Source organism: Leopardus geoffroyi, chromosome D3 (genome assembly GCF_018350155.1).
Source record: "Leopardus geoffroyi isolate Oge1 chromosome D3, O.geoffroyi_Oge1_pat1.0, whole genome shotgun sequence".
In the NCBI taxonomy this organism is placed as follows: Eukaryota; Metazoa; Chordata; class Mammalia; order Carnivora; family Felidae; genus Leopardus; species Leopardus geoffroyi.
This window is the reverse complement of record NC_059339.1, coordinates 28,816,887-29,059,886: the sequence shown is the minus strand read 5'-3', so window position 1 is coordinate 29,059,886 and position 243,000 is coordinate 28,816,887. Positions and strand designations below refer to the sequence as shown.

Sequence of the window (243,000 nt, the reverse complement as noted above, 5' to 3'; positions counted from 1 at the left end):
GTGTCTCTTAACTGTCCAGAGTTTGAGGTAGAACTTCCCCCATTGCCCGCCACCCCCTACATATGGAAGGCTTTAGGCAAGGGCAGTCCCGAGTCTTGGTTTACCTGTTTGAAAACCCTATCCCACAGGAAATTTGCTGAAGGCATCCCACGCCTAGTCCCCGTCCGCACACACCTGTCCTGAGCACTGGCTTGCTGCAGCCAGAGACTTAGTCGATCTTCCCGCGCACACCCTCCTGGGCACTAGCCAGGGGTTAGCCAGGGGTTAGCCCGGAACCCCTCCACTTTCCCGCGCACACCTGCCCAGGCCATCGGCCAGGCGTTAGTTTACTACCCTTCCACTCTCCCGCGCACACCAGCCGTGACCACCACCCTAGGGAAGGACAGACCCGGTTTTATTCCCAGGTGCCGGAAGTGCGGCTACGCGCGGAACTACTTTTCGCGGACCCTCAGGCGGCGGGCGGAGTGATTCCGCGCAGGGGCTATGCGGTGGGGAGCGCGTGCCGGACGCGGGCAGGGGTAATGCGCCTGCGCGGCCGCTGCCGCCGCCGCTCGTCTCAGAGCGTGAGGGGAGCTGCCGCCACCGCCGCCACCGCAGCCACCGCCACCTTCGCTTCTGTCTCCGCCGCTGATTCGGCACCGCGCCCGCCATGGCGCAGATCCTCCCCATCCGCTTCCAGGAGCACTTCCAGGTGAGGCCCGGGCTCTTGACACCGAGGCCGGGCAGACTCCATTGCGGGTCGAGCACTCCGTCTGTCAGCCGCGCCCCCGGCCACCCCACCTCTCCAGGGACCCGGCAGGAGCCGCTGACTGGCCGGCTGCCCAGACCTCCAGCCCCTGGCCCTCGACCCCTACTCGGGTGGAGGCGACGCAGCGCACAGACTCGGGCCGGCTGGGGGGCGGGGTTGGTGGGGCGGGAGTGCTGGTCGGTGTCGAGGCGCGCCGGCCGGTGCAGTGGGAGGGCGCGGTGGCCCGCACGTGCGGCCCCGCCAGGTGTGCTGGTCGCAGAAACCCGTTATCCGGTAGCGACGATAGTCCTTCCTGGGCGGCTCCGACCTCGATCGTATGCAGGCTGAGAGCGCCGGGTGATGGGAACCGAAGATCTGCCGAAATGTCCCCTTTCAGTGCCTATGGGAGCTTTAACCAGACTGACGAGCGGTGCACACGGATTCTAGTCGCAAGCTTTATACTAAATCTGTGTCTGAGCCTAATTTCCCCGTTTTTGCATCTCTCGACCCTTACACCTGAGTTTGCGTCTGTTGACTACCCCAGTCACTGGGGTGGTCTCGTGGGGAAGGATGGTCAAATCGTGTGACCAAAGAGGAAAAGGGAGCATGGTGTGTTTTCATAACACCTTTTAATGCGATACCCCCTCCCCAAGTTTAGCTTTTTAATGAGGTCCCAGTTTGTTGTATCTTAAGTTCTCCTAATAGAGTTGTGCCTCACGAAAATAAAGATTGGCTGCCTGTGTTTGACCATGGGTTCTGTACTGGCACAGTGTACAGTTTCACTCACATCACACGCACATGTCACACCTGTGAAGGCTGATATGATTCTCATTTTATGGATGAGGAGGTGGGGGCTAGATGAATAGTTTCCATTGTGTCTATGCTTTTTGTTAAATCATCACAATCCCATAAGATCCATATGATTTATTTTATTTTCTAGGTGAGGAAATCAAGGCACAAAGATGTCAAATAAGTGGTCCAGTCATTCAGCAAACAAGAGAGGGATTCAGACTCAGGTCTTTGTACTACACAGTGATATTCCAAGGAATGGGGTGGATTGGAAGGTCATGTTTTCACAGCACAGAGCACTTCTAACTCTATCCAAATGGGAAAGACCCTGATAGTGACAGTCAGATCCTCTTATTATGCAGATTGGAAACTTGATAACCAGAGTATCCTGCTGTGGTCACTTGGTTAGTGTTATAGCTGCAGTTGTGTGGAGGTAGAAGTCTCCTGAATACCCATCTCCTGACAGTAATGTGAAATATCAAAATACTATCATTGCTGCTCATTATAACGATATAATAATATGATCATTTATTGAGCCATTTCTTTTGTAAATCACTATACTAATGTATTTTATAAATCTCATTTAATCTTTCTCATAACTGAGGCACAGAGAGGTTAAGTAATTCAAGTAAAATTACACAACTAATAAGTGACAGTTTGGGTTCTAACCCTGATCTCTGATTCCAAAGCCCATGCTTTAGCCACATAAATATGTTCTCTTCGAAAGGCAAGTAAGCTGCAAGGCATTTAAATTCCTATCGAAGTTCATTTCTTGAAGCGATACATTTTGTTATCTGGAAAATAGTTGTGGCTTGCAGCATACAGGTCATGTAAATGTGGTTTGTGGTCTCCAGCATTAACCGGGTGTTGAGGTTGCTCTGCATTCCATGTTTTTCTAGACTGTACACTCTGTAGCTGCAGACATTTCAAAATTTCCGCTTGTTCCTTAAATCCCTGATCCTGTTACTCCCCCTTGCTGGCAGCAGATGATTGGAGAAACAAAAGCCATAAACTGAGATATTCCTCACCTTCATGCCTGCAGCCTTACAAACTTGTCTGCAGTCACTCTTTTCTGCCTTCCTTTTATCTCAAAAGTGGGGTTCCTCCTCTTTTCTGTGTTGTAGATCCTACATCCTTCCCCTTTTAGGAGGGCCTTGCTCAGTAGCATCTTCTCTTTCCTGTGTTTTCATCCATTCCCTTGTGGTGGCTTCTTCCCTGATATCGCCTCCATCTTTACGGCAAACAAACTTCTCCCTCTCTCCTATCTCCTTGACGCTCTTACCTCACAGCTAGACATCATGGAAGAATTACTTTATCCTTCCATCACTTCCCTTATATTCCTCAGTAACCTGCAGTCTGATTTTTGCCTCCACTGTTCCCCTGCACCTGTTTTTGCCAAGGTCACAAGTCGTCATGCAAACTTTTTTGTAAAGGACCAGATAGTAGGTATGTTAGGCCTTTGAGGGCCACATATTGTCTCTTGTCACATATTTTTCCCTTTTTTTAAAAATAAGAAACATTTTTTTTTAATTTATTTATTTGAGAGAGAGAGAAAGCATGAGTTGGGGAGGAGCAGAAATAGAGGGAAGGAGAGAGAATCCCAAGCAGGCTGTGCACTGCCAGCCCAGAGCCCGATGCAGGGCTCGAACCCATGAACTGTGAGATCATGACCCAAGCCAAAGTTAGACGCTTAACTGACTGAGCCACCCAGGCACCCCCTTCCTCCTTTTTTTTTTTAAACCATCTAAAAAATGTAAAACCCATTTTTAGTTGGGCCATGCAAAAACAGTCTGTAGTTTGCCAATCCCTGCTACAAAAAAATAATAAACTCCAACCCAAGCATCACAGACATCTGATGCATTTGACACTGTGCTTTACTGCCTCCTCATGTCCCTTTCTGTATTGCTTTTGGTTATACCACAGTGTCCCAAAGGTTTCTCCTACCTCTGTGCCCACACCCCAGTTTCCTTTGTGGGCTCTTCTTAGGCATATGCCTGGGGTCTTTCTTGAGCCCCTTTATCTTTTCATTCTGTATGCTCTACTGGGTGATTTGTATGTATTCCCATATGCTCAGTGTTTCCATGCAGGCTGCATATTTTTTGCTGAGCCTCAGAGACGCATGTGGGAGAGACAATAGCAGCCTTTGGTGAAAAGCACAGACTGAAGCCAAATGTAAGGGTTTGAATCTGGACTCAGGCCCTTACTGGTCAAGTGAATTAGGGAAATTTTGTAACCATTTTGTGCCTCCATCTCTGTAATTGTAATATAGAGATAAAAGGTATAGTTTTTACCTCATGGAGTTATTGTGAGGTTTTGAGTTAATAAATGTGATAAAATAAGGTGTGGGACAGTGTCAGTACATAATAAAACGTTCTGTTCTTGTCAGTTATTGGCATTATTGACAGCTGTCTGTTAGATAAGGCCATTGCATGATCCGTAGGTTCTTCAAACATAACATGTTCCAAAATAAGGTTCTTCTTTCTCACCAAACATGTATCTTCTCCAGTGTCCAGCCATGAACCTAGGAGACAGCCATGACTTCTTCCTAACCTTTTGGTTCTTCTTTCTATTTATTTTGGGCATCATTCTGCCATTCTCATCATAACTGATATGACCCCGGAATATGCCAACATTCCTCACCTAGATGACTGCACTAACTTTGTCTCTGGTCACCTACCTCAAGTCTTGCCCTCTGTTTTCTAGCACACAGGCAAAGAGATCACAAAGGTTAAACATCTGCTTAAAGTTCATCAATGAACGCTTCCTTCTTCCAGGATGAAAATGCCAGACTCCCAAATGTCCTGTAAAGCCCTGCCTAATCCAGCACCTGCTCAGCTCTCTTGCTGCTCCCCCATCTTGTCCTCCAGGGCCTTCTCTGGAGCCCAGTATTCTTACCTGTGGGCTTTTGCACATGCTGTTGCCTCTTTCCAGAACATTCTTCCCCTCAGACATTACCCAGCCAAGTCCTACTTAGCCCTCTGGTATCTATCTGCTTGAATGACAGAAAGCTGTCCCTGATTTGTCAGAATTAGGAGCCCTTCCTGTGTGCCCCCATGGCTTTGGGGCTTCCTTCATGATGGAGGTAACTGTATGGTGTATAAGTGGTCACTTTCCTTACTGGACTGCAGGCTCAGGATCTCCTTCTATCTGCAGTTGTATTATCACTGCCTGGTACATAATAGGCCCTGAGATCTTTGAAGGAATGAAGTCAATTTCATACTAAAATGTTTGTATAGCTGATGAATGATTAGTTAAAATGTAGATTGTCTAATGACAAAGTTGGTAGGCCTTTCTAGACACTCCGTATGGCTCACCTGTGACAATTTACTGTAAGTCTACTTTGTTGAGAGTACTCCTGCCTGTCACACTGACGTTTTGTTTCTGCCCCATTAAGTAATATGGTTTCTGTGTATCACATCACTTAATATTTGTGACTCTAATTGGGTTTTTTCCTGTTTTTAATTTTGGTTTGTTTCATATGAAAATTCTTTAAAAAAATTTTTTTAACGTTTATTTCTGAGAGAGAGAGAGAGCGAGAGCAAGCAGAGGAGGAACAGAGAGAGGGGAAGACACAGAATCTGAAGCAGGCTCCAGGCTCTGAGGTGTCAGCACAGAGCCCAACGTGGGGCTCAAACCCACAAACTGTGAGTCGTGACCTGAGCCGAAGTCAGATGCTTAACTGACTGAGCTACCCAGGAGCCCCTGGAAATCCTTTTCTTTTTTTTTTAAGTTTATTTATTTTTGAGAGAGAGATAGTGGAAGTGGAGCAGTGAGTGAGGGAGAGAAAAAATCCCATGCAGGTTCCATGCTGTCAGCATAGAGCCTGACATGGGGCTCCATCTCACAAACTGCGAGATCATGAACTGAGCTGAAATCAAGAGTCGGACACTTAACTGACTGAGGTACTTAGGTGCCCCTCATAAAAGAATTATTTTTGTGTTTTGTTTGTAAAACTATAGTTAAAGAAAATTCTTGGGCCAGATTTTCCCCAGAAGAAAAACAATAGTTTTCTAATGGTCAGTGGGAAAGTAGAAATCAGTGTATAGGAACTTTTATTCTACAGTCAATTTTTCAGGAGTGTGCCCAAAGCAGAAGCTGTACTTTTATATCTAATGCATTGTAATAAAGCATTCCTTCCACTTCAGCTTAAGATTGCAGCAATTTATTTAGCTTTATTTATCCTGTCACCCTGGTTTTGAGAGGAAGACTAGTTCTGCAGAAATATTTTTCTTGTATTATATGTACTGTTTGAACCTTTTTTTTTTTTTATGTTTATTTTTGAGAGAGAGAGAGAGAGAGACAGAGCACAAACAAGGGAGGGGCAGAGAGAGAGGGAGACATAGAATCTGAAGCAGGCTCCAGGCTCTGAGCTGTCAGCACAGAGCCCGATGCAGGGCTCGAACCCACAAACGGTGAGATCATGACCTAAGCTGAAGTGGGCTGCTCAACTGACTGAGCCACCCAGGTGCCCCTGTACTGTTTGAACTTTTTTTATATTCAGATATCTAAGTTTGAAGGTTGTTGCTGTTTGTGCTGAAAATAGAGACAGGACTAGGAACTAATGACACCTTGATTCAGAAGAGGAATGGCTGTAAGAGTTTTGAAATGTGGCACAGCTCAGTAAACAGAGAACATATAAACATGTTCCCTCAAGGTTTCAATTATGTAGCATATCTCTGAGGTGATGTTCTTAACGATACAGAGTCTAAATAAAAATAAAAAAACAAACAAAAAACAGATACAGAGTCTGCCGAGGTGGTCTATTTTACATATAATTTACTTATAGGAGCAAGGTGGTCACTAGTCTTAATCAGTGCTTCCCAGCCCATCTCTGTAGGTGCCTACCTTAAACACTAAATCAGAATCTCTGAGAAGTGAGGACTTTGGCCTTTCTTTCCAGATGAGTCTCACACGCAGCTGGATTGAATCAATCTTTTAGTCATTCATAATTAAAGAAAGAGTTTGTTGTTTGAAGCCTTTTACATGTGAGTAGGAAAGGCAGCACTCTAAAGAGTAGATTGAGCTTGAACTGAAAACAGTTCATGAGCACCTGCGTCTGCTGGAGAGACCCTGGGGAGTAACTCTGAAAGGTGACAGTGTACTCACAGCCTACTACATGTTTGGTTTAGGTTGCCATTTTGTGAAACGGTTTTTGGTACACTAAGGCAAACAACAGTAGGCTCTTTGTGTACTGAAATTGTTGTGCACCCATATAAATGTTTTTAAGGTCTTGTGTAAGCTGTTAAATTTTGCCTGTTGGTAGACTGATGATCCTTGTATTGGAAGTGATACTAGGCCAATCATTTACCTTCTGACTTTCTTATTTACAAAGTGGTCACCCAGGGTGTGTGGAAGGGTCAACCTTTGTGAGATTGTCCACAACAGTGGTATGGTAAGTGAGCAAATATTAAACGAATTTGGGCAAGGGGTGCCTGGGTGGTTCAGTCAGTTGAGCGTCTGACTCTTGCTTTTAGCTCAGGTCATGATCCCAGGGACATGGGATCAAGCCCTGCATTGAGCTCCATGCTGAGTGTAGAGCCTGCTTAAGAGTCTGTTTTCCTCTGCCCCTCTCCCTGCTCGTGTGCTGTCTCTCTCTCTCTCTCCCTGTATGTATGTATGTATGTGTGTGTGTGTGTGTGTGTGTATACACACACACACACACACACACACACACACATATATATGTATTTTATATATGAATGAATGAATAAAATGAATTTGGGCAAGTCCTCTTTGGAAGAATAAATTATGATCATAGAACATATTTAAATGTTCAGAATCCTTGAACTGCACAAGATTCTCAGTACTTTTTGAGTTTATTGGATTAAAAGAGTTACTGTGTACTAAGATCTTAGTCAAGGTCCCTCTCCACCAGTTTCTTAAACATTCTGTAGCTGGGGCAAAGTCTGCTTGGAACAAGTTTTTTTTTTGTTTTTTTTTTTTAATTTTTTTTTCAACGTTTATTTATTTTTGGGACACAGAGAGACAGAGCATGAACGGGGGAGGGGCAGAGAGAGAGGGAGACACAGAATCGGAAACAGGCTCCAGGCTCTGAGCCATCAGCCCAGAGCCTGACGCGGGGCTCGAACTCCTGGACCGCGAGATCGTGACCTGGCTGAAGTCGGACGCTTAACCGACTGCGCCACCCAGGCGCCCCATGCTTGGAACAAGTTTTAAAGTAATACATACACATAGGAAGAATAGTATAAATGAAAATTAAACCTTTCTGTTCAAACTTTGGGTCCCTTTTCCCAGAAGAAGCCACTATTAAGGAAACCATATCTCTTTCAATCCTGCTATGAAATTCCCTCCTTTTACTTTTGTAACTTAACAGAATTTGAAGATCTTTCTTTTAAGATTATATAAAGATTGCAGCATATATTTGACAGTATTGCTTACTGATATTCTTCTGGGGCAGTAGTTGTTGACACCCTGTCCCCCCCCCCCCTCCCCGCCCCCCATCCTGTAAGTATTTCATTGCTTTCTTTGTTGAATCTGTTGCTTTCAGTCTATTCCATATTTTCTTCTTTTGCTTCTCTTGCTTAAGGCCTGCTGGTGGCCTCCATGCCAGGGAGAGATTACCATAACTCTTGGCTGGCTGAAGAAGGATGCCGCAGAGCTGGGCTAGCAAAGTTCAGTGACAAAATTAGTATTCAAGGAGATCTTGACAGGCAGGCATCCAACTAGTTGACATTTAACACGTATAAATATAGGGTCTTATGTGTTGGTTTTAAAATACAGAAAACCTACATTGGTGTAATTTGAGAGAGGTTCTGTAAAGCACTACACAAATGTAGTTTTTAAACTGTTCTGAACTAATCTAGTCTTAGAATTTTAGGATAGTTCTAGGAAAGACCTCTGTGTCCTCATTCTTCATAGGTCCTCATTCTTCATAGGTCCTCATTTACAAGGCTCCCTCTTTAAGCTAAGAGAAAGCTTGTGGTAAGTTTGACATACAAAATCTATTTTTAAAAATTAAATTATTTTCTTGACTGCCTAAAACTAGTAACTTCTTTACTAATTAATTATTGAATGTCCACCTGATGGGCACTGTGATAAGGCAGTGAATGAGCCTGAGGAGACATATACAGAAGGAGAAAGGACTAGCATCTTCAGAGACAAGAGACATGAAAACCTGGGATATTATTGCAACTGAACATTCTGGCTCTTTGGTATGGTCAGTTGGTGTTTTCACCAACAGCCCTGTATAAACACAGCTGCAGCCTTCCCAGTCATACTGCTGTCCCTAAGCCCCTTAAATATAGAAACCACAGAGTTGTCGGATGAGTAATTTCTTTTTATGTTTTCCCCAGTGTCAGATTTGAATTTGGATTCATTTAATTGCAGGTCTTAAGAACCTGCAAAAAGTTCTTTTTTGAACTAGATTATTATTCTAGTAATAAGATTATTAAATAATATCTTGTGTACTTTTGCTTAACTTGTATATACGTTGTTTTAAATGTGTAGCTGTGTTGCCTTTCAGAATAAGATTATTATTCTGAAAAAGATTATTAAATAATATCTTGTGTACTTTTGCTTAACTTGTATATATGTTGTTTTAAATGTGTAGCTGTGTTGCCTTTCAGAATAATTATTATAGGAATCAGGAGTCCTTAGTTGTAGCTATTAACTAATGAGAAAACTTGACTTTGGGCACGCCACTTCTCTGGGACTCTGTTTCTGCATATAGAGTAAAACTCAGTGGTATTTGCTATTTTATATCTAAAAGTTCTTTTTTGTGGGATTATCCTGTGTTTGGCATGCCTGGCCCCAGCCCACTAAATACTAGTAGTGTTCTATAGTCATTGTACAATTCAGATTGCCCCTGATTGTTTCCAGAGACTGCAGGATACTACCCCTGGTTGAGAACCACCTTCTTCCTTCTAGTTCTAATAGTCTTTGACTTATTTTTGGGTACACTGTTCTCAGCTGTTAAAACAGCGTCTTCCTTTGTGAGGTACTTTTACCTTTTCCAAGTACCTTGAATGTGTGTATATGCTTTTGTGTAAGGAACTGGACATAATCATTAATATTTAAGAACTTACTGTACTCAAGAGATTGGGTACAAATTCTTGATGATATTTGGAGGTGAAATCAGAATGTTGCCATATTAACCCAACATCCCCAAACTAAGAATAAAGTGAAAATTTAGAAAATGTAGGCCCACTTAAGTGTATGGCTCTGAAATGTAAAGATTTTTTTTTTTTTTTGAAATGTAAAGATTTAACAGTGTTGGGTGCTTGAGTGTTAGGGGGCTCTCCAAATGTTACTATATGCTTATATAGTATAATGCTTATTTAATTAAAAAAAAAAAAAAGGAAGACTAGGTAGGTCTCCTGGGAACATTCTTTCACCCTGTTATTTCTCTCCCTCTCTCTGCCCCCAAAGGAACTTTTCATTGTCTCCCTATCAGCAACTTCATATAGTTCAACCTACTGATAATTGTTAGTCTCCATGGTCTGTGGGCTCTGGATAGTGTGACTATATCTTATATATCTTACTGTTTTCAGAGTTAGTGATTAGCAGGTAGCATGTATTCAGTACTCATGAAATTAATGTATGAAAATTACTTGCTGTGAGAAAGTCTCAACTTTGATTCACTATACTACTGCATTTACTACATTAAGCTCCTGCTTCAGATGTGTGAAAATAAAATGGGAATTTCAAACAAGACAGTATTGTGGTTTAGAATACAAGCTTGATTCACACCTGTCTCCATCATTAATCAGCATTGTGGCTTTGGGAAGATTTCTTAACCTAAAAGTCTTGTGTTGTACTAGTGTAAGTTGTGCATAGCATACTTCCCTCCTGGGTTAGCAGAAAGGTCAGATAAGGTGACCTGTTGTCCTGCAGCCTGCTCAGCAGCTGGAATATTAAATATGTGCTAGAATCTGTACCACAAGAGACAAATAAGATATAATCCTTGCTTTTAAGGAGTTCATTGGGGAATAAAATGATAGAATAAAAAATTATACTGGCAGTATGAATAGCCTCATTTGTGCTTCTTCTAAAGACTGATCATTATTTTTAACAAGTGGTTCCCAATCTTTGTTGTTAACGTAAACTTTTATACAAGATCACACAGGGTAACTAAAGAGTCTAGTCAATAGCAGTAAGGTTTGGGTTGAGCAGAAAAATGTTTAGAAACAAAGGTGCCTTGTAAGGTAAATTGGGGCAGGGGAATTTTATAGATATAAGCATGGTTCTCTTGAGTGTGTGTTTTCCCAGGGTTTTTCATTGAAGTTTATCTCATTAATAAACTTGGTTCTTATTTAAACCAAGCACTATGTATAAAGTGACCTTTGAAGAAAGGTGCCTGATTTAAGTTTTACACAAGGTCAAGCAATCCATCTGCCTCCAAAGATGTACCAGACCTGTTGACTTTTCCTTGGACATGCCAAGAAATATTTAAACTGACTGAGAAATTAAATCAAATATGATATGTGGGGTTGCTTTAAGGAAAAGAAAAACTCTTGGCTAGATCTTTGTTACTGTTTGCTTTTGGAGAAACTGGTTTTTGTTTTCTTCCTTTCCCCTCTTTTCCCCTGCCTTCACCTCTCCAATACCACCTTCTTGCTGAGGCTCTCCTCAACTGTGGGTTTATCTGTGAGTTATTCTTTGTGGGCTCCTCCACCCCCTCCCAGCTGATGTCTACCTGTCTGTATTGCTCAAGGCATCCTTCCCTCTTCCTGGCATTATCCTTATTCTTGTGTGTTTTCATCAGTCTGTATGATTATAAGCCCCTTGAGATTTGACTCACAGCCTACTGTTGATGCATTGCCCGTACCTATTAAAGGTATAGAAACACAAGTCAATGTTTGCCTCAGTTATTTAATGCCAAGTTTTTTCTAAACTCCTTTTCCTTAAAAAGTTTATTTATTTTGAGAGAGAAAGAGAGAGAGTGAGCACAAGGGAGGGGCAGAGAAAGAGAGGGAGAGAGAAAATCCCAAGCAGACTCTGTGGTGTCAGCGCAGAACCTAACACAGAGCTCGAACTCATGAACCATGAGATCATGATCTGAGCAGAAACCAAGAATTGGACACTCAACCGACTGAGCCACCCAGGTGCCCCCAAGGTTTTCTAAACTCTTGTTTTACTTTTCTTCCTTCTGTTAGACTTTGCTAAATAATGGACTAGATATACTGTGTTTCAGAGAGGAAAAACTTAATTTTAATCAAATGTTTTCTTTTTCTCTTTAGCTCCAAAACCTGGGAATTAATCCAGCCAACATTGGATTCAGCACACTGACCATGGAATCTGATAAGTTTATATGTGTCCGAGAAAAGGTTGGTGAGCAGGCACAGGTAGTGATTGTTGACATGAGTGATCCAATGGCACCAATCAGACGGCCCATCTCTGCAGAAAGTGCCATCATGAATCCAGCCTCTAAGGTGATAGCTTTGAAAGGTAAGCCTGATAGTATTTTCAGAAAGGAATTTTACCTCACTTTACCTGATTTGTTACCTTACATATCAGACAGCTGTCAATAAATTTACAGCCAAGTGTCATCAATAATACTAAACTTAATTACAAAAGTTTTAGCCAAGGCTGTTTTGCATACCTTATTTAATGAGAGGCCCATGAGTACCTGGGCTTTTTGTGACATCATGCATACTGCTACATATGTGAGGGAGTGCATGCCCAGTGTCTCATCCTCATGGCTGCTACATCTGGAAAGGCCAATACTACTTTGTTTACCAGTTGGGCTATGTGGTGCCCTTGAGCTCATAATGGGCTGCTTTACAGTGGTGCTCCAGGGATCCTAGAGTATGCCAAGGTACTGCTTCTCTTGTGAAACACATTGAGGACAGTATAGTTGTTGATTAATAGAATTTTACTTCCCTTGAACTCAGGGGGATGTTGGATGCTTGAAATCTTCTAGTTACTTTGAGAATATAGAATCTATGATTTGGGAAATTGAAAGGATTATGTATACAGTGGACTTGCTAATATTTAATGCAAAATGTATTATCACTTACATTGAAAAGTGAAAACTCTTTCTGGAGCTAAAATTTGTGAATGCCAAATATTCGCTTTGCCTGTGCTTCTGTTTTGTTACAGAAATAGGGTCTACTTTGTCCTTTCAGTAGGTAAATGGACATACGGGAGTTATAACCTTTCGATTTAAAAAAAAATAGCTAAATTTTTTTATTCAAATGACTTTTTTTCTGTGAACTCTATTTCTTATCAAAGTATTTTTTTGAACATGTAGTGTAAATGATGTAAACTAATTTTAATTGAAGAAATTGCTAACTTTTATGGATTTATTTATTTATTTATTTATTTTTAAAAAGTTTATTTATTTGGAGAGAGAGAGCAAGAGTGCCCCTGGTGGAGGGACAGAGAGAGCCGGAGAGAAAGAATTCGAAGCAGAGCCCAATGTGGGGCTTGATCCCTGAACTGTGGCATCATGACCTGAGTCAAAATCAGGAGTCGGATGCTTAACATACTGAGCTACCCAGGCACCCCTATGGATTCTTCATGATTGTTTTGGTTCTTCTGCATTTTCTGTTTTGCAGTACTTTTTTTTTTTTTTTTTTTTTTAGTTAATTAATTTTTTAAAAGTAGGCTCCATGTCTAATGTCACGCTTGAACTCATAACTCTTGAGATTGAGAGTCACATGTTCTACCAAATGAGCCAGCCAGGTACCCCTACTTTGCAATATTTTTGAGAGACCTTATCTGTTGTGGTGTTTGCTGTTTGGTATTCTAAGCGGGTCTGAGAGACAACCAGCAATTTAGTCTTTCTGGTCCTCTAATATGATTCTCTATACCAGTGTGCACTGTGGATCTCCTAGAGGGAGTTGTTGGAGTGTGGTAGGAGAGTGGAGAGAACTCAGTATTTACATGCTCTCAATCCCTCCAACCAAAGTGGCAACACACCCGAAGTTGAACAAGTTGGGTTTACTACTTGTTTAAGTGAGAGAGAAATCACACCATGGGGAGCTGGGAGGTGTCACAGTATTAATAGAGAGTGTTAGAAAGAAACTTTTGTAGGATTTGGGCTTCAGTTGGGTGATTTGGGGGATGGTCTAAGGAAACAGGATTGGATGTTGTTAGGGTCACCTAGGTGGCTCAGTCAGTTAAATGTCTGACTTCAGCTCAGGTCATGATCTCATGGTTCGTGAGTTTGAGTCCTGAATTGGGCTCTGTGCTGATAACTCAGAGCCTGAAGCCTGCTTCAGATTCTGTCTCCCCCTCTCTCTGCCCCTCCCCCATTTTCTCTCTCTCTCTCTCTCTCTCTCTCTCAAAAATAAACAAACATTAAAAAAGAAAGATTGGATGCTGTTAGAAAGTGGGGGTAATTTTATGATTAGGTGTCTCAGTAAATCTTACCTATAGGGGAAGGGCAGACTAGAGTGAGGATAAAGCTGGAATTGGTTAAAGAAGTAGCAGTCATGCATTTCAGCCAAGAGAATGGCTGTTTGGTATTTTGTGGGTTTCCCAGTTACCTTGTTTTTGTCTGTACTTAGATAAGATTCTGAAGCAGCCTTGCTTTGTCTCACTTTATCATGGTCTCAGAGGGACTTGTCTGAGGTTGGTGTCCTCTGAGATGGTTTATGTCCACTAGGAGAGCAGTATGGTTTGACTGTGAGGTCTGGCCAGCTTCCTGATGGCAGGCGCTGCTCTTTTTTTTTTTTTTTTTTTTTTTTTCATTCTCAGTGTTCATATGAATTGCTTCATCTATGGCAGTTGACTACTGTTTTTCTTTTGCATGAGGAAGTGTGAGCTGTGGAACCAAAGTTATATAATTTTAAGTATTTATTCTGTTTTTATTACAATCTTGTGGCTGTTAGGATAACCTTGGACCCTTGTAGTACAAATTTTTGGCAAGTGGTGGTGGTGTGTTTCAAAGACCCTAGACCAAAATAAGCAAAAGTGTCTTAAAAAAAAAAAAAGATATTTGTACAGTGGCTAAATTACAGAGATGATTTAATTATAATTTTATTGTTTCACGTGACTTAGTTCCATAGGTGCCAGTGTGAAAGCATGAAAGTGAAGTCAAGGGTCCTGGTCTTAAATCTCACAGACTACCCATTTTGGCTGGTGAAGTCTTGTGATGGGAAAAGGGCTCTTCATGAGATGTACCTCTTTTTTAAAAAGGTCTGCCTTGCAGTCTGTCCTTTTATCTGGCTGAGAGCTTCCTGAGGTCCTCAGCCCATGCCACTGCCCATCCTTCTGGAGAAGCCTGGAGCAGATTCACTTACCACACTTCTTCAGACTGTCTCTACTGATGCTTTTGAATATTTTAAAACCAGAGATACATTTTTACCCTTGACAGGAAATGGGGGTAGAATTCCTCATCTGTTGCTCATCATCTTAATGAAACATTAATACTCTAAGTGAGGGATAGGTAACCTGTTGTTTTTGTACAGCCCTAAGCTAAGAATGGTTTATATATTTTTAAAAAGTTGTAAAAACAGACAAATATGTGACAGAGATCTTGTATGCCCCTATAAAGAAAAAGTTTCCTGACTACTTGCATTATTGGCCCGAGTATATTTCTTACTGTTATTATGAAACATAGCACTTTGAGTAGTCATTTGTGTTTCTTTTTACAAACTCTACCTTTTCCCCTTAATTTTTAGAGGTAGATTGAGTATAGGCTATACAGTGCCAGCCTAGCAGTTAGCACTTGACCCAGGTGGGGAGGGGAGAGGTGGTGGGATGGTACCCCCTTGCGGTAGCACATCCTTCACCCTGACAATTGGAATCTGACAGAGGATTGATTCCCAAAGGAGGTTGGTCCCTTTTATTTTTTTTTTTTAATTCTTTTTGTGTCACTAAATATTTTGTACCTCATGTAAAACAAGTCCTTTTTAACCAGTCTAGTGACAACTTGACAAGTTTTTGAATTAGAGGAAATTTCTTATATGATCCCAGGCTATTTGAAACTAAAAGGTACCTCTATCCTATAGTTGAACTTCTAATCCAGTCACTTTTTTCTTTCTTAACCATTTTTTTCAGGTATAATTTACATGCCAGGAAATTCATTTATTATAAGTGTACAGTTCAGTGACTTTTAGTAGACTTATTGAGTTGTCAGGGTGCCTGGGCAGCTCAACTGGTTAAGCGCCTGACTTTTGATTTCAGCTCAGGTCAAAATCTCATGGTTGTGAGATCAAGCCCTGAGTTGGGCTCTGCACTGAGCGTGGAGCCTGTTTAAGATTCTCTCTCTCCGTCTCTGTCTGCCTTTCCCCCAAGTGCCTGCACGCGTTCTCTCTCTCTCAAATAAATAAATAAAAGTTAAAAATAAATAAAAAATAAAAGTCAGTGTTAAAAAATTTATTGAGTTGTGGAACTATCACCATGCTCTGGTTTTAGAAAATTTCTGCTATCCCAAAAAGTTCCTTTGTTCCTGTCTGCAGTCATTCTTCACTTCTACCCTTAGCCCTAGGCAGCTACTGATCTGTTTTCTGACTCTGTAGAGTTGCCATTTCTGGACATTACAAATAAAGGAATCATACAATATACAATCTTTTACATCTGGCTTCCTTCAATTAGCATAGTATGTTTCAGGTTCATCTACATTGTAACTTGTATCAGTAGTTAGTTCCTTTTTATGGTTGAGTAAAATTCCAACTTTATTATTCCATGGATATATCGCATTTTGTTTATTCATTTATCCGTTTATGGACATTTGAATTGGTGCTAGTTTTTGGCCATTAAGAATATCGCTGCTGTGAACACTTTCCTACAAGTCTTTGTAGATGTATATTTCCATTTTTCTTGGGTAAATACCTAGGAGTAGAATTGCTGGATCATACAGTAAATTTTTTTAGTTCTTTAAGGCACTACCAAACTGTTTTCTAGAGTGACTGTACCATTTTACATTTCTGCCAACAGTGTATGAGGAGTCTAGTTTTTGTAACATGTGTGCAACACTTGATATTGTCTTTTTTATTAAAGTAATTCCAGAGGCTACCTATGGATACCTCATGGTGGTTTTAATTTGCATTTCTGTAATGCCTAAGGATGTTAAGTGTCTTTTCTTTTCATGTTGTTATTTGTCATTTATATGTCTTTTTTTTTTTTGCCATTCATGTATCTTGTTAGAGAAATGTCTTCAAATCTTTTGCCCAGTTTTTAAAGGGTTTTTTTTAAAAGTTTGTTTACTTATTTAGAGAGACAATGTGAGCACAAGCGAGGGAGGGGCAGAGAGAAAGAGAGGGAGAGAGAGAATTCCAAGAAGGTTCTGCTCTGTCAGCACAGAGACCAACTCGGGACTCATTCTCACCAACTGTGAGATCATGACTCACTTATTGGGCTCACCCAAATCAAGAGTGGAATGTTTAAACTGGCTAAGCCACCCAGGTGGCCCTGCCCATTTCTTAATAGGCTTATTCGTCTTATTATTGAATTTTAAGAGTGCTTTGTATATTCTGGTTATAAATCATTTATCAACTGTGTGATCTGCATATATTTTCTCCTAATTTGTAGCTCTTCTTTTTATTTTCCTAATATATCTTTTGAAGAAAACATTTTTTATTTTTGATAAAGTCCGGATTGCCACTTTTTTTCTTTAATGGATCTTGATTTTGGAGTCTTACCTAGGAATGCTTAGCCTAGGAGTGCAAGGTCATGATGATTTTCTATATTTTCTTCTAATGGTTTTATGGTTTTAATGCTTACATGTAGGTCCATAGTCTGATTTAAGTTACTTTTTGTGTATGGCATGAGATAAGAATGTTAGGTTTTTCTTCATTTCCTCCTCTTCTTTCTTCTTCTTTCTTCTTTCTTTTTCTTTTTTCCTTTTCTTTTTCTTTTTTCAGTGGGGTAAGGGCATTCAGTTGTCCCAGCACCATTTGTTGAAAAGACTCTTCTTCCCCATTGAATTATCTAGGCAACTTTGGTAAAAATCAGTTAACCATATAAATAGACCTGTTTCTGGACTCAGTTCTATTTCATTGATCCATATGCCCAACCTTGTGCCAAGTACTTGATTACTATGGTTTTATAGTAAGTTTTTTTTTTTTTATGTTTATTTATCTTTGAGAGAGAGCACAAGCAGGGAAGGGGCAGAGGGAGAGGGGGACAGAGGATCTGAAGCTGGCTCTGTGCTGACAGCAGCAAGCCCATTGTGGGGTTTGAACTCATGAACCGCGAAATCATGAGCCTAGCCAAAGTCCAGATGCTCAACTGAGCCACCCAGGTGCCCCTATGGCTTTGTAGTAAGTTTGAAATGAGATAGTGTTGGTATTCCAACTTCATGTTTTTCAAAATAGTTTTTGAAACTATGAAACTAGGTCCTTTTAATTTCCACTTAAGTTTTAGGATCAGTTTCTACAAATAGCCTGATAGGATTTTGATAGGGATTGCATTGAATTTATTAATCAATTTGGCAAGAATTGCCATCTGACAATATTGAGTTTTCTAGTCATTCAACATGGAATGTCTGTTTATTTAGATATTCAATTTTTTCAATGATGTTTTACACTTTTTTTTAATTTTTATTTTATTTAAAGACATTTTTTTAACATGTATTTATTTTTGAGAGAGAAAGAGACAGAGCATGAGCAGGGGTAGGGACATCGAGAGAGAGAGAGAGAGAGAGAGAGAGAGAGAGAGAGAGACACAGAATCCGAAGCAGGCTCCAGGCTCTGCCAGCACGGAGCCCAATGTGGAGCTCAAACTCATGAACTGTGAGATCATGACCTGGGTTGAAGTCGGACACCCAACCGACTGAGCCACCCAGGTGCCCTGAATTTTTATTTTATTTTAGAGAGAGAGTGAGAGAGGACACAGGGGAGGGGCAGAGAGAGAGAGGAGAGAGAGAGAGAATCCTAAGCAGGCTCCATGCTCAGCCATGGGGCTGTATCTCACAATTTTGAGATCATGACTTGAGCCGAAATCAAGAGTTGAACACTTAACTGACTAAGCCACCCAGATGTTCCTGTTTTACACTGTTAGTGTACAAATCCTGATATAGTATGATACACATAGTTGATACACATTACATTAGTTTCAAGTGTATAACTTAGTGTGATTCCACAAGTCTGTACATTATGTTGTGCTCACCACAAGTATAGCTACCACCTGTTACCATACAGTGCTATTATATCATTGACTGTATTCCCTATGCTGTACCTTTTATCCCTGGGACTTATATCTTCCATAGCTGGAAGTCTGTATCTTCTACTCCCCTTCACCCATTTTTGTAACTGATTTTTATATACACATCTGTATTCTGTACAATTGCTAAACTTCTTTATTCTTAGCGTTTTTAGTGCGTTTCTTCAAATTTTTGATATACCACATCATGGTTATCTGCATATAGACAGTTTTACATCTTCCTTTCTCATCTGGATTCTATTCAGTTTATTTCAACATTGCATTGGCAGAATAGAAGTGGCAAGAACATGAGTGTCTGGGTGGCTCAGAGGTTGAGTGTCCGACTCTTGATATGGGCTCAGGTCATGATCTTGTGGTGGTGAGATCAAGCCCCACGTTGTGCTCTGTGCTGACAGCAAGGAGTCTGCTTGGGATTTTCTCTTTCCCTCTCTCTTTGCCCCTACCCTGCGTGTGTGCATTCTTGTCCTCCCTCCCTCCCTCCCTCCGTGTCTCTCTCTCTCTCTCTCTTTCTCTCTCTTTCTGTCAAAATAAAAATAAAAAAAGAAGTGGCAAGAACAGACATCCTTGACTTATTTCTGAAATTGGGGAAATAATTTAGTCTTTCATCATTGAATATGATGTTAGCAGTAGGTTTTGGATAGATGAACCCTTTATTAAGTTGAAGAAGTTCCCTTATATTTTTATTTTGTTTAGAGCTTCTATCATGAGAAGGGGTTGACTTTTTCAAATGCATTTGATGCATCTGTTGAGATGATCATATGGTTTTGGGCCCTTAGAGTGTAATATATTATGTGAATTGACAAACCAACCTTGCATTCCTAGAATGAATCCCTCTTGGTAATAGGGTATAATTGTTTTTATGTATAGCTAGATTTGGTTCACTCATATTTTAAGGACTCTTCCATTTTTGTGATAAGTGTCTGTGGTTTCTTTTCTCGTGATGACTTTGTCTTTGGTTAGTATTCCCTTACAGAATGACGTGGGAAGTGGTCCCTCTTCTGCTTTCTGAGTTTGTGAGAGACTTCATATTTCTATTGTCTTTGAATATTTGATAAACTTTAACAGTTAAAGCCTTCTGAGTTTGTGTTTTTCTTTATGAGATAATTTTAAACTAAGAACTCAACTTCTTCACTTGTTGTAAATCTGTTCAGATTTTCTTCCTTGTGTCAGTTTTGGTAATTTATCTTACTAGGAATTTATATACAAGTCATCTAAGTCTTCTAATGTGTTGGCATAAAATTGTTCATACTCTTCTTGTAATCCTTTTAATTTCTTCAAGATCACCAATGGTGTCCTCTCTTTTATTCCTGATTTTGGTAATTTGGGTTTGTCTTTTTTTCTTGATCAGTCTAAGGTTTGTCAGTTTTCTTGATTGTTGTGAAAAGCCAACTTTTTGTTTTATTGATTTTTCTGTATTACTTTCCTGTTATTTTTCCTTGAGTTTTGCTCTACTCTTAATCTCTATATTTTTGTTCCTTTGGGTTTTGTTGGCTCTTTCTGTAGTTTATTAAGGTGGAAACTTACTTGATTTGAGATCTTCTTTTGTAAGTACACTTTTAAAAAGTATTTATTTAAGTAATCTGTACACCCAACATGAAGCTCAAACTCACAACCCTGAGATTAAGAGTTGCATGCTGAGCTAGCCAGGAGCCGCTGAGATCTTCTTTTAAGATCTTGACATTTAAAACAGTATATTTGCCCTAAGGGTTATTTACATGTGTGTTGTTGAATTTCCAAAATTTGGAAATATCCCACTTTTTTATTATTGATTTCTAATAATTCTATTATAATCAGATAATTTATTTTATATGATTTCAAATTTTAAAATTTCTTAAGACTTTTTTATAGCCAGCATATGATCTGTCCTCAAATATGTTCCAGGTATACTTGGAAAGAACATATTTTCTTGTTGGGTGATGTGTTCTAAAGATGTCAGGTTGAATTGGACAGCAGTATTCAAATATATTTTTCTGTTTAGTTGTCTAATTATTGAGAATGGGGTTTTGAAATCTCCAACTTTTTTTCAATATTTAAAAATTGTGGCTAAATACATATAATGAAATTTATTATATTAACCATTTTTTAGTGTAAGCACATTCATATTGTTGTATACCCATCACTACCATCCACCTTCAGAACTATTTTCCTTTTGCAAAACTGAAACTCTGGACCCATTAAACAATAACTGGGAGAGGAAGGAATGAGGAACTTCTTCTCTCAGTCCCTGGCATATACCATTATATTTTCTGTCTCTACAATTTTGACTACTCTAGATACCTAATATATGTAGAATCATACAATATTTGTCTTTTTTTGACTGGGTTATTTCACTTAGCATGATGTGTTTCTTTGTTTGCAATTTTTTTTATTTAAAGTTTATTTTGTCTGAAATTAACCATCCTACTCTCTTTCAATTTGCATGGAGTATCTTTTTTCATCCTTTCACTTTTGACCTCTTTGTGTCTTTGGATCTAAAATGAGTCTTGCTAGATAGCATATAGTTGGATCACGTTTTTGTATCTGTTTTGTCAGTCTGTCTTTTGATTGGAGAGTTTAATCCATTTACATTTAATGTGTGTTGATGAAGGACTTCTGTCATTTTACTATTTGTTTTCTACATACTCTATGGCTTTTTTGTCCTTCATTTCTTACATTACTATCTTTTCCTTATGTTTACTTGGTGTTTTTTGTTTTTGTTTTTGTTTTGTGTGAAAACATTTAAACTCCTTTCTTGTTTCTTTTGTGTATATTCTACAGCTATTTTCTTTGTGTTTTCTATGGAGACTATATTTAACATTCTGAAGTTATAACAATCTAATTTGAAATTATACTGGCTTAACATTTTTTATGCAAAATTTTTATTTTTTATCTTTTTAATATAATGTATTGTCAAATAGGCTGACCTACAGTGTGTAAAGTGTGCTCTTGATTTTTGGGGTAGATTCCCCTGGTTCATCACTTACATACAACACCCAGTGCTCCTCCCAACAAGTGCCCTCCTCAATGCCCATCACCCTTTTCCCCTCCCCCCCACCCCCCCATCTACCCTCAGTTTGTTCTCTGTGTTCAAGAGTCTCTTATGGTTTGCCTCCCTCCCTCTCTGTTTGTATCTATTGATAACATACAGAAACTCTGTTTGTTTACATCTCCATTCCCACTTCTTTTATTGTCGCAGAATTACATCTTTATACATTGTGTATCCAAAAACATAAACTAATTATTATTTTTATGCATTCATCTCTTGAGTTATGTAGAAAACAAAAAGTATAGTTACAGACTAGTTACAATAATACTAGTTTTTAGACTACTCATTGATTTTTTAATATTGGAGTCTATTAAATCATGTTGAAAACAAAAGATGGAGTTACAAACCAAAGTTACAATAATACTAGCTTTTATAATTACCCATGTATTTACCTTTATTGAGATCTTTATTTCTTCAGATGGCTTTGAGTTACTATCTAATGTCCTTTTAACCTGCAGGAATCCCTTTAGCGTTTCTTATAAGAGTGCTAGTGGTACCTGACTCCCTTAGCTTTTGTTTATCTTGGAATGTTTTAATTTCTTCCTCATATTTGAAGGACAGTTTTTCTGGATATAGGATTCTTGATTGAGAGGGATTTTTTTTTCCTTTTTAGTGATACTACAGTTCTGTTTAAAATTTTATTTCCAAATTGTTTGCTGCTGGCATCCAGAAATTCTGTTGGTATTTTTGTATATTGACCTCATATCCTGCAGTATTGTTATATTCACCTATTAGTGCTGATAATGCTTTGTAGATTGGTAGATTCCTTAGGACTTTCTTTGTAAACAGTTATGTTGTCTGTGAATGAAGGCAGTTTTACTTCTTTTTTTTTTTGTTTTTATGCCTTTTACTTTTCTTGCCTTATTGCATTAGCTAGGATATCCTGTACAGTGCCAAAAAAAAAGTGGTCAAATAATCCTTGCATTGGTCCTAATTTGGGGGGAAGGAGTATTTCATGTTAGTTCTAAGTTTTGCATAGATACAAAGATCAAAACTCCGCTTTTTATCAGAGGTGGAAACAATATGAATCTCTTACCAGAGGATGGATACTAAAGCCTGTTGTCTAGAACCTAGTTGCCCTGTTGGGTGCTACCCACATGAGGTTGTTTAAATTTAAATTAATTAAAGTTAAATGAAAGTAAAAATTCATTTTCCTTAAATGTGTCTTACCAGACACATTTCAAATGCCTAATAGCCACATGTAGCTAGTGTCTTCTGTACTGGGTAGTGCTGGTACAGAACATTTCCAACATTGTAGAAAATTCTATTTAACAGCACTGGTCTAGAATTTAAGATGAAATGACCCTGTTATGTGGACAAGTTGTTTAATTTGAAGGGATGATAGTATTCTTTCCTGAAAGTTGGAGATACCAAAGAAAGATTGTCTTATTGTTGTTGCCTTATCCTGAAAAAATATTTTAAAACTATAAAAAATCAATTTAAAACTGATTCACTTGATAGTTGCTTCAAAAGAACTAATTTCTGGGGCACCTTGGGTGGCTCAGTGAGTTAAGTGTCTGACTTTGGTTCAGGTTATGATCTCATGGCTTTTGAGTTTAAGCCTTGCATTGGGCTGTGTGCTGACAGCTCGGAGCCTGGAGCCTGCTTCAGAGTCTGTCTCCCTCTCTCTCTGCCCCGTCTCCACTTGCGCTCTGCCTCTCTCTCTCTCAAATATAAATAAATATTAAAAATAAAAAACAAAAGCACTGATTTATGATTGTTATTCATATATTCTACATTTACACACTTTTACATTCTTCTGAAGGAGGCTCTTCTCAATATTGAGACATCAAGGTGTGGTTAATTACTACTCAGGCAACTTTCTTTCCCCTCTTAATCAGATTAGCTGTAAGTTTACAACTTAAAATAATATTAAAAGGATTCAGAATTAAGAGTATAAGAATATGGGGGCTCCTGGGTGGCTCAGTTGGTTCAGCATCCAACTCTTGGTTTCAGCTCAGGTCATGATCTCACTGTTCATGGGTTTGAGCCCCATATCTGGCTCCATGCTTATAGTGCTTGGGGTTTGCTTTCCCTCCTTCTCTCTCTGCCCCTCCTGTGTGTTCTCTCTCTCTCTCTCTCTCTCTCAAAATAAGTAAAATAAACTTTAAATAAAAATAAATGAATAAATAAATAAGAGTGTAAGAATTTGTCTTTCAAATTTTCAATTTATCTTTCTCTAATCTCCATCACATCAAATACTAGCTGGAAAGACACTTCAAATCTTTAATATTGAAATGAAGAGTAAAATGAAGTCTCATACCATGGCAGAAGAGGTGATTTTCTGGAAATGGGTCTCTGTGAATACTGTTGCCCTTGTGACTGAGACAACAGTCTACCACTGGAGCATGGAAGGTGACTCTCAGCCTGTGAAGATGTTTGATAGACATGCCAGTCTGGCAGGGTGCCAGATGATCCACTACCGGACTGATGAGTATCAGAAGTGGCTGCTCCTCGTTGGCATCTCAGCTCAGGTAAGCTTTTGGCTGCCTTCAGGGACTGGTCTGATGGAGTGTAAAGGTGTAATATTAAAATTGGTATAGGTGTGAGGCAGAAGAAATAGGTCCCAGCCTAAAAGAATTAGAAATTAACAAGAAATCCAAACTTTGGGTCATATAAGAATTGTAATTTAACTTTGGCCCATTAACTATACTGTATTCCATTGGGTTACTGATATTCATTCCATAAACTATTTCTGGCACAGTTTTGAGAAGTGAATTGTTGAGGAATTTTGTAGAGGCACTTGGAATTTATAGGTTTATGGGAAGTAGTTTTGGGGCTTTTTTAGGGCTTTAATGGAATGTTACTAATTCGTATACTTTTATAATGAAAGCAGTAACTTTCTGCTGTGCTTCCTTTTTTCATTCCTGGGGGCTAATTCAGTTAACAGATACTTGGTACTATAGGATGTTGGTCTTAAATCTTTATTAGCTAATTCTAGCCATTGAATGGTCTTCCTTAGCCTAGTGGGGAAAGTATAAATGTGGAATTCTAGCACTTAGAGAACTGTCAGACATTCGAAGAAAGTGCTGTGGGAGCTGTAAGAGAATACCTTAAGTCAGAAAGAGCTCATAACAGAGGGGGCCTCTAAGCTGCATTTTGCCGGCTATAAAAGTGCACTTGAGAAGGAAAGTGTGTGCAAAGGCATGGAAGTGGAAGAGAATGGCTCTTTCTGTGAGTCCGGGGTCATCCACCTTGGCTGATACCTATGGGATGCATAAGAGACAGCTAGAGGGGCAAGGCTGAGAGATGGGTGGGGGCAAGACTGAGGTACATGCTGCTGGCAGTGGGAATTGTGCAACAGGTTTTAAAGTGAGAGTGATATGATTTATTTTCCTTCTCTGCAGCGTGTTGGGATAGAAACAATGCTGTCAGTGATATTGAGGAGGGACCACCATGAAGACTGGAGGCTGGGAAGCTAGTTGACAGGCAGATACAGGAATAAAGCCATATAGTGTGTTCTGGAGTAAAGACATGTATGAGAAGGGTGAAGAGTGAGCAAAGCTGGAAGGAGTACTTCTCTCCACTTTGGAAGTCTCCTCCACTCTGCAACGCCCAGAAGAATTGAGCCTAGAGATGAACTGGAGATGCAAGGGCTGAGATTTTATTTTCATTTGTTTGTTTATTATTTTGCTAAGTAATCTCTATGCCCAACATTGGGCTTGAACTCACAACCCTGAGATCAAGAGTTGCATGCTCTAATTGACTGAGCCAGCCAGGTACCCTGAGGCAAAGCTTGAGATTTTAGAGATAAAATGGCTAGAACCTGGAGGTGCATGAGATGCCTCTCAGGGAGAGGAGAGTTGGATGATGGCCTAGCATTTGTCTCAGAATGAGGCATAGATGAGGGAGAGTTGAACCTCTGCTCTAACCCTTCATCTTTGTATTACACTGACAGGTTTGTCTCCTCAGATGATCTGGGGTTCTTTGGTGTAATTTAAGGGACTTGCTTAGCCACAGAGCCTTTCCGTGATAGGCCCATGGCTTCCATTCAGCCCCAGTTACTTCTGGTTGTCAGGGCTGAGAGTTAAGCTGGAATGACAATATTATTGGTAGGAAACGTCACATCACATCTGGAATAATAGATATTCCCATTGCTTCTACATGTGACATAACATTATAATAGTTCACCCATAACAGTTTGTTTGGGTCTAATTGCCCAGATTCCATAAAAGGAGTAATTTTACACGTAGGCCATTTTCTGTGGTGTATCATCTATTAGCTGGAATTATTGCCTCTTGGGAATTTTACTAACCCTAGATTAGATGCTGTTTATGGAGTTTTTCTCCTTTCTGGAAACTCTTCCTTTGGCTTTCCACTGAAAGGATTTGAATGTTGCTGACCCTTATGTTGGGCAGAGGTTGCAGACAGCTCAGGTGTTGCTAATGTTTGTGATGTGAGGGGTGAGGAGTGTACCTTACACAGAGCCTGCAGATGCTGAGATGAATTGTGAGAGAGTCACAGACAGGTAAATCCTATATGACACATGCTGTCATGGTAAATTTCCAAGATGGTATTGGCATGAAAAGAAAGAATTGGCAGTCTACATATTGAATGCAATCCCTATCAAAGTAACACCAGCATTCTTCACAGAGCTAGAACAAATAATCCTAAAATTTGTATGGAACCAGAAAAGACCCCGAATAGCCAAAGCAATCTTGAAAAAGAAAACCAAAGCAGGAGGCATCACAATCCCAGACTTGAAGCTATACTACAAAGCTGTAATCATCAAGACAGTATGGTACTGGCACAAGAACAGACACTCAGATCAATGGAACAGAATGGAGAACCCAGAAATGGACCCACAAATGTATGGCCAACTAATCTTTGACAAAGCAGGAAAGAATATCCAACGGAATAAAGACAGTCTCTTCAGCAAGTGGTGCTGGGAAAACTGGACCACTTTCTTACACCATACACAAAAATAAACTCAAAATGGATGAAACACCTCAATGTAAGACAGGAAGCCATCAAAATCCTCGAGGAGAAAGCAGGCAAAAACCTCTTTGATCTTGGCCACAACTTCTTACTCAACATGTCTCCAGAGGCAAGGAAAACAAAAGCAAAAATGAACTACTGGGACCTCATCAAAATAAAAAGCTTCTGCACAGCGAAGGAAACAATCAGCAAAACTAAAAGGCAACTGACAGAATGGGAGAAGATATTTGCAAATGACATATCATATAAAGGGTTAGTATCTAAAATCTATAAAGAACTTATCAAACTCCACACCCAAAAAGCAAATAATCCAGTGAAGAAATGGGCAAAAGACATGAATAGACACTTCTCCAAGGAAGACATCCAGATGGCCAACCAACACATGAAAAAATGCTCCACATCACTCATCATCAGGGAAATACAAATCAAAACCACAATGAGATACCACCTCACACCTGTCAGAATGGCTAACATTAACAGCTCAGGCAACAACAGATGTTGGCGAAGATGCGGAGAAAGAGGATCTCTTTTGCGTTGTTGGTGGCAATGCAAGCTGGTGCAGCCACTCTGGAAAACAGTATGGAGGTTCCTCAAAAAACTGAAAATAGAACTACCCTATGACCCAGCAATTGCACTACTAGCATTTATCCATGGGATACAGGTGTGCTGTTTCAAAGGGACACATGCACCCCATGTTTACAGCAGCACTATCAACAATAGCCAAAGTATGGAAAGAGCCCAAATGTCCATCAGTGGATGAATGGATACAGAAAATGTGGTATATATATACAATGGAGTATTACTTGGCAATCAAAAAGAATGAAATCTTGCCATTTGCAATTACATGGATGGAACTGGAGGGTATTATGCTAAGTGAAATTAGTCAGAGAAAGACAAAAATCATATGACTTCACTCATATGAGGACTTTAAGAGACAAAACAGATGAACATAAGGGAAGGGAAACAAAAAGAATATAAAAACAGAGAGGGGGACAAAACAGAAGAGACTCATAAATATGGAGAACAAACTGAGGGTTGCTGGAGGGGTTGTGGGAGGGGGGATGGGCTAAATGGGTAAGGGGCGTTAAGGAACCTACTCCTGAAATCATCGTTTCACTATATGCTAACTAATTTGGATATAACTTTTAAAAAATAAAATAAAATAAAAGAATTGGGGGTACCTTGGTGGCTCAGTCAGTTAAGCATCTGCCTCTTGATTCTGGCTCAGATCATGATTTCATGCCATGGGATCAAGCCCCGCTTTGGGCTCCATGCTGGGTGTAGAGCCTGGTTGGAATTCTCTCCCTTCCTCTCCTTCTGCCCCTCCTCACCCTCGAAAAGAAGAGAGAAGAGAAGAGAAGAGAAGAGAAGAGAAGAGAAGAGAAGAGAAGAGAAGAGAAGGGAAAAAGAAGAAAGAAAGAAAGAAAGAAAGAAAGAAAGAAAAGAAAGAAAAAGAAAGAAAGAAAGAAAGAAAGAAAGAAAGAAAGAAAGAAAGAAAGAAAGAAAGAAAAGAAAGAAAGAAAAGAAAGAAAGAAAGAAAGAAAGGAAAGAAAGAAAGAATTGATTTACTCTCCCTTTGTGAAGACAGGAGGGGAGCTGGAAGATCTCTCTTCAATAGCCTTTCATGCTATTCAAGAGTCAGGGGGAAAGTTACGCATTTTGAACCTTTATGTTGCTTTCAGAAAGAGTACCCTAGAATTATAGGACCTCAACCAGAAATAAAATTATTCACAGTATAGCCTTTGTTAACTCTTCCCCTAGTTGCCCAAAATACTTTTTGTTTTTGAATTTCCTTTTTATTCCATGAAGCTCAATCTTTGTACTGAATCTGATCTGGAAATGTGTTTGTTTCCCCAGAAATGATGATGTCTGAGGGGTTGGAATGAAGTTTTGAGCTAAGACTTATAAAACTAGATCACAGTTCGTTCATTCCACACTTTATACCTGCCTCTAATACTTTCTCAAAAGCCTTTTGCTCCAGTTTGACCAGAGTACTTCAAGTGTTACTTTATTCTTTTAGCCAGAGGTCAGCATATTTTTTTCTATAAAGGCCCAGATAGTAAATGTGTTTTGCTTTTGGGGCCAAAAAAATACCATCTTTGTCACAGCTGTTCAACTGAAGTTTTAGTACAGGCAGCCATAGGCAGTATGTAAATGAGCATGACTTCATGCCAGTACAATTTTATTTACAAAAACAGGTGGGACAAACCATACAGAAATAAAAAGGATTAGTGAGAAAAAAAAGGATTAGTGAGGAATACTAAGAATATTGTACACAAATAAATTTGATAACTTAGATGAAAGGACTAATTCCAGGAAGACATAGATTACTGACATTGACTCAGGAAGAAATAGAAATTCTGAATAAGCCTATACAACAAGTTAAGACAGTCAACTAGTAATGAAAAAACTACCCACAAAGAACAACTCTGACCCAGATGGTTTCACTGGTTAATTCTACCAAATATTCAAAGAAAAATTAGTACTAATCATTTTTTATTACTTCACAAAGTTTTCCAAAATGTAGAAGAAGAGGGAACACCTCTCAATTCATCCTGTGAGGCCAGTAGTACCCAGATAAAAAACAAAGACATCACAAGGAAAGAAAACTGCAGACTGTTATCTCCTTTGAATATAGATGTAAAAATCTTCAACAATATACTAATAAACTGAATCCAGCAACATATAAAAAGAATTATATGTCATGACCAAGTGGGATTTGTCTAAGAACACAAGGTAAGGTTTAATATCCAAAAATCAATTAAAATAATGCATAATATTAATAGAATAAAAGACAAAAACCATATGGTCATCTCAGCAGACACAGAAAAGGCATATGATAAAATCTAACACCTTTCTTGATAAAAATGTTCAACAAACTAGGAATAAAAAGGAACTTCCTTAACCTGATAAAGGGCATATGAGAAAAGCACACAGCTAACATCTTACTTAATAGTGAAAGACTGAAAGTTTTCCCCTAAGATCAGAACAAGACAGAGATGTCCACTTTTGCCACTTCTGTTCAACATTGGACTAGGAAGTAGCCAGAGCAATTAGAAAAAAAATAAAAGGCATTATGATTTGAAAGGAATAATTGAAACTATCTCTGTTTGCAGATGACATGATTTTGTATGTTGAAAATCCCAAGGTATCCAATAAAAAAACTCTAGAAGTAACAAGTACAGTAAGGTTACAGAAAGCGAGATCAATATACAGAAATCAGTTGTGTTTTTATACACTTGCAATGAGCCATTAAAAAATGAAATTCCATTTATAATAGCATCAAAAAGAATAAAATACTTAGGAATAAGTTTAACAAAAGATATGTATAACTTACATTAAAATTATAAAACACTGTTGAAAGTAATTAAAGAAGATCTAAATAAATGGGAAAACATCTCATGTTCATGATCATAGTAGTTAATATTTTTAAGATGTTAATACTCCCCAAATTGGTCTGAAGGTTCAGTGTAATCCCTATCAGAATACCAACTAACTTCTTTGTAGAAATTGATACAAGCTGACCCTAAAATTCATATGGAATTGCAAGGAACTCAGAACAGCCAAAAACAGTCTTGATGAAAACAAAACAAAGTAAGAGGAGGCATACTTCTCAATTTCAAGGCTTGCTACACACAGTAATCAAGGTAGTACAGTACGAAGATAATAATAGACATATTAGATCAGTGAGATAGAATTGAGAGTGCAGAAACATACCTTTACATTTATGGTCAGTTGATTGTTTTGGTAAGGATGCCAAGACAATTCAGTGAAGGAAAGAATAGTCTGTTCAACAAATGGTTTGGCGACTCTGGATATCTGTATGTACAAAAGCATGAAATTGAACTCCTACCTCTAACTGAGAGTGGATCAGACCCAAATGTAAGAGCTGAAGCTATAAAACTCTTAGAAGAAAACATAGGAGCCAATCTTAGTGACCTTGAGTTAAGCAGAACCTTTGTAGATACAACATCAAAAGCATAAGCAGCAAAAGAAAAACAGATAAAACAAAATCTTTTGTGCTACAAATGATACCATCAATAAAGTGAAAAAAAATAACCATTTGGAGAAAATATTTCAAAATCAGATATCTAACAAGGGACTTGTATCCAGAATATATAAAGAACTCTTACAACTCAATAATAAAAAGGCAGATAATTCGTTTTACAAATGGATAAATGCTTTGAACAGGTATTTCTCCAACATGCTATCTACATGGCCAGTAACACATGAAGAGATGTTCAACATCATTAGTCATTGTGGAAATACAAATCAAAAACACAATGTGAGGGGCGCCTGGCTGGCCCAGTCACTAGAACATGCAACTCTTGATCTCAGGGTCATGATTTCAAGCCCCACATTGGGGGTAGACCTTACTTTAAAAAGCAAAACAAACATAAAATGTGGTATCACTTCATACCTACTAGGATGGCTATAATAAAAAAGATCGACAATAACAAATGTTTCCAAGGATGTAGAGAAATCAAAACCCTCATAACATTACTAATGTAAGTGTAAAATGCACAGCATAGTTTGGCAGTTCCTCAAAAAGTTAAATGTAGAGTTAACATGTGACCTAGGAATTCCACTCCTAGTTATATACCCAAGAGAAATGAGATATACATCCACACAAAGTATTATACACAGAACATCAGGATTGGTGGAGAAAAGACCTTTGAAAATCTGCTCCATAAAAGCAGTGAGAACACTGGCAAAAATTCTCAAGTCAACTTTTTCAGAGTTCTGGAAGTTAACCACAGGCTTAAAAAAAATCCAGAGAACTTTTATTTAAGAACATTTGCTGTATCTCAGAACAGCAAGTGTAGTGACATTTTATCTTGTGCTATTCCCATTCCCCTCCGTACAGCTTTCTGTTGATAGCCTTGAGAACCAATAGCTCCACAAATTGGTGAAATACAGCAATAGCTTCTAAAGGAGGCAAGAATGGTTTAGAGCTCCCCCAAAAGCACCTTTCCCAGATAAATGTCCTTATTTGACATGTCTAGCAATTTCTTGGAAATCTCCATTCACAGACCTTGTCTTTTATTTCTTACTCCGTGCAAACAGCCTTATCTCCTGGGACACTTACCATACACCATCAGTAGCAATTGTTTAACATCCAGCTGCCTGTGGGAATGATAGTAGTTGAGGCAAATAAGAAGCTGACTAAAAAATTAAAAAGAAAGAAGGCTGTGGAATGAGGTGTTTATAGGGGGCTTTCAAAAGCTGCAGCATATATTCTTGGGAACCTGGAAGACCATGTACATGCACAGGGCTGTGCACCTTCCCAAGAAAGAATTGACAAGGGCCTAAGTTCTCACCTCTGGTTGATCCCGAGGCTCTGTACAGGCAGGATGTAAAGGCTAAAGTAGTATTGTAAGCTGCCTGTCAGAATATTGAAGACATGTCTCAACCCACACACACAATCTCAGCAAAGGCTGAGACTCAAGGCATTTATTTAAGGAATCTCTTTCAAATTATTAACTGACCAGTAAACTGAGTAGAGACCGCAGTGACCACATATGACAAAGAATACAAGCTTTACAGAATCAGTTCAGAAAATGTGCTGAGCAAACAACTACAGTAAGCCCAGGAAAGGGGGAATATCTGATTTCCAGAATTGTTACTTTATGTTATTTAAAATACCCAGCTTGCGGGGCGCCTGGGTGGCTCGGTCGGTTGGGCGTCCGACTTCAGCTCAGGTCATGATCTCGCAGTGTGAGTTTGAGCCCCACGTCAGGCTCTGTGCTGACAGCTCAGAGCCTGGAGCCTGCTTCGGATTCTGTGTCTCCCTCTCTCTCTGCCCCTCCCCTGCTCATGCTCTGTCTTTCTCTCTCTGTCAAAAATAAAAATAAACATTTAAAAAAAATTAAAAAAAATACCTGGCTTGTAACAACAACAGCAAAAATGAAATGTGCAAAGAAACAAAGTATAACCCATACTCAAAGTAGTCAATAGAGACTGTTTTGAGGAAGCCCAGGCTTGGGTTACTTTCAAAAAGACTTTATGTCAGCTGTTTTAAATATGTTCAGAGAACTAATGGAAAGCATACCCAAAGAACTAAAGGAAAATGTGAGAACAGTGTCTCCCCACATAAATCATAACAATAAATAACTAGGAAAAACACATAGCATACAGACTTGTTCAGTTACTATGTTGTACACCTGAAAGTAATGTAATATTGTGTATCCACATTGTATATTCATTATTTTTTTTTTCAACGTTTATTTTTGGGACAGAGAGAGACAGAGCATGAACGGGGGAGGGGCAGAGAGAGAGGGAGACACAGAATCGGAAACAGGCTCCAGGCTCTGAGCCATCAGCCCAGAGCCCGACGCGGGGCTCGAACTCACGGACCGCGAGATCGCGACCTGGCTGAAGTAGGACGCTTAACCAACTGCGCCACCCAGGCGCCCCTGTATATTCATTATTGTGTATTCATCAATAACACTGTATTCAAAAAAAGTGAGTTTTACAGTTGCATCAAAAATTTTAAATAACTAAGAATGAATCTAAAATGAATATGTGAGCTTTTGCGTGCTCTCTCTCTAAAATAAAATTACAAAAAATATTATATAATAAAAAAAAAAAACAGCCTAGAAGTTGCCTGACTGACTCAGTCAGTAAAGCATACAACTCTTGATCTCAGATTTGTGAGTTCAAGCCCCATGTTGGACATAAAACCTGCTTTAAAAAAAAAAAGGCACATAGATTTGTGGAATACCACTGAGTAGGCTAACATAAACATACTGGGAGTCCCACAAGGAGAGAAAGAAAGGGGAAGAAAGAGTATTTGAAGAAATAATGGCCCCATACTTAGCAAATTTGATGAAAACCATTAATCTATGCATTGAGGAAGTTCAGAGAGATCCACACCCAGATATATCATAACTAAACTATCAAAAGACAAAGAATCTTGACAGCAGTTATAAAGAAGTAAACTAATCTTGTACAATGGACTCTCAATAAGATTAACAACTGATTTCTCATCAGAAACTATCCTGGCCAGAAGGCAGTGGTATGATATAATCAAAGTGCTTTAAAAAAAAACAATGAAAGATTGTTAACCAAGGATTCTATATCTAGCAAAATTATTCTTCAAATAATGGAGGGGAAATTAAGGCATTTCCAAGTAAACAAAAACTGAGAGAATTTGTCTCTAATAGATCTGTCCTATAAAAAATACTAAAGAGAATCTTTCAGGTCGAAGTGAAAGGATCCAAGTCAGTAATGCAAACCCACGAATAAATAAAGAGCACTGGTATGAATAACTATATAGGAAAATATAAAAGATTGCATAAGTATAGTTTTTGATTTTGACTTTTTTTTTCTTGTGAGTTAAAAGACTACTAAAGCAATGATTATAAATCTGTGTTAGTAGGTAGATAAAATATATGAATAATGTACTTTGTATGACAAAACTAAGAAGGAGGAATGGAGCTATAAAGATGCAAAGTTTTTGTATACTATAGATATTATATTGATATTAATCCAAATTAGATTGTTATAAATTAAGAGGTTAATTATAATCCTGAGGCAACCACTAAGAAAGTGACCTATAAAAATCGTAAAAGAAATAATGAGATAATCAAAATGACCCACTAGAAAATCTCTATTTAACACAGAAGAAGGTAGTAATAAAGTAATAGAGAAACAAAGAAGACCTAAGACAGAAAACAAATAGCAAACTGTCAGAAGTAAATCTTACCTTATCAGTAATTGCATTAAATGGATTCAACACTTACAGGGCAGAGATTGGCAGAATATTTAATGGTTTTTTTTTTTAAGTTTATTTATTTATTTTGAGAGGGAGAAAGAGACAGAGCATGCAAGCAGGGGAGGGACAGAGAGAGAGAGAGAGAGAGAGAGAGAGAATCCCAAGCAGGTTCTGCACTGTCAGCGCAGAGCCTGATGCAGGGCTTAAACTTACAAGCTGTGAGATCATGAACTGGGCCAAAACCACAAATCAGACGCCTAACTGACTGAACCACCCAGGCTCCCCAGAGATTGGCAGAATATTAAAAAAATTAATAAAACAATAACCCATGATCCAACTATTTATGCTGTCTACAAGAGATACAGTTTAAATTCAAAGATACAATGGGTTGAAAGAAGAATGGGAAAGATACACCATGTAAATTGTACCCAAAAGAAGCTGAATGGCTATCTTAATATCAGATAAAATAGACTTTAAGATAAAAATTGTTACTAAAATCTAATATACAAATGTTCATAGCAACATTATTTATTTTATTAAGTTTATATTTAAATTCCAGTTAACATACAGTGTTATATTAGTTTCAGGGGTACTTGCAGTACAACACTTGGTGCCCATAGCAAGTGCACTCCTCAATCCCCATCACCCATTTTACTCTCCCACCACCCTCCCACCTCCCCTCTGGTAGCCATCAGTTACAACATTATTTATTTTAGCCAAAAGGTGGAAACAGCCCAGATGTTCATCAACTGATAAATGCATAAATAAAATGTATATTCCATACAGTGTGATATTTATTTAACAAAAAAAGAAATGAAGTACAGTCGACCGTTGAACAACATGGGTTTGAACTACAAGGGTCCACCTATACGTGGATCTTTTTTAGTAAATACAATATAGTACTGTAAAAGTATTTTCTCTTACGATTTTCTTAACATTTTCTTTTCTCTAGCTTATTTTATTGTAATGAATGTAGTATATAATACATATAACATACAAAATGTATGCTCTTTGACTATGTTATTGCTAAGGCTTCTAGTCAACAGTTATTAGTAGTTAAGTTTTTGGAGAGTCAAAAGTTATAGGTTTTTGACTGTGTCAGGGGTCCATGACCCTAACCCTCACATTGCTCAAGTGTCAGCTCTACTAATATGTGTTATACCATGTTTAACCTTGGAAATATTAAGCTAAGTGAAAGATACCAGCACAAAAAAACACATATTGTATGATTCCATTTTATGAGACATTCAGAATATTTACGGAGATCAAAAATGGGTAGGTAGTTGCTTTAACTGGGGGTGGAATGTGGGAGGTAGGAATGGGGATTGACTGCTAAATGAGGTTTCTGTTAAGGGATGAAAGTACTACAAATTACATCTTAGCGATGGTTGTACAATCTTGTAAATAAACTGAAAAACATTGGATAGTATGCTTCAAATGAATGAATTATGTGATATATGAATTATATCTCAATAAAGTTGTTAAAAATACCTTTAGGAATCATACTTATTTATAAGGAGATCATCATGTTTGAGAAATATTTTAAAAGAAAAGATTGTGGGGCACCTGGGTGGCCTAGTCAGTTAATCGTCTGACTCTTGATTTTGGCTCAGGTCATGATCTCTCAGTTTGTGAGATCAAACCCCATATGGGGTTCTGCGCTGGCAGTGCAGACCCTGCTTGGGATTCTCCCTCTCTCTCTGCCTCTCCCCCACTCATGCTCTGTATCTCCCTCAAAATAAACATTTAAAAATAAATAAATAAAAGATTATAAATCACAATGTTACTTATTTGTGTTTTACTGACAAAAATAAAAACCAACAAATAAAAAAATCCAAGCTGCTACTCTCACTATACTTCTGACACCAAAGATGCTAGCTTTTCTACACCAAACAGTTCTCTAATTCTCTAATTCTCTGTGGACATCAGCTGGAGGCCCAAGAATTAGTACAGACTCCACAGTTTAAGGGTTCAATCTCATAAGACTGCCCCCATGTCTTCAGATGCCAGCCTCAAGCCCAGGCCACCAGTACCTCTGACCAACAAGCTGTAAATCAGGGGTTCCTGCAACCTTAGGTTTGATAATTTGCTAGAATGGCTCATATAGCCCAGGAAGTTACTTTACTATTACTGGGCTAATATACATCCATTAAAAAGGATGTATATTAAAGAGGAGCTCTCTGAACTCTAAAATTTAGGGGTTTTTATGGAGATTTTCATTGCTCATTGGTGATTAACTCTGTCTCCAGACCCATTCCCTTTCCTGGAGGTCAGGGTGGGGTGAGGCTGAAAAAACTGTTAAGTATGCCTTGGTCCTTCTGGTGACGAGACCCCATCCTGAAGCTATCTAAGACCCCCCAGCCACCAGTCATTCTCAGCCTACAAAAAACACTTCTAATCACTCCGGAGATTCCAAGGTTCTTAGAAGCTTTTTTTCTGACAAAGATCCACCTATCACTCATATCACTTAGGAAATTACAAGGGTTTTAGGAGTTGTGTCAGGAGCCAGGGACAAGGACTAAATATGTATTTCTTATACTACTACTCACACAAGCATTCAACAACAACAACAAACCTGTGGGCATAAGGATAGACATGTAGACCAGTGGAATAGAACTGAGAGTCCAGGAATAAGCCCATACATTTATGGCCAATTGATTTTTGACAGAGGTGGCAAGACCAGTCAGTGGGGAAAAACTGTCCTCTTCAATAAATGGTGCTAGGATACCAGGATATTCACATGCAAAAGAATGGAGTTGGACTCCTACCAAATACCATATATAAAAATTCAACATGGATCAAAGATCTAATATAAAAGGCAAAACTGTAAACCCTTGAGAAGAAGACATGGGAAATGTTCATGACTTTGTATTTGACAATGGATTCTTAGGTATACCACCAAAAGCATAATCAACAAAAGAAAAAATAGGTAAATTGGACTTAATCAAAATTGTCAAGAAAGTGAAAAGACAAACCTACAGAATGGAAGAAAATATTTGTAAATCATATATCTGAAAAGAGTGTAGTATCTGGAAAATATAGAGAACACTTGTAACTCAACAATAAGATGTCCCAATATTAAAATGGGCAAAAAGAGTTCAACAGACATTTATCCAGAGATACACAAATAGCTGACAAGCACACGAAAAGATGTTCAACATCAATAGTCACTAGGGAATTGCAAATCAAGACCACAGTGAGGTACCACCCATTGGGATGGTTGTAATTTTTTTTAATGGGAAATAACAAGTATTGGCAAGGATGTGGAGTATTGGAATCCTTGTACATCAGTAGTGGAAATGTAAAATGATTCAGCTCCTGTGGAATACAGATTGATGGTTCCTCAAAAAATTTAACATAAAGTTACCTTTTGACCTAGCAATTCCACACCTAGGCATGTACCCAGGAAAAATAATGAAAACATGTCCATGCAAAAACATGTCCATACACAGATATTCATAGCAGCATTATTTGTAATAGCTAAAAGATGAAAACAACCCAAAAGTTCACCATGGGATGAATGGATAAACCAAAATCTATACAGAAATGGAATACCACTCAACCCTAAAAAGGAATGAAGTACTAACACAGGCTACAACATGGATAAACCTTGAAAACCTCACTGAAGTGAAATAAGTCAGACACAAAAGGTCACATATTTTATGATTCCATTTATATGAAATATTTAGGTATCTACAAGACAAAAGATTAGTGGTTGTCAGGGGCTGGGGGGAGGGGAGATGGTCCCTAACTTTTAATATACACAGGGATTTTTTGAATAGTGGAAATGTTTTGAACCCATATAGAGGTGGTGGTTGCACAATATTGTGAATGTACTAAGTGTCTCTGAATTGAACTCTTTAAAATGGGTAATTTTGTTATGTGAACTTAATAGTAAGGAGACAGGAGGAGATAGGAGGGTGGATTTTGGCCCACATGCCATTGTTTGCCTACCCCTGTCTAAGCATTTGCAAATACTTCCCTTTGTTAGAGCTTTTCTCTTCACCTTGTGACCTCTTATTCCAGCCTAGGTGTCACTAGGAAGCCTTCCCTGACTCAACAGACTGTGTGAGGTCACAGCATTTCACTCTATCCTGGCTCATAGCAGTCAGCACCCTGTATTGCTTGCTTCCTTGCTAGAAACTCTTATCATGTGTCCTTAAGGGAAGAGTCTGGGTCATACTTTCCTTTTTTTTCTTCTTTTTTTTTCCTTTTTTTAACTTATTAATGTTTATTTTTGAGAGAGAGAGAGAGGGAGAGTGTACAAGCTGGGAAGGAGCAGAGAGAGAGAGGGAGACACAGAATCCAAAGCAGGCTCCAGGCTCTGAGCTATCAGCACAGAGCCCAATGTAGGGCCTGAACCCACAAACCATGAGATCATGACCTGAGCCAAAGTCCAACACTTAACCAACTGAGCCACCCAGGCACCCATATTCACTTTCTTATCCTTAGCCCTTCACATGGTGCCTGGCACAAAAGAAAGCATTTTTGCATTCAATCTTTGTCAGCTACGATCCTCAACATGCCTTTTCCCAAAGCACACATAATACTCAGCACCCCCATGAGGTAGACTTTACCAGGCAGGAGCCTAAGGCTCAGAAGCAGGTCACAGACCCAGGGCTACACCTGTAGCCTCTGAGTGGGTCCATGAGGACAGGCAGTGAAAGAATCCAGGTCTGTCTTGATCTGAGGTGTTCTCTCTGCTGCTTCTTTTCTTCTTCGCTTTAGTTTAGTCTTCTCTAGCATTGGGACTCAAAGGCATTATCTCTATATCATCTCCAATCTTCCCACCCTCCCCTGGGAGGGTGAGTCTTATCCTATACTTACTCTCATTTAAAAATTTTCTTATTCATTCTGTTGTTAGAGTGTACACATTTGTATTTATCTACAAGTTGCTCCCCTACTTCTCCCTCTTCCCAGCCCTTGGCAACCACTGGTCCACTCTGTCTCTGGATATTTCATATATGGAAATCATGATATGTGGCCTTTGTGAGTGGCTTCTTTCACTTTGCATGTTTTCAAGGTTTATCCATGTTGTAGCATGAATTGGTATTTTGTGTAGTACTTTCACACAAGTCTTCCAGTAGAAAAGTACAAAGGAGGGGCGTCTGGGTGGCTCAGTCGGTTAAGTGTCCGACTTCGGCTCAGGTCACGATCTTGCGGTTCCTGAGTTCAAGCCCCGCGTCAGGCTCTGTGCTGATGGCTCAGAGCCTGGAGCCTGTTTCAGATTCTGTGTTTCCCTCTCTCTCTGCCCCTCCCCCGTTCATGCTCTGTCTCTGTCTCAAAAATAAATAAACGTTAAAAAAATTAAAAAACAAAAAAAAGTACAAAGGAAAGGATCTTTAAAAAGAAAAAAGTTGACACCTTTGTCCCCCCCCCCCACCTTTTTGCCTTTGTTTCCCTTTCTAAGGCATGGGGGTAGGTGGCAGATACACTAAGGATCTGAATTCTACCCAGATTGCATAGGGCTCATTTGGCTGGGGTGGTTATTTGAATGTTGAGGTCTAAGAGCTTGAGCTGTGGTGCTGTCATGTCTCATTTACTTAGCTTTTTGAGCACTTGACATTGGGTACAAATGTATTGAAATTCTTTGCTAGAAAATGTAAGTTCTAAGTTTTATGAAAGATATTAGCTTTATTGGGTTTTATTAAATACTATTTTTGCTATTTATAAATTTCAGAAAACCCAATTTTCAAAATTAGCCAATAATCTCCTGATTTAATTACTCTTTATACTTTAGAGTTTGTCCTCCCAAGACTTACTTTAATTTTTTTTTTTTTTTTTTTTTTTGAGAGAGAGAGAGAGAGAGGCAGAGTGCAAATGGGGGGAGGGGCAGAGGGAGGAAGACACAGGCCCCGGGCTCTGACCTGTCAGCACAGAGCCCAACGTGGGGCTCGAACCCATGAACTGCGAGACCATGACCTGAGCCAAAGTGGGAGGCTCAACTGACTGAGCCACCCAGGTGCCCCTCCCAAGACTTACTTTATTTTTTTTTTAATTTTTTTTAATGTTTTATTTATTTTTGACAGAAAGACAAAGCATGAGCAGGGGAGGGGCAGAGAGAGAGAGAGGGAGACACAGAATCCAAAGCAGACTCCAGGCTCTGAGCTGGCAGCACAGAGCCCGACGCGGGGCTCAAACTCACAGACCGCAAGATCATGACCTGAGCCGAAGTCGGATGCTCAACCGACTAAGCCACCCAGGCGCCCCTCCCAAGACTTACTTTAAATGAATATTTACATGTGTGTGTGTAGAATGTGTGTGTGTGTGTGTATTTATATATTTATGTATTTATTTACATATACAAACCTTGTATGTGCACTCAAATATACACAAACATACATATATGCATACCTGTGTGTATACACACATTTTGCATTTAACAAATTGGGACCATCTATCTTAGTGTTTTGAAGTCATATTTTTTCCCTGGTGTTTGCAGCCGTCTTTACACATCAAATTTAGAGTTCTATCATGTCTTTTAATGTCTAATAGGCTTATTTTTTATTAGAGAAACTAGGTCAACATGTGAAACTTTAATTTTAGGAACATTTAACAATTTATATTTTCTCTTTTCTCTCTCTTTCATTGCAAAATGTCTTTTCTTAGCAAAACCGTGTAGTTGGGGCAATGCAACTCTACTCTGTGGATAGGAAAGTTTCACAACCCATAGAAGGCCATGCTGCTGCTTTTGCAGAGTTCAAGAGCGAAGGGAATGCCAAGCCTGCCACCCTTTTCTGCTTTGCTGTACGTAGTCCCACAGGGGGCAAGGTAAGATCTCCACTTTCTTTTCTCCCTTAGAAAAGTGTCCTGAGTCAGTGTTAAGAGTCTGTACAGTGTAAATTGGTAGCCACTTAGCCAGCGATCCAAAACCAGTTTATAATTGGGAGTGGGGAATAGTCTGCAGGTGCTTCGTATAAATGAAGGCTTGTACAGTATTTAGAACAACTCATCTATTGTACATGTTGGTGGTTTCACAGCCAATCTTTGTAAAGTCAGTGACGTGAAGTCACCTATCAATTAATTGGTCCCTTTGCCCTAAAAATCCTCTTTGACAAAGTCTACTGAGCATGGGCTAGGCACACATGGTTTCTGCTCTCACACAGCAGTCTCATGGAGGCAACAGCTGTGAAAGAACCACTGTATGCCATCCTAACGAAAGGCACAGGTCCTATGTGGTTCTGCCTAGGTGCTGGGGTTGGGGTGGGAGCTGCAAGGAGAAGGCCATGCTCTGGGAGCAAGTTGAGTTTTATTCGGCTCGAGTGCATGGCTAGCATCTGTTTGGCAGGAGTGCCATGGGCAGAGCTGTGAGGTCTAAGAGTTCATGATGTCACTGAGACCTGCGATTCCAGGGTTGCATCACTCACTTGGAAAGTGGCCTGAAAACATGGTCCTTATCTCAGTATACTCTTATCATTCTTCTGAACTCATTATTTTGGGTTGGTCACTAGCCCTGAAGTATTCCCCAAAGAAGAAGAGCACTGGATCAGTATGTGGCTTCCTAGACTTCCTCATCTTGAATATGGCTAATTGTCTCTCATATAATAAATATCATGCCCTCCTTAATTGAGAACCAATAGAAAAATAGGAGTCAGGCAAAAATATCAGCCTACTCTGTCACCTTAGACTGAGGCGTTCTACCTCGTCACAGACAGCCGGGCAGCCACAGTCACCCTTGAAAGAACAGAACCCTTCCTGGCCGAGCTGCCTGTGAAGAAGAGCACAGAACAAGCACCCCTGTAAGACAGGTGTGCCTGCTTATCTCCTGCACTCAGCTGTCAGGCAGGCTGGTCCCCTCAGAGCAGTCTTCATGGCAGAGACCCCCACAGCAGCTCTCCCAAGAGCCACCTATATTCTGTGGTTGAATCTCCCCTCCCCTGCCCTAGTGGCAGGTGGGGGTCCCTTCAGTGATTTCCTCAGCCTGTGCCCCTTGCACAGGCCTTCCTTCTAATCCAGCCCAGCTACACTTATGGCTCTCTAGTCTCATATGGATCCCAGTTTTGTCTGCACTCCAGTTACTTGTTCCTTTCTCCAGGCAGGTACCACTTGTCCATAGTCTCGCCCTTCTCTCACCACCTCCCAAAGAAGCCTGGCTTCTTTACCCAGGCCCCCACATCTTTTGGCAGTGCTACCATCCTTCCCAACTCTTAAGCAAGAAAGCAGAGTTCTCAAGCTCCATTCTGTTTGTGTTGCCACTGTCCAGCCTCTAGCAAGTCTCACATCTGTAGCACATGAGTCTCTTGTTACCCATATTTGGGTTAGAGAATAGGTCCTCAGACCCACTCCACCCATCTAAAAGAATTTCCCCAAACTACCATTTCTCTTAAAGTGCCTGTATGCTAGGAGTTTCAGTCTCCCTGCATCTTAACTCACAGTGGCCCCTGCTCACTTGCTACATCAGCCCTCCCCTTCTAGCCCATCTCTTTGCTTGCCTCAAGCCTCTTTGGTGTTTCCCTTCTCCCTCTCTGCTAGGCCAAATCCAAACTAAGTGTATACTCATAAGTTTCCTCTACTGGGCACCCCCTCCAACCCTCATTGTTTCACGTCTCTGATCCACCTCCACTCATGATTTTTTCCCCAGACTTGTTTCTAGCTGTGGTACCTTTTTATTAGATGAGAGGAACTTGAAGCTGTTCTGATAAAAGCAGGGACAGAACTCCTTGTCCACTGTCATTCTTTCCGGTTCTCCAAGGATTTTTATGCCCCCCAGAATAACCTTAAAAAAACTCTCAGGCCTTTGGCACGATCAACTGTCTTGTGAGTTTGGCATTCAGTTACATGATCTTGTCAGTTGATGTGTGTTAGCCTGAGCCCATGTCCAGGAGAGCCCCTTGTTTCATGGGCATTCACACTAATGGCCAGAGAGGGGGCAAGTGACTCAGCCAACATGCTAGAACTAAACTTTGCTCAGGTTTCCTGGCATTGGTTTTTCCTATTGTCCTTGGTAGCGGGCAGTAGGTTAGTGAATAGCATGAGCACTCCAACCAAGAGATTTTCTTGTCTTGTTTGAATGTAACTTTTATCATTAGTCTTACAAAGCATGGACTATGGCTGTACTTAACTGTACATTAGTTAGCATTAGTCTGCCACCAGTATGTTTCCTTGGATTGACCTAAATCTCTTATCTAGTTGCACATAATCGAAGTCGGACAGCCTGCAGCAGGAAACCAGCCTTTTGTAAAGAAAGCTGTGGATGTGTTTTTCCCTCCAGAGGCTCAGACTGATTTCCCAGTGGCTATGCAGGTATGAATGTGCTGCCTGCTACGTGAGTTAGAACAAATCACAGATCTTGGGTGGAGGGGAACAGCAGATAATAGGTTCCTGTGCTTCAGAAGAATCCCAAATAGATATATTAGAACACAGAGAAGATAATGTCAGTGTTCATGTTTTAACTCATGCTGCCTTAACAACAGTCTGGAAAGAGCACTCTTTTCTACAAACAGGACTTTGTCTGACACATACCGAAGTCCCAGACCTTTCCCTTTTTATTATGAAAGATTAAATGTTCACCGTAGTACAAAAATATAAAGAAGAAAACAGTCTTCTCTAGCTGAACCAATTGGCTGTAAAATATATCAAAGATTTCACTGTTTATTATATTTAAAAAGTTAGATACATCTTTTCTGAACAAAATTGGAATCACATTATATATGTAAGATCATACAGTCTACCCCCCCCCCCATTTTTGCTCAGTACATCATAGACATTTCTATAAGGTATGCCATTCTTTGTTAATATCTTGGGAGGTAAACATTTATTTTTAGGGATGTAGTATAATTGTAGGATAGTTTAGTTATTTGCTTTTTTCTGTTCTCAAATATTTGACAATACTTAATGATGCTTTCTTTTTTAATTTTTTAATATTTTTAAGCTAGATTTCTAGAAATAGTATGTGATCAAATGCAGTTTTTTTTTCCACAAAGTGAAATTGACCTTTTCTCTATCTTACAAAAATACATATTGTCCATTAATTTCCAATAATATCAATAAACATAATAGTAGAATTAAATATCCACTGAAATCCTACCCCACCGATAACTGTGACTGCCCCCTTTGGAAGTATCTTTGTATGCATACATTTACAAACATATATGCAAATAGAGTCTTATGAAATGGCTTGGCACTGGCCTTGGGCTTTATGACCTTTTCTCACTATGTTGCAGACCAACACCACTCCAATAAAATGCATGTAATATTTTAATGTCTATATTATCTTTTCTGTAGATGTGCCCTAATTGATTTAGACAATCCCCCATTGGGTATTTATAGTGAATGCTTCTAGGAGCATTATTGTCCATATATCTTTGTGCATCAGTCCAAGGATAAACTGCCACATGTGAAATTGCTGCGTCAGGGGCATGTGTACAACCACACTGGCCAGTTCCTACTCCTGCCACCACCTCCCTGATAGCTGGACAGTGTCCAATGAGCTTCATGTCCTTCCTGTGGTTAATGTCGAGGTGGAATGAGTTTACCACTCATATGCATCTTGTTAATTACCTCTTCCTGATCTTGGCAGTTTTTCTCTTGGGGGGTCTTTATCTTACTTGTAAGAACTCTGTAGTTTGGATACTAATGCCTGATGTATTTCAAATAAATATTTTTTCATAGTCATAACAGAAGTTTATTTGAGTGTGTTCCACCTTGTAGAAGTTTTGCATTTTTAAATTTTTTTTTTCAACGTTTATTTATTTTTGGGACAGAGAGAGACAGAGCATGAACGGGGGAGGGGCAGAGAGAGAGGGAGACACAGAATCGGAAACAGGCTCCAGGCTCTGAGCCATCAGCCCAGAGCCCGACGCGGGGCTCAAACTCACGGACCGCGAGATCGTGACCTGGCTGAAGTCGGACGCTTAACCGACTGCGCCACCCAGGCGCCCCAAAGTTTTGCATTTTTATGTGGCTTTGGTGTCATGTTTTAAAAAGAATTCTACACCCCAAGGTGAAGAAAATATTCACCATATTTTCTTCTATTACTTTCTTAGTTTTATTTGCTTTTTAAAAAATTATTTTTAATGTTTATTTTTGAGAGACAGAGACAGAGTGTGAGTGGGGTTGGGGCAGATAGTGATGGAGACACAGAATCCAGAGCAGGCTCCAGGCTCTGAGCTGTAAGCACAGAGCCCAACATGGGGTTCAAACTCACAAACTGCCAGATCATGACCTGAGCCAAAGTTGGATGCTTAACTGACTGAGCCACCCAGGAACCCCAGTTTTATTTGCTTGTTATGTAAAAATCTTTGACTCATCTGGGATTTACATTGATAAAGAACAGGATGGAGAGCCAATTCTTTACCCTCATCCTGTATCCCCATATAGCCAGCTGGTTATATTAACATTGTGATATGAAATACCTACTCATTCATGTTAAATTCTTATATGTTTGATTCTACTTCAAGATTCTCAGTTCTGTTTGTTTTTATTTCTTCCTATGCTAGTACCCCACTTTATTTTTTACTACCATACTTTGATTTTTTAAATTTTTTTAATGTTTATTATTGAGAGACATGAGCATGGGAGAGGCAGAGAGAGTAGGAGACACAGAATCCAAAGCAGGCTCCAGGTTCTGAGCTGTCAGCACACAGCCCAACATGGGGCTTGAACTCACAAACTGTGAGATCATGACCTGAGCTGAAGTTGGACGCTCAACTGACTGAGCCACCCAGGCACCCCTACCATACTTTTTTTTTTTTTTTTTAAATTTTTTTTTTTTTAACCTTTATTTATTTTTGAGACAGAGAGAGACAGAGCATGAACGGGGGAGGGGCAGAGAGAGAGGGAGACACAGAATCGGAAACAGACTCCAGGCTCTGAGCCATCAGCCCAGAGCCCGACGCGGGGCTTGAACTCACGAACCGCGAGATCATGACCTGAGCCGAAGTCGGACGCTTAACCGACTGAGCCACCCAGGCGCCCCACCCCTACCATACTTTTAAAATTACTGTAACTTTGAGGGATGCCTGGATGGCTTGGTTGGCTAAGCCTCCAACTTCATCTCAGGTCATGATCTCATGGTTTGTGGGTTCAGGCCTATGTCAGGCTCTGTGCTGACAGCTCAGAGCCTGGAGCCAGCTTCAGATTCTGTGTCTCCCTCTCTCTGCCCTTCTCCCTCTCACTCTCTGTCTCTCTCTCTCAAAAGTGAATACACATTAAAAAAAAATAATAGAGTAAAATAATAAAATAAAGTAACATAATGATAGGTTTTGGGCGCCTGGCTGGCTCAGTTGCTGGCTGTGACTCTTGATCTTGCAGTGGAGATCTTTAAATTAAAAAAAAAAATTTTAATGTTTATTTATTTTTGAGAGAGAGAGACAGAGTGTGAGCAGCAAGTGGTAGAGAGAGAGAGGAAGACACAGAATCTGAAGCAGGCTCCAGGCTCTGAGCTGTCAGCACAGAGCCCAACATGGAGCTTGAACTCATGAACCACAAGATCATGACCTGAGCTGAAGTTGGATGCTTAACCAATTGAGCCACTCAGGTGCCCCGAGATCTTTTAATTTTTAAAATAAACAAACAAATAAAATTACTGTAGGTTTCATAATAATTTTTTTTTTTTTTTAGAGAGAGAGAGAGAGAGAACGATAGCACAATCAGAGGAGCAAGGGGGAGCAGAGGGGCAGAGGGAGGGAGCAAGAGGGAGAGAGAAAGAGAAAGAAAGAGAGAAAGAGAATCCCAAGCAGGGGTCACACTCAGTGTGGAGCCCAGTGGGGCACTTGATCTAACGACTGCAAGAATCAAGAGTCAGATGCTTAACCAACTGAACCACCCAGGCATCCCTATAATAACTTTTTTGTTAACATTTATTTATTTTTGGGAGAGAGAGAGCGAGTGAGCAAGCGTGCAAGTGGGGGAGGGGCAGAGAGAGAGGGAGACACAGAATCCTTAGCAGGCTCCAGGCTCTGAGCTGTCAGCACAGAGCCCAATATGGGGCTTGAACTCACGAGCTGTGAGATCATGAGCTGAAGTTGGATGCCTAACCAACTGAGCCACACAGGCAGCCCCCTTATAATAACTTTTTAAAGTTTATTTTGTTTTTAGTAATCTCTATACCCCACGTGGGGCTTGAACTCATGAACTAGAGCCCTGAGATCAAGAGTCACATGTTTTTCCAACTGAGCCAGCCAGGCGCCCCATACAATAATTTAATTTGGCAAGTTAATCAGTCTTTCTCCCACCCCTTCAGAATTTCTCATGTGTTAAATCTTCTGTAGGAGTTAATACAACTTGGCAAAGGTCAAAGGTTACTAAATGGTGGTGGAGGGCAAGCTGAAATGTGAACACAGTGTATGAGGTCTTTTTCCAGAACTTTCCCCTGATTTTATGAACTTGCAGCTTCTTCTAAAAGGATTTGGTAAGGAAGTAAGGAGAGGATAGTTATACCTGAAGGATAAATGAATAGCCTAATTTATTGGACCTTTATTTGAGAAGAGTTGGCCAAAGTATTGGCTTTAAAACTATTCTCAAATGAATAAACTGAGGGTTGATGGGGGGTGGGAGGGAGGGAAAAGTGGGTGATGGGCATTGAGGAGGGCACCTGTTGGGATGAGCACTGGATGTTGTATGAAAACCAATTTGACAATAAATTTCATATTAAAAAAATAAAATAAAAAAAGATAAAACTATTCTCAAGTGGGTAGGACTTGACTGGAATCAACTTGGGATCTACATCTCAGCAGCATAATGCTCCCCACCAATAGTAAGTGATCTCTTGGGCTTAATAACTCAAGATCTTTCATCATTTGTGAGCTCTTTTGCCCCATTTGGCTTCTTTCTGTCTGTTCTGTATCTTCCTATAGATTGGAGCTAAACATGGTGTTATTTACTTGATCACGAAATATGGCTATCTTCACTTGTATGACCTAGAGTCTGGCGTGTGCATCTACATGAACCGTATCAGTGCTGACACGATATTTGTCACTGCTCCACATGAATCTACTTCTGGAATTATTGGTGTCAACAAAAAGGGACAGGTATGGAACTTGGAGGGTTCATCTCCCACCTTTTCCATTCACTAGGGACTAGAGCTTAACTTTTACTCCTCCAAGACAGTGGTCAAGTATAGTTACCTCCTGTTATTCAACTTATACCCATGTCTCCCTTCTACTTCTTGCCATTACTTTATATCACTCCTAACACAGGATCGATTCTGAGAAGAGAGTAGCTCCCTTACTGCATGAAGCTTCTCTCAGTGAAGCAGCAGTTCTGATACACACCAGGCCAGACACATACTGATTGGGGAGGGTTGAAAAGCAAGTAATATGCTACCTAAATTACCTCTCTCAACTAAAGTTAAATTTTTTTTAATGTTTGTTTTATTTTTGACAGAGAGAGAGAGAGAGAGAGAGAGAGAGAGACAGAGCATGAGTAGGGGAGGGGCAGAGAGAGAGGGAGATACAGAATCTGAAACAGGCTCCAGGCTCCAAGCTGTCAGCAGAGTCCAACATGGGGCTTGAACTCACAGACAGCGAGATCATGACCTGAGCCGAGGTTGGATGCTCAACTGACTGAGCCACCCAGGCACCCCTCTCAACTAAAGTTAAAAAAAAACAGTTAATAGAAGAAAATCTGTGCTTCTTTTTTTATTTTTTTTTTATTTTTAGTGTTTATTTGAGGGAGAGAGACAGAGTGCGAGCAGGGGAGGGGCAGAGAGAGAGGGAGACACAGAATTTGAAGCAGGCTCCAGACTCAGCTGTCAGCACAGAGCCGGATGCGGGGCTCAAACTCACAAACCGCGAGATCATGACCTGAGCCAAAGTCAAACGCTCAACTGACCAAGCCACCCAGACGCCCTGAAAATCTGTGCTTTAAAAAAAAGAACATTTAAGAAGAAAAACTGGGGGTTCCACACCCCCAAATAGGTCATTTTGGCAGAGTGATCATCTTGAACACATCACTGGTCAATGTCCATGCAACTTTATTTTTTTTCTCATTTGGTATTTTTATAGTCTTTTAAAATAACTACATGGAATCCCATGCTGTGTCTCTACCATGATATTCTGTTGTGTTGCCATTAGGTGTTTGGCTCCTGTGCATTCTGTCACTGTTAGAGCCAACATTCTAGGCATACTCAGCCTGAGCTTTAGAATTTTGCTGATACTGCAGTACCTGAGAGCAGGATGTAGTAGTATGTGTATATGGAGCACTTTTCTAGGCTAGGCCAATCTCACTTGTTGGGTCTTTATAGGTGCTGTCAGTTTGTGTCGAGGAAGATAACATTGTGAATTATGCAACCAGTGTGCTTCAAAATCCAGACCTTGGTCTGCGCTTGGCCATTCGTAGTAACTTGGCTGGGGCGGAGGAGTTATTCGTGAGAAAATTCACTACCCTCTTTGCACAGGGGAGCTATGCTGAAGCCGCCAAAGTAGCAGCATCTGCACCAAAGGTAATGGCCCTACAACACTGTGTACCAATCTGAGAGTGAAATAAATTATAAAAGCATTCCACTACTGATGTTGGAGTGTCTTGCTGTTTTGTTAGTTGTTTTAGCTTTAAAATTTGTGCCAATGGCATGACAACAATGAGAAATCAACAAAAAGCACAATCCTGCTGCAACAACATTTTTTTATTCTCTTCCAGTTCTCATCTACGTACATACATACATACATACATATTTCTCATGCAGCTTCTTAGCTTAGGAAATACAGAGCTGTATTATACATCAAGTAGTTGTACCTGTTTTATTTAGTCATATTCTGCTCTCGACTTTCTCTGCTCATCTAGAGTGTAACAGTACTGCTTAGGGCATTTTTTTCTGTTTATTTCATTAGGATAAATTGTCCAGGCCTAGATCTGCTCCTAAGTAAATAAAGGGTTTTGAGTTGCTTTTCGTTGAAACGATTTCTTCTTTCAAGGGATACTTATGAACAAACCATTTCTAGTCTTCACGCATGACTTTTGAGTATTTTGAATTAGAACATAATAATGGTAGAACTTCACTATTGCCAAGCTGATTTAAAAGCCTAATTCTCACTGCAGCATGCTAGGGAGGAAGTTTCTTCCTAGAAATCACCTGTGAGACTGAGACTCTCTGTGCTTGTGGTTTTTGCTGAAGGTGGAAGCCATTGCCTTGGTAGAGGACTTTCTATCCCTGACAATTCTGTGTGGAATTTCCATCGGCAAATTTTTTTTTAATATTTATTTATTTTTGAGAGAGAGAGAGCGAGAGACTGTGGGTGAGTTGGGGAGGGGCAGAAAGAGAGGGAGACACAGAATCCGAAGCAGGCTCCAGGCTCCAAGCTGTCAGCACAGAGCCTGACATGGGGCTCGAACCCACAAACTGTGAAGTTGGCTGCTGAACCAACTGAGCCACCCAGGCACCCCAGCAATTTTTTTTTAATACAAGCGAGTTAAGTAAAGGGACAGCCTTTGAGTACAGCATAACAACCTACATTTCCATTTGTCATAGGGAGTCCTGCGTACCAGTGACACAGTTCGGAAGTTCCAAAGTATTCCCGCCCAGCCTGGGCAGGCCTCTCCTTTGCTCCAGTACTTTGGAATCCTCCTTGACCAGGGTCAGCTCAATAAACTTGAATCCTTAGAACTTTGCCGTCCAGTGCTTCAGCAGGGTCGCAAGCAACTCTTAGAAAAGTGGCTGAAAGAAGATAAGGTACAAACACTTATGAAATCATAGCCCTCAGTTATTAAACTAGATCACAGGTTCCTCTGGTCCTAATCTTGCCCTCTCTCTTTGGCACACCACAGCTGGAGTGTTCAGAAGAACTTGGAGATTTGGTCAAAACTGCTGACCCTACACTTGCTCTGAGTGTGTATCTTCGGGCAAATGTGCCGAGCAAGGTTATCCAGTGTTTTGCAGAAACAGGCCAATTCCAGAAAATTGTCCTCTATGCCAAAAAGGTAATACATGCCTAACCATTAGCATTTCACAGATAATTAATTTGTGGTAGGTGGTTGCTGATTCTGAAGTTTATAAAATACCCTTCCTTCTCTGGAAGTGCTTTGGTGTGAGTTGTCGGTGTTGCTGCTAGCATCTGTCATTCGGTGATAATGATTCTATTCTCTTCAGTTTTTTATTTTCCTGTCTTATTTTTACAGTCCTTCCAGTTCCCTTCCACTCGGGGATTTTCCTGTAATTTTTTTCTTTTTCTCCCTTCTCCCTCGTGCCCCTCAGCACCGTCTGTGTGTTAAATCCATGTTTTGGCGGGCTTCCACTGCAGCTTGTGCCCAAAGCTCACTGGACGACGTGCTGGGTTTCGTCAGAGCTTGCACACTGGTTTGGATGACTTCTTTATGGTCCAGGCTGTTTGTGTAGTTGATTGTGTCTCTGCATACATGGCAGCGCCTTGAAGTGGATGTTGTATTTGGCAGAGATCCTGCACATACGCATGCTAATATTGCTCCTCATTTCTTTGTAAACACAGGTTTAAAACAAAGGATGGGAGCTTTTTTTCTTAAATACTCAAGGTGTTTTGTTTATTTTTTTGATGGGTGTTCCCTTGCCTCTAGGTTGGCTATACCCCAGACTGGATCTTTTTACTGAGGAGTGTGATGAGAATCAGTCCAGACCAGGGCCTGCAGTTTTCTCAAATGCTAGTGCAAGATGAGGAGCCATTGGCCAATATTGACCAGGTGAGCATGAGTTGTTTGGGATAGCTTTTTATGGCTTTGTATAATTGTCAAGAAGATGCCTTTTTATTTGTTTTTCTCTTACCAGTGTCTTCCAGTCTAAAAAATCTGACGTATTTTGTCTTCTTTTATTATTTGAATACTGTCACTTACCTTTGTTTTGAAGTATTTTAGAGGATTCATCTGTCAGGTAGTGAGAATGTTATTTCTTTTGTGTGGTGGTTGATGGCGGGGAGTGAGGATGTCATTTTAAAACAGTAGCCCCACTTCATTATCCTCTGCTGACTAAGGCCACCTGAACTCTCTCTGTGTACTGGTTACGGTAGTGCTCTCAGGTCTGTAGACTTTCATCCTGTGGGTGTTTGGCTCACCTGGAGTTAGGTGACCATGAGACCATTATTTTAACATAACACACTTAGTGTGTAGACATAAACACATGTCAAGTTACCTTCAGTAAACTGGGTACAATGGGCTCTGGGTAATACAGAGAGATATGTAACAAAGGTTGAAGCAAGGCAAAACCAACAGCTTGTATAGATATAAGTGCGTTCATACTGGGTTGATACATAGTGGAATTTGCAGGTAGTTTGGAGAGCATGTTGAAAGGGTTTGAGCCAAATTTACATAGATACCAAGGGGAAAGAAGACTCCAGATTACATCTGGTTTATATTTCATATTTCTAAAGTATTTTTAATAAAAACTTTCTCCTGTACTTTAAATATGGAAACAGTTACACAATCAGTAACTTCATTACCTATATATCACTTCTTACTAAGTCTTACTCTTTAACTTCTATTTAACTTTAATGATCGATGTCTAAGTCAGTGTTTGCAATTTCCTAACTGTGCCTGAATAATGAGAGTATAAGGGCTAGACACCAGGTATTGACTGCCTCTAGGATTTGATTAAGTAACAGATTGTTAAGATTGCTTGAATCCCTTCAAAGTACTTCCTTTGATTTACTTGAGTAAAAATGCCCTGTTGGTGAGGATGATATGGGTGATAATAATTTCACAAAATTACCTAAAAAGTAATGGCTATGAATTACTTGAATTTTGATAATATGAGAAAATGCAGGACAACTGGCTGGCTCAGTCAGCAGAGCATGCGACTCCTGATCTTGGGGTTGTGAGTTTGAGCCCCACATTGGGTGTAGAGATTACTAAAAAACTAAAATAAAAACTAAAAAAAAAGAGAGAGAGAAAATGCAAAGGAAGGAACTAATGGTTGAATTTCTAAATGAGATTCAATTTCAGGAGCTATCTGAATAGGAAAATAAAATAGTTTCCTTTGGGTAAATATGTGGCTTTCAATCTGTTTCAGATTGTAGACGTTTTCATGGAAAACAGTTTAATTCAGCAGTGTACCTCCTTCTTGTTGGATGCCTTGAAAAATAATCGCCCAGCTGAGGGGCACCTCCAGACGCGCCTGTTGGAGATGAACCTGATTCACGCACCCCAGGCAAGTGACATCTCTAGGCTCTAACCATAGGACAGAGCGCCTGTTTTACTTCTCTGTGGGACTTGCACACCTAAACACAGTGGCTTTGGGCTGGGATGTGCTCATGCCTCAGGGGGCACTCTCTAAGACTTTACTGCAAGAAAGTTCTAGAATCCATGGTGCAAAACTTTCATAGAGACTTTTGCACCTGGGACATCTTTTCTTTTCATTTTTCTTTTCTTCATTGTGGTAAAGTGCACATAACAAAATTTACCATTTTAGCCATTTTTTTTGAAGTTTTTAAAAAATGTTTATTTATTTTGAGAGAGTGAGAGAGTGAGAACGTGAGCAGGAGAGAGAATCCCAAGCAGGTTCCACGCTATCAGCTCAGAGTCCGACGTGGGATTTGATCCCACTAACTGGGAGATCATGACCTGAGCCAAAATCAAGAGTCAGATGCTTAACCAACTGAGCCACCCAGGGACCCCTACCATTTTAACCATTTATAAGTGCATGATTTAGTGTCCTTAAGTACATTCACAATATTGTGCAACCATTACCACTGTATATTTCCAGAACTTTTTATAATCATGAACAGAAAATCTGTATCCATTAAGCAGTAACTCCCCATTCCCTCCCCCAGCCCTTGGTAACTCCTGTTTCACTTACTGTTTCTATGAATTTGCCTATTTTAGATACTTCATATAAGTAGAATCATATGATATTTGTCCTTTTTTCTGGCTTGTTCACTTAGTATATTGTCTTCAAGATTCATCCATGTTGTGACATACATCAGAATTTCATTCCTTTTTATGTCTGAATAATATTCCATCATATGTGTATGCCACATTTTCTGTACCTGTTTATTTGTTGATGACACTGGGTTGCTTTCACCCTGTAACTGTTGCAGATAGAGCTGCTAGGAGTATTGGTGTACAGGTATCAGTTTGAGTTCCTGTGTTCAGCTCTTTGGGGCATACATCCAGAAGTGGGATTGCCAGATTATATGGTAATTCTGTATGTAACTTGTTGCAGTACCACCATACTATATTTCAAGCATTACACCATTTTATATTCCCATCACAATATATGAGTATTCCAATTTCTTCATATCCTTGCCAACACTTGTTATTTTCTGTGTATGTTTAAAAAATAATAATATCTAGGGGCACCTAGGTGGCTCAGTAGGTTTAGCATCTGACTTCAGCTCAGGTCATTATCTCATGGTTCATGGGTTTGAGCCCCATGTTGGGCTCTCTGCTGACAGCTCAGAGCCTGAAGCCTGCTTTAGATTCTGTGTCTCCCTTTCTGCCCCTTCCCTGCTCATGCTCTGTCTCTCTCTCTCAAAAATAAATAAACATTAAAAAAATAATAATAATAGCTATATGGGGCACCTGGGTGGCTCAGTCAGTTAAGCATGTAACTTTGGCTCAGGTCATGATCTCATGGCTTGAGAGTTCAAGCCCCACATCAGGCTCTCTGTTGTCAGCGCAGAGCCAGCTTCAGATCATCTGCCCCCCTCCCTCTGCCCCTCCTCCAGTCTAGCTCTTTCTCTCTCTCAAAAATAAATAAGTTGGAAAAAAATAGCTATCCTAAATGAGTGTGAAGTGGTATCTCATTGTGGCAGTGCATTTCTTGACCTGAAAATTGGCGGGAGGGCTGTGATTTAAATCACATGTATATGCCTTTTCTTTTTTTGGTTAATTTTGGATATGTATGCAGGAAAGGAGTTTGAAAAATTCACATCAAGCTGTTAACCACAGTTGTCTGAGTGGACAGGATTGTCATTCACTTTGTTCTTTACTCACTTGTCTTCCGATTTCTTTTTGTTTATAATCATATATTGTTTTTTGATTAGGAAACAATAATTGTTAATTATATTGTTCTGTGATTTCAGGTTATTCAAATCCACAAGTTAGCTGCTGTTGTGTGGGTCATATCCCACCTCGAGGAAACAAAAGTGTTATTAATTTGCTGTTTGCTGTTCTGTTGAACTCTTATGACCAGATGATTATGTGTGATGATAGTTTTTAATAAATGAGCTTGGAAAGGGGTGCCTGGGTGGCTCAGTTGGTTAAGTGTCTGACTCTTTTTTTTTTTTAATGTTTTTATTTATTTTTGAAGGAGAGAGAGACAGAGCATGAGCGGGGGAGGAGCAGAGAAAGAGGGAGACATAGAATTTCAAGCAGACTCTAGGCTCTAAGCTGTCAGCACAGAGCCCAATGTTGGGCTCAAACTCACGAACTGTGAGATCATGACTTGAGCCGAAGTCAGATGCTTAACCGACTGAGCCACCCAGGCACCCCAACTGTCTGACTCTTGATTTCAGCTCAGGTTATGATCTCATGGTGAGTTCAAACCCCCCATTGGGCTCTGTGCTGGAGCACAAAGCTTGCTTGGGATTCCCTCTCTCCCTTCTCTCAAGATAAATAAACTTTAATTAATTAATTAGCAAGCTTTGAAACAGAAACTAAGCACCATTCAGGAACTGAGCAGATAGACCCTAAGAAGAGCCCAAACCCTAAAGCGGGGTAGGCTAAATGGGCACAATGCCCAAAACATTGGGGCAGTTCTCTTTGGATCTCAGAGGCTGGATGATATTTTCTTTCTTGGCCCTTCCGTGTTTTTTGAGTTCTCTAAACTGCACTATTACTATAATAAGGGGGAACCTTTTTTAAAAAAGAGGATAGTAAGGACAAGTCTTAAGGAAACAAAGGGTGGGGGCATCAGATAAGCATCAGATATTACAAAACCCTCCTCTCAGCACTTGGTGTGGATTTCCTCTGCAGAGAGCCCAGAATGTACATTATCCTGGAACAACATGGTATTAGGCTAGGTCTGTGGTCACCATGTACTTGGTTTGTGCTCCATATCCTGGAAGAAATGGGAAAGAGTGTGTGTCTCATCAAGACTAGCTACTTATTAGATACTGAGAGTCAAGTTTGGTTGTTGACCCACTCATTCTTAGTCCAGAGGTTGCTTATTTAAAGATGATATTAAGCCTCATCAAAATTCTTTCCAGGAGGGTTAGTTGTTTTTCAGACATCCCCACTCACACCTAATTCTGCCTTTAACCAAGTGGAGAAATTTTGTGAACACCAGTAGGATTTATTACTTCCAGGTCTAATCGTGACTGTTGCTAGTCCAAGGATTGAGCTCATTAAAGAAGGAGGCCTTCGTAGACTCACGCCCTCACATTGACCATGACCTTGCCACAGAAAACTGTACAAATGTGATGGCTGAAAAGTCAGAACAATAGCCTGGACTGATCCCAGTAACATGCTTTAGGGCAAGGCCTCAGCCTTATTATACACATCTGACTCTGCACCTAGGAGGACAGAGCCTTGTTCGAAGAGGCCCAGGTGACTTGGAAGGATGGCTAGGGCTCTGCTCAGAGGTGGGCAAGGATCTAGACCTTTTGAAGCCCTTCTGTTTCATGAGCACTGTTCTGGAGCTGTGTCGTGGGGGTGTTGAGCAGCTGTTCTTAAAAAGTTATTGCCACTGTTCAGTTTTTCTTCCTGACGTCACCATTTCATAGGTTGCAGATGCCATTCTTGGAAATCAGATGTTTACCCATTATGATCGGGCCCACATCGCCCAGCTCTGTGAAAAGGCAGGCCTCCTGCAGCGTGCGCTGGAGCACTACACTGACCTGTATGACATCAAGAGGGCTGTGGTCCACACTCACCTCCTCAATCCCGAGGTATGGTGCACCCTTGGGGCACTCCTGTTGTGATTGGCACACATCTGTCGTTAGGGTCATATGCTCCTGAATGTCCTGTGTCCATGGTTGTGGGACTGTGGCATGTGTATTCCCTGTGCATGAGCCTCATCACTACTATACACAGTTTTCATTCAACCCACACACAAGCTTCACTTGCTCACCCATGCATCTGGACCCACGTTACCTCTTTCTTTCCATTTTCTACCTTTGACTTAGCCTAACAGAGAAAACCTATTAACATTGACAGCTCTAGCAGGATTGTCTGAAACTATTAGCAGAAGCTAATAGGTATTACATTTACATTTACAGAATAAGTTTTAGTATCACCTGTGGGGTTTTGCAGGGTGTGTGACAGCTTGATGACTATTAAGGTTAGTTATCCTGAGTTTACTCCCAGCTCTTACTTTTTTACCACAGTCCTTTTAAGTGAAAATTCTTTATATTTTTGACATTCAGTGGGAAAAATTGATCCAGTTATTTTGCCAGTGTTGGAAACATCTAGGATGGTACTTAGTTGTGGATTAACTCTTCCTTGCTTCCTAGTGGCTCGTCAGCTTCTTTGGCTCCTTGTCAGTGGAGGATTCTTTGGCGTGTCTGCATGCTTTGCTGTCTGCCAGCATCAGACAGAACCTTCAGCTGTGTGTGCAGGTAGCCTCCAAGTACCATGAGCAGCTGGGCACACAGTCCCTGGTGGAGCTCTTTGAATCCTTCAAGAGTTACGAAGGTAAACTTCACACCCTCCAGCCGACTGCACCTTCTGCTCAGGTGTTGGTGTCTGCCTGCCCAACCTCACAGACTTCCTTCCAGCCAAGCCAATGTGTTGGTCAATGGCAGAAGATTTCTGCTGTCTAGTGTGTTACCCAGCTTAGGTAGCTTTTTTGGCATTTGCAAAGGAAGCATTTAGTTGGTTGGCATTGGGGTGGGGACACTTAGAATCCCCCATGTGTCCCTGGAGCCTCTGTAGAACTGAGCATCTGTCACACAGTCTGCTATAGAGTTCACCAATAAGCCTGAGCCGGTGGCACTAGAATGCATGGTTCTGAGGGGTGGCCCCTTTGGCTTCCCCTGAGTAACATTCCCATGGTGGCTGAGCAATGTGTGGCTGCTAGGCTGGCTGGCCTGATTGTGGTTGGCTTCCTTTGCCCTCTTGTGGGCATCACACCAAGAATTTGCTGGTAGGAGGATGGCTTTCCCAGATGAGGGTCTGTTGGGGACAGGCTGGGGCAGTGAAAGAAGCAGAGCATTTGTCCAGTGAGGTGTTAAGCCACTGCCCTGTGCCCAGTGAGGTTGGGATGTTAGAGGAGTGAAGGCAAGAGCTGCCTTCAGGGAGCTGCCCTTGTCACAAGACGCCATTGCAGGAAAGGCTGCAGCAGGAATTAGGTTGCACTGGGCGGGGAGATGGCAATAGGGTAAGGTTAGTGGGAACTGTCTGCCTTCAGGGTTCTGGTTCCTTCCTCAGGTTATAACCGATGACCTCCTCCTCAGGGAAAGTGGTCTTCTCTGGTGTATCTTGTCCTGCTGTTGTCACCAGTACCTCCTGGCCAGCTCCTGTGACAGTTAGGAGATGGTTAGCTTCTGATGAACAGTGTTGCTCTGTGACTCACCATGCACCCCAGTCTGCAGTGGCTCCATGTGTGCCATCAGCTCAATGTCAGGGAGCAGACTCTGTTTGGAGGCTCCCATTGGAAGCCTCTGCTTTCCTGTCCCTGGCATTTATTTTTAGAGCAGCAGTCACACAGCCCTCTTAAGTTGCCTATTTGAATTATTCTTGAAGATAACCACCTAGGGTATGCCTGGCGCCGCCCCCCCCCCCAGATGGATTCCATATGCACACAGTATTTCACACAAGAACATCCCTCCCAAATTTGATGGAAATCTGACCAGCTATTTGGAGGAGATGCCAAAGCAAAAGAACTTCACATAGATTTTGTAAGTTGTGAGTGGGTAATGGGTGCTGGGAGACTGAAGCACTGTTGTTGTGGGCTGGGCTGCCAAGGGCAAGTGGCCTGTAACTGTGGAGAAAGCAGGTGGATATTATGAGGGCATAAGATGGAACAGTCTCTCTTTGTAGGCCTCTTCTACTTCCTGGGCTCAATTGTGAACTTCAGCCAAGATCCAGATGTGCACTTGAAATACATTCAGGCTGCCTGTAAGACGGGACAGATCAAGGAGGTGGAGAGGATATGCCGGGAGAGTAATTGCTACAACCCAGAGCGGGTGAAGAATTTTCTGAAGGTGAGTGTGTCCTGGCATCGCCTCCTTCCTTGAGCAAACCATCAGCCAGCTGCCCAAGAGTTGGAAAGCTGGCTTTGTCTCTACCAGTGTTCCCTGGATCCTTAGTGCAGAGCTCTACTTTGGCCTAAAATTCTTATAGGAGTCCACTGCTCATTTTACAGCCCTTGAGGCTGTACTCTTAATTATCTGTTGTGTGAATAGAGGGAGTTAGTTTATTGATGCATTATGTTTCAGCAACATCCCAACTGTGCCCCTGTTAATTAGGTTGGGAAAGTCTACAGAAACAAATAAGCTACTCAGTGCTAGTGGCATAAAAAGCAAGAAGTGTGTTTCTTCCTGATGCACAGATTAGGGTAGATGTAGAGGTAAGTGGGTGGCTTTCCCACCATCTTTCAAGGACTAGGCTGATGGCTATTTTGCCATCTTCAGCCTACCACCTTGAGTGTTACCTTCCTAGTCAACTGGAAGGAAAGAAAATTCAGAGAAGCTGGTATAGGTGGTTTTTAAAAAAATTTTTTTTAATGTTTATTTTTGAGACAGAGAGAGACAGAGCATGAATGGGGGAGGGTCAGAGAGAGAGGGAAACACAGAATCCAAAGCAGGCTCCAGGCTCGGAGCTGTCAGCACAGCCAGACGCGGGGCTTGAACTCACAGACCGTGAGATCATGACCTGAGCTGAAGTCCGATGCTCAACTGAGTGAGCCACCCAGGCGCCCCTGGCATAGGTGGTTTTTATGGGTGAGGCTGCAGGTGGCATGTGCCATTTCAATTCTCATCCCACTGGAGGAAACACATGGCCACGCCCAGAACTGCAAGGGTGCAAGAGAACCTGAGAAGTGTCATGTAGGTATGGCCAAATGAGGGGAGGCATTATTGTGGTGGACTGCAGGGTAGGCAGCAGTGCCCTGCATAGGCAGCCGATGTTCCATAGAGTATGGCAGCTTGTCCAGAAAGGCAGCCCTTACCGGCAAGTGTTCTCAAAAGTGGTCCTCTTTCTGGTGCCTGGTCTGGGTCAGATTTATACATAATGAGTGAGCTGCTTGTCTTAACCCAAAAGATAATGGCTTTTGGACTAATTTGGAATGTTATTGCCAAATTTAGCAGAGCTCTTTTCTTCTTTAACCAAATAGTACTGTCTTTCTGTTACTTGTTTCCCAAGACAAACACCTTATCCCCAAAAGCAAATGCATGTACCTTAAAACAACAGCATGTCTAGAACAAAGTCTCACCCTTGAGTCTCCTTGGGGCCACTCTGCTAACAGAAGCAGTGCCATCTCTGTGCTGATTCATGGTCCCTGCAATCTAGCTCTGTGGGGTCTTCACTGCCTGTCTTGTTCTGTGCTTTCCATTACACAGGAGGCCAAGCTCACAGACCAGCTTCCTCTCATCATCGTGTGTGATCGGTTTGACTTTGTACATGACCTCGTCCTGTACTTATACCGCAACAACCTGCAGAAGTACATCGAAATCTACGTTCAGAAGGTACTGCTGAGACCATCACTGCCGGCTCCCAGGTGACACCCGGCTGCCTTTGTGCCTTGGTTGCTGGTAATAGTCTATACCTGAGAGGCTGCCTCTGACCCCTGAATGTATCTGAGACTGGTGGTATCTAAGCTTGGGCTGCCATAGCAGAATACCACAGACTGGGTGGCTTAAGCAATAGATATTTATTGCTAACAATTCTAGAATATAGACATCCAAGATCAAGGTGCTGACCCTACCACCTTGGGTTGGTTCTTTCTGAGACCACTCTCCTTGGCTTACAAATGGCCAGCTTCTCACTGTGTTTTTTATATGGCCTTTTCTCTGATTAGGGCCCTACCGTTTTGACCTTACTGAACCATAATTATCTCCTTCCAGGCCATTCTTCCAGTACAGTCACATTAGGGACTAGAGCTTCACAGTTTGCATTCCATCTACCACAGGAGCCCTTTCAGACAGCCACATTGTCCAAATCTTTGGGGACTTGTAGCAGTGACCTGTGCCTGCAGCACTGAAGTCACCACCTTGACCATTCTAGGTCAACCCTAGCCGGATCCCTGCTGTGGTTGGAGGGCTGCTTGATGTGGATTGTTCTGAGGAAGTAATTAAAAACTTAATCATGGTGGTGAGAGGACAGTTCTCCACTGATGAGCTGGTGGCTGAAGTAGAAAAAAGAAACAGGTAAGGGATCCTAGCTCGGTATCTTCTCTTGCCCCTGGGTTCTAGTGTTTGTGGTTAAGCCTATGACTAATTTCCTGAGAGCCCTTTTCAGTTAGCCTCCAGGCCCCAAGACTGACTGTCTCTGTAGCTGGTCTTTCTTGTAACAAATCTTAGATCCAGTAGTGAGTTACTTGCTATTGGTATTGCAGATCTTTGGGAAAAACTTAACAATTGAAATCAGTTTGGAACTCAAGTCTGTTTTGGTCCCTAGAACAACCTGAGGTTAATGGAATGAGATTTTTGTTTGTTTCTAGAAGCAACCTTCACAGTTCAGGGTCTGCCCTGGAGGTTTTGAATGTTAGTTTTGAGACGCTTAAGGTGTTCTTCCTTCTTTCAAAGGCTAAAGCTGCTTCTTCCCTGGCTGGAGTCCCGGAGTCACGAAGGCTGTGAAGAGCCTGCCACTCACAATGCTCTTGCCAAGATCTACATCGACAGCAACAACAGCCCCGAGCGCTTCCTGAGAGAAAATGCTTACTATGACAGCCGCGTGGTGGGCCGCTACTGTGAGAAGCGGGACCCACATCTGGCCTGCGTTGCCTATGAGCGGGGGCAGTGTGACCTTGAGCTCATCAAGGTAGGCAGCAGATAGACTTAACTGCCAGGGTTTGCTCTGGCTTCAAATGCAGGCTCTGTGGGGGCTCATGAGGGCTTCCTCTGAGCCCCACAATTGCAGGTCATTTGTTACATTTCCATTAACAACTTGGTTTCTTTTTAATTCAGATGCCTTGTTTGCTACCTACTTATGCCCTGTTTGTATATTGTACTTATAGGTGTGGCTGGCCCTGAGTCTGACCTGTCAGCCTTCTGCTGCAGTCCTCCTTGTTACCTAATGTCCTGAGGGCAGAATTCAACCTGTTAGCCTGACTCAGGAGGTCCTCTGTGAACTGCATCCCTGTCCTCGCCAGTCTGACTGCCTCCCCTCTTGCCTTTCTATCCTGGATGCCTCTGTCCCATTTGCCCTTGCACTACCTGCTCTTCTTTTTAGGGCAGCTTCTTACACGTGCCCTTACCAACTCTTCCCAACCTCAGAGCTCTTTCTGGCCCCTCTTTGGAACAACCCCCCACGTCTACTTTCCTCAGTCCTGGCTTGCATCTACATGTATTCAGTTAGTTAAGTATCAAATAGTGACCTAAAACTCCAGAAATCTCATGTAGGTGTACCCAATGTTTGTTTGACTGTAAGATCCATAGGCAGTTGGTCTGTTTGCCCTGAGCATCTCAGAATATCTGACAACATGGTAGAAACTCAGCAACCAGGGAAGGAGAGTCAAGCATACAGACCCAAAACTCAGGAGCAGTGCAACAGTTTCTCATCCTGTTCTGGCTTTTGACACTGGCCATGCAAGTGGCAGGCTGGGTTGACATAGCACCTGCCTCAAGGGAGCAGGTTTGTGTGAAGTTGGGACTTTAGTTTGATACCATAAGCCACATTTTGGCTGAATTTACCACCTTTTTAGTAAAGCTCAGTTCAGTGACCTCTCAGGGATCTTTGCACCCATCTGTCCTATCTGGTGATACACAGTAGACATCGCCTTTTAGTAAGGCAGAATTCAGACAAGAAAAAAAATGTTCATTAAGGTCTGATGTGTCAGAAGGAGAAGTAAGATTTTAGTGCAGGCCAGAGTAGGCCTGCTCTTGGCCTCATGCCATGCATGTGTGAACAGCCCGTGGACACACACGCAGTACTTAGCCTTGTGCCTGGCATCTGGTACCCAGCCAGTCTGATTCCCACCAGGCCTTAGCAAGTGTCTCACACATTGAAATGTTCCAGTGGGTGTTTGGATTCTTGGAGATGTATTAGAGCACTAAAAAAAAGGGTCTCAAGTTCAATCAACGAAAGCATATTTTAAAGTTTATAGGCCTTGGGATGCCTGAGTGGCTCAGTCGGTTAAGTATCCAACTCATGATTTTGGCTCAGGTCATGATCCCAGGGTTGTGAGATGAAGCCCCATGTCAGGCTCTGTGCTAAGTGTGGAGTCTGCTTAGGATTCTCTCTCTCCCTCTACCCCTCTCCCCAATTTGTGCATGTGTGCACTCTCTCTCTCTCTCTCCCCTCTCCCTCTCCCTCTAAAAATAAAAAAAGAAAGTTTATAGGCCTTGAAATACTGTAGCATATATGCTGTTTTATACCAGTTCTGGGCTATTCTGGTAACACTTTAGAGATGGTGACTATTTAAATTTAAATTAGCCAAAAATTAAAAACTTAGTTTCTCTTTCCTACACTGCATTCCGTAGCATAGACCTAGAACATTTTTATTGTCTCAGAAAGTTCTGGGCAGCACCACTTTAGGGCAACAGGTTGATGTTGAGAGGAGCTGCCACACACCCATACCCACTCTTAAGTTGTTGTAAACTGAGAAACTCGTGTTTTGAGGTAACATATTGCTCTGAGGAGTTCATTGTCACCCCTTTGGGATGCTGCTCATCCTGTGTCGAAGTCCTATTACTCGCTTGGGTTCCAACTGACACAAAACAAGTGTCAGGGACAGAGGGAACTGACTGGAGTGGGTCCCCCACATAATGTCCATTGGTTGGCTGTTTGCGTTACACACACTAGTATGCTCATTTCAGGTTTGCAATGAGAATTCTCTGTTCAAAAGTGAGGCCCGTTACCTGGTGCGCAGGAAAGATCCAGAGCTCTGGGCTCATGTCCTTGAGGAGACCAACCCTTCCAGGCGACAGCTGATTGACCAGGTGAGGAATGGAAATGGGAGTGTATATATGCATGCATGTGTTTCGCCTTCTCATTATCATGTGGCCAAAGTGACTAGTTGTGACGTTATGTCTGAAACATCTTTAGATGCATGACCAGACAATCTTGTGAATCTTCTCTGGAGTTGTTCATTGATTAGAGTAGAGTTGGCCCTGATCTCCAAAGCGGGAATGTGCTGCCCCAGTAAAAGGAATATCTAATGGCATGACTGCATGCTGGATCCTTAGTATTTTTTTAGCTCAGTCCCCACTGACACAAGGTAAGTGGCTCTCAAGGTTGTCTCAGCTAGATCTGCCTTTGTTGAGGAACCCCTGAACCCTTGTGACCATCCAGCACCTTCTCGGAGCTGGGGCACAATGCCAAGGCCAGGGCTCTTCCTGGGTGCAGCCTGGCAGGCTTCACTGGGCTTTCTGAAGCTTCGGGTAGCAGATGGTACTTCACCATCCTCACCGTCTGCTGGGCACACTATTTGGAAGTGGGCTAAGATCAAAGTAGGAACAATATCCTGGCCCCAACAAGTGGGCTCCAGTCCTGAGTGGATCAGCTGAAGTGCCCCAACTCCTTTGTATGCATTACCAACCACTAGGTGCACTTGTTGGGCTTCACCTGTATCTCCACTGAATTCACTTTCTTGTTTTCTGTCCACTGTTCCTCATGTCTGTGCCATTATCCTTTTCTTAATTAACTTTATTTTGGAACACTTTTAGATGGATAGAAGCCTGTGTTATTTTGGATCTTATTACATTAACTTTGGACTTACCCATCTCTCAGATTCATTGAGACTTGACAAAGACATTGAGCAGCAAAGGGCCTGGGACAGAGTAGGTTTAGATTCTGCTAGAGATCTACAAATTCACAGACAACAGGTGTTTCTCCAGGTGTTGACCTGGCATATCTTGTAGGTCATGTTGCATTGGCACAGGGATGAGCAGCTTTAACACTGCACTGAACTGAAGCCAGCAGGTACCTTTTGGTCTCCCTGTGTCTGTGAAGCTGCTGGTGCTCTCATTATATCTGCTGTGACTGAATATTCATAGCCGCCTCCTGGAGGCATTCACCTACTGTGCCTCTCTAATTAGAGGGACCACATGATGGCAGTGGCAGACTGCTTTTTGGTCTGTAGTAGAAGCTTATTATGGAAAGTTTACTTAGAAAAAGCAACTTCCTGAGGTAACTTAGGTTAGGCATCCTGTTGACTCAAATAGGTGGTAGAAATATATTTTTGCCCTTAAAACAACCAGTGTGTATTTAAAGTACTCTTAAGGCTTTTAAGAATGGGCAGATACCATGATGGCAGGAAATGGTACTTCCTACTCTGGATGAATTCTGTGTGCTGTCACACTTCTCCTTTCCCTCAAGTATACCCTTTTAATTATCTTTCTGATAGCCCCTTTTCTCAAACTCCTCTGCATAACTGTTAGGATTGTTATAAACTCCTCAGAAGAACTTTTGTATTTTATGGTGCCATTTAGTATACAGTGGCCACTTGCAAGGTGAACTGGGCTGACTTTGATTCTGGTTCCATTGCAGCCCTCCTGTTTGCAGGGTGAAAGTTTGTGGCCAGAGATGTCATATTAGCTATGTCATACCTTCTCTGAGCTGTCTGTTCTCTCTCATTAATGCATTGCTATTCCCTACCCCTGATGAACACCAGAAACTTGGCAAAACTGATCCCGAAGTCACCAAAGGCCCCTGGCACAAAACACAAGGAGAACAAGCTCGCCATCTAGCCTGCTGTTATTTGGGAAGTGTACTCTTTAGAAAAATGTCTTTTCAGGGCACCTTGGTGGCTCAGTCATTTAAGCATCTGACTAGATTTCAGCTCAGGTCATGATCTCATCGTTCATGAGTTGGAGCCCCACATCAGGCTCTGTGCTAAGAGCGCGGAGCCTGCTTAGGATTCTTTCACCCCCTCTCTCTGCCCTTCCCCTGCTCATGCTCTCTCTCCCTCAAAATAAATAAATAAACATTAAAAGGAAAAAAAAGAAAGAAAGAAACGTCTTTTCCCCCAGTTGTGAGTTTTCTTGTAGGTGAGACACCCATAATTGGATGAGGGGTGTATGGCCAGGCTTTTGTCAGTCTTTCTCTAAGGGCGTGTTTCTGAGGGCTCTGTAGTGCAGGGTACATTCTACTTCATGCCTGGAAGTGGGCTGGACCTCAGCAGTGTGGTGCTCTAGGCTAGCAAGACCTTCATTAGAATGGTGTCTTCACGGGTGCCTGGGTGGCTCATGGCTCCGTCATTTGAGCATCAGACTTAGGAGGTTATGATCCTGTGGTTCGGGAATTCAAGCCCTTCGTAGGGCTCACTGCTGTCAGTGCAGAGTCTGCTTCTGGCTCTCTGTCCCCCTCTCTCTGCCCCTCCCTCGTTTGCACTCTCTCCCTCTCAAAAATAAACAAACATTTAAAAAAGAAAAAAAAAGTACATTTAAAAAAAAAGAGTGGTGTCTTCATTACAGAAATGGAAGCCATTTTGCTATGAACAGTGACCAAAAAAAAAAAAAAAAAAAAACAAACAAAGATGAAAGCAAACATGCATTTCAGCTACCTATTTAGTGCACTCTTACTGGCTTTGGAGTAAATTTACAGTATGGTCATTGGGGCAGAGATGAGTCTAACCCCAATTAGAGAAAAACTAATTGTCAAAATAAAGCAAACAGAATCCCTGAAACTAATGCCTTTAGACAACCTTCTCTTTTTGCCTTGAGAAATCTCCTATGTTCTCCTATGTCTGTTTCAGACTACCATGGAGGTATCCTTCTCTTCTGTTTAACTTCAAGGATAGTCTTGAATTGACTTAACTAACCAAGTTCTTTCAAATGATTTTTAAAACCAGGTGGTACAGACAGCATTGTCAGAAACACAGGATCCTGAAGAGGTCTCAGTCACTGTCAAGGCCTTCATGACAGCTGATCTGCCTAATGAACTGATTGAGCTGCTGGAGAAGATTGTTCTGGATAACTCAGTCTTTAGTGAGCACAGGTGAGGGTATGCTGAGGGTAGCTGCTAACTCAGTCAGATTCAAGCACCTGCCTGATGTTCACTTTTCATTACAGTTTTGTCTCACCTTATCTGCCCAGCCTTATTGGCTGCTCCTCAGACACGTAGCCAGTCTTCTCACTGTGTTCTGTATCTTCAGACCTACCTGTATCTTCTAACCCAACCTAAATCCTGATTTTTCCAGGACACTGTCCTTCCTCTTGCTGCTCTGGCCTGCATTGTTCTTTAACCTCACTGCTAAGAAAGGGAAGTAATATTCATTAGGGGCTACTATGTCCCAAGTATGTTAAACTCTTGAAATCATGAACAAAAGTTTGAAAGCAAATGTCAAGAAAATTAAATCTGGGCATGTATTAGGGAAGATTTGCTGGAGACGTAATGTAGAAGTATGATGAGTAGGAGCTTGGGTAGGAAGAACATTCTAGGCAGAAACAACAGCAAGGACAGACACCTTGGAAGTAATAAAATGTGCTTCAGTATGGTCACATCCAGCATTTATCTCCACTTTAAAATTCATTATCAGGGGTGTCTGGACGGCTCAGTTGGTTGAGCGTCCAAGTTCGGCTCAGGTCATGATCTCACAGTTCGTGAGTTCAAGCCCTGCGTAGGGCTCTGTGCTGACAGCTCAGAGCCTGGAGCCTGCTTTGGATTCTGTGTCTCCCTCTTTCTCTGTCCCTCCTCTGCTCATGCTCTCTCTCTCTCTCTCTCTCAAAAATAAGTAAACATTTAAAAAAAAAAAAAAGGAGGAAGAAGAGCCTGCCTTGTAGCAAGGCTTCAGAGAATTCTGAGATAACATTCCAAGAAATAATGAGCTAATAGTAAAAATATTGACAAAATGCATAAGGAAACAAGGTTCTATTAGTAAGAACTAGCAATAAAACAGAGTAGACTCAGATCTGCCTAAAGGGACTATGGGTATTGGAATTATCAGGCACAGAATATAAAATTGAATGTAATGTGTTTAAGTACCAAAAACAATATCAAGAAGATTTTTTAAAATGCCAGATAATTTTGATAAATAAAAATAAATTTACATAGTTGGATTTGAAGTAAACTCTAAATGGGTTTAGTGGCATTGGAGAATAAATGAATGAATGGAAAGATAGATGTGAAGAAATTGTAAGAATGTAGCCAAGACACACAGATGGAAAATGTGAAAGAGTTTAAGAGGTGCACAGGTTCAAGGAAGACCTAATCAGAGCCTCAGAGAGAACAGGGAATGAGATACTGTTTGGAGGGAAAATGATGGAGATTTTAACAGAACTGATAGTTTAGTTCTCAAATTCAGGAAGACCAGCAAATCCCAAGGAGGATTAATTTTTTTAAGGGTTTTTTTTTTTTTAAGTTATTGTTTTGAGAGAGAGTGTGTGAGCAGGGTAGGGGCAGAGAGGTAGGGAGAGAGAGAATCCCAAGCAGGCTCCATGCTGTCAGCACAGAGCCTAGTGTGTGGCTCAAATCCATGAACTGCAAGATCTTGACCTGAGCTGAAACCAAGAGTCGGAAGCTCGACCAACTGAGCCACCCAGGCACCCTAGGAGGATTAATTTTTTAAAACCACCGTTACAGGGGCGCCTGGGTGGCGCAGTCGGTTAAGCGTCCGACTTCAGCCAGGTCACGATCTCGCGGTCCGTGAGTTCGAGCCCCGCGTCGGGCTCTGGGCTGATGGCTCAGAGCCTGGAGCCTGTTTCCGATTCTGTGTCTCCCTCTCTCTCTGCCCCTCCCCCGTTCATGCTCTGTCTCTCTCTGTCCCAAAAATAAATAAACGTTGAAAAAAAAAAAAAAAACCACCGTTACACACATTATAGCAAAACTGTGGGACATCAAAAAACAAAAACAAAAACTTTTTTAAGCACCCAGAGAGAAGATAGATTACCTATAAAGAAATATGAATTAGCAGACTTCTGAGCAGCTTCAGTAGAAGCCAAAGGATATGGGATGATATGACTCAGAGTGTATAACATAAGGTTAATGAGAAGTTGGAAATAAAAAAATAAAGGTAGGCAAATGCAAACCTAAAAATTCTGGTATTATACTGACATTGTATGTTAATATACTATGACATTTTATGTTTATATGTATATACTATAAGGTCTTTATTTGTATCATACAAAATAGACTTTAAGGTAAAAACCATTGTTGAAGTAAAAAGAGCTGGTACAGGGGCGCCTGGGTGGCGCAGTCGGTTAAGCGTCCGACTTCAGCCAGGTCACGATCTCGTGGTCCGGGAGTTCGAGCCCCGCGTCGGGCTCTGGGCTGATGGCTCGGAGCCTGGAGCCTGTTTCCGATTCTGTGTCTCCCTCTCTCTCTGCCCCTCCCCCGTTCATGCTCTGTCTCTCTCTGTCCCAAAAATAAATAAATAAATAAAAAACGTTGAAAAAAAAATTAAAAAAAAAAAAAAAAAAAAAAGAGCTGGTACAGTAGTCCCCCACTTACCTTTGATGTCATGTCCTATGGTTTCAGTGATCATGGTTAACCATGGTCCGTCTGAAAGCAGACAGTGTGTCAGAAGTAGAGTAGTAGCTTAACACTGTGTCACAATGCCTACATCATTCACCTCACTTCATCTCATCACCTAGGCATTTTATCATCTTACTTCATCACAAGATGAAGGCTGAGTCCAGTACAATAAGATATTTTGAGAACGAGAAACCGCATTCACTAACTTTCATTTATGATATAATTGTTCTATGTTATTATTAGTTATTGTTGTTAATCTCTTAGTGTGCCTGGGGTTTATAAAATAAAGTTTATCAGGGGCGCCTGGGTAGCTCAGTTGATCAGGTGACCGACTTCAGTTCAGGTCATGATCTCACAGTTTGTGGGTTCGAGCCCTGCGTTGCGCTCTGTGCTAATGGCTCAGAGCCTGGAGCCTGCTTCGGATTCTGTGTCTCCCCCTTTCTCTGCCCCCTCCCCTGCTCATCTCTGTGTTTCTCAATAATAAATAAACATTAAAAAAATTTTTTTTAATTAAAAAAAAAATAAAGTTTATCATAGGTATGTATGTGCAGGAAAAAAATAACAAAAAATAGGATTTGGTACTGTTTGTGGTTTCAAACCCCTACTGGGGGATCTTAGAATGTATTACCCACAGATGTGGGGGACTACTGTATAGAATGATGAAATACTCAGTTCACCAGAAAGATAATTCTGAACTTGTATATACCTAATAATAGAGCTTCAAAATATGTCAGGCAAAAAGTGACAAATCTGCAGAAGACCCAGGCAAATTCACCATATGGGGAGATCTTAACATACCTCTCCAGGTAATTAATAGAACAATTAGCTTAAAAAATGAATATACTAGGGGTGCCTGGATAGCTCAGTCATTAAGCATCTGACTCTTGATCTCAGCTCAGGTCTTGATCTCAGGATTGTGAGTTTGGGCCTGCATTGAGGGGCCAAGCTTTTTTAAAAAATGAGTATATTAAGTATACATAAGGGGTTCCTGGGTGGCTCAGTTGGTTAATCATCCAACTCTTGATTTCGGCTCAGGTCAGGGCTCTGCTCTGGCAGTGTGGAGCCTGCTTGGGATTCTCTCTCCCATCTTTCTCTCTGTCTCTACCCTGCTTGGTCTCTCTTTCAAAATAAATGAACTTGAAAAAAGGTTTTTTTAAGTATATATAAAAAATGAGTGTATTAAAAAGTATAGGGGCACCCGGGTGGCTCAGTCGGTTAAGCGTCCAACTTCAGCTCAGGTCATGATCTTGCAGTTTGTGAGTTCGAGCCCTGCGTCAGGATCTGTGCCGACAGCTCAGAGCCTGGAGCCTGCTTCAGATTCTATGTCTCCCTCTCTCTCTGCCCCTCCCCCGCTCGTGCTCTTTCTCTGTCTCTCAATAATAAATAAACATTAAAAAAATTGTTTTTTAAAAAGTATAAAGACAATACTAAATATATTTCTTAAAGTAAATAAAAACAATATAACTAGTGACAGTTAATGTGAATTATAAGCTTGGGGCACCTGGGTGACTCAGTTGGTTAAAGCATCTAATTTTTGCCCAGGTCATAATCTCACATGGCTCAAGTTTGAGCCATGCATTGGGCTTTCTGCTGTTAGCATGGAAGCTGCTTTGTATCCTCTGTCCCCCTCTCTCTCTGTCCCTCCCCTGCTCGTTCTCTCTCTCAAATAAATAAACTTTTTTTCTAAATGTGAATTATTGGAGCGCCTGGGTGGCTCAGTGGGTTAAGCGTCCGACTTTGGCTTAGGTCATGATCTCACGGTTCATGGGTTCGAGCCCTGTGTCAGGCTCTGCGCTGACAGCTCAGAGCCTGGAGCCTGAGCTCTGTGTCTCCCTCTCTCTCTGCCCCTCCCCTGCTTGTGCTCTGTCTCTGTCTCTGTCTCTCAAAAATAAATAAACATTAAAAAAAGATTTTTTAAAAAATCAAAAAATTAAAAATTAAAAATTAAATAAAAATATGAATTATAAGCTTACTGGAATGAATTTACATATATTCAACAAGTAGACATGGTTACTAAAGAAAATCAGAAGACAAATAAATGAAAGAGCAAACTTCTACAATCTGTCCACTCAACCATTATAAACAACTTGATGTAAATTCATGAATGATCACATCATCTTGAAAGACATTAGTTTTACCCACATCACTCAAATTCATTGCAATACCCTAAAACACTCTATTTGTTTACTTATGAAACTTGACAGGAAGATTTTAAATTTTAAATCAGGGGTGCCTGGATGGCTCAGTCAGTTAAGCATCCAACTCTTGGTTTCAGCTCAGTTCATGACTTCGCGGTTCCTGAGTTTGAGCCCTGTATCAGGCTCTGTGTTGACAGTGCGGAGCCTGCTTGGAATTCTCTATCTCCTTCTCTCTCTGCCCCTTCCTCTCTCTCTCTCTGTCTCTGTCTCTCACCCTCCCTCTCAAAATTAAATAAATAACATTTAAAATTTTTCAAAAAGAATAAATTTTAAATCAAAAAGATAAAAGGCCAAGAATAGTGAAGATGCTGCTAACACAAATAATAGATCACCCAAGATGTGAGAGTAGGTTTTGGGATGACAAGGTACTTACTCTGATCTAGAATAATTATAAAATTAAATTAAGACATGGTGGTTTGTGCAAGGAATAGAAAAACGGACCATAACAGTAGAGCAAAGAACCCTAAAATATGCCCACACATATGTAAAAAACTTAACTTGTAACATCTGGCTGTGCAGATGGAAGTAATAGAGTTTTCAGTAAATAATGTTGGGACAATTGATTACCCATGTGGGTGAAAGTTAAAATTGGACCGCTATCCTATACTCTGTAAAGATTTAAATATAAAAGTTAAAACTATAATGTTTTTAGAGTTTACGTTTAAAAGAAGAATATATTTGTGAATGCTTAAGTCAGTTGCAAAAATATATAGACCATTTGTGAAAAACTTGCAAAATAGGACTATGTTAAACTTAAGAACTTTATCATACTAAGATGAGAAAAAGGGAAGCTACAAGCAGAGATGACATTTGCAATGTACAGAACCAACAGAAACTAGCATGGAGAACATACAATAAAAGAAAAACTCCTGATAACAACCTGATAGAAAACTCAGCAAAGCACTTGAATGGTCCTTCAGCAAGAGGAGAGATAGCCCCGTGAGTCTAAGGCAGGACTGCAGCCTCATCAATCATCAAGGAAGCACAGTCTGGCCGCTGTGTACTGCCCCTTTCCTCCTGCAGAGCAGTGGGGATCTAGCTCTCCTAATCAGCCTTGATGAGAATGTTGAGCAGCTGGGCCTCTTATATGCCCTGTTGGGAATGTTTGTTCCTCTTGGAAAGCAGTACGTGTTAGAAGGTGTTTCCACTCCTGGTTCTGAACCCTGAAGAAACTCAGCTCACATGTATCAGGAGACATATGCAAGAATGCACAAAACAGCACAGTTTCCAGTAGCAAAGATCTCAGAGCAGTCCAGACACCCATCAGTAAGAGGGCTGTGGTACTGTCGTACAGTGGAGTACCTTGTCACAGTGGAAATTAATGCTTATCCAACAGCATGGGTGAATCTTGGACCTAATTTTTAATACTTTTTTTCCCTTCTTCCCCCCTTCTTTTTAATTATTATACAGTAAAATTGGCCTTTTGTGAGGATGTACAGTACTAGGAATTTCACACATGCCTAGATCCATGTAAGTAACCACCATAGTTGGGGTACAGAACAGTTCCCTGACTCTGTGAAACTGACTTGTGCAAGCTGCCCTTTACATTTGTAGCTCCTGTACCCCTGACAGTCACCATCTGTCATTTATCACTATCATTCTAGTTTTGCCTTTCCAAGAATGTCATGTAAAAGGTATCACATACTGTGTAATCTTTTGAGACCTGGCTTCTTTCACACCTTTGAGATTTATCCAAGTTGTTGTGTGCATCAATAGTTTGTTCTCTTTTATTGCTGAATAGTGCTCTGTTGTATGAGTGTACAACAGTTTGCATATCTGTTTGGATATGCAGATCGAAGGACATTTGGATTGCTTTCAGTTTGGGGTGCCTGTGAATATAGCTGCTATAAACGTTTGTGACCAGATTTTTGTTTGAACATACCTAGCAGTTGCTGAACCATTTGTTATATGTATGTTTAACTGTTTAAGAAGCTGCTAAACTTTGTTTTCCAGAGTGGCTGTACCATTTTGCATTCCTACCAGCAGTGTGAGAGAATGCTAGTTGCTCTACATCTTCACTAGCACTTGGTATTAATGGTATTTTTAATTTTAGCCATTCTAATAAGTGTATAGCAGCATGTCATTGTGGTTTTAATTTGCATTTCCCTGATGGGTAATGATGTTAAACAACTTTTCTTGTGCTTACCTGCCATCCATATATCCTCTTTGGTGAAGAGTCTCTAAATCTTTCACCTCTTTTTTATTTGGGTTATTTGGTTTTTCAGTGTTAAGTTTTGTTCTTTATTTTTTTTAATGTTTATTTATTTTCGAGAGAGACAGAGTGTAAGCAGGGAAGGGGCAGGGAGAGAGAGGGAAACAGAATCCAAAGCAGGCCCAGGCTCTGAGCTGTCAGCACAGAGCCTGACGCAGGGCTCGAACTCACGGACCACGAGATCATGACCTGAGCTGAAGTCAGCTGCTCAACCGACTGAGCCCCGCAGGCGCCCAAGTTTTGTTCTTTAAACAGTCTGAATTCAAGCCCTTTGTTTTATATGGGATTTGCAAGTATATTTTCCCAGTGTGGAGCTTGTCTTTTTATTCTCCTAATAGCACCATTTGCAGATTAAAAGTTTTCATTTTGATCAAGTCCATGTCATAAACTTTTCTCTCAAAGATTCTTTCTGGATTCCTTCTAAAAGTTTTATAGTTTTACATTTTACCTTTAAATCTATGGTCCGGCATCCAACAATGTATGAAGTTAAGCTTGAGGTTCATTTTTTTACATGTGGATATCCAGTCATTCCAGCATTATTTGTTGGGTCCTTTCTGCATTGAATTCCTTTTGCATCTTTGCCAAAAATCACTTGGCCGTGTAGTGTGATTCCTCCAACTTTATTCTTTTTTTTAATTTAAATTTTAGTTAACATACAGTACAGTATTGGTTTCAGGAGTATAATTCAGTGATTCATCACTTACATATAAAACCCAGTGCTCCTCACAACAGGTGCCCTCCTTAGTACCCATCACCCTTCTAGCCTATCTCCCACCAACCTCCCTCCATCAACCCATAGTTTGTTCTCTATCATTAAGAGTCTCTTGTGGTTTGTTTCCCTCTCTTCTCTTTTCCCCCCACTTGCCATACGTTCATCTGTTTTGTTTCTTTGATTCCACATATGAGTGAAATCATATGGTATTTGTCTTTCTCTGATTCACTTATTTCACTTAGCATAATACATTCTAGCTCCATCCACATCATTGCAAGTAGCAAGATTTCATTCTTTTTGATGCCTGAGTAATATTCCTCTGTGTGTGTGTGCGCGCACGCGCGCACGCATGTGTATATAAAAGATATACGCATACACGCATACACACACACACACACACACACACACATAGTACATCTTCTTTATCCATTCATCAGTCAGTGGACATTTGGGCTCTCTTCCTAGTTTGGCTCTTGTTTTGTTTTGTTTTGTTTTGTTTTATGAATTTTATTGTCAAATTGGTTTCCATACAACACCCAGGGCTCCTCCCAACAGGTGCCCCTCCTCAATGCCCATCACTCCACATCTGCTAGTTTGGCTATTGTTGATAATGCTGCTATAAACATTGGGGTGCATGTACCCCTTTTGAATGTGTATTTTTGTATCTTTTGGGTACATACCAACTGGTATAATTGCTAGATCATAATGTAATTATATTTTTAGTTTCTTGAAGAACCTCCATGCTATTCTCCAGAGTGCCTGCACCAGTTTGCATTCTCACCAACAGTGCAAGAGGGTTCCCCTTTTTCTACATCCTTGCCAACACCCGTTGTTTCTTGTGTTGTTAATTTTAGCCATTCTGACAGGTATAAAGTAGTGTCTCATTGTGGTTTTAATTTGTGTTTCCCTGTTGATGAGTGATGTTGAGCATCTTTTCATGTGTCTGTTAGCCATCTGGATGTCTTCTTTGGAAAGGTGTCTATTCATGTCTTCTGCCCATTTTTTTAACTGGGTTATTTGGTTTTTGGGTGTTGAGTTTGATGAATTCTTTATAGATTTTGAATATTAACCTTTTATCAGATATGTCACTTCCTGATATCTCCTCCCATTTTGTAGGCTGCCTTTTAGTTTTGTTGATTGTTTCCTTCACTGTGCAGAAGCTTTTTAACTTGATAAAGTCCCAATAGTTCATGTTTGCTTTTGTTTCCCTTGCCTTCAGTTATGTGTCTAGTAATAAGTTGCTCTAGCCGAGGTCAAAGAGGTTGCTGCCTGTATTCTCCTCTAAGATTTTGATGGTTTCCTGTCTCACATTTAGGTCTTTCATCCATTTTGAATTTGTTTTTATGTACAGCATAAGAAAGTGGTCCGGTTTCATTCTTCTGCATGTTGCCATCCAGTTTTCCCAACACCATTTGTTGAAAAGACTGTCTTTTTTCCATTGGATATTCTTTCCTGCTTTGTCAAAGACCCAACTTTATTCTTGTTCAAAATTCAGAATTAGCCTTGTCTGTTATTGACAGGGAAACCTCCTGGAATTTTTATTGAAATTGCATGAGATCTGTAGACCAGTTTGGGGATGGACAGTTGCTATTTTTACTATGTTTAGTGTGAATACAGTATGTCTCTCCATTAGATCTTTAACTTTTCTCATCAGCATTTTGTATTTTTTAGTATCTAAATCATGTACATGTTTTATTAGATTTATACCTAAATATTTCATGCTTTGGGAGCTATTGTAAATAGGTACAGGGCTTTTTTTGTTTACAGTTGTACATTGCTGGTATATAGAACCCCAATTAATTTAATGGTTAACCTTGTATCCTGATATATTGCTAAGCTTACTTATTTGTCCTAGAATTTTTTTTCTTTATAGATTCCTTGGAATTTTCTATCAATCATGTTGCCTGCAAATAGGGACAGTTGTATTTCTTCCTTTCTAATCTAGATGCTTTTTATTTATTTTGCTTGCCAAACTGCCTTGACTAGAGCCTCCAGTAGAATGTTGAATAAAAGAGGGGAGAGTGGATATCCTTGTCTTCTTCCTGATCCTAGGGGGAAGCATTTGGTCTCTCACTATTGAGAGCTGTGGATATTTTGTAGATGGCCTTCATCAGATTGAAGAAGTTTCCTTCTATTTCTAGTTTGCTGAGAGTCTTTATCATTACTGGGTGTTGGATTTTGTCACATGCTTTTTCTGAATCAATTAATGATGATCATGCTGTTTTTCTTTTTATGATTCTTAATATGCATTACATTCATTTTTTCCCACATTTTTTAACAAGGCAAAAGAAAACAAGTTTTATAAGAATGTATTTAGTATGATTAAAGTTCAAAAACATGAAAAACCACCTATATTGTTTATGTACACAATTTATATGGTAGAACTATAAAGAACCACAAAGAACTAATAGAGGCACAGTTCAGGAAAATAGGCATCTGTGAAGTGGGAGCAGAGGCAGCTCCTAGAGAACCCACAGCCACCCTCCAGTGATTGGGGTGCTCTGATTTCTCCTAGCTGGTGCCTTCTCAAGACTTTGGACCACATATACTTCATAAATATTCTATTGTATCTATTCACCAATAATGTGTGTGTATTTTAAATATTTTTTTAAATTTATTTTTAACATTTATTCGTTTTTGAGAAACAGAGACAGAGTGTGAATGGGGGAGGAGCAGAGAGAGAGGGAGACACAGAATTCGAAGGAGGCTCCAGGCTCTGAGCTGTCCAGAGCCTGACACGAGGCTCAAACTCACAAATTGCAAGATCATGACCTGAGCTGAAGTCAGACACTTAACCAACTGAGCCACACAGACACCCCTTAAATATTTTTAAATTGGAGGTCTTGGGCTAGTCAACCTTCGAAAGAGTGTTGTGTACAGCTTTCATTCCTGTGATACTGTGCTGACCACCCCTTCTTCTCAGGAATCTCCAGAATTTGCTGATCCTGACTGCCATCAAGGCAGACCGCACGCGGGTCATGGAATACATCAGCCGCCTGGACAACTACGATGCCCCAGACATTGCGAACATCGCCGTTAGTAGCGCACTGTATGAGGAGGCCTTCACCATCTTTCGCAAGTTTGATGTGAATGCATCAGCAATCCAGGTGAGCTGCTGAGTGCTTTCATGTTAAACCCTAGTGCCTTCTGGTTGTCCGATATGTCTCTCAGATTCTTGTGCTCTTTTCTGCTCCTCAACAGTAACCCATCTTCCCAGCCTGTTGGCTTCTTCTCTGTTGGGTGCTCCTGCTGTCTGGCAGTTATCCCCGCTTCCTGGTCATTCCCCTAGACTTGGGTACCTGATGCAAGATTGTGTGGTCAGCCCTGAGGTGACTGAGGTGTTCTGATTGTCAGGGGCCCTCACACATGACTGCTGCAGTCCTTCACCCTCTGCTGCCTCAACTCCCTAGAGCAGTCCTGCCAGCCCTCCTGCCCGTTTTCAACCCCACCAAGAGCCCTTCCCTTAACCCTCCTCCCTTTCCTCCCAGTCTGTTGGCCTTTTCTGGTTTTATTTCCAAATGGATTGTAAACCACAGGACAGATCACTTTAGTTGCTGTCTTACCAAAATTCTCTATGTCCTTGCCTCTTCCCTTACCATTTTTCTGTATCTCCTTATGAAATCTCAGATCTGTAAGCCCCCCTTTTTGGTTCATACATGGTCTGTGGCCTTGCTGTGAGATCAAAACTATATGGAGTGGGGAGGGGCAACTGCCCTCCAGACTGTCCTTCAAGCCTGTGTTCTCTTGTTTGTTTGTTTGTTTTTTCATTTAAGTGCAAGTTATTTAACATATAGTGTAATAATAATTTCAGGAATAGAATTTAGTGGTTCATCACTTACATGTAACAACCCATGTTCATCCCAACAAGTGTCCTTCTTAATGCCCCTCACCCCTTTAGCCTTGTGCCCACCCAACACCCTACCAGCAACCCTCAGTTTGTTTTCTGTATTTAAGAATCTTACAGTCTGTCTCCCTCTCTGTTTTTATATTATTTTTGCTTCCCTTCCCTTTTGTTCATCTGTTTTGTATCTTAAATTCCATATGAGTAAAATCATATGATATTTGTTTTTCTCTGACTTATTTCACTTAGCATAATATACTCTAGCTTTACACATGCTGTTGCAAATAGCAAGATTTCATTTTTTTTTGATCACCAAGTAATATTCCATTGTATGTATGTGTATACCACAACTTCTTTATCCATTCATCAGTCAATGGGCATTTGGTCTCTTTCCCTACTTTGGCTATTGTCAGTAGTGCTGCTATAAACATTGGGGTGCATGTGCCCCTTTGAAACAGCATACCTGTATCCCTTGGATAAATACCTAGTGGTGCAATTGGTGGGTTGTAGGGTAGTTCTATTTTTAATATTTTGAGGAACTTCCGTACTTTTCTCCAGGGTGACTGCACCAGTTTGCATTCCCACCAGCAGTACAAAAGGTTATCTCTTTCTCTGCATCCTTGCCAACATCTGTCATTGCCTGAGTTGTTAATTTTAGCCATTCTGACAGTGTGAAGTGGTCTCTCATCGTGGTTTTGATTTGTATTTCTCTGTTGATGAGTAATGTTGAGCATCTTTTCACATGTCTGTTAGCCATCTGGATATCTTCTTTGGAAAGGTATCTATTCATATCTTTTACCCGTTTCTTCACTGAATTGTTTTTTGGGTGTTGAGTTTGATAAGTTATTTATAGATTTTGGATACTACCCCTTTATCTGATATGTCATTTGCAAATATCTTCTCCCATTGGACCAGTTGCCTTTTAGTTTTGTTGATTGTTTCCTTTGCTCTGCAGAAGATTTTTATCTTAATGAGGTCCCAATAGTTCGTTTTTGAAGCCTGTTTTCTGCCTGATGAGCTATCTCACTCCCTCTAGTAGCTCTTTGAGCCTTTTTCCACCCTATATGCCCCATTGTACTATCTTACCAGGATCAGGAGGCAACTTCCATGTCCTCTTCCTGGCCCAAAAAGCTTAGCTTGGCTGTCCATTTCTTTATGCCTTTTCGTTGGAGTGTCTCTTCTCTGCATGGCATATTCCTCCTATATAATAGATCTTGTCCTTTCCCTCCATTCATCATCTAAGAAATACTTAATGCCCAGTTGCTTTGGACTGAATTGAAATGGTCATGCAGCTTTAGGCAAAATGTAGAACTGAACAAAAATCCATCTGCTCCATGGAGCTGACTGTGTGTTGTGGAGAACAAGAACCCTCTTGTGTAACCCCTAGGTCCTGATTGAGCACATTGGAAACCTAGACCGAGCATACGAGTTTGCGGAGAGATGCAATGAACCTGCTGTGTGGAGTCAGCTGGCCTGCGCCCAGCTCCAGAAAGACTTGGTGAAGGAAGCCATCGACTCCTACATCAGAGCTGACGACCCTTCCTCTTACTTGGAAGTCGTTCAGGCAGCCAGTAGGAGCAGTAAGTTAACCTCTCCCCAGGGCTCTGCTTCTCACTGGTGTGAAGCCTGGCAAGACAAGGATGTCACCCTCCCAGGAATCTGCACATATTATACATCCAGAGATACTGGAGACACTGCTGAATGAAAATTTTTCGAAAGAACATGAAATAACTGTTAAACTCTGTTAATGACACTGGCTCTTCAGTTGAATGTTAACTAGATACTAGCTCTTTGGTTGACTAGACAGTTTAAGCACAATGGATAGCATTATCGTGGTAATCTTAAGGTCAGAAACTTAGACCCAGAGCTTCTTCTGGCCTTTCCAGTTGACTGTGGTGCTCACTTCTCCAGGGGCTGGAATAAGCATCCAGTTTCCTGGTGAGGTCTTTACTTGGTGAAATGGAAGTTCCCATCCTCAGGGTCAGCCCCCATGTGGTTCTGCCCTTTCTGTTTCTCCCACCTGGGATGGAGTTCTACTTATCAGGCAAACAAAGATGTTTACACATCTTAGCTGAGGACAGAATGGGATGAATTGAGCCTCCTGTTTAAATTTAGCAGCTCTGAATTAACCTATTTTTGTTTTCTGTCTTTAGACAATTGGGAAGATCTGGTGAAATTCCTACAGATGGCCAGGAAAAAGGGCCGTGAATCCTATATAGAGACTGAACTTATTTTTGCCCTGGCTAAAACTGGTCGCCTGTCTGAGTTAGAAGATTGTATTAATGGACCCAACAATGCCCACATCCAACAGGTAGGTCATGCCCTGGGGACCATGAACTGCTGCATATAGGTTCAGGGATTTCTCCCTAGAGTGGCTCAAATATGCCACACAGTGAATTAAGTCCTTTATTACTGTCACTGGTATGGGAGTTAAGGCCACTGGTTGTGCACATCAGAATGATTCTCCTAGAGAAGAAAGTGTCAGGACTATGTGCCAGTGTTCTAGCTATTATTGCTGGAGAGCAAATTGAACTGAGCAATTGGCCAGGTAAAACAGATATGTTGGAAATTAATAGCTTTTCCATATGTCAGCAATTATCAAATAACATAATGGGAAAAATATTTTTTAAAGTCTATTTATTTTAAGAGAGAGAGAGAGAGCACAAGTCAGGGAGGGGCAGAGAGGGAGAATCCCAATCAGGCACTGACAGTGCAGAGCCTGATGTGGGGGTCGAATTCACAAACTGTGAGATCATGACCTGAACGAAAGTTGGCCATTTAACCAACTGAGCCACGCAGGCACCCCAAAGATATTTAAAAAAAATTTTTTAATGTTTATTTTTTTGAGATAGAGCATGAGCAAGGGAGGGGCAGAGAGAGAGGGAGATGCAGGATCCAAAGCAGTGTCAGGACTGCTGAGGTGTCAGCACAGAGCCCGACAGGGCTCAAACCCACAAACCTTGAAATCATGACCTGAGCTGAAGTCAGATGCTTAACTGACTAAGCACCCCCCAAGCACCCCAAAAATATTTTTTATTTTTTTTTTTTAATTTTTTTTTTTTCAACGTTTATTTATTTTTGGGACAGAGAGAGACAGAGCATGAATGGGGGAGGGGCAGAGAGAGAGGGAGACACAGAATCGGAAACAGGCTCCAGGCTCTGAGCCATCAGCCCAGAGCCTGACGCGGGGCTCGAACTCACGGACCGCGAGATCGTGACCTGGCTGAAGTCGGACGCTTAACCGACTGCGCCACCCAGGCGCCCCCCAAAAATATTTTTTAAAGTAGGAGTAACATCAGGGAGCCTGGGTGGCTCAGTCGGTTAAGCATCTGACTCTTGATTTCAGCTCAGGTCACGATTTCATGGTTTGTGAGAGCAGCAGAGAACCTGCTTGGGATTCTCTCTCCTTCTGTCTCTGCCCCTTCCCTACTCATCCTTTCTCTCTCCCTTTCTGTTTCTCTTTCAAAATAAATAAACTTTTAAAAAAATGAATAACACAAAAATGTTTAAACTAAACTTAAGGAAAAAATGTTAAATAAAAAAAAAGATCTAAAGAACTGTAAAGTCTGCTATTTCCTCAGGTAAAGTGTTACCCCTAGAAAAAGTGATAGGGGCGCCTGGGTGGCGCAGTCGGTTAAGCGTCCGACTTCAGCCAGGTCACGATCTCACGGTCCGTGAGTTCGAGCCCCGCGTCGGGCTCTGGGCTGATGGCTCAGAACCTGGAGCCTGTTTCCGATTCTGTCTCCCTCTCTCTCTGCCCCTCCCCCGTTCATGCTCTGTCTCTCTCTGTCCCAAAAATAAATAAACGTTGAAAAAATTAAAAAAAAAAGAAAAAGAAAAAGTGATAGAGATGAAGGGATAATGGAATGTATTCTAACCCCTCTTAAAAGAAAACACACACTTCACTGAAATAACACAAAAGTGGACTTTTGATTCTTTAATTCAGAGTAAGAACCAATTAACTGGAAATTAGGTTGGGGTTTTATTTAAAAAAAAATTTTTTTTTAACGTTTATTTATTTTTGAGACAGAGACAGAGCATGAACGGGGGAGGGTCAGAGAGAAGGAGACACAGAATCTGAAACAGGGTCCAGGCTTTGAGCTGTTAGCACAGAGCCCGACGCGGGGCTCGAACTCATGGACTGTGAGATCATGACCTGAGCCGAAGTCGGCCGCTTAACCGACTGAGCCACCCAGGCGCCCCTAGGTTGGGGTTTTAAAAGGGCTTAAAAGTTCATCATGTAATTTTATAATTAAAATTCCAGATGAAAGGTAAAAGTTGAGAAGTTTTGGGGCACCTGGGTGGCTCAGTCGGTTAAGCATCCAACTTCAGCTCAGGTCATGATCTCAACGGTTTGTGGGTTCGAGCTCCACGTCAAGGTCTGTGCTGACAGCTCAGAGCCTGGAGCCTGCTTTGGATTCTGTGTCTCCCTCTCCCTCTCTCTCTCTCTGTCCCTCCCTGACTCACGCTCTCTCTGTCTCAAAAATAAATAAAAATGTTTAAAAAAAAGTTGAGAAGTTTTTCCTTAAAAAAAGTTTTAAATATTTATTTGAATCTTTGTGTAAGGAAGGAATTTTTAAGAATATAAGCAGTGGGGGGCGCCTGGGTGGCTCAGTCGGTTGAGCGTCCGACTTCAGCTCAGGTCACAATCTTGCGGTCCATGAGTTCGAGCCCCGCGTCAGGCTGTGGGCTGATAGCCCAGAGCCTGGAGCCTGCTTCCAATTCTGTGTCTCCCTCTCTCTCTGCCCCTCCCCCGTTCATGCTGTCTCAAAAATAAATAAATGTTAAAAAAAAAATTTTTTAAAAAAAAAGAATATAAGCAGTGGAAGAAAGCACAAAGGAAAGTATCAGTTCATCTAATGCATAAAAGTTTTAAATATATGTATATTCCTAATCATGGGCCTCATAGGTCTAGATGTAAAAATAAATCCGAAGAAAGAAGAAAAGGCCCACAGAGCCTTACATATAAATACTTAATTATTGCAGCATGATTTATACTATTAACCATTAAAAGCCAATGTCCAAAAAAAGAAAATAAGTAAACAACATCCACCAATGGAATATAATACAGCCATTACAAGTATTTAGAGCGTTGTTTGTGATAGAAAAACCTTTCAAAGTAAGTTCCAGCTGAGTGAAATCCTGCATGTACAATATGATGAACGTATCTACCTGCCTAGAAAAATGTCCCAGGTGGTGATAGTGAAGAACTCAGGGTTACAGATTGGGCAGTACTATTCCATTTCCTTTCACTTGCCTGTGTTTGCCAAGTCTTGTTTTAATCGGTGACCATAACTTTTATAATTACCTTTATGATCAGAAAATTAATAAAGGTATTAGAAAATGATACCTTGTCCCCAGCAACATGGATGGAACTGGAAGGTATTATGCTGAGTGAAATAAGTCAGTCAGAGAAGGATAGATACCATATGTTTTCACTGATATGTGGATCTTGAGAAACTGAACAGAAAACCATGGGGGAAGGGAAGGGGAAAAAAATAAATACAAACAGAAAGGGAGGGAGGCAAACCACAGGAGACTATTAAATACAGAGATTGGTGTGGATGGGTGGATGAGGGATTTGGGGAGAGGGAAAATGGCTGATGGGCATTGAGGAGAGCACTTGTTGGGATGAGCACTGGGTGTTGTATGGAAGCCAATTTGACAATAAATTATATTCATAAAAAAAAAGGAAAAATGAAACCTTGTCCAGAATCTCCCTCTGAATTCATAATAGAATTCTCCTGGCTAGTGAGCCTATTATATATCATAGCCAGAGATGCTGCCCTGGGTCACACAGAAGGTATTTCCCACTGGAAGCTGGCCAGACTGGGAAGCCCAGATGGCTTTTTTTTTGTTCTTCGCCTCTGTACATGGCGGCCCTAAGGCCCTGTTCCCTGCCTTCCACAGTCCTCCAAGGTGGGGTCAGTACACTTCAGCCAGATCCAGCCCACCACCTGTTTTTATGTTTCCCACAGTCTGGCTTCTGCTGACTACATTCCCATGATGTCAATTAACACATTTTCCCTGGATTGTCTATAAATTGGTAGTAACAACAGTCTTAAAGGATCATACACTTTGACACAATACTTCATTAATCCATCCATTCAACAAACTTTTCTTGAGCATCTGCCATATGCCAGGGTAGGGACTGTGGATGCAGGTGTGACAATAGTAGTCAGATTTCTCCCTTTGTGGATCTTAAGATCCATTTGAGACATTTGAGAAATTTGTGATGTGTTAAATGGTATGTGTTTAGAAGAAAAGTGCAGCAGGGAGGTGGGGGTGGGCAGTGTAGAACAGGTGATGTGGTAAGGTGGGCGGTGCCCTTCTAGACAGGTGGCTAGGAAGGTGTCCTGCAGGTGAATTCTTGAGTCTGCATCCCTCTGGGGGAGGAGGCCTGAGTGCAGACAGAACGGCCTGTGCAGGGGTGCCTTGAGGCGTGTTTGCGTGTGTTGCAGGAGCAGAGGTAGTCCAGGTGACTGAGGCAGTACAGTCAAACACGGGCTCACAGTTCAAGCCAAAGAGGGGAGAGGTGGTTTTTTTGGCACGGCGTGTCGGGACTTGTGGGCCACCAGCAGGATTCTGGATTCCACTCTGGGTGAGACCAGAGGACTCTGAGCAGAGGAGACCATGATCTGGTCTTAAGGGTTAATAGAACTCCTCTGGTTGCTGTCCTGAAAACAGACTGAAGCACAGAGGCAGAAGCAGTGAGGGAGATAAGAGGCTGTTCAGTAGCCCAGGCCAGAATCAATGGCCACTCAGAGAAATGAGTTAAGGTGAGTGACAGAGAGCTCTTGGTAAGCTTGGGTTGCTGGTGGAGTGTGAGTGAGAAGGGGGAGTGAGGCAACTATGCCATGTGGGGCATGAGACAGTCCTGGACAGATGGACTTGTGCCTACTGAGGTGGGGGCCATGTAGGAGCCTGCCTTGGGGGCAGTCAGGACTCATGCAGACAAGTTCGATCTCGGCTTCCATGGGCATCTGTCCAACTGGGTACAGGAGTACAATTTCCAAGGAGAATTTGGGGCAAGAGCTATAAATGTAGCAGCCTTCAATGTGCAGTCGACACTGTGCAGTGGGGAGAGGCTGAGGCCTGAGACCAGGCACCCCAACAGGGAAAAATTGAGCTGGAAAGTGGCTGGGAGTGGGGACACAAAAGCAAGGGGTTGTACAGGGAAGCAAGTAGGGGTCTGTCAGGGAGAGTGATGGGTAAGCCAGATGCTGTGCATCCTGAGCTGGAGATGCAGCAGCGGTGACCCTGTTAGGCAGTCGGCAAGAGCCTAATTGCAAAAGCCCAAGAGGACAGAATGAAACTGGGAACAACTCTTAAGAAACATCTCTTCTAAGAAATGTGGCTCAGAAGGAAAGAGTAGAAGCAGAATGGTAGCTGATAGCTGGACTCAGATCTCAGTGAAGATTGGTTGGTTTGGTTTGGAGCTGGGGAAAACAACAGTGATTCCTTAAGCTTGTAGGAGTGATTTAGTACAGAGGGAGAAATCTCTGCCAGGGCTTACAGAGGAGAGGGGCTGGGGTCATGTGCACAATGGAGTTGGATTTGGTGACCAGGTGAGGGCCACAGATGCAGCTAGGGGAAAGGCTCAGTCCTAGTGCTTATGGAAGGGTTCTTCTGGTTGTGTCTGTCTCCTCACGGGCTGGGAAGCCAGGCACTCAGCTTGAGCTGCTGGATTTGGGGAGGGGAGACAGGAAATGGTGTACAAGGAGTAAGTACCTGGGTTGAGAATTGCTAGTGTTGGGAGCTCCTCTGGGATCACTGTCATAAATTGAAGAGAGCCTGGGCAGCACTTTGGGGTTCAGTTGTTTGAATTTAGCTCTGCAGTCCCAGGTGTGGAGTTGACAGAGAACCACTCTGAATAGGACTGGGGTTTGACTGAGTGAGCAAAGCCAAGTATAACCAAGGGAGTGAGGGGAGAGTCACATGGCTTGCCAACAGCTGGCAAGCTGGGAGGAGAGTTGGCAGGGTATAGATGGGAGTGGTGGGGTGCTGGAGGCGGTAAGCTGGAAAGGAAGGGAGGTGGCAGACAGAGAATGGGTTCTTGTGCTAGGCTTCCCAGGGGTGGCACCTGATAGTAACCCCCTGTTGCCATGAGGAACACAGGTCCTCAGAGCAGAGGTAGTCAAAGAAAGCTAAAGCTGTCTCGAAATGAGGGAGATCTGTGGATGACAGCAAGAACGAGGGCTGGTGTGTGATCCCTGGCAGGCTATTCTCTGGTGGGCAGCTGTTAGTGGGGAGGAGGGGACTGGCCTTGAAGCAGCAAGGAGCACAGCTCTGACGCCAGGCCTACTGGGGTACAGATGTGGGAGATGACAGCCAGTATACACAGGAGCAGGTAGGTGGAGACCACAGGCTCAGTGGCACACTTCCTTCTTCAGAAGTTCTGTGGTGGCCCAGGCTGCTGTGTAATCAGAAAGATACTCATCTTCTTTGAAAACAGAACACCCGTGTTCTTTGAGAACACCCTGTCACTTAGAAACTTTAAACCAACTCTAGAGAATCTTACCATTTAAGCAGGGCTCAGAAAGCTACTCGGTTGTTCATAGGTTGGAGACCGCTGTTACGAGGAGGGAATGTATGAGGCTGCCAAGCTGCTCTACAGCAGTGTTTCTAACTTTGCCCGCCTGGCTTCCACCCTGGTCCACCTTGGAGAGTATCAGGCAGCCGTGGACAGCAGCCGCAAAGCCAACAGCACCCGGACGTGGAAGGAGGTAAGCATAGGAAGTCTCCAGGAGACCACTAGTCTCCCAGGCCTTCCTGCCTTATCCTTCCTTCCTCCACACCCTTGTGCCAGCTGGGATGTGTCTGGATGCCTGCCTTGTCCAGGCAGGATTCTGAGTCTTCAGGAAGGCTCAGAGACCCTCATAAGCTAGCATTTGTGGTTGAGGCAGAGGCCCTAGAGAACCCTGTGTTCGACCAATCATCTCCCAGAAGTTGTCTTAATAGCATGGAATTATCAGTATGAGAAGTCATATCATAATTTAAAATATTTTTTAAAATCGTATGACCTTATTAGTGGTATAATCAATGTAAGTTGGCAATTTGGTCTCTTGTAGTAAATTGGTAGGGCATGTTGTCTTATAGTGAGCTCTCTGATGATATCAGAATCCTCTGCGAGTAGAAAAATGTTTGTAAAGAGAAGTGCAAAAGATTTAGCTTCAATGAATCTCTGAAGTATTATTTAATAAAAGATTAAAACCCACCTAAATGTCCAATATCAAGGGCATGGCTAAATAGTGTACATATTGCAATGCTACCAAAATGAACAGGAGGTTACAGAAGAAGAGGTTTCAAGTACTCTGTGAGAATTGTGTAGTAAGTAGAATGTCAAGTGTAATTCCATTCTGTGAGTATGTGAGAGAGAGATCTGGTGGTTGCTATATAACAAGAAAAATAGTGAGTAACAATTGTGTCTCACGGTAATGACCAGTTTTCACTGGGTTATGTGTTGTTTTTTTTTTTTTTTCTGGGTTTCTGCCAGCTCTGCCTATAGGTATGAGGTCTCTCTTTAGGCCTTGAAAGAAGAGCAGCTTAACGGCCCTTTCTGAGTCCTTTTGAGCAGAAGCCCAAGAGGTTCTTCCACTTCTCAGAGCTTGTTGTCATTAAGTGCCCATACTGCAGAATGCCCAAAACAAAAGTTCAGTTTAAAAAATATTTATGAAAGCTCCTCCTGTATAAACAGTACTCAGATCTACTGTGCTCCATTGACAGTTATTCTTGAGCTTTGTAAAACTGTTTTCAAGTCCCAAACCTGAAATTCCAGCTTTGCTTCCCTGTCACCCAGAGAGACCTCCGCATCTCAGGGTATAGAAGTAATTCATGATCCCTCTTCTCTCTGGTCTCAAACACCCCCTTGGCCTGCAGATTAGAAATGTCATTATTGTTCCTCCCAGTCTCACACAGCTCATGTTTCAGTTATTTACTTACTCAGAATCTAACTTTAAAAACCCTGTTTGCTGCTATTTCTTCATTTGTAGTTGCATCCCTGGAAGCCAGCTGTTGTGGCACTGTGCCCTGTCTTGGGAACACTCATGCTGTCTGGCCTTCCTTCCCATAGGTATGCTTTGCATGCGTGGATGGGCAGGAGTTCCGCCTTGCACAACTGTGTGGTCTTCACATTGTCATTCACGCAGATGAGCTGGAGGAGCTGATACGCTATTACCAGGTAATTAGTCTCTGGCCAGAAGTGATCTCTACTGGCAGTGGAGATGATTAGTGAGACTTAAATGCTCCAAATAAAGAGACACTCATTCCCTTATCACATCCATGGGTAGGCATACGAAGCACTGTCTCTATGGGAAAGCCTTTTCATGTGCTAGACATAAATCCATATGCTGTCCATAAATCATATTGGTATGTTAGATCTCTTGGACCTCACTGCTGGCTGGTATTTGTGTTTTTAACACAAATGGAGTTTTAACACAAAAGGAGTACGCCCCCTTCTCTTGTGTCCTTGGACCTTCAGAAGCCCAGACAGTGGCTTGCACATGTGGATAACCATTGGGTAACTTGCTGGGAACACTGTGACCCAGTCATGGCAGAGCCACAGCCTATACCCCAGTCGCCCAGAGTGTGTGGCCCACAGAGGGTATGATTATCAGGTGCCATAGAGACAGAGGACATGTGACAGTCCAGGGGAGGGAACCCCAGGAGAACTTTGAAGGGTGGAAGCTGTCCGTGTCAGTGTCATAGTTAAGTTTCACTGTCAAGTGGTTGACACACATCAGTGTGTTTGGGGCCTGGGCCTCTGCTTATGGGAGTCCTGGAACTGTGTGGTCATACCTGGTGGGGTCAGCATAGCAGACTAAAGGTTTGATTTTGCTCAGCAGTACTGTTCCCATGGAACTCAAGCCCCAGCCTCTCTCACTGAGTGGACAATAAGGACTGGAGGGAACTTAGTGAGTCACAGGGTTCAAGGGGCCTGTGAGCTTGTGAGCATGGGTACCACTGGAGTCTAAAATGCCAAGCTAGGGGTGCCTGGGTGGCTCAGTCAGTTAAGCGTCCGACTTCAGCTCAGGTCACGATCCCGCGGTCCGTGAGTTGGAGCCCCGCGTCGGGCTCTGGGCTGATGGCTCGGAGCCTGGAGCCTGCTTCCGATTCTGTGTCTCCCACTCTCTCTGCCCCTCCCCCATTCATGCTCTGTCTCTCTCTGTCTCAAAAATAAATAAACTTAAAAAAAATAAAAAATAAAATAAAATAAAATGCCAAGCTAAGCTTTATGACTTCTTAGTGACATATGCTTTCCTATTCCACAGAAGTTAGAGAAGTAAAACTATAAACAGAGAAAGTAATAAAGCAGTTTGGTGGCTTACAGAATACTTCATTTGTTCAGCAAATGGTGGAGTACCTGCCGTGTGCTGGGCATTATTCTAGATAATGGTATCAGTGTACATAACAGAAAAACCCACATTCAGTTGAATTTACATTCAGTGAGGTTGACAGGCAACAAACGTCATGTTTGGAAGTGGTGAGTAACAGCGACAGTGGAGTGCCTGGGTAGAGCTTCATGAAGGGGCCGTCAAGGTCATACTAACTGAGAGGCCAAAACTGAACAGAGACCTGGAGAAATTGAGGGGTCTGGTCATGGGGATATTTGAGTGGAAGGGTCAGCAGCCAGGGCAGAGTCCAGAGGCAGGAATGTGCCAGGTATTTGAGGAAGGGCCCTGGGGGACACAGATCATCATGAAGGACTCACAGCAGGACATAGGACCTGAAGGTAAGGGGCCATTCTGGCTTGCATGTTGAGAATAGACTTTTCCTGGGGCAGGGAGAAAGGGGGAGGGGGCAGGTGGCAGCCGGGAGAACACTGGGGCAGGTGATGTGGGGTTAGAAGTGCTCAGGCGATCAGGTTTGGGGGGTGTTTTAAGTGTGCAGCCAAATTGATATGTTAGTGGATTGTGTGTGGGTGAGAGAGAAAAGTCCAGGATGACTTTATTTATTTCGGGCCTGAACAACTAGAGATAGAGTTCTCACCAGTGGACATGGGGAAGACTAAAGGCAGAGGCTGGTGGAAGGGAAGGACAGGGATTAAGTTTTGGACATACCAAGTTTGAACTGCCAATTGGATGTTCATATAGAGGTGCCAGAGGTGGGAGATGGAAACAGGGCCTGGTATTTAGAGAAGAAACCCAGCTAGAGAAATGAAATAGGACACACAGATGGGACATAAAGACACACAACTAAGTGAGGTCATGAGGAGTGATAGCAGATAAAGAAGAGCAGAAAGCGAGTCCAGGGCCCTCCAGCATGGGTTGGGATAAAGTAAGAAGAAGCTCCAGAGAACAAGGCATCTGAGTAGCTGTGCACAGGAGGGAGGGACAGTTAGCCAGACAGGGTCCTGCTAAGGAACTTGCTACAAAAGGGAGTAGAAAAATGGGATGGCACTGGTAGGGACCATGGGGTTAAAAAAGATTATTATCTGGATGGGAGAATTAGCAGGATGTTTGCTAAAGGCAAGCTGTGGAGGGAGAAGCTGATGCCAAGAGAAAAGAAGACCGTTGCTGGCCCAGCAGCCCCAGTAGGTGGCAGGAGCTGGGGCCTGGGTTCCAGGCTGGCTGGATCCTAAGCAGGAACACAAACAGGTGCAGATGCTAATAGGGTCAACATAGGCTTTTGCTTCTGATGGCTTCCATTTCTCAGTGAAGCAGGAACAAGGTTATCCACAGAGTGAAGACAGGGAGTGAGGAGGGTGTGAAATAGCCCTCTGGGGATGACCCTTGAGGTTTTCTGGCATTAATGTGATGGGAACCAGTCAGACTGAGCTCAGGCATGTTGGCAGGCTGGAACCAGAGTGTATAACTGAGAGGGAGCAAGGCTGGCCACCCCAGGTGCATTTACCCCTACCCCAAGCATATCTGTTGGTCTGTCAGGATCGGGGCTACTTTGAGGAACTGATCTCCCTGCTGGAGGCAGCCCTGGGCCTGGAGCGGGCCCACATGGGCATGTTCACAGAACTGGCCATCCTCTACTCCAAATTCAAGCCTCAGAAGATGCCAGAGCACCTGGAGCTCTTCTGGTCCCGAGTCAACATCCCAAAGGTAATCTAGCCATCCTCGGGGTTCTAGCTGCCATGTGCATGTGTGGCACAAGCCCAACCCATGGCTGTCCCTGCAGGTGCTGAGGGCTGCAGAGCAGGCGCACCTCTGGGCAGAGCTGGTGTTCCTCTATGACAAGTACGAAGAGTACGATAATGCCGTCCTTACCATGATCAATCACCCTACTGATGCCTGGAGGGAAGGGCAATTCAAGGATGTCATTGCCAAGGTAAGAGAGTGCCCAAGCATCAGCTCCTGCATGCTGTTGCCCAGCCTGTCCTGGGGGCGGGTGGGCCAAATGCCAGTGTGTGTGCCTCAGGGCATGTTGCCATCATCTTGTCAGAGTCTCACTGCCCTCTGTGCAGGTGGTGGTGATTCCATCTGCACAAAGGGAACAGGGAACAGATGCTTAGGGTGGGTAGTGACTGGCCTAGGGCCCCACAGCTAGGCAACAGGCAGGGGGTGAGGTCCAGGACCATTCTCCCCACCCTGCTCTCACACAGGGTCCTGGACAGCCAGACCCTGGCGTTTGCTCTTCCTTCTGCCCTCTGGAGGGACTCCCACCTCCAGACCCGGTCTATATCATTTCCTATCATATTGTTTCATATTTTCTACCTTATGGCATAATTTTCTTTGTATCTCCCCCTCCAAAACTTCCAGCTCCAGAGAACACAGGCTCCTGACAGAGGTGGAGTCATGAGCCCAGATCTACTGGCCTCTGGGTCCCCACTCTTCCTAGGAGCCTCTATCCTCCCATAGTCTAGTCATGCTAAACCAGGGTGCTTGCCAAGCTATTTCACTAGCTGCCAGATACTGTTGGAAGAGGTCAGGTCTGGGGACATGCACCAAGCGGGCCTCTGCTGTTTTGTTTCTGGGATCAGAGTGGACCTTGCCTCCAAGCCTCTCCTTCTTTGTGAGATCTGTGTGTATATTAGAAGCCTAGGAGGTGAAGCTTTCTGTCATCAGTCTCTGGGTCTTTTGCTTTGAGTGTCCTCATTTTGTTCCAGTGGCTTTTCATGAATAACTTGCCCACAGGTCTCCCGTTTGCTATCAGTGAAAGATAGCATTCTGACCATGTCTCTGTCGTGTTGCTCCCAAGGTGGGGGCACGGGCTCCTTACATCTGGATCAGAGGGCCATCTGTCTTCTGTTCCACATATGACTGCTGAGTGGAGGTGTGGGTGACAGGTGGGGTACCTACCCAGGTCTTAGCATCTGAGGTCACACACATCAGTGCTATTCAGCATAATCAGTGAGATCACTGGCCATTTGACACACATCCTACCCTGTACAGGGTCTGCAGGTTGCTAATGGAAGGGCAGGCTAATAGAAGAGAAGGCCCTAGCACACATGAATAACATGCTGGAAAACACATACCTGATCAGTTCTAGGTGTGCTTTTCTCACATTAACTTGAATGCTATCAGGGTGCATTTTAAAGTTGATGATGTACCATGGTTGAGGTGGCAGTGCTTTTTGTTTCTTAGTGGTGTCTGGAGCGTTGGAGTTGTCCAGGCAGCTGATATGGCCCATGACCCAAGTGCAATCTACCCTGATGGTCAGGATCAGCAGATTCCTGAAGAGAGATGGAGGTCAGCATGGCGTCTTGGGTCCCAGGTCACATGCTCATGGACGAGACTGTGTCTTGTGGGAAAACAGTGTTCATGCAGGTGACAGCTGAGTTCTGTTCTTAGTACAACACCAGTGCCTTTGCCTGTCTGCCATGTGGGAGACTCCTATGAGCTCAACATGTGGAGGAGAGAAAGGAGGTGGAGGACACCAGCAGGCATGGTGGCCTGCCAGAGAGGACATTGTTGGTACTGTGGGTACACAACAGGAGAGCTTTAGAATAGCCTGGCCACAGGACTGAGTGGTGGAGGGCCAAGCAGGGGTGACATAGACCAGGGTTATATCCTGGCTCAGCCATTTGCTATCTCTGTCACTTTGAGTTGGTGTCATCACTATCAACCTCGGTGACTCCATCCATAAAATGGACATGTTTCCTGCCTGCCAAGTGTTCAGTGGCAAGTGCCCAGCCAACAGCAGGTGCCTCTCACAGGTAGCGCAGTGTCAGGAACCAGCGCACCCTATCTGGTCACCCTTGAGCCTCAGTTTTCTTTTCTTCAAAATAGGAATAATGCCCTGTCCCTAGGCCTTGGGTAGTAGTAGCCATCCTTACCAACTGCACAAGTGGGTATGGCTGTGTTGGTGCTCTCATCCTGGTACATGGCTCCACAGGAGGGTGCCGTGCAGATGCCAGTGCCCTAGATGGGAGCAGTGGATTCTTTAGAGGGTGCCAGATGCCTCCAGATCAGCAGCTCGGTCCAACACAACACGTCCATTGATCCATACCCAGAGTGGTGGGGCCGGCTCTTGTCCAGCTTCACAGTCACTGCAGTGGGGGAAGAGCATGGCCAATTGTGCTCTGTCTTAAGCCATCCAACCAGAACGATATGGGACACTCTGGTCATGCTTTAATGAAGGCTGCAAGGACTTGATCAAAAGTCAAGGAAAGTTATCCAGTGTGCCCTTGCCCATCCACCCCACCTTATGTCCCCACAGTCCTTTCTGCTTATTAGACATTTAGTCTGGCTGGCGACCATTGATCGGGTCCAGATACCACTGAGTAAAAGGGCCTGGCCGGAAGATTAGCAGTTCGAGAGCTCTGATGCAGTATGCCCAGGGGAGGGGGTGGGGGGCACTGCTCTCCTTTGCACCCACAAGGGCAGCACCAGGGACCCTGAGGCCATTCTAGGTCAGAATCTGTGGTGACAGTGACTGCTCTGCTCTGAGGGGCACATCTAAGTTAGGGAGGGGAGAGGAGGGTAAAGTCAGTAACCAGCAAGAGTACCAGTAATGGGCAGAGCTATGGACAGTCATCTTCCTCCACCATTTGGTCTGCAGATGTCACGGGCCCATATTGCTGCTATCTCACCTGGACCTGGTATTGCTAGAGAGCTCCCATGCGCCCACCCCCTCCACCCAGTATGGCTCTAGTGTTGCCATCCCCTGTGTGTACCCCTGCACCTTTGTATGTTCCTTTGGACATGCTCATCACCACTAACCTGGCACAGTCCTTCTGGAGGCAGGAGTCACCTTGCTCTCCTCTGAACACAAGGCCCTACAGTCAGCAAACCTGGGAGGGTGGCCTTCCTGGGGGCACAGGGTCAGCCTGGAGAGACTCAGCCCTCCTCTGCCTACCAGGGTGCCTGGTCTGAACATCGTGGTGTCTTGTCTGAGAGCAGTGGAAACATAACAGGATTTGCTGCTGCTCAGCCTGAGCTTCCCAGGGAGGACTGGGGGGATCTTGCTTGGATAAAACCATGTTTTGGTGTTTGGGTTTACCCTGGCTTGTTACCCCTCGTGCATTCACTCATCAGATACTAGCTGAGCATCGACCCCACGTCAGATACTGCAATGAATCAGGAAACAAAGGCCAGCCTCTTAGGTCATTGAGATGCAAGTGCTGAGGAGAAAAATGTCACAGAGATGGGAAAAGGGGCACATTTGGTCTTAAAAGGGGCAGTCCAGCCTCACTAATAAAGTGCACCTGGGCAAAAACCAGAATTTCTGGTGGATTGTACGGCATCTTAGGTGAGTGGGGCAACCTGGGGATTGACATGGGCTGACCCTCAGCTCTTCCCTGACCTGCAGGTTGCTAATGTGGAGCTCTACTATAAAGCCCTGCAGTTCTATTTGGATTACAAACCTCTGCTCATAAATGACCTGTTGCTTGTGCTCGCACCCCGGCTGGACCATACCCGGACTGTTGGCTTCTTTTCAAAGGTGAGTCAGCCAGCATCCCAGGGCCAGAGAAGGGTGTGTTGGGCCAAGGTCATGTGAATGATAGTACCTTAATAATCAATTTTTTAAATCAGTCCCCAGCAAATGTAAATATTAAATGTATCAAACTGCTTTTAGGTTTCAGATGTAGCTTTGTATTTCAGCCAAAATGTTCGTAAATGAAATTGACATTTACTCAGTAACCCAGGCAGCTCTTCATGTGTTAGTGTGTGTAGAGCATGCCAGTTGTAGGTGTCCAGGACACCTGGAACTGGGCTGTACACGCTGGTCCATCAGTGTGCCTTGGGGCCCCAAGCTTAGTGCCCTGATGACTTACCCAAGTGCCCTAACCATTCTCCTGACTCGTCAGGCAGGCCAGTTGCCCCTAGTGAAGCCTTACCTGCGGTCAGTCCAGAGCCACAACAACAAGAGTGTGAATGAGGCCCTCAACCACCTACTGACAGAAGAGGAGGATTACCAGGTGGGTGTGGGGTGTGTGTTCTATCAGAGGGAAGTTGCAGCTCCTCCTGTGCCTCAGGGACCCATGCAGCTAGTGTTGGGCACTCGGGGACTAGAGAGCCCTTTTCTGCACCAGCCCTCTTCTCAGAGGGCTGACCTTGCAGAGGAAGGGTTGTGGGCCCCATAGGCCCCACGGATGGATGGGGAGGGGCCTTGCTGAGGCCAGTGAGTAATTCCTGGTTGCCTGTTCCACTGTGTCCCTCACCCACGGAAAGGCCACATCTTTCTAGGGTTTGAGGGCATCTATCGATGCCTACGACAACTTTGACAACATTGCCCTGGCACAGAGGTTGGAGAAGCACCAGCTGATTGAGTTCAGGCGCATTGCAGCTTATCTATACAAGGGCAACAACCGGTGGGCCCAGAGCGTGGAGCTCTGCAAGAAGGACCATCTCTACAAGGTTGGTGTCCCAATGACCTCCCCACCCTGTGTGCTTCCTGATGTTTTGGGGGGTGTGATATGGTCACAGCCCCCTACCAGGAGACATTTGTGGGGCGACAGGAAGGATTATGTTAAGGAGGAAGTGTTTTTAGAACACAGACTAAGGATCCTTATCTGTCATTAATATAGAGCTTCTTTAAAGTTATTTGGATTAAGGAGCGCCCAGGTGGCTCCACTGGTTAAGCTTCCATCTCTTGGTTTTGGCTCAGGTCATGATTTCATGGTTCTTGAATTCGAGCCCTGTGTCAGTGCAGAGCCTGCTTGGAATTCTCTCATCCCTCTTTCTGTACCCCTCCCCTGCTTGTGTATATGGATCCACATGTGCTCTCTCTTGCTCACTGTCTCTAAAAATAAATAACATTTTTTTTAAATGGTATTTGGATCAAAAGAATAGCTCCCATGGAGTTGAATCTTTCCTGGCAGTTGTTTGTGAGTTTCTCTGTCCCAAACAGTGTGGCAGCATTCACTTGGCACCTATTTTGTTTTCAATCAATCCATATGTGGGGAATAAAAACACCAAAGTGAAAATCAAATTCAAAATACTTTTGTCTGCCCTTAAGCAGTGGCTAAGTACCATCCTCAGGTCTGGATCTGGATCTGGGCATCTGAAAGCCAGGGTGGGCTGCTTGGAGAGATCCCAGGCCCTTGAAGGCATTATCTTCGTTCCACCTGACCTCAACATCTCCCCAGTGGGGTAACGTGCATTTGCACAAGAGGGCCATTGTTGTAATGTGGTGTGTGGTTAAGCTGATTTCCAAGGGTTCCATGTGCTGTTTCCCCTGGGAAGCCTTTTCTCAAGGCCATGAGCTTCACCTAAAGGTGTTAATCCCAGAACTGTCCTTGGCATCCCTGAGTACCTTCCTAGGATGTGGGCATGCATCTCTCTCTCATAGCACATGGGCTGAGGCCAGAGAACTCTGGACATCAGGGGCATGTCAGGCTTCATCCCAAGTTGTTACCTCCAGTTTGGGACTGTTAGGTAACATCTCTTCACTTTTCGTGACAGTGCTCGTGGTCCTTCGTGGGGTGCTTATAGGACCCTGCAGAGGGAGCTCACAGACAGCTCATCAGGGTACTCAGACGCTGACTCTGGGAGGTGGCAGCAGGGCTCCAACACACCAGAGGGAAGCTGCCCCCAGATAGGGGGTCCCAGCTGCCCCAACCTGCCAGTGTGCACGCCAGCATCTTGAGTGCATGACCCCTATCAATCGGACAATGAGCAAGTGAGCAGTGTATGAGAACTGCCAAAAGGGCATTTGTCCTCTTCCAAACCAGTCCCACTCCGAGCAACGTGTGCCACGAAGAGAATCCACAAGGACAAAGCCACAGGCAGAAAAATGTTGGCATACATTCCAATACCCTTGTTCTCAGCAAGGGTGACTCTGACCCCCAGGGGATTGGTTATCACATGTGAGGGTGTGGTACTACATCTAGTAGGTGGAGGCCAAGGTGGTGCTACAGAGCCTATGATGCACAGGCCCCGACCCTACACACAAGTGTCAGCCATGCCTTGGCAGCAGAGCCCACCCTGCATGGAAGTCCTGGGAGGATGGGTGGTTCACAGTGTGCCACCTGGGGGGTTAGTGAGTGGCCGGTGCTGGCTTCTAGGACAGTTGTAAGACAATAAGCATGCTTTCCAGATTGCAGAGGTTGGGTGTAAAAGCCCAGTGGTCACTCAGCCATCAGGGCAGCCACCTTGGAGAGTGTGCACTCTACCTGAGGAGCTGGCAGAGTAACTGCATGTGGGAGGCTGGGACTGTTGAGGAGCCACAAGACTAGAGGGGCATGAGGGAACATGTCAGGACATGGGAAAGTGAGGGTTAGGGGGCCCTCATGCCCATGAGTGAAGAACACTCTGCAGAGGTATAGTCACAGGCTAGGGATAGTGAAGGGCAGGGCAAGGACCTGGAGCAGAGCCCTGGCAAGTGCTGCCAGTGGTTTGGGAAGGAGGTTGAGGGATGGAGATGAGGTAGAGAGCTAACGCGTGCACTGGCAGAGTTTAGGTCATTGATTTCTCACCATTGTGGCTAGAAAATAGAAATTACTAATTTACTGATGGCTATCACTAGGCGGGTATGATTCTTTATGTTTTAGACAAATCTGCAAATGTGAAAGCGATTAGGGACTTTTGAAGGTACTTTTTTTATGTCAGGAAGAAAGGGAAAATTGCTATTTCTTGAGCACTGGCTTTATCCCTTGTAGCTGCTGCATGTTGAGTCCAGAAGGGTAGCGCTGGTTGTTGACCCAAGCATAATAACCCCGGCCTTTACTGGAAGCCTTGCTAGCTCTGTTACCATCCCCTTTCAATGGGCAACCCCATGCACCCCCTCTGCATGCCAGTAGGGCTAGAAGGCTAGAGCCTGTCTCCCAGGGCACCTGCACCCGTGTGTGCCACCTCCCTCTTGGTATTTCGGCAGGTCTGTGAGAGTCTGCTGCCAGGAGTACACTTGGTGCCTTCCATGGCCCTCCTGGAGCTGGTACTCCAGCCTACCAGAGGGCAGCCGAGGCACAGGGACCCCTCTGCAGGCGAGGATGTCCTTTGTGGGGCCTGGCACCATTCCGTGTCCTACCAACTCAGAAAGTGCCTCAGGTAGCACAAGGCAGAGTGGACCTGAGCTGTGCGTCTGCCTTGGTTGCAGGATGCCATGCAGCATGCTGCAGAGTCTAGAGATGCCGAGCTGGCCGAGAAGTTGCTGCAGTGGTTCCTGGAAGAGGGCAAGCGGGAGTGCTTCGCGGCCTCTCTCTTCACCTGCTACGACCTGCTTCCTCCGGATGTGGTGCTGGAGCTGGCCTGGAGACACAACCTCGTTGACCTGGCCATGCCCTACTTCATCCAGGTGATGAGAGAGTACCTTAGCAAAGTAAGTGTGGGCTCTGCTGTGGCTCCCTTGCCACCATGTGGCACAGCTATGACTAGCTCAGGTCTATAGAGGTCCTCTGATGGCCCGTGGCCTCTGGGGGACCAGTCCAGGTTGTCCAACCAGCCCTGTCCACCTTTGAGAGACGCCTCTTGCCTTCACAGTTGAGTGGTTTTGTGCCTAATATTAACCTCTTCTAGAAAATCACCTTGGGGGCTCTGGGTAGAACTGAGCCTCTCCCCACAGGGGACTTGCATCAGGTCTCTCGCACACTGCCAGGGCACACAGTGGGTGTGTTCGCCCACAGACCAGGGCTCTGTGGGGTGAGAACAGTGAGGCACCAGCTGGCAGAGCTCCAGCACACAGTCCATGGGCTCTGTGTGGTCTGTTTACCTCTCAGCGCGCCTCCAGTGGAGTTTGGGGTGCATTCATTGGCAGACCTGTCATGGTAACCCCCCTTTTGCCAAGCACTTAGTAGGAATGTTAACACCTTGACAGGTAGGTAGTCATCCCCTCTATGACTGCAGATGTGGGTTCGGATCCAAAGCTGATAGATGAAGACATGGGCTCATACCCACGTCTCCCTGGTCCTGAGGCCATATTCATGTCTTACTTTGTTGCTTCTGCCACTCTAGATGTCAGTTGGTGGCCTTGGTGGCCCACTCTGGCTTTCTTTGCAGGTTGATGAGCTGTTTAACAAGATGAGAGTATCTGATTTTAACTCTCCCTGTGTGTTGAAGCCCTAGGTCCCTGTCTAGGACCTAGCTGAGGCACTGTCCAGAGACCCTTGTCACCTAATCTGGTTTGTTTCTAAGGCTGCAGAAAAGCTGACACTCAGCAGCACCTACTGGCCCATCCAGCCATACACCTATCCTTCTTCTAGCCACAAGGACACCCCACGATGCCAAGAAGCCACTAGGCTAGAGCCTCTTTCAGTAGTGTGAGGGAGGGGAGTGGCCTCTAGGAGTTAGTGTGGGGTTTATGGAAGAAACAAGAAGCACAGGTGTGGGGTGGTGGTGGGGTCTGGCTGCCAGCTTTGGCCTGTAAGGGCTTACTCTGTGTGCCACCTGCAGAGCCTCCTGGGAGCTGCCCAGCCCCTGTCAAGGGGTGCAAGGCCATCTCCCTGCTGCTGGAGGAGGGAATGCCAGAGTGTGTCCTAGTCCCATTTACACAGCACATCTAAGTGGGAGGTCTCCCACGACTCTTCAGGGGATGGGGAGAGATAGTGCTGACCATGTGCTGACCATCTTCAGGCTACTAGGGGACATAGACTGGTTGGATTTACAAGAGTCCCTCGTTCCTCAACTACAGTGGATGGCAGCTCCTTAAAGGAAGTGTCTGTGCTGTGTTGGAGCTTGTCTTCAGAAAGTGCTGCATGGTTTCTGCTTTTCCCATCCAGAAGTTGTCTTAACCTGGAAGCAGTTTGTCTGCTGTGCTCCAGAATAAAGAAGGATGCATATGGCTTGAGTCTCTTCCTAGAGTCAAGGCCCATGAGTTAACATAAGAGGAACTCGTGCCACTCAGACCTTCATTGCTGCAGGGGTTGGGACCTCCAGGGAGCCCCAAGGACTTGGGGGGAACACACTCCCTCTCTGTAGTGATGGAGGTCATCCTGGCAACCATGTCACCTTGGTCAACACTGTGACTGCATAGCTAATTCAGAATGGGACAGTGTATTTGGTCTAAAGCTGCCTTCCTGCTGGAAGGACCTGCTCCCTGGCCCAGGGTCCCCAGACATATCCCCTAGTCCTTGAAGAAGGCAAGAGCTACTGTGGCGCTTGGTCTCACTGCTGCCCCACATGCCTCTCGACCAGCACCAGGCTTGGTGCCTATCATGTTGGGGATAGGATGGGCTCAATATGGGTTTCTTAGGCAGCTCTGGGATCTGGGCTGGGGCCCGACAGACTAGACTGCTCGGAGGTGGAAGGGCCCAGACAAGAAGACCACACCCCTTCCTGACTGGAGAACTTCACCCAGGGCCTCTTGATTCATTTGGGAAGCTTGAGGGCCATCCGTCTGAGAAAAACTCACATGCCCAAACCCCCTGGCTCTCCCAGTGGAGGGTACAGGCCTAGCTTAGACCTCAGCCTGAGTGTCAGCCAACTGAAAGCAGAGAGTATAGATTGCAAGTCCATTGCACTGTCTTGTTCCTTCCTCACCTCAGCTCTGGTCCCAAGGAGGGAAAGGGAGCGCACAGGGCCAGTGACAGGGCTGTTCTGTTAGGGTTCTGGTGCCTAGCCTGATCTCTCCCAGGCCTGAGTGTACACAGGGCACATAATTTTTTCTTCTTTCTGACTTGAGTGCTTGTTTAGGGGGGTCCCAGACACACAGTTGCTGTTGCCCCCACTCGCATAGTGCTGTTTGCTCCTCAGGTCCCTGGCACCACTTTGCTCTGTTCCCTCTCCATCCATGTGTCTGCTGCAGCCTGTGGGTACCATGTAGGACAGCCCCTTGTGAAGCCTTGAGGAAGAGCAGGGAGGCAGCCTGACCTCTGATGGCTGTCCCTGCCCCCACCTCTAAGGTGACACATCCTCCCTGCCAGGTGGGATGTCCCAGATATCAGGTGACTGGTCTCCTCTGAAGGGGTGGGCAGCCTGGACTAGCTAGATGTAAGAAGTGCTACATTGTCTTGGCAGTGCCCCTGTATCCAGAGGAGAACCTAGCCCTGTGAGCTGTGCTGCATGTGCAGCCTGCAGTCACTGGCCATTGCTCTGGTGCACCAAGCAGCCAGGTGCCCACTTGGAAAGCACTGGGCTGGAATAGCAGTTAGGGGTCACCAGGGCCCCAGTGGGCACTCCACGTCTACCCAGTTACAGAGGCTTCACCTTGTGGATCAGGGGTCACTGCAGATATAGCATCTGCCCTGTACCCACCCTCAGCTCTGACTTTCCTGGAGGCTGTGTATTTGCCTCCTGGCCCCACATTCACCTCCTGGCCCAGACTGCAGGCAGCCTGTCAGGCAGGCACTCGAGTGCTCTTGCGTCTTTGCAGGTAGACAGACTGGATGCCTCGGAGAGCCTACGCAAGCAAGAGGAACATGTGGTGGAGCCCGCCCCTCTCTTGTTTGGTAGGTAGCACCCCATTGCCCCTAGTCCCCTGTTCCTAGGGAGGGAAGAGTAGGGAAAGTGATTCCCTGACTGGGCTTCAGATCAGAGAGGGGATGGACAGGGTGGGGGACAGAAGGACCACATGGCTGCTGGGTGTGGGGAAGGTCAGTGTATCCAGGAATGTTGAAGAAGCATGGCCATTGTCCTCCATTTTCTGAGGGCACCTGCCTTCTGTGAGGGTGCCCTTGCCTGTTCCTTGTGCCTAGCAACTGCCCAACTCTGAGCCACTGCTGTGTGCTGCTCTGCCTGGTCCCAGGCAGCAAGGCTGCTGGTGGCTTTGACTTGAGAGCCTGCCTGGATGGCCTGGCTGTTGAGCAGACAAATTGGTTGGTGTCCACTGCACCAAGGCGCTTTGGGTTCTGGAGTGCATTGCAGGACTAACAAAGGCCTGAGGGTGTGGTGAGCACGCAGCATGTGAGCCTGGTCTCAAGTCTCCTGCCAACTGTGTCTTCTTCAGGGTCATTGTGCCCCTATCACCACCACCATTAATGTCAATCTGGTTTTTTTAGATTTTGATGGGCATGATTGAGACCCAGCCAGTTGAGCTAAGTAAGTGTCCCATTTTGGGACTAGCTTACCCTCTAGCCTGGCCAGCCCCTGTGGCTGGCCCCACAACAGCAACTCCCACTGTCCTTGCCCCCAGGCACCTGTTCTCCAGTGCCTGAACCTTGGGTGGTCAGGGCTGGTCTGCCACGCTGCTCCTTGGGCCCCTGTCCTCTCCTGGGCAGCAGGAGCTCTGCTCACCCTCTGCTTCTCCCTCTGCAGGCAAGCAGCTGATGCTGACAGCAGGCCCTGCTGCAGGCCCTGCCCCTGCTGGCTTCCCCTATGGATATGCTGCTGCACCTGCCTTCGCCCAGCCTCCTGTGTACGGCTTCAGCGTGTAGTGGGCGCTCAGCGGCAACATGCCTCTATGGGGTTATTAACCTCAAGGAGCATGTCACTGCAGAAGCACAGAGGACCCTGATGGGAGGCAGGGACACCTGGACGTTATTTATTTTTGCTGAGGCCCAGGGATGGCCGCCTCTGAGCCATCCGGAATACCCTGAGGAGGCCAGGGGAGACACTGCCCAAGAAGACCAACTTGGGTGGACTTCTGCCTCCAGGTCCTCTGGCTGGAGCCAGGCATTCCTGGGGCGTTCTCCCCGAGGATTTCTTGCCCTTGGTGGGAGGGACACCTGGTCTTCACTCAGCACTGGCAGAATTGCCCCCTCCAGGCCACTCTGCAGACCCAACTGAACGAACCTTCTAACTAGCTCTGAGCCTCCTACTGATCATGAATATTAAAGTCGGTTTATCAAGGCAAAGCTTCCCTGCTTGGTGCTGGTGTGGGTAGCAGGGGACAAAAGATTGGCTGGGGCCTCTTTGGGGATGAGAACCTGCGTCTGCCCAGGGGGAGATAGCCAGGGTATATTGGGGGTCTTTTCCTGCGAGCTCTGCGCGGAGCTCCAAATCCCGTAGCGGGAGTGGTAGCCTCACAGACCGTCGGGTGTGGGAATGCCAAACTTCAGGGATGGGGCTAGCTCCCTGTGTTCCCGGGGATGGGTCGGCCCTTCTCTCCACCCCCAACCGGGGATCCGGTCGTTCAGGCAGATGCAATGAGACCTGCTCCTTCTCGTGCCGGATTCTGCCTGATGCCGGGGCGGGTTTTAGAAACTGCACCTTGACCCACAGCTCCAGGCCCGGCACAGCACCGCCTCCCAAGGACCCTGGGCTCCGCTATTGGCTGGGCTGTCGACCCCGCCCAGGCGCCTGCCTCGCTTGCCCCGCCCCGGCCTCAGTTTCCCGGCCGGCAAAACGGGGCGGGCTGGAGGCGGGGCCCGGCTCGGACCACGCGAGGCGGAGCCCGGGAGCTGACGCGACCGCCCCGCCCCCCGGGCCATAACCGTTTGTCGTCGCCGCCGCCGCCGCCGCCGCCGACCGAACGCCGAGAGCCGGAGGCTCGGACCCGAAGCCGACGCCGGGCGCCCCGCCTCCCCGCCTGCCATGGCCGCGCCCCGCGCTCTGGCGGCCGCCGCGCCCGCGTCTGGGAAAGCCAAGCTGACGCACCCAGGGAAGGCGATCTTGGCAGGTGGGCCCCTCCGGGACGCGGACCCCCGGCTTGCCCACTCCATCGGCCCCGCCGCGCTTCCGGGTGGGCCCGGGACGCCGAGGCCCCGCCTCACTTCCGGGTCGGGCGGGGGGCGCGGCCCCGGTCCTCAGCCAGAGCGTGGGGACTCAGCCTGCGGGTCGTCCCGCCGAACCTAGCCAGGACAACGTGGGTGGGGTGGGGGAGGCTGCCGGGCCTCCCCTACACCAGAGGAGCCGGACAAAGTCCGGAGCGGGGGAGGGGCCGAGGCGCCAGCGGCGGTGGGCGGGGCAGTCCGACCGCCAGACGGTGGTCTCAGGGTCCGGGTCTCTGGTCCCCGCAGGCGGCCTGGCGGGCGGCATCGAGATTTGCATCACCTTCCCCACCGAGTATGTAAAGACACAGCTGCAGCTGGACGAGCGCTCGCACCCGCCGCGGTACCGGGGCATCGGTGAGTAGAGGGCTGCTGGCAGGGGACGGCACCGAGAGGGCTAGCACCCGGAGGGCACGGCCAGGCCCTGCGCTCGGGGGGCAAACGAGGCGGGCTGTGGGGAGGTGCGAAAGGTGGTCTCTAGGGCGGTAGAGGGTCGCTGAACGCCCCCTCCTCCAGGGGACTGCGTGCGGCAGACGGTCCGCAGCCATGGCGTCCTGGGCCTGTACCGAGGCCTCAGCTCCCTGCTCTACGGCTCCATCCCCAAAGCGGCCGTCAGGTGAGGTGGTCTCCGGTGGCCGAGGGAGGGCATCCCGGCGACTGCGGCCCTTCTCATCCCACTGCCTCCCATTCCCAGGTTCGGGATGTTTGAGTTCCTCAGCAACCACATGCGAGATCCCCAGGGACGCCTGGACAGCACACGGGGGCTGCTGTGCGGCCTGGGTGCCGGTGTGGCTGAAGCCGTGGTGGTCGTGTGCCCTATGGAGACCATCAAGGTGGGGAGGGTCTCAGCAGGTGATAAGGTGTACAGAGGGGTGATGGGGTGGCGGGGACCATCCTGCCCTAGTGCTCCATGAAGACCATCGAGGTAGAGAGTGCCCTGCAGAAGCTGGGCAGAGTGTGCAGGAAGGGCCTCCTGTGGAGACTGGACTCTGTCCTGAAGGCAATGGGACAACTGACGTTAGGGTTTTTAAAAAGCTTTTATAAACAGAAAGCATAAGATAACACATGTTTACTGCCTAAGCTGTGGCAAATACCAGCAAACATAACTGCAGAGACTCTTTAGTAAGGCCAACCCTCTTGTTTCCTGGGGCCTTGTGTCCCTCGGTGGCTTTGGGTGGCTCTTTCCAGGTGAAGAGCTGCATCGCCAGCCCTGATCTGATCTCTGTGGGCCCTGGGCCCGCAAGCCAATGGGCCAGGTATGCCCTTCAGTGGCATCCTGGAAGCCAGTGCCTTTGCTTCCCTCTCACAGGTGAAGTTCATCCACGACCAGACCTCCCCAAACCCTAAGTACAGAGGATTCTTCCATGGGGTCAGGGAGATTATTCGGGAACAAGGTGAGCTGTAATGTCTTCCTCCTCAGGTAGGGTCAGGTACCTTGGCCAGACCGGCCTGCACTTCCCCTTCCTGCTTTGGTGCTCTGGTGTGCCACTCCCCCACGAAGGCCCCAGTGTGACTCCCATGCCTACCTGCCCCTAGGGCTGAAGGGGACCTACCAGGGCCTCACAGCCACCGTGCTGAAGCAGGGGTCTAACCAGGCCATCCGCTTCTTCGTCATGACCTCCCTGCGCAACTGGTACAGAGGTATGTATCTGTTGGGTCCGCTGCCCCAAGACTCCACCTCCAACCACTCTGAATTAGGCTCTTCCTCTTCAGTCCTCTCTGCCAGGACCCTGCCTCCTGGGGCACCCATGTTCATTGGCTCTGGTCCATGCTCCTCCCAGCCCTGAAGAACCCTCCCTTTTGCCCTCCCATCATTTTCTGATTGCAACCCCCACCCACATCCAGGGGACAACCCCAACAAGCCCATGAACCCACTGATCACCGGAGTGTTTGGAGCTGTTGCTGGCGCAGCCAGTGTCTTCGGGAACACTCCTCTGGATGTGATCAAGACCCGGATGCAGGTGGGGGTGGGACCACGAAGGGGGTGGAGGGTTTGCTAAGAGGGGCTGGGCTAGCCACTGAGCCCTGTGCTGTGCTGCTGTCCTGCAGGGCCTGGAGGCACACAAATACCGGAACACATGGGACTGTGGCTTGCAGATCCTGAGGAATGAGGGGCTCAAGGCGTGAGTGGGGGAGGGGCAGGGCTGTGGTCCCCACCCCAGACCCTCCCTGGCCTTCTAAGCGGGCCTCACCCCATTCCTGCTGCCAGCCCCAGGCTATCCCCTAGGGCTCCTTACCTTTAGGCACCTGCCCTTGTCCCTCCAATGTCAGGACCCACCCTCACTGCAGGCACGCTGTACTTCCTCTGCCTCCTCACCTCCTACCTCCCCCCAACCCCAGATTCTACAAGGGCACCATCCCCCGCCTGGGCCGGGTCTGCCTGGATGTGGCCATCGTGTTTGTCATCTATGATGAAGTGGTGAAGCTTCTCAACAAAGTGTGGAAGACAGACTGAATCCCTTAGGGGGTCTGCATGGGGGTTGCCCCCAGGCACCTCCAGACCACTCCCCACTGCCCTCATCTCACGATTCCAGTGCAGTCGTCTCACGATTCCAGTGCAGTCGTGCCAAAAGGCCCCTTTTCCCTATTCCTTGCACTCCGTGGCCTGGGTCTGTACCCTGTAGCCATTGAGTCCACATGTCCCTTAGTGCCGTGTGTCCCCTGTGGTGTGTATGACACCACCATTGAGTCCCATGTGTCTGGCCAAGGCTGGGTGACCCTCTGGCCTGTGAATCTGTGCCCACTTGTCCGTGTGCTTACTCATGAGCCGTGTGCCTGTGTTTCATGTTCTGTGTCATGTGACCCTGTGCCCCGCTTCCCCGGGGTGCCCATGTGGCTTGGGTCCACGGCCCTGTAGCCATGGCCCGGTCCCAGCCCGGTGCCTTCCACCCTGGGCAGCAGGGGCACCTGTCCCGGCCTACCACAGCTGCCTCCGGGCCTCAGCCTGGCCTCGCCGCATTCCAGGGGCTATGTGCCCCCTGCTTCTCCCGCCACTGGCCTTAACTGGCCCTTGGGCCCTCCCTCTGCCCGGGACAGGGTGGCACTCGCCACTCTCAGGACCACCCTCCCAAGGCCGAATAAACCGGATCCTGTTGCAGCTTCCTGTCCCTGTGTGGGCCCATCTGTGCACAGGTGAATAATGACGGCCTTGCCTCTGCAAAGAGCAGGCACACCCCCTCACCTGAGGACACTGACAAGGAAGCAGGGCAGCAGGCAGGCCGGTGGGTAAGCCAGCTATGGCCAGTGTTAGCCCCCAAGAGACCTGGCACCATCAAACCAAGAAACATTTAGACTCTGTCCAGGCCATGTTGTGGCCTGTGAGCTAGGTCCTACAGGGTCAGCAGGTGGGCATGCCCTCAGGGTCACCTGGAAGGCAGCACTGAGTGGGCAGAGTGAACTGCCCCACACCAGGGTTTGAGTCGGAGAGAGTGCTGCTGGGCGCGCCACCCCCCACCCCCCCACCCCGCCATGGTTTCTCTGTGAAGTGGTCTGTTTCTGGGGAAGTGCTTGGGGCATCCAATTTCTAGTCCCCTGAGTCTCTGAGCAGGGGGCCTTTCCTCACTCCTTTACCCTGGCTGACCCTACAGTAGGATGGGATAAACCAGGGCCCCTGGCTGTGTGGGGGCAGAAGGCACTTTCCTGTCCAAATGATCCATGGGTAAGAGTCATTCAAGGGTTTGGCTCAGACTGGGAAATAACTTGCCAACAGAGACTGTCAGTAAGCAGGTCTGGTCTCTAGAGCTGCTCCTTTAAGGGGAGAGTGTCCCACCCCCACAATCTACACAACACCCAGATCCCTGGACTCTGGGGATACAGGAGATCTGGGACAGATTGAGGGCCAGTTGTGGGCTTAGGGGGCACAAGGGAAACAGTTTTGAAGGACTGGCTGTGCACACTCAATGCTCTCAGGAGAAACCAATCTTGGCCACCACTGAGGAGAAAGGGCCCCACAGCAAAGCTTGCCTGCCCACGGGGGCCACAGGCTGTCTCCCCCACACACAGGGCATGCAAGCTCAGCCATAAGCCACTGGCTCTGGGCCTCAGGAACTTTGCTGTTGTGATGGGTAGTGCTGGCCTGTGGCACAGGCCACCAAGGCTAGGAAGATATACAGCAGGCAGCATCTTTGGGCAGTGGTAGGGAACAGAAAGACCCCTGGCTTCTCATTTCGCCACTATGCGACTTTGGGCAAGTCACCTAACCTCAGTTTCCTAATATGAACTGGGTTGACAGAAGAACCCACCCTATCCCCATAAGGTGCTTAGAACAATGTCTAACACCGTAAACCCTTGAACATGTAGCTTTTTTTTCTTGGGGTTACAGGAAGTTATTTGCAGAAGTTCCAGGAGTTTCTAGAGCAGGCCAAGCCCAGCAGCTGAGCCCTGAGGGGACTCAGTGACCTCAATAGTGACCTCCAGGAATGGTATCCATTCACTGACTGCACACCAGCATCCCAGAGGCCTGTCCCCTTCACCCTTCACAGAGAGGATGGGGCTGAGGCTGCACTGACAGTAGGGCATGTGGACTCCCACCCATGAACAATCTAGCCCCCATTCCTCTCCCTCCAGGAGGGGCAGGGACCCTGCCATAGTCCAAGTCTCCTCTCCTGTGTCACACAGCACTACCTGGACAGCAGGTAGCCCAGCCAGAAAAGACTAAACTGGATCTGAGTCCCCAGGGGCTGTGATTACAAAAGAGCCACCCACCCTGGTGGAGGCAACCCCACCCCCTTCATTTATCACCTGAATTAGTAGGCAGCCTCAGTTCTTGGAGCAAAGACCTGAGGGAAGAGGAACAGGAGGGGAGGGGTATCCTGTGTGCAGGAAAGTGCTTGTGGTGTCCAGGCTGAGAGAAGGCCAGCAAGGCTGGAGGGAAGTGAGCAGGCAGAGAGCAGCTGAATAGGCAGGCAGGGACCTGGAAGGAGCCCAGCTGCATTTAACCAAGACCTCATAAGTTGCAGAGAGGAGGCTGATGGCAGCTGCCCCTTGCCCTTGTGGTAATGGGGGCAAAGGGGCAGAGATGTGTACAGATCTTCCAAGTAACTGGGAGGTAGAACAGACTCAACTTCCAGCCTGGCCCTCCACAAACATAGACGCACAGACCAGCGGTGTGGGGGAGGGGGCTGGGGGGGGGGGAGGGAACCCCAGGAGGTGGCTGGGTCTGCATATCAGAGAGGTAAGCTGAAGAGTGTGGAGACTCCTCCATATCCCATCCACAGCTAGAGCCTCTGTGCCTGGCTGGAAGCCACAGGCAGCCTTCACCATCTACAATGGCCTCAAGCCTGGGATCATAATGTAATGTGTCTAGGAGGGACAATGGCCTCAGAGACCAAGCAAGGGAGCAGAGGTTGAGGTGGTGGCTACTCCTGGGGCAAGGTTTGGCCAACCTCCAGCACTGTCCTCACCACTGTGAGACTGAAGATGAGTGTTCTGCACCCTTTAGTCAGAGGCCCTCAAGCAGCTGTCTTCCCTGCTCCCTGCTTCCTTGAACCCACCGGCCACCCCTGCCACTACTGCACAGGCATCCCCTGGATTTTTCCATGTCCTTGTGTAGGTGATGAATGGCAATCAGAGTTTAGTACACAAAAAAGCCAGTCACTACTGACAAATAGGTCTGTCTCCTTTTACCCAACAAAGAGAATTCTGTTTTTTCGGGGTGTGCCCTTAGCCTTTATAGCAAACACAATCTCAGTTAAGGATGCCAGAGTATTTTCTTGTCCTTTTACTTCCTACATATTTGCAGATTCCTTGGACGAGGGTCTTTGGTAAGGGGCACAGAATCAGGGGGTCTAAGAAGCTCCTGCCACATCAAAATCTGGGAACAGGGACTGAACACCCCAGGGACAAGGACGGAGATGCACGCACAATGAAGAAATGCCTGAAAGAACAATGGGAGGGCCACAGACGACACTTAGGACTGTAAATGAATTCGACCTAGACCAACAATGTGCGTGACCCAAGGAAAACCTGGTGGCCCCTGGTGTGGTCTTGTATCTCCCCTCCTATCTGGCAAATATCCCTGAGGGCAAACTCCCCGCCCCACCTTCCGGCTCAGATTGGGTCAGGCCCTGACCCTCCCCAACCGCTGTCACTTTTGTCTCCCGGAAGGCCACACCCACCTCCCACTTAATCCTCCACTAAGTAGGCCTGACCTGGGAGGCTCCGCCACAGGGGTGTCTTCTCCTTGAAATGACTTCAAGGGATAAACCATCCCACCCCCTCTGCTCCTAAGCGGTGCTCAAATGTAGCCTGCCACCCAACCCCTGGATGAAAAGCACTGAATACACTGGGGCTTTGGGCAGTTTTCCCACGCTGATCGGGTTGGGGTCGCCGAAGCTCTCTGGCCAGTCTGTTTGTCTGTCCCTGGGTACCCTTACACAGGCTGACCGAAGCCTGCAGCGCCTTTCCCACCCACGCCGCCTATGACCTGGCGAGGACCTCCCCCACCCCCGCCCCGCCCCAGGGCTGTGATGGGGTCAAGGTAAATAAACTGCCCGCAATTGTGACTCGGAGGCTTATCTGGCCGGTCAGACCAGGTCACGGGAAAGTGGCTGTGCTTGCCAGGGCCGACAGGAAGGTCCACACTCATGGTCACTCGTTTGCGTCCCGGGCAGGCTGCTAAAGGCCGCAGACCCATCAGAGCCTCTCTCAGCACTCCTCATTGGGAGGTCCGGGAACAGGGGCCTCTGGGCGCAAAAAGTACCCAGGAGGTTTCCCGAGGACAGGCAGTGAGAGCAGGGTACGCCGCACGCGCCCAAAGAGGAGCCGAGGCTGCCGGAGGCCGGGAACACCCGCGTCCAGAAGTCAGTGCGGCTCTTACTGATGGCGTCACGGGCGCGCTCCCGGCTGGCGTAGGCTCGCGCACGCGTTCCCCGGGGGGCGCGGCACGTGCCAGCGGCTTCTGTCGGCTGTGCTGTCTGAGCCGCCAGGGTGTCGGGAGGCGGATCGAGGTCACTGCCACCAGTCCCTGGCCCTTGTATTTCACTGCCATTGCCCTAACCTCTCCTGCAGCCCCCCAACACTAGGCGTGAGAATAGCCCAACCACCGTCGTCCGCTCCCGAGTCACTGAAGCGCCAGACCCGGCCACCGACTGCCCACGCTGGACGCTGCCGAGGGCTGCTGACATAGTAGCGCGTGAGGAAGTCCCATGTGGCTCACCCGTGTCCACTCCACACAGCCTGGGCTGGTGAGATGTCTGCCAAGTGAAGGAAGAAAGGACTTTCGACTGTGTGTTTTCCTCCCTCTGCATCTTTTTACTTCAATGCCCCATTCTCAGCCATGAGAAAGGGGATAGGGTCAGGGGATGGGACCAAGAGGGCTCCACCAGCCTCTCCACTGATACCTCCCTCCCCATCCTGCCTGCCTGGCCAGCTTCAGACCAGCTATCTGTTGCCAGCCATGGACTCCTATAAGACAGCGTCCTTGCCGCATCCCCATGGAGGAGGAGGAGGCCTATGGTCAGAGACACCCCTCTGAGTCTCCCACTCCAGGGGCCTGTTCATTAGCAACCCAGGAAGGGGCATGGGGACGGGGGGTCCTCACAGAAGGAACCTGTGAGTACAGTCTGCACAACTGTACAGTGATGCCTCGTAGCCAGACCTTTCCTCCTCTCAGTCAGCCCTGTTTCTCAGAGGGGAAAACCCCAGCAGAGACAAAGGACTGATCTATGGAGGCCCACGCCTACACAGTCCCACCCTGCCTCAGCTAGTGAGAGGGGGCTGGAGATAAGCTGTGGGGAGGCAGCAGGTGGCATCACATCAGTCATGACTAAATCAGCAAATAAGCCCCTCAGGGATCCATACCTTGAGAAGGAACCCCTAAAGGAAAGATGGAAGGTCTGCAAGCAGTGGCTCCTCACCTGTCTCCATCAGCACAGTCTGACCTGCTTCCTGGCCATGCATGATGGGGAGGGTGCTTTTCTAAGGAACCCAAACTCAGTGGGGAAGCTGTCACCCAGGGCTCCCAAGGGGTGATCAAGGCCAGAGGTTGAGGGATGGCGGAGGCAGCAAACAAGATGGGAAGGACAGAAGGGAAGGGTGGCCAGGGAGGAAAGGATGGTCAGGGACTGTGTCCCCTGGTTTCCCAAGAGGCCTGGAAAAGGCGAAGGATGGAGCCAAAAGCCTGGCTCCACTTACACCAAGTGAGCCAGGTCCATGCATCAGCCCTTTGTCCTGATGGGGTGTGCATCTTTCCCTCTGGTCCTCAGAACCAAGCTTAGCTCAGTCAGCTGGGGAAACCAAGACCAGCCTCTGGGCCTGGACTGCAGAGGTCCCGTGGCCACTCCAGCCAAAGGTGTCCTCCACCACTCTCGCGCTCCCTGCTGACAATTGAGCTGCCAAAGCAGATTAACCCAGGCGCTAATCCCCGCTAATGGCTTCAGAATCCCTGGCGCAGAGCAGCTAAGCCGGCCTTTCTCCTCGGCCACGGCCAGGCCCTCCCGGCGGCTTCAGCCCCGTGGCCGCGCCGATACTATCTTAACCGGCCCGGCCTCGGTCCCGCGCTAATCCCCGGCGCTCGCTTTCTTCCCCATCCCGCTCAAGATCAGGCCGATTGGCGTTTGATTACGGCCGCTATCGAGGGCCTCTTTGTGCCATCGGCCCTAAATCCCCTAATTCCGTGATAAAGGAGGCATTAGCGGCGTTTGCTGCAGAGAAAGGCACCGGGATGAAAGAAAGCAATCAGGGGAATCCTGATGGCCTTGTCTGCCTGGCCTGAGAGGGAGGCAAGAAAGGGGGTCCTGGAAGGGGAGGGGTGGTAGGAGGAAAGGCTGGAGAAAGAGAGAGGGGTGCTGCCTCAAGGAGCCAGACTCCTGACCTCCATTCTGAGTCTGCCTTCCCCAGCCCTGAGCTGTGCTGAGGACCCCCTCCCTGCTTCCACCCTGGCTGCCATCTCTGCTGGATGCTGAGCCACCACATACTCCCTCCCCTCTGACACCACACCATCTTTGCACTTGCTGAAACCTAACTCCCAAACCCACCCTGGACCTTGCTAGGCCTGTTTGCACTCCAGTCTCTGACTGTCCAAGGCCAATGATCTCTCACAGCTCATCTGCAGATCTATTCCTCCCATGGCCTCTGATACTCCTTCAACACCTCCCGACCCCCCAAAGGCCCTGCTCCCCCAACTGCCCTTCTATTTTTGCACTGACCAGCTTTGACCAGTCCTGGAAGCAGCCGGGTCTGCTCTTCAGTGTGGAAAACAGAAGTGAGAGCATCCAGTGTCGTCTAGGATTGTTGATGGAGCATGTGCAGGGGAAGGGGACCTGAGGTCTCCAATGTTGCAGGTGGGGTGAGCAGGAAGGGCCCCTCTGAGCCCCAGGGTGGGGCTGAGAGAGGCCAAGCTGACTGTGTGCTCAGCTTGTTGGAGGAGCTGACCTGGAGCCTGGGCAGCAGGAGAGCAGGGAGAGGCCAATGGGGCAGATGGACAGAAGTGGCAGAGTCCAGGGGCTGAAAGACCACAGAGACAAGGGGACTAATCATCAGGATCCTCTTATCCTGAGATTTGAAGCCAGGGAGCACTATGATTGGATTTGTGTTTATAGAGATCACTGCTGCCTCTGCGCAGGCTCACTCACTTTGAGGATTGGATGGCTCTGTGGTAGGTGAACATTTAACAAGGTGCACAAGTGGATGGTTGGGCCACTTAACCTGAATGGACAGGTGTGCATTTACCAAGGTGAACGGGTGTCTAGATGTGCATTTATCCAGGTGGGTAAGTAGAAAGGTGGACCATCTACCAAGGGTACAAGTGGATGTGTGTGCGCCTGTGGGTGGCATCCTGGAGGCAGCTGGGGCTCTGTCCAGATCCCTTTGGTGGTCAACCCACTTGTCCGGCCATTTTGAGTATTGGCAGCTAATGGAGCACAGCTGCCTCCATCTTGGAACACTACCCTTGGTGATGGAGCCTCCCACACAGCAGCTGGGGACAGAGCTCAGCCAAAGACTGACTGGCATAGGGTATAAAAGGCTGACCCTTGCTTTGCCTCAAGGCAATTCAGATCTGTGAAGCCCCCAGTGCTTCCTTACTGGATTACAGGAAACTGGCCCTAACCAAGACCACTATCTTGTTTAGCACTCTCCACTCCTTACCCTGCCCTGTCCTGCTTTCAGGGTGACCAACCATCTCAGTTTCCTGACACTAAAGAGTTTGCCAGGAGGCAAATTTCAATGCGCAAACCAGAATGGTTACCCTAGGCTTCTGTTGTGTCCCCCAAAAAAGAGATGTTGAAGTTCTAAGCCCTGGTACCCATGGAATGTGAACTTATCCGAAAGTAGGGTCTGTGAAGATGTAATTAAGATATAAATGAAATGAGGTCATGGTGGGCCCTTGATCCAGTATGACTGACATGCTTATAAGAAGTGAGAAGAGACAGAGGCAGACACACAGAGAGGGGAAAGCCACATGAAGATACAGACACACAGGGAGAACATGGTGTAATGATAGACATAGATTGGAGCAATGCATCTGCAGGCCAAGGGGCACCAAGGATTGCCAGAAACACTAGAAGCTAAGAAAAAGCCACGGAACAGAGTCTCACCTAGAGCACAGCCCTGTTGACACCTTGATTTTGGACATTTGGCCTCTAGAACTGTGAGAGAATGTCTGTTGTTTTAAGCCACAAAGATTGTGGGAGTTGGTTAAGGAAGATCTAGAAAACTAATACAGATTTCTTCACTCCTTCTAAGAGCACACCCTCAAAAATAAGTCATTTGGATAAGAATCTCTATGTCAGGCTTTGCTCCTAGGGAACTTGGCCTAAAACAGTTGGTACCAGAAGTGGGTGGTCCCAGGAAACTGACTCTAACAATGGCACTCTGAAATTGCATCACTAACCAGCTGGGTAGTGAGAGACCATCACTCATGGCATGTGTAGAATTAATAGCCCTTGGCTTGAATAGCAGTGTGATGGTGAAAACTGTCATCTGGGAGAATTGGGATGGGAGACAAGTGGAAAGGGAGGCAGTAGCTGGTGCACTTCTCCGGCACTAGAGAGGTAAGGAGGAAATGGTAACTACAAAAGCTAAGGGGCTAAGTGGCTGTCACAAAGTATTATTGACTTCTTGAGGAAAGAGCATGGCAAGTTCAAAGATATTAATCAACAGTAAGAGTCAGAGGCCACCTGGCACATATCAAGAGACTGCAGCCTGAGGAAGATGAACATGAGGCACTGCAGAGTAGGTAGCTCAACCTAGACAAGACTCTTTGCATCGAAATTAGGGCCCTGATGGTGAAGAAATGGAACCCTAACATGGAGTGGGGATATCTGGGTGGATGCACTTGAGCACTTTGAACTCCAGACTCCCCTGAAACCTCTGGTGAATAAAATGGCCCCACCTTACATGAGAACTCTGCACACACCTCAGAAGAGGCAGACACCTTATCAGATAATGTTTGTCTCTGGGTTTTCCCCCACCTCCCCTGTAGGCCACCACACCCCAAACTAGGATCATATCTCAGCATAGACTAACTGAAATGTTGGGACCACTGAGAGGGCACAGATGGTATGCAAGGGAGCTATAGGTTTGTCTGAGCAGAGCTGGCAAGAACCAGAAGAGGATGCCTTGATATGGATCCTGAAGGCAATGGATCAAGGGAGTAGACACAAAAATGGATAAGGAAGAGCTGGTCAACATATGGGTACTCTCCTGTGACATAGGAGACTCTGGCAGGAACCCCAAGAAACAATTATTCCTATATGCTGCCTGGATGGCCCCTGGGAAAAGTCATGGTCTACAACAAACAAAAGAGAGATGCTAGAACAGCCATGAAAAAATGCAAAGGAAGAAGTCAGAAGACTCAGAAAAGGGGCATGTTGAATTGGGTTTATGATTAGAAAAGTTACAAGCTGCCTGTGAGCTCCCCCAGATCTTCAGGAGGGCCTGAAGTGCACAAAGGAGTGCACTTGTGAGAAGCCACTGCTGTCCTCCATGGGTGATGTGGAAGATGCCATTACAGAACTGGCTTCCTAGTAGGAAAGGAGATGACAGGATCCTAGAGTAGCAGGTGCCAGGTGCTGAATTAACTGCTAGGAGCAAAGTGGAAATTATTCTATTGATTGCCAGATAGAATAATAGTCAAGGAGGCTTAGACTACAGGATCTATAGTGATGGCTTAAAGAATAGTATTTAGCAACTTAGATAAGCTTCAAAAAATATTTAAAATGAGTAAGAAGAGTTCCACTTCTGGTAAACATGGAGCTACTAGGTTTGGACCAATCCTCCTATGGATAATAATGATAAACTCTGGACAATATATTTTTTAAAATCTGAAGACATTGGATAGTGAGAAGGCATAGTGTTGGATAGGGAGTCAACACATGGAAGAAAACATGTTTTCCATTAGCAGAAAGTCCCCAGTAAGAGTGACTAGAATATGACCAGAGCCTGGAAGATAATACTGTTTCTGAGAGGCATTCAATTTGAGGCTGACTTCAGAACCATAGCAGCTGAAAAGTGAGGGAAGTAATGTCACAAAGAGAGAGCCAAAGAAGGAGAGCCCCAAACTCTGTATATAAATTCTGCCCAAATCTCTGGGTAATGCCTGAACTATGCATGTACAGAGCAGATTTCGAGTACCCCAGCTGAGGCTAAAATAATGGGACAAAGAGTTCCGCTGCCTTACACTACCAGGGTGACAAATTTTACAGTTTTCATTCAGCCAAATTAACCGTCTGCTAAAACAAGAAATCAGTGTTCTTCAGAGGAACATAACAGAAACTATAATCTTTACAATAGATCATACACAATGTCCAGGATACAATCCAAAATTATCAGACATACAAAGAAACAGAAAATAATGACCCATGTGTAAGAGGAAAGCCAATCAATGAAGCCCAGCCCCAGGATGATCTAGATTTTGGAATTAGCAAACAGCTTTTTTTTTTTTTTTTAATGATTTTACTGAGACAATTTTACTAAGGCACCAACTACTATAAACCACATACATTTAAAATGTATAGTTTGGTGAGTTTTGTCATATGTATACAGCCATGAAACCATCACTTCCAAAATTCCTAGTTCTCATTTTATAGACTTTTAAGATACATATAGTATGTATTATTTTAGGGGGGAAGGGGACCAGTATCTTTCACTCAGAATGATTATGAGATTTGTCTATGTTGTGCTTATATCAATAGTTTTCTTTTCTGAGTAGTATTTCATTGTATTTAATTCTATTCATTTATCAATCTGTGGGACATTGGGTTATTTCTTGCTTGAAGCTGCTATTAACATTCAAACACAAGTCTGCATTTTCACTTCTTTTGGATAAATTGCTAGGAGTGGAATGGGTGCATCCTTAACTCCATAAGAAACTGCCGTACTATTTTCTATAGTAGTTGTTCTTTTTTTACATTCCTACCATAAGTATTATGTCATCTACAAATAGAGACAGTGTTACCTTTCCCTTTTTGATCTTCATAGCTTTTATGTCTTTTTCTTCCTTGATTGCACTGGCTAGGACTTCTAAGACAATGTTGAATAGAAGTAGTGAGTGTGGACATCCTTATTCTTATTCCTGATCTTAGGGAAAAAAATTGTCCAACATTTTATCATAAAATAGAATATTAACTGTAGTTAATTCTATGTTATTATTAAAGTTCATAATAGTTCCTTTTTTTAAGTTTATTACTTTGAGAGAGAGAGAATGTGCACACACACACGACAGAGAGAGACAGAGAGAGCTTGGGAGAAGGGCAGAGAGAGAGGGAATGAGAGAGAGAATCCCAAGCAGGCTCTGCACTTCCAGAGCAAAGCCCAGCACAGGGCTCAGACTCACAAACCGTGAGATTATGACCTGAGCCTAAATCAAGAATCTCACACTCAACCAACTGAGCCACCAAGGCACCCCTCCTTATTTTCCTTTTAATGTCTGCAGAGTCTGCAGTAATGTCTCCCTTTTCATCTCTGATGTGGGTAATCTGTGTTCATTTTTGCTGGTTGAGTATAGTTTGTTTTGCTTATCTTTTTAAAAAAACATGTATTGGCTTTAATTTTCTCTTGTTTGCCTATTTTATATATTATTAGATACTACTCTTTGTTATTTTCTTCTTTCTACTTTATTATTTTTTTATTTTAGAGAAAGAGAGTGCGTGCAAATAGGGGAGAGGGGCAGAGGAAAGGGGAGAGACAGTGAGAGAGAGAGAGAGAGAGAGAGAGAGAGAGTCTTAAGCAGGCTCCACACTCAGGAAGGAGCCCGACACGGGGCTCAATCCCATGACCCTGGTACCATGACCTGAGCCAAAATCAAGAGTCAATCACTCAACCAACTGAGCCACCCAGGTGCCCTTCTACTTTATTTTTTAAATCTTGTTTCACTTGTACTTAACCCAGAACTTTATGTCATTGGTTTATGTTTCCTTTTCTAAAGCATTTCTATAGCTTCTTTTATTTTTATTTATTTTTAAGTAGGTGTGGAGCCCAAGGTGGGGCTTGAACTCACGACCCTGAGATCAAGAGTCAGATGTTCAACCGAATGAGCCCTCACTGAGCCCAACTGAGTCCCCATAGCTTCTTTTAAAGCCATAAATTTCCACTTTAACATTACTTCAGTTGCATACTACAAATTTTGATACATTGTATTTTTATCACTAAATTTGAAATAGCTCCTTTTTCTTTTGATTTCTTTTTTGACACATAAATTATTTAAAAGTATGTTGTTTAGCATCCAAATATCTAGAGGTTTTCTGCATATTTTTTGGTTTTATCTATTTATAACTTAATTCCATTGTTGGGTAGACAACATTCTATAAAATTTCAATCTTTTCAAATTTATTGAGACTTGTTTTATGGCCCAGCATATGATCTGTCTTTATGACTGTACCACATGTACTTGGAAAGAATATGTTCTTCCATTGTTAGGTAGAATGTTCCATCAATGTCAATTAGGTCAGGAGTTTGGTGGTGGTGCTCAGATCACTAATGACCTTACTGATTTATTCTAGTTGGAACTCCAAGAATGCTTATTAATTTGTCTATTTATATCACTAATTCCATCACTTCTGGCTTAATGTTTTCTAAAAATCAGTTATTAGACACACATTTAGGATTGTAGATTTTCCTGATTAATAACCCTTTTATCATCATGAAATATCTCCTTTTATGTCTCATAATAAATAGTCTTTGTCTTGAAGTATACTTTTTCTTTTTCTTTTTTTAATGTTTATTTTTGAGAGAGAAAGACAGAGACAGAGTGTGAGCAAGGGAGGGGCAGAGAGAGGAAGAAACAGAACTTGAAGCAGGCTCCAGGCTCCGAGCTGTCAGGACAGAGCCCAACGCAGGGCTCAACTCACCAACTGTGAAATCATGATCTGAGCCGAAGTCGGAAGCTTAAACGACTGAGCCACCCAGGCACCCTTTGAAGTGTACTTTTCTGATGGAAATATAGTTGCTCCAGCTTTTTTTTTTTTATGTTTTTTATTTATTTTTGAGAGAGTGCAAGCAGGGGAGGGGCATAGAGAGAGGGACAGAGGATCTGAAGCAGGCTCTGCGCTGACAGCAAACACCATGTGGGGCTTGAACTCACAAACCGTGAGCTCATGACCTGAACCAAAGTCTGATGCTCAACCGACTGAGCCACCCAGGCGCCCCTGGTTGCTCCAGTTTTCTTAAGATTAGTGTTTCTGTGGTATGTCTTTTTTCCCATGATTTTACTTTTAGTCCATCAGTGTCTACACTTGAAGTGCATCTCTTGTAGGCAGCATGCACTTAAATCTTGTTTTGTTTTTTTTTTAAGAATTCAGTCTGAGTCTGACAATATCTTCCTTTTCATTGGAATGTTTGTTTTGTTTAAATTTAATGTAATTGTTAATGTAGCTGAATCTAAGTCTGTTTGCTGTTTTGCTATTTGCTGTTTTCTGTCCCCCCCCCACCTTGTTTTTTAGTACTGTATTCCTCCTTTCCTGTCTTCTCTCTTCTTAACTCATGTTTGCACATTTTCGAAGTCCATTTTTTATTAGCTTTTCAGCTATACCACTTTGCCCTCTTTACTGGTACCTATAGGACTTCCAATATGTCATCTTAACTTTTCGCAGTCTAATTGCAGTTAATATTGTACTATGTCATGTAAAATGTCATTGAGATTGCATGGTTCTGTTTGCTGCCACACCCTCTGTTTTTTGAGATATCATTATATTTATAAACATGAAAGTTGAAAGGTAAAAGTTATAATATTTGTTTTATAGACATTATTTTTTTAAGTGTTTATTTATTTTTAGAGACAGAGAAAGAGTGCAAGCTAGGGAGGGGCAGAGAGAAAGGGGGACAGAGGATCTGAGGCAGGCTCCATGCTGTCAGCTCAGAGCCCAATGTGGGGCTCAAACCCACAAATGAGATCATGACCTGAACTGAAATCAGATGCCCATCTGAGCCACCCAGGCGCCCCAGTCATCATTTTAAGATAAGAAGAAAAAAGATAGTCTTTTATACTTACCCACATATTTAGTATTTCTGATGTTCTCCTTTTCTTCATGGAGATGTGAGTTTCCATCTCCTATCATTTCTCTTCAGCCTGAAGAATTTCCTTTGTACTTCTTGCTGTGTAGGTGTGCAAGTAACAAATAACCTTAGTTTTTGTTTAAAAATATCTTTATTTCACTCCACTCTTGAAGGATATTTTTTGCTGGAAATAGAATTCTGGATGTATGAGTCTATTCTCCATACTCAGCACATTAAAGAGGCTATTCCATTTTTGTCTTTTGACTTTCGATCATTTCTGATGAAAAGTCAGCTAACATTCATATCCTTCACCTGTATATAATGTGCCATGTTTCTCCGGCTATTTTTAATGTTTATTCTTCATTTTCAGCTTTCAGTTTAACCATGATGCTCCTAACCGTGCTTTCTTTGTTTTTACCTTGTTTGGGGGATGCTGACCTTGGTGAATCTGTAAATGTATGTCTTCCATTAAGTTTTTAAAAAGCAAAACCATTATTTCTTCAAATATTTTTCTCCTCCCTGGGGTAGGAAGAATAATGGTCCCCTCAAAGATGTCTACAACCTAATCCCCAGAAACTGTGAATGTAGTTTTTTCACATGGCAAAGAAAGAATTTGCAAATGTGATTAAGTTTAGGACCTTGAGGTAAGGAGAGTATCCTGGAGTATTCGGGAGAATCCAGTGTAATTACAAGGACCCTTAAAAGTGGAAGAGGGGGCAGAGGAAGTCAGAGTGATGCAATTGTCAGAAGGAAGTGAACCACTATCCCCTTCTTGGAAGATGAGGGAATGAGACAGAGGCCAATGCAGCCTCTAAAAGCTGGAAAAGGCAAGGGAATGGATTTTCTTTCAGAAAGGAATGCAGCTGACCCCTGGCCCAGTGGGGCCTGTGTACACTTCTAACCTACAGAAATGTAAGATAATGTATTTGTACTATTTTAAAGCACCAAGCTTGTGAAAAATTGTTACAACAGTGATAGGAAACTAATACATGCTTCCATTATCCCTCTGCTTTTTCTGGGATTCCAGGAACAAGTACGATAGGTCCTATGACCTACTGCAGGGTTTCTCAGATCCCTAAGATTCTGTTCATTTGTTCAATCAATCAGTTTTCTCTCCACTGTCCAGGTTGGGTAGTTTATATTGCTCTATCTTGAGTCCACTGACTTTTCTGTCACCTTCCTTCTGCTGTTAAGCCCATCTAGTACATTTTTTTATTTCTAACATTGTATTTTTCAATTAAGGAATTTCCACTTGGCTCTTTCTTGAAGTTTCTTTTTCTCTGCTGAGATTCCCATCTTATCATTTATTATGAGCATATTTTCTTTTATATCTAAACATAGTTATAATGGTTGCTTTAAAATTGTTGCTGCATCTGGGGTACCCGGGTGCCTCAGTCTGTTAAGCATTCAACTCTTGATTTGGGTTCAGATCATCATCTCACAGTTTGTAGGGTTGAGCCCCTGAGCTGACAGTGCAGAGCCTGCTTGTGATTCTCTCTCTCCCTCTCTCTCTCTGCCCCTCCCTGACTCTCTCTTTCTCTCTCTTTCTTTCTCTCTCTCTCTCAAAATAAATAAACATTTAAGATAAAATAAAATCCTTGCTACATATATCCTGCCTCTAACATCACACTTAAGGCTTAAAGACTGAGCTGTTTCCTTCCAAGGTTGGGAACAAGGCAAGGAAGTTTGATGTCACTATTTTTATTCAACATTGTACTGAAGGTCTAGACAATTCTATAAGGCAAGAAAAAGATATATTGTAATCGAAGTTATAATATTGTAAAAGAAAAAGTAAAACTAGACAGATGGTATTTCAGATGTTATAATCGTTCATATAGAAAACCTCAAAGTATCCACAAAAACAAATTACAGAGGTCTATAAGTTAGTAAATGAAATCAGCAAGGCTGAATTATGTCCCCCCCAAAAAAACAATATATGTTGAAGTCCTAATACCCAATACCTCAAAATGTGACCTTATGGAAATAAGGTCATTGCAGGTGTAATTAGTTAAGATGAGGTCTTTTTTTTTTTTTTAACTTTTATTTATTTTTGAGACAGAGAGAGACAGAGCATGAACAGAGGAGGGTCAGAGTGAGGGAGACACAGAATCTGAAACATGCTCCAGGCTCTGAGCTGTCAGCACAGAGCCCGGCACGGGGCTCGAACTCACGGACCATGAGATCATGACCTGAGCCGAAGTTGGATGCTTAACCGACTGAGCCACCCAGGTGCCCCAAGATGAGGTTTTAACAGAGTAGGGTGGACCTCTAATCCAACATGACAGATGTCTTCATAAGAATACATCAGTGTGGGACGCCTTGGTGACTCAGTCAGTTAAGTGTCTGACTCTTGGTTTCAGGTTGGGTCATGGTCTCACAGTGCATGGGTTAGAGTCCTATATCAGTCCTGCTAACAGTGTGGAGCCTGCCTGGGATGCTCTATCTCCCTCTCTCTCTGCCCCTCCTCTTCTCTCTCTCTCTCTCTCTCTCTCTCTCTCTCTCTCTCAAAAAATCAATAAACTTAAAGAAAATTTTAAAAAAGAATACATCAATGTGAAGACCAACACACAGGAAGAATGCAATGTGGCAACAAAAGCAAAAATTGGACTTACACAGCTTCAAGCCGAGGACTGCCAAATATTGCCAGCAAACCCCAGGAGGTTTGAAGAGTAAGGAAAGATTTCTCTTTCCAGAAAACACCTTTTTCCAGGTTAACACCTTTTTTCCAGACTTCTAGCCCCCAGAAGGAGGAGACAATAAATTTCTGTTGTTTTACATGACCTAGTTTGTGGTACTTTGTTATAGCTGCTCTAGCAAACTAATGCAGTCATGATGTAAGGTTAATATACAAACATTAACTATATCTCTATGTAATAGTAACAAATAATTGAAAATGAAAAACAATTTCATTTACAATAACATCAAGAAACATAAAATACTTAGAAATAAATAGAACAACAAACCTCCAAGACATCACATTGCAACCTACAAATATTGCTGCAGGAAATTAACAAAGACATAGGGGCTCCTGGGTGGCTCAGTTGGTTAAGTGTCTGACTCTTGGTTTTGGTTCAGGTCATGATCTCGCGGTTTCCGGTTTTGTGGGTTTGAGCTTGGGATTCTCTTTGTCTCCCTCTCCGCCCTCCCCCAACTCGCTCTCTTTCTCTCTCTCTCTCTCAAAATAAACAATAATAATAAAATAAACACCTTAAAAGAAATTAAATAAGACATAAATAAATGGAGAGCAAGATACCAAGTTCACAGATTTGGAAAGTCAATCTTTTTAAGATGTCCATTCTCCCAAAATGGATTTATAGATTCAGTCTAATTCTAAACACAATCCCAATAAGCATTTTCTGAAGAAAGTAACAAGACAACTCTAATATTTTCTGGCATACAAAGAACCTGAAATATCCAAAGCAATTTTGAAAACGAATAAAAAGTTGGAGAATCTATGCTTTTCTCAAAACCTTCTGTGAAGCTACAGTAATCAACTGTGCTACTGGCATAAGGATCAATAAGTAGATCTATAGAACAGAACAGAGAACCTAGAAACAGACCCACAGTTACATGGCCATTGACTCCTTAACAAGGTGCCAATGAAATGCAATAAGGAAGGGACAATTATTTCAATAAGTGGTGCTGTAACAACTAGTTATCTATATGGGAAGAATTTAACTTCAACTCCTTCCTCAGACCATACACGAAAAGTAATTTGAGAACCATTGTAGATCTAAACCTAAAATGTAAAATTATAGGGGCACCTGGGTGGCTCAGTTGGTTAAGCGTCCGACTTCAGCTCAGGTCATGATTTCACAGTTTGTGGGTTCGAGCTCGGCATCGGGCTCTGTGCTGACAACTCAGAACCTGGAGCCTGCTTCAGATTCTGCGTCTCCCTCTCTCTCTGCCCCTCCGGCTCGCACTCTGTCTCTCTGTCTCTCAAAAACAAATAAACATTTTTAAAAAATTAAAAAATTGTAAAATTATAACATTTTTAGAAAACAGGAAATTATCTTCACAACAAAGGAGTACTAGCCAGTGATAAGAAGAAAACATTTCTGATTCACACACATAGTGTAAGCCCTGACAGTTGGGTTTCTTTTTTGTAATGTGAGTGCCTGATTTAAGCTTTGATGGCTGAGGCATCCTCTTCAGAGGTGGCTATCTCCAATAAACATACTGCCAGCCACACAACTAGATAAAGAGCCAGGCTACCTCCCTCCACTGCGGCTCCTTTGTTTTAGAGATCTTGGTTGATTTTGATAAATGACCATTTGGGCCATTTGGGGGGGGGGGTTGTTTGTTTGTTTGTTTGTTTGTTTAAACTCTTGCCATGTTTTACATTCCTGCTCTTATGTTTTAAATTCACCAATAAATGGGTGCCTGAGTGGCTCAATCGGTTGGGCAGCCCACTTTGGCTCAGGTAATGATCTCACTGTTTGTGAGTTTGAGCCCCTTGTGGGGCTCTGTGCTGACAGCTCAGAGCCTGGAGCCCGCTTCGGATTCTGTGTCTCCCTCTCTCTCTGCCCCTCTCCCACTCATGCTCTGTCTGCTTCAGAAGAAAGTAAATAAACATTAAAAAATTTTTTTTTAAATAAATTCACCAGAACCCCAGGTCCGTGTGCATTCCCTCTCTCTCTGTGACCTTGCTGTGTGTCCCCAGGTGTGCTGTGTAAGTTCCAGGTCCTGTAAGCAATACATTTTTATTTTTTCAAAGTTTCCTGATGTTTATTGCTGAAAAGCATCTTATAATCATAAGAACCATAAAGGCTGGTCCATCCACAACACGGTTATTGATAGGCTAAGACTGGCACAAAACAACACAACAAGATGGATGACTGTTAAAAATATTACACTGAACTCACAATAAGCAGCCTGAGGTGATCTCTGAAAATGGTCCGCTATTCACTTGACCCAGAAAACTACAAAATCATGCAAATCAAGATGTTCAAATCTTCATGTTCACTTTAAGAACATAGGGGCGCCTGGGTGGCTCAGTCGGTTAAGCGTCCGACTTTGGCTCAGGTCATGATCTCATCTCACATTTCGTGGGTTCGAGACCCACATCGGACTCTGCTCTGAAAGCTCAGAGCCTGCAGCCTGCTTCAGATTCCGTGGTCCATTGCTCTCTGCCCCTCCCCCACTCATGCTCTGTCTCTCTCTCTCTCTCTCTCTCAGAAATAAATGAACATTAAAAAAAAAATTTAAGAACGCACATGAAGGGCACCTGGCTGGCTCAGTCGCTGAAGTATGCAATTCTTTTTTTTTTTTTTTTAGAAAAAAAAATTTTAAGTTATTCATTTGAGAGAGAGCGAGCACGGGTGCACATACACACGAGCAGGGGAGAGGCAGAGAGAGGGAGAGAGAGAATCCCATGCAGGGCAGAACCTAACGCGGGTCTCAATCTCACACACTGTGAGATCATGACCTGAACCAAAATGAACAGTTGGGTGCTTAACTGACTGAGCCACCCAGGTGCCCCTGCAACTCTTGATCTCAAGGCTGTAGGTTCAAGTCCCAGGTTGTATGTAGAGATTAGTTAAAAATAAAATCTTTTAAAAAAGAAAGAAAGAAAGAACACACGCGAAACTGCCCAGGCCATCAAGGGTATGCATATCTGAAAAGCCACCAAGTATCTGAAGACTGTCACTTTATAGAAGCAATGTGTGCCATTCTGTTACTACAATGGTGGAGTTGGTAGGTATGCCCAGGCCAAAGAGTGGGGCTGGACACAGAATCAGAGGCTCAAACAGAGCCTCAATTTTTACTACACATGCTTAAAAATGCTAAGAGTAATGCTGAACTTAAGGGTTTGGATGTAGATTCTCTGGTCATTGAGCAGCGCATTCAGGTGAACAAAACCCCAAGATGCAGTGCAGAACTTACAGAGGTCATGTTTGGACTGACCCATATATGAGCTCTTCCTGCCACACTGAGCCGATCTTTATTGAAAAGGAGCAGATTGTTCCTAAACCAGAAGAGGAGGTTGCATGGAAGAAAAAGATATCCCAGAAAAAACTGAAGAAACAAAACTTGTGGCCCGGGAGTAAATTCTGGATAAAATAAATGCAAATAAAAGTTTAAAAATATGTATTATACTAACCAAATGGCCCCTTATACAAGAATAGATCGTACTGCAGGAGTCCATTTCAATGAGCTTTCAGAGGAGGCAAAATTAATCTATGTTGAAAAACAGAGCAGTGGTTTCCTCTTGAGGGTGGGGAGGGGATGGTGACTATCTGAGAAGGAGCATAAAGCAAGTTTTTGGAGTTACAGAAATATTCTATCTCTTGGTAGGGGTTTGCATAGTGCAGGGGTATACATTTGTCAAAACTTACAAAGTGGTACATTCAAGATCTGTATAATTCTCTATATATAAATGTTACCTTAAGTTTGCAATCAAATGTTGATTGCAAAATGTTGATCTAGTTAATGATATGCACGTTGAGGATTTTAGGTATGAAGTGTATTGATGTCTGTAACTTACTTTGGAATGCGTAAAACATCAGGTGGAGTAACCGATGCATGCATACATAGGTGACAAAGCAAAAACTTAATCCAAGGGGTGCCTGGGTGGCTCAGTTGGTTAAGCGTCTGACTTTAGCTTAGGTCATGACCTCACACTCCGTGAGTTCGAGCCCCACATCGGACTCTGTGCTGACAGCTCAGACCCTGGAGCCCGCTTCAGATTCTGTGTGTCTCCCCCTCTCTCTGCCCCTCCCCTGCTCATGCTCAGTCTCTCTCTGTCTCAAAAATAAATAAATAAAACATTAAAAAAAATTAAAAAAAAAAACCTTAATCCAAGAATCTAGGTAGTGAGGATATGGAGGTTCCCTGTACAAACCTTTCAAATTTTCTGGATGTTTGAAATTTTTCATAATGAAATATTGGGAAAAATAATATAAGTAAACTCAACAAAAACAAAATAACCCAATTTAAAAAATGAGCCAAGAACTTGAATAGATATTTCTTCCAAGGAGACATACAACCGGCCAAGAAGCACATGAAAAGACACTCATCGTTAATCATTAGGGAAATGCAATTATGAACCACAAGATACCACTTTATATCCATTACAGTGACTATGAATTTTAAAACTGGAAAATAACAAATGTTGGCAAACATGCGGATAGATTGAAACCCGTGCGCTTTGCTAGTGGCAATGTAAGACAGCGCTGCTACCATGAAAAGAGAATTCGGTGGTTTCTCAAACAGCTAAACCGAGTATTACCGTGATTCAGCAATTCCACTTCTAGGTATGTATCCCAAAGAACTGAAGACGGGGACTCAAGCAGATACTTGTACACCCACATTCACAGCAGCATTATTCACAATAGTCAGAAGGTGGAAGCAACCCAAATATCCACCTACAGATTTTAAAATGTGGCATATGCATTCAGTGGAACTCAGCCATAACCCTTAGTTGGCAGGCCCTGGGAGTAGGAGGAAATGTGGAGTTATTGTTTAATGAGTATAGGGCTTCTGTTTGGGATGATGGAAAGTGCCAGAAATGAGAGTGACTATAGTTACACAACATTGTGAATATACTTAATGCCACAGAATTGTGCACTTAAAAATCGTTACAGGGGCTCCTGGGTGGCTCAGTCGGTTAAGCGGCCGACTTCGGCTCAGGTCATGATCTCGCGGTCCGTGAGTTCAAGCCCCACGTCAGGCTCTGTGCTGACAGCTCAGAGCCTGGAGCCTGTTTCAGATTCTGTGTCTCCCTCTCTCTGACCCTCCCCTGTTCATGCTCTGTCTCTCCCTGTCTCAAAAATAAATAAAACGTTAAAAAAAATTTAAAAAATCATTACAATGGTAAGCTCTAGGCTGTGTACATTTTACCACATTAGAAAAAATAATAATAATAGAAAGCATGGGGCGCTTGGGTGGCTCAGTTGGTTGATCGTCAGACTCTTGATTTTGGCTCAGGTCATGATCTCAGGGTTGTGGGATCATGCTTAACATTCTCTATCTCTCTCCCTCTGCCCTTCCCCTGCTTGGTCTCTCTCTCCTCCCTTCAAATAAATAAATACATAAATACATACATACAAACATACATAAATAATAGAAGAGCAAAAGGCTGAGATCACTGGACCCAGGGAATGTCACAATCCTTTGCCCAATTTCCAGCCAGTTCTCAGGCTCAGACCTCATCTACTGAAGTCTCCTTCACATGGGTAAGGATCCAGCAACACCATGAAAAGTGTATCTATAGGAGTGATGTCTTAATCCTTCTGTGAAAGGATCTGGGTCCATTTACTCAGGTGGTTGCATACTGGAGAAAGGGAAAACCTAGATCATTAAAAGTTTTTTTTAAATGTTTATTTATTTTTAGGAGGAGGGTCAGAGAGAGAATTCCAAGCAGGCTCCATGCTGTCAGCACAGAGCCCAATGTAGGGCTCAGTCTCATGACTCTGAGATCATGACCTGAATCAAAATCAGGAGATGGACACTCAACTGATTGAGCCACTCAGGCACCTTGGAAAACCCAGATCATTTTACAGCAGGCTCCACATTAATACTGGTACCAGGGACCCAAGATACCATCATGGCCCCCCTGCTAGAATCAGGTGGAGGATAAGGTAACAAATGGAGAACTGGTTACTTTTCCAGGTTTTTTTTTTTTTTAAGTTTATTTACTGAACTCTCAAGATCCTGAGAACAAGAGTCACATGTCTTCTGACTGAGCCAACCAGGTGCCCCATCCAGTTTTTGAATATATATTTGCAACACACATATTTCGCACTTGGCAGAACTTCCACAGTGGTTCTGATCTTTAGAGTCAGATCTCTGTTGTAAGTGAAAGCTCCTGAACTACCTCCCCACAAAAATTGAAGAACCTAATGCTGCATCTTAAGAACAGCAGAGGTTAATGTCATGGCTAAAGACCTAAAGGATGCAGGGTGCTGATGTCTAGTAAAACCCGATTTAATTCGTTAGTCTGACCCTTGCAAAAACTGGATGGATCATATAGCACTCCTTCATGATAAAACACTCAAAACCAACTTGCAATAAAAGTGAACTTGCTCAGGGTGCCTAGGTGGTTCCGTTAGTTAAGCATCCAACTTGAAGTCGGTGACTCAGGTCACGATCCCATGGTTTGTGAGTTCAAGCCCCACACTGGGCTCTCTGCTGTCAGCACAGATCCTGCTTTAGATCTTCTGTCTCCCTCTATCTCTCTGCCCATCCCCTGTTCATTATCTCTCTCTCTCCCTCTTTCTCAAATAAGTAACTAAATTTAAAAAATGAATTTTCTCAATCTGATAAGGAGTGTCTGAAAAATCCACAGCTAGCATACTTAATGATGGAGACAGAATCCTTCCTCTCTAAGATTAAGGGCAACATGAGAATGCCCAAGTTCACCACTTCTGTTCGACATTGTATTGGAAGTTGTAGTCAGAGCCATTAGGCAAGAGAATAAAGTACAATACATGAATATTGTATAAGAAGAAGTAAAAATGCTGTTCACAAATGACATGATCTTGTAGATAGAAAATCCAAAAGAATCCCCCAAAAACTATTCGAATTAATAAATGAGTCCAGTGGGTTGCAAGATACAAGATCAACGTACAAAAATCAATTGTGTTTTTATACACTTGCAGTGCACAATGGGAAAATAGAATTAAGACAACTATTCCATTTACAATAACGTCAAAAAGAATAAAATACTTAGCAATATTAGCGAAGAAGTGAAAACGAGATACTCTAAATATTATAAAGCAGTACTGAAATAATTTAAAGATCTAAATAAATCAAAACATCCCATGTTCACGGATCGGAAGGATTAATGTTGGTAAGTTGGTGACACTCTGCAAATTGGTCTAGGCTCAGTTGGTTGAGCCACCTACTTCGGCTCAGGTCATGCTCTCATGGCTCGTGAGTTCAAGCCCCACATTGGGCTCTGTGCTGACAGCTCGGAGCCTGGAGCCTGCTTCGGATTCTGTGTCTCCCCTTCTCTCTGCCACTCCCCCATTTGCGCTCTCTCTGTCTTTCAAAAATAAATAAATATTAAAAAATTCTACCTGGTCTGTTTGCAGAAACTCATGGAGGTGGTTCTAAAATTCACACTGAAATTCATGGGAACCAGAATAACTAAAACAACATTGAAAAATAACAAAGTTAGAGAGCTCAACTTCCTGATCTCAAAATTGACTGTAAAACTACAGTTATCAAGACAGTATGGTTTTGCCATAAGGATAGACATATAGATCAGTGGAGCAGAATTCAGAATCCAGGAATAAATCCTCACACTTATGGTCAATTAAATTTCAACCAGGGGGCAAAAACAATGCAACGGGCAAAAGAATAATCTTTTCAACAAATGATGCTGAGACAACTAGGTATCTATATGCAAAAGAATGAAGTTGACCTTTACCTCACATCGTATATAAAAATTCACTCAAGGGGTGCCTACCTGGCTCGGTCAGTAGAGCATGTGACTCTTAATCTAGGGGTCATGAGTTCAAGTTGGAAGTAGAGATTACTTAAAAAATAAAATCATAAAAAAATTCACTCAACATCAATTAGTGTAAGAACTAAAACTGTAAAATGTATACTTTATAAAACCGCAAACCGTTGGGGTAAATCTTCATGCTCTAGGATTTGGAAATGATTTCTGAAAATGTTTATTTATTTTTTTGAGAAAGATAGAGCGCATGTGCATGCATGTAAGGGAGGAGCAAGAGGGAGAGGGAGAGAATCCCAAGCCTGACTTGATCCCACAAACCATAAGATCATGACCTGAGCCGAAATCAAGAGTTGGGCACTTAACCGGCTGAGCCACCTAGGCGCCCCAAGCCAATGGTTTCTTAGGTACAACACCAAAGCATTAAAAACAAACAAACAAACAAACAAACAAACCAAAAAAAAAGCAGAGGAAAAAAATGTATTTATTCAAATTTTCAAATGTTATACTTCAAAGGACACCGTCAAGAAAGTGGAAAACTACCATAGAATGGGAGAAGATTTTGCAAATTATATATCTGATAAGGACTTGTATCTTGAATATACAAAGAGCTCTTACAACCCAATGATGAAAAGATAAACCAAGTCTCTAGGACTCCAGTGGTCCTTTGCTAGATGTTCCATGCTATAACATTCCCTCAAAGTAAAGGACAAATTGTGCCCTGTACCTCCTATCACTAAGAAAGTACACACTGCAGGTTTCTTTGGGTTTGGGAGGCCTGACGTTCTGTACTTGGGAATACTGCCATGAGCGGTTTGTTGGCTGCACGCATGCCAGCTTTGCGCAGAGCGCAGAGCGGAAAGAGGTCTGCAGCAGGTCCAGGCTTTGGCACAAGCAGCTCTGTGCCTGGCCCAGGGGTCTGGCGGAGCCTGTGGCGAATGCTATGGCGGAGAAAGTTTTCAAGTGGGGCCTCCGGCAGGTTCCAGTGAGAGAGCTTCAGTGCCAACTCTTAGGGTTCTCGAGTGAGACCATGCCACACGCCGTTCACAAAACAGTTCCTGGAATGTTACTGGGCCCCAACAGGAAATGAGCATCTGACCTTGGGCTATTAAGTAACCACATGGTCAGGTGGCTCATCAGAGCTGAATACTGTCAGAGGCACCAAGACTTTTTTTTTTTTTTAATTTTTTTTTCAATGTTTATTTATTTTTGGGACAGAGAGAGACAGAGCATGAACGGGGTAGGGGCAGAGAGAGAGGGAGACACAGAATCGGAAACAGGCTCCAGGCTCTGAGCCATCAGCCCAGAGCCTGACGCGGGGCTCGAACTCCCGGAACCGTGAGATCGTGACCTGGCTGAAGTCGGACGCTTAACCGACTGCGCCACCCAGGCGCCCCAAGAGGCACCAAGACTTTAAGGTACAATGGAGGTGCATTGCCAGGATCAGCTCGGAGCACATCTAGACACGGGTAAGCTGCACAAGCAAGTGACTGCCACCCCCTTGTGGCCCTGAATGACAGCAGTGAGGGGAAAGCCCTCCGAAGGGTAGAGCTTCTCCAGGGCACTGTATCATCCACGTAGTAAGGAGGGGAAAGGGTCTAGGAAAAGAAGATACGGAGCCCTGTTTGCCACAGTAAACAGTTGACCTAGTAGCTTCGGGGGGCGGGGGGCGGACAGAGCAAGAAGAGAAGTTTAGAGACAAGGAAGTCTGGAGAAGAGGCACCTAGAGAACTAGTGTGACACGTGGCAGCTTTTCAATTGGTGGACCCAGGGGTCCAGGTGGGACACCCTGCTCCCCGGTACTCCCAGAGACCCCACTGGGAAATTTGTGTCCTCATCCTAGAAACTTTAGGTTAGGTTCTGGGTCTCTGAAGGGGGTAATCTCACCAGGAACACAGTATGAGTGGCACAAAACGTACACTATGACAGCTACCAGGCCACTCTGGGCTCTTCATACCACCAAGCAAAAAGGCCCCCATGCTGGCAGGGGTACTGGATCCAGATCCTAGGAACAGGGATGTTTGATCTTCCCATCCACTGGATGTCCCCCTCCCCAGCTGTCACCGAATGGGCCATTACAGCCAGCACAACCTGAGGAGGGCATGGTACCCAGGGGCTCACGCCCCCAGGGATGAGCATCTGGGTCATCAGGTGAGGCACCCAGACCTTCAGAAGTGCTAAGTGCTCCTGGGAGAGGGGGAGCTAGAGAAGGTGGTGGGGGGGAGGGGCGGGAAACACATGGCACCTGGTTACAGGCTCAGGACTAACTCAAGCAGCAGGGACCACAGCCCATCCAATAGCTTTCCTTTCCTATATATGTACAGAAATTGTGCCCAACCAGAACCCTGGGGATCTAAATGCAATGAACTTAATGTGGGGCTGAGTGTGGCAGGACTGGGGTAAGTGTTCCCAGTGTGAGCTGGTCACTTGCAGGTGACCCTTTCTCTGGAGCATTGGCCAGACGGGAGCCACCTTAGTGAGAGAGACTGTGCACCCTGACCTCACTGAAGGTGGTCTCAGACCCCACCGGGCTGCGATGGAACCAGGATCCCCCTCAGCATTTCACCCTCCCCTCCGCCTCCCTCAGGTGCTAGCCAGAAAACTCCCCCCCGGTTCTTCTTCCCCACTGAAACCACTGACCTGTTCCCAGACCTGTGGCCATTTTCAGTGTTATATAAATGGACTCGCGCAGTATGGAGCCTTCTGAGACCCACCTCTCCCACTCAGCACAATCTTCTGACATGGCCCTGCACTGTTGCGTGTGTCACTCACTGCCACCCTGGGCCCCTCCCTGGTGTGGTGGACCGTGGCGTATTCATCCACTCACCAGCTGACGGGCATCTGAGTTGTTTCCAGGCTTTGGCAATGAGGAACAGAACTCCTCTAAACATTCACAGGACATCTCCTCAGCTGGACCATCTAACCCATAGGGGAGCTGTCCTACTTCCTGTGCTACTACAGGTGGCAATGTTGCTAAGCTTCTTGCCACTCCACACCAAGGGTCTCCTTTCTTCCACCTTCCAGTACGATTTTTCTCACCTCCCTCTAAGACCCCACTGTCAGGCCCAGCAGGTCCTTCCTGCTCCCACCCGCTGTCCAGTCCTAAGGCCAATGCTGTGTGACTTAGGGTTTGTATCGGCAGCATCCTCTTCTGGTACCGAATCCAGAGCTACGCAACAGGCCACCTCAAACTCAGTGCTATGAACACATAACCCATCTCCTCTATCGTTAGCTTGGTTTGGACTCTCTTACGGCTACAGTGGATGGTAGCTGGGACGGGAGCCACCCCTAATGCTTCCTTGCTCACTCACGATGCTCCGTGCTAGCCGTTGGCTGGCCCTTCAGCTGCAGCTCCTGGCCGGAATACCTCCGCATGTGCCTCTTCCTGGGGCTGCTGGTGGCTCCTCGCAGCACAGTGGCTGGCTCGAAGAGCAAGCATCCCAAGATGAGGGAGAGAGAGGAGCGGTATCACCTAGCTATCCAATCTGGCCTCAGCAATCAGTGTCACTTCTGCGACCTTCTGCGCTCTGGAGGTTAGAAGCGAGTCATTAGGCCAGCCCATGTTCAAGGGAAGGGAATTGGATTTCAGTTCTTGAAAGGAGAAGGGCCAAGGAATTCCTGGATATGTTTGGAAGGCACCAAGGGGTGGTGGGCCCCTTTACCACGGTGGACTGGTGAAGAGATGGTGCATTTACCCAGGTGGATAGATGGGTAGGTGACACATTTATCAAGGTGAGGAAATACCAGGACATAGAACAGGTTCTTGGAAGATACTAGCCCGGAGCAGAGGGAGAGGTCAGGTCAGAGGTATCAACTTGGGAGTCATTGTCACAGAGGTGATGTCTGAAGCTTCAAGGCTGCAGGAGGTGACCACCCAGGGTGGGAATGGGGAGGGATGGAGAAACTGCCAGGGCTGGGAGGAGGAGGGCACAATCTTCCTGATCACTGACTCTGTTGCCCCCATCCTGGCAGAACTCTAGGGAGCTTGATGGGTAGTCAATCCCCGTGTGCCTCCCCATGTGTCTCTCTGAACTAATGGTGATCATGCGGTTCTATGAGGAAGGTTCTGTGCTGGGAGAGGTTTCCCCCAGCATCCATGGGAAGAGATGGGAGGTATAGGGCTGTGGCAGCCCTATTGTAACCATGAGGCAGGCTGAGAGTGGCAGAGCCACTCACAAAGGTGACGGTTCCTTCACTGAGCATGTAGATTAACAAGTCCTGAGGTGCCTGGGTGACTCAATCTGTTAAGCATCAGACTTTGGCTCAGGTCATGATCTTGCAGTTCGTGGGTTCGAGCCCCACATGGGGTTTTGTGCTCACAGTGCAGAGCTTGCTTGGATTCTCTCCTCTCTCTCTGCCCCTCCCCGACTCATGCTTTCTCTCTCTCTCGAAATAAATAAACTGGGCAATAAAGAGTCCTTTTTTTAGGACTCGTGTCAGGAGTTGAGTCAGCAGGTTCTGCCACCTGACGTCCAAAGTCTTTTCACTGATACCAGCTTGGAGTCAGCAAAGGAGTCTGAACAAGGATGTGTGAGGTGGGAGGAGAGGCTGGGAATGTGAGTGCATTGCCCTGCAATGGCACCCACCATTCATGGAACCCCCAGATGCCCAACCAAGTTCTAATGTTTCACACATAGTGATTGGTTGAGTCCTAAGAGCACCTCCTGAGTTAGATTGCTATTATGATGCCAGTTTATAGATTGGGAAACCAAGGCACGGGGGGGGTGAAGGACACTATGGAAGGTCCCATGGCCAGAAAGTGACAGCTGGGATATAAACCAGGCAGTCTGTTGCTCTGTCCTGTGAGCACTAACCTTTTTCAGAGGTCCAGAGAAGAGGGTCTTTCGCTGAAGTGCCTGGCTGGCTGTGCTACTTACTTGAAATGAACAGACTTCACTGAATTTCACAAAGTACAAGTCATCAGCAATGTTGGGCAGCGTGACCTGGGATCAGGGGAGGAGAGTGTGGACAGTCGGACTGGCCTGAAGAGTAAGGAGGTGGACAGCCCATGCAAGCCATGCAAGCTTGAGAAGCATGGCTATGAAGAGGGTGGGGCAGGGGTGTTTAATGTTTTTCGGAGGGGATTCCAGGACATATAAGAAGCCGAAGGAGAGGTCGCTCCAGACCACTGGAGTGGGCCCTTGGATGGTGTCTGGAAGGCTCCCCTGACTCAGTAGAGAAGGTAGAGAATTGGGGGCACACGGGCAGTGGGGTTTCATGTTCAGTGATGAGCAGAGGTGGCTTCCTGCTCCACCCCCATTTCGTCCAGGAGGTTGAGACCCAGCTCTGAAATGAGTGGAAGCCACTGAAATGAGTTGGCGGCCAAAGAGCAGTGGGATCGTGGGGTTGCCAATAGAGTTGGGTCCCATTGAGGGTTGCAGCCTAACAGTCTTGGAGCCAAGGGATTGGCAGTTTTGGTGGGTTTCTCCAGACTTGCTCATACACCTCTGTAGGGCCCCAAGGGGATTAGGTGCTAGCCCTGGTTTCGGTGGCTACAGGAGGAAGTACCCAAGTGTTGAGCCAAGAGGCGCCAGGGCAAATGGGGGCGGGGGGCCTTCAAGGTCGGGGCGTCCTCAGGCCGCTGCTCCCAAAGCAGGGCGAGGACCGCCAGGATCCGCGGGCCGGGGGATGCGTCCCTCCGCGCCTTCCCCGTGGAGCCTCCGTGTCCGCGAGTCCTGCCAGCCTTTCGGGGCCAGGAAGACCAACGCGGGGCTGAGGGCTTCCTGGTAGCCCCCTCCCCGCGGCCCGGCTAGCCCCCGCGCTGATGCGGGTAAGGATTTCCTGCCGCCGCAGACGAGGATTAGCGCGCCCCGGCCGGCGCGGCGGGATTAGTCCGCGTGGACTCCGCGCTCGGCCCGGGGATTACAGCGCGCTCCCCCCGACGTATATATTCCTGCGGCGGTGGCCGTGGAGCCAGGCCAGCATGGCTGCGGCGGGGGGCGCGGTGAGCCGCAGGGGCCCCGGGCGGCCCTGCCCCTTCTCCATCGAGCACATCCTTTCCAACCTGCCCGAGCGGAGCCCCCCGGCACGGGCCGCCCGCACCCCGCAGCCCGCAGGCCACCAGAGCCCCGCGGAATCCGGAGAGCCCGGGGCGCCCGAGGCCGCGCCCTGCGCCTGTTGCTGCTGCTGCGGACCCCGCGCCGCGCCCCGCGGGCCCCCGGAGCCGGCCTCCGGACTGGGTGAGTGGGAGCAGGGCGCGGGCGCGGGGGTCCTCCGGGCGCGGGGCGGTCTGGGCGGAGCTCGGCCCCCGCTCCGCGCCTCACCGCGCCTTCGCCCCGCAGGCGCGCGGCTGCCGTGGCCGCTGAGGCTGGGCCCCGCGGCGCCCTTGCCCTTGGCCGCGCCCACGGGAGGCCCGGGGGCGCTGCCCGGCACGGGCGGTCCCGGCCCGCAGCGGCGCACGCGGCGCCACCGCACCATTTTCAGCGAGGAGCAGCTGCAGGCGCTGGAGGCGCTCTTCATGCAGAATCAGTACCCCGACGTGGGCACGCGCGAGCGCCTGGCCGGCCGCATCCGCCTGCGCGAGGAACGCGTGGAGGTGGGTGCCCGCCCGCCAGACGGCGAGAGGGTCCGAGCGGGCTGGCTTCCTTCCTCCTTTTGAAAAGATGGCCCTGGCGCGAAGGCGGGAGGCGCGGGAGGCCCGGGAACCGCAGTGGGCCGCAGGGCCGGTTCCGGGTCGAGGGCGGGCGGGGCAGGCTAGTGTCGGAAAGTGTCACTAGAACTGGAGGGGAGATAAAGCTAGTTTTCTTTAACTTTTGGCTTGAACTTTTTAATTCTCCCTGATAAATGAGACGCGCGTTCACGTGCCCGAGTTTGGGAAGCTCGGAAAGAGCACCAAGCTGCAGAATGGGCGTCCGGAGCACCTTGGGGGGGAGGGGGAAGGCACGCCGAGAGAGGGCTGGTCCGGGTGGGAAAGTGGTCCTCGTCCCGCAGCCCGAGCCGCAGCGGTTAAGAGACGGTGGGTGCCGCTGCCCCCGTGCCGGCTCTCCAGCCCTCTCCTGCCCGTATCCCTGTCGGGAAGCTCCCTGCCTGGTCCACTTATGAGGGTCCGGAGGGATGCGGGTCCCAGGGCTGGATCTGAGCGGTCCCTCCTGCTCATCAGGTCTGGTTCAAGAACCGCCGGGCCAAGTGGCGACATCAGAAGCGCGCGTCAGCGACCTCGAGGCTCCTCCCCGGAACCAAGAAGCCCGCAAAGGAGAGCTGCTGATGGCTCTGGGAGCTACTCCCGGGCTTGGCCGGGTCCTTTGGGGTTGGCTCAGGGAGGGGACAGATCGACCCGAAATGGTGCTGACAGAGGACACCTCTTCCCGCCTGCAGGCTTCCTGCATCCTGCAGCTAGTGCTCAAGGCAGGAGCTTCTCTGCCAGACAGCAGAGAAGCTCCCGTGCCCACCCCCTGTGTCACCTGCCCCAGGAAAGGAGGGAACGCTGAGCATCTCCAGGTGCTCTCCTTTCCAGCGACTAGGGTCGGGGAGATTCCCCGGGAGCTGCAGCGGGGGGTGGGGGGGGGTGGTTGGTTGCTGGGAGCAGGGCACAGAGCAGATAAGCTTCCTCAACTCCCCGCCAACTCCAGGACAGGAACCATCCCCTTGTCAGGAGGTCCCAGAATCCTCCTCTCCCTCCTGGGGTATGCTGATGTCCCGCCTTTTCTCAGCATGGACATAGGTCTCTTGACATGGCCAAGGGGGTGAAGGGGGTGTTCTGTGCATTCTGGGGTTGTCAGCTCGCATGTCCTGCACTGGGCCTTCCTGTCCAGAGCTATAGGATAAGGACATTGGATGAGGTCATCTCCAGAAGCCCCCTACCCTGCCCCTTAATTCTGTGAGCCTTGCCTGGATACTGGGAAATAAACAAGCAACTACAAACGGCACAAAAGCAGTCCAAAGTTCAAAGTCCACCATGACTTCACTCCCACATCCAGGGGGTGGGGGCCAGCTGGTCTTGGGGAGCACAGCCCAGTGAGTCCTCAGTTTCTGTGCTCCCCAGCACAGCAGACTACCCCACAGATCATGGCCTAGCACCCTGGGGGTCTGCACTGGCCTTTAGGTACTGAACGGGTAGAGATCCTTGGCCTCCTCCTTCTGGGGGATTTACACGCTATGTGTCTGCCATCCTGTTGGGGCAAGAGGAGGTTTGACTGGGGAGGATGCACCACACCCCCTGCCACTGCCTTGGAAAATCTGTTTTCCTCTCCAACATCCCAGCCCTAGGGTGAAGGACAGTGTGAAAATGAGGATTTCACTCTCCCCAGTAGGCCTGTACGGTGGGTTCAAGGCACCTAACACCATCATCTGGCTTGGGGACCATGTTCTGCCTCCTCACAGGTCCTGGAAGAAATTGGGGGATGGGGTATCTGAAAGGAGACACAGTCCATTCATTAAAGGTGCAGAAGCTGAGCAGGCATGATGTCCCCAGCCAGTGCTGCTCTAACACTGCCGGATGCCTCCAGGACAGCAGCACTCACCTCCATCTCTCAGGATGCACACTTCTGGCTGTCACAAAGCTCTTTTCTCCCAAACCCCGGCCTTATCCTTGGATACTGCCCAGCCCTCCTGCAGAGCTTCCCTGCAGTCTGGAACACCCTCATCTCTGGGACCCCAGCCCTCCATTGGCTCTTTGTCATTGTAGAGGGCAGCCATGATCAGAGCTCCATTTCAAGGGGCCAGTGGCTATACTGTCCTTCTGATTTCTCTCCTTTTTCTCTAGCTGCTCCTTGGCAGGTTCACCCCTACAAGCTGCCCGTTAACATAGGTGTCCTGCAGGCTGGACCCAGGCATGGCCCTCTCTTCTCCATTCTCTCCTTGCTTTATCACTGCCTCTTTTAGACTCCAATTCCCTTCTGTCTTCCACATTTACATCTCCAGCCCAGGCCTCTTCCCTTAACTAGATACTTCTGTCCATCTATCCCCTTGACCTCTCCATGTGGAAGCCCACTGTGCCTCAAAATCACCTTGTGCATGGCAAATTCTTCCCCTGTGCAAACCAGGTGCATGAACCAGAGGACTCGCAATTACCCACACCCCTCTTCTCCCTCACCCACCATCCCAGGCCAGCAGCAAATCCATTTTTCTTCCAAAAACAATCCCAGAAGCTATTTTTTCCCCAGCTTCAACAGTACCAACCTGATGAAAGCGCTGTCATCCCTTACCATGACCATTGTAGGTGTCTCCAGTCTTGTCCACCTGCAGCCACTCTGTTTCCTCTGTAATTCATTCTCCATAAAAGCCAGGGTGCAAGTTTGAACCTGCCTCTCCCCTGCCTACAGCACTCCAAGGGCTTTCCGTTGTTCTTAAAGATAAACTCACTGTGACCCATGAAGCCCCATGCAGCCGGCCCCTGCCCATCTGGCATCATTTCATACCTCACTGCTCCTTGCAGTCTGTGTGTATCAAAAGCTCTCTTTTGCTGCAAGACCTTTGCACCCGCTTTTTCCCTCTTCCTGGTCAGTGTCTGTTCATCCTTTGGATCTGCAACCATTTCTGGCCCTGGGGAGACTTCCCCTCACTGCCCCTAGGTAAGATTCCCCAACAACAAACTTTCTTTCTTTCTTTCTTTTTTTTTTTTTTTTTTTTTTACGCTTGTCTGCTGCAGTGTTTTAAAGATTTTTAAGTTTATTTATTTTGAGAAAGAGAGAGATTGAGGAAGGGGCAGAGAGAGGGAGAGAGAGAATCCCAAGCAGACTCTGTGCTGTCAGCGCAGAGCCCGACCTGGGGCTAGAACTCACAAACTATGAGATACTGACCTGAGCCAAGATCAAGAGTCAGACACTAAACCAACTGAGCCATCCGGGCTACACACTCTTGCCCTGCCCCGTTGCAATTTTATGCTTGTTTGTGGGATGATGCAACTAGTGTCTGTCTGCCCCATTTGACTGTCAGTTCCACAGGGCAGGAATAATCACCATGGGGTTTCCCAGTGGGTGAAGGAATGGCTGCCTATTATACTAAATCATTCCGGGGAAGAACTTACTTGTTTGATATACTTCACAACCTCTTTTGGAGAAGAAATGATCATTTTTGAAAAAAGCGGGCAATTTTCTGGTCCATTTCAATGAAAGTTAGTCCCCTTCTGGGAAGCCCACTCGTGTTCAGGAACCGAATATTTTTTTTTAATATTTATTTATTTATTTTAAACTTTTTAAAAGATTTTTTTAACGTTTATTTATTTTTGAGACAGAGAGAGACAGAGCATGAATGGGGGAGGGTCAGAGAGAGAGGGAGACACAGAATCTGAAACAGGCTCCAGGCTCTGAGTTGTCAGGACAGAGCCCAACGAGGGGCTTGAACTCACGGACTGCGAGATCATGACCTGAGCCAAAGTCGGATACCCAACCGACTGAGCCACCCAGGCGCCCCAGATGTTTATTTATTTTTAAGAGAGAGAGAGATCACAAGCGGGGGAGGTGCAGAGAGAGAGGGTGGGTACAGAGGATCGGAAGCAGACTCCTGCTGACAGTAGAGAGCCTGATGCAGGGCTCAAACTCACGAACCCTGAGATCATGACCTGATCTGAAGTTGGACGCTTAACGGACTGAGCCACCCAGGCGCTCCAGGAACCGAATAATTCAAAAAAAATTTTTTTAATGTTTATTTATTTTTCAGGGAGACGGAGACAGACTGTGAGTGGGGGAGGGACACAGAGAGAGGGAGACACAGAATCTATAGCAGGCTCCAGGCTCTGAGCTGTCAGCACAGAGCCTGATGTGGAGCTCGAACTCACAAACTGTGAGATCATGACCTGAGTCGAAGTCAGACGCTTAACCAACTGAGCCACCCAGGCGCCCCGGAACCGAATAATTTTTAACCAGACATTTCTTTATTGGACCATCGCATTCTTCTTTTCTTCTTTTCTTTTCTTTTTTTCTTTTTTTCTTTTTTCTTTTTTTTTTTTTTTTTTTTGTTAGATAACTATCAAGAAGAAATTGTCTTAGTGGTCTTTTCTGGTATAAAGTTTGAATAAAAACTTTGAAACGAGTATATAGCCAAAATGTGTTTTTGTTAATGATATAGAAGCATACCCAATGATTATTTTCGATAAACCGGAATTTCAAGGCCTTTCAATTTAGCAGTGCTGGAATTTTTCAGGATCAGAGTGAGTGACACGCCCCTTAGCCTCCCACACCATAGCGCCCTCTGGTGCCCATAGTCCAGATTCGGAGGACCACAGCGGGGAGGGGCAAAGACTACAACTCCCATAAGGCCCAGGGATTATAATGGCGTCACCACGGAGCGCGGGCTGGTCTTCAAAATGCGCAGCTCTTCCATTGGTGGGTTGTTGCAAACGCCTGCGCAGCTGGCGCAGTTCCGCCCCCGCCGTCTCCGGACCCTGTTACGTGCCAGTGCCGCCCGAGCGGCCCTGGGATAGCGATGGAGACGCCCGGCGCATCAACCCGGGCCCTGTTGCTCCCTGCCGCGTCCGGGCCCCGGAGGAAGCGCGCGGCAGGGGAGTCGCTTGCGACGAGCAAGCAACGGGTCCTGGACGAAGAAGAGTACATCGAGGTAAGACCTCGATGAAGACGCTAGCGAATTCTAGGTCCCTTCCCCGCCTCGCGCTCTTCTCGGGCCCCTCCTCTCGGGTCGTGGCAGTCTCGTCCCCTCGCTGAGGTGGAGCAACTTGAGTCCGTGCTTTTGGGGTGTGGGCAGTTGGAGAGCCAAATAAGAACAGTTCAGAGTGAGGTGTCTTGATGGGGGAGGCACTAGTAGTGTTGTTAGAGGAGAGTGGGGGCGGTTTATTAAAGTAGGAATGTGGAAGGATGGTAGCAAAGAGGGCTTTCTAACAGAGCTGTTTGTTTTTGGGAAGCCTCTGGGACAGACAGGCAGGTGGCATTAGTGGATAGCTAGGTGCACAGACGTGCAGCCAGGAGCAAAGTCTGGCTGGAGGTACAGATTTGGGAATCTCAACCAGTGTTGCTGGTGGGGGTGACAGGCTGAAGTCATCCAGGTAAAGGGTTCAGATTGGAAATAGGAGGTTACAGGTGGAATGAAGGTGGCAACACCCACCTTGGTCCAGCTGGTGTGGAGGTGGAGCCAATAAAGGAGAATGAGAGTGACCAGTGAGGGGAGAGAGAAGGGTTTCATAGAAATCAGGTGAACGTTTAGTAATGTTAGGTGTTGAATTAGATCGCAAGGGATGCTCATCGTCATTGGAAAGTGCAGGGAACCTCAGAAGATCATTGGGTTGGACAGAGGTTGGGGGCATCAGCAAGGACCTTAGCATGTACATTGGTAGACGGAGAGGCAGGTGTGAACTATGACTTTTACTCTGACTTCTGACAGGGCCTCCAGACAGTTATCCAGAGGGACTTCTTTCCTGATGTGGAAAAGCTGCAGGCCCAGAAAGAGTACCTGGAAGCTGAGGAGAATGGAGACCTGGAGCGGATGCGTCAGATTGCCATCAAGTTTGGCTCTGCCCTGGGCAAGATGTCCCGAGAGCCCCCACCGCCCTGTAAGAGCAACAGTGGGTGGCTGAGAGGGGAACTCCTCCTGAGCCGATGCCTTGGACTGGCTCTAATCCCTACCCCCTTCCTTCTAGATGTGACTCCAGCCACATTTGAAACCCCTGATGTGCACACAGGCACCGGAATGGTGGGCAACAAGCCCCGGGGCCGGGGCCGAGGCCTGGAAGATGGCGATGGTGAGTGAGCGGTTGGGTTTGTCTAGAGTCTTATCCTATGTGGCCCTGAGGGGCTGGTTCAGAGGCAGATCACATCTTGTCCCTGAGGGCTCTGTTTGCTTACATGGCAACCCATGGCGCCAAAGAGCACTGTCTAGGAGACAGAAGATCTGGGTCCAGCTCCCAAACACAGGGCAGTTCTTTGAGCCTCTGGTCCTCCTCTGTGGAATGGGAATCTTGCCACCTCTCTCACCAGCCTGCTCACTGTGTGCCAGCCCAGTGGGCTTCATGGGCCTTGGAGGGCCCCTTTTCTGCTGTCTCCTTACAGTGCCTCAGGGCCTCTGCACTTGTGTCTTCAGAGTTAGTCTCTTCCCCTGGATAGCTGCACATCTCACACCTTCTCTCCCCTCAGGTCTCTGCTCAGATGTTACCCGTTCAGGGAAACTTTTCCTGACCACTGTCCCCCCCCCCCCCCCCCCCCCCCCCCCCCCCCCCCCCCCCCCCGCCACAACATGAAGTTACATCACCTTTCATGCATGCTGCCTTCCTGCTTGGCTTTGTTTTCACACTGCAGGACATGGCACTTAAAAAGGCATTTCTCTACGTATTGCTTCTTCTCTCCACAAGAGCTTCTTTGTCTCACCTCTGTGTGTATACTTTGCATCCAGAACAGTACACGGTGTGTTGTGGGAATAGAACAAATGAAAGAGTTGTCTTCCTCAGTGCATGTATTGGGGATCGTGACATGTTTCAACTTTATGAGGGATTTTTTTCTAGGAAAGAGCATTTTGAGTCCTGTTGGACATGACTATACTACGTGCTACAGGACTTTCTCATGATCAGTTGATTATTTTGTTCTTAGAACAAAACTTAGACAAAACACTGAGAACATCAGTGCTCAGACAGATAAGATGCTGTTCTCTACCAGGTTCTAGTGTGCAGTGCGTTGTGTGTCTACATGGACAAAATATTTTCTGCTTCAAAATCCAGCTCTTTGTGGGGCCCTGGGTGGCTCAATCAGTTATGTACCCGACTTGGGCTCAGGTCATGATCTCTCAGTTTGTGAGTTCAAGCCCCACATCGGGCTCTGTGCTGACAGTTTGGAGCCTGGAACCTGCTCCAGATTCTGTGTCTCCCTCTCTCTCTGCCCCTCCCCTGCTCATGTTCTGTCTTTCTCTCTCTCAAAAAAATAAATAAAATGTTTAAAAAAAATTTTTTTTAAGTCTACTTCTTTGTGCCCTTACCATGGTTTGTTATGTTGTGTCCTTGGAGTTTGATTCTCTACTGCAATGTGGCAGATGCATCACAGGCAATTTGCAGATTCCTTTTCTTTAAATACGCGTTGTCAGTATATCTAAGAATCATTTTGGTGACCTAAGTGGTAGGTACCATCATCATTCACATTCACAGGTGAGGAAGCCGAGACTCAGGAAAGGAGGTCTCAGGGCTTGTTGGTGGTGGAATGGGGTTTGAGTTCTCTTTCTGCCTCTGGGTCTTGAGCTTTTAGCCATTGTACTTTGTTCAGTCTAGGAGTCTGTGTGTGGTCAGGACTCAGCGGAATGGGAGACAAAGCTCTCCACCTAATGGGCCTGCTGAAGTGTGTACCACTGTGCGCAGTGCGATGGGACCTCAGTAGGGGTGCCCCTTTCTACGGCGGTGGGAGGGGCGGCTGGAGTCGCGGCCTAGTGCCTGTGAGGCCCCATCTAGAGTACTGGATCATACGGGGTCCCTGCCATCAAAGCCTGCTAGCAGGTTAGAGGGCTTAGGTGACAAACCATCCACCTGTAGCACAGATACCAGGAAGGGAGGAGCAGGCAGGGTAAGAAAACCCAGGGATGGAGGGAGAGCTTGGGGCTCTGAAGGTGGATCCTACAGGATCAGCACAATTTTGGCAAGGCAGGACCTGACTGTGATCACCTGCCTTTTCTGTAGCCCCTGGATGTCGCTCTTCTGGTCTGAGTCAGACATAACATTTCACCTGACATCCAGCAGTTGAGGAGAGCCCCTGAGTGCTCCCTGGGCAGTTGGCAGGGGGAGAGGGGGGTTGATTCTGCCCCTAGGAGGGGAATTGTCTGATGGTGTGGGCTCTCATCAACAGATCCACAACCAGGGTGAGGGTTCCATCTCTGCTTATGAGGTAGCCTGGCAGTGTTGATGCTGTTTGTGATTCTGTGTCATCCCACCTATGCTCCTGAGCAGGAGAGGCTGGAGAGGAGGAGGAGAAGGAGCCCCTGCCCAGCCTGGATGTCTTCCTGAGCCGGTACACAAGTGAGGACAATGCCTCCTTCCAGGAGATCATGGAGGTGGCCAAGGAGAAGAGCCGGGCACGCCACACATGGCTCTACCAGGCCGAGGAGGAGTTTGAGAAGGTGTCTTTGGGTACAGGGGCACAGGCATCCTCTGTCAGGATGGAGGGAGTCCTGGGGCCAGGGGCACAGTGCCTGGGCACCTCTCTGACCCTCACTTTTCCCCTGTGATGCAGAGGCAGAAAGATAATCTTGCACTTCCGTCGGCAGAGCACCAAGCCATCGAGAGCAGCCAGGCCGGTGTGGAGACCTGGAAGTACAAGGCCAAAAACTCCCTGATGTACTACCCAGAGGGTGAGCAGGCAGGGCTGGCAGGTGGCATGGCGTGGGACAGTGTGTTTGGATCTGGCCTTAGGGTGTGTGTGTGGGTCTTTGCTCCCTAGCATACTGGGCCTCGGAGGTGCCCTGGTCTGTCTCGGGGCAGAGGAGCCTGTGTGTTGTCAGTGAGGGAGTGAGGCCGTCCCCTGCTTTACTAGGCCCCGTGCTCCTGTTCACTGGGGAATGACTTAGTCTCTACCTCAAGCCTTGAGTGCAGGGCAGTAATGGGGACTCCCCACCCCCTCTGACACCGCTGCCATCTTGTCTCCACCTGCCAGGTGTCCCTGATGAAGAACAGCTGTTTAAGAAGCCAAGGCAGGTGGTGCATAAGAATACTCGCTTCCTCAGGGACCCCTTCAGCCAGGCCCTGAGCAGGTCCCAGCTGCAGCAGGCCGCCGCCCTCAATGCCCAGGTGAGTGGCAGGGGCTGGATGTGGGCACAACCTCTCTGATCTTGGCTGCCTTCATTAAATTAGTACCGTTCTTGGGTTTGGCAGAGACTAGCAGCGTGGGAGTATTTGGGTACTGAGCCTTTTCTCGACTGTATGGGCTTCTACTGGGGCCAGAGATGTTTGGTGGGTCAGTTCTGCCCCTTGTCCCTGGAGGACAAGGACATGAGAGAAGAGACGCTGCTGGGAGCCAGTCCAGTCTGGCCAGACGCACACCTCTGTACCAGGCAGGGCAGGGGTAGGTGGGGTGCGCAGGCTGGGGCGCAGTGAGGCTTGGTGGGGCAGACAACAGGGGTTTCTGGGCCTGGGTGTCATGGTGCAGTGACTCCAGGAGAGGGAGAAGCAGGAAGTGAGGAGACTGTTTTGTAAGCTTCTATAGGTACCTGTGGGAAAGAGGTCAGAGCACATGTGTGCCAGTGGTCAGTGTAGTTTCCTGGGGGGGCCTAAGTTGGTAGTCCCCGAAAGCAGCTTTTGTGGAGTCTGGCCTGAGGCCAGAAGGAGGGGAAGCTTCTCTTCTGATACCTGCTCTGACAGGTCCTCAAAATCTTTGCAGGGGCCAGGGTCCTCTCTCCAGCTGTTCCTGTGCATTTGCCCTTCAGCTAGCTGGCGGGAGCAGGCTTGGCTCCCCCTTAACACTGGTCTGTCTTGTTTGTTCCAGCACAAACAGGGCAAGGTGGGCCCTGATGGCAAAGAACTGATCCCCCAGGATTCCCCCCGAGTGGGTGGATTTGGATTTGTTGCAACCCCCTCCCCTGCCCCTGGTGAGTAGTGGACCCTCTGTCAAGCTGGCCCCCTGATAGGACTGCCTGTGGGGAGGTGGGCTGCTCAGTTGGCTCTTGGCACCCTTTACTGCCATGTCTGCCCTGTGCCTCATATGACTCAGAGACCCAGTGTCCCACCTGTGCAATGACAGGGCTGAATGGGGCTATGGGCGGGCTGGATTCTTAGGGAGACCTGATTTGAGATGTGTGAGTCCCAGCCCATTCAGCCGGGCAGTCTTCGTGACTTGCCCTGAGCTTGGCAGGACAGACTGGTTTTGCTGGGGACCAGGGGTGTCGGGGCTCTACTGGACAGACTGGCTGCGGCAAGCATGCTTAAGGGCACGGGGAGGCTGGGCAGGGGGAGGCTAAGTGTAGGGGCATAGGGAAGAAGCTCTGGGCTCCAGCCCTGCGTGACCTCACACAGGAGATTTATGAGACTTGGGGACAATCTCATGGTGCAGGTGGTGTCCTCCTGCTCTCCCGAGCATCGTCCTCTGTATTTTGGGCTGCTGGTTGCTGTGACATAGGCCAGGGTATATGGAGGCACTACAGGTTTGTGCAGGGTCCTGGGAGGTTTGGGAGCTCTGAAAGCCCCCAAGTGTCTCCCCACCTTGGGGTGGCATGCCATAGCAACTTCTAGGTGGCTCCCCTGGCCATGTGCTAGGATGGGGGCCTGGCTGACCCAGCCTGGCTTCTCTGGGGAGCCCCCTTCCCAGGCTAAGCTCCACAGCTGTAGGGGCCTGGGCTTGCCTTGGGCTCAAAGTAGCCTTGGCATTGTCATCTCAGAGGGCAGAGGTACCAGGTCCCAGAATCCCAGGGAAGGAGAGTGGGCCAACTGCCAACCTTGGTGTATGTTAGCTGGGATGCTCATGGTGGGAGCTGGCTGTTGTAGGAGAGAGGGCCTGGCAGGACCCCCACCCAGATCCCCTGGCCTGAGGTAACTGTGGGCTCTCTCCATCCACAGGTGTGAACGAGTCACCGCTGATGACCTGGGGGGAGGTTGAAAACACTCCCTTGAGAGTGGAAGGATCTGAGACCCCTTATGTGGACAGGACACCAGGGCCAGCCTTCAAGGTGGGTCATGGTGAGGGGAGCTCAGGTGCGACCCTGAGAGGGCATGTGGTCCTCTGAGAACTTGTAGCTCAACACACAGAGGATGAGCTAGCTCCCACTGGTCAGACTAGAGCCTACTGAAGGGCCAAGCCATGCTCCAGGCTGCATACCTGCACAGGTACTGCATTTCAGAATAGGACCAGAGCACTAAGGACAGGTGTGGTTGGACGGAGGGATTCGGGTGTGAGGTCAGGGCACCAAAGCCATGGCCCTTTGAGTCTGCAGGCCTGTGGACCGGGGAGGGCCCCAGAACCCCAGTGTTCTGTGGGATGTGGTTTGTGTCTTCAGGGGGTTGCGTGTTTACAGAGAGAGGACTCTGGTTACAGGAGAGCATGAATCAGGAGGCACTTGTTATTTAGAAGTTGTCAGAGTGGGGGAGTTATGAGGCCTGGAGCAGGTAGGGAAGGGAAGCTAAGTGCCAGATGGTTTGTATAGATGGGATGGCCTAGGATGGTGTGGGGCCCCAGAGAGGCTTTGGGAGGGCAGCGTGCTCTGGTCTGCACAGTTTGTTGGGGAACCCGAGTGACATAGTTTAGAATGTGAAGGAAGAGAAGTCGCTGGAAGCTGGGAGCATGCTGTCCTGTTCTTGGGGTGCTGGGCCAACACTCCCAACGTGGAGTGCTAGGAGATCACAGGAGGTGGAGGTCAGTGATGTTGCAGAGAGCAAAGGGTGTGGGGTTACATCACGTGCCTTGAAACCCCAAAGAGTCAGACACAGAATTTGGGATTAATGTAGGTCTGTTGCATGGGGAGCTGGGTCACACATGGTCTTGAACTGGCCCCTCTAAACACTTGCAGTGGTCAGTTTGAAGTGCAACAGAAAAAGAGGTCTCATTCACTATAGCAGCAGAAATTTAGAACGACTAGCAATAATTAAGCTCTTGTAAAGAAACCACAGGCGAGTGCTGCAGACTTATGTAAGGAAAACTGCTGGAGCGTGCGGGCCCCACCGGGAGGCCTCCCTAGCATAGCTCCGCTAATTCTCCCCCTGAGAAACAACACATGTCTAGACAGAACGTGCGCAGAGGATTTTGGCCCCTTGGTTCCTTTTTTTTTTTTTTTTTTTTTTTTTAGTTTATTTATTTATTTATTTATTTTTTTTCAACGTTTATTTATTTTTGGGACAGAGAGAGACAGAGCATGAACGGGGGAGGGAGGGGCAGAGAGAGAGGGAGACACAGAATCGGAAGCAGGCTCCAGGCTCTGAGCCATCAGCCCAGAGCCCGACGCGGGGCTCGAACTCACGGACCGCGAGATCGTGACCGGGCTGAAGTCGGACGCTTAACCGACTGCGCCACCCAGGCGCCCCGAGGCCCCTTGGTTCTTAAACTTGCCTGGCACACAAGGATAACCAAGGAAAACTGAAGAGAGGAATGACAGGGAGGAGCGTGTGCCGGCAGGTGTTAAGGCATGCCACAGGTATAGGTGTGCCAGAAGTCTGCCCCTGGTCCTAGAGCCTATGGGGCAGTAGGGAAGAGATTCTGAACAAACCTTTGTCCAAATCAGAATTCAGGGTACACGAGAGACAGCAGCTCAAATTGTGCTGAGTAGTAGAGTATGTGGAAATGAAGTTCTTGATACATAAGATGGAACGAGTTCCCAGAAGCAGAAATATTAAGTGTATAAGTCAATGTAAGACACTTAGAAGAAAATAATAGTATTTAATCTGATTTTAAGGTAGGAAGGGTTAGATCTTAAGGGAAGTGAGGTTTAGTTTATACTGTACGAAGTGATAACCTTAAATACAGCAAAAAAAAAAAAAACAAAAACAAAAAACAAAACACGTAAGAGAAACTGAAAGCAAATAACCGAGAGGGAATTTGTATGGCATAGCTTAATGTAACTGATGTGGGTAAAACACTAAATAATGAACAAGCACCGTAATAGAAAAAAAGAGGCCAAGGATGCGTCTCGGGAAGTTCTGCAAAGAAATACAGAAGGTCGATAGATGTTAAACAGAAAGCTGTTTACTCTGGTAGTCACAGAGAAGCAGATTCAAAAAGACCCCTTTCTTTCCTAAAAGACTGTCAGAGGTTCATAAGTTGGCAGTGCTGGCTTTTAGGGGTCCGTGAGGACAGGCAGGTGGGCAGTTCAGGCAAGCTTTTTGGGGGGCTTTTAGGAAGGTGGCAGTGGGTTGTGAGGATCATGGGGGCCACGAAAAGAGGCAGGTGCCCCACCAGCAAGGGACTGCCTGACTCGGTGGCAGGCTACCCACAGACTTGCTGTCATGTAGATCTTGGAGCCGGGCCGCAGGGAACGGCTGGGGCTGAAGATGGCCAACGAGGCTGCAGCCAAGAACCGGGCCAAGAAGCAGGAAGCCTTGAGGAGAGTGACAGAGAACCTGGCCAGGTGAGGCGTGGCTGACCTGTGTGGGTGGGGGTCTCTCCCTGCTCCCACATGGCCCCACCCCCTGCATATGGATGCACAGTGTGCAGGGCAGGCCCAGGCGTTCTGTAGTGGGTCCTATAGCAGCTCCTCTGGTCCAGGGCATGGCCTGTTTGAACCAGGATGCAGGGCCCCTCTCCGTCTTTTCCTTCTTCAGCCTCCTTGGCACAACCCTTAGAGACACCTTTGGGCCCCTTGTCCCGCTATGAGCTCCTGTCAGCCCTTTGGAAACAGGTGTATCATTCTCCTTGGAGAGAGTTGAGGTCCATCCCAGCCCCACAGCCAAGGGCAGCACTACCACTGAACCTTAAGTTTGACTACACTGCTGTGTGCCAGGCCACCTGGTATCCTCAGCCTGTAATGACCATGCATCTCCCATGTATCTTCCTGTGGGGCCATGGGAGGCCCTGCTGCGGTGGTGCCCACATGGGCCTAATGGTGCCTCATTCACCCACTTCTTCCATCCCAGCCTCACCCCCAAAGGCTTGAGCCCAGCCATGTCTCCAGCCCTGCAGCGCCTCGTGAGCAGGACGGCTAGCAAGTACACAGACCGGGCCCTGCGGGCCAGCTACACCCCATCTCCAGCACGCTCAACCCACCTCAAGACCCCAGCTGGTGGGCCCCAGACCCCCACGAGCACGCCGGCTCCTGGCTCTACAGCACGCACCCCCCTCAACCAAGATCCAGCCTCCATCACGGACAATCTGCTACAACTCCCTGCCCGGCGCAAAGCCTCAGACTTCTTCTAGGGCCAGGCCCGGGTCGGGCCTGTGGAAGCTTTGTGGAGCCTGCAGGGCAGCTGCCCACTCAGCAGAGGACTCCGGCCTTCTGGGGACCCAGGCCCGGGCCAGAAATGGTGACTGTCCCAGGAGCCACAGAAGAGATGCCGTGCCTCAGCCAGACTGGTATAAAACTTGGCCCTCACAGCCCTTGGGGTGCATCCCACGGTCTTATTCGTACTCTTTTCTATCAACCGCCTGTCTGTTTTTATTTAGCTGTCATTAAAGAGCACCTAGCACCATCTGGCAGGCTTCTGTGTCCGGCCTGCTCTGCACGGCCCTTAGGCGGCCCTCGTGCCTACAGCACGGTCTCAGGACTGCAGGCCTTCCTGGAAGGAAGCTTCTGGGTGAGGTGACCCTTGGAAGACCAGGGTGTCTGGCCTTTCTTGCCACTACCTACATTTCTTTCTGTGGCACCCCCGGGGCTTGGAACCTGCCCTCTGGGCTGAGCTCACAGCACATTGGGCCCTGCCCCCCAAGTTCTTTCCCTCTGAGGGAAGTAGGGAATCCTTGAAAGTTTCCATGCCATGCCCCTCATGTTCTGCTGGGGCTCTGGGTCCAGGTCTCCAGCCTCCCCAGCCAGGCCCAGCCCTTGTGGTTTGCTGGTGACAGGGCTGCACAGGTCCTACGTGTCAGACGGCCCCATACGTGAGGCACCTTCCCAGTGGCCTCAGCGTCACCTCCAAGTACCTGGTCTCCAGCTCAGATGAGGCAGGGCTGTCTCTGTCTTCCTGCCCTTCCGTCTCCCAGTGCTCTAGGCGCTGCCTTCCATACGCTGCTGAGTCACTAGCAGGAGCCGTGGGTAACAGTAACCTGGGTCACCGTGTCAGAAGCAGTGGGGCCAGGTCCCATGCAGACCCCATAGCACCATGTGCACTACAGGCCACACTTGCCCATGACCCAGAGGGCTTTGGTGCCCAGGCCTCCTAGGGCTGTTTCACAGGGAGAGGGAGGACCCAAGCTGGCTCCCAGATGGGTCTCTTCGGGCCTCAGGTAGGGTCAGGTTGTGCCCTTCTAGGGGTTTGCACTGCCCAAGAAAGACAGCCTGGAATCTACTCAGACCACAGTCTTTCTCTTCTTGAGTGTGCCCAGCCCTGCACTGGCCGTTGTCTTGGGTTGTCCCGCATGGGTCCTGGCCGCCTCCATGAGTGCCATGTTCCCTGAAGGCTGGCGTGGGCTTGTTGCTTGCCTGGGCACCCACTAGCCTGTGATCCTCAATTCCTGTCAGCTCCCAGGGGGCTGAACCCCAGCCAATCCCTGCAACTCACCAGGGGGGTGGGACTGAACTCAGCAGGTGGATCCAGGACTGCCGGGGGGGGGGGGGCGGTCAGAAAAGTGTGGCCTTTGGTGCTTTTCCCCCACAGGGAAGGGTGGGCATGGGACAGAAAAGCATAGAGGCAGAAGTCTGAGTGGGATGTGAGTGAGATACAGAGGGAGATGCTGTCCAGGCAAGGCCACCTAAGGCCAAGCGCTGGCCCCCTTGAGCACTGGCTGGTGTGTGGGGTGGACGTGATGGGGTGGAGAGGGTATGGGTGAAAGGTCTGGGCTGGGGCTATTCCAGCAGATGAAAGGGCACTCGAAGGGCTGAGGTCACTGGTCTCAATCACAGCCATGGAGGGAGCAGAGTACATGGAGAAAGGGGCTGTCTGAAGGAGCAGGATGGGGTCAGGGTCGGGTGGACCGTGCTGTGCCTGAGCAGGAAAGACATGAGCAGCTGGCCAGCCTGGGAGGCGCTGGGCCCCGGGGCAGGTCAGAGGGAGACAGGACCTGGGAGTGGATTGCAGCTGAGGTCTTCTTGCCCACAGGGCCTCGCTGTAAGTCTGCCTGTGCACCCCTGTGCTGGAGACCCCCACGCCACAGGGAGGGTGGTTGCCTGAGTCCTAGAGAAAAAGACTCCTCAGGGGCCACTCTTGATGCATGTATACACTTTGTGGTTTATTTGGTGGTCAGTAATTAATGTTTTTGCTACTAAGTGGAAGAAAGCTAATAGAACATAATCAAAATAGTGGTTTAATTGACAGATTTTATTTGTTCCTTGCACCTGTGCCTTCTTCAGCTCCTACCTGCCTATTTAGTTTATGTGGGTGCACACCATGCACCACGCCCCCCGGGCCCTTAGCACCGCTAGGTGCTCGCTTTCCCCACCTCGGCTCTGGTGACATGATGATCTTTTGCCTTGGAGGTCTCAGCCAGCCTGTCCTCCACCCTGTCCTCATTCTCAGGCACCACCAGCAGCCGGTGCTGGGTTTTGGCCCCCAGCTTGTGGTCAGGCAGGTGTTCGGGCTGGTGCTCGGGGCGAGAGGCTGGCTGGGTGTCCAGTTTGCACTGGGTCCGGTACTTGCCCTCACCCTCCCTCTTGAAAGAGGCAGAAGACATGGCTTTGGGCTTGGGGGGCTGCAGCCATGAGTGGCTGAGAATCTCGTCAATGTGCAGTCGCCGGTTGACGTCTGGCTGCAGGATTCGGTAGATGAGGTCCTTGCACTCACCCGTCAGGTTCTTGGAGCGGGGGAAGTCCACGCGGTGCTCCTTCTGGATGCGCAGCATCTTCTTGATGTCAGAGTCATTGTAGGGCATGGAGCCACAGACCATGATGTAGAGGATCACGCCCAGGCTCCAGATGTCATACACCTTGGGCTGGTAGGGGATGCCCTGCAGCACCTCAGGCGCTGCATAAGCCGTCGACCCACAGAAGGTCTTGCTGAGGATGATGCGGCCACTGCCGTCCCGCGGGCAGCGCTTGGAGAAGCCAAAGTCAGAGAGCTTGATGTTGAAGTCCTTGTCGAGGAGGAGGTTCTCGCACTTGAGATCTCTGTGGACAACGTCCAGATCGTGGCAGTACTTGACAGCCGAGGAGAGCTGGCGGAACATCTTACGAGCCACGTCCTCGTGCAGCGCTCCCCGACACTTGATGAACTCAAGGAGGTCGCCCTGGACCCCGAGCTCCATGACGATGTAGATGCGGCCATCAGAGGTCTCAAAGATCTCGTACGTCTTGATGATGGAGCGGTGGTTGACGGTTGCCAGGATGTCCATCTCCCGAGGAAGGAATCTCTCCACAAAGTCGGTGGGTGTCTTCTTGCGGTCGATGATCTTGACCGCCACGTTGAACTTGAGGCGCTCAGAGTAGGCAGATTTGACTTTTGCATATGAGCCCTTACCAAGATTGATGCCCACGATGTAACCTTTCTTCCTTAGGACTGCGGCATCGTCCATGGTGCCAGGTGTGGCTGGCGCCGCTGCGCTCTACATCCCCTCCCCACGTGGGCCAGCGGGCATTGTCCTCATTTACACTGTGAGGAGCTGTCTGGCTGGGCTGAGCCTGGACTTGGAGGGGTGTAACGCTCAGCATTGTTTCTGCGTGACTTCAGCATGTGAAGTCATAAAGCCAGGCTGCCGGGAGTGGGGACTGAGTTGGGTGAAAACGGGGCCCCTGGAACCCTGGAAGCCAGGCTGGCCCAGCAGGAAGGAAGTCAGTACCCAGGACTGCGGTAACCCTCCCTGCTCCTCCTCTTCGCTGTGGCTTCCTTGTCATGAGTCAGGCCCAAGGGAGGGCTGCCCAGGCCAAGCCAGAGTGCCAGCCCCATGCCCATTTCCTTCTCCTGGCTGTGGGGACCGACACTGCATTGGTCCATGTCTCACTAGAGCTGATTTCCTGCAGCTTTTTGGGGGTATGAAAAAACCTTCTCTAGGGCTGGTATCCTTGGAATCGGTGGCACCTGGGAGGGATGGCCCTGGTCTGGCCAGGCTGGCTGCTGTTCCTAGCCTTATGAATGAGAGCAGCTCCTGTTTTGGGTAGAAGGCTGGGGAGAAGAGTGCTATTGTGGCGGGCAGGGCCTGTGTGGGCGGGAAGGCAGGCAGAGCTCTGGGCCCCAGACTGACAAATGCATGTTCCAAGGGCTGGGGCGTGCATGGAGGATGGGCTGGGCCTTGGTCAGGTAGAGGAGGTGATGAGGCATCCAGGCAGGGAAGAGCCTGGGAGAGGTGAGGGCTTGTTCTGAGAATGGCTGAGTCCCACAGTCTGGAGTGAGGTGGAGGAGAAGGGAAGTGGCCGCTTTGCCCTGAGTGGTGGGCAGTCATTGCAGGGCCTGGGGCTGGAAGAGCCATGACCCAAGTCACATTTCAAGATGGTCCTTGGCAGAGTGCATAGAGAATGGGCTTCAGGGTAAGTGGAAGCCAGTGCCTTTGACCAGACAAGAGGAGGATGGACCAGGGTGGCCCTGTGGGGACTGGGTGCCAGAGAGAGACAAAGAGTCTGGTGCACTGGTCAGTGCATGGGCAGGGCCTTGGTTGGAGCTTTGCTGCTGGGAGTCCTGATAAGAGTAGGCACCTGGATGAGGAGGGGATCCTGAATTTGTGAGGAGTGGGCATGATGTGGGCTGGTGCAACCCTGATGTAGCACCGTTTGCATCTCTAGAGCTGTTTTTTGCACCTGAAAGCAACATGAAAACCCTTTTGTTTTTGCTTTGGGAACTGGGGCATCCTATGTGTGTCTCCTTGGGTAGTTTGGAAGCCCTGCTGCTTATCTGTTCTCCATCACAGGCATCCCGTGCCCACACATAGCTCGCTGCCAGGGTGGGTGTGCCACGTGCTCATGTTCAGGGGGGTGGGAGAGGAGGCCTGCCTCTATGTGGGTGGTTGGAGGGGAGGTGATGAAGGAGCCAGTGTGCAGCTGATCTACAGGGCCCTACCAAGTTGATGAGGGGTAGGACGTGCCAGGCAGATGTGCCACCTTGGCCGGAGCACAGCCGTGTGGACATACCTGGGGCACGTGGGGAGCTCCCTGCATCTGGAGGTTCATGTGGAAGATCTCAGGGGCAGGGTAGCCAGAGTCCAGATGCCAGCTAGGAGTGACTGCCTTCCAGCTGCCACGGCTTCCCTGAGGCCTGCTCCCAGCTCTTGGGAGCTCCTGTTACAGTAGCTTTAGCTTGATGCCTGCTTCCTGCTGGGACGTCTTTGGTCACTCCTTTGCGTCCCAGAAGGGGTTGGCTGTGAGGATTTGCAGGCCAGGACCCAGAGCGTGACAGTCTCCCCTGCCTTTCTCCTGCACTCCCAAATGTGCTATCTGGGGGTACCCCCTGCATGTCTGCCTTTTTGGCTGACTCTACCAACCCACCCACTTTTCCTTGTTTTGTGGATCCTGCTCCCTCACACTCTGCCCTTGCCTGGGACAGTGTGACCTCTGCGGTTCTTGGGGACGTGGTGGAGGAGGCACAAGCTGAGCTGCCGCGGCGGCGAGCAGATGGCATCACCCAGCACATGCACGTGGAGGCAGGCATGGGAAGGGATTGGGAAGTGCTAGATCGGACCTGGGGCCTCCAGGGGTACTCCCAGCCTGCAGCCCTGCACATGTGAGACCTGCAGACTCTGGGTAGGCCACTTCCCTCTGAGTTTCGGTTTCCTCTGTTTCTCCACTCACCCCATTGGCACTTGAGGGTTGGTTCCGGATGCTGGAGTTCGCTGATGAAGCAGGCCCATGCTTTCCTGAAGTCCAGAGGACAGGGAGCTTCAGTGTCACATGAACAGCGCGAGTGCCCGGTGGTGGCTGTGCCATGACACGGGAACATGGGGCTGTGAGGAAGAAACTGGGGCTGGATTTGGGGAGGCTGGGAGAGCTGAGGTCTGAGGAGCTGGTCACATGAAGGAGGACAAGGACCTGCTAGAGGATGTGATAGTTTGAAGGGACACAGGGTGGTGGGGGTGTGCAGAGGCAGGAGGGAGCGCTGCAGACCATGGAGGCCATGGTGAAGGTCTTGATCGTAAAGCCTTGGGGAGGGTCACTGATGGGGTCTGAGCCAGGGCTGACCCCAGTGAGTTGAGCAGCTCACAGGTGTGGCCCCCTGGGAAGGGGTAGGCTTCAGTCACCTGGGCTGCCACTCTGTGCTGTGTGATTTCAGGTAGTTGCCCACCTTCTCTGAGCTGTCTCCCCACCTGTAAAGCATACAGTAGATGCTCCTTCCTGGGGCCCCTCCTGCCCAGGCTTGCCTTGTGGCTGGACTGTAGTCAGTTGCTCCCAGGCCCTCTTGCTGCATATCGTCCACTGCCTCCATGTGGCCACAGATGACCAAGCAGAGGAGGTCCATTAGCCACTCCTCAGGATGTCCCCACTCCAGCCAGCCCCATGTGCTCTGGAATTTTACTCCACCACCAGATAAGCTGTATGACTCTGGGTTCCTAGAGCCCCTGGGAAAAATTGGGTGGTTCCTCTGGTTATTACCCAGGGCCTGTTCTGTGCCTGTACCTTGGCACTCACAGGCCTGCCCCAGAAGAGTTTATAGTGGAGCTGCCAAGTCCAGAAAGCTTTGTGGAGGCCACAGCCCCTCGGCTGATCCTGGAGACATGGGCAAAGTCTGCAGGGATGCATCCACAAGCATGATGATGGCATGTGTGTGTTGGGGGTGTGAGTATGGGGGGGGGTGCTGGGAGGCCAAGAGGAGCCAGACCTGGGATGCCAAGGCCAAGCACTGAGATCCTTCCTGAGGGCAGTGGGATCCAGACTGTGTGCAGGAGGCGGCTGTAGCCACTGGACAAGTGACAGGGCAGGTAGAGGTAGCTGAGCTGTGTGTTCCCATACACAGGAGCATGGAGATAGGAAGACAGAATGTGTGAAGGTGGCTGGGGGGTGGGGGGGCCAAGAGGAGAGATGGAGCGGATGTGGGGAGGGGTACAGAGAGAGCAGGGCCAGGGCACTCACAGGACCTCACTTCTCCCGGGGCTTGGGGTTAGGATCTTTCCAGGACAATGACATGGGCAGGGGAGGGGTAAGTCTGAAGGCTCTTGTCCTCTTGATGTGTCAAACCTGCAGATCCACACGAGGTTGTCCAGAGTGAGTGCGGAACAGGCAGGGAAAGGGGCTGCCGTGGCTGAAGTGAGAAGAGCCTGAGAATGATGTGGGTGGGCCTCACAGGACAGAGTAGCCAGTGGTGCTAAACGCTGGCCTCCTCTCTCTACGGGACACCTATGGCCATAGGGGACAGGACTGCATTGTGAGCACACTTGTCCTCTCTCCTCACCAATGTCTGCTTCTCCACTCTGGCATGGATCATCAACCCTGGGGGCAGGCTGGGGACTAGAAGGGAAAGAGAGGTAGTCAAGGCCATACAGTGACTGTGGGACAGGCAGGCTGGGTGGCACTGGGCCATCCAGTGCCCCACCCCCCACCACTTCCTCTGGGCAGGGAGAATGACCAGGGGCAGATGACTCAGGGCAGGTCCAGAACTGGGTGCTGGTTGGCCATGGCTAGTAGACAGAGCAGAAGAAACGAGTTGCCTAGCAGGGTGGGGAGCTCAAGAGGGGTTGAGAGGCTGGTTCACCTGCTCCCTGCAGGACACTTCCCCACTGGCAGCCTTGAGGAGGCAGTGGCACTGGGGTGCTGAGGGCCCGGACCCTCAGCCCCAACTGCAGACAGAGCCCTCTGCCTCCCGCTCCTCTGCTGCAGGCAGCCACCTTGCCCTTCGCTATCCTGTCCTCTCTGTGCCCCCTCCCCTTCCTCAGCACCGTGCTCATGGCCTCCCTCTTGAAGTAGCATCTTCCTCGCTCAGCTCTTTGCTCTGGTCCACAGCCTGAGGTCACAGTTGGGGTTGGGCACACTGGGATTTATTTTCCCAAACTGGAGGTGAAATGCAGTGTGATCTGAGAGTGGGGAGCTGGTGGGGGTGGGGTGGGGGGAGTGCAGGATCCTCTCCCTGGATGACTGCAGTCAGCTGGGGCAAAGACGTCCACTTTGGAGTCTGCACTAATATTTATTGCTTTTTTAGCCATGTGGGTTACCAAGTTCAAAGGAAAGGTGAAGGAACTGATGAAAATAGTGGCTCATCCAGGACAGTTTTCCTTCTTTGGCTTGTCCCTTGGCTTCTTTGGAGCTCAGGCTCAAAGCCATGAGCTCTCCATCATTCCCTGCCAGTCCCCCTGGGCCGAGAGAGGCTCGCTAGGTGTGTGTTTCTGGAGGCCGTGAGGGAACCCCCTCCTCTGTTTCCCTGCTTTGCAGCTCGCCATTAAGGCCCGTGGGATCTGATTGCCTTGACACCCGCATTTGCATCGTCTCATCAGGTTTTGACTCGGACTGTATCTCAGGCCGTGTCTCGGACCGTGCTTCCTCCTGGAGCTCCAGCTTGGTGGCTGGGGTATCAGGAGTATCAGGGGTCCAGGAGGGCTCAGCACCCCGGGAGCTTTCCCCCTCCTCGTTGATGACTCCAGAGGACAGGCCCTGTGCCTTGGGCTGCACCCAGCAGTGGCTGAGGATCTCCTCGATGTGCAGCCGCCGGTTGATGTCCGGCTGTAGCAGGTGGTAGATGAGGTCTTTGCACTCGCCCGTCAGGTTCTTGGAGCGGGGGAAGTTGATGCGGTGCTCCTTCTGGATGCGCAGCATCTTCTTGATGTTGGAGTCATCGTAGGGCATGGAGCCACAGACCATGATGTAGAGGATCACACCCAGACTCCAGATGTCACACACCTTGGGCTGGTAGGGGATGCCCTGCAGCACCTCGGGTGCTGCATAAGCTGCTGACCCGCAGAAAGTCTTGCTTAGCATCAGTCGGCCACTGTCATCCCTCGGGCAGCGCTTGGAGAAGCCAAAGTCAGAGAGCTTGATGTTGAAGTCCTTGTCGAGGAGGAGGTTCTCACACTTGAGATCTCGGTGGACAATGTCCAAGTCATGGCAGTACTTGATGGCTGAGGAGAGCTGGTGGAACTTCTTGCGAGCATCATCCTCGTGCAGGGCTCCCCGGGTTCTGATGAACCCGAGGAGGTCGCCCTGGACTCCGAGCTCCATGATGATGTAGATGCGGCCATCAGAGGTCTCAAAGATCTCGTAGGTCCTGATAATGGAGCGGTGGTTTAGCGTAGCCTGAATCTCAATTTCCCGGGGAAGGAATTTCTCCAAGAAGTCCGTGGGGACTTTCTTGCGGTCGATGATCTTGACCGCCACGTTGAACTTCAGGCGCTCAGAGTAAGCAGACTTGACTTTTGCGTATGAGCCCTCTCCCAAATTTATCCCCAGGATGTAGCCTCGTCGCTTGAGGATGGCAGCGTCATCCATGGTGCCGGGAGCGCCCAGTGCCTCTGAGGCTGCCCTCTACATCCCGGCGGGACATGGGCCAGTGGCGTCCTTATTTACACTGTGGACAGAGAGTCCTCTGGGCTGGCTGGGCCTGCTGTTCCTGCCTCCTAGAGGCCAAGACTCTGGGGTGGAATGTTGAGCATCGTCTCCCAGGTGACTTCAGTGGGTGAAGTCATAAAGGAGGAGTGCTCTGGGGGAATGAGGCTCTGGCCTGAGCCACTTGGACTTGGAACCCTGGAAGACCAGCCAGTGGGCTGAAACAGACCAATGGCCAGCGAAGAGTGGCCTTGCACTTGGCTGGGACCCGAGATACAAGAGGGCTGTGGGGAACACATCAGTGTGCTGGTGCTTCCAAATCAGGAGCCAGACCTGCTTGTGGGGCTGGCTGATTATTGCCACATGAGGCATCCCAGGGAATCCAGGGCAAATGGTCCTATTAGTCTGTGTCCCAGAAGGAAAACTAAAGACATACTCAAGTTAAGGGCAGTTTGAAGAGTTTATAAATTCATCTTTCTTGCAAAGGTGGGAACTGAGTGTAGGGTAACCCAAGGGTAGTAACAGACCCCTGGAAGGGAAGGTGGGTCACTGGAACCTGGGAAGAGTGTAGAGGACCACCTTGAGAGAGGCAGTGACCTCAGGTGGAAGCTGCAGTGACCCCACAGGGAGGGAGCTAGGGAAAAATATCCCTGATCTCTTTTCCCTCCCTTCAGCTCTGGAGGTCCTTGGTGGTATCTACACAGGAAATCTGCAGGCCATGTATCTGGGCCAAGGGTAGAGGTGGATCAGGATGGGCAAAAACTCCTGTGCAGTGACTGCAATTTCAGAGGCCAGGGTTTTGCCTTCTCCCTGCATAAGTTCCCTGTCCTACTCTCTTCATCTGAACCTTTGCTGGCCTGCTTCTCCAACAGTGGCTCTGCAGGGGAACAACTGGCTGGGATATCTGCTCTTAGCTGTGAGTTGCCTCTCTGGGGTCTGCCTAGCTTGTAACCCTGGCTGGGCTCCCACGGCACATTAAAAGCTATGCCTGAATCCCTCTGAGTGCAGCAGCTGCTTCTGGGAATGGTCCATGAGGACAATGCAAGCAGCCAGGGCAGTGTTGGACAGGGACCACTGCTTCTGCCAGCATGGGGGCCCCTCTGCTGTGACAGGCTCTTTGTCTAGCACCTGCTACAGGCTATAGCCCAAGAGAGCAGGAGCAGGCAGGTCTGGCCCAGCTTTGGGTTTAACCTTGGCCGTATCCACTCAGAGGGAGTGGGTACCTCTCTCACTGAGTGACTCTTGAGTGTCATAGGCTGGAATCCTGGGACATTCAGGAGGATCATGCCTTGAAAGAGCTTGAGAGGACTGCTCCTGGGGAGTAAGTTGGTGGGGCTGGAGGTGGGCCAGGCTCAAATGGGTCCCCCTTTTTTCTGCTCCCATCTTCACCCTCTTCCCCAGCCCTGACACCCTGTGCCAGGCCTTGTGTGCATGGCTGGTGGTCCTTCCATTGGACAGCCTGCTCCTCTCCTAATGAGGACACTCCCATTTGCTGTGCCCTCTTCCACAGTCACTCTGTTCCCTGACAGGTGTGAGGTCAACACTGGAATCGTCTCCTGAGCCTTTCCTCTATGCAGACGTGGCCTGCTGTGGCAGCAGCTGTGCCCAGCATTCCTTCCCCCTCCTCCCACATTGTGTAGGCAGAGTTCTTCCTCCAGAGGCCAGCTTTGCTCCACAGTCTAAGATCTGGGCTTCCTTGTCAGCGCTCCTTGTAGAACACTCCTTTAGGCTATTTCTTCATCTGAAACATTTTCAGTAGTGTGTGCTGGTTCCTTACAGGGTGGCTCCTCCATTCCCCCATCTCCCTACTTCCTCAAAGCATGTCCGGGTTCCTCCAGTTTTCCTTATCCCTTTTTCGCAGCGGTTCTTTTTAAAGACCACTGTAGGGAGCACTCTTGGGCCGCTGACAGAACCTGGGCCTGCAGGTATGCAAGGTGTGAAGACCCCTTCTTCACCCGGGACCACTTTGGTTCCTTGTCGCTCCCCTCTTCCTTCACGCTCAGCCCTCCAGGGCAACTCCCTGCCCCTCCGCGCCCCACCTCATCAGCCCCACTGCACCCCGACCCTCTCTGTGTCCGTCAGCTTGGCCCCGTTACCCCTCCCCCACGCCCTTGCCCAGCGCGTCCAGAGCTCGTAACCTGGCCCTTGGCGGGCCCTACCACCCAGGCTCCACCCCCGAGCCCCACCTCTCTGCATAACCAATGGTACACTTCACTCCTTATAGTTCCGCCCACCCGTCGAGCCCGCCTCTCGGTTCCCGCCCCCACCACCTTCCCAGCCTTAGGCCTCGCCCCTTTCGGGTACGACCGCCCAGGCTCCGCCCCCTACACTGCCAAGGGTCCGCACGCATTGGGAGCGTGCAGGCCCCGCCCCCTGCCTCGGCACTCATTGGCGGAAGCCGGCGTCGCGGGCGGGGGGCGGCGCGGAGCTGAGCAGGACGGCCGCCATCTTGCGCGGAGCCGGAGTCGGAACCTGAGACTGAGGCCGAGAGTGCGCGCGAGCCCGCGGCCCAGTGTAGCCGTGGCTTAGCCGGAGCCTTCTCCCGCTGCCTTTCCGCGCCCGGCCCCTAATCCTCAGCCCGGCCCGGTTCCCTAACCCTCAGCCCGGCTCGGTCCCTGACCCTCAGCCCGGCCCGGTCCGGCCTCCCCGCGGGGTCACGCGGCCGCCCCGGGGACGATGAACGGAGGATAAATGGTGCCCAAGGCAGACAGCGGTGCCTTCTTGCTGCTCTTCCTGCTCGTGCTCACCGTCACCGAGCCGCTGCGGCCAGGTGCGCGGCGCGGTGGGCGCGGCGCGGTGGGGGCGATGTGTGGGGGCGGGGCAGGGCAGGGCGGGCGGTGTGCGGGGCCGGGGTCTCCCGGGATCTCCCTCCACCGGGCGGGGCCCCAGTAGGGCGCCTCTGAGGCCTGCCCGCGGGCCGCCGTGCCCCCCGCCCGGGACCGTGCCGAGAGTTTTACCTGGGCTCCGAGCGCTTCTCACATCATGGAACTTTGTTCTCGAGGGGATGTTACCTTTGGATCCGTGTCCGTGGAGCGCTGCGTGCTTTGAGATTGACCGAAGCGAGAGTGGTGTGCGGGGCCCGACCTAACTTCTGGGGCCTGGGAGTTCTCTGGCGGAGGAGCTGCGCCCCTGGGGCGCGCCCTCCTTGCCCAGCGGCTGGGGTCAGGCTGGAGTGCTGGGGTCGAGAGAGCAGCTCGTGGAGACACATGGTTTTTCTTTCCCATGTTATTCCTCAGCAGTGCTTTTGTGCCAGCGCCTCGGCCCTGGAAACTCCTTGGCTGGAGAGCGGTAGCCGTGTCGCTTATTGTCACTCAGTGAGGTGTTGTAGCTGAGAACTCAGCTGAGAGATCGATCCGAGGAGGTACTAGGAGTCCGCCAAGCATCGCACTCAGAAAGCAAGCTAGCTTCCTGGGGCAGAGACTCGTGCCGCGCGCGGCCGGGTCTCCGCCGTCGGAGCTTGGACATTGCCAGGCACTTAGGAGTGTACCTTGTATGTGATGATTAAATGCTTTTGGAACTCCCTTTGGAGCTTGTGTTTTTATAAGTAAGCTTGTGGTGGGGAATCAGAATCATGGCAGCCAGAAGGTCCAGGATAATTTTTATCTCTGTTTCTTGTGTACCCCCTCCTCCGTTGACTGCAACAAAAAAATCAAATCCCCAATTGCAGGGCAGATTTATTCATCAAGTACAGGAGGCTTGGTGCTGGGGGCCCACAGAGTGCTTTTAGTGGTCTTCTTTTAAAATCAGCAAGGAAAAAAAACCCTGACCGTTTAGGTTAAAGAAAATGTTATGCACATTCAAATTTATTTAGCTTTATACTATTGCAGTTGAAAAGTATGATTCTTAGTAATCTTTTACGGCGGAAGGAGCCCATGAAGGCCAAAGTGTCCAGGGCTATTGTCTGTGAGCTCTGTCAGGTCTCTGTAAAAACAGGCTGGGGAGCACAGTGGAGTGCCACCCTCCTTAATGCCTCAGCCAAGGCGCTCATACCAGACATGACACACCTCTCTGCCTTTGTCATCCTAAATAGACTGCTGTCTACTCCCCAGTATTTACTTGGTGGCCAAGGCCCTCTGGGCCCCTGCTCAACCTGGTGTCTTTCCAGTGATGCTTCTCTGGGCTCCCTGAGTAGAGCTGGTTGCTCGCTGCTTCTGATGGTTCCCTCAGCAGCAGGGTGACTGGTGGGATGGCCTCAGTAGGAATGGTAGCCAGAAAAAGGGCTAGTTGTGGAGAGAGTACTGAATGGGCCCTTGAGGTCCAGAACCAAAGCATTTGTGGCTCCTTGTGATTAAGTTCTTTAGAAAACATGTTTATGTCTGTAGAGAAGTGAGACATTCTCTTTTGGCTCTTGGGTCCTAGTTCTGCTTATCAGGTCACTGGACTCAGGGGCGAAGCCACACATCATGCCTGTCTTCCTTGGGGTGCCTCTGGTTCCAGGTCCAGCACCACCTCTCTGGATGATAGAGGTGACCGACGTCCCCAACTCCCTTTCCTTTGCTGTCTGTCCGGGTATCCTGCCAACTGGCCAGCAACAATTCAGAAAGTGTAAATTCTGTCTGCCTACCACTAGGGATGCTCAAATGAATTGAGTAAATCCTTTTCTCTAGGAGTGCCTTTTAGGTACGGAAGCAGAAACTAGGTATAAATCAGGCTTGAGTGTGGGGGCTAAGAGGCAGGCAGTCCAGGTGGCCAGTCTTTTGTACCTTTGAAGCAGGGGAGGGCTTTATAGGAGACCTCACACTTAGGTCTGAGCTGGGGTAAGGAGGTGGCTCTGGTTGAAAGGGCAGATTATCCTATTGTATTCATGATTTTCCAGATTAGAACTTTGCAGTGGTTCCTAATGGTGTTTTGAGTTGCCTTGCAAACCCTGGGGGGTTTGCTGGTTTCCTGATTTTAGCTGGTTGGCTAGGGCCAGTCACACTCTGGGTTAGAGGTTCTCTTTTGCAGGGTTGTGTGTGCTCTGTGTCCTTCCAGGCAGGGTGCTGCTGGCTGATGCTTGTGAAGGAGGGCTTCCCTGGTCTTCACCTGCATTCTTTCTGTTGGAGTCCCAGCTTAGACCCGTACTTGAGTGTGAGGAGGGCATCAGGCAGAACCGACTTTCCAGGGGAGGGAGTCCTTGAGGACTGAGGCCAAGCCACTTTTGGTTCTTCGCTGGTGCAGGCCAGAGTGTGAAGGCTTTCACAGAGTGGCGGCAACAAGAGAACTCTGAATTTGACCATTTGGCAAAGTTTTTGTTTTTGTTTTTGTTTTTTAAATGCGTATTTGATCTTGGTTGATTGAAGATGTGTTACATGCCAGGTGCTGTTTTAATGTGTACTAAAATGTGCATTGATTACCTCTCAGGTGATCCCTGTGAGGTAGATGACTGTTATTAGCCCCATTTTATAGATGGGGAAATAAACAGAGAGCTCATGAAAGTAAGTGGCTGAGATGAGATTTCAGTCCTAGATGTCTGGCCCATCATGTGCCCTTGGCTGAGGCTCTGTCTACTCCAGCTGTGTTTGTCCTGCCCCAGCTGTGGAACTCCAGGCCACATCTCTTCCCTTAATAGACCAAGTGGTTCTCCAGGTGAGCACAGACCCTTTTCCATCTGAATACTCTGATCTGAGGTATAGAACCAGTTCTCTCCCCAAATCCCCTTTGTGGTTAGCCATAATGACCAGCGGTGGTGTCTGTTATATCCGCTGGGGCTGTGGTGAGAAGGGTAGGTTGGAGATCTCTTCTGAGGAACGACAAGCATGGAGGGGCTTTTGGGGGACCAGTGGCCATGGTGTCATCTCATTGACCTTTTCTCCATCTGTGCAGAGGATGCAGCAGCAATTGCTGATTCTAAAACTGTTTTTCTCTGTTGACGAAAGAAAATCATGCCATGGTTTTAGCTACAGCTTTGTCCAGGGTGACCCCACCATACATGGCTGAGAAAACATTTGCCTTCCCCATGTGAGCTGTGTCTCAGCTGAGCTCCCCAGCCCTGTAAAAACCTTGTGTTCAGTGAGGCTGCTTGATGAGGTAGCAAGACTGGAAGCTGTCTTCCTCGTACTGTTGGAAAAGCTGGCTGGAGAGGCAAATGACTTGCATAAGGTCGCACAGCTGGTGAGCAGCATAGCTAGGATTCAAACCTGGGTGAATTCACTCCAAGTTCAGGGTTCTTTCCCTTTTGTCATTAGGAACCCAGAGGGGCCTGCTGTCTGTGCTGAATTGATAAATCTTCAGTGAACTAACCTAGTGGCCACAGCACCTTTCCTCTGGAGCAGCACATGGGTTAGTGAAGGGGAAGAGTGTGGATATTTTGCAAGCAGATGTGGCTGAAGCTCATAGAAATAGCTGGGAAGTTGAACCTGCACCTGGGCTTGCCAGGCGCTTTCTGAGTGAGCTCTTTCCTTCACAGCCCACCACCTTGTAACACTGTAGAACTTGCTTCATTGGCTGGTTGTGCTTTCAGCTTAAGAATTTCATTCTTTTTAGTTGAAAAGGGGTGTTAACATATTTTCCAACCTCACTAGCTAACGAAATGTCTTTTTTTTTTTTTAAACATATAAAGAAAGGTTTTTTTTGGAAATAATTTCAAACTTACAGAAAAGTTGCAAGAATAAAATTCATGCCAAGAATACCTGCGTACTCTCTACCCAGGCTTACCTATTGTCAGCATTTTACCTTACTTGCCTTCTTCTTCATGTGTGCATGTGCGTATGTACGTATGCACACACATAATTTATTTTCTGAATCATTTGAAAGTAAGTGGCCCTTTCTCCCTGAACACTTTGGCCACTGCAGAGAGCAGGAGGAGACTCCTGGTACTTGATGTCCCTCAGGAGACGAATGGTGATGCCTCCCCACAGCCCTGTAACAAGCCCTCACCACAACCTGCTGTGTCTGGGTACTGTCACCAGCTACCACCTGCTGTGTGCCGGGCACCGTCACCACAGGAAAGTATTGAGGGCACAGGAAGCACTGTGGTTAAAGCTCCGGTTGGCCCAGGTGGCAGCGAATCAGGGTTATTATTTCAGTTGGTGCTTCTGGTCTTAGGAATGAAGAATGTGCTGCTGTTGCACACTTCGCCAGATGGGTCTGCACCTACTTGCTGCTGTTACGCTGTACCTTTCCCGTTCCTCTGACCCAGATTGCTCTTGCCTGCAGCCTTCCCTAGTCCTGCTTCTCAGGCTAACTCACTTGGCACTTTCCTCACCCCTTTGCTCCCCTAGGCAGTTTGGCAGCACTAAGGCTTGTGCTTCTTTAGCCATCATGGCAGGTGATCTAGTTAGCCCTCCTTGCACAGGTGATCTCTTACCTCCCTTTGGTACTTGGTGTAGGGAAACATTGGTAGTTTCTTGACTCTTAAGTGGAATGTATCAGTGACAACATTTAGGACCTAGTAGGTAGCAAGGGACTGATTAAGTGTCTTTGGTACACTGCCAGATTGTTCCCTCATCACATGTGCTTTTTGTATTTGGGGTGCTGAGATGTTGGTGAGTGGCCCTTTCCTCTTCCAGTCTGCAGAGTGGGTCAATTATCCCGAGAGCCCAATGTTGAGCCAACACTTTGCCAGCGTGATGGATGGATTCAGAGTATGGCTATTTTGTTTTTGGTGTGATTTGCCAGTTGACTTGGGGTGTTTAGTGAAATCACATCTTGTCCTGCTGCTCCAAGCTGGGCTGTGTGTTCCATCATGTGGGACATGTTTCCTCAACAGGGTAAGTCCAGGGGAGGGTGAATGGCCTGTGCAGTGAGCTGTGGACACAGTGTCCTGCGGTTTCTGGGCATCGACCTGGGAGGGAGGAAGCCCAGGTCTGGTGTTGCTTCACACAAGCTGTTTGTAGAGTCCAGTGTAGTGCGTTAAGAGTGTGAACCCTAGATTGCATGGCTGGGAGTCAGGACCCACTCTGCTGCCCACTCTGTGACTGTGCTGAGCCTCATTTTCCTTATCTGTAATGCAGACAAAATAGAACATAGCTGAGAGATGCTATGAGAATTAAAATCAATGGGTATACAGTTCTAACACATCCTGACAAAAAGGCCGTTCATGTTAGCTCCGGAGGACTTTAGAGAGTGTAGGGACCCCCTGAAAGTCTGGGTGCATGGGTGTGTGTGCATAAGGGCATGTTTCTTAGGAGAGAGCCCCCACCTGGGAGGCAGCAGAGTGAAGTGGCTTTGAGCACTGTCTGACACACAGTGAGTGCTAAATGAGTCTAGCCATTCTCATGGTCTGAGAGGGGGTGTGTGTGGCTTCCTAGAGCCCCCAAAACAGCCGCAGTGCTTTGGACAGGGCTAGGATTGTTCATACTGACACGTTTTACTCTTTGTCACGTTCATGTTGTGTCCCCTGGGCTTAGTTTGGCACAGAGTGGGCACTCAGAAATCAGTTATTGAACAAATGCACAAATGGCTATTTATATTTTGACATAAAGAGCAACAGCTCCCTTAGCCAGCGGGCCTCGCAGCTGCCCCTGGTGGGGGTGGTGAGGATAAGGGCCTTGTGGCCGCCTGCAAGAACGCCTTTGGAGGACCAGTGTGTTTGGGGTGGGGGAAACTGTAGGCCAGCTGGCCTGGGCCCCCACTGCGGAGAGCTTCTCCTTCCTGCAGGGGTGAGCTGGGCTGTGAGGTGAGAGCACGTGAAGACTTCTCACAAATGTGGATGCTTTTTGAAATTTACCAGCCACCCAGCCTAGGGTTGTTGGTGGGGGGAGCGGGGAGGTTGGTCAGGAAGCCTTTGGGGTGGGTGGGCTGGGCTTCCTCTCGAATGGACTTGCTTGGCACCGAGGCTTGAGAACCGGACTTATCCCTGCATGAGGACATGGCTTGCCCTTCCCTGGGCCATTGCACAGTACAGGCCTGGCTTCAGAGCTGGTGGGTGCAAGAACTGCCACGCTTGCCCTTCTCTGCCTGGTGTGGCCTTTCTTCAGCCGGCGTGGACTGGTCATTGTCCTCACAGCTTGGACTGGTTATTGTCCTCAATTCCAGATCCTGGCAGCCAGCCATTAGTTTGATCAGCTTGTCATCTGTCTGCCCTCAGCTGTTGACAGGTCCATGTTGGATAGGGCTGAGAGCGGAGGCCCAGTGGGTATGCTGGATGGAGAAAGCCTCCAGGTGTCCACCCTATTCCTCCCTGTCTTAGAAGCCTTATTCCCGAGGGGACCTTCCATAGGAATTTATGACTGTGGAGAGGATTGCTTGGGGCTCCCTGGGGCACTGGACAAGGGGCAGAGGCCACTGCAGAGGGTGTCCCAGAAGGTCAGCTGGGAGATGGGAGGTTCCAGGACCCCCAGTACTTAGATTGAAATCAGGTGTCCTGATGCGGACGCCTTTTGAATGCTGCTAGTTGCTTCCTAGGGTCTCTGGGTTGGTTAATTTATCCCTGGCTCTGTGGTCTTATAAGGCAGAGCAAGAGAACTGGAAGTACCTGAAAGGGATGAGGTTTGTTTAGGGCCAAAGCAGGGCCTGTGCTGTAAACCTCAGTGGTTTGTTGGCCACTCCTTCAGATTCTCTCTCCACACCATCAGTGAGGGTGGGATGCACACATGCAGACTGACCAAGTGAGCCACAGTGAAAGCCCAGGACAGTTTGGAAAAATGTTGATTTTTTAAAAAAATATTTACAAAAATTTCATTCATGGAATATTTTACATAAATGGAATTATACTTTTTATGTAAACTTACTGAGTTTTTCAGTGGACAAGTGTTCTGGAGATCTTTGTACACATAGTTGTACATCATTTGTTTTTAGATGGACTTTGTGAGAACTTTTTCAGCCTTTTTTTTTTTTTTTTTTTTTTAAGTTTACTCATTTATTTTGAGAGAGTGTATGCACATGAGTGAGTAGGGGAGGGGAAGAGAGAGAGGGAGAGAGAGAATCCCAGGCAGGCACCTTGCTGACAGTGCAGAGCCTGATGCAGGTTCATACTCACAAACCCTGAGATCATGACCTGAGCTTAAATCAGGTTTTGGACACTTAACAAACTGAGCCCGCTCAGGTGCCCCTCCTCAATTTTATTTTGTTTTGCCTGTGGGGTCTGGTCCTGGGAGAGTCCTCTTACCTAAACTTTTCATCAACCAGAAGTTCAGTGAGATTTACAGTTAAAGATGGCATGGCCAAGAGGCTGAGGGGACCTAACTCTTAAAGTACGCAGGCAGTACTTCCAACTGGCCGTTCCCAGACTCTCATGTATTTGTCTCCGTCTAAAACTATATCTGCAGCAGCTCCAGGTTGGGATCCTGGTTTTCACATGTATTTATGCTATAACTCAAATTTGTGTGCTTATTTATCTAAGTGGTATAATTTCACCAAGGATAATTTAGAGTTAGAGTGGCCTAAATGGGGAACATTGATACGAACAAAATTATTCAGTTGAGAGGTGCCTTAAGGGCGAAAATGAAACCAAATCTCAAAGATCCAATGGTCAGCATTTTTTTTTATTGGTATGAGGAAGCTTAATTCCAAAAAGAATTAAGATTTCAAAATATCTTCCTTCAGAGGGAGGCAGAGAGATACTTCTTTTTTTTTTTTAATTTTTTTTTTTTTAACGTTTATTTATTTTTGAGACAGAGAGAGACAGAGCATGAAAGGGGGAGGGTCAGAGAGAGGGAGACACAGAATCCGAAGCAGGCTCCAGGCTCTGAGCTGTCAGCACAGAGCCTGACGCGGGGCTCGAACTCACGGACCGCGAGATCATGACCTGAGCTGAAGCCGGCCGCTTAACCGACTGAGCCACCGAGGCGCCCCGGTACTTCTTTTTTTAAAAAAAAACTTTCTACTTTGGGGATGTCCATACCTACGGAAAAGTTGCAAGAGTAGTACTATGAACTCCACCTTTATATAGTTCACCTAGATTCACCAGTTGTTAACATTTGACTCACCACACATTTGTGGGCATACGTGTGTGCATACTTGAAACTAAGTTGGAGGCATCACGACCCTTCATTACTAAATCCCTCAATTTATATTTCCTAAGAACAAAGCCATTCTCTTATAAGCAGAGTATAGTTACCAAATCTAGGAAGTTTGACATCGATGTAGTACTGTTAGCCATGTCCCCGTTTTGCCGATTGTCTGATTACAACATATTTTTCCAAGTCAGGATCCAACCTGGTATCATGTATTGCATTTAATTTTGATGTGTGTTTAATCTTTTAAAATCTGGAAAAGCGTCCTGTCCTTGTCTTTTGTATTATGGACTTATGAAAGAGTACAGGGAGCTCTTTTATTTTTTTTTTTAAAAATTAATGTTTATTTTGGGGGGGGGGGAGTGGCAGAGAGAGAGGGAGACCGAATCAGAGGCAGGCTCCCTATTCTGAGGTGTCAGCACAGACCCTGACGAGGGGCTCGAACTCACAAACCGTGAGCTCATGACCTGAGCCAAAGTCAGACGGTTAACTGACTGAGCCACCCAGGCACCCCTACAGGCACTCTTTTATAGAATATTCCTCATTTTGGGTTTATCAGATAATTTCCTTGTGATCAGATTCAGTTGATGCATACTGGCAGGTGTGATCCCCCAGATCATTGAGTCCTTCTCATTGCATGCATCTGGAAACAGAGCCCATTGGTTTGTCTCAGGAGTGGTGATATTACTCTTGGTCATGTGGTAGGGTGGCATTGGCTGCATTTCTCTGGGGAAATGTGGCTTTCCCCCTTTGTGATGGGCAAGTAGAGATATAGGCTTGCCCATTGTTTTTCAGCATCTATTAATGATTCTGGCCTGAACCAGTTGCCACTGTGATGATTGCTAAATGGTGATTTGTTCTTACTTTTTCTTTTAGTAGTAGTCTACTATAAAAGAGAATTGTCTTCCTTTTCATTTTTTACTGTCTGTATGGATTCATGGATTCTTCTTTCTGTTCAGTGTGTTACATAGTCTGTTAGCATGATTCATATTTAAAATTTTAATGTTTATTTATTTTTAAGAGAGAAGAGCGTGAACAGGGGAGGGGCAGAGAGAGAGAGAGAGAGAGAGAGAGAGAGAGAGAGAGAGAGAGACAGAAAATCAGAAGCAGGCTCCAGGCTCTGAGCTGTCAGCACAGAGCTCAACGCAGGGCTTGAACTCATAAACCACGAGATCATGGCCTGAGCCAAAGTTGGATGCCTAACTGAGCCACCTAGGTGCCCCAGTCATGATTCATTTTGATACTTATATTGTAATTAATACAGGAAGGGGAAACCCCTGTAGGCTGGCTTCTGCATCTTTCTGACGTGTCCTCATCCATTTTGAATGTTCCTTATTACCAGGCTCAACTTGTATCTTTCCTGCCCCAGGCATTTTTCCATGGAACACTGGTTCCTTTTAGTAGGAGATGGTATTTAGAAGGCAAGATTTTGGTGCTAGGTGAGTTTATTGCTCCTCGGATGATGTTGCTACTAGACCTTTCAGTCTACTTGGGGTGTATGTGCGTGCACATCTGTCTGTCTCTGTGCATGTGTGTGTGTGGATCTTGCCTGTATGTGTGTCTTTTTGTGTAAATTCATACTGTTTCTTTTAAAAAATTTTTAACATGTTTATTTTGAGAGAGAGAACACATATGCAATCTGGGGAGGGGGAGAGAGAGAGAGAATCCCAAGCAGGCTCTGTGCTGTCAGCCCAGAGCCTGATATGGGACTTGGTCTCACGAACTATAAGATCATGACCTGAGCTCAAATTGAGAGTCAGATGCTTAACTGACTGAGCCACCCAGGTGCCCCCATACTGTTTATTTTGGTTAAAACCCAGCATCGTAGGATCTTGCCTGTTTTTCCTGTTTCGTATTTCTACAGTGAGAACTCTGGCTTCCAACAACATCAGTAGATTTACTTATTTGCTTAGTCCTACAGTGTGCACAGAATAGTTTCAGAAGTGCTATACTCATTGTCACTACCACAGCCAACCCAACTGAGTAAGATTTTGGATTTTTTTTTTTCTTTTTGCAACTCGTTTTGTCTGTAGACTGATAGTATATGCTCAATGTACTGGGTCCAAAAGCTACTTGGATTAATTTTTTTCACTCTTCTGTGTGTTTGTTATACAGTTAGGTTCAAAACTGAGTTTATTTTATTTATTATTATTTTAATTTTTTAATGTTTATTTATTATTGAGAGACAGACATAGAACGTGAGCAGGGGAGGGGGAGAGAGAGGGGAAGACACAGAATCTGAAGCAGGCTCCAGGCTCTGAGCTGTCAGCACAGAGCCTGATGCGGGGCTCGAACTCACAAACTGGGAGAGATCATGACCTGAGCCAAAGTCGGTCGCCCAACCAACTGAGCCACCCGGGTGCCCCAAAACTGAGTTGATTTTAAACTGCCTTTACTAAATAAAAAATATTGAGAGAGGTAATTACTATAATCTCATTATTATAACAAGCTTCTATTTCGTCATACTAATCAGTAAAGAAACATCTCATTTTTTAATAGGTTGTATTTTCCTGGGTAAATTAGAAATCATTTTTATGACTAGATATTTATAGTTTTAGCAAGTCAGCTCATTAGTGTCAATTGCTATTTGCTTAAAATATTTTTTCCAATTTTGTTTCTTGGGTTTGAAGAGAATTATGTATGTTGAATAAATGACCATTCAGCATCAGTAAAAAGAAAGGCCAAGTAAAATTTATAACAAACAATTACATTCCTTAGATTTTAGCATTAGTAAATGCTATTAATCAGCTTTTTAATTTTGTTACCCTTAAAATCTTTTTTTTTTTAAAGTTTATTTTTGAGAGAGAGAGAGAGAGAGAGAGAATGCTCACACTAGTGGGGAAGCAGCAGAGAGAGAGAGAGGGAGAGAGAAATCCCAAGCAGGAGATTTGAGCGGGGCTCAAACCCATGAACCGTGAGATCATGACCTGAGCCAAAGTTGGGTACTTAACCAACTGAACCATCCAGGTACCCCAACTTTAAAATCTTCTGATGGAGTGTTTCAGAAACTACTTTATAATACTAACTGCAGTGTGGTATCTTGGATTGGATCCTGCAATAGGAAAAGGAACAGCTAGTAGAATTCTAATAATGTGGAGTTCAGTTCATAGAAAAGTATCAATGTTAGTTTCCTAATTATGCCAAATGTGTCATGGTAGTGTGTAGTATAAGATGTTAACAACCAGGGAAACTGGATGAGGGTACATGGGAACTTTTCTGTAAACCTAAAATTATCCCATAGTCAAAAGTTCATTTGAAAAGTTATTTTGTGATAATTGAATACTTAAAAATGAATTATTCTTCATTTGAAAGAGTCCTGAGACCTTGTTATCCTAGTTTTGTCAGTGACAATTTTGTCGGTACAATTTTGTCAATCACTCTTTCTAATTTCAGTTTCTTTTTTGGGAAGATAAGTGGAGGGCTTATATGTTCAAGGTTTGTTTAATTACTTCCAGTCCTACCACCCTCCACATGGCATCTGCCATGTGCTGATAGTCTCTGGAGTGTGTGGTGATGTGGGGGAGCTGTCTGAAGGTAGGGTCAGGTTGGCCCAGGAGTTTGGGCATAGTTGTGCACATGCTTTATCCAACAGCCCTATTTTGGAGGGAGACAGTGAGGCAGGTGTTAGGTCCATTTTAGAGATTGGGATGCTGAGGCCCAGAGAAGATAATCACCTTGCCTGGTGGCATCCCTTGGCTTTTAAGTAGAAGAAGCAGAAACTGGAAATCAAAGATTGTTCTCTTGAGCTGGATGCTGTGCCTCTTGCACCATGAGTCCAGAATAAGAAGAAAGAGCTGCATGGCTGTGGGGGACTGAGTGGAGATAGATGCACCTGCGAAGGAGGAGGCATCTTGTCACTCATGGCTTCTGGCTCCACCAACTTCTCATGTGGACCCTGATGGTGTCCCAGCTCTTTGGACCTGGCTGACCAATTCCAGGAGTTAGTGTTTGCAGCCTCCTCCAGTGTCCACACCACCCTCTGATTGCAGTCAAACAAACGTGGACATTTTAAGAAGCTTGGGAGTCTTGTTCATAATCTTAACCTGTCACCCCTTTATGGATTTTGAACCATATGGCTAGATTATCTTTTAAGAAGCATTAATAAAAGTTAATAATCAGAGCAAAGTATTTTAAAGGTTTCATATAAGTAAATGTAAAAATGACAATACTTGTAAAAGCCAGAAAGTAACCCTAAAAATGGTTAGGACCCACAATAAAACAATGTTATAAAATTCTGTCTAGCTGCTGTTGTGTGTTTCTCCTTTATAATTGCAGGGTGAGGTGTGATGCCCTTTTTATAGAAAGCGGTACTCATATCTGCCTTATTTTACAGATGAAGAGACAGCTTGGAAGAGTAAGTGACTTGCCCACAGTCACACAGCTAGTAAGTGGCGGAGCCAGTATTTGAAGCCTGGGAAGCTAGAGCTCTGGCTCTGACATTGCACAGCTTCAGTGGGTACTTCATTACCCTCTGCTCTTTTGCCCTCTGTTCCTTCTCATCTTTCTGCCTGGTCTTTACTGACTTTTCACCTTGAACATCTTTGCCTACCCGCTTTTCCTTGTCTTCCTCCCATAGCCTTGGCCACTGGTGTCACAGTGCTAACTCCCCATCTCACCTGCCCACAGCTGTGTCCTTGTGACTGTCCTGCAGGCAGCCTCAGGCTTGGCCTGTCAGGAGCTGAAAGCATCCCCTGCTGGCCTGGTCCTGTACTTTTGGCCTCGGTTCTTAGCTGTTGCTAGTGGTATTGTTGTCATCATCACCACCACCACCCTTCTCCTACCCCACCCCCATTTCTGAGCATCATGCACTCTGCTGAGCACTAGGTGTGCAATAGCTTAGTGAACCCTAACAATAAACCTCCTTTTGTTTTTTTAATTTTTTTTTTAAGTGTTTGTTTATTTTTGAGAGATACACGGAGCACAGGTGGGGGAGGGACAGAGAGCCAGAGACACAGAATCTGAGGCAGACTCCAGGCTCTGAGCTGTCAGCACAGAGCCTGACGTGGGGCTCGAACTCACGAGCCATGAGATCATGCCCTTAGCCGAAGTCGAGTCGGACGCTTAACCGGCTAAGCCACCCAGGTGCCCCTTGAGTATTCTTTAATGAGACCCATTAATGATAAGCTGTGTGCTTTTGTGAGCTCTTGTGGGGGTTCAAGCAGGTGTCAGAGCTTTGCCCACACTGAGCTAGCCTGAGGGAAGAACTGGAGCAAATCTCTTTCTAATGCCTGAGCCTTAGTGGCAGTCTCCTTTTGGAGTGCCTCAGACTTAGAGGCTGCTTTCCTGCAGGAGTTTATTTGGTGTTAATATTTCCCTTGTGACTTTAAAATCCCTTCATGTCTTATCTGTGCTTGTGAGGGTTAGGTACAGCCCACTGTCACCTCATTTTACACATGGGAAACTGGCCCCAGGAGGGATGTGAAGAGACCTCATCTTGATTTCTTACTTGGGGATAATAAAACTGACCTCGGAGGATTGTTAATTGGGCCCAGGGAAGCAAAGTTTAGGTCATTTGTTTTTTTTAATTTTCAAGTTGTGTTTAAAAAAAACACATAAAATGTACCATCTTAACCATTTTTAAGTGTAGAGTACAGTAGTGTTAACTAAATGCACCCTACTGGGTAACAGATCTTGAACTTTTTCATCTTGCAAAACTGGAACTCCTTACCCACTAACCAACAACTTCCCTTTTCCTTCTCACCTCAGCCCCTGGTGTTGTATTTTCTAAGAGTTTGACTACTTTAGAAACCTCATATCATGCAGTATTTGTCTTTTTGTGATTGGTTTATTTCACTTGGCATAATGTCTTCAAGGTTCATCCATGTTGTGGCATGACAGTTTCCTTTTTTAAGGCTGAATAATATTGGATTGTATGACTATACCACATTTTCTTTATCCATTCATCTGTAAGTCATTTAGGTTGCTTCTGCCTCTTGACTACTGTAAATAATGCTGCGATGAACATGGGTGTACAAGTATCTCTTTGAGATCCTGTTTTCAGTTCTTTTGGATACATATCCAGAAGTGGGATTGTGGATCATATGGTAATTCTGTTTTTAATGTGGAACCATACTATTTTCCGTGGTTATTGCACCATTTTACAACCCTACCAATAGTATACAAGGCTTCCAATTTTTCTGTATTCTTGCCAACGCTTGTTATTTTCTTTTCTTTCTTTGTTTAATTTTTGAGAGAGCACGCGCGTGTCCAAGCAGGGGAGAAGGATGGGGGGTGGGGGGTGGGGGTGGGGGAGAGTGAATGAATGAATGAATGAATGAGAGAGAAAATCTTAAGCAGGCTGCATGCTCAGCATGGAGCCCAACATGGGGCTCGATTCCATGACCCTGGGATCATGACCTGAGCTGAAATCAAGAGTTGGACACTTAACTGACTGAGCCACCCACATGTCCCAGCACTTGTTTCTACTCTTGCTTTTGTTGTCTGTGCTTTTGTATCTTATCTGAGAAATCATTTCTAAATCTAATGCTGTAAAGCTTTTGTCTTGTATTTTCTTCTAAGGGTTTTATTGTTTTAGGTTCTACATTGATCCATTTTGATTTATTTTTTGTATATAGTGTTAGGTAAGAGTCTAACTTCATTCTTTTGTAATATGGGTATTTTCTCAGCAATATTTGTTGAAAAGATTGTCCTCTCCTCATTGAATGGTTTCAGGACCCTTGTCAAAAATCATTTGGCTGTATATGTGTGGGTTTATTTCGGAGCTCTTTATTCTGTATCATTGGCCTATATATCTGTGTTTATGCCAGTAACACACTGTTTTGATTTTTGTAGTTTTGTAATATGTTTGGAAATCAGGAAGTGTGAGACCTTCAGCTTTGTTTTTCTTCTTCAAGATTGTTTTGGCCATTTGGGGTAATTTGAGATTCCATATTAATTTTAAGATAGATTTTTCTATTTTGGCAAAAAATATCATTGGCATTTTGATAAAGAATGCATTGAATCTGTAGATTGCTTGGGTCATATTGGCATCTTAAATTTTCCATTCCATGAACAAGGAACAAGGGATGTCTTTCCATTATTTGTGTTCTCTTTAATTTCATCAGTGTTTTGTAGTTTTTGTATATTGGTATTTCATCTCTTTTGTTTAAGTTTATTCCTAAGTATTTTGTTACTTTCGATGCTCTTGTAAGAGGTATTTTTTTTTTTTTAATTTCCTTTTCAAGTTGTTCATTGTTAGCGTATAGAAATACAACTGATTTTAGTGTGTTGATTTTTTTGTCCTACTGCTCTGCTGAATTTATTCTAACAGTTCTTTTTGTGTGTGGAATCTTTTTTTTTTTTTTTAATTTTTTTAATGTTTATTTTATTTTTGAGAGAGAGAGAAAGACAGAGTATGAGTAGGGGAGGGGCAGAGAGAGAGGGAGACACAAAATCTGAAGCAGGCTTCAGGCTCGGAACTGTCAGCACAGAGTCCAACCCAGGGCTTGATCACATGAACTGTGAGATTATGACCTTAGCTGAAATCAGACGCTTAACTGACTGAGCCAACCAGTCACCCCTTTGGTGGAATCTTTAGACATAACATAAGATCATGTCATCTGCAAACATATGTAATTTTACTTTTTCCTTTCCAATTTGAATGTCTTTTATTTCTTTTTCTTACCTAATTGCACTAGCTAGGACTTCTAGTGCTTTCTTGCATAGAAGATTGAACTTCATGAGAAACTGCCAGATGTTTTTTTCAAAGTGGTTATGCTATCTTACATACTTATCAGTATTGTGTAAGAGTTCCAGTTGCTCTATGATCTCAGCAACATTTTATGTTGTCAGACTTTTTAAGTTTAGCCTTTCTATTTTGTGGTTCCTATAGTGGTTTTAATTGCCTTTCCCTGTGAATGATGATGTTGAACACTTTTTCACGTCCTTGTTAGCCATTCATGTATCTTCTTTTGAGAAGTGTCTGTTCAAATCTTTTTTTTTTTTTTTTTTTTTTAATTTTTATTTATGAGAGAGAGCACAAACAGGGGAGGGGCAGAGAGAGCGAGAGGGAGACACAGAATCTAAAGCAGGCTCCAGGTGTATATACATGTAATGTATATACATTATATACATTATATATATTTAATATTTATATACAATTTATTGAATTGTAGGAGTTCTTTGTATACTCCAGATAAAGTTTTTAGACAGATGTGTTGCAAGTATTTTCTCTTGGTCAGTGACTTACCCATTCACTTGCTCCGCTATAGTTTTTTCTTTTGTGTTTATTTTTATTCTTGCTTAACTGTACTTTTATTTATTTTATTATTTTTGTAAGTTTATTTATTTTTGAGAGAGAGAGCACGAGCAGGGGAGGGTCAGAGGGGTGGGGGGGAGAGAGAATCCCAAGCAGGCTTTGCACCATCAGTATGGAGCCCGATGCAGGGCTCGAACTCACGAACTGCGAGATCGTGACCTGAGCCAAAATCAAGAGTTGGATGTGTTTAACTGACTGAACCACCCAGGCACCCCTGCTTAACTGTACTTTTAAAAGAATCTGGGTTGTCTAATTTAGTACACTAAAATTCTTCTTTTTGGTATATCATTCTTTGAGCTTTGACAAGTGTGTAGGGTCATGTAAGCAATCTCACACTGAAGATGCAGAGCACAGTTTATCACCCCCAAATTCCCACATGCTGCCACTTTATACTTAGCACCACTCTTTATATTGAGGTTTCCACCTGGAAACCACTGATTTTTTGATGAATTTCAGTTTATAACATTGTTTTCTTTTATAGGTCATGCTTTTAGAGATGTATGTAAGCATTTTGCCTAACCCAGGTTCACAAAAATTTTATTTTTTCTGCTAAGAAGTTTTATAGTGTTAGATTTTACATGTAAGTCTTTGGTCTGCTTTAATTTCTATATCCTATGTAAGGAATGGGTCAAGGTTCCATTTCTGTTATGTGAATGTCTGGTTTTTCCATCACTTGTGGACAGATTCTTTTTTCCATTGAATTGTCTTTGCACCTTTGTCAAAAATCAATTGGCCAGGGGTGCCCAGGTGGCTCATTTGGTTGAGTAACTGACTTCGTCTCAGGTCATGATCTCGCAGTTTGTGAGTTTGAGCCCACATTGGGTTTGCTGCTGTCCGCACAGAGCCCACTTTGGATCATCTGTCTCCCTCCCTCTCTGCCCCTCCCCTGCTTACGCTGCCTCGCTCTCAAAAATAAAAAAATAAACATTAACAAAAAAATCAGTTGGCCACATTTGTGTGGGTCTATCTCTAGGCTCTGTATTTTGTTCCATTGATCTATGTATCTTTACTGAGCTTTTGATCAAATAAGTTTTAAATTTTAAAGTTTTCAGTTTTTTCTTTTACGGTTCACTCTGTTTCTCGAAGAACTGCTACCCCAAGGTAATAACGATTTTCTGCTTCATTACTAGACTTTGAGCTCTGTGAAGGCAGAGACCTTGTATTTCTTTCTTATTCTGCTCTTCTTGCTTGCATCTAGCACAGCACCTGGCCCCTAGGAGGCACAAGGCTGTGCTAACAGGTTTGTCTTAAGAATTTAAATATAATAATATAGAGGGTGCCTGGATGGCTTAGTTAGGTATCTGACCCTTGGTGTCAGCTCAGGTCATGATCCCAGAGTTGTGGGATCTTGGGCTCTGGGCTGATAGCATAGAGCCTGCTTGGGATTCTCTCTCCTTCTCTCTCCCTGCCCCTCCCCTGCTTGCGCTCCCAGGTGTGTGTACCCACATGTTGTCTCTCTCTCTCTCTCTCTCTCTCAAACTTAATAATAATAATAATAATAATAATAATAATAATAATAATAATGTATTCGAGGCATTTGATACACTGCTTGACACATGCAAAATGAACATATAAGAATCTGATTTTGCTTCAGCTGTTTCTCTTGAAATGAACTGGTTGTGCTATGGTTGTCATCAAAATGTGGTGTGAGTGGTGCATGAAATTGCCAGTAAATGTTACATCAGAGGCAAGATAGCTATTACTCCAGCCCTATCCCACCCTCTTGTCCTGGTCTTATTCCCACATTTAAACTTTCCCCCACCCCCACCTCCATAAAATATAGACTGCAGATTGCTGTTCTTTGCTTCAAAGTGTTGTTCATTTAATAGAGATGCCTGGTGAATCTGTCTGTCTGTCCTCTTTCAGTTTATCCAGTCATATGCTTTTCCTTTGGTCTCCCCCTCCTCTTCTAAGATAACTTACTTTTTTTTTTTTTTTTAATTTTTTTTTTAACGTTTATTTATTTTTGGGACAGAGAGAGACAGAGCATGAACGGGGGAGGGGCAGAGAGAGAGGGAGACACAGAATCGGAAACAGGCTCCAGGCTCTGAGCCATCAGCCCAGAGCCCGACGCGGGGCTCGAACTCACGGACCGCGAGATCGTGACCTGGCTGAAGTCGGACGCTTAACCGACTGCGCCACCCAGGCGCCCCTAATTTTTTTTTTTTAATGTTTATTTTTGAGACAGAGAGAGACAGAGCATGAACAGGGGAGGGGCAGAGAGAGAGGGAGACACAGAATCTGAAACAGGCTCCAGGCTCTGAGCTGTCAGCACAGAGCCCGACGCAGGGCTCGAACTCACGGACTGCGAGATCGTGACCTGAGCTGAAGTCGGACGCTTAACCAACCAAGCCACCCAGGCGCCCCTAAGATAACTTACTTCAAGCAGTGCCTTCCTCCCCAAACATGTACCTAAGGAGAAGCCGGAGGACAAGACAAGGCAGGTGGGCCAGTGTCCCAGTTGGGCAGTGTCTGAGGATAGAAAATAAGTCACTTCATCTCCTGGATGTAGAAAATGCTTGTGACTTATAAAAGATAAATATTGAAGTTTGTCACTATACTGGCGTGGTGTTCTCTGGCATCAACCTTGTGACTCCTTGGCTGATAGGAAAAAGCGGCTTCCCCTGTGCTTGGCAGCCCTTCTTCTCCTGTTGGCTCTCACAGCAGAGCTGGGTCACCTGCCTGCCCCTGCCAGGGAGCTGACTCTCACGTGGAGGGCTGACTGAGGGTGATTCTCAGTGATTCTCCTCCTGCCCCAGGGCTATTTGGAAATGGTTTGGTGGTCACATGTCTAGGGAGCTACTGGCATTTGGGAAGGCATATCAGAGAATTTTGGTTGTGTTTCGACACCACAATATTTTGGTACATGCCTGGCCCTGCGGTCCCTATCCAGCAATCAGACACTCCTTGTCCCTGGGGGTTTGTATTGCTGACCTCCATGGAGGCAATGTGTTTTATAAATCTGTGTTTTCTGTCTTAACAAAGAGAAAATGGGTCAGAGTCAGAAAGTTTGGACCCAGCCCTCTGAGGATGGATGGGTTAGCCACGCCCCAAATCAGAATGCAGGGCATCCTATTTGGGGTGGCTGTGATTCCCCACCTGAGTCCTGATTCCTACTTAGCCAAGTTGGCTTTGAGATAGAGATCTGCATGAAAGAGCCATAGCCTGGTTCCTGGTTCCTGTTTTGCTGCTGTCAACTTGCCATAGGACATGGAGCCAGGCAGGTCAGCCCTTTTGTGAAGTGAGCTGAGCAGATTAGATGGGTTTTCCAATAAATATAGCAGTCTCTGTCCTTCCTAATTTAAATTTTACTAGTAAAACTTCCTTACTGTAGTTTTCACGAACCACACACATACCATTCCCTCTTGGACACTAGGCCCTCGTGTGAGAATCACAGGGCCAGCTAGTGTCTGAGCTCCTTGCAGTGTGGCATTCAGATGCTGTGTCCTTCCTGCTGCAACCGTGATGCCTGCCAGAGCCGAGGGGTTCCCAGGCCTCCCATTAACAGCAGCCTTACCTGGGCTTCGCCGCTGAGCTCAGTGGCAGGCTGTGTTGTGCAAAGTCCCTAGTCCCAACTCCCTGTTCGCATCCTCCCTTTCCCCAGATAGGTTCCTCTAAAGCATTTGCCCCTTCAGGAGGCCTCAGAATCGCTCCAAGGGGCAGGATATGTGAAAGAAACTGTTCAGCAACCAAGAGCTGCCACGTTGTGCCAGGAAGCAGGGAGGTTACAGGCAATCTCTCTGGGGCCATGAAGTGACAGCCACTTCGAGGGCCAGTGGGGTTGCAGGGGGATCTATAGGAACTGCTGAGCCAGGGATCCCAAGAACCTGAATAGAGGGGTCATTGGAGGAAGGCTAGAGGTGGCCCTTTGCCTCATGAAAGTGCAAATGGCATTTAGAACTCTGTAGGGAAGGCAAGGAGTTTGTAATATAATCACAGTTTATTCTAGAATGATCTCCTGGGGACCATTCTGAATGCTTGGAAATGCTGTCCTCGTCTCCTAGATCTGCCGTCTCAGATCCGTTCTCTGTCTTGCTGCTGATCAGTGTTCCGATGAAGGTCTCCACTGCTTGCAGCATCCATTCCTGGAGCCATAGTGCATCCCGTGAAGCCAGATTGCCCCATAGTACCTTTTGGTCTTGATCTCCTGCTGGGACCCAGCCGAGCCGAGGGCCCCTTTCCTGCTTTGGTGGCACCTGTCCAGGCTGCACCCTTGGCCTGTAGGCCTTCTCCATGGCCCCTGACTGTTCACGTGCTGCCTATCCAGAGGCCTCATTAAAGCCCTTTATTCTTCCCCTCTTCAGGACACAGGTGACTTCTTCAGAAGTCCCTTTTAGCAGGAGTGCCCTGTGTTTTGTATTTTTTGTGATCTGTGTTAACAGTAGTCTCCGTCCCCTCCTGAAGGTGTCCGGAGCAGACATGCCTGGCTGGCCCAAGTTCCAGCCAGGGAACACCAAGTTCCTGACGTGGTGCTGGACAGGACCCAGTGTCCCAGGGGAACCATTCTAGAGCTGTCCTGTCACTTGCATGGCAGGGCCTAGCCAGTCCTTATTTCAGATCCTCTTCCCTCTGCTGCTGATGTGTAGTGTGGTCCTGGCTAAATATCCCTGTCTTGGTCCTGTCCTGGGTAGGGGTGGAATGACACCCAGGGGACAGCCCCTCTGGAAGCACCTGTTGGCTCTTTCCAAGGAAGAATGTCAGAGTTACCTGACAGAGGCTGCACTGCCCACCTGGGGGTGGGCTTGCTGGGAGGCTGGGGCCTCCTGGTCCCCAGGCAGGTGCTCCAGCAGGGCAGGGAGGGTTGCATCTGAGGATGCCCCTCCGCTCTGCACACCATTGGAGCAGGCTGTGGGCAGTGGGAGGAGATCAATGGAATTCTCTCCTGGCTGGAAATTTTTGATTTCCTGAGCGACACGGCTGTGGACACGTGTGCTTCCGTTGTACCCAGTGTTCCTCTGTTTCTCTGTGGGCAGATGTAGAGGAGAAACCAATTCCAAACAATTAAAGCCACATACTAAATTTCACACGGTAATTTGAGACAGCTCAGCTTACATAATTTAAAATGAGGCCAAGGCTTGCTGACAAAGAAGAAATTGAATCCAGAGAAAGAATCTGTATTGCAGAGGCTTCTACCTTTCTATAGGGCACTAATCCTGTAATTCCCAAATGTTGTAGACTTTAAATAAAGCAGTATCTCTCCAAATGTGGCCAGGAGTCTCTGGGGTCTCTAGGAGGTCAAAACCATTTTCATAATAATAGCAAGGTGCCATTTGCCTCTTTCACCAGTGTGCAGTTTCCAGAGGCCGCTTGACATGTGATTGATGGCTAATGGGTTACATACTTGGGATTCTCTCTCCTTCTCTCTCTTTCTCTCTCTAATTTTTTTTTTTTTTAACATTTATTTATTTTTGAGACAGAGAGAGAGAGCATGAACAGGGGAGGGTCAGAGAAAGAGGGAGACACAGAATCTGAAACAGGCTCCAGGCTCTGAGCTGTCAGCACAGAGCCCGCAGGGCTTGAACCCACGGACCGTGAGATCATAACCTGAGCCGAAGTCAGAGGCTTAACCAACTGAGCCACCCAGGCGCCCCCCCCACCCTCTCTTTTTTTTTTTTTTTTTTTTTTAATTTTTTTTTTTTTTCAACGTTTATTTATTTTTGGGACAGAGAGAGACAGAGCATGAACGGGGGAGGGGCAGAGAGAGAGAGACACAGAATCGGAAACAGGCTCCAGGCTCTGAGCCATCAGCCCAGAGCCTGACGCGGGGCTCAGACTCACAGACGGCGAGATCGTGACCTGGCTGAAGTCGGACGCTTAACCGACTGCGCCACCCAGGCGCCCCCCCCCTCTCTTTTTTAATGTTTGTTTATTTTTGAGAGAAAGAGAGACGGAGACAAAGAATCCCAAGCAGGCTCCAGGCTCTGAGCTGTCAGCGCAGAGTCTGATATGGGGCTCGAGCTCACAGACTGTGAGATCATGACCTGAGCTGAAGACGGACACTTAACTGACTGAGCCACCCAGGCATCCCTCTCTCCTTTTTTTAAAGGATTTTTTTGGGGGCACCTGGGTGACTCGGTTAAGTGCTGACTTTGGGTCAGGTCATGATCTCACGCAGTTTGTGGGCTTGAGCCCAATATCGGGCTCTGTGCTGACAGCTCAGAGCCTGGAGCCTGCTTCTGATCCTGTGTCTCCCTCTCTGTGCCACTCCCTTGCTCACGCTCTGTCTCTCTCTCAAAAATAAACAATTTTAATTTTAATGTTTATTTTTGAGAGAGAGAGGCAGAACGTGAGTGGGGGAGGGACACAGAAGGAGACACAGGATCTCCAGCAGGCTCCAGGCTCTGAGCTGTAAGCACAGAGCCTGATGCGGGACTCGAACTCACGAACCACGAGATCATGACCTGAGCTGAAGTCGGATGTTCAACCGACTGAGCCACCCAGGCACTCCTAAAATAAACATTTAAATAACACAAAAATAAAAGATTTTTTTAAAGCTGTGGTAAAATGCACATAGCATAAAATTTACCACTCTAACCGTTTTTACGTGTATGCTTTGGTGGCATTAAATACATTGACAGTGTTGTACCAGTCTCACCACTATCCATCTCCAGAATTCTTTTCATCATCCCAACTGAATGGATACTGAAACTCTGTACCCGTTAAACAATAGCTCTCCATTCTCCCCTCCTCCCAGCCCCTGGTAACCTCTGTTCTTTTCTGTGTCTGAATTTGACTTCTCTAGGCACCTTATATAAGTGGAATCATAGATTGGGGCACCTGGGTGGCTCGGTTGGTTGAGTGTCCGACTTTGGCTCAGGTCATGATCTTATGGTTTGTGAGTTCGAGCCCTGCCTCGGGCTCTGTGCTGACAGCTCGGAGCCTGGTGCCTGCTTCAGATTCTGTCTCTCCTCCTTTCTCTGCTCCTCCCCCACTCATGCTCGCTTTCTCTCTCTCTCTCTCTCTCTCTCTCTCTCTCTCTCTCTCTCTCAATCTCTCAAAAATAAATAAACATTAAAAAAATGTTTTTAAGAAGGGTGGAATCATAGAATATTTGGCCTTTTGTGTCTGGCTTGTTTCACTGAGCATAATGTCCTCAAGGTTCATTCATGTTGTAGTACACATCAGGATTTCCTTCCTTTTTATGACCTGATAATATTCCATTGAACAGATACACTACAGCTTGTTTATGCATCATCTGTTGGTGAATGCTTGGGTTGTTTCCCCTTCTTGGCTATTGTGACTAATGCTGCCATGAGCATCAGTGTACATCAGTGTCTGTCTCCCTGCCTTCACTTCTTTTGGGCATAGAGCTAGGAGTGGAATTGCTGGCTCATATGTGTTTTAACCTTTTTGAGTGTATGCTTGGGAACCTTGTGTTTACAAAATTTCTCAGTTTTGATGCACCTGGGTGACTCGGTTGAGCGTTCAACTTTTTATCTTGACCCAGGTAATAAGATGAGGCTGCATCAGGCTCTGGGCTGACAACCTGGAGCCTGCTTGGGGTTCTCTTTCTCTGCCCCTCCCCCACTCGTGTGCACTCTCTCTCTCAAATAAATAAACATACAAAAAACCCCAAAATTTCTCAGTTTCAATTTCTAATACAGTAAACGTTGGTGGATATAATCCTCCTACACCAAAGGTCTTTGGGGTCCTCAGAAATTTTAAGCATTAAAGGAGTTTGAGAATGAAAACATTTGAGAACTGCTTAATGAGAAAGAAGTGCTTATTTTGGTACTGTGGCCTTTGCACCTACATGGTTAGGGCATAGCTTATTCTGAAAAGTGTCAACAATCCATTGGCTAAGAAGAACTTGTCTGTGTCTCCCATTTTATAGCCAGAATACAGGCATTACAAGAGAAAGCTGGGGGCAGGACCTTGGCAAAAGCCAGTAGTGAGAAGAGGGGGTGACTATTTTTGAGCAACTTCAGATTTGGCAGAAATTGTGCTGGCTGCTTTACAAAGGGACTTGAGAGGATAGCGAGGAAGAAAAGGAGAAGGAATGTTGATCTGTAGCTAGAGTTATGCCAGTGAGACCCATTAGAATCCACAGCCGACCTACCAAGCAACTGTGTGTCAGTCCCCACCATACGAGGCAAGCTCTGTCATGTCCTGGGTCTACCTGCTTTGTTTACCACTCTGGCCCAGGAGAGTTGCCTGGCACAAAGTGGCGCTTGGTAAATATTTTTTGAATGAGTGATTCACATGTATTAACCAGTGACTCACCCATTGGATTGCTGTCTGAAGAGCCCCTGCACTACAGGTGAATCAGGAAGGGAGAGAACCTTCCCTACAGATATCTGGGAACTGATGACACTTTGTTACCAACTTAAAGAATTGAGGAAGAAGATCTTTGAGCAGTTCAGTTCATCTGACATTTAGTGAGTGTCCCACGGAGCTGGATGTTGGGTATTGGGTGGAAAGTAAAGATTTATCCTCTAGGACAGGGTTTGGCAAAAACTCTGTAGCTGGCTGGTCTTTTTTTTTGTTTGTTTGTTTTTTGTTTATGTTTGAGACACACACACACACACACACACACACACACACACACACACACACCTCAAGCAGGGGAGGGGCAGAGAGAGAGAGGGAGACACAGAATCTGAAGCAAGTTCCAGGCTCTGAGCTCCAAGCTGTCAGCACAGAGCCCATTGTGGGGCTTGAACTTGTGAATCTCGAGATCATGACCTGAGCCAAAGTCGGATGCTTAATGGACTGAGCCATCCAGGTGCCCCTGTAGCTGGCTGCTTTTTTAAAAAACCTGTTTCTGCATGTATCAATGGTTCATTCTTTTATATTGCTGAGTTAAGTAGTCTGGTTTGTGGCTATACTGCAGTTTGTTTATCCATTCACTTTGGGCATTTGGGTTTCCAGTTTTGGGATATTACCAATAAAATTACTCTTAAAAATTTTTTTTTAATGTTTATTTTTGAGAGAGGGAGAGACAGTGAGAATGGGGCAGGAGCAGAGAGAGAAGGAGACATAGAATTTGAAGCAGGCTCCAGGCTCTGAGCTGTCAGCACAGAACCCGGCATGGGGCTCAAACTCACGAACCATGAGATCATGACCTGAGTCGAAGTTGGGAGCTTAACCGACCAAGCCACCCAGGCACCCCAAATAAAATTACTCTTTGTGTAGATGTGTAACTTGGGTAAATGCCTGGAAGTGGAATGACTAGGTCATATGATGGGTGTATATTCAGCTTTCTACAAATGATCAAATTATTTCCTTTTTTTTAATTTAGTTTTTAAATTTAGTTTTTAGTAGTGTCCACACTCAATATAGGGCTCGAATCCTCATGATCTGAGATCAAGAATTGCATGCTCTTTTGACTGAGCCAGCCAGATGCCCCTGTCAAATTGTTTTCCAAAGTAGGTGTACAATTTTGCATTCCCACTAGCAATGTAGCAGGGTTCCAATTACTTCACATACTTGTGAATACTTGGTATCATCATTCTTTTTAATTTTAGCTATTTTAATAAGTAGGTAATGGTATCTCATTATGGTTTTAATTTGTATTTACTTAATGACTAATGATGAGCATCTTTCATGTGCTTTTTTGCCATCTGTGTACCTTCTTCGGTTAAATGTCCTTTAAAATATTTTGCCACTTTGAAATTGCATGGGTTTTCTTATTAGTGAAATTTGAGAGTTCTTTATATATTCTGGATACAAGCCCTTTATCAGATAGTTGATATACATGTGTTTCCTCGCATTATGTGACTTGTTTTTTCATTCTCTTAACAGTGTTTTTGAAGAAGAAAAGTTCTCAATTTTGGTGAAGTCTAATTTATCAACTTTTTCTTTTATAGGTCGTACTTTGGCAGTGTGAATCGAAGAAATCTTTGCTGAACTCCAGTTCACAAAGATTTTCTCCGATGTTTTCTCATCAAAGTTTTATAGGTTTGCATCTGTGATCTGTTCTTTTTAATAATTTTTTTGAATGTTTATTTTTGAGAAAGAGAGAGGGAGAGACATAGTACGAGCCGGGGAGGAGCAGAGAGGGAGACACATATAATCTGAATCAGGCTCCAGACTCCAAGTTGTCAGTACAGAGCCTGATGTGGGGCTTGAACTCAAGTGCTGTGAGATCATGACCTGAGCCGAAGTTGGGTGCTTAACCAACTGAGCCATCCAGGCACCCCACATCTGTGATCTATTTTGAGTTAGATTTTGGTACAAGGAATGGATCGAAATTCTTTCATTCTTCCTCCTCTATTTTTTGATGGATGGATATCCAGGACCTTTTGTTGAAAAGACTGTTCCTTCCCTAGGGAATTGCCTTGATACTATACCTTCATTGTAAATCACTTGTCCACTTATGTGGGCCTATTTCTGGACTCTATTATGGTTCCATTGATCTTGATGCCTGTCTTTGATGCTTATGGCACACTGTCATGTTTACTGTACCTTTACAGTAAGTCTTGGAATCAGATAGTGTAAGTCCTCCAACTTTGTTCTTCCTTTTCAAAGTTGTCTTGGGTATTTTAAGTCCTTTGTATTTTCATGTGAATTTTAGAGTCAGTTTGTCAATTTCTAGAAAAACCTGCTGGAATATTGATTTGTATTGCATTGAATTTGTAGATGGATGTGGGGAGAATTGACCTTAACAACGTTGAATCTGTTGATCCATGAATACTTCATATGTCCCCATGGGTTTAGGTCTTTAAAAAATTTCTCTTAGCAATATTCTGTAATGTTCAACATATAGGACTTGTACATCTGTCATTAGATTTATCCCATGGGATAAATACTGCTTTCCCATTTTTTTGTTTTGTTTTTTGTTGTTTTTTGTTTTTTGATGCTGTCATTAAGGTAATTTAAGTATTTTAATTTCTGGAACGGTTTGTATAGAATTGGTTTTATTTCTTCCTTAAGTCTGTAGTAGAATTTTCCAGTGAAGCCATCTGGGCCTGGAATTGCTCTGGGTGAAGGTTTTAACTAAAAATTCAGTTTCTTATGTGGCTCTGAGGTTATTCAGGTTATTGATTTCTTTTTGAGTGAGCTTTGGCAGTTTGTGCCTTTCAAGGAATTTGTTCATTTCATCTAAATTATCAAACTTACTGATACAGAATTGTTGGTACTATTGCCTTATTATTCCCTCACTCCTTATTATCCTTTTTAATATTTCTGTAATCATAGTGATGACACCTTTCTTCTGATAGTGGTATTTTGTGTTCTTAATTTTTTTCCTGGTTAGTCTGACTAGAGATTTATTAATGTTATTAATCTTCTAAAAACATAGCTTTTGTTTTCCTTATTTTCTCTAATATTCTGTTTTATATATTCCACTCTAATCTTCATTATTCCTTTTCTGCTGTTTACTTTGGGTTTCATTTGCTATGCTAATTTCTTAAAAAGCTGGGGATACTGATTTGAGATCTTTTTTCTTTTCTGATAAGAGTTTAATGCAGTGCATTTGCCTCTGAGAACTGTTTTAGTTGCATTCCACAAATTTTCATTGATTTAAAATGTTTTCTTATTTCCCTTTTCATTTCTTCTTTTACCCATAGGCTATTTAGTAGGGTGTCAGTTGTTTCCATACAGTTGAGGGATTTTCCAGATTATCTGTCTGTCATTGATTTGTAATTTAATTCGGTTGTAGTCAAACAACATTGAATCGTTATAAATTTATTGGCAACTTGTTTTATGGCTCATAATATTATCTATTGTAAATGTTGTAAATGCTTATGGAAAAAATGTGTATTCTGTTGTCATTGGCTGGAAAGTTCTGTAAATGTTGGTTAGTATTGTTTAGGTTGTCTATATCCTTGCCAATTTCCTGTCTGCTTCCTCTATCAGTTATTGAGAGAGGGGATGGAAAATTAGTTGTGAATTTGTCTCTTAGTTATAGCAGTTGTCCCTTCATATTTTAAAGTTCTGCTATAGAGGCATAAACATTTAGGATTATTTTATCTTTTGTCATTATTCAATGACCTTATTTATTCCTGGTAATATTATTTGCTCTGAAGTCTACTTTGTGTGATACTAATTTGGCTACTCCAGCTTTCTTTTGATCAGTGTTAGCATGGTATATCTTTTCCATTCTTTAATTTTAATTTTCCCCTATTTGTGTCTTACTTAAAGAGGGTTTCATTTAGACCATATGTAATTGGGTCTTGGGAATTTTTTTTTTTTTTAATTTATGGGACAAATTCTGCTTTTTAACTGGGGTGTTTGGATCAGCTCATCTGTTTGATTAGGCAAAATTAATTAAAATCTGCCATTTTGTTATTTTCTATTTGTACCACTTGGTTTCCTTTTTCTTTCTGCCTTCTTTTGGATTGAGTATTTGTATTCAGTTTTGTCTTCTTTGTTGGCTTATTTGTTAAAATTCTTGTGCAAGTTTAGTGGTATTCATCTTTAACTTTCTGCAGTTGACCTTCATGTGACAGACTGCTTTTTCTGTAGCATAAGCCTTGAAATGGTATGCTTCTGCTTTTCCCTTCCCAGCTTTTGTGTTGCTGTCAAAGTTCTACTTCCATTTTTGCTTTAAGTAATTCTAGGGTGTCTGCTTTTTTTGTTTTCAGAACTTAAAAGTGTCGCTCCAGGGGTGCCTGGGTGGCTCAGTCAGTTGAGCGTCCGACTTCGGCTCAGGTCATGATCTCATGGTCTGTGAGTTTGAGCCCCGCATCGGGCTCTGTGCTGCGAGCCTGGAGCCTGCTTTGGATTCTGTCTCCTTCTCTCTCTGCCCCTCCCTACTTGTGCTCTGTCTCTCAAAAATAAATAAATGCAAAAAAAAAAAAAGTTTAAAAAGTGTTGCTCCACTGTCTTCCAGCTTGTATGGTTTCTTTCTTTCTTTTTTTTTTTTTATAAGAGACTTTTTTTTTTAATTTTTTTTTTTTTAACGTTTATTTATTTTTGAGACAGAGAGAGAGCATGAACGGGGGAGGGTCAGAGAGAGAGGGAGACACAGAATCTGAAACAGGCTCCAGGCTCTGAGCAGTCAGCACAGAGCCCGACGCGGGGCTTGAACTCAGACTGCGAGATCATGACCTGAGCCGAAGTCAGATGCTTAACCGACCGAGCCACCCAGGCACCCCTAGCTTGTATGGTTTCTAATGAGAAATCTGCCATCGTCTTTGTTTTCCTGTGCTGACTATGTCTTTTTCCTCTGGTTACTCTCTCTCTCTCTCTCTCTCTCTCTCTTTTTAATGTTTTATTTATTTTTGAGAGAGCATGAGCAGGGGAGGCAGAGAGAGAGAGGGAGACAGGGGATCCAAAGCAGGCTCCACACTGACATTGGCGAGCCCGATGTGGGGCTTGAACTCACAAACCATGCTCTTGTGACCTGAGCTGAAGTTGGACTGAGCCACGCAGGCACCCCGAAAGAGTATCAAGCTGGCTTCCATGCTCAGCACGGGATCATGCTCACCACCCTGGGATTGTGACCTGGACTGAATTCAGGAGTTGGACTCCTAACCAGTTGAGCCACCCAGACACCCCTCTCTGGCTACTCAAGATTTTCTCTTTATCACTGGTTTTAAGCAATTTAATCGTAATTTGCCTTAGACTAGTCTTCTTTCTATTTCTTCTGTTTGGGGTTCACTGACTGACGTGGATTTATGGGTTTTCATCACATTGGGAAGTTTTTTTGCCATTGTTTCTTAAAATATTTGTCTGTTGTTCGTCTTCCCCTCCCCCTGCTCTGTCCATGTGTCCCACAGCTCACAGTTCATTTTTTCCAGCCTTTTTCCCCCCTGTGTTTTGTTTTTTATTTTTTTTCAATATATGAAGTTTATTGTCAAATTGGTTTCCATACAACACCCAGTGCTCATCCCAAAAGGTGCCCTCCTCAATACCCACACCCACCCTCCCCTCCCTCCCACCCCCCATCAACCCTCAGTTTGTTCTCAGTTTTTAAGAGTCTCTTATGCTTTGGCTCTCTCCCACACTAACCTCTTTTTTTTTTTTTCTTCCCCTCCCCCATGGGTTTCTGTTAAGTTTCTCCGGATCCACATAAGAGTGAAACCATATGGTACCTGTCTTTCTCTGTATGGCTTATTTCACTTAGCATAACACTCTCTAGTTCCATCCATGTTGCTACAAAGGGCCATATTTCATTCTTTCTCATTGCCACGTAGTACTCCGTTGTGTATATAAACCACAATTTTTTTATCCATTCATCAGTTGATGGACATTTAGGCTCTTTCCACGATCTGGCTATTGTTGAGAGTGCTGCTATAAACATTGGGGTACAAGTGCCCCTATGCATCAGTACTCCTGTATCCCTTGGGTAAATTCCTAGCAGTGCTATTGCTGGGTCATAGGGTAGGTCTATTTTTAATTTTTTGAGGAACCTCCACACTGTTTTCCAGAGTGGCTGCACCAGTTTGCATTCCCACCAACAGTGCAAGAGGGTTCCCGTTTCTCCACATCCTCTCCAGCATCTATAGTCTCCTGATTTGTTCACTTTGGCCACTCTGACTGGCGTGAGATGATATCTGAGTGTGGTTTTGATTTGTATTTCCCTGATGAGGAGCGACGTTGAGCATCTTTCCATGTGCCTGTTGGCCACCCGGATGTCTCCTTTAGAGAAGTGTCTATTCGTGTTTTCTGCCCTTTTCTTCACTGGGTTATTTGTTTTTCGGGTGTGGAGTTTGGTGAGCTCTTCATAGATTTTGGATACTAGCCCTTTGTCCGATATGTCATTTGCAAATATCTTTTCCCATTCCGTTGGTTGCCTTTTCGTTTTGTTGGTTGTTTCCTTTGCTGTGCAGAAGCTTTTTATCTTCATAAGGTCCCAGTAGTTCATTTTTGCTTTTAATTTCCTTGCCTTTGGGGATGTGTCAAGTAAGAAATTGCTACAGCTGAGGTCAGAGAGGTCTTTTCCTGCTTTCTCCTCTAGGGTTTGGATGGTTTCCTGTCTCACATTCAGGTCCTTTATCCATTTTGAGTTTATTCTCACCATGTGAATGGTGTGAGAAAGTGGTCTAGTTTCAGTCTTCTGCATGTTGCTGTCCAGTTCTCCCAGCACCATTTGTTAAAGAGACTGTCTTTTTTCCATTGGATATTCTTTCCTGCTTTGTCAAAGATTAGTTGGCCATACGTTTGTGGGTCTAGTTCTGGGGTTTCTCTTCTATTCCATTGGTCTATGTGTCTGTTTTTGTGCCATTCCCCCTGTGTTTTATTTATTTATTTATTTATTTATTTATTTATTTATTTTCCCCCTGTGTTTTAATTTAGAGTTTTTATTGTTGTCTTCAAGTCACTCATCTTTTCCTCTGTAAAACTGAATCTGTTCATGCTAGGCCTTGTAGTTTTCATCTCTAGGCAGCGGGTTTGATTCTTTCTTAAAATCTTCCATATATACTTAACGTGTTTGATTTTTCCTCTAGCTTCTTGAGCACTTGTAACTCGGTTTTAACTTTAATGTCCTTGTGTACCCTATCATTTGTACCATTTCTGAGTCAGTTTGATTGAATTCTTTAAATTTTGGTCATAATTTTCTGTTTCTTTGTATGTCTGGTAATTTTTTTATTGAATGCCAGACTTTGTGAATCTTGCCTTTTTTGGTTGTTGCCTATTTTTGCATTCCTATAAATATTCTTGAGCTTTGTTCTAGGATGTTACTTGGAAACAACTTGATCCTTTCAGCTCTTGCTTTTAATCATTGTTAGGCTGCGTTTGGTCTGGAGTTAATTTTTCTCCACTAACGAGACAGGACTCATCTGAGTAAATTTACTTAATGCCCTACAGGTTATGAGCTTTTCCACTCTGGCTCCTGAGAACGTACACCATTTGTGGTCCTGCTAAACTGCAATTGTTGTTTTCCTGTTATCCTATAGGGTAGTTTTCTCTCCAACCTGGGGTAGTTTCTTCACACCACACACTGATCAAGTACTCTGCTTCATTCCCCGAGGGATTCCTCTCTGGATCTCTGGAGTTTAAAAAAAAAAAATTATTTTTAATGTTTGTTTATTTTTGAGAGAGAGAGACAGAGACAGAGACAGATCGTGAGCAGGGGAGAGGCAGAGAGAGATGGAGACACACAATCCGAAGCAGGCTCCAGGGTCTGAGCTGTCAGCACAGAGCTGGATGCGGGGCTCGAACTCATGAGTTGTGAGATCATGGTCAGATGCTTGACCAGCTGAGGCACCTAGGTGCCCTGGATCTTTGCAGTCTTAACATCTGTGCATCTCTCTCCGGGACTTTTTGGAGCTGTTCTATGATTGCTTTTCCCAATTTTTAGCTGCATCCACTCACCTGCAAGAGTCTTCTGCACCTGCCCCCCACCCCCCCCAACCCCCCTCCCCCAACCTGCCCTGGAGTCCCTCTTCCTGCTTTGTAGCCTGGAAATGTTCTTGAGGCAGTAAGTCTCACCTCATATGTTTCCTAACTCGGACATTATCCTTTGTTGTTTGATGTCAATGTCTGGAATACTAGTGTTTTCTTTTATGTTATCCTTTTTCTCCCCCTAGTTGTTTCAAGTGAATAGTTAACTATGCCTATAACTCCATCTTGGCTGAAAGCCTTTACAAAATATACACCATTGTGACTATTTTGTCAGTGTTATATATATATAACAAAGGTTTTCCTTATGGTTAGACGGACTGATCTATCACCAGTGTGTAGTGGCAGGCAGAGAGGAATGAACACTGGATTCCCAGTTCCTTGCCTTGGCCCTTGTTCCATCCCCACCTTAGAGTGGAAGACTCTCAGATGTATGCCTGATCCTGGTGGGGATGTGGGTTGTCCCTCTTTGCAGAGCACTGAAGAGGCTCTCTTGAACATACAGACACTGAGGCACACGATGCCCAACGTGGCTGTCTAGGGGTGGTGGTGAGGGGAGGGGTCAGGCCTAGCTTCCACGTCCTACCTGATTTGCTAGGTTTGTCTTCCCTGGTTAATTAGAGTGATGATTGCCTCTTGTTACTTAGGCCAGTGGTGGGACAGGACTCAGGGATGGGAATAGTTCCTTTTCCTTCCTGGATTTCAATGGAATGATTCCAGGACAAGGAAGACCCCAGAGGGAGCAGATAGAGCTGTGTATTTTCGTTCGTAAGTGAGCTTTGTTTGTTTCTTCTTCCTGTGTCATCGGGTTGGTGTGCAAGACCTCATCCCTCACACCTCATGCTTTTCCTTGGTTCTAGCTTTTTCCATATAGCAGCTGTTACCTCATTTCACAAGTCTGGTTTGAAGAACCAGAGAGTAAATATTTTTGTCTTTGCAGGTCATTTAGTCTCTGTTAGTCATTAGTCACAACTCTGCTGTTGTAGCTCAAAAGCAGCCACAGACCATAGGTATTTGTGGTTGTGTTCTAATAAAACTTTATTTAAAAACCAAGTGGAAAGAGCAGGAGTTGGCCTGTGAGTTGTAGTTTGCCGACCCTGCCTCAGTTCAAGCTTTTACTTTGCTGAAATATTTAATATTTTTGTGTGGTACCTCTATTATAATTGTTTCCAGAAATCACTGCCAGTTCTACCTTGCTTAAAACACAGATATCATCATGTTACTTAACTGACTAAATTACCTCTGGCTGTCTACAACATTCTCAGTAAGGGTCAGAGTCTCCACAGTCTGACCTCTTTTATATTTCTGGTCGTTTGTCAGCTCACGACCAGAAATATAAGTCTATTTGACATATTTTCCTGCCTCGTGATAGTTCCATAAGCCTTAACTTTTTTCTGGAATGTTCTTTTCCTACATTAGATGTGTCTACTGGAATGTTCTTTTCCTACATCAGGTGTGTCTACTGAAACCGTCAACTTGCCTTGGGAACCCTGTTTACATCCACCTTCTTTAAGAAGGATTCCAGAGCCTGTCAGGTGCAGGCAGTTTCTCCTTCCTTCATGCTGTTTGAGCACTCCTGTGGTGCTCCCTACTGATTTGCCCTTTGTCAGAAACCTGTGTGTGTGTGTCTCATCCCTGTTGACCCAGAATTCCTCAGGAGGTGAGAGGTGTGCCCTCTTGTGACCTCTGTAGTCTAGTGCAGAGCCTGACTTGGAGCAGAAGTGTCAAGTGTGTATTTGAGGTGGTGCATAAAGATCGATGTCTTGGGGGTGCATTGCTCTGGGGACTTGTGTCACGGGCACAGCTCTTGGCTCCTCCTTGGGGCACGCGTGCAGGCCCCTGAGGAGGTGGGCTGTGGGCAGGCTGACTGTGTAGGGCCCACACTCATGGGTCTGAGCGGCAGCAGGACCCAGTGGTGGCAGGCTTGGCTGTCACAGGTCTCCACTGCTGCTGCGGCTTCCTCAATGGCCTCTTGCCCTTTGGTTCCACAGAACTGCGGTGCAACCCAGGGCAGTTTGCCTGTCGCAGTGGTGCCATCCAGTGCATCCCCCTCCCCTGGCAGTGTGACGGCTGGGTAACTTGTGAGGATGAGAGCGACGAAGCCGACTGTCCAGGTGAGTGTGTCGGGCAGGTGGACGCCAGTGGCCCTGCCTCTCCATGACAGCTGTGTGATTGGGGGGGGGGGGGGGGGGGGGGGGGGAAGGATGACGTCTGCTGCAGCCAGTGCTGTATCCACTCATTGGAAGGTTATGTTGAGCTAACCCTCTCCCCTCTCTCTTTCTCGCTTAAAAAAAAAAATTTTTTTTTAATGTTTATTTTTGAGAGAGAGAGACAGAGCATGAGCAGGGGCAGAGAGAGGGAGACACAGAATCCAAAGCAGGCTCCAAGCTCTGAGCTGTCAACACAGCTCTTTGTCAGAGAGTTCTGAGCTGTCAACACAGAACCTGATGCAGGGCTCAAACCCACGAACCACAAGATCACGACCTGAACCAAAGTTGGACGCTTAACTGACTGAGCCACTCAGGCACCCCTCTTTCTCTGCTTTTTAAAAATAGATGCCCAACATGGGCAGATCCCAGAACTTGCAAGATGGCAGGGTTGGGGCTGGGATGAGGCAAGAGGGGTGCCAAGGACGTCACATTTCAGAAGGCACTGCTGGCCCTGAGAGCAGTGCCCCTGAAGTATGGTGCCCTCTTGCCTCCCCCCATGCCTGGCTCTAGAGATAGGTGCCGTTTGAGACTTCGCTAGAATCCTGCGGGTCATTTGGACTGCCTTGGTTCGGCCAGCCCATCCTGCTCACTCAGTCCCTAGTAATCTTTCACTTGGGGGTTTTCTCCTGACAGTGCATGGGCTCCTAAAGATCTATGCAGATGCCACAGAAAGTCTAAATTGTTGGTTCTCCATTTGGTTTCTGTCCCAGCACCTTCAGGGAGTCTGACATACCCATGAGTAACAGTGTTTGCTACATCTCTGGTTCTCTTGGGGGTGGGAGGTGGTAGTGTCTTCCCTGTGCTCATGCGTGTGTGGAAAACACATGCTTCATTCATGCCTTTCTCTTTTCCTGGGATTCTCTTGTTCTATTTTCATGTGGGCAGATCCTACCTGTCCTTCAGGGCTTGGCTCAGATGATACCACAGCAAGCAGGCATCTCTGAGCCTTCTGCCTGGAGGTTTGCTTCTGCCAGCACCTGCTCCTTCCCTGTGACAGCATCTAGAACCCCACTGGCAATTCCTTTTTAAATGTTTATTTATTTATTTTGAGAGAGAGCGAGAGAAAGAGTGCACGCACTTGCCCATGCAAAAACAGAGGAGGGGCAAAGAGAGCAGGAGAGTGAGAATCCCAAGCAGGCTCCATACTCAGCACGGAGCCCGATGCGGGGCTTGATCTCACAACTGTAAGATTGTGACCTGAGCCAAAATCAAAGAGCCAGACGCTTAACCGACTGAGCCACCCAAGAGCCCCAAACCATGGGTAATTTTCACCATTACCTGTACCCATGCTTGATCTTTCCTTCTAGACCTCCCTGAGAACAGGAGACCTGTCCTCCTTCTGAGTGTGACCTGGCCTAGAGCAGAGGTCCTTTTTAACATTCAGTAAATAGAAGGAGTGTTATAATTCCTGTAAGTCAGGTACTGAAGGAAAACCAATTAACTCCAACGAGGGAGATCCAGTAGGGTATCAAATAGGTGACACTTGAGCTGGGGACAGTTCTTTGAAGGGGCTTCCAAATAAGAAACAGAAGTGGTCTGGTCAGACTGAATTTGCCTGAAAATATGGCCATTTAGAGGGCATTCCTACCCACCCCCCGTCATCCCTTGAGCCTGTTCGTTGGATTGTAAATGTCTGTGGTCAGGTACTTGCCTTTCCAGATGAATTTGAATGGTGGCAGCTGGGGCAGAAGCTTCTGGGACAGCCCTGTGTCTGGGAGCCCACCTGCACCTTCCTTTGGTACCAGCCCGGAGAGCATGAAATACTCAGTGTTTGGGGTGCTGATATTCCATGTTCGGTCATCTGTTGAGGACCAGTGGTTGTGACTAAGAGCTTCCCCAGGTCTGACTTACAGGGTGAGACTTCATATCCAGCCTCCTAGAGAATACTGTGAGCAAAGAACCGAATGATTCTTCATTTGCTTTAAAGTAGAACACAACTTATTTGCTGAGGCACAGTAACTGCCCTGTTGTATAGAACCTGAAAACGGTAGTAGGCACTCTAGTTCATCTTGTTCATCTCTCCATCTGCTGTGGATTTGATAAAGGCAGGGACTAGATTTGATTTCTGGGTCACATGGTCTGGCACAGAGGGTCACAAGTTTGCTCAGCACAATGTTGATTTGAGGTTACATAGGTTGCCATATTTTCTCCCCAGAAAAGAGAAATAAAGTCTATCCAACGGGAGCCCAGGTTTCTGAGTGGATGGATAATGTGCTCTAGGCCCCAACCACTGAGGGCCTGATGAGCATGGCAGTGTGTGAAAAGTCAGGGAAGCCTGACAGGGCCGAGGAGTATTCCAGGAGAGGTAGAAGGGCTGAGGCACTGTCCGCCTCCAGGCTCACTCCTGGCCTCCTCTTGGGTCTGGTACTGTGTCTGTTCCATGGGATAGTGGCATGCCATGATCTAGGTAGGGGATAAGCTTTGATTTCTATTTGTTTTTAAAGTTGGAATTCTGAGAAATGAAAGTTATCAAAATATACAAAGAATAATATAATGCTTGTTTCTCATGCTTGTTTCTCACTTCTGTAAATCAATAATTGCTGAAATTGTGTCCAATTTTTCCTAGTTTATTTTTTAAAAATTAATTTTTTAAAAACATCACAAGTATGTGAAATCCTCGTTAACATTCCCCCTACCGAAACAAAAAAAAAGAAGAAAAATCTTTGTGTGTGGGGAGAGGAGTGTGGACAGGGGGTTAGCTGATAACCACTTTTGCTGTGGCCTTCCTTTATCTGGGGAGAGTTTAAGTAAACCTGTGCAAAGCCTTAGCCACACTTGGTCAGGTTTTTGAACATGGACTTCAGGACGATGGAGAGACCACACAAGATTATTTCATCATCCTGCTGAAAGCCTGCTAAAATTTTAGTGAAAGAGTATAAAAACATAAAACCACAGGGACAAAGAAAATGGGAAAAGATGTAACAGTAGACCAGTAATTTCAGCATGTTTGGGGAAGATGGGAAACGGGTGGCGTGCTGGATATAGTCTGGCCTGCAAGGCTGGGGCTATCACATTCAGACCCCACTGCCAGCAGGCTTTGGATGTCAATTGGCCCACGAGATCCTGCCCATGAAGTTTGCAAGGTAGAAGGGAGGTGGGCTCCTTCTTCCTCTGGCAGTGGTGCGGGTGCATGGGCTTAGCCCCAGGTGAGGAAGTGCAGGGTTTCCACATCTTCCTCTGGCTGGCTGCCGCTGGGCTGCAGAGCAGCTGTGAAACTGGCAGAGGTTTTGTGTCGTTTCCTGTCCTGTGGGCAGCTTCCTGACTCTGGACTACAACTGCAGAGGTAAAAGGGAAGGTTTAGGTGGTTCACTTTTATGCACACTCTGGCCTTTTCGATTGTTCTGAAAGGACCTGTTCCCTCTATTAAACTCCTCTCTTTTTGAAATACCTAGCATGATTTCTGTTCTTCTGACTGAACTATATTTGATGTAAATGGGAACTAACATAAGATGCATGTAATTTTTAAATGGAGAAAAGTGTACAACTTTATTAGACATTAAAGAACATTTGAATAAATAGAAACAGGGTTTTCTTGGCTAGAAAGACTTGATATGGTTAAGTCACCTGTTCTTACATTGATCTGTGGATTCAGTGCATCTCCACAGGGGTTTTTGGGAAATGTGACAAGTCAGTTTTAAAACGTTTGGAAGAATGAAGTCCTAATATTGTAGGACACTTTGAAGAAGAGTAAGGTGTGAACAGTTGCCTTATCAGTGTCGAGGCTGACTTGACTGTTGGTTCAGGGAAGCACAGATTGGCCCATGCAGCAGAAGAGCTGCCAGAAACAGGCCCGAGAAACAGTACCTGGCAAAAGTAGAATTACGTATCTCTGGGGCAGAGGATAGATTCCTCAGTTCATAGTGTGTGACACTTGGGAAAGAATGTATACACAATGTACAGAAAAATCAGTTTCAGGTTAATTGAAGAACAGCTTCTAGAACACAGTCTGGGAAAATACTTTTTTATGACCTAGGTAGGAAAGGTTTTTTGGTTTTGTTTTTAATTTTTTTTTTTTTTTTTAACATTTATTCATCTCTGAGAGACAGAGAGAGACAGAGCATGAGCAGGGGAGGGGCAGAGAGAGAGGGAGACACAGAATCTGAAGCAGGCTCCAAGCTGTCAGCACAGAGCCCAATGCAGGGCTCGAACTCACAAACCGGGAGTTCATGACCTGAGCTGAAGTCCAACGTTCAACCGACTGAGCCACCCAGGCGCCCCGTGTTTTTGTTTTTAAGTCATAAAAAATGTCAACTCTAAAGTAAAAATGACCAGTTTACTAGATTAAAATCAAGATCTTCCCTTTATCAAAAGGTACCCATAAAGAATGTGAACAGATAAGCCATAGTGGGAGTATATTTGCAACATGTATAGCCCATAAAGGATTATAGTCCAGCACATTTAAGGAACTCCTACCCACGGACACAAGACGCACAGGCATGTCAAAGAAAAAGTAACAAGAACAGTGGTTAAACATATAAAAAGATATTCAGCCTCATTAGTATTCCAAGGCTACAGTGAGATTCCACTTTACAGTTACTTAGATTGGCAAAAATTAAGCTGTCTGTTGGCAAAAATTAAGACATCTGACAAAACTGAGTGTTGGAGAGAGTGTGAGTGGGTTGGAAATCTTAATCTGCTGCTGTTGAGGAAGGTAAATTGATGGACCGGCATTAACTTGCAAAGCTGAACATTCTTGTATTCTGTGATCCATGATTTCCATTTGGTGGAACTCTAGAGAAATTCTGTAGCACTCTTCATACTAATAAACATCTTGGAAACAACCCAAATGTCTTTGTTTACACGGTGGCATATTATGGACCAACGACAGTGAGTGAATGGTAGGTTCTTGCAGCAACATCAGTGTGTCTTCAAGACAGCCTGTAGGTTACGAAGGCAAGTTGCCAAAAAGTATGTACAGTACAATAAAGACAAGCAAAGTGACCATTGTCTTATGTATAGCTACATACATGTGTGGTAAACCAAAAGAAAAAAGGCAAAATGTTGATACACAAAATTCGGGCTCCTGATTCTTCCCCAGTGGGGAGACAGAGGAATAAAACTGGGAGAAACAACCCTACAGCTGATGTTTGAGTTCTTAAGTAGGGTGGGGGTTGAGATGGGGGGCTCACAACTGTATTTTTAGGCTTTATTTCTTAAATATGTGTTATATATATGTTCTTTGGAATATGTTAGATATTATATAAGCTTCCCCCCCCCCCCCAAGAAAAGCCAACAGGAAGAGAGTGAAAACTGAGTTAACATGGCAGAGAAACTGTAACCGTGAGACTGCTTGAGAGAGAGAGAGACCATTAGGAAATGGGCCAGTTTGATGAGCAGCACCCCTGAAAGGCTTGGAGGCGTGAGATACTGAGGCTGGTGGGCACTTGGCATGGGAACGGATTGGAGTTGGTGGGATTCTCCTTCACCACCTGTCTCCCTTCTCACCCTGCATAACTAGAGGATTCTTTCTCCTAGTGGCAGACATGAGGTTTATTTTCTATACCATCACTGCCCTGTAGAGTAGCCAGGAGGCACGTGTGGCTATTGAGCACTGTGACCATTTCGAAAAAGGATGGACTTGAAGTGTAAAGTACATGCCGAATATCAGACTCAGTACAATAAAAGAGTAAAACACCTCAATGATACTTTTTTATATTGATTATGTGCTGAAATGATAGTATTTTGAATATATTGGGTTAAATTATTAAAATTAATTTCCTCTCGTTGAAATGTGGCTTGCATTATATGTCTGATGGACAACACTTGGACTTAAAGTCAGAAAAATAGGAGACACCAGGCCCAGCAGAGGGAAGCCGTGGAGGTTGAAGACAGAGGAATTCATTGAGGAGGGCACCTGTTGGGATGAGCACTGGGTGTTGTATGGAAACCAATTTGACAATAAATTTCATATTAATAAAATAAAATGAAATAAAACATGGAATGAATAAATCATGGGTATAAAAGGCACAACATAAAGAATATAGTAAATGATACTGTAACAGCATTATATGGTGACAGATGGTAGCTACGCTTGTGGTGAACACAGCGTAACATACAGAGAAATCGAATCACTGTGTTGTGTACCTGAAACTAATATAACATTGTGTGTCAATTCCACTGAAATATTTTTTTGAGAGTTAATTTAAATAAATATTAAGAGGGGCACCTGGGTGGCTTGGTCGGTTAAGCGTCCGACTTCGGCTCAGGTCATGATCTCACGTTCCGCGAGTTCGAGCCCCGCGTCGGGCTCTGTGCTGACAGCTCAGAGCCTGGGGCCTGTTTCAGATTCTGTGTCTCCCTCTCTCTCTGACCCTCCCCCATTCATGCTCTGTCTCTCTCTCTGTCTCGAAAATAAATAAACCTTAAAAAAAAAAAAATTAAAAAACAAATAAATATTAAGAGACAAAAAGAGGAATTAAGATAAATTCTCTATGGGGACAGGTGAGACCCTCAGCCATATTTTCTGTCCTGCTGTTCCAGTGCCAGCAGCCAGGGCTGTTTCCCTAGGCAAAGGATTTGAGGAGTCTTTCCTAGAGAAACTGGCACTTCATGGAAGGGGTAGAAGAGGTATGAACATAATAGAGGATTCCAAACTAAAAAGCTGACTCTCCTACTCTGCTCCCCACCTTGAGGCTCACTTGAACCCCACTAGTGTTTATAGAGCCTCTGATAAGCTGGGCCACCTTCTTTTTTTAAATGTTTATTTATTTTGAGAGAGATCAAGATTGAAATCGAGCAGGGGAGGGCAGAGACAGAGGGAAAGAGAATGCCAGGCGGACTCTGCACTGTCAGCACAGAGCCCAGTGTGGGGCTTGATCTCACAAACCATGAGATCATGACCTGATCTGTAATCAAGAATCGGATGGTTAGCCAACTGAGCCACCCAGGTGCCCCTGGACCACCTTCCTCTTAGACCTGAAAGACAGCCAGTGCTTTCTCGACTCTAGAAGAAAACATCTACTGGATGCTCACTGGACTCTAAATAAAAAGCATCCTGGACCAAAAGGGTCAGCACAGAGTGACCTGAGGTGGCTAACTCTGCTGTGTGAAAAATGGTGGTGGCTTTAGAACCAAGCTGCTAGGGCTGGAACCCTGCCCCCATCACTTACTGGCTGTGGTTCTGTGGGCAAGATGGGTTTTGAGCTTCATTGTCCTCTAGTATAAGATGGGAAAAATAATAGTACCTGCCTCTTAGGGTTGTGGTGAGGCTTACATAACATGATACCTATAAAGTGCTTAGAGCAAAATGTGGCACATGATAACCTCTGATATATATGAGAAAGACTTAGAATTTAGGGAGAAAAAGCAAACTTTGAAAATATATCTGACATCTTGCAAAACAGCAGTCTAGGAAACTTCAAACCCTCATCCCCCCCCCCCCCCCCCAACGCACACATGAAGCAAGAAACTAGAGAATAGCTAAAATAATTTTATAGAAGCTCTGGAAAACAGGTCTACAGGAACACCTAGTCAAGAAAAAGCCACATTGAAATGGTACAAAGTTTGGTGGCGTTTTTACGCACCTTTGCACCACCCACTCCCCTCCCCCTCTCCTCCCGCCCCCAGCACAGGAGATCTGAGGGGAGCAACAGCCCAGTTGCAAATTCCCTGCCTCTACCAGGAGGGAGCAGGGCAGACTTTACCTGCAACATTTGAGCTTGTCGGGGGGCTGTTTGGGGAACTGATACCTGTTTTCTCTGAGGTGGGGCAGGGGGGATGCTCATATCTCAAACTGTGAAAATAGTGTTTGTGAAAGCTGCAAGGGGACTCCAGAGCTGCAGATGCCTGGGGCAAGGTACTAGGGGTGAGGGATACAATCGAATATTTAAGACCCTGAGGAGTTGGGTGACACTCTGTGAAATTAAGACCTTTGTTTGTTTTTTTTTTTAAATGTTTATTTTTTAGAGAGAGTCAGAGCATGAGCGAGGGAGGGGCAGAGAGACAGAATCCAAAGTGGGCTCCAGGCTCTGAGCTGTCAGCACAGAGCCCGACGTGGGACTCAGACCCATGAGCCTTGAGATCATGGCCAGAGCTGAAGTCAGGTGCTTAACTTATGGAGCCACCCAGGCGCCCCAAAATTAAGACCTCTAAGAGCAGCTGTGTATACTTAAGAATCAGAAAAGTTCACACACAGGCTCAGGCAAGATGCATGTGTGGAAAAGACTTGAGGAGACCTTAAGCCTTCACTCCAGGCTGGTCTCAAGGCTCAGAACAAACCCTGCTAATTAGCAAAGGTCTTCTTCAAAGACAAAGCCGGTCTGCAAAGACTGGGAAAGGTGGCTGTTTATTCAGATGCCCAATTTTCAACAATAAAATCACAAGGCAATCAAAGGAACAGGAAAACATGGCCCATTTAAAGGAATACAATTAAGTGGTAGAAACTATCCTTGAAGAAACCTAGGCATTGGACATACTAGACAAATGTTTTAAAACTATCTTAAATATACTCAAAAAGCTAAAGGAAACCACAGAAAACTAAAGGAAATCAAGAAAATAATTTATGAACAATATGAGAACACCAACAAAGAGTAAGAAATTAAAAAGAAGACCAAACAAATACTGTAACTGAATTGAAAAGTCCACTAGAGGGACAGTATGCTCCACTGGTCGGAAGAAAGACTAAGTGAATTTACAGGACATTTGAAATTGAGTCTCTGAACAAGACGGACAAAGAAAGGTAAGCAGAGCCTTGAGGACTTAAGAGAGCACTCAACAACAGCAGTATACACATTTCCCCCCCTCAAGTGCGCAGGTAACATTCTCCAGGATAGACCATGTTAGGCTACAAAACTAGTCAATAAGGTTAGAAGATTGAAATTATACAAAGTATATTTTCTAATCACAATGGAATGAAACTAGAACAGTAAGAGGAAAATGGGAAAATTCACAAATAATGGAAATTCAGTACTCTTAGCATCAAGAAGAAATCACAAAGGACACTAGAAAATATCTTGAGACAAATGAAAATGAAAACACCGCATATGAAAAACCAATGAGATATAATGAAAACAGTGCTAAAAGGCTGTAAATGTTACATTAAAAAAAGAGAGACTCCTGGGTGGCTCATGTGGTTGAGCGTTCAACTCTTGATTTCGGCTCAGTTCATGATCCCAGGGTCATGGGATGAGCCCCATGTTGGGCTCCATGCTGAACGTGGAGCCTGTTTAAGATTCTCTCTCTCCCTCCCCCGCCCCCCCCCCACACTGCTCACAAGTGCTCTCTCTCTCTCTAAAGTAAATAAAGATAAAAAAAGATCTCAAATCAGAAACCTAACTCTACACCTTAAGGAACTACAAAAAGAAGAATGAACTAAATCCAAAGCCAGGAGAAAGAAGAAAATAAAGATTAGAACAGAGATAAATTAGAGAAAACAGAAAAATCAATGAACCCAAGATCAACAAAATTGGCAGACCTTTAGCAAGAATGACTAAAAAGAGAACACCCAAATAACTAAAAGAAGAAATGAAAGTTGGGACACTATTACCAAATAAAAAGAATTTTATGTAAGAGAGCATTCTGAAGAATTATATGCCAACAAATTGGTTGACCTAGATGAAATGGAAAATTCCTGGAAACAAGCTTCCAGAACAAAATTACAGACTGATATTCCATGAACAGTGATGCAGAAATTCTGAACAAAGTACTGGCAAACAAAATCTAACGGCACATTAAAAGAATTATATACTATGACCAAATGGATTTACTCTTGGAATGCAAGGATGGTTCAACAAATTAAAGTCAATCAATGTAATATAGTGCTACACTAACAGAGTGTGGGGGAAATAACTACATGTTCATCCCAGCTCAGAAAAAATACTTGGCAAAATTAACCATTAACCATTCTTTTATGGTAACAAACACTCAACAAGCTAGGAATAGAAAGAAACTACCTAAAAATAATAAAGACCATAGATGACACATCCACAGCTAACATCATACTCAGTAGTAAAGACTGAAAGCTTTTCCTCAGGAAGAGGACAAGGATTTCATCACTTCAACATGGTAATGGGAATTAATTCTAGCCAGAGCATTTAGACAAGAAAATAAAAGCATCAGAATTGAGAAGGAAGAAGTAAAATTATCCCTGATCACAGATGACATGATTTTACACACTTACTCACTCACTCACTCACACACACTGTTGGAACTAATAAAAGAATTCAGTAAAGTTTAAGGACACAAAATACACAGAAATCAGCTGTGCTTCTATACACTAACAATGAACAAAAAGGAATAAGGAAATGGTTCCATAGCTTCAAAAAGAATAAAACACTTAGGAATAAATTTAACCAAGGAGGTGAAAGATTAGTACACTGAAGTCTATAAAACATTGCTCAAAGAAGTTAAAGAAGATACTAATAAATGGAAGGACATCCCATGTTTGCAGACTGGAAGAATTAAGAAGCTGTCAATGCTATCCAAGCAATCTACAGATTTAGTACAATCCCTATCAGAATGCCAACAACCTTTTTTGCCAAAATAGGAAATTCCATCCTAAAATTCGTATAAAACCTGAAAGGACCCCAAATAGACAAAACATTCTTGGAAAAGAACAAAGTTATAAATCTCATACTTCTGATTTTAAAACTTGCTACAAAGCTACAGTAGTCAAGACAGTGTGGTACTGGCATAATGACAGATATATAGGCCAATGGAATAGAATAGAGAGCCCAGAAATGGTGAAATTACTTTCCACAAGGGCATTGTTCAGTGGATGAGGGGAAGATTATTTTCAATAAATGGTGCTGGGGAAACCTGACAACCACATGCAAAAGAACCTTCACTTAACACCATACAAAAATTAATCCAGCATGGGACAAAGACGTAAGTATAAGAGCTGAAACTATAAAACTAATAGAAGAAAACAGGAGAAAACCTTCATGACATTGGATTTGGCAATGACCTCTTACATGTGGCATCTAAAACATGGGCAGCAAAGGAAAAATATAGATAAGTTAGGCTACATCAAAATTTAAAACTGCATTAAAGGAAACATTCAACAGAGTGAAAAGGCAGCCTATGGGTTAGGAGAAAATATTTGCAACTCCTATCTGATGAAGGGCTATTATTCAGAATATATATAAAAAATCTCCAACTCAGCAATAAAATATCTGGTTTAAAAATGGGCACAGGGCCTTGGTATTTTTCCAGAGAAGACATACAAATAGCCAAAGAGTGCGTGAAAACATATTGAACATCATTAATCATTAGGAAAGTGCAAATCAAAACCACAGTGAGACACCACCTCACACCCATCAGGATAGCTGCTCTCAAAACAAGTGCTGGTGAGGATGTGGCGGGGATGAGGTGGGGATGTGGAGATGGTGGTGGGTACGTGGAGAAATTGGAACACTTGTATACAATTGGTGGGAATGTGAAATGGTAAAGTCCCTGTGGAAAACAGTATTGTGGTTCCTCAAAAAATTACAAATAGAACTACCACAGGATCCAGTAACTCCTCTTCTGCATATATACCCAATTGAAAGCAGGGTCTATGACCTGTGTCCTTAAAAATGGTTAAAAATTAAAAAAAAAATTAAGTTTAATTATTTTTAAGGTTTATTTATTTTTGAGAGAGAGACAGAGTGAGCGGGAGAGGGGCAGAGAGAGAATGTCAAGCCGGCTCCGCGCTGTCAGCACAGAGCCCAATGTGGGGGCTCAAACTCATAAACCATGAGATGATGACCTGAGCTGAAACCAGGAGTCAGGTGCTTAACTGACTGAGCCACCCAGGTGCCCATATTTTATTTATTTTGAGAAACAGCATGAGTGGGGTAGGGGAGAGAGAATTCCAAGCAAGCTCTGCATTGTCAGTGCAGAGCCTGACGTGGGAGATCATGACCTGAGCTAAAATCAAGAGATGGATGCTTAACTTGACTAAGCCACCCTGGCACCCCCCCCCCAAATAGTTAAAATTTTATATGTGTTTTGACACAATGAAAAATATGTATGTATATACACATACACAGATGATCTATTTTCTAAACATGAACAGAATGCTGTGAAAAGGAACAATTGAGCAAGAATGAGCTCTTACCTATTAAAAAATGAGTCCAGAAAATCTGATTAGTAAGAGTACTTTTATTTTTTTTATTTAAAAAATTAATTTTTTTTGACATTCATTTTTAAGAGTGAGCGAGACAGAGCACGAGTAGGGGAGGGGCAGAGAGTGGGAGACATAGAATCAGAAGCAGGCTCCAGGCTCTGAGCTGTCGGCACAGAGTTCGATGCGGGGTGGAACTCACAGACTTTGAGATCATGACCTGAGCTGGAGTTGGACACTTAACTGACTGAGCCACCCAGGCGCCCCTTATTAAAAAAATTTTTAATGTTCTTGAGGCAGAGAGAGACAGAGTGTGAGTGGGGGAGGGACAAAGAGAGAGGGAGACACAAAATCTGAAACAGGCTCCAGGCTCCAGACTCTGAGCTCCAGGCTGTCAGCACAGAGCCTGATGAGGGGCTTGAACCCACGAGCTGTGAGACCATGACCTGAGCTGAAGTCGGATGCCTAACTGACTTGGCCACCCACGCACTTCTGATTAGTAAGAGTTCTTTAAAAAATTTTTTTGAGAGAGAGAGATAGAGTACCAGTGGGGGAGAGGCAGAGAGAGAGGGAGACACAAAATCTCAAACAGGCTCCAGGCTCCAGACTCTGAGCTCCAAGCTGTCAGCACAGAGCTGGATGCAGGGCTTGAACCCACGAACCATGAGATAATGACCTGTGCCAAAGTCAGATGCTTAACCAACTGAGCCACCCAGGTGCCCCTAAGAGTTTTTTTTTTTAAGGAAAACAGAAAAAATACAGAAGCAGAGGGAATAGTAAAGACGTCATACAGCTTTGGAGTTAGGGACAACAGTTTTTAAAAGACTTAGACAAGATACCTTGTGTAATTGCAGTGTGTTAGGAATACAGTGAACACAGCGTCCAAGGAGAGAGAGCACAGGTCCCGGTGAAAAGATCAGGAATCAGAATAACATGAGATGTTTAGCAGCAGTACTTGTGTGAGGAAACAGTGGGGCAAGGCCACCTGGATCCAAAGAGGAGCTTATTTTAATGGTCTCAATCAAAATTTTAGTTGTTGCTTGATTGATGTTATTTGTACACACAAATAAATAGTTCTATAAGACTTTTTATTTAATAGCAACCCTAGGGGCGCCTAGTGGCTCAGTCAGTTAAGCATCCAACTTCGGCTTAGGTCATGATCTCACAGTTTAGGAATTCAAGCCCCGGGTTAGGCTCTGTGCTGACAGCTCAGAGCCTGGAGCCTGCTTCCTCTCTCTGCCCTTTCTCCGCTCATGCTCTGTCTCTCTCTGTCTTTCAAAAATAAATAAATGTTATAAAGAATTTTTTTTTCAATAAAAAAGAAATGGCAACCCTGATACTCCCCTGCCCTGTTTCCTACTTCTCAGAAGCAAATATTTGAGATTATGTGAGATGTTGATTTCACTTGGTGTTATCTGTGTCTCTAAAAATTCCATGGTTTTAGGCATTCCCTGTTGATCTTCCCTGAACAAGGTGGCTGACTCTTCCCTCTTCGTCTCCTCACTCCCAGAGTTCTTGCTCCCTGTCGGTCCTGTTTTTGGCTGGGCATCAAAGATAATTTCATTTCCTTTTTGCTGGTGAAACATTTTGTTTTTACCCCAGAGTTGAACATTGTCCTCATCATCTTTTTGTTTGTTTTGATAACTTGAGATGTAATTCACTTACCATAGATAGAAGTGGCCCATTAAATATGGTTTCCGGTAGTTTTTAGAATATTTACAGAGTCATGCAACCATCACTCCAATTGTAGAACATTTTTGTCACCCCAAAATAAAACCCTGTACCCATCAGCAGACACTCTCCAATTCCTCTCAAGCCTTCTTAGTCCCTGGAAACCACTTACTTTCTGTCTGTATGGATTTGACTCTTCTGCACATTTTACAGAAATGGAGTCATACAATGTAAGGTATTTTGTGTCTGGCTTCTTTCACTTGGTATAATGTTTTCAAGGTCCATCCATGTAGTTTTCTTTTTATTTTAACTTTTTTATTTTATTTATTTTTTTTGATAGTGAGTACGTGTGAACAGGGGAGAAACAGAGAGAGAGAGAGAGAGAGAGAGAGAGAGAGAGAGAGAGAGAGAGAGAGAATCCCAAGCAGGCTTCACGCCCAGCACAGAGCCCAATGCAGGGCTTGATCCCATGACAGTGAGACCATGACTTAAGCCTAAATGAAGAGTCAGACGCTTAACGGACTGAGCCACCCAGGTGCCTCTTGTTTTGCCTTTAAAAAAAACCTGTATTGGGGGCACGTGGGTCACTCAGTCGGATAAGCATCTGACTTAAGCTCAGGTCATGATCTCACATTTTGTGTTTGTGCCCACGTTGGGCTCTCTGCTGTCAACACAGAGCCTGCTTCAGATCCTCTGTCCCCGTCTCTCTCTGCCTTTACCCGACTCTCTCTCTCTCAAAAATAAACATTAAATTTTTTAAAATAAATTAAAAAACCTATATACTTAAAAATATGTTTTATATGTCTTTTTCAAATTTTTTTAACATTTTTACTGATAAAATTTATGTACCATCAAATTCATCACTTTTAAAGTCTTTTTTTTTTTTTTTTTTTTTTTTTTTTGATAGAGAGGGAGAGCAAGAGAGAGAGAGAAAGAAAGTGGCAGAGAGAGGGGGAGAGAGAATCCCAAACAGGCTCTGCGCCATAAGCACAGAGCCCGACGTGGGGCTCAAACTCACAAACTGCGAGATCATGACCTGAGCCTAAATCAAGAGTCAGCTGCTTAACTGACTGCACTGCCCAAACACCCCAAAATTCATCACTTTTAAAAGCATTCAAGTCAAGGCGCCTGGGTGTCTCAGTCGGTTAGGCGTCTGACTCTTGATCTCGGCTCAGGTCATGATCTCACGGTTTATGAGTTAGATCCCAGCGTCTGGCTCCACGCTGATGGTATGGAGCCTGCTTGGGATTATCTCTCCTTCTTTCTGCCCCTCCCCTGGCTGTGTGCATGTATGCATGTGCGCTCACGTGCTCTTTCTTTCTTTGTCTCTCTCTCAAAATAAATAAAAAATAAAAGCGTACAAGTTAACCATTTTTTTTTTTTTTGTAAAATTTACAGAGTTCTGTAACTATTACCACAGTGAATTTTAGAACATTTCCATTGCCCCCAAAAGATCTCCATGTCCGTCTATAGTTACTCTTTGTTCCCTCCCCAAGTCCCAGGCAACCAATGATGTATTTTCTGTCTTATAGACTTGCTTTTCTGGACATGTCCTATAAGGTGAATCATACCATTTGTGTTCTAGCTTCTTCCACTTGGCATTATGTTTTTGAGGTTTATCCATTTGCAGCCTGTGTCAGTAGTTCCTTTTCCTCACCAAATTTTCCATTCTGTGGGTAATGCTACATTTTGTTCATCCATTCACTATTTGATGGGCTTTGGAGTTGTTATCACTTTGTGAATAAAGGTGCTGTGAACGTCAGTGTGTAAGTTTTTGAGGGGACATACGCTTTCATTTCCTTTTGACAAATACATAGATAGAGGTGGGATTTCTGGGTCATATTTTAAATTTATGTTTAACTTTTTAAGAAATGGCCAAATTGTTTCCCAAAGTAGCTATACATTTACATTAAAAAAAAAAAAAAAAGAAGTCCTTAGCAGAACAAATCTCTGTCCTAATTTCCCCTGAGTTGTAGCTCTATCACATTATTTTGCTGGAGTGATTTTGGAACCTTCTCTCCTGGAGCCCCCTGTCTTCACCTGTCTGGCTTAGTGCTGGCAGGGCCTGCTGCCCACTTTCCCAGCTGTTCTCTTGGGTCTTCTCTTCACCATCAGCATGGGAGAATCTGTAGATTTCTCCCTCATGTCTGTCTGCCTGTCTCTTATGTTAGATCCTGTTTTTTGGTTTCCTGTTTTGGTTTATTCCCTCATTTAAGTAATGTAGTGCCTTTAAAAACTTCTACAGAAAAGGAACACAGAAGACAAAAAGTTTTTGATTCCTTGCTTGCTTGTCTGGAAATGCCTTTATTTTACCCTCATACGTGGTAGATTTCCCTGGATTTAGAATTACTAGCTAAAAATAACTTTCCCAGGGCCCCTGGGTGACTCAGTCAGTTAAGCCTCTGACTCTTGATCTCAGCTTAGGTATTGGTCTCAGACAGGGTCGTGAGTTCAAGCACCACATTGGGCTCCACACTGGGTGTGGAGCCTACTTAAACAAGTAAGTTTCCCTTACAATTTGGAAGATCTTCTTCCATTTTTACAAGCTTTCAACGTTGCTGATGGCCATAATTCTGCTTCTTTGAACCAAACCTGTTTTGTTTTGTTTTTTTCTTGGAAATTTTGAGTATCTTTTGGTACATTGTGCTGGCCACTGAGGTGTTTTCATTTTAGAAACTCCTGTCTCTTTAGGGAAAGAAAACACTAGTTTTTTTCTCTTCCATTTATCTACTCTTTCTAGAACCGTTACTGGAAATTGGAGCTCACGGACTTCAGTTTTTTCAGTCTCCAATTTTCTGTCTCTTTGTCTTTTTGTTTTACTTAGGAAGCTTCTACTTGCACCACATCTTTTAACAGATTTTCATTTTTGCTATCATGTTTGCATTTCTAGAAGAGCTTTTTCTTTGGTTGGGGGGTTAATGTTGTAGATATGTTCCTTTTTAATAGCATCCCAGGGCCCTTGGGTGGCTCAGTCGATTAAGCGTCTGACTTTGGCTTAGGTCATTATCTCATAGTTCGTGAGTTCGAGACCTGCATCAGGCTGTCTCCTGTCAGCATGGAGCTGCTTCAGATCCTCTGTCCCACTAGCTAGCTCACTCTCAAAAATAAACATTTCAAAAAACAAAATTAATAGCATCCCATTCTTGTTTTATGGATATGATATATTTTCTCATTTTGAGTACGTTAATGGCACATTTTTGTTTAACCATTCCATATGAATTTCTTCTGTGTTGTTTCCTCTACAGTTTGGTGTCTGACTTTAATTTGAGGGCTCTCCTCAGGGGTTGGTGGTCCTTGCCTGTCTACTGTGTGTGGCAGAGAGACTGAAAGTTCTGTGTTCTTGGGCCCATCTGGACAGTGGACTGGCTGGACTGTTTCATTGGGGGTCTCCTCCCCTTTGGGACCTCTATCTTGGGCTGGCTAGATTTTTCCATAGCGAAATGTTCCAATCTGCCTGGAGGCTGGGGTTCTGGGAGCTTAGTGAAGGAAGAGGGGCTAGGAGTCTGTCCTCCCCATCTCTAAGTACAGAACCCTGACTTTACCAAGAGACCACCTGTTTGACTTTTTCATCCATAAATCACCCATCTGCTGCTGGGGTGAGGGAGGGACAGGGTTACCTGAGCACACCAAGTATCGGTGATGAGATCTGGGTGTGTCAGCTGCCTTCTTCTTCTGACTTTTAATACGAGAAATTTCAGGTCTATAGAAAAGGTGCATGAGTAATACAGTGAATGCTCATATTGCCTTTACCTGCATTCACCATCCCATAGCCATTTGCTACAGTTGTTTTCTCTACACGTTTTTTTCTGAACTCTTTTGAGAGTGTATTAGTGACATCATGACATTTTACCCCTAAAATGTATCTGTCTTCTGAGAATGAGAACGATCCCATAACACAATACACTTTTCACATGCAAGAAACTTTACAATACTATTATCTTATATACAGTTCATATTGAAGTTTTTCAGTTGTCCCCCAAAATACCTTTTACAGTTTTTTTTTTCTTTTAAATGCAGGATTTATTCAAAGGTTACATATCGTCTTTTCTTGCCATCTTTATCTGTTAATCATGAAGTGTCCCTAGCCTTTAAAAAAAATATTATTCACCTTTTGGGATGAGCACTGGGTGTTGTATGGAAACCAGTTTGACAGTAAACTTCATATATTGAAAAAATAAATAAATAAATAAATAAATAAATAAATAATATTATTATTGATCTCAACATGGCATTGACTTATTTGAAGAGTCCAAACCAGAGGCGCCTGGGTGGCGCAGTCGGTTAAGCGTCCGACTTCAGCCAGGTCACGATCTCGCGGTCCGTGAGTTCGAGCCCCGCGTCGGGCTCTGGGCTGATGGCTCAGAGCCTGGAGCCTGTTTCTGATTCTGTGTCTCCCTCTCTCTCTGCCCCTCCCCCGTTCATGCTCTGTCTCTCTCTGTCCCAAAAATAAATAAACGTTGAAAAAAAAAATTCTCTTTCCTTTTCCCTTTGCCCCTGTTGTTCCCACTCACATCCTACAGGTAAGTAATTCCATTTGTTTCTAGCTTACCTTTCTTGAGTTTGCTTTTGTTTTGTTTTACAAAAATAAGCAAATATATGTATACTTTATTTCCTCTTCTTTTTCTTTGCCTTTCTTGCATAAAATATCTTACTGTGTGTACTCTCAATGGTGTGTTTTTTTGTTTTATAATATTTTCTATTTTTTAAATTTTATTTATTTTTCAGTCCTTCATATTTATGTATTGTTTAATTTACATCCAAGTTAGTTAGTGCAACAGTGATTTCAGGAGTAGATTCCTTAATGCCCCTTACCCATTTAGACCATTCCCCCTCCCACATCCCCTCCAGCAACCCTGTGTTTGTTCTCTATATTTAAGAGTCTTTTATGTTTTGTCCCCCTCCCTGTTTTTATATTATTTTTGCTTCCCTTCCCTTATATTCATCTGTTTTGTATCTTAAATTCCTCATATGAATGAAGTCATAAGATTTTTGTCTTTCTCTGGCTGATTAAATATTTTTTAATGTTAATTTATTTTAGAGGGGGGCAGGGGCAGAGAGAGTGGGCAACAGAAGATCCAAAGCTGGCTCCTCGCTGACAGGAGACAGCTTGATGCGGGGGCTTGAGCTCACAAACTGTGAGATCGAGACCTGAACTGAAGTTGGACACAATCAACTGAACCACCCAGGCGCCCCTCTTTTTTAATTTAACAAAATACCCATAAAGTCACTATATTAATTCATAAAGATCTTTTTCATTCTTCTTTACAGTTGTACTGCACTCCATCTTAGAGATGTACCATACTTTATTTAACCTCCTACATCGTCGTCACCAGGTTCTTGTTAGTCTATGACTAAATAAATGTGATGCCACAATAAATAACCTTGTACATATGTCTCCCCCCCCCCCTTTCAAATTGTTGAAAGTATATCTTCACATTAAGTCTTAAATATAGGATTGTTGGGTCAGAGGGTCAGTGTGTATGTAGTTTTGCTAAGTATTGCCAAATTCCTTACTTTTTGTTCTTTTTAAAAAAAAAAATTTTAATTGAAGTATAGTTGACATGTGATATTATAGATGCCTTACTTTTCTACTTGCCCACCTGTTGGCCTAGAAGTTAGCTTTCTGGGCTCAAATAAGTTGAGTGATTTGCTTCTAAAAAAACCAAAACAACAACAACAAAAAAAAGTTTTGAGACTGACAAATGCTAATAAACTGGATAGGATCCTTGGACAACAGGCACAAATTGAGATCATCCCCAGGCAAATTACAATATATGGTCACCTTCTTCAGCTAATTATTACTTCTCTTTTCCAGTTTTTACAACTTTACCATCTTCTTTTCTGTTTGTCCTTGTGACTATGCCTTTTTAAAAATTCCATTACTGTTGTTTTAATGAGTTTCAGGGGAGACTAGAGGTGAATGAATATGTTCATGTAGTTGGATATCTCTAGAAGCTTCAAAAATGTTATGAACCTGGGAGTTTTACATCCAGAGGAACCGATCATGCATGAGAATGGAATAAAGACATTTTCAGATATGGAAAGATTCAGAAAAGTTGCCCTGCCCTTTCTTAGGAAGATATGTCTTGTAAAAGGAGAGGGTAAAGTAGAAAAAAAGGTGACCAGGGGGTCAGGAAAGAGGGTCCAGTACAGGAGGACAGCATATGGACCCCTAGGATCACAACCATGCCCCAGCCCATAGAGCAGCCCATTCAGACTAGTGATAGACAGTAGGGAGTAGAGGAGGGGCTTCCCAGGGAACAGTGGAACCAGGAGATTCTGATGTGATGTTTTAAGTGTTTAAATTTTTTATTGCTAGCCTTTGTTATTTGCTATAGCAACTGGAAAGAATAGCAACAGATATGCCAAAACCTAAGCAAATTTGAAAATTAATGCAGATAGGACACCTGGGTGGTTCAGTAAGTTAAATGTCTACTCTTGACTTTGGCGCAGGTCATGATTTCACAGTTGTGAGATTGAGTCCCAAGTCTGGCTCCGCACTGGGCATGGAGCCTGCTTAAGATTTCCTCTCTTCCTCTCCTTCTGACCCTCCCTGCTTGCACATGCACTCGCACTCTCTCTCAAACTAAACTAAACTAAACTAAACTAAATGCAAATATTAACTCCAAGACAAAAAGGAAGTTATAGAGAAATGAAATACCTTGTATGCTTTTTGGCTCACGGGTGAAGAATACTTCCATTATTCCACTAACTTTAATTATGCAATTAAATTTTACTCTGTTGGGGAGGTGGGTAAGAGTGTATATGAGCTAAACCTGTACCTGTCCTAATATTAAGTCAATGGACAACATTCAAAATTGATAAAACTGGAAATAGCTGGGTATACCTATTATTAAAAATATGGACACATTGGGGCGCCTGGGTGGCTCAGTCGGTTAAGCGTCCGACTTCAGCTCAGGTCACGATCTCGCGGTCCGTGAGTTCGAGCCCCGCGTCGGGCTCTGGGCTGATGGCTCAGAGCCTGGAGCCTGCTTCCGATTCTGTGTCTCCCTCTCTCTCTGCCCCTCGCCCGTTCTTGCTGTGTCTCTCTCTGTCTCAAAAATAAATAAATGTTAAAAAAATTTTTTTTAAAAAATATGGACATAAATATCAGAAGAAACAAGTAAAGGAGATGTCTTTAGGAAATGGGATTAGGAGCAGGGGACTGGGAGGAGGGGAGGCATATCTTGTGATAGACATAAGAATTAAGACCTGAGGTGAGGATTCCTACCAGGTCATTCTGCTTCTGCCATCTCTGTGCTGGCAGTTGAGACACACGGCCACATATTGAGTGTGTCATAGGACTGTCTGATGGCTTCAGCTTCTGTCACCATCCTTAATGGAAGGTAAGGCATATTTTTCTGTGAAGTTGTGCCTGAGACATTTGTGGACCCTTGAAAATGGGGGAGGCAGATTTTGAACTTGGAACTGACAGGGCTGTATTTTGCAGTTATTCTCTGTGTTGAGTTATATATTGTCCACATGGGTATAAAATGAGAAAACATAAGTCCTCATTTGGTATTCAAAAATTAAAAAAAAAATTTTAATGTTTGTTTATTTTTGAGAGAGACAGAGTACAAGTGGGGGAGGGGCAGAGAAAGAGGGAGACACAGAATCGCAGGCTCCAGGCTCTGAGCTGTCAGCACAGAGCCCGATGTGGGGCTCAAACCCACAAATCACAAAATCATCTCCTGAGCCAATGTTGGAGGCATAACCAGCTGAGCCATCCAGGCGCCCCTCGTTTGGTATTTCAAAAGCATAGGTCTCAAAACCTTGATAGAATGGAGACAAAGATGGTGGTCCTGGGGCTTGCCCACTGGCAAACCTTTACCTCAGGAAGATTATTAATAAGCTCTGTGACCCTGGCTGGGAAGGAAAAGAATGTAAAGAGTATATGACATAATGGAAATACCATTCAAAATTTTATATTTTCAGGCTCTCTGATGTTAGAAATCCTCTTTTGGTAAGCAAGTGTTACTTGACTTACCTATATCTGATTTTTTTTTTTTTTTTTTTTTTTTTACCATGTTTTGGTATAAAGGAAAATGACATGCCTTGGAATGTCCACCTGGACACTAAAGAAGCTCTGGTCTGTCTAACCCTTTATTTGGAGAGGTTACAAGCTCGTCTGAACCCTAATGCCACATTTGAACAAGTTATGTGTTCCTAGAAACACAGAATCACTCACATTTTGTCCTCTATTTACAAATAACGAACGTTGGGAAGCAAGCATTGCCACTGTTTGCCCTGACTCAGTTTCCCTGTTGGACTCGCGGCTCCCCTGTGGCCCCCTGAGCTCTCCCTTTGAGGCTTTTACTGGGAAAGCAGGAAACTTAGCATGCCCAGGGGAGCAAGAGGGGGCTTCCCTGAGCCCCCCAGGGCACACAGGACTGTGCTGCTTGGGAAGATGGGCAGAGACAGGCCTCTAGTGGCCGGTGGCTGGGTTGTGAGGTGGGAGGAAGCTCAGGTCCTGTGGACATGGAGGAAGAAGAGGGCTCACATTTCCCCTCTGTTTTTTACTTCTGCTGTGAAGCAAGTCTCATAACACTTCTGAGTATACTTTCCCATCTGTAAGACATTTCCCTTTCCCTCAACTTTTTTAGTACCGGGTCAACCATGTTGGCTTCTCCTTGCTTCACGTCTCCTTCCATGCACTCCCATTCTGTCTTTGGTGGCCAGAGCTGCTCTGAAGTCTTAGCGAGGACACCTGAAGAGAGCAGAACACAGATGGCAGCTTGTGGTGCAGAGAGTACCTTTTTCAAGATCGCAGGCTGGGCTGGGGACTGGGGGCTGGGGTACACACTCAGACTCTTCCATTTCCAATCACAGGACGTAAGTGTACCCACGGCCAATTGCTGGATGGAAGAGAAGGCGGGCAGAGTGTGTGACCTCTCTGTAAATGGGGACAGGATCATCCACTGTTTTGCTCACTGCTGGATTCCCCATGCCTAGGAGAGTGCCCTAGGAGATTGAAGAGGAGAGGAAGGGAGAGGGAAAGTTGCTTTGTGTTGTCTGCATCTGAAAGCAGTTCTTGGGGGCGCCTGGGTGGCTCAGTCGGTTGAGCGTCCGACTTCGGCTCAGGTCATGATCTCACAGTCTGTGGGTTCGAGCCCCGCATCAGGCTCTGTGCTGACCGCTTGCTCAGAGCCTGGAGCCTGCTTCAGATTCTGTGTCCTCTCTCTGCCCCTCCCCCGCTCACACTTTGTCTCACTCTGTTTCTCAAAAATAAATAAATGAAAGCAGTTCTTGGGCTGACTGCACATACATCAGCTCACACCTGCCAGCTGGTCCTAAGAAGAAACGCTGTCTGTGGTTTGCAGAAGGAAATCTGTGTTGTTAGAGGTCATCCTAAGGGGTCTATGAGGATGTTACTCCAGTGAGCTCTGTCTCCTCCCCAGCTGCACCCATTTCTTGCTTCTCTTGGCCCCCAGGACACTGGGAAGTCCGCGCTGGTGGGTTCCCCTAGTGGCACTGAACAACTGAGTGATGAGGGCATGGCTGTGGGTGATTGTGAAGAGAAATAATAGAAAAGAGAAGGGCTCAGAATTGCCACCTGAGCAAGCAGGAGAAGCCTGTTCAGTGCAAAGTGGCTCCCCCCATCACCACTTGGCTTTCTGGGGACTTCCCTAAGCATTTTGCCTGTTTCCCCATACCCCCTCTGCTGTCAGCCAGCATCCAGGCCCCAGCAGCGCACTCTTACCCTTTCTTTCTCTCCCCACCCTGTGCCCCAGATTCATGTGTCTTTCTGTGAGCATTTTGGTCTGTCCTGAACTGGGTGCTGCTGTGCTTGGTCTGGGGCAGAGGCCAAGACACAAAGTGGAATCGCAGGTCTTGCTTGTCGGGGCAGACAGAGGGAGACGTGCATTTCAGGTGTAGGGAAACATGCACTCACCACACCCACACTTGTCCTCAAGCTTGTCCTAGATGTGTCCGCCTTTGGCCTTTGCCCAGGCTGTGCCCTCTGCTGGGAAGCCCTTCTGTTTCCCTCTGTCCTTATCTCCAGTCCACCATCCCCCAGAAGCCCAGTGTGGTTCTCCCCACTCTTGTGCCTGCCTCCCAGGGAGTCAGGGGATGCCTGTTGTAGCACTGCCCTCTGTCAGAGCTGCCAGTCTCCTGCTGGGAGTGACAGTGCTCAGGATGTGGATGGGCCACTCCAGTCCTGGAGAGCCAATGTCACCCTGAAGAGAGCAGCTGCAGCACATGGATGGCAGCAATGAGGTCATTGTGTTGGCAGTGAGGTTGCGCCAGGGGCCTTGACTGTGTTTCTGCTTTACGGCCTTGCCTTGTGTTGAACTTATCTCAGACATTGGTAGCACATTTATTGAGAGAGATTTGTAATCTGATGGCTCCTGATCCCCATCACATACCTGGGAAGGGAAATACTTGTATTGAATATTTAGTGGGGAAGGAACCAGAGCTGCTAGGGCTCGTGACTTACCCAGGGTCTCAGAAGGAAATAAGGAGGAGCACACACACAGAGACTTGTAAACAGGTTGTTCTGTGGAACCTTTTGGAGGGTAATGAAAAAATGCAAACAACCTGAACTTCGAACCATTAGGGGATTATAATTAAATCCATTCACAAAATACTCTGCAGCCATTAAAGGTGATGTTCTTAAGCACTTTTAGGAATATGGAAAGCTATTTATAGTCTTAAGCTTACAAGGCAAATCATAAGATGGAGTGATGTGATCCCAATATTTTTAGGGATTTATGTAAAAAGAAAAGACTGGAAGGGCAGCAGACCTTAGCATAGTAACAGGTTATATATTTTCGCTTTTCAAACTTCGCGTTTCTTAAGTATTTCACATGTTATTTTATAATGAGAAAAAATACAGTTTATTTATGAAAATAACATCAGGATCTGTGACATGAGCAAAACCAGATAGCTGGAGGAGCTTCAGTCAAGTGGGGCACCATGGAGTCAGGGAAGGTGGGTTTGCAGAAGGCCACCTGCACGCCGTGCCCAGGTCCCCCACATCCTCTGCCTCAGGCTGTCTGGAAGCAGAGCAGGCCTCCTTCTGCATGCAACCATGCAGACCCAAGTTCGACACTATCTGTCCTGACCTTGCACCAGGTGTTCTCACTGTGCACCAAGATGCCCCCATGCGGGCAGAGTGGAGAGGAATGTGGCCCAGGTGAGATGTTGCCTCTGACTTTCCCGTTCTGTGCCTCGGGTACATAGCTTCATGTCTCTGCATCACCCCTCACCTTGAAGAGGGGGGAGAGTGGTACTCTCTGGATGGGAGACCCCACCCTCCCCAGAGAGACTGTGGAAGCACTGATATGTGAATTGCTAGTAGACCGTGGTCCATAAAACTAGAATTATTCCTCATCCTCAGCTTCCTGTTCATACTTCCAGCTGCACATGAGGGCCTGTGCCAGGTGGCCAGGAGCCAGGCAGGAATATCAGAAGGCCCTGGCCTTGAGGCCGTGAGAGGCACCAGCAGGCAGGTGCACAGACACCTATAAAATCTATGAAACCTTGCTGCTCAGGCCCAGTGCAAGTAATGCAAAGGAGGGTGTCACACAGTGTTTCCCTCTTCATACTAAGGAGAGGCTCCCAGGCCATTGGAGTGGAAGGGGAAGCCTGGGCTCTGGAGAGACCTCTCTTCCCTGCCTGCCTGCCATGAACTGGAGCTGCTGAGGGATTTTCAGAAGGATTGACTAGCCCTGTGCTGTGCTAACAGTTGCCTATTAGAAAATGCAATGAAGGAGAGATTTCATTTCATATTAGTAATAACAAAAAGAATAGTTTCAGTAAGAAGTGCATGTGACCCACTGGGCCTGAGCAGCAAGGTTTCGGATTTTTAAAGAACAAGTGAATAACTGGAATACGTGCTACTTCCCACCTCCAACCTGGTTTTCCCAGCCCTGAGTAGGCGGGCTACGCTGGGCTTTATCTTGGCACTGGCCACAGAGAGCCACTTGAGACTGTGTGCCCCGCTGCTACATGAGCAGTGTGTACAGCCCATTTCTCTTCTTGCTTTCAGAAGTGACTGGAGAGTCGCGTCCTTACCATGGGAAGGAGGCTGTGGATCCGCGGCCAGGCCGGGCCCGAGGCAACGACCCCAAGCATTTCCATGCGGTGAATGTGGCACAGCCCGTGCGCTTCAGCAGTAAGTTGCAGACCTGCCCTGTCTGGGACCTAAGCCTTACTGTCCAGCATGGCCCCTTGCAGCCCCTGGCTGTCCTAGGGCCACTTGCCTGGATGAGGGGTGTGCCTCCTAAAATGACCCTTCAGGGCGATCAGCGGGCATCAACCTCCTTTGATGAGTGAGGCTATATGGTGACCCAGCCCCTGAGTGGTGAAGCCATGATGCAAACCCAGGCTCTGGAACCAGGCTGCTTGTTTCCACAAGCCAGCTGCTTTTTGGGGTTGGACTATGCCTGCCCTTTGGTAGATGGAGAAACAGGCTCCGAGAGATGAGGTCCAGCTGATGGGGTGGGAAGACCCTACCTCTGTTGTTAAACCATTTTGGAAGAGACTAGTTATTTAATGAACTTCCTGTAACGTTAAGATTTTAAAGGAGCATTACAAGATTAAAGAAGGATGAAAGAAAAACCACACTGAAACCCCCCTTCTAAATAGGCATGATGATATGTGTAGGTACGACACGCCAGGACAGAAGGAACTGACATGTGATGTGTCCACTGCAATTGGCCATGTTAATACCCATCCCACAGACACTCAGCGCTGGGGAGCATCTCAGAGCCCAGCCCCCGTGTGGTGCCTTGGTTCTGTCTGACAGAGACTGAATGGGCTAGGGGCAGGGGCCAGCCATCCCATAAGCCCTGATAGTGTGCCCGGCCTTGGTCCTTAATAACTGTGAACTGCAAGGTTCTCGTGGTTGAAGGGACGTTGGGCAAAGCTTGGCAAGTGAAGAAACCAAGGCTCTGAGAGGTCAGCCCATCCAAGATCACACAGCCAATGGGAGCAGTGCCAGGATTCAGCCCTGTGGAACCCTGACTCTGTCTCATGCTCGCCCTTCTCATTGCTTACCTGTTTTCTTTTGAACAGGAATACTTCCTTCTATCGAGATAATAATTCCACGAATTTCAAATGATTAAAAAAAGATGAGCCAGTAAAAAGTAATGTTCCCTCCATCCATTGCTCCCAGCCACCGACTTCTGTCCCCAGGGGTTTTTTCCTGGACCCATCCCAAGGTGGCGGTGGGTGAGAAGCTAGAGTGGAAGCCTGCCCTACTGCTCACCAGCCGAGGTGCTTGACCTGTGCACACCTCAGTGTTTCCACCTCTAGCCCACTTGGAGGGAGTGTGACAGGTGGAACACATCACATGTTGGGGCTTAGGAACTGCTGGTGATCTTCCTGCCCCTCAAGCCCATGCCACACAGCAGACATATGCTGTGTGCACTGTTTACCTTCCAAGCAGGGATAACTCTCAGGGTTGGCTCCTGGTCTACAGTGAAGAGTCCTCCTGCATGCTTCTCAGTATGTGAGCAGGCCCTCCCCAGTGGGCAGGTGGCGCTGTCCCCCTCTCTGCATCGCAGCAATGCTGTGGCATGCCTCCTTGGCTACAGGCCAGCACTGCCATTTCCTCTGTTGTAATCTCTGTACCTTTGTTAATAAGTTACACACACATACATGCTCTTAAGTAATAAAAACATGAACATCTATCTTTCACAAGTTTTACTAGTTCCACAGGATGTAGATGCATCAAAAAGTTGCATTTTGTTAACAACTGGCTTCATTGTTGTTTTTGTTTGTTTGTTTATTTACTTTTTTTTTTTTTTTTTTTTAATTTTTTTTTTTCAGCGTTTATTTATTTTTGGGACAGAGAGAGACAGAGCATGAACGGGGGAGGGGCAGAGAGAGAGGGAGACACAGAATCGGAAACAGGCTCCAGGCTCCGAGCCATCAGCCCAGAGCCCGACGCGGGGCTCGAACTCACGGACCGCGAGATCGTGACCTGGCTGAAGTCGGATGCTTAACCGACTGCGCCACCCAGGCGCCCCTGTTTGTTTATTTACTTAAAGAGAGAGACAGGGAAGGGCAGAGAGAGTCCCAAGTAGGCTCTGCAGTATCAGTACAGAGCCTGACATGGGGCTCGAACTCACGAACCACAGACCATGACCTGAGCCAAAATCAAGAGTTGAACGCTTAACCAGCTGAGGCATCCAGGTGCCCCAACAACTGGCTTTGTTAAAAAGTATTATTCTTCATCAGTGTGCACTTAGGAGGTGGGTACTCCAGCATTTGAAGGTTATAGAGCCTTCTATAAGTTCTATATAGGTCCCATTATTTCAGTGGCATTTCTAGCTCTGATCCCGTGAACTTGTATTTTAGGGGAGTGCTGGCCAGTACCCACGTGAAGAGAAAAGGAGAGCTGAGGAGTGGGCTCAGGAAGCAGTGTGCTTGCTGGTGGAGTGGCCAGAGCTGTGTGTTGGGTCAGTGAGGGTGGTGTGGGCCAGGAGCTTTTCTGCTGGTTCCTGCCAGGCCTTGCAGTGAGCTGGCCTGGAGAGATCTGCCGTCTTGTCAACCAGACTTCATCTGAGAATGAAATCCACTTTACCAAAATGCATTCAGCAGCCAGTCTTTACTGCCAAGTAAATCAAAGGCCTTACAGAAATGAGATGAGTCCCTGAATGTACTTGTGCATCAGGCTGCATCTGGGTCTTAGAGAAACTTACATTTCACAGCATATGTGGTCTTACAGGCAGAGGTTACCTCTTGAGCCTCAGTTTCTCTGTTTTTTTTTCTGGGATGATTTCTGACCTTTGCTCAGATGCAGCATGTCTATTTGCATTTCAGAGGAGGATCCTAATTTAGGGGACAACTCCCCTCCCGCCCTTCATGTTTCCTAGGGAAGTGCCCGACAGGATGGCACCACTATGAAGGCACGGCCAGCTGCTACCGGGTCTACCTGAGTGGAGAGAACTACTGGGATGCCGCACAGACCTGCCAGCGCGTGAACGGCTCCCTCGCCACCTTCTCCACTGACCAGGAGCTGCGCTTCGTCCTGGCCCAGGAATGGGACCAGCCAGAGCGGAGCTTCGCTTGGCAGGACCAGCACAAGTGAGTCCTGAGGTGGGGACCCAGGGCCTGAGGTCAAGCCTCCACCCAGCAAGCCGGATACCCACCAAGGACATGGTTTCTGGCCGCCCATTCCACTACTCAGCTTTGCTGGCAGCTGGCACTTTGGGGAAGAGTTTCCACCCACTGGAAACACATAGAGATCCGGGGTTTAGAGCAGGCATCAGGGTGATGTTGGGAGCTGTCAGAGGTGCAGGGATGGACTACCACATTATGTCACCTCGGGCCAGCCCCGTTCGTTGGCTCCCATCCGTGGGTTCAGCTGCAGTGGTGTCAGGAGGAGCTGTTTGATGGACTTCATGGGCCTGGCCTGAGGGGCATGCAAGTGGGTCGGGATCTTGGAAGGATCCGAGAAAGTGGGCTCTGCCAGGCCCTATGCTCAGTGCTTCCATGGGTGTACTTGTTCAGTCTTCCCAGAAACCATAGGAGGCCAGTGGGTGAGAAGACAGGCCCAGGGTGGGTGCACACCTGACTGCGGGTACATATTAGCTGGGGTGTGCCCAGATTCCAGCCCAGGCCGTCCAGCTCCAGAGCCTGGCTCTTCTCCCCAGGGCTCTGTGACACTGCAGAAAGTGTGGAAATTGTAGCCAACTGCCAGCATTTCCCAGGCCCAGAGTTTAAGGGTTTTGCTGGAGGGCAAGTGTGTGCCAAGGACTGTGGTGTTCTTCCTCTGGAGTTGGTGTCATACTGCCCCTTCCATGCTGCTGGGGGTCAGGGAATGGATTGTAGGGGTCACCAGACAGCCAGTGCTCCCTCCCAGGGATGCCACACTGCCGTAGGAGCACGATGACCATGGCAGGTGGAGAGTGAGCCTTCATTTCAAGACCCTGCCTGGGTTTGGCCTCCACCATTACACACTGTGACAAATCATGAGACTTTGCCATTTTCCTTCTACAACTACACAGTGAGAAAAAATAACTTCTAGATCACAGGATGATTGTGAGTCCATGGAGAAGTGAGAAGGCTCAGCCCACTGGGTAGAGAACTCCCCATCTCCCCAGGGCAGGTGTGTGCATGGCAGTAGGCTGAAGGGACAAGAGTGGTATCAAGCCAGGGCTCCCACGGTGGCATTGGGCTTGCTGATAGGCATCCCCAGGACTGTGGCTGGAAGGCTGGGGTGAGAGGCACACACTCGGTGGGTGGTTGTGGCAGTCATCCAGGTCCATGTGCACGGCCTTCTCAGTGCTGTGATGTGCATGCTCAGGAGCGGGCTGCAGGTCTGTGGGGAGCTGGCTCTGAGCAGAGACCAAGCGGGAGACCACGAGCGTGGTTTTACCCAACACTGCAGTGTAGACTCACGTGAGCTTGTGTTTTATTGAGATGTAATTCACATACTGTAAAATTCACCCCTTTAGAATGTACTGTTCTGTGGTTTTAGGTTATTCACAGAGTTGTATTCATGAGGCTGTATATACACCAAGAATAAGATTGGTCTTGCTCAGAATGTAAGAACTTTACTCGATCAGCCAGTAAGATTAGTCTTGGCAGGAGTTACCCAAGATACAGCTTTTTCTGACCTGTGAATTTATTGTTTAGAATTTTAATGCATTTTATTAAAATTAAGCTTCAAAATTTTTAAAAATCATTAATGCTTTAGAAGCTCGGGTTTTTTTTAAGTTTACTTATTTTGAGAGAGAGAGAGAGAATGAAAACGAGTTGGGGAAGGGCAGAGAGAGGGGGACAAAGGATCTGAAGCAGGCTCTGCAATGACAGTAGAGAGCCTGATGCAGGGCTGGAACTCACAAACCATGAGATCATGACCTGAGCCAATGTCAGACGCTTAACCACTGAGCCACCCGGACACCCCAGAAGCTTGGTATTTTAAAGGTCAATATAACTGTAAGATGCCCACACTCACACACAGTCCTTGGCTGTTTCCCTGCTGTGCTGAGATCTCCTGCCTTTCTGCCCTCCTGCAGGTTGTGGGTTGGCTACCAGTATGTCATCACCAGCCGGAACCGCTCCTTAGAAGGCCGCTGGGAGGTAGCGTTCAAGGGTAAGTCTTCCTGGTCTTTCAGAAGAGTTGCTGGGTTTGAAATTGGGGTGGAGGCATCATCCCGACTAGGGGGTATTGCTGGGGGCTCCCCATCCTCTCCCCAGCAGTGCCTGGCCTGTATGAGTGCCTGGTGCAGGGCTTATGGAGAGGGGAGGGCCCTGGATTGCAGGGAGCATTGTGATGTTGGGCAGGTACCCCAAGGCCCTTCTTTCAGGCCCCATGTGGGGGCTGGAGCCTTCTCCAGATTTTCCATTTTCTCCATTTTCTCTTTAAGTTAAGGACTGTAGTTTGGATATAAAAATGAACGTACTGAGTGTATAGCTGACGTGGGCCAGAGAGGGACGGATAAGCCTCTAGGATAGAGACATCCAGAAGTAGAATCCAAACTGGAAGGAAAGCTATCAGGGAGATGGAATTAAAATAGATTGTGTGTGAGGGGTGCCTGGGTGGCTCAGTTGGTTAAGCATCCGACTTCAGCTCAGGTCATGATCTTGGTTTGTGAGCTCGAGCCCCATGTTGGGCTCTGTGCTGACAGCTCAGAGCCTGGAGCCTGCTTCGGATTCTGTGCCTCCCTCTCTCTCTGCCCCTCCCCTGTTCACACCCTGTCTCACTCTCTCAAAACTGAATAAACATAAAAATTTTTTAAAATAGATTGTGTGTGTGTGTGTGTGTGTGTGTGTGTGTGTGTGTGTGTGTGTGTTGCTTTACGGATTTTATGCTGAGCTGCTTGAAAACACCAGTGTAACATAAAGGAAAGCATATCTGCTATGGGCAGCTGAGTCCTGCCCCCTGCCTGTGCCTTCTTCTCCTGCCCCATTGCACTGGCACTGGCAAGTTTCTCCCAGGTCCTGTCTGTGGCCTCTTCACTTGCTCCCTGAGCTATGTTCCCCTACCCTGTCCCTTGTCAGGCCTCGTTTTTGGACTGTTCTTTGGGCCTCTGGTTTGAACTTGGGTCTTGTTCTTTTTCCCCAAACACATCCCAGTCCCACCATGGATGTCTTTGGTGTCTCTGAGAAGAACAAGTGAGGAATGGTGGTCCCAAGGGACCCCACACATCTCACTCTGTCCACCTCACTGTGGAGTCTGAAGGGGCATTGAACTCAGAGCCCACCTGGTTCCCAACCTGAGTGGCTGCGTGGCAGGTGACCGGCTGTGTCTCTACATAGAATGATTGGTGAAGGCACAGACAGTATTGGTGTTCAAAAGCCCCAGGCACCTGGCTTGCCCAGAGAGAGGCAGGGTCCCACGGGGCAGAGGTGCTGAGCCTAGCAGCTGGTAAGGGGCAAGGAGCAGAGATGGTGAATGCAGAGGCCCCAGCAGAGGGGCCTCACCTACCAACCTTTGCTCCTACTAGGGAAGTCACCCCATTCTTGTGTCCTCCAAAATAGCCTACTGTAAGCATGTCCCACATTTGCATTCCCAGAGTTTGTGAGTTTAGATCTCCCACCAGAGTGGAGACAAGTAAATAGCTCTTAGATTTCCAGGCCCAAGAGTCTCCATGTGCCTTGCAGTGGATAAATCTAGTAGCTCCTCATTGCCCTAATCAGAGCCATTGGAGGCGAATCCTAGGTGAAGGCCCATTGCCCTGGCCCCAGCAGAGGGCACTTTCCTTCAGGACAGTATAGACACTCCTGGACACCACTGTCTTCTTGACACTAGTGATTAAAAAGTGGAGATAGGAGTCTGCATAGCATGACAGCATGTTCTGAACTGGGGGCCATGGGACCCTCATCTCATCCCTGGCACGAGAATGAGAGGCCCCAGGTAGGCTCTCATGGCTATGCTTGTCTCGATGGCTCCACTGTGGCATTCGAAGAGCAAACCTGAAATTTAGAAAAAATGTGTGTCAACGCTGGTGGCAGCGGCTCAATGTGAGAGGGACCCGAGGCAAGAGTGAGGCGCCCACACGGACGGTGCTGTGGCCCTGATGTCCAGCAGTTCTGCGTGGGTGCAGCATGGTATTGGCTGCATGTACCTGCCGCAAGTGGACCTGGAAGATCTGTTCTGGATTTAAGTAGTAGCCACAAAATGAATATGTGGCTAAAAAAGCTTCCTCTACTACAAGATAGCTGGCCTAAGATACTTGACACCACTCAACATCATTTGTTTTGGGTTCAAAGAAATTAAAAAACAAAACAAAAACACATAAATCCAAATGTAGCACATGAATTCTTGTTTGTTTGTTTGTTTGTTTTAATTTTTTTTTTTTCAACGTTTATTTATTTTTGGGACAGAGAGAGACAGAGCATGAACGGGGGAGGGGCAGAGAGAGAGGGAGACACAGAATCGGAAACAGGCTCCAGGCTCTGAGCCATCAGCCCAGAGCCCGATGCGGGGCTCAAACTCACGGACCGCGAGATCGTGACCTGGCTGAAGTCGGACGCTTAACCGACTGCGCCACCCAGGCGCCCCATGAATTCTTGTTTTTTTAATTTACATCTAAGTTACTTAACATATAGTGTAATACTCATTTCAGGAATGGTGATTCATCACTTACATATAATAACCAGTGTTCATCCAAACAAGTGTCCTCCTCAATGCCTCTCACCCCTTTACCCCTTCCCCCCTGCCAGCAACCCTCAGTTTGTCTTCTGTATTTAAGAGTCTCTTACGGAGGGGGTGGGGTGCCTGGGTGGCTCACTTGGTTAATGTCCAACTTCGGCTCAGGTCATGATATCACCACGCATGAGTTTGAGCTCCACATTGGGCTCTGTGCTGACAGCTCAGAGCCTGGAGCCTGCTTCAGATTCTGTGTCTCCCTCTCTCTCTGCATCATCCCCACTCACACTCTGTCTCTCTCAAAAATAAATAAACATTAAAAAAAAGTCTTATGGTTTGTCCCCTTCCGTGTTTTTATATTATTTTTGCTTCCCCTACTTTATGTTCCTGTGTTTTCTATCTTAAATTCCATGTATGATTGAAGTCATATGATATTTGTCTTTCTCTGACTAATTTCGCTTAGCATAATAGTTCCATCCATGGTGTTGCATGTGGTAAGATTTCATTATTTTTGATCACCGAGTAATATTCCATTGTATATATGTACCACACCTTTATCCATTCATCAGTAGATGGACATTTGGGCTCTTTCCACACTTTGGCTGTTGTCAGTAGTGCTGCTATAAACATTGGGGTGCATGTGCCCCATCGAAACATCACTCCTGTATCCTTTGGATAAATACCTAGTAGTGCAATTGCTGGGTCGTAGGATAGTTCTATTGTTAATTTTTTGAGGAACCTCCATACTGTTTTCCAGAGTGGCTGTGCCAGTTAAATGTACCACAGTGGATTCTGATGCATCCCAGATTGTGAAGGGAGTTATAAAAACTTCAGTGGACGGTTAGGGAAGCTGAGTCTGGATTTGTAGTGGAGATTGACTCATGGATTTTCAGAGGTGTGACCATAGCGTTGTGCTGTGGACGAACGTGCAGGATGAGCTGCCGTGATCCAGGAGAGAGCTTCAGAGCTTCATAGGGGTTCACTGTGTTCTTCCCTCTGCTTTTGTGTCTGTTTGAAAGTGTCCATATTAAAAGCATCTTAAAAGGTTTCTGCTAAGAAACTGCAGCATGAAAAGAACACTGAAAACACACCCCCAGCAAACACGACAGTGGCAGAGCCCCCACTTCTGCTTGTGAAAGGAGCTGTTTGCCAGATGCCACCTACTTCAGCTGGGCCTGAGAAGTTGGCCCAGGGATGATGCATCACAACAGCAGTGGGAAGTAGATTTAAGTCCTTTGTCATCAATGGCAAACTTACCCCAAAGAAAAGACTATGCCTAAGAATATGAGTGAATGGCAGTAGGAAGCTACCATGGGAAGATGTTTAAAAATACTCATTTCAGGGCACCTGGGTGGCTCAGTCGGTTAAGTATCCAATTCTTTTTTTTTTTTTTTTTTTAATATTGATTCCCTTTTTTTTTTTTTAATGTTCATTTATTTATTTTGAGAGAGAGAGACAGCAAGCAGGGGACAGGCAGGGAGAAAGGGAGACAGAATCCCAAGCGGGTTCTGCACCATCAACATGGAGCCCATCTCAGGGCTTGAACTCGTGAACTGTGAGATCATGACCTGAGCTGAAATCAAGTGTCTGACGCTTAACTGACTGAGCCACCTGGGCACCCCAAGCATCTGATTCTTGATTTCGGCTCAGGTCATTATTTCACAATTGAGCCTTGTGTTGGACTCTATGCTGACAGCTCGGAGCCTGTTTGGGATTCTCTCTCTCTCTGTCCCTCTCTCTCTGCGCCTCCCCTGCTCACATGTGTGCTTACTTCATTTACATCTTGTCCAACGTTTTTCCGAGTTTTGTAAGTATGTGTTGTGTATTGGCACAGTGGTGCTCACAGAGTGTTATCCATATATATGCACTTCTTACCCAAGTATGCAGGTACTCCACTCTCCAGTTGCATTTTTAAAAAAATTTTTAATGTCTATTTTTGGGAGAGAGAGAGCACAAGCAGGGGAGGGGTAGAGAGAGAGGGAGACACAGAATCTGAAGCAGGCTCTGACACAGGGCTCAAACCCACGAACCGTGAGATCATGACCTGAGACGAAGTTGGACCCTTAACTGACTGAGCCACCCAGGTGCTCCTCCCCAGCGCATTTTAAATTTGGATCTCTGCTTGTGAGAGGGGCCTCCTCCCACGGCCTCTCCCTAGGGAGGGAAGCTCTGGCTTTGGCTCTGTCTGCATAGCCCCATGCCAGGGTTCTGAGACCCTGACACTTAAGTCAGCACCCAGTCCTGGCGTGCCCTCCATGGAGGCTGAGAGCGGCCCCTGCCAGAGAACATGGGGTACCATTTTTATAACATTGGTGACCAAAATTTGAAAACAGATCTGTGTTGTCTAAAGGGAATCATCCCCATTTTCCCATAAGCCACTGTGCAGGGCCCAGTGTCATTTCAGTGTCTGGTTATTATATGTGATACTTATTTTAAAATATAAAAATGGAAGCATACTGTGGGTTTGATGTGCCCACGTTGTGTGACTTGCTTATTGAAGACATGCTTAGCGTTGGTACCTTGACCTCATTATCCCCCTGTCTCAGCATGTCCAACTCTAGGGGCTCACTTCTGTCACAGGCCAGGTCCCTGAGTCCTTCTAGCAAAGCAGTGATCTTGTGAGTGGTGTGCGATGCCCAGCGCAAGCTGTGTCACTCCTCCTGTCCATTCTCTGCTCCCATGTTACTGCTCTGAGGTCTACCTTCGTCTCCAAGCTCCAGCTTTTTTTCTTATAGCAGCTGTGATCTTCTGACTTCACATATACTTTACTCATTAGGTTTGTTAGTCATCTGTTTCCAGCCTTTATACCCTCACTCCAATGTGAGCTCTGCAAGGCAAGGATCTCTGCCTCCTGCTGTTGCCCATTGTACCCCGAGTCCCTGCTTACAGGGTGGGCCCTGCAGGTATTTGTTAAATCAGTAGGGGATGTGATTAGGAGGCTGTGTTAGATGCCTGGGGCTGCCCAAAGAGAGTTCGAATTTCTGGCTTAACACAAGTTTACTTTGTCACAGTTCTGGAGGTGGAAGTTCAAAATAAAGGTGTCAGCAGGGCTGCCCTCCCTCCAAAGGCTCCAGAAGAGTCCCTCCTTGCTTCTTCACCAGTGTGTAGTGGCTCCATCTGCCATAGCCATTCCCTTCTCCCTTACTGTAAGGACACTGGTCCTTGGATGTAGGACCCACCCCAAATTCCTGATGATTTCATCTCAAGAGCCAAATAAGGTCACATTCTGAGGTTCCAGGTGGCCATGAATTTGGGGGAGATGTTCCTCAACCCACTGCAGATGCTAATTGAAGACCACACTGAATGTTTTTGGAGATCAGCCTCATTTAGTTCCTGGCAGAGAAAGGATGGAACATTTTTTTTAAATGGGGTATGAGATGCCATAGAGAGGGCAAATAAAATGAAGCCTTGAAAGGAACTAAAGTTTGGCAAAGAGGAAATGGGCTTTTTAGTCACCAAGAAACTGCAGCCCCCATGATCTCAGGGTAAATAGGGCTTCTGACCAGCACAGAGTGAGGAGGCCCAGGTGGTCCCATGGTCACCAGCGGGTGGGAGGAGCCCCCTCCCCTCAGCCCTCCCTATGCCCTTCATCTGGTGGCTTGGTGGAGCCTGAGTCACCCTCACCCCACCCCATCCTCCACTCTCAACTTGGCTCTGGCAGGTTCCAGGCAGCTGGGGGAAGTACAGGAGGTGAGGACCAGGTCCCAGGACTCTACCCTGAGAGTTTATTTGTGGCCTTGGTCAGAGCTTTGCAGTCATGCACTGAAATTGTGCTCTGGGCTGGCAGATAGACTCATGGCTAAAGACTTGTTTCTTTTATAAAGGATGGGATGAGGGGCTCCTGGGTGGCTCAGTCGGTTAAGCGGCCGACTTCGGCTCAGGTCATGATCTCGCAGTCCGTGAGTTCGAGCCCCGCGTTGGGCTCTGTGCTGATAGCTCAGAGCCTGGAGCCTGTTTCAGATTCTGTGTCTCCCTCTCTCTGACCCTCCCCCGTTCATGCTCTGTCTCTCTCTGTCTCAAAAATAAATAAACGTTAAAAAAATAAAATAAAAAATAAAAAAAGGATGGGATGAATCTGTTCCATTTTTGGCCTATAAGACAAGAAGCCAAATAATGAAGAAAACTGTTTGTTTAGTTTTTACATTTATTTGTTTTTGAGAGACAGAACACAAGTGGGGGAGAGGCAGAGAGAATGAGACTCAGAATCCAAAACAGGCTCCAGGCTCTGAGCTGTCAGCACAGAGCCCGATGCAACACTCAAACTAACAAACTCTGAGATCATGACCTGAGGCGAAGTTGGACGCTTAATCAACTGAGCCACCCAGGCGCCCCAAGAAAACAGTTTTTTTTTTTTTTTTTTTTAATTTTTTTTTTTTCCAACGTTTTTATTTATTTTTGGGACAGAGAGAGACAGAGCATGAACGGGGGAGGGGCAGAGAGAGGGAGACACAGAATCGGAAACAGGCTCCAGGCTCTGAGCCATCAGCCCAGAGCCTGACGCGGGGCTCGAACTCACGGACCGCGAGATCGTGACCTGGCTGAAGTCGGACGCTTAACCGACTGCGCCACCCAGGCGCCCCAAGAAAACAGTTTTTAAGAAGGGAGGCAACTCCCCAGGTGAAGGGGCATCTGAAGGAGAAGAAGAAGATACACAAGGGATGCAGGAAGCCTTGTTGGGGAGTAGGGGGCCCAAAGGAAAGACAACAGTGCTCAAGGCAGCACCCACTCTTAGCAATGGAGGCAGGCTCCCCAAATGGTGTGAGAAGACACTGCAAAGAGCCCAGCCGCCCCCCCTGCCCTCTGTCCATGGCCTTCCTGTGAGTCCAGCCACTGGGGCCTCAAAATCCCCTAGCCAAGGGTGTCAGCTGGGGACTGGGCTTCTATCCCGCCATGCTTCCTGAAAGCCCATCTTCCCACCCTTGTCAGGGAGCTGGGAGGCCATGTTCCCAGTGTCTGTGGGATGAAGCCCTGCCTTCAAACTGGCTGGATCTTCAAAACTGACCTGCACGCTTCGTGTTGGGAGCAAATAGAGTTCAAAAGGCATGTATGGGAATGCCTCATTTCTGCTAAAGGGTAAACTGCACTGCCATCTGAGTAAAATGAGAGTATCTCCAGTGATCCACGGCTGGGTTAGCCTCAAGGAATCTTCTGGTGGTCCAGTGTCCGGGGGCTCTCTGAGCTAGAGAATGGACTCTGGGGGCTGGCTGTGCTGTGCCCCAGGTGTGGCCAGAGCCACATCTCCTAGAACATTGCAGAAGAGAGGCTTAGGGGTTCATGGCCCCCTCTCCCAACACCACTGCACCCCAACCCTGGGCTGCCAGGGCAGCATGATTTCTGATTGCCTGATCCCCAGGTCAGAAGGAAGGAGTTCAGTGAGCGACAGGTCTCCCTGGAGCTGGGAGGGGGTCCCAGGGAGCCAGTGCTTTCCAGTTCAGCTGGCCAGCTGCTACCCCTGGTGGGCATTGGAGTCATAATCCTGCCTGAACTGTGTGTTCCGGATGTGTGTGGTGAGCGCCTTTTCAAGCCCTTCTCCTTTTACTAGTAGATACCCTGTTGTAAGAGAGGACTTTCCCTTCCCTTCTCTGTTTATTTGTTTGTTTATCTGTCTGAACTCATACTTTTTAATCCACCGTGTCTTGGCCCACTGCTCTACTCTTCACGTTGTCCAGAGCTGTGCTCATAGAAACTAGGAGAGGTCGTGAATGAATGCCCTGACCACAGTGCAGCTAGCACTTGGTGGCCCACAAGCCCATTGATGATCCAGTTTGGGGGGCATTAGTCCCCACAAGTACTGCATGTGATTGGTACGTATGCTGACATCACGTTATTTCTCCCACAGGCTCCTCAGAGGTGTTCCTGCCCCCAGACCCCATCTTTGCCTCGGCCATGTCGGAAAGCGACAACGTGTTCTGCGCCCAGCTCCAGTGCTTCCACTTCCCCACCCTCCGCCACCACGACCTGCACAGCTGGCATGCGGAGAACTGCTATGAGAAATCTTCATTTCTCTGTAAAAGAAGTAAGCCACCTCTTCCGGTACTCCTAGTAAGCTGTGAGGAAGTGCTTCTCACGAGTTTGTGGCTGTCTGATCTCTGGACCTTGGTGTTGACCTTGAGTAGACTTTGACATCACAGTGCACCAAGCCAGACCCCTATGTCTCAGTGGGGCGGCAGGAGCTCCTTGCCTGGCTCACACGCCACTCTGAAGGGGCACAGGTGCCGTGAGGGGAGGGAAGGAATCTGGGCAACAGTTGATATCCATGAGCCCTCCTTTCTCTTTCCCAGGATAGAGGTGACAATTCCTGCCCTCCACACCTCATTGTTGTTAGGAGATTAAATGAGAATGGTGACAGAGGGCATGCTACATCTTGTGGGGTCTTGGAACCTCTGACTGCCTTGGTCACCTATCCGTACTCTCCTTAGGTCTTTCCAAGACTGCTTACTTCACAGCTGGGCCAGTCCTCACCTCAGCTCATGGTCTTTCCCTGTCCCTCTTCCCGCTCACTTGCCCACATTCCACATGAAGGTCTCCTCCAGCCTCAGGGACTTGCAGTGTGTTGTGCATACTGAGGGCAGGGCTCCTCGTCCAGGCCCCTCTGCAGTGGGCGGAGGGCTGAATTGAATCCAGAGGCCACATGTGAGGCAGGCTGGGTTGCAGCCGATGATCTCAGCACCATTAATTTGGACTATCATCCCCTTGCCTGCTGATTTGTCATGGGGTTCATAGATGTCTGAACCTGTTTCTGGACTCCATTCTGACCCTTGGCTGTTTGTCAGTCCGTGTTGATACCACGCTGTCTTTACGGGAGCTTTGGGATACATCCTCCTAGCTAGTGGTGGGCTTCTCTACCTTGCTTTTGCCCCTTATGTTGTCAATTCTTGACCTTTTTTTTCTTCAGCATCAATCCATTTTTCTGAGCTCCATTATTAGAATTCTTATTTGGTTGGATTCTCCTAGATTTTCTATTTAGACATTTTTGTGTCCTTTTTCAAATCTTTGACTTATTTTTTTATCTGTTTTCCCCTTGTGTTCCTTTACTTGCCAAGGTTTTTAGTGTAGTGTTGATTAGAAGTGCTGGTAGTGAGCTTTCTTATCCTCCCAACCTATGAGGGAAAGCTTTTAATGTTTCAGCGTTAAATATGGTGTGGTACTTTCCTTAAGGTTGAGAAAATACCAGGGCACCTGGGTGGCTCAGTTGGTTGAGTGTTGCACTTTGACTCAAGTCATGATCTCGCATTCTTGAGTTTGAGCCCCATGTCCAGCTCTGTGCTGACAGCTCAGGGCCTGGAGCCTGTTTCGGATCCTGGGTCTCCCTCTCTCTCTGCCCCTCCCCTGCTTGCGCTCTGTCTCTCTCTCAAAAATAAATAAATGTTAAAAAATTTTTTTAAAAAAGACTGAGGAAATTTGAGGTTAAGGAAGTACCTTGTATTCCTAGTTTGCCAAGAATTTCTACATTACAAAAATGTAAATGCATTTTCTGCATTTATTGGGATTACGTGGTTTTTCTTCTTTGCTGATTTATATTGCTGTTTTGTTTATGTTACATGATTTAATTTGTCATTTACTTTTTTACATTAGTAGATTCTCTGATATTAAACCATCTCAGGGTTTTTGTGTATCTGTTCTGGTTTTGCTTGGCTGATAATTTTATTTAGGATTTCTGAACTCCTTTAAGAAGTGAGCTTGGCCTGTTATGGTCCTTTTCTGTGCTTTCCTTGACTAGTTTTTATAATGTATTTGTATGCAGTTTATGAAATGAGTTGGGAAGCATTCTTTTTTACCAGTCTCTAAGTCCGTTTGCACAAGTTGGAGATGATCTTGTCCTTCAGTATTTGCTAGACCATACTTTTTAAGACCATCTGGGCCACCCTAAGTCCGTTTGCACAAGTTGGAGATGATCTTGTCCTTCAGTATTTGCTAGACCATACTTTTTAAGACCATCTGGGCCACCCTGGGAGGGTGATTTTCTAATTTGGTATTTAGATACACAGTTGAGGGGCCCCTGAGTGGCTCAGTCGGTTAAGCTTCCGACTTCGGCTCAGGTCATGATCTCATGGTTTGTGAGTTCGAGCCCTGCGTCGGGCTCTGGGCTGACAGCTTGGAGCCTGGAGCCTGCTTCAGATTCTGTGTCTCCCTCTGTCTGCCCCTCCACTGCTTGCACTCTGTCTCTCGCATTGTCTCAAAAATAAATAATCAAAAAAAATTCTTGATACACAGTTGATGATCCTTGAACACTGGTTTAAATCCGCTTATACATGGATTTTTTTCAGTAAATACAGTAACACTATTGTAAACATAGTTTCTTTTCTTTATGATTTTCTTAATAACATTTTCTTTTCTCCAGATTATTGTAAGAATACAGTATTTAATATATATACAAAATATGTATTAATGATCATGTTATCAGTAGGACTTTGGGTCAACAGTAGACTATTAGTACATACATTTTTGGGGAGACAGCAGTTATACATGGGTTTTCAACTATGCAGAGGTCAGCGCCCCTAAACCCTGCGTTGTTCAAGGGTCCACTGTAATTTCAAACTTAGGGAAAAGTTGTGAGAATGGTATAAAGAACTTCCTCTGATATGCCCCCTGCATAGATTCACTAATCACTTGTATTTTGCCATGTTTGCTCGTCATTTTCTCTCAGCGTATTTCTTCTGAACCATTTGAGAGTAAATTGAAGATATTATGCCCTCGAGGCCTAAATAATTATCGTGTTCCTAAGAACCAGGACACACTCTTCTATAACTGCAGCACAATTATCAAAATAGGACATTTAACATGGGTATGGTGCCCTACAGTCATCTATAATTTGTTATGACCGTTTTGTCAATTGTTTCAATAGTATACTTTAGAGCTTTTTTTTTTCCTGGTCCAGGATCCAGTCCAGAATCATGCACTGCATTTAGTTATAGTGTTTCTTTAATTTCCTTTTGGTCTTTCAGTTTGAGTAATTTGTTTTGTTTTCTTTTCTGTTTTGGGTTTTTCTTTTTTTCTTTCTTTTTTTTTTTTTTTTTTTTTTTTTTTTGTTGTTGTTGTTGTTGTTGTTGTTGTTTTGAGAGAGAGGGAGAGAGCGTGCATGCACCAGTGGTAAAAAAGAGGGGCAGAGGGAAGGGGAGAGAGAATCTTAAGCAGGCTCCATGCTCAGCAAGGAGTCAGTGTGGGGCTTGATCTAACGACCATGAGATCATGACCTGACTGACCCTAAATCAAGAATCAGATGCTTAACTGACTGAGCCACCCAGGCGTGCCTCTGTTTGAGTAATTCTATTAATATGTTTTACTGTTTCTTTCCATGTTCTACTGTGTCAAGTCTGCTGATAAGCCCACTAATGACATTTTCGCCTCTTTGGGGGTTTTTTTGTTTTTGTTTTTTTTAATAAATTTTTTTTTTTACATTTATTTATTTTTGAGAGACAAAGCACAAGTGGGGAGGGGCAGAAAGAGAAGGAGACAAAGACTCTGAAGCAGGCTCCAGGCTCTGAGCTGTCAGCACAGAGCCCAGCGTGGGGCTCAAACTCCCAATGAGATCATGACCTGAGCCGAAGTCGGATGCTTAACCGACTGAGCCACCCAGGCGCCCCACACCTGTTTGTTTTTTACATTTTGTCTGTTTTTCATTTCTAGTGTTTCTATTTGATTCTTGAGTTTTCATCTCTCTGCTGAATTTTCCATCATGTATGTTATCTGCCTTTTCTTTTTTTTTAACGTTTATTTATTATTGACAGACAGAGAGACACAGAGCGTGAGCAGGGGAGGGGTAGAGAGAGGGGGAGACATAGAATTTGAAGTAGGCTCCAGGCTCTGAGCTGTCAGCATAGAGCCGGATGCGGGGCTCGAACTCACAAACTGTGAGATCATGACCTGACCCGAAGTCAGTTGCTTAACCAACTGAGCCACCCAGGCGCTCCTTGCCTTTCTTTCCTTCTGATAGGACTTTTGTGTAGAAGAGTCTTTACAGTAATGGTGGCGGGGATCAGTCTGGGCAGGATTTGGGCTGTACTGTGGATACCCTCCATACTCCCTAGCCTTCATATTCAGTAGATTCCTTGTGTCTGGGTGGATTGGTTTTCCAGAGGGCTCTTAATGTCTGCTCTCCCTTCTGCTTTAGATCTTCCCTTTGGGCCATTCTTTAGAGAGTCTGTCTCTTGCAGATGTCCTAGAGTGTGCGGGCTTCACAAGTGCATCTGTCCCGCCTCCAGCTGGAGTTGTGGATCCAACACCCGGGGGTTTTCACCAGTGCCCTAAAGGCTCCTGGTGTGTGCCTCCTTGGAGGCAGTTGGCATGGGAAACTGGGAGCAAGCTGACTAGAAGCCAGCCAGTTGAGGGGCACCTGGGTGGCTCAGGCGGTTAAGCGTCCGACTTCAGCTCAGGTCATGATCTCATAGTTTATGGGTTTGAGCTCCGCGTCAGACTCTGTGCTGACAGCTCAGAGCCTGGAGCCTGCTACTGTTTCTGTGTCTCCCCCTCTCTCTTCCTGTCCCCCACTCGTGCTCTGTCTCTCTCAAAAATAAAAAACATGTTTTTAAATTTTTATTTTTGATAGAGAGAGAGAGAGAGACAGAGCACAAGGAGTGGGGGACAGAGAGAGAGGGAGACACAGAATCCAAAGCAGTCTCCAGACTCCGAGCTGTCGCACAGAGCCCAATGTGGGACTCGAACTCATGGACTGTGAGATCATGACCTGAGCTGAAGTTGGATGCTTAACCGACTGAGCCACCCAGGCACCCCCAAAAATAAAAAACATTTAAAAAATTGAAAAAAAAAAAAAAAAAGCCAGCCAGTTGAGGTGATTGGTTTGAGGAGCATATTTGGCTTTCTCTGCTAGTTCCTGCCCTGGAAGTGTGGAAGGAAAAGCAGGGAAACTGGCTGTCATTGACCAAATCCTGAATGTTCTGGGCTGATTGCTGCAGAAGTGGTGGGTCAGAGCTCTGTTGTCATGTATGGCCTGGCCATTGTCTGTGTATTTAGCTTCTTAGATATATCAAATCATGAGGCATATGGTATCACTTTGCCCTGA

General features: G+C 45.8%; 7 protein-coding genes and 1 pseudogene across 15 annotated transcripts in view; 6 read left to right on the top strand and 2 right to left on the bottom strand.

Moving 5' to 3' along the window:
- Positions 1–480: 480 nt before the first annotated feature.
- On the top strand, positions 481–105,332 carry CLTCL1 (clathrin heavy chain like 1). Of its 3 annotated transcripts, XM_045459637.1 has the most exons (35): positions 497–691; positions 11,716–11,923; positions 23,820–24,088; positions 40,879–41,040; positions 43,399–43,512; positions 48,066–48,239; positions 49,454–49,651; positions 50,675–50,875; positions 50,971–51,123; positions 51,733–51,855; positions 53,177–53,314; positions 56,832–56,996; positions 57,561–57,741; positions 59,089–59,252; positions 60,609–60,734; positions 61,273–61,415; positions 61,794–62,028; positions 64,026–64,148; positions 67,001–67,146; positions 77,667–77,850; positions 79,972–80,164; positions 80,738–80,895; positions 87,146–87,310; positions 88,657–88,764; positions 91,469–91,636; positions 91,713–91,862; positions 95,286–95,417; positions 95,785–95,895; positions 96,164–96,334; positions 99,015–99,236; positions 102,225–102,300; positions 104,012–104,408; positions 104,749–104,856; positions 105,016–105,115; positions 105,194–105,332. In XM_045459637.1, the coding sequence occupies exons 1-35, from the start codon at positions 650–652 to the stop codon at positions 105,206–105,208; spliced, it is 5,523 nt and encodes a 1,840-aa protein (XP_045315593.1). In that variant the 5' UTR covers positions 497–649; the 3' UTR covers positions 105,209–105,332. The 3 variants fall into 3 exon arrangements, with proteins under 3 accessions (XP_045315595.1, XP_045315594.1, XP_045315593.1); XM_045459639.1 differs by lacking the exons at positions 104,012–104,408; positions 104,749–104,856; positions 105,016–105,115; positions 105,194–105,332 and adding exons at positions 102,850–102,889; positions 103,106–103,220 and having other exon boundaries at positions 481–691; XM_045459638.1 differs by lacking the exons at positions 104,012–104,408; positions 104,749–104,856; positions 105,016–105,115; positions 105,194–105,332 and adding an exon at positions 103,106–103,644 and having other exon boundaries at positions 481–691.
- SLC25A1 (solute carrier family 25 member 1) lies at positions 105,225–107,594 on the top strand. The gene is made up of 7 exons (XM_045459271.1): positions 105,225–105,332; positions 105,404–105,424; positions 105,809–105,893; positions 106,036–106,140; positions 106,345–106,460; positions 106,549–106,622; positions 106,840–107,594. The coding sequence occupies exons 1-7, from the start codon at positions 105,225–105,227 to the stop codon at positions 106,952–106,954; spliced, it is 624 nt and encodes a 207-aa protein (XP_045315227.1). The 3' UTR covers positions 106,955–107,594.
- An 18,229-nt stretch (positions 107,595–125,823) lies between these two features.
- LOC123587833 lies at positions 125,824–127,010 on the top strand (annotated as a pseudogene).
- Positions 127,011–137,258: 10,248 nt separating this feature from the next.
- Positions 137,259–139,200, top strand: GSC2 (goosecoid homeobox 2). The gene is made up of 3 exons (XM_045459270.1): positions 137,259–137,514; positions 137,617–137,870; positions 138,435–139,200. The coding sequence occupies exons 1-3, from the start codon at positions 137,259–137,261 to the stop codon at positions 138,537–138,539; spliced, it is 615 nt and encodes a 204-aa protein (XP_045315226.1). The 3' UTR covers positions 138,540–139,200.
- A 3,432-nt stretch (positions 139,201–142,632) lies between these two features.
- Positions 142,633–152,294, top strand: ESS2 (ess-2 splicing factor homolog). Its single transcript, XM_045457549.1, has 10 exons — positions 142,633–142,828; positions 143,606–143,774; positions 143,862–143,963; positions 146,142–146,311; positions 146,425–146,542; positions 146,845–146,978; positions 147,673–147,775; positions 148,740–148,849; positions 151,122–151,237; positions 151,743–152,294. Exons 1-10 carry the CDS (start codon positions 142,697–142,699, stop codon positions 152,020–152,022), a joined length of 1,434 nt encoding a protein of 477 aa, XP_045313505.1. The 5' UTR covers positions 142,633–142,696; the 3' UTR covers positions 152,023–152,294.
- A 1,763-nt stretch (positions 152,295–154,057) lies between these two features.
- TSSK2 (testis specific serine kinase 2) lies at positions 154,058–155,391 on the bottom strand. The gene has a single exon (XM_045459152.1). The coding sequence runs from the start codon at positions 155,263–155,265 to the stop codon at positions 154,177–154,179; it is 1,089 nt and encodes a 362-aa protein (XP_045315108.1). The 5' UTR covers positions 155,266–155,391; the 3' UTR covers positions 154,058–154,176.
- A 4,380-nt stretch (positions 155,392–159,771) lies between these two features.
- On the bottom strand, positions 159,772–161,606 carry TSSK1B (testis specific serine kinase 1B). Its single transcript, XM_045459151.1, has one exon. The coding sequence runs from the start codon at positions 161,084–161,086 to the stop codon at positions 159,977–159,979; it is 1,110 nt and encodes a 369-aa protein (XP_045315107.1). The 5' UTR covers positions 161,087–161,606; the 3' UTR covers positions 159,772–159,976.
- A 1,950-nt stretch (positions 161,607–163,556) lies between these two features.
- The window catches only part of DGCR2 (DiGeorge syndrome critical region gene 2), a 98,667-nt gene continuing 19,223 nt past the window's right edge, over positions 163,557–243,000 (top strand). For 2 of the 7 annotated variants that reach the window (XM_045459147.1, XM_045459145.1), the window contains exons 1-6: positions 163,557–163,913; positions 198,499–198,621; positions 224,424–224,549; positions 227,257–227,467; positions 229,405–229,481; positions 237,820–237,996. In XM_045459147.1, coding sequence (XP_045315103.1) covers positions 163,835–163,913; positions 198,499–198,621; positions 224,424–224,549; positions 227,257–227,467; positions 229,405–229,481; positions 237,820–237,996 — 793 coding nt within the window. In that variant the 5' untranslated portion in view covers positions 163,557–163,834. Of the gene's footprint in view, positions 163,914–198,498; positions 198,622–224,423; positions 224,550–227,247; positions 227,468–229,404; positions 229,482–237,819; positions 237,997–243,000 lie in introns of all 7 variants that reach the window. The other 5 variants (XM_045459143.1, XM_045459146.1, XM_045459148.1 and 2 more) reach the window with 5 other exon arrangements.

Excerpts from the sequence above, each read along its gene's own strand:
- ESS2 (XM_045457549.1), top strand. The coding sequence starts at position 142,697 with ATGGAGACGCCCGGCGCATCAACCCGGGCCCTGTTGCTCCCTGCCGCG. Across the intron at positions 143,964-146,141 it reads AGGCCTGGAAGATGGCGATG|GAGAGGCTGGAGAGGAGGAG; the intron begins GTGAGTGAGCGG and ends GCTCCTGAGCAG. Across the intron at positions 147,776-148,739 it reads AACCCCCTCCCCTGCCCCTG|GTGTGAACGAGTCACCGCTG; the intron begins GTGAGTAGTGGA and ends CTCCATCCACAG.
- TSSK1B (XM_045459151.1), bottom strand. The coding sequence starts at position 161,086 with ATGGATGACGCTGCCATCCTCAAGCGACGAGGCTACATCCTGGGGATA.
- TSSK2 (XM_045459152.1), bottom strand. The coding sequence starts at position 155,265 with ATGGACGATGCCGCAGTCCTAAGGAAGAAAGGTTACATCGTGGGCATC.
- CLTCL1 (XM_045459637.1), top strand. The coding sequence starts at position 650 with ATGGCGCAGATCCTCCCCATCCGCTTCCAGGAGCACTTCCAG. Across the intron at positions 57,742-59,088 it reads ATCCTTCAAGAGTTACGAAG|GCCTCTTCTACTTCCTGGGC; the intron begins GTAAACTTCACA and ends CTCTCTTTGTAG. Across the intron at positions 61,416-61,793 it reads GAAGTAGAAAAAAGAAACAG|GCTAAAGCTGCTTCTTCCCT; the intron begins GTAAGGGATCCT and ends CTTCTTTCAAAG.
- SLC25A1 (XM_045459271.1), top strand. The coding sequence starts at position 105,225 with ATGCGAGATCCCCAGGGACGCCTGGACAGCACACGGGGGCTGCTGTGC. Across the intron at positions 106,141-106,344 it reads CCTGCGCAACTGGTACAGAG|GGGACAACCCCAACAAGCCC; the intron begins GTATGTATCTGT and ends ACCCACATCCAG. Across the intron at positions 106,623-106,839 it reads AGGAATGAGGGGCTCAAGGC|ATTCTACAAGGGCACCATCC; the intron begins GTGAGTGGGGGA and ends CCCCAACCCCAG.
- GSC2 (XM_045459270.1), top strand. The coding sequence starts at position 137,259 with ATGGCTGCGGCGGGGGGCGCGGTGAGCCGCAGGGGCCCCGGGCGGCCC. Across the intron at positions 137,515-137,616 it reads GGAGCCGGCCTCCGGACTGG|GCGCGCGGCTGCCGTGGCCG; the intron begins GTGAGTGGGAGC and ends TTCGCCCCGCAG. Across the intron at positions 137,871-138,434 it reads TGCGCGAGGAACGCGTGGAG|GTCTGGTTCAAGAACCGCCG; the intron begins GTGGGTGCCCGC and ends CCTGCTCATCAG.